The sequence below is a fragment of the Ictidomys tridecemlineatus genome, chromosome 7, assembly GCF_052094955.1.
Source record: "Ictidomys tridecemlineatus isolate mIctTri1 chromosome 7, mIctTri1.hap1, whole genome shotgun sequence".
NCBI lineage: Eukaryota > Metazoa > Chordata > Mammalia > Rodentia > Sciuridae > Ictidomys > Ictidomys tridecemlineatus.
In genome coordinates this window covers 198,117,677-198,397,304 of record NC_135483.1, presented here as the reverse complement: position 1 = coordinate 198,397,304, position 279,628 = coordinate 198,117,677, and the positions used below count along the sequence as shown (strand labels likewise).

General features: G+C 52.7%; 5 protein-coding genes, 1 long non-coding RNA gene, 1 other non-coding gene and 1 pseudogene across 30 annotated transcripts; 3 read left to right on the top strand and 5 right to left on the bottom strand.

Annotated features, from left to right (window-relative positions):
* Positions 1 to 1,778: 1,778 nt before the first annotated feature.
* On the bottom strand, positions 1,779 to 10,516 carry Bok (BCL2 family apoptosis regulator BOK). Of its 3 annotated transcripts, none has more exons than XM_078018446.1 (6): positions 10,292 to 10,516; positions 9,539 to 10,011; positions 7,424 to 7,552; positions 5,851 to 6,003; positions 3,734 to 3,897; positions 1,779 to 2,702 (listed from the first exon to the last, which is right to left on the bottom strand). In XM_078018446.1, the coding sequence occupies exons 1-6, from the start codon at positions 10,303 to 10,305 to the stop codon at positions 2,577 to 2,579; spliced, it is 1,059 nt and encodes a 352-aa protein (XP_077874572.1). In that variant the 5' UTR covers positions 10,306 to 10,516; the 3' UTR covers positions 1,779 to 2,576. The 3 variants fall into 3 exon arrangements, with proteins under 3 accessions (XP_077874572.1, XP_077874574.1, XP_077874573.1); XM_078018448.1 differs by having other exon boundaries at positions 9,539 to 9,790; XM_078018447.1 differs by lacking the exon at positions 5,851 to 6,003 and having other exon boundaries at positions 10,292 to 10,513.
* Positions 10,517 to 36,582: 26,066 nt separating this feature from the next.
* On the bottom strand, positions 36,583 to 37,241 carry LOC101957963 (EEF1A lysine methyltransferase 2 pseudogene; annotated as a pseudogene).
* Positions 37,242 to 70,271: 33,030 nt separating this feature from the next.
* LOC106145343 (uncharacterized) lies at positions 70,272 to 79,007 on the bottom strand. 3 transcript variants are annotated; one of them, XR_013424501.1, is made up of 5 exons: positions 75,259 to 75,661; positions 74,813 to 75,021; positions 73,772 to 74,010; positions 72,983 to 73,093; positions 70,272 to 70,888 (listed from the first exon to the last, which is right to left on the bottom strand). It is a non-coding gene; the product is annotated as an uncharacterized LOC106145343 (long non-coding RNA). The 3 variants fall into 3 exon arrangements; XR_013424502.1 differs by lacking the exons at positions 74,813 to 75,021; positions 75,259 to 75,661 and adding an exon at positions 78,850 to 79,007; XR_013424500.1 differs by lacking the exon at positions 74,813 to 75,021 and having other exon boundaries at positions 75,259 to 75,653.
* Positions 75,632 to 86,120, top strand: Stk25 (serine/threonine kinase 25). Its single transcript, XM_078018441.1, has 12 exons — positions 75,632 to 75,789; positions 75,911 to 75,998; positions 79,843 to 80,073; positions 80,733 to 80,789; positions 81,257 to 81,365; positions 82,581 to 82,738; positions 82,825 to 83,010; positions 83,132 to 83,277; positions 83,567 to 83,681; positions 83,895 to 83,966; positions 84,970 to 85,106; positions 85,584 to 86,120. Exons 2-12 carry the CDS (start codon positions 75,969 to 75,971, stop codon positions 85,621 to 85,623), a joined length of 1,281 nt encoding a protein of 426 aa, XP_077874567.1. The 5' UTR covers positions 75,632 to 75,789; positions 75,911 to 75,968; the 3' UTR covers positions 85,624 to 86,120.
* Positions 86,121 to 86,322: 202 nt separating this feature from the next.
* On the bottom strand, positions 86,323 to 175,389 carry Farp2 (FERM, ARH/RhoGEF and pleckstrin domain protein 2). Of its 14 annotated transcripts, none has more exons than XM_078018435.1 (28): positions 175,311 to 175,389; positions 163,536 to 163,746; positions 134,371 to 134,475; positions 133,435 to 133,477; positions 131,838 to 131,916; positions 129,709 to 129,806; positions 127,012 to 127,126; positions 122,226 to 122,373; positions 118,723 to 118,818; positions 116,869 to 117,032; positions 116,429 to 116,497; positions 115,486 to 115,543; positions 113,166 to 113,421; positions 102,642 to 102,820; positions 99,169 to 99,258; positions 98,308 to 98,441; positions 97,912 to 97,993; positions 96,129 to 96,366; positions 93,968 to 94,098; positions 93,035 to 93,103; positions 92,312 to 92,401; positions 89,771 to 89,791; positions 89,486 to 89,568; positions 88,718 to 88,836; positions 88,370 to 88,533; positions 87,530 to 87,637; positions 87,122 to 87,273; positions 86,323 to 86,954 (listed from the first exon to the last, which is right to left on the bottom strand). In XM_078018435.1, the coding sequence occupies exons 2-28, from the start codon at positions 163,716 to 163,718 to the stop codon at positions 86,837 to 86,839; spliced, it is 3,192 nt and encodes a 1,063-aa protein (XP_077874561.1). In that variant the 5' UTR covers positions 163,719 to 163,746; positions 175,311 to 175,389; the 3' UTR covers positions 86,323 to 86,836. The 14 variants fall into 14 exon arrangements, with proteins under 14 accessions (XP_077874561.1, XP_077874562.1, XP_013220344.2 ...); XM_078018436.1 differs by lacking the exon at positions 175,311 to 175,389 and adding an exon at positions 174,937 to 175,185; XM_013364890.4 differs by lacking the exon at positions 175,311 to 175,389 and adding an exon at positions 162,846 to 163,072 and having other exon boundaries at positions 163,536 to 163,676.
* On the top strand, positions 133,011 to 133,083 carry Trnav-gac (transfer RNA valine (anticodon GAC)). The gene has a single exon. It is a non-coding gene; the product is annotated as a tRNA-Val (tRNA).
* Positions 175,390 to 177,553: 2,164 nt separating the features above from the next.
* Positions 177,554 to 214,252, bottom strand: Septin2 (septin 2). Of its 2 annotated transcripts, none has more exons than XM_013364888.4 (13): positions 214,001 to 214,252; positions 207,160 to 207,189; positions 205,728 to 205,848; positions 191,420 to 191,506; positions 190,070 to 190,193; positions 189,003 to 189,137; positions 188,752 to 188,869; positions 185,983 to 186,084; positions 185,470 to 185,615; positions 183,947 to 184,030; positions 182,663 to 182,720; positions 181,418 to 181,520; positions 177,554 to 179,293 (listed from the first exon to the last, which is right to left on the bottom strand). In XM_013364888.4, the coding sequence occupies exons 2-12, from the start codon at positions 207,166 to 207,168 to the stop codon at positions 181,419 to 181,421; spliced, it is 1,086 nt and encodes a 361-aa protein (XP_013220342.1). In that variant the 5' UTR covers positions 207,169 to 207,189; positions 214,001 to 214,252; the 3' UTR covers positions 177,554 to 179,293; position 181,418. The 2 variants fall into 2 exon arrangements, with proteins under 2 accessions (XP_013220342.1, XP_005339688.1); XM_005339631.5 differs by lacking the exon at positions 214,001 to 214,252 and adding an exon at positions 213,666 to 213,788.
* Hdlbp (high density lipoprotein binding protein) lies at positions 213,888 to 265,840 on the top strand. Of its 6 annotated transcripts, none has more exons than XM_005339630.4 (28): positions 213,888 to 214,041; positions 238,414 to 238,478; positions 240,058 to 240,170; positions 241,786 to 241,943; positions 242,762 to 242,977; positions 247,546 to 247,752; positions 247,877 to 248,092; positions 248,673 to 248,879; positions 248,993 to 249,100; positions 250,216 to 250,320; positions 250,553 to 250,631; positions 252,199 to 252,338; positions 253,442 to 253,546; positions 253,728 to 253,841; positions 254,489 to 254,575; positions 254,680 to 254,811; positions 257,370 to 257,588; positions 259,154 to 259,375; positions 259,459 to 259,677; positions 260,084 to 260,222; positions 261,200 to 261,345; positions 261,898 to 262,002; positions 262,242 to 262,376; positions 263,059 to 263,202; positions 264,408 to 264,593; positions 264,877 to 264,993; positions 265,099 to 265,227; positions 265,365 to 265,840. In XM_005339630.4, the coding sequence occupies exons 3-28, from the start codon at positions 240,095 to 240,097 to the stop codon at positions 265,449 to 265,451; spliced, it is 3,798 nt and encodes a 1,265-aa protein (XP_005339687.1). In that variant the 5' UTR covers positions 213,888 to 214,041; positions 238,414 to 238,478; positions 240,058 to 240,094; the 3' UTR covers positions 265,452 to 265,840. The 6 variants fall into 6 exon arrangements, with proteins under 6 accessions (XP_005339687.1, XP_021575336.1, XP_013220340.1 ...); XM_021719661.3 differs by lacking the exon at positions 213,888 to 214,041 and adding an exon at positions 214,351 to 214,483; XM_013364886.4 differs by lacking the exon at positions 213,888 to 214,041 and adding an exon at positions 214,513 to 214,953.
* The last annotated feature ends 13,788 nt before the right edge of the window (positions 265,841 to 279,628 follow it).

The following is a 279,628-nucleotide window of genomic DNA, read 5'->3' as shown; positions in this document are numbered from 1 at the left end:
CAGAGGACGGGGGCCTCCGGGAGCACAGGAGCAGAGGACGGGGGCCTCAGGGAGCACAGGAGCAGAGGACGGGGGCCTGGGGGAGCACAGGAGCAGAAGACGGGGGCCTCCGGGAGCACAGGGGCAGAGGACGGGGGCCTGGGGGAGCACAGGGGCAGAGGACGGGGGCCTGGGGTAGCACAGGAGCAGAGGACGGGGGCCTCCGGGAGCACAGGGGCAGAGGACGGGGGCCTGGGGGAGCACAGGGGCAGAGGACGGGGGCCTCGGGGAGCACAGGAGCAGAGGACGGGGGCCTCCGGGAGCACAGGAGCAGAGGACGGGGGCCTGGGGTAGCACAGGGGCAGAGGACGGGGGCCTCCGGGAGCACAGGGGCAGAGGACGGGGGCCTCGGGGAGCACAGGAGCAGAGGACGGGGGCCTCCGGGAGCACAGGGGCAGAGGACGGGGGCCTGGGGTAGCACAGGGGCAGAGGACGGGGGCCTCCGGGAGCACAGGGGCAGAGGACGGGGGCCTCGGGGAGCACAGGAGCAGAGGACGGGGGCCTGGGGTAGCACAGGAGCAGAGGACGGGGGCCTCCGGGAGCACAGGGGCAGAGGACGGGGGCCTCGGGGAGCACAGGAGCAGAGGACGGGGGCCTGGGGGAGCACAGGAGCAGAGGACGGGGGCCTGGGGTAGCACAGGAGCAGAGGACGGGGGCCTCGGGGAGCACAGGGGCAGAGGACGGGGGCCTGGGGGAGCACAGGGGCAGAGGACGGGGGCCTCGGGGAGCACAGGAGCAGAGGACGGGGGCCTCCGGGAGCACAGGAGCAGAGGACGGGGGCCTGGGGTAGCACAGGGGCAGAGGACGGGGGCCTCCGGGAGCACAGGGGCAGAGGACGGGGGCCTCCGGGAGCACAGGAGCAGAGGACGGGGGCCTGGGGTAGCACAGGGGCAGAGGACGGGGGCCTCCGGGAGCACAGGGGCAGAGGACGGGGGCCTCGGGGAACACAGGAGCAGAGGACGGGGGCCTGGGGTAGCACAGGAGCAGAGGACGGGGGCCTGGGGTAGCACAGGAGCAGAGGACGGGGGCCTCGGGGAGCACAGGGGCAGAGGACGGGAGCCTCGGGGAGCACAGGTGCAGAGGACGGGAGCCTCGGGGAGCACAGGAGCAGAGGACGGGAGCCTCGGGGAGCACAGGGGCAGAGGACGGGAGCCTCAGGGAGCACAGGAGCAGAGGACGGGAGCCTCAGGGAGCACAGGAGCAGAGGACGGGGGCCTCGGGGAGCACAGGGGCAGAGGACGGGAGCCTCAGGGAGCACAGGGGCAGAGGACGGGAGCCTCAGGGAGCACAGGAGCAGAGGACGGGAGCCTCAGGGAGCACAGGAGCAGAGGACGGGAGCCTCAGGGAGCAGAGGACGGGAGCCTCCGGGAGCAGAGGACGGGGGCCTCCGGGAGCAGAGGACGGCACCCCCCAGGAGGTCTCAGAAGCACCCACACTTCACTGTCCCTTTGATTCAGCTGCCGGGGTCCAGTGAAGCCTCTCTTGGGAAATAGCTGCCAGCCCTGCCCTGGAAGGCCCCAGGCAGAGTTCCAGGTGTGCAACGTCCAGGGCCGTGGACGCTACTGGGACCTGACTAGTGGCACCAGTGACCCATGGCAATGTCCTGCGCATTTCTACTGCCCATCACACCCTGGACTCCCAGCGCCTTCTGCTGTGGGAACAGGCACCCACCTTTCCACCTGAGCAGACCAGAGCCACACACCGCCACTGTGCCCCAGGCAGCAAGGAGGGTGACTGTCTACAGTGAAACCACAGTTGGGACTTTATTTTCCAGGCTCTGCCCATCCCCCGTGCACGACCCTCTCTGCCAGGCAGGCAGGCTCCAGCTCCTGGCCTGGGGACAGGCTGTTAGCCAGTGGAGCTGCCAGGTGGGGACAGGAGCCAGAGAGGAAGGGCACTGAGTGCAGCCACCCAGGCCCCACTCAGCAGGGCTGGGCTGCTGGGGCTACAGGACCCCGCCTGGGCCAGCCTGGACTGCAGGGCACTCCACGGGGCTGGGCTTCCTGGGAGCCGGATGAGGGGGACACAAGGAAAGCCAGGCACACAATCGTCCTCCACCGAGGTGAAGCTCCGGGGGTCCCCCTTGCCCACAGGATCACAGGTCCACTGGTCAGGACACTGGCCTGGAACCTACACGAGTACTCCACTACGGTCAGGGCACTTCCCCCGTCTACAAATGGGTGAGGCCACCAGCGCGGGAGCCTTAGGCTGTTGACAGCTGGTCAGAGCGCTCAGTCCTCCCACTTCAGCAGGCAGAGACTCCGCAGGTGGACTGTGCAGGGCCCGCAGCCCCCAAGGACCACAGCCAGCCGGTATCTGGGATGGCCCTTCCTGAGGCAGGGGCATCAGGGAGCATGTGCTGCAGGGTCCCCCAGAAGGGCCACAGCTGCACGAAAGGCAGTCCTCTCCACTCACCCCTCCAGGGGCCTGGGTCTGCAGAGGGATGGGCTCAGAGAGGAGAGATGCTTCCCAGGTGTGGCTGGCCTCCAGGGATGGACCCAGGGGGCCAAGCCACAGCTCCTGTCCAGATGGGCAGCTCATCTCTCCGGCAGCAGCATGAAAAAGGCAGCCTTCAGGAAGCGGCCAAAACTGCAGAGCGCAGCCACCAGCCAGTGTGCACGGAGGCCAGGGTCCGTGCTGACCACGCATCTGAGGACATCAGTCTGTGAGGGAAGAGGGTACTGTCAGAGCAGAGCCTGGCCTCGCCACCCAGCACAAGCTTCAGCAGCACCGACCCACAAAGCCAGCACACTGTGAACCGCAGGCTGCCTGGGGCAGGAAGGCGGTGATGGGGCTGGACTGCAGGCACCTGAGGAGCTGGGCAGCAGGAGGGAGGAGCTCAGGGTGGGGAAGGAGACAAGCCACCGGCACCAGGACTCCCAAACACCCTCCTGCTTGCCAGCTGTCCCAAAGGAGTCTCCAACAGCCTGGCGTCCAAGGCCACTGGACAGCTTCAGACCTGCCCTGGGAGTGGGAGCAGAGGCTGAGTTTTGCAGAAGCGGAGACGCCCTGGGACTTGAGTCCTGGAGGATGGTGCGTGACTAGTCCTCACCCTCCCTGTCCTTTCTATTGCTAAGGAAAGGAAGGCTCCTCAGCTGACTCTGGCCACAGTGTTGCTCAGTGGACTCTCTGCTGGGCACAGGGTGCCTGCCAGGGTTTGCAGAGAAGACCACAGGAGGGGTCAGCAGCTTTGGTGTCTCTGCTGGGAATGCCGGAGCCAGGGGTCATTCTGGGAGTACACCCTCCCCGCAGCCCAGCCTCCAGTTGGGACCATGGTCCCAGCTGGTCCTTAACTCAACCTCAGGAGACCTTGACTCAGAGGCTCCGTGCCGAGGTCCAGCAGTACCATGGTCTGCCCAGGCCCAGGTGGCCAGTTGAGCGTGGAGAGAGTGGAGGTCTGACACCCACCCCTCTAGGCCTTGTGGCCCTCCTCTCGTGGGGGGAGACTAGGCCCTGAGGAGGTGAGGGTGCTCTGGGCAGGACCAGGATCTCCCCTCTGAGGGGGCCAGAGTCCTACCTCTCCCAAGTCATCTAGGGACAGCAGGTCTTCAGCTGGAGCGGGGCAAGATTGGACTGGAGCGGGTGGCAGGGTCCAGGCAGCAGAAGCAAGCCCAGAGCCTGCCCCAGAGCGCTTTCCACTCCCTCACCCTGCGCCAGGGACCCACCTCCCACAGCCCCGCACCCAGGGGCTCACCCATCCACCACGCCGCCTCAGCCAGGCTGCCAGGGTCTTGCGCACAAACTCCCCCAGGCAGTCCACCAGGGCGTGGACCATGGCGGGCTGGGCCTGCCGCACACAGTCCACAGCCAGTCCTGCAGCCACTGCGTACAGGGACACCACTTTGCCCCACGTGATGCCTGCAGAGAGAGAGTCACTGGTGAGTGGCTGGTCAGTGGGAGGTACCCAGAAGCCAGGTGGCTCCCACAGGCCCGCACCCCAGTGGCACTTGGCCAGCTGATAGCCTGGTGCGAGCCTGGCCACCGTCTCCCCTGGGTCAGTCCCGCCCACCCTGAGGGCAGGCAAGGTTCCCAGCCCCCTGCACACCTGCACTGGCCCAGCAGGAAACCTGTCCAGCCTCATGGACAGAGGAGGCCTCAGGGAGGCAGCTCCCCACAGGGTCCAGCAGCCTTGGGGCTGGACGAAAAAAACAGCCAGGACTCTCAGGGCACATTCATCCCTCTGCAGCTGGACAGCACCGTTGTCCATTTTATGAAGAAGCCAAGGCCCATGGAAAGAGCTTTCCCTGGACCACTAACCCACGGAGCAGCAGAACTGAGCTGTGGCCGCCTCGAGGAAGACAGACCAATGACCCTGGGGGAAAGTACTCTCAAGCCACGTGTTGGATGCCTTCCTGAATATATAAAGTAAGTTCATAAATCAGGCAGAAAAGGAGAGCTGCCAAGACAAGGACAGGGCTGAGCAGAGAGTGTGAGGCCCTGCGTTCCACCCCAGCACAGAGAAGAGCAAAGTGAACACAGTGAGGGTCTCAAAACAACAAGTGGAAAAAGCCAGACGCGCAGCATGCACACTGGGCGAGACCACCGTGTGCGACCACCGTGCGCCACGTCCAGAACAGACGGGCAGCGACCACGAGGACCCGTGGCTTGGGTACAGGGGATGGTGGTGGGTCACTATGCTGAAGTACCAAATTACAACTTCAACCGGGGACGCTGCCACTCATCCCCCTTCAAAAGGAAGAAAGAGCCCTGAGCACTGAGCACAGACCATGGACCACCCTGTGTGAAACCCGTGCATCCTATCAGACAAACCCAAGTCTCAAGCCTGGCCGAGACGGCCCCATTGGCCAGCTGCCACCAGGACAGTGCACATGGTCAGCCCCGGTCCTCCATGGCTGAGCTCCCACCCCAGCCTGCTTGAGGTCAGCAGGGCAACAGGGCCTCCTGACCATGCCCAGGCAGGTCTCCAGACCCCCTGCCCCCTGCCTGCAGCAGGCACTAGTAGAGGGAAAAGGCAGAGTGTTCTGTGGGGCCTGATGTGCAGAGAACAGCATGCTTCATGGGTAGCCACAATCCCACAGCTGGAGCCCACAGGGGCCAGCAGGAGGGGTGTCCAGGGCTGGTCTGGTCGCTCTGCTGGCCTGGGTTTCCTGTTCTCTTTCATTAAGACATCATTCCATTGCCATAATCGTTCAGACATGGAGAATTGCATTCTATACATTCCCACAGTTCACAACTATCTAATTCCAGGCCATTCCCACGTGCCCTGACCCATGGCTACCCCTAACCTACTTCCACCTCTGTGCTCAGCAGGATGCCAGCAGGGTGCTCGGGGTCCTGGTGCAGGGCACTTGTCCCTCCTGTCCATGACTGAATGGTGTATCTGTTTGTCAGCAGAGGGACCTGAGGCTGTTCCCACCTCTGTGGGCGTTTCCAGCTCTTGGGCATCTGCCTAGAGTGGCCAGGTTACACAGAAACTCCACATAATGCTTTGAGGACCTGTCAGGCTGTTTCCAACGTGCCCACACCACCTCTCCAGGTTACCTGCAGCCGCAGGCCAAGCCGTCCTGGTAGAACGAGGAAGCCTAATGGCTGCTGGTCTGGGTAGAGGCTCGTGTGCCTGCTGGTCTTTGTGTGTGCATGTCTGGATGGAGTGGAGCCCAGGACCTGGAGCACTGGGCTCTCTCTGCCCAAGGCACACCCCCGCCCTGTGCTGGCCTCTTGGACATGGTGCTTTCCTTCACATGCATGCACAGATACACACAGCACTAGGGACTGGGCCCCATCCCCAGTCTTCTTCACTCTGTTCTGAGCAGGGCCTCAGTGAGCTGCCCAGGCTGGCTTGGAACTCACAGTCTGCCTGCTTCTGCCTCCCAGTGGCCGAGATGGGTTCGAGGTGTGCCCACCACACCCAGTTCCTCTGCTGATCTTTCAGGTGGGATGCCTTGGTGGTAATGATTTCTAAGGGTTCCCTTGTTTTCCGGTCTTCTGTAAGATAGCTCACCACTGAAATGAGCACGGGGCAGGGGCTGTGCTCAGCAGCAGAGCGCTTGCCTGGCATGGGCGAGACCCTGGATTTGATCCTCAGCACCACATAAAAATAAACAAGTAAAATAAAGGTATCGTGTCCCACTACAACTAAAAATTAAATATTAAAAAAAGAAAAAGAAAGGAGCAGCGTGAACGCAAAGCCCCGGGAGAGCAGGGGAATGCCCCAGTGGTCGCTGCTGCCCCAGAACTGGGCTCTCCTGCCACCTGGGGCTGGAGACCAGGAGAAGCTCCACAGAGCCACCCCAGGGGGCCACAGCAGAGGAGGCCAGGGTGGCAGCGTCCGGCAGGGATGAGCCTGACGGGCTGCATTCGCAGCAGGAAAGCAGCCAGTGTGCCAGGCAGAGTGGGCACGCCACAGGCAGAGGGCTGAGGGCAGAGCCCCTGGGACCAGGAGGCTGGGGTTAGTGTGACAGGCAGCCACAAGCTGGTCTGAGGAGTGTCCTCAGAGCCCTCTGGCCACTGGAGAGGCAGACAAAGCCCTAATTCTCCCAGGCTCAGAGAGATGAAGAAAGAGCTGCAGGTCACACAGTCCACATGGGGCTAAGGACACTGTCACCAGGGGCCTGAAGCCATGGGTTGAGGGGGCAGCTGGCCTAGGCTCCCCCGGGACCCTAAGAGGCAGCAGACCCCGGGGGAGGAAGTTAGTGCTACGGGACCCTCCCCTGCCAGCTTTCCTGCCTTCCTCCCTCCACCCCAGCCTCGCCCAGGACCTCCCAGACCAGCCTGTACTCTGCTGCTTTCTGGTTCAGGCTGAGGGCCAGGATGGGCTCCGCCTCCCCAGGCCCCTGCTGGGCTCACACCCACTACCATCAGGGCCCCAGCTCCATGGCAGACACCAGCAGGCCCGAGCCACACTTGAAAAACCAGGCCGTGGCTTGTAAACCAGTCTGCTAAAGGCCGAGACAGACCCGGGAGGCCACCCACAGGGCACCCAGGACGCCTGTGCCCCAGGCTTCCTCCTGGGGCTCAGCCCACCCCAACACTTCCTACTGGAGGCCAGGATACTCCTTCTTGGACACTCCCCTCGGGCCCAGCACCTCACTATGAAAAGTCCAAGTCCGGCGGTGGGCACCCAGCCCCTCCAGCCCACAGCCGGCTCTGCAGCCCCAGGACAGGTGGCCCAGCAGTCCTGCAGAGCAGGCCATGCCCACCAGTGCTGGACCACAGTTGCCTGAGAGGCCCATGCCAGCTGCCCAAGGGCCAGCAGCTCTCAGAACCACTAAAGACCACAAAAGCCAGCACCATCTGAGCTGGTCTGTTCCCAGATTCAGACAACCCCAGCAGCAAGACGGTACTGTGAGCACCACAAGGCTGCCTCCTGGGGTCCCACAGCCACGGGACCCACCCTGAGGTCCCCTGGGGTGGACATGCCTACCTGCAGAGAAGATGTGGCCTGCCACAGCCAGGAATGCATCTGTCACCACGGGCTCCGACTGCACGGAGAGGTGCAGCTGGCCGGCCACATTGCGGTACACACTGGGCCGGATCTGCTCCAGCTCATCCCCTGCATAGGCACACAAGAGGTCAGCACTCTGACTTTGCCTGACTCTCCAACCCCAGGGAAACAGGCCATGGAGGAGCTGTGGGTGCCTCTGACCGGCCAGGCCCTGAGGCCAAGCTGCTGGGCCAGTGGGGTGGGAATCCTGCCCAGCGTGGGTGGTGTCTGCATGGTGACTCACTGGCAGGCAAGCAGCCGGGCTGCTCAGGCAGGTGGCCAGGGCCCAAACTGGGGAGGGGCTGGGCAGGGAGACCCCAACAGGTGGGCGCCTCACATGGGGTCCTAGCTCAGGCCCCAGAACCACCTGGTGGTGGCTCTGGTGAAGGACCTGGAGAGACCAAGCCATGGCTGGGGGGTTACCAGCACCACCCACTCTGCAACTTGGGCTCCCAGTACCAAGCGGGTGTGTCCTGTGGCACCGAGTCAGCTCAGCCCTGTTGGGGAAATGCCTCCCACAGGCCCTGCCTGCCTCGTTGGCGGCAGGCCCTGGGAGGTGAGGTGGAAGCACTGGGAAGATCAAGGTGCTGGGAACCCCACACAGCCCTGGGTCGGGTGTCCCAGCCAAAGCCAACAGGGTGCTGCTGACTATCCAGTCAGCCAATGAGAGCCTCCGGGACACCCCTGGGGCCAGCTGTGCTCCATCCAGTTAATTGAGATCTGGAACCAGAGCAGAACCCAGAGGCCAGCCAGAGGGTGGGGACATGGCATGGAAATTCCCAAGGCTGGCCTGGCTGTTCCCAAACACAGACCTTGGGGGCCTCTGGGGACGAGCCCTAGGGATCGATGTGGGACAAAGCCAGGCTGGGGACAGGCTGGGGGTTAGCAGACAGTGCCAGGCTGTGGAAGCATTCACCCTGAATAGCTGAGATAGCAGACAGTAACAAGAACACCTTGGAGTTCAAACTGCCTCCCTCCAGGGTCCCCTTTGGCTGGGGACATGGCAGAGCTGGGCAGTGGAAAGGGCCTGTGCTTGCTGAGAGGCCCAGGCCCAAGGCCTGTGGGGGGAAAGCAGGAATGAGGGAACAGAGGGAGACAGCAGGTCAGGGCCAGGCAGGATGTCTTCCCAGCCGTCCCAGAGGGCTGGCAGGCTCTGGGGAGGACAAGGAATGTCCTGGAGTGGCCCTCAGCCCAGCTGGAAGAGGCAGCAGAAGTGGGTGTCACAGGACACCACAGCCAGATTGTCCCCAAGCCCCTGCACGCTGCTGCCTCTGCACACCTGAGATGTGGCCCTCTTTCCCTTCCCAGATGGGATCCACCCTCCTGGAAGCTCAGTGCTGGTCCCCACATCATCTGACCCTCTACCCTGCACACTTCTGGGCAGGCCAGAGCTACACTGTCCTGCTCCTTGACCCAGACACACCAGTGTTAGCCCAGGGAGCTGGGTATCCCCCTGTCCCCAATGACCGGGCTCTCCTCACACCCACTCAGGCTCCTCCCCTGGCCCAGCGTCTGGCTGGGGCACGGTGGACAGCCCAGGGCAAGAGTCTGCCTGTGTCTCCCTTCTGGGTGCAGACCCTGGGCGGCCTGTGCCCCAGAAACAAGTTCCCAGCGGCCGGCCTCCTCCAACCTCCAGATCAAGGGAGAAGCTCAGCGGGTGTCCGGATTTCAGCCAGAAACAAAAAGGCCTATTTTCCAAAACAAACATCGGACACGTGGTCCCACAAAGGATTTTTGGGCCCTGCTGAGTACAAGGGTCACTCTGAAGCTCAGACACTAAAACATCATTCTTTCTGGAGCTTTCTATGGTTTATGGCGAGAATGACTGAAATCTGAGTCAAGCCAGCGAAGGGCTAGGGGTGGGGGCTGTGCCGGGGGCGGTGCCGGCGGTGCAAGCTGGTCGTCCCGAGACGGCGGGCCAGGCACAAGGGGGCACCCGGGCAAGCCCCCTCTGTCCCGGAGAAACGGAGGCCCAGGGGTGAACGAACTGGCGGGCCCGCCCCGTCGGCCGGGTCTGCAGCGACAGCCGGGACCGCCCGCAGGGCCCGCACTCACCCAGGCGCAGCAGCACGGCGCACACCTCCGCCAGGCGGCCGCCGGGGGCCGGCGCCGCACGCTCCGGCGCGCTCCAGGCGAGGCCGGCGCGCAGAAGCCGCGCGTGCACGTACTCCCGGCCTAGCGCCTTGGCCTGGGCCACCAGCTCCTTGTCGGTGGGCGAGCGGTCAAAGGCGTCCATGATCTCGGCGGCGAAGACCGAGGAGCGCCGCAGCACCTCCATGACCGGCACGCGGGCGGGGGGCGCCGCACCTGTGCGCAGACAGCGCTCAGCCGGGCTCACTGGCCGGCCGCGGGGAGGCCGGGCCCGCGCTCGGGCGCGCGGCAGGGCGCGGGACACCGCGGTCCCCACCGCGTGCGTCCGGGCCGCGTCGGCGCGGCGAGCCGGGGCGCACCGGGAGGCCGGGTTGGGCGCGGTCCTCAGGAGGGGCCGCGGCCAGCTGCCCGCACCCTTTCGTTTTTGTGCCCCGATCCTGAAAAACACGATGTTATATGCTTTGGGATTCCAAATTGAATTCCAAATCGTTTTACAGTTCCCTCCGCAGCCGGGGACCGGCCACCGCGGGGAAACAGCCAACTCCCTGGGGCCGCAGTGCTCCAGCTCCGAGACGAGCGGGCGGGCGGGGACGCGGCGCAGGCTGCCCAGCCGCTCGGAACGCGCGCCGTCCAGCCGGGACCCGCTGGCCTGCAGGCTCCGGGGCCGCCGCCTCCGCACCCCGCGTCCCCGCGGCCAGGCACCGGGGCGCCGCTCACCGCTCCCGCCGCATGTCGCGGGCGCGCAGGCTTCAGGCTGTGCTCCGCGCCTCCTCCGCCGGCCCCCGGCCTTCCTTTCGCGCCATCCAGCGCGCGCCCGGACCGACGCGCAGGGTCCCGCCGCCTCCCGCGCGCTGGGGGTTCTGGTCCCAGCCCCGCAGCGCGGAACGCGCCGCGCGACGCCCGCCTGCGAGAGGCGAGGCTGGGGCTTGGCCTTCTAAGGAGAAGGCAACCCCCGGGGGCGGAGCCCGGAGCCTTGGCCCCAGCGCCCCAGCCTCCCGGCTTAAGGAGGCCCTGCGAGTCCCGGGAGGCGCTGGCACGCGGGGCCGGGCACTTGGCTGGCTGGGTGGGTGCCCCGGGACTCGTGTCCGAGGACTGCGTCGGACACTTAGATTTTTACTGTAGCAAAGACACCTCGCACTGGGTTGGCTTTTAACGAACAGGAGTTCTTAATGAAGTCCAGTCTCTTCAATCAATGTTTTCTTTTGCGGTTCGCCGCTTTATACTAGAGTGTTCTCTGTTTCCTATTAGAAGCTTAAATGACTTGGGGTACACAGTTAGATGCACGAGGGATCACAAGTTCTTGTAAATGGCGTGGCCGGAGGTCGGAGATCGATTTCGCCCTTTTGGATTTCCAAGTAACCCAGCATCACTTATTGAAAGCATCATATGTAAGGGTCTGTTCTATCCCACTCACCTATTTCTTTATCTTTGGACCAATCTCACACAGTTTGAGCAGTAGAGTTAACCAATTTGATCTAATTCATGTATATGAAACACTTGAGTCAGCAACTGTAAAATGCATATCCTTTCCATGTGCATATAGGGCATTTACCAAAAATAGACCATATCTTGGGTCATAGACAAGTGACAGCGAATTTCAAAGAATTGAAATCCTATAGTGTGTCCTCTCTGAATTAAAGCTAAATTACAGGAAAACTACTAGAAAGTCACTAATTTTGCTTGGAAGTGAAATGCCATACTTGTAAATAATCAGGGGTGAAATAATCGAGATGGAAGTTGTAAAATATGTTCAAGTGAACAGAAGCAAAATATCACACATCCTTTAAGTGCTAAAGTGGTACTTTAGCTGTAGAGAAAAAGTTGAAAATTAGTGCTTCAAGCTCCAACTCAAAAAGCTACGAAAAGAATGACAAACTCAAAGATGACATAAGAGCTGAAAGTAAAGAAAAAGCAGAAAACAATAACAAAGACTTTTCTAAAAAAAAAATCTGAGAAATTCAACGAAGATGAAAGTTGGTTCTTTGATGAGATCAATATAATTGATAGGAAAGATTGAGTAAAAGAAAACACAATTCCACTGTCAGGAGTGAACAAAGAACATCATTATACATGCTGCAGGCACGGAAAGGGTCAGAAGAAGAGGGCGTCAACAACTTGATGTTGAACATTCTAGATGAACACAACATAAAACTGACATTAGAAGAGGCTGAGCACCTGGAGAGTCCTATATCATTAAATAAATTCAGCGCATGATTTGAAATCTTCTCAAAATGACAATTTTAGTTTTAGATTGTTTCATTGAGGAATTACTCTAAATAGTTGAAGAAATATCTTTGGTTTTACACAAACCTGTCCAAAATACAGAAAATGAGGATATATTTCCCAAAATCATTTTGTGAGGACAATCTTACAGTCCAAAACTACTGAGCACACTGTGAAACGCTAAGAGGCCTGTGGACCATCTGCTGTGGCATCTGTTGAACAGAGAAAACAAAACCTAACTCATGAATCTGGGTCTCTGATGAATCACTGATTTATGTAAAAAATCATCCTGTAGTAAGTGCTTGTTATCTGTCTTTGCACCAAAGCCACTGCGCTATAAAATGAAAGAGTAAATTTGAATGAAAAAAGTTTTTTCCCCAGTTCTGGGGATTTAAAATGTATTGAGACCTTTTTATTTTTATTTTATTTTATTTATTTTTAGATAGGGTCTCACTAAGTTGTCCAGGTGACCTCAAAATTGCTACCCCCATCTCAGATTACCAAATCAGTGGGATTACAGGTTTGAGCCCCTACCCCAGCTTAATGCACTCTTTGATGCAGAGTTGAACACAGAAGGTCTTGAATTTCTGAAGAGCACTCAGGATTGTGATTTCCTGTAGTTTATACGTAGAAGCTCAGGGAAGGAAAGAGACGGATCCTGGCCACAGCCAGACTGTGTGCCTGGGTGTGTGACCCCTGGGAAGGGCAGTTCTGACCTGAGTGTGGCCACTCACACCCACTCCCTGCCTCCTGCAGGCAACTCCAGGCCCCATTCACAGCCTCAGCTTTCTCCCATGCAAAATGGACTCATGAGCTCTGCTTCCTGTTTCCTGGGCTCTGGCATAGCCACCGAATCATGGGGCATGGCCCCTCTACTCAGGAGCTGGAGAAACCACGTTGGCACCAGCCCCAACGTGTCCCCTACAGACGACTGACTGGAGCAGGAATTTAAAATGACCCAGGTGGGGTGGAGCCAGTGTGACCACAAACCCTGTCCAGACCGTTAAAAGGCCAGCGTGTGCTGCTGTGAGCAGGGTCTCCCGGTCCTGGGAACCTAGAGGTGGCTGGTCTGATCCACCCAGTTGCACCCCAGCCGCCAACTCCCCAGGACGGTTTTGACTTCTCTTTCCTCCACTCAACCTGGTCTTGGGATTCATGCTCTCCATTCTTGTCTTGCCTCTGATAGCTCTGTCCGCCTGGGGTTGACCCAGGTTGGAACTCAGTCCCTGGTTGGTGATGAGCCTTCAGAGTGCCACTCGAGCCCAAACTGGCTAGGGCACTGGGAGGTTTGCTGATTTGTGTGACTGAGACTTCCAGCGAGGTCTGCTGGTTTCAGGCATGGCTAAATCCAGGAGTCTGTCCATCTGTGGATCTGTGTTCTGCTCTGATGAATTTCCCTTCATGTAGACTGCCCAGGAGCCACTGCAGGATGACTTCCACAGATGCCTGCCTACACACCATCATTTCAGTCTGACAGTGAAAGAACACCAGTCTTTCCAGGTAGTTTCTGGGAGGGGTGAGGATATCCTGGGGCGGGGCCGGGGCAGCTTCTGTGTCACATCCTTCTCTGACCCAGCTGTGGTTGGGGGCAGGAAGTGTCCAGCTGCCAGGCCTGGGTCACATCTGGCCCTGGACTGGGACAGGGGCTGTCAATTCCACCCGGACTCCTGTGGGAAGTGGCAGAATTTCCACAAAATCCCTGACCCCAACCCTGACCCTGAGTCATGGATCTTGTGGGAAGCAGAGGGGTCCATAGCCCAGTGCCCCTGGCCTTCAGTGACCCAGACCCAGCCTGCTTCCCCAGTCTCCCCCCTGCTGGCCCCTGTGACTTGGGTTTGCTGTACACAGGGCACTTGCCTTCCTGCTCAGGCCCGGGCACAGCTGGGGGCAGAGGGAGGGTCAGGTGACTGTGGCTCTGTGTATCCTTCCCCATGGCGGGCAGTGGGTGCCCCAGCAGCAGGGTGCTTCCTCTCTGTGGCCACCTGACCTGGCCAGCAGTAGATCCCAGCCAGCTCCAGGGCACTGTCAGCCATTTTCTTTGCCTGATGGGCTTGGGGCCAGTCTGAGCCTGGGTTCCTACTCTGGGGTGGGCAGTGGGGTCTGCTGGGGTCTTCTCCGTGCTCTGGTGATTTCCACCCCGCAGGGAGCCCCATCCCAGGGCCAAGACTACTGCTCTGGTCAACAGAGAGGGGAGCTGCAGGGGCTGGCTTCAGTCCCAGGGAACAGGGGACGCAGAGCCCTTGGACTCGGGGGAGCTGCCTCACCAGGACTGGGCTTTCCACCTCCCCGATGGCCATCACCTGAACCAGGCAGCTGAGCCAGCAGCCAGCAGGCCCCGCCCTCTGGGGAGCAGCCTGCACACGCTCTGGGCTTGGCGGACACCCAGCAGGGCCAGGCCCGCCTTGAGGCCCGTCCAGCGGGATGGGCGGGCCCACAAAGTCGCTGCAGGTCTGGTCCTTGCCGGGATGGGCATGCTCAGAGCCTGCAGGAGCAGGGAGCCTCCTCTGCAGCTGATGGCCAGGAGCCCGCTGTAACAGGCAACTGTGCCTAGCAGGGTCACAGGAGAGGCCTGAGGGAGATGAGAGGGAGACCACCCTGGAGTGGGCAGGGGCCCGCCTGGCCCCACTGCTCCGGGTGCCCCACAGCCACACTGGAGGCCCTGTGCTGACAGGGTCAGTCCTCCTCCGAGGCAGACCACCTAGGCCCCTGAGCCACCTGTCTGTGCTGCCAGCCACCCCCAAGTCAGTGTAGGCCACTTCCTGAGCCCAGCCCCGTGGGGTACTGAGCTGGCAGCGTACGCATGGGTACAAAATGGGCGCATGGGGCAGTGTGGGTGGTCTGCATGGGCACGGAAGGGCTGGGTGTTCCAGAAGGGGCTGGACCCGGGTCTCAGGAGCCTTTGAGTACAGTGGGCCACCGTGGGAATAGAAGGGCCTGGTGTCCCCTCTGGGTCACCTTCCTGGCCATGGCATGGCCTGCTGGTCTGGTGGGTAGGGTTTCACTGACCAGTTGCTGGGCATGTGCAGAGTGACCCAGGAGCTTGGGGCAGGTGCTTTCACTAAGATTCCATGTCCTCCTTGGCCTCCTGCCCCAGTGCCCACCATAGCCCCCTGTCCAAGCCACAGGGTACCCAGGACACTGGCCTCTGTTCTGACTGCTGGCTCCTGCTTCTCTCACAAAGATCGGAAAATCGAAGCCAACTGGGAGGTGGGAGTGCCACCGGCCTCGGCTGTCCCTTCTTCCCTCGGCATGGCTGTGTGTCATTTCCCCAGCGAGACCCCAGACCCCATGGGCACCTGGGAAGGAGAAGCCAGCTGCAGCCTCAAGTCAGTCCCCAAGGGAGCAGCCCTTCTGTCTGCAGGGGTCTGGCCCTCCAGTGCTTCCCCCACTGACGGTCCCTGGGCAGCCTGGGGCCGGGGAGGGTCCAGAAGACTCCTGTCCGGGGTAGACAAGGACCTCAGGCTGCTCTGAGTGGCACAGTCCTGGTCAGAACGGGAGCATCTTCCAGTCTGTCCTCTGTGGCCATTCAAACCTGGGCTCCAGGGGTGGGGCTTGCTCTCGGGGAGCTGTCTTTTCTCATGGACTGTCCTAACTCTGGAGTCTGGTCCTGTTCTGCTGTCAGTAGTGTGGACACCTCCCAGGCTGTTACCTCAGACCTTGCATCCTGGTACCAGGCCACATGCTGCTCTGGGTACCTGGACCACCCTGCGTTTGCACGGGGCCTTGCTGTGTCCACCAGCTAGCGCTAGCCTCTGCCCCTGACCTTCTCCTGCCCTCTGGTGCTGGTCGAATTCCACGTTATTTTCATATGATATTTGAAAAGGACCTATGTTAGGGTCCGGCTCTGATGCAGTTTGTTTATTGGTTTGTTAGCTGTAGGTGGACACAATAACTTTGTTTAATTTATTTGTTTTTATGTGGTGCTGAGGATGGACCCATGAAGGCTCACACCTGCTGGGCAAGCGCTCCACCACTGAGCCCCAGCCCCAGCCCCTGAAGTGGTTTTAAAAATACAGTTTTGCAAATGTTACAGAGAAAGGTTTTGGGGACTGGGGACATAGCTCAGTTGGAGGAGTGCTGGCCTTGCCTGCATAAAGCCCTGGGTTCAAACCTCAGCAACACACACACACACACACACACAAGATCAAAGAAAGGTTCTCTTCACTTTTCCTCTTCTCTAAATGGGGTGGGTGGTCTCTCCTGAACTTTCTGAAGAATCCACCCTTCTCTGCAACAGTAGTGGCCAGGGCACTTGGCCTGCTGTTAGAAATCCAGGTGCCACAGAAACCAAACACATGCTCAGACGCCGCTCAGTGAGGTCAAGGTCACTTCTGCAGAAAGGTGTCTGGGGAGCCTGGACAGTTGGGCGGCAGTCCCCTACTGTGATCCCTAACACAGCACTGCCCCCTGCTCTGACAGGAGGAGCCAGGTGTCACATCCTGCACCATTGGCTGATTTTAAAGTTGGTGGGCAAAGGGAAGGGCTATAGTTAAAATGGCTATGATTGGTAAAGGCATTTCTGTACATCAGTGACAAATCCTCTGAAGGGAAATGAGGAACGCCACCCCATTTACAATAGCCTCAAAAATAAAAGATACTTGGGAATCAACTTAATGAAAGAGGTTAAAGATCTATACAATGAAAACTACAGAACCCTAAAGAGAGAAATCAAAGAAGACCTTAGAAGATGGAAAGATTTACCTTGCTCATGGATAGGCAGAATTAATATTAACAAAGTGACCACACTACCAAAAGCACTTACAGATTTAATGCAGTTCAGATCAAAATCCCAATGGCATTCCTCATAGAAATAGAAAAAGCAATCATTAAATTCATCTGGAAAAATAAGAGACCCAGGATAGTAAAGCAGTCCTTAGCAGGAAGAGTGAAGCAGGTGGTATCACTATACCAGACCTTAAACTATACTACAGGGCAATAGTAACAAAAACAGCATGGTATTCCTCTTTTTTTTTTTTTTTTTAGAGAAAGTGAGAGAGGAGAGAGAGAGAATTTTTAATACTTATTATTTTTTAGTTCTCAGCGGACACAACATCTTTGTTGGTATGTGGTGCTGAGGATCGAACCCGGGCCGCACGCACGCCAGGCGAGCGCGCTATGGCTTGAGCCACATCCCCAGCCCAACAGCATGGTATTGGCACCAAAACAGACTGGTAGACCAAGGGTACAGAATAGAGGACACAGAGACTAACCCACAAAATTACAATTATCTTAGATTAGACAAAGGCGCCAAAAACATGCATTGGAAAAAAAGATAGCCTCTTCAACAAATGGTGCTGGGAAAACTGGAAATCCATATGCAACAAAATGAAATTAAACCCCTATCTCTCACATGCACAAAACTCAACTCAAAGTGGATCAAGGACCTAGGAATAAAACCAGAGACTCTGCGTCTAATAGAAGAAAAAGTAGGCCCTAATCTTCATCATGTTGGATTAGGCCCTGACTTTGTTATAAGACTCCCAAAGGGAAGGGTTGTGGCTCAGTGGCAGAGCGCTGGCCTATCATGCATGAGGCACTGGGTTTGATCCTCCATACCACATAAAAATAAACAAATAAAATAAAGGTATTATGTCCATCTACAACTAATTTTTTTTAAAAAAAGACTTCTATAGCACAAGAATTAAAGGCAAGAATCAATAAATGGGATGGATTCAAAGTAAAAAATCTCTTCTCAGCAAAAGACATAATCAGTGAGGTGAATAGAAAGCCTACAAATTGGGAGCAAATTTTTACCCCTCACACATCAGATAAGTACTAATCTCTAGGGTATATAAAAACTCAAAAACCTTAACACTAACAAAACAAACAACCCAATCAATAAATGGGCCAAGAACGTGAACAGACACTTCTCAGAAGAGAATATACAATCAACCAACAAATATTTGAAAAAATATTCAACATCTCTAGCAATTAGAGAAATGCAAATCAAAACTACTCTAAGATACCATCTCACTCCAGTCAGAATGGCAGCTATCATGAAGACAAGCAACAATAAGTGTTGGCGAGGATGCGGGGAAAAAGGTCCACTCATGTATTGCTGGTGGGATTGCAAAATGGTGCAGCCAATATGGAAAGCAGTATGGAGATTCCTTGGAAAACTGGGAATGGAACCACCATTTGACCCAGCTATCCCTCTCCTCATTCTATACCCAAAGGACTTAAAAACAGCATACTACAGGGACACAGCCACATCAATGTTCATAGCAGCACAATTCACAATAGCTAAACTGTGGAACCAACCTAGGTGCCCTTCAGTTGATGAATGGATAAAGAAACTGTGGTATATATACACAATGGAATATTACTCAGCAATAAAAGAGAATGAAATCATGGTATTTGCAAGTAAATGGATGGAGTTGGAAAAGATAATGCTAAGTGAAATTAGCCAATCCTAAAAAAGCAAATGCCAAATGTTTTCTCTGATGTGAGGTGACTGATTCATAGTGGGGTAGGGAGGGGGAGCATGGGAGGAATAGACAAACTCTAGATAGGGCAGAGGGGTGGGAGGGGAAGGGAGGGGGCAGGGGGTAAGCAATGATGATGGAATGCAATAAGCATCATTTACCAAAGTACATGTATGAAGACATGAATTGGTGTGAACATACTTGATATACAACTAGAGATATGAAAAATTGTGCTCTATATGTATATTATGAATTGCAGTGCATTCCACTGTCATTTATTTTTAAATACATTTATTTTTAAAAATCAATAAAAATTCTTAATTTCCCATGCCCATGCGGGACACTGACGTGCCTTCGTTTCTTGCATCCTCTGCTTTAGCCAACTTGAGCTTGCTTGATGCAATCATAGGAGTCCATAGAGGACCCAGTCCTGAGAAACAATGAATGGTAAGAGTAAACTGTTAAACTGTGTTGTTGCAGTATTCATACCAATAACTTTTCATACTTAAAACTTGTGGGAATGCATATAAAAAACAACTATTTTGATACTCAAAGAATAAACTCTAAAAAGTCTTCTGTTCCAAAAAAATTAATAAAATAGAATGGCTATGATTGGGTCTTACATCCCAATTAAAGATAAATGCTATATTCTGAGAATGGAACACTGAAATTTGTATTTCTCACATTTTTCTTTCCTACCTTTGGGTCTCATTTTCATGTTTGTCCTTGTGCCTTTGGCATTGCCATCCATCCTAGACATGTTAACTTTTGGGGGGTGGAAGTGACCCTCGGTAATGAGCTCGCCCCTGGCTAGTCGTTGAGATGGCTGTCCTGATGATCAGGAGCATGCGGTGAGGCCCTGCCCAGCTCCGTTGTGGCTGGTCTTCTTTCCAGGTCTTGATTAAAATCAGGTGGCAAGTGGCCAGGGTGGAAGCGATGAGTCGCCAACTCCAGAGGGGGAGTCTGAGCAGCAGCTCATAATAATCATACCATAAAAAATATACACAGAAAGGTCTCAAGTTGACTCAGAACAGACCGTGAGTCTTACAGAGCTTTTTGTGATAATTATCAGGCACTCCCGTGCAAAAACATGTCCTTTACAACCTCCCAGTTTGACTTAACTTTAGGAGCACTGACACAAATGCACACCTCAAGTAAAAGAGCCGTTGTCTTACCTTTTACATGTCCATGCGTGGCCGTGTTTTACTCATACTCTCCTGCCAGGTGCTTAAGACCAAGGTGGTCAGAATCGACCTCTTTCCTCTCCACTGTTGGAGTCAGCTGAGATTTGTCACTCTTGGGAACTTGTGAGAAGCGTCTTGGCTCCTTTAGCTTTTCCTCTATCAGTTGTGCCTTCTTCCAGGTTGGGTCAGTGTCTTGCTGACCACATGTGGCTTCCCTTGGAAGCATGAGAGCCGTTTCCCTCTCCAGTGGTCCTCCTCTTTGCAGCATGTGCACTGGTTGGCTTTCTGTTCTCTAGGGTCTTCACTATCCCCCTGCTAGGGAGATTGGGTGACTCATCAGAGTCACAGGCCCTAGAGAGGTGGCCTGTGGTCCCTGGATCCTGGCTGACCTTAGAGAGCAAGGGCCAAAATATCAGCTTCTTTCTCCTTGGCCCTTTTACTTCCTTAACTTTGGTCTCCAAGTCTTAGTTTCAGACATCTAGCAGGCCAGTTTCACACAGTCTTGAAGTAGGAGTTCTGGGTTTTAAATTTTAATGTCTATAATTTCATAATTATCCTTTTCATTTAATTGGTCATTATTAATACTGGGAGTCAGCTTTATATCCTAGCATACTATAGGTGATGGTGTATTGTCTCAAATTAAATCAGGTTATTTTATTAGAAACAGTGGTTCTGCAAAACATTAGCAGGCAACAGATATAGTTTTACAAGGAAAATTCAAAATGATATTAACAAGACCAAAAACATCCACTTTATATAATAGCTATGAACCATAATTTTTATAATCCTAAACCTGTGCTTAGTTATGTATCATATCTCTTGTCCATTTTGAGATAATGGAAATCTTTACAACAAAAAACTATTCTTTGAACAAAACTTTAAATGGGCATAAGTCCAGCCTACTTTGGAGTCATCCTAACATGGAGTAGCATGACAGGCAGAGTCCCCCTTAGGTGAAGTGGAGTTTTTAACAAATAACACAACATTACATCTGAAACATGAATCAAAAAACTAAGAGAGCTCCTAAATTTATTTTTGTGGAAAAAGTAGAAAAATGCTTCCATGTTTTATCATGTCAACTTTTAAACAAATCATGTTCTCCTTATTAACTGTCAAAAATACATTTTAATTCCTATCCCAGTATAAAAAAGTAGCACAAAATTCTACGTATATCTTATTGATAACAGGTTACCTTTGTCCAGTCTCAGAACATTAAAGACATAAATAAGTCCCCAGTTAAATTTGCTATTTCTGTGTAAATCTGAAGGAGATTACAGCCCACTTTAGTTTGCAGAACCCCGTGGGGAACGTGCTCTCCTAGGCTTTTAGAGGTGTACATGTTTAGGTGCCTGGCAAAGCCGGCTCAATCCGTGTTTTATGAATCTGTCCAGAAGAGAATGGATCCCCATTAATGCCGCTCTTTTAAGGGGTGCGTGTGTGTTTTCTGGGGCAGGTTAACTCCTCCTTAAACAAAGTCTTGGTCACGCGGCATGGATCATCTTTCTCAGTGTCCCTCTGCCCAAAGGGCCTCACTCACTTTTCACTCTCCCAGGAGAGCGGGCTTTGTCTCCTTTCACCGGGAGGCCTTGGGAAGGAAGTTGCTGCTCGCCAGGTGAGAATGTGCCCGTACATGTACTCCTGCACCACAGGTCCTACCCAGGAAAGGGCTGCGCAGCCCGGCTTATACAAAAACAACAACAAAACCCTGTGCTTCCCCCCCTCCCAGTCGGGCTTCATTGAGGGGCTTGGAGCCCAGAGATATTTTAGTGGGTTCCCCGCTGTCATTTGTAACCAGAGGCTCCTCTGGCCCCTTTCTTACCCTAGGCATATTGGTATCCAATGGAGGAGCCCTTTCTATCATTTTCTTTAGGTTTCCTTGAAGATCCCTTTGCATAGGTGCCAACAAAACACAGGTGGACTTTTATTTCCGTCCCTCCCAGGCATTGTATACCATAAAGGCATTGTCACCTAGTGGTGAGGGGTTAGTGTCCCCCTCTGTCCAGTGAGGGTCACATCGACCTTACAGAGATTGTTAGGGGCCACTCTCTGCAGAAATGAGCATGGCCCTGACATAGATGCCTGCATACGGAGACTTCAGTAGGCCCCGGTAGTTTACTTCTGGGGGCAACAGGCAAAACACTTTCCCGACCTTTCCAGAAGTGTCCCTGACCAAATGCGCCCATCAGCCAGATCCTAAAAGGGGAGACCCTTTTTGTCCCCAGGTTACACGCTAATAGTGCTGGAACCCTTTGCTGTGTCCTTTGTGACTAACAGCCTTCCTTCAGGCGTTCAGGGTGACGGGCCCCAGTCAAGGTTTTTCCCAAAGGTAAAGGCCATCCTGTGAGGTCAGACATTCCAGTCCACTCCCCTGTCCCAGAGCAGTGGGGAAATGCAAGTGGGAGTGGACCCGGATGGAGGCCACAGAGAAGTTCAGCCTCAAGGACTGAAAGGGCACGGTCAGTTAGAAAGTCCTGGCCAAGCAGTGGTCTTGGTGCCCTCCCAGGGCCTGGGCCTCTTAGATTTCAACCTCAGCCCCACACTCTCGTGTCTGCTCAGCATGGACTCCAATCGGTGTCTCTGTCCAGAAGCCATAGTTCCCAGACTAGCACACCAAGTGGGAAAACCCTGTGAGGTCCCCCCACATCACAGGGACTCCATCTTCTCTCATCCAAACACATCTTCCTCCTTTCATTTTTGTCCTCTGTCACCACCCATAGATTTTATTTTTGCACCCATGGACAAGAACCCTGTAGCCCATATAGACTCCATCTATCAGCAGAAGTGGTGAACTGAGCCTGCTACCAAAAGCTTGGTCCGCGTCCCCAATGCCAATCCAGTAATTAGGACAGTTTTGAGGAAAAAACAAGTTTTACTGCTTTGCTAGCAAAGAAGAAACACAGGGGACTCCTGAGCAGGAACAGGCTTTCACAGAGGGGACCCAAGGCGGCGTTTCAAGGGCTCTTTGTGGGAGTTGCAATTGACTTGTTAATTTGGGAGACACTAGTATCTGGGATCTTCTGGTGCCATCGCCAAAGTCTGGGCGGCTCCCCCTATGGAGAGGGTGAGTTCAAGGAAAGACAGTCTGCCCAAAGTGGGGAGGAAAGGCAGCCTGGTTCCCCTGAGCACAGGGAGGCAGAGAGATGGGGAGAGAGGAAGGGAAAGAAGTGTCCCATTGTGACCACTGTTACAAGCCCTGTTCTCAAACTTTATTCCTAATGGAAAAGGAGACTGAAGAGGCAGGGCAGAGGTCAGATCCTCTTTATTAGATGTGGAAGTGACCAACTAAATAATGAGGCTTGTGCAAAAGGAGTGAGAAAGCCATACATTGATAACATCGATCCTTTCCCAGTGTCAAGACGGGCCCCAGGGAGGAGAGATCTGGAATGACAGCCTCTGGGAAGAGGCCAAAGCACTGACCCTTCTCTACACAAATCCAGTCCCAGATACTGACCACTGACCCCAGGCCCTCCATCTGGTCCAGTGAAGAGAAATCTCAGATACTGACCACTGACCCCAGACATTTACCCTCCCATTTTACCCAGTGAGACAGACCACAAATTCCTGAATGAAAGGACACTCACAGACCACACCACACACAAGAATCTCATGCAAGAGATTCTTTGTCAGGAGCATGGGGCAAACCAACAAGGCTCTCGCTTCCCTCCCTCCCAGGAGAGCTGCTGAGCCCCTCCCGGACTCGGGCAACGGCAAGGCCCTACTGAGGTGGATGGCACCAGGCGTCCATCCTCTGGAGGAGCGCAGCATGTTTCTGGGAATGGGCTGGTTTGTTTCTGTATTCCTTTAGTAAGTCTAGTTGCGACTTCTCATATGACCATTAAGTAGGAAGGAAAAAACATGACTTTCCCAATTAATGCAACTACTTCTAAAGAATGGATCTGTTTGCTCTAAATGCAGTGATTCAGCTGTGGAACGTAAATTGTTAATGTTTAATGAAAAACCCCCTGTAGGAAAAACAGTCAAGGAAGTTTTTGAGAAATTAAATTAAAATCTAGAGAAGAAGAATCAATGTTAAGAAGACAGATTAGTGCTCGGTACTGGGCAACTTGTTCTTGTTCCTGTGCACAATGGTTTGTGCTCTTACTCTTGTTTGATTAAAATTAGTAGCCTCTCTTTTCAAGTTAACCCCTTGCCATAACCGTGGCGCCGATTCTAGTCAGCAAGTCAAGAAAGAATAATCAAGGCCAACAGTCTGGGACATTTCTAACTATTATTAAAAGCTAACTAAGGGGCTGGGGATGTGGCTCAAGTGGTAGCGCGCTCGCCTGGCATGCGTGCGGCCCCGGTTCGATCCTCAGCACCACATACAACAAACAAACAAACATGTTGTGTCTGCCGAAAACTAAAAAATAAATATTAAAAAAAAAAAAAAGCTAACTAAGCAGAAACAGCTCAAAGCAAAACGCAAACTGAAAGTAAAAATGCTTGCTTATGGGTGAGCCAGGATACGTTCTTCTATTCTAATTGTAGCTACGGAAAATTTTGTTTCTTTGAATGATTCCTGTTTTGTAACCACAAAGTACTGTGAGTCTGCCAAAATGAAAAGTATATATGAAACCTCACAAGTAAAGATGGGGATTCGGCACCTTCACTCTGTGTCTGCGTTGTTCCTCCACCCCGTTTCCCGACTCCTCACCACCTGGTTGGTCTCCTGAGACCCCCTGTTGGAGCTGGACTCCGACGGCCTCCAGAACGGCTTCATAGCCCACAAGAGGAATCTCCTGTGCTGCTTGGGATTCATCCTCAGCTGGGTGGGGCTGATTGGTTAGCAGGCACATGTTCTCACTCCAGAATCAAAACTTTGGAGCCTCTAGATAAAATAGCTCCTGACCTAAAATGCGAATCTGATGCCAATACTACGTAAACCCAGTCTCCTCCTTGTCCAGTGCCCCACTTTCCACCAGGAAAGCGGGTCCAGCAGAGGGTGACTCCATTCCCAAATAAAGGCTTTTGGCTGATCCATGAAGTTTGCATCTGGCCAGTCTTTTTGTGCTAACATTTTGTTCCCTGACTAGTGAGGCGAAATTGACACTCCCCCTTCCCCTGCTGTTGAGTTAAATGACCAGTGGGACCTGGAAGTGGATCTCTGGGGATGCTCAGCCACAGCTCATGAGCTACAGCTGAATCCCCAGACTGATTGCATCCCTCCTCTTCCTCCCCACCCTACAGAAACCAACCCTCCTCACCCTCTGTTTGGCTGAACAGCTGCTGGTATGCAACCTGTAACCAAGCCCAGCCCTAGGCTAGGTTTTTGCAGCCTTGCAAGGTTTGTATCAGACTCTTTAATGGTGCTGGAAGCAACATCTCTCTGACCCGCTTCTCCCCAGTCTTCCTTGTGCACCCTGCAAACCTCACCGTCCAGGGTCCTCCTTGCCGTTATGCTTCTGCATCCACCACAGCCTCCTCATCTCTCGGGAGAGGTAAGACCCCATTCATCCAGTTTCTACCAAGTAGACACCACCACCTTGTGGCTAACTGGGACCCCAGGGGTCCCTCACCGCAGAGATTAAGGTAAAGATGTTTCCCCGATCCCCAGTGGGGACAGTCCAGTCAGAGACTGGCACACCAGTGACATAAGAGTGCAGAGGAGGCTTGCCCTCAGCTGAGGTGACAAATATGTCAGTCAGTTCCCAGAGACACCCACTTGGGCTGTCTTCCCATGGTAAGACCCTTTACTGCCATACTGACGTAGAAATTAAATGCCTCATTAGGCTCAGCACTCAGATTTGGCCACAATACAAATTAGATCATCTGCACTGATGGCTCAAATTTAAAACCTTTGATCAACAAATTCTCCAAAATTTACAAATTACCTGTTACAGATTGGCAACACTGTCTGGATTTACAGAAGGGCAAGGTTGTCTGAGCCTTCTACCTCCAAGAATTCTTTTTCCTTCACTCAATTACTGCCCTTACCAGCGCTGCCAATCTTGTGGGTTCCAGCAAGGGGCTATGGGAGGATTAGAAAATAGAGACTCAAAAATGCAGATTTTGAAGAGAATCCCAGATACCGACTGCTGACCCCAGACCCTCTCCCATTTCACCCAGTAAGACAGACACCAAATTTCTGAGTGCCTAAACTGACACATTCATTAATTTGTAAAGCAGACCCCAAAGTTCTGAGTGCTTAAGCTGACATCTTCACTAACCAAGTTACCTCTGAGTATAACCTACATAAGCCCAGTCCCCTCCTGTGTCCAGTGGCCCATTTTTCACCAGGAAAGTGGGTCTATCAGAGGCATGACTTATCTATTTAGCTGGGATCAGGTGGAGCACTGCTCTGTGATGGAGAAGCAGGTCTAAAGAATCACACCAGCAATCTTTATTATGTGTGTCTCATTAATCAGATTAAATACTACACAAATGTCATTCTTTGTACCCAGAAAGTTACAGGGCTGAAACATTAATCAGCTTTTCTGCAGCTGCATTCTACAGTTGCGATGTGCAATGTTAGGAGATTGGAGAAGCTCTCCAGAAAGTCCATTGTTCAAAGTTACTGTTAGGCAGGCAGGTTCAGGAGCAGCGAGCTGGTGAAACATTGTGGTTGTCCAGCAAGAAGGTTCCTCTGTCCCCAGGAGCTGTGTGCCTGAGGTCAAGGTCGAGGCTGATGAGACTCCAGCACTGAGCCTCCTCATGGAGGGTGTTACCATAGCAACTAGGCATCCCCCACCTTTGCCCAGAAACTTTCCCAGGCACCAGGCATGCCACAGCCATGAGGCCATCAGGGACCCTTCTCAGACACTGCTCTCCCGTTCTCTGTCACCGCTCTCTGTAAATTACCAAATGCACCACCCTCTGTCTTTATACTCCTGTGATACCCTGTTTCTCCCTGTCCAGTTTATCAGCCAGGCTGCACCTGATACCCATAAAAGACTTCAGCCTCCCAGAAGCAATTTCTAGATACTGCTTTCAAGACTTTAACAATGGGGAAGACAAAACCAAACATAACCCAAGGCCTCTCCCCAGCCCTGTCCCATCTATGGGCAACAGGGACGCGGGAAGGTGGACTGTCCCCAGGGAAACCCTCTGGGGAGCTGCCACCTGAAGATGCATTGTGCACCCTGGGAAGTGGAGAAGAGAGTCAGGGGCAGTGGAGACCCACTGGCCTCCCCCAGCTCCCCACAGGCTCACACTCTGACACACCACAGCAAAAGGGAGACACCCCCTAGGGTCTTTAAGCCTCCAGGCCTGGAAGCTGCCCTAATATGCCCATCCAAGGAGCCTCAGGTTACAGGGATCTGAAGAGCCAAGCAGCAGGCAAATATCCCCTACTGAGGAGACTGTCAGGGTGTCACTATCTGGTGGATCTCCTCCCTTGACTTGAATCAATTATCAAAGTGCTGATCATCACCCTCCATTCTGAGGGAGGTCCCAGCCCAAAGTCATGCAAAAGGAGCTTTCTTCCAAGCCCCCACCTCGACTTTCCTTGGGAGCAACAATTTAACTTGTTTGTCACTGAGAGGAAGAATGCACAGCCTCATTCTCAAAAGCAATGGGAAATAAGGTTTCATGACGTTCTGCATACAAACCTGGCCTGCCTACCATCCAGCGGGAAAGCATTAAAAAGCCCTAAGCCAGGGCTTCCCTGGCCAGAACCTGTCACCTTACATTGGAATGTGAATGGGAGACAGCAGGGGACTGGGGCTGGGCTGTGGCCCAGGGAGAAAGATGATTTCAGGGCTCTCGCGCGCTCTCTCTCTCTCTCTCTCTCTCTCTCTCTCTCTCTCTCTCTCTCTCTCTCTCTCTCTCTCCATGAACTCATGCTAATTTGAGGCAAAAGGTAATCTATATGGCACTTTATTGAAATATTTAGTGGTCATGTCATATTTTTTAGGACTCTTGTTTTTAATTCTATATTTTTAAAAAATATTTTTAGTTGTCAATGGACCTTTATTTCATTTATTTATATGGACCCTGAGAATCAGACCCCGTGCCTCACACAGTTAGGCAAGTGCAGTACCACTGAGCACAACCCAGCCGTTCCGTATTGTTTGAGTTCATGATCTTGATTCTGTGTGCCTAAGTTAACGTTTCTGGTCAGACCTATTTTATCCAACTACAAAGGCTTTATTTGTTTTGTTTTGTTTTTATTCTGCTTTGTTCTGAGGCCAATTTGTGAGGGTTGGCTCTTAATCCAGTAGGTCTTAATACCTGTAAGGTCTTTGCTTGTTTGTTCTTGGCATTGATCTGTGTACATGTGTCTGTGTCTCAAAACCAACATATGGAGTGCTCCTAAACTAAGATTCAAAAATATGGATCCAAAGACCTTTGATGCATGTGAGTTAAAAGGTCCAATTTGAACTGAGTAAACAAATGAGGGTAAAGGGTGTCTTTAAAGTGAATGCTGTTTGATACACTTGTCTGATACCTTGATTCTTATAGTCAATGAATAAATCAGATTTGACATACATGGGATTAATCTTCATAAATATATTTGTTAGAGGCATCTGATTAATTTACAAATTAAAATGCTAACTGTTAAATATAACATCAAGTACTCTTCTTGAATTCCATGGGATGATATACTTGAACATTGTGTTTTCATGATTCTATGTATAAAGGGTCCAAAAATTTCAAGTTTCAATTAAAGTACTGTGAATAACATAAAGTTATTAAAATGGAATAATTTGTCTAAATTCAGAAATTTTATAAGGGTTGTTTCAGAGCGTGAACAAAAAGAAGGGTCAACAGATAGGAAAGAGGAATTAGAAGGTTCTAGGTATGAAAATACATTTAGTAGAAGGGAAAAGAAGATGTTTCTGGGTAAGAGAATCTTGTGGGATGAAATAAGAACCATGAGGATCCATTCAAGTAAAGGACAAAATCCAACAAGTGTATCTGTGACTAAGTTGGTCACACGTATGTGGAACAATCAGTTAAAGCTATTTAAGTTCTTTTCCAAAGGTCAAATGTCAATTATTGAAGTAAAACCAAGGTTTAATATATAGGTTAACCTGACAAGGATTTATTAAAACATTAATTTATTATTATTTTTTTTGAGAGAGAGAGAGAATTTTAATATTTATTTATTTATTCACTTTTTAGTTTTCGGCAGACACAACATCTTTGTTTGTATGTGGTGCTGAGGATCGAAATCGAACCCGGGCCACACGCATGCCAGGCGAGTGCACTACTGCATGAGCCACATCCCCAGCCCAAAACATTAATTTATTCTTAACACTATGTCTGTTAAAGTTTTATTCTTTAGAGCACCTTGTTTTAAAAGAATTAAGCTTACATAGCAACAATAGTTATTTTCAAGTATTACACTACATTACAGAGTCTAAATTTTTCTTTAAAAGCTAAACTTGGGTTCTTGGATCAGTAGTAGTGCACTTGTCTAGCATGTATGAGGTACTGGGTTCAATTCCCAGCACCACATATAAACAAATAAATAAAGATCCATCAATAACTAATAAAAGGGCTGGAGTTGTAGCTCAGTGGTAGAGTGTTGCCTAGCATGTGTGAGTCCCTGGGTTAAATTCTCAGTACCATATATAAATAAATAAAGATCCAAATACAGCTATTTTTTTAAATAACTAATAAAATATTTTTTTAAAAAGTTAACCTTGGTTAATATAAAAACATCAGTATAGCATTCTAAATACGTTCATATCTTTCAGGCATCTAAGTCTTTAGAGCAGGAGGGTTAAAAGGACATTTACCAAACTAATGTTTCCAAACTAAAATTGTCTGCAATGGTAATTTTAGGCTTATAAGAATAGCAAATTTGATTGGTGATTTATTTATATCATGTAATGTTCTGTAACTGAACCAAAATCCTATGTTACTTTAATGGTGAATGTTTTCTCTGATAGAAGGTGACTGACTCATAGTGAGGTAGGGAGGAATAGATGAACTCTAGATAGGGCAGAGGGGTGGGAGGGGAGGGGAGGGGAGGGGGCAGGGGGTTAGCAATGATGGAGGAATGTGATGGACATCATTATCCAAAGTACATGTATGAAGACATGAATTGGTGTGAACATACTTTATACACAGAGATATGAAAAATTGTGTTCTACATGTGTAATAAGCATTGTGATGCATTCTGCTGTCATTTATTTAAAAAATAAAAGCAATTAAACAATCTTATGTTACTTTTTACACTGGAGTAAAAATGTAAATGTATTTCTAAAAGATAACGAGACCCTAATCTGTTTAAAGGTTAATATAGTAAAACATAAAAGCATTTTGTCACTTTTCCATACAAAAGTTGAAAGTTCTTGGGGGCTGAGGTTGTGACTCAGTGGTAGGGTGCTTGCCTAGCATGTGTGAGGCACCACATAAAAATAAAAAAGATGTGTGTCCACCTAAAATTTTGAAGAATTAAAAAAGAACTAGAACACTTTACCTAAGATTTGTGAGGAGTCCACCTTACCTGAGATAAAGCTCTGCCACCCACCTTACAGCATGTCAGAATGGTTCCAAAAGAGGTCAGCCTTCAGCTCATTTAAAGTTACGTTCAAAGGATTGATTTTTATTATAAAGATTACTGTGGTCTCAAACAAGGGATATAGTGTATAACTCCGCCAAAATTCAAGATAGCTATTGCACAAACTAAACATGTTTTTACTCTTGTTGATTTCATTTTGTACTTTCCTTGTGAACTCTATAACTACTGCCTGTTAATATTTTGCAGAGGTATTACTTCCAGAACACACAGCCTGGGTTAATTTGAGATAATAAACCATCACCTACAAAGACAGACAGGATATAAGGCTAACTTCCAGTACTAATACGGACCCCTATTAAATAAAAGGGGTAAATGACTGTAGGTAATGCACATTAAGGGTAAACCTCAATTCTCCTACTTTAAGACTAGTGAGACTGGCTTGCTGGATGTTTAGGACCAAGGCTTAAAGATCAAGGCTCAAACAAAATGGCCAAAAAACCCAATATTTGGCTCCTGCCCTCTGAGTCGGCCTCAACCCAGGGAACAGGGAACTTCTCTAAGGAGCTTTGCAACCCTGGGCCACATGACCTCCCAATCAGGGAGATTAATGAGACCACTTAAGAAGGAAAGCCAATCAGTGCACCTGCTGCAAAGAGGAGTCATTGGAGAAGGGAGATGTTGAGAGCCACAGCTGAAGGGGCCCCAGCAAACTTCCAGCTGCCAGCAAACTTCCAGCTGCCAGCTGATGATTGGCTCACAGCGGCCTCAGCAAACTTCCAGCTGCCAACTGATTGGCTCCTCTGCGGTGATGCTCATTGGGCTGTTTCCCTGCCCTTTCAGACCACGGAGCTGCTTATTGGGGGACTCTTTTGGCTCCGCCCACGCGACCCAGCCAATCGGCCTCAAGAGCAGAAGGAGTGGGGGATTGAGAGGCTCTTGGGAAGCCGGTGGTGGCAGTTGGGCTCTGAGGGACTTCCTGAAGAGCTGTGTGGTGTGGTGTGTGTGGTTCTAAAAATAAAGTTCGTTTCCTTTGACAAGTGGCTCCTGGTTGTGCCCAGCCAGACTGCGGCATTTGGTGGCCCACAGGAGAACGACTGAGGGTGAGTGATAAGGTAAACTGCTCGCCCCTGAGGGCAGGGCGAGAGGAGGGGGAGCCATTTTAAGATTATTCTTTCGTTTTGTTTCACTTTTGTTTTAAGTTGCCTGTCCCTGGAGATGGGTGAGAGGGAAGAAAAACCACCCACATCTGAGGAACGGATAGGGAGAAAGGACGGATGCACACGTCAGGAGGATAGAAAGGCTGATAGAATGATTTTGTGTGGTTCCATTTTTATTGCATTCTGTCTCGGTTTTGTTTGGTGTCAGCTTGTTGGGTTGTATTAGAGCAGAAATACGGGATCAGAAATTAGTAAAAAACAAACCGAAAGAGTGTTAAGTAAATTGTTAGAGCAAGGAGGCTTCCCAGTAAAATCAAGAGCCGTCAGGGCATACGTTGATATAATACAAAAATGTAGCCCATGGCTTTTTAAGGAGGAGTTGTTAAATATATCACAGTGGGACCATCATGGTGAAGATTTAAAAAGAATAGAAAAGAACAACCCAGGGACTCTGCCAGTTGGCACATTGCCATTGTGGATGTACATATCTGGTTTGCTTAGTCCAAAGCCTTCAGTTCAGACAAAGGTAGAGGAAGGAGAAGACATAAAGATTCAAGTAAAAGAGAAGGCCTCTCGAGCTAGTGAGACAGAGGAAGAAAGTTTAGAGCAGAAAAAGCCATCAGGGGAAAAGTTACAACAGGAGACTGCTACTAACACCTTTCTGTCACCAGAGGGCGTAAGTGTCCAACCAGCAGCGCCACCTCCATATGCTGGGAGGCCCCCCGTAGTTGATAGTTGGGATCCTGAGACAGGACCTCAAATATTAACATGCCCTGTACTTGAGCAGGCAGGAGGGTAGTGAATTCACTGTGCTTTAAATTTCAAATCAGTGAAGCAGCTAAAAGAGGCTGTAACAACCTATGGTCCTCAAGCACCCTTCACTGTAAGCTTGGTCGAGTCCATTACCAACTTGGACATGACGCCAGCAGATTGGGCTAAAATGTGTAAAGCTGTGCTAAATGGAGGACAATACCTGTTATGGAAGGTTGCCAATGAGGAATTTTGCAAGGAGACGGCTAGTCGAAATGCAGCAGCTGGTTACCCTCAGAGAAATCTAGATATGTTGTTAGGAAAGGGACCTTATGAGGATCGGCAGCAACAAATTGCATATGATCCTGGTGTATGATCACAAATTGCTGTAGATGCGGTAAGGGCATGGAAGACTTTACAAGGACATGGAGGTTTACAAGGTCAATTATCTAAGGTAATACAAGGAGCTAATGAACCTTACGCTGAATTTGTAGATAGGCTTATTCAAACAGCTACCAGAGTTTTTGGGAATACAGAGCAAGCAATGCCATTAATAAAACAACTGGCTTATGAGCAAGTGAATCGTTGGTGCAGAGAAGTCATTAGACCATGGAAATGGGAAGATTTAAACACATATATTAAATTATGTAGAGACATTAATGAACAAGGGCAAGTCTTGGCAGCTGCAGTAAAACAGGCTTTAGATGCCATAGACATTAATGAACAAGGGCAAATTGTGGCAGCTGCAGTACAACAGGCTTTAGATGCCAGGCCAAGAACATGCTACAATTGTCAACAAACAGGACATTTTAAAAGGAATTGCCCCATAGGAGGAGGGTTTAACAAAACTAGGTATCAAAGGAGTAGAATACCAGGTATTTGCCCACGATGCCGTAGAGGGAGACATTGGGCTAATGAATGCCGTTCTCAAACCACCATAGAGGGTACTCCATTATCAAAAAATGAACAAGGACCAGGTGTGTATCCACGATATTGTGGAGAAAGGCATCGCGCTCCATTGCCAAAAATCGGACAGGGGGGCCCAATGCTCCGGGGCCCACAACCACAAATATATGGAGCACTGGAGGAACCCAGCAACCCCATCAGGGTAGTGCCCAGGACACATTGTCCATTAAATCCCTCATCAGACAAACCAGAGGGAGCACAGGGTTGGACATCTGCGCCTCCACCAGAGCAGTACTAACTCCAGAGATGGGAGTTCAAATCATTCCCACAGGAGTAAAAGGACCTCTTCCCCAAGGAACAGTAGGCTTATTATTGGGACGCAGTTCTTCTACTCTAAAAGGACTTATGATAAGTCCTGGGGTAATTGATCCCGATTATGAAGGTGAAATAAAAACTATAGCCAGTTCTCCAAGAGGTATATCAGTAATTTCACCAGGATATAGAATAGCACAGTTACTAATAATACCAAGCCTACATGATAAATTTTCCAGTCATGCTGTAGAAAGAGGTTCCAAGGGATTAGGCTCCACAGGTGTAGATTGGGCTATGCTGTCTTTAAATTTAGATTCTCGCCCCATGCTAAAACTAAATATTCAAGGACATGAATTTACTGGGCTACTGGACACAGGTGCAGACCTTAGCATCATCTCTCGTCAAGAATGGCCAAAACATTGGCCATTACAACAAGCCACTCAAACGCTTCGAGGCCTAGGAGTGGCGACTAATCCCCATAGAAGTGCAATGGTATTAGATTGGAAGGATCCTGAAGGATGTGAAGGAACTATACAGCCATATGTATTGGATCATCTTCCCGTAAATTTACGGGGACGAGATGTCCAGATCAATTAGGTTTGACATTAACAAATAACACCAACCAAAATGCACCCACTATTATGATTAGACAAGCTTTTAGGAAAGGAAAAAGATTAGAAAAACAAGAACAAGGTATAGCAGCACCAATACAAATAGATCAAGAAATAGATAGACATGGATTGGGTTTTCAGAAGGGGTCACTGAGACAATAAAAATTACTTGGAAATCAGAAAGACCAGTGTGGGTTCCTCAGTGGCCCCTGACTAAAGAAAAGATACAAGCAGCCCATGACCTGGTCAAACAACAATTAGTGGAGGGACATATACAACCTTCCGTATCTCCCCATAATACTCCCATTTTTGTCATCAAAAAGAAATCTGGTAAATGGAGATTATTGCAAGATTTAAGAGCCATTAATAATGAGATGGTTATTATGGGACCTGCTCAACTGGGGATTCCCCAATTGTCTGCTTTGCCAAAAACCTGGTATGTTTTAGTTATAGATATTAAAGATTGTTTTTTTTTTCAATCCAATTCATCCTGAGGATAGTCCACGTTTTGCATTTACTATCCCTGCACTGAATCATGAAGGTCCTGATCAGAGATATGAATGGAAAGTACTCTCTCAAGGGATGGCTAACAGCCCAACTATGTGTCAAATTTATGTTAACAAAGCAATCCAGCCACTTAGAAATCAAAATCCTGAGCTACAAATATTTCACTATATGGATGATGTATTATTAGCACACAAAGATAAAAACACATTGCTGGACTGTTATGCCACACTTACAAACTTATTAAAAAAATTATAATCTAGAGATAGCAATAGATAAAGTACAGTTAAATTTTCCAATTAATTATTTAGGAGTGCCTTAGCCTGACGAGGCGCTTCTGCCGTAAGCGACCTGGGTCATTCCAAGACCCCAGTAGGGCTTCCTGGGTCCTCATGCACTTGGTCTCCCTGTGTGCACACCTAGGCAAAAGTCCAGCTGACTGCTAGGCTTCACAATGGCACGAGGGAAAACCAGAACTGCTGTGGCCCACACACCGTGCTGAGAGCTGGGTGGACATGGCTCTCGCCCGGAGGACGGTGCGCCTCTTCAGGACACAGGGCATCTGGGTCCTACTCGTTCTGTTTCTCTGGAGAATGCACTTGCCCGTGCCTGCTGCCACCAGTGTCTTGCTTTGTTTTCTATTTTATTGATTCCATTTGGGTGTAGTTTAGTGTCTCCTCTTGCTTTTTGAACTGGGGATGGAACCCAGGGAGCTACCTTGGAGCTGCAGCCCAGCCTGCTCCATCTGCTGGAACTCCTCCTGCCTCCGCCTCCCGAGTGGCTGTGGCTGCAGGCGTGGGCTCTGTGCCTGGCAGGATTCAGGTGGTGGACACGCCACTCCATTCTCTTAACCAAGTCATTCTCACGACAAAACTCTAAATGGTAATAACGTCCAATTTATAACTGCTTTTCTGTTCTTTTTTTGCAGTAAAGTATATAATAGTTTATATGTGAAATATAAATGTGAAATCTACCATTTTAACCATTTTAACTCAGCAGCACAAGTAAGTTAATGATGTTGTGCCAACCAGCTCCGTTATCTACAGAGCTTTCTCATCACACCAAACCGCCGTTCTGTGCCCATCAGGAGCCCGCCAGCCGCCCGGGCCCTGGTGATTTCCAACGACTTCCTGTCTCCAAGTCTGCCTACTCTGTGTGCTCTACACAGGGATCACACGATACTTGCTCTGGGTGTCCGTCTAATTTCACATATGTACTGTCCCCAAGCCATCCCTATGGTAGCACGGTCCAGAGCTTCATTATTATTATTATTATTATTTTAAATTGTACTGGGGATTGAACCCAGGAGCCCTTACCCACTGAGCCACATCCCAGTCCTTTTTATTTTTTGTTTATAGATAGGGTCTTACTGAGTTGCCTATTACCTCACTAAGTTGCTGAGGCTGACTTTAAATTTGCAATTCTCCTGTCTCAGCCTCCCAAGCTGCTGGGATTACAGGTGTGCACCACTGTGCCCAGCTTCAAGTTAACTGACTCTTTTTTTGCAGTGTTGGGATTTAACCTAGGGCCTTGAGCATGCGAGGTAAGTGCTCTGCCACTGAGCTGTACCCCCAGTCCTTCAATGTAATTTTTAAAAAGTGTTTTAAAATACTATTATTATTATTATTACTATCATTATTATTTTATGTGGTGCTGAGGATTGATCCCAGAGCCGCACATATGCTAGGTGAGCTCTCTACCCCTAGTCACCACCCCAGCCCCCCTTCAATGTAATTTTAACTGGTGAAATACATATAACATGAACTTTACCACCCACCCCGGCCATTTTTAGGTATACAGTTTAATAACATAAGGACTTTGACACTCTTGTGCAACAGATCACCAAAACCATTCATCCTGCCACACTGAATTTCTGCCCCCCTGCACAGGGACTCCCGTTGCCCTCCTCAGCCCTGGCACCCAGTACTCTACCCTGACTCCACAGGGCCTTGCACAGTGGAACCCTTCTGTGCCTGGCATATCTCACTCAGCACAGTGCCCCCCAGATCCACCCATGTCGTAGCCTGGGTCAGAATCCCCTCCTTTTTATTCTTACATAAAGTGTTTATGTTGCACTTACAATATTTCATAAAATGCTGAAAATCATGCGATCTAGACATCAAGAAGTTAGTTCCATTTATAGATGGCAGAACCAAGGCTGAGGGCGTAAACGATGGCTCATGGTCACCAACCCAGCACCGACAGACGGCACAGAGTCTGTGGCTCACGGTGCGTGACCTAGTATGATGTCCAACTGCCACCTCCTGGTCGAGGGCTGTTTCCAGGCACTGTGATCACTTTTTTTCTTTTTTTGTAAATTTATTTACTTCTTTTAAGTTTTTAACTGTTTAGAGTTACAGGGGATTTTTTTTAAATCAAAAAGAAAAATATTTACATTTCAAATACAAAATATCTTAAATTACTGTTGGTTGCCTACAGGCTCATGATTCCTTTTTCATTTTTTTTTTTAACTATGCTGTGTAGCTTCTTTAAAAAAGCTACCTGAAATTGTCCTAGGAAAAGTCTCATTTCTGCAAGACCAGTGCTGCTACACTGTTTCCAGATCTGCTTCCAAAACTGAACTTGGGTGTCAGCAACTCTTCAAAAACTTTATATCCTTCACTGAATTCATTAGCAACTCTTCCTTGGTCCAATTACATGGAGTTATTAGGAAAAAACCTTTTACTCTTAACACCCCGGAGAGAGCTTTCACATACTGCTTCCTCTTCTCAACTGGATTGTCAGGATCAAGGCTGATGGCATCTTTAAAAGTTCCTTGATCAATACAAATATGAAATCCAGACAGCTTTGTGGAAAGATTCAAACAGTCTTCCACCTTCAAGTTAATGTTAGAAAGCTGGATTGCAGAAGGAGAATCATCAATTCCAGTAATATCAGAAAAACCAAATTTTGCAAGTTCAACCAGGAAAACACCATTTCCGGTTCCAATATCAAGCACGGAACATCCAGGGGAATCTTGTGTTTCTGCATCCACTTTATTAGTGGATTCATACTCTCTTCCCCAAACCAGACTTCCCCGTATCTCCATAATCTTGGAAAGTCTGCGGCTCTCTCTCATAGACAGCATCCCAATGCCCCTGGTCCCCAGTGCTGACGGGACCAAGCCATCCTTCGCGGAACTACCCTTTTGGGACCGCGCCGCCACAGCGCCGGCCGCTGCCATCAAGCCCTGTTATGACTTTTAACATAACATCCCTGAGCACTTGGAAACCTGGGGAGACTCAAGATGAGAGTTTCTTTCACAGCTCAAAAGAAAAACGGCCACGGTGTTGAGACACTTCAATTAAAGAAACACACGTTTCAGAATTGGCAGGTGGACATGGGTAGCACCTCGTGTGGCTTTCTTGGTGCTTGTAACTAGTAGGAAACGCTGTTTGATTTCTCACTTCATTTCAATCCCTGTAAAGAAACCAGAAGTAATTTAACTTTCTCAGTCTGGTTCTGAATGCCGATGGAGTCCACGTGGTTTCTCCCTCGTCGGTGGGTGGATATCTGGGTGCTTCTGTCTCACGGCTGCGTGACCACAGTGCACAAGTGTCTGAGATCCTGTGGTCACCGTTCCACACACGCCCAGGGCCAGAGTGGCCGGGTCCCGTGGTGATTCCGTTTCTCCTGTTCTGAGGACTGTTTTCCAGGTGCCGATGCCCAGGGACGCACAGCTCTGTGTCCTGGCAGAGGCTGCTCCTTTGGTGGCAGCCACCCTCAGGAGACCAGGTGGTGCCTGCTGGCTGCTGTACGGAAGGTGGCGCCCAGGGCCCACCATGCGGGAGGCACACACGCCCCTGAGTGTGCTCCTCCCTCTGGTGATCAGAGGTACTGAGCATCTGGGGTACTTGTTGGCCATTTGTTTATTTTCTTCAGAGAAATGTCTATCAAACTTCTTCACCCATTTCAAATTCGGGTTTTGTGTTGTGAAGTCATAGGAGTTTCTTAGATATTCTGGATCTTAAACCTTTGTCAGAGAAATGACTTGCAAACACTATCTCCTATAGCTTCTCTTTCTCCTCTCCTGAGAGTATCCTGTGCTGCACAAAGTCCTGAACTCTGTGGGTGTGTGTGACAAAGGTCTTGTGGGTGAGCAGAAATAGGATCATAACAACACTGTAACACAAGCCCCTGCACCTTCTCTGCAGGGGTGACCTTTTAAACAGTCTGACTTGGAAGGGTCTGATTTACCTGTTTGGGTGGCTGGGGCCTTTGATGTCATATTTAAGACACCAACTCAGCCAGCGGCACACACCTGTGGTCCCAGTGACTCTGGAGACGGATGCAGGAGGATGGCAACGTAGCAAGACCCTCTCTCAAAATAAAAAATAAGTTGGTGTGATGCCAGAGGCCTGGAACCCCAACATGAGGGGCTGCAGCAGGAAGATTGCAAGTAAAGGCCAGTCTCAGGAACCCACAAAGTAAAACATGAAAAGGGCTCGAAATGGGCTCACGGTTGCCCCGACCGGCAGGACACATCCACGTGGGCAGCGACCTAGATGGGGAGGAATGAAGGGACAAGAGACACGAAGGGTGACAGCAAGACAGGAGTTCTGATCAAGCTGCAAGCTTTCATTGTTCACACAGGGGTATGTGTGGGCTGGGGGTGGGGGAGCTCTCTTATCGGCAGTTGCTGGAAGTCTTCACAAGGAGAGATAGCGCAGGACGTCTCAGGGAGACGGATGGCCGCAGGGTGTCTCCCAGGCAGGTGTCTCCCAGGGGGCTGTTTCTTGTAACTGTCAGGCTATTCTAGAAGGAGAACTCCCTTCTAGTCCCTGGCTCATGGTAAAGCACCCCTGGTCTCAATCCCACAACAACAACAAAGACGAGAAGGGAAGCCAGCGCCAGGCAGGGGCGCGTTCCCCAGGAAGCGTCACCTTGCTTCCCTATGAGGTGGCTCTTGGCTCTCGGCTTATGTTCAAAGTCTCCTTCCAGTCCACAAGGACGCCCAGCGTCTTCCTCAAACCCTGTGCAGTGCTGCATTGTACTCCACACCGACTGGTGGTGGGGTCTGTGAGAGTGGCCGTGTGGCTGGAGTGTCTGTGTCCTCCCCACACACTGACCGACTGGTGGTGGAGTGTGAGAGTGGCCGTGTGGCTGGAGTGTCTCTGTCCTCCCCACACACTGACCGACTGGTGGTGGGGTGTGAGAGTGGCCGTGTGGCTGGAGTGTCTGTGTCCCCCCACACACTGACCGACTGGTGGTGGGGTGTGAGAGTGGCCGTGTGGCTGGAGTGTCTGTGTCCTCCCCACACACTGACCGACTGGTGGTGGGGTGTGAGAGTGGCCGTGTGGCTGGAGTGTCTGTGTCCTGCCCACACACTGACCGACTGGTGGTGGAGTGTGAGAGTGGCCGTGTGGCTGGAGTGTCTGTGTCCTCCCCACACACTGACCGACTGGTGGTGGAGTGTGAGAGTGGCCGTGTGGCTGGAGTGTCTCTGTCCTCCCCACACACTGACCGACTGGTGGTGGGGTGTGAGAGTGGCCGTGTGGCTGGAGTGTCTGTGTCCTCCCACACACTGACCGACTGGTGGTGGAGTGTGAGAGTGGCCGTGTGGCTGGAGTGTCTCTGTCCTCCCCACACACTGACCGACTGGTGGTGGGGTGTGAGAGTGGCCGTGTGGCTGGAGTGTCTGTGTCCTCCCCACACACTGACCGACTGGTGGTGGGGTGTGAGAGTGGCCGTGTGGCTGGAGGGTCTCTGTCCTCCCCTCACACTGACCGACTGGTGGTGGGGTGTGAGAGTGGCCGTGTGGCTGGAGTGTCTGTGTCCTCCCCACACACTGACCGACTGGTGGTGGGGTGTGAGAGTGGCCGTGTGGCTGGAGTGTCTCTGTCCTCCCCACACACTGACCGACTGGTGGTGGAGTGTGAGAGTGGCCGTGTGGCTGGAGTGTCTGTGTCCTCCCACACACTGACCGACTGGTGGTGGGGTGTGAGAGTGGCCGTGTGGCTGGAGTGTCTGTGTCCTCCCCACACACTGACCGACTGGTGGTGGGGTGTGAGAGTGGCCGTGTGGCTGGAGTGTCTGTGTCCTGCCCACACACTGACCGACTGGTGGTGGAGTGTGAGAGTGGCCGTGTGGCTGGAGTGTCTGTGTCCTCCCCACACACTGACCGACTGGTGGTGGAGTGTGAGAGTGGCCGTGTGGCTGGAGTGTCTCTGTCCTCCCCACACACTGACCGACTGGTGGTGGGGAGTGAGAGTGGCCGTGTGGCTGGAGTGTCTGTGTCCTCCCACACACTGACCGACTGGTGGTGGGGTGTGAGAGTGGCCGTGTGGCTGGAGTGTCTCTGTCCTCCCCACACACTGACCGACTGGTGGTGGAGTGTGAGAGTGGCCGTGTGGCTGGAGTGTCTCTGTCCTCCCACACACTGACCGACTGGTGGTGGGGTGTGAGAGTGACCGTGTGGCTGGAGTGTCTGTGTCCCCCCACACACTGACCGACTGGTGGTGGGGTGTGAGAGTGGCCGTGTGGCTGGAGTGTCTGTGTCCCCCCACACACTGACCGACTGGTGGTGGGGTGTGAGAGTGGCCGTGTGGCTGGAGTGTCTGTGTCCTCCCACACACTGACCGACTGGTGGTGGGGTGTGAGAGTGGCCGTGTGGCTGGAGTGTCTGTGTCCTCCTCACACACTGACCGACTGGTGGTGGGGTGTGAGAGTGGCCGTGTGGCTGGAGTGTCTGTGTCCTCCCCTCACACTGACCGACTGGTGGTGGGGTGTGAGAGTGGCCGTGTGGCTGGAGTGTCTGTGTCCTCCCCACACACTGACCGACTGGTGGTGGAGTGTGAGAGTGGCCGTGTGGCTGGAGTGTCTCTGTCCTCCCCACACACTGACCGACTGGTGGTGGGGTGTGAGAGTGGCCGTGTGGCTGGAGTGTCTCTGTCCTCCCACACACTGACCGACTGGTGGTGGGGTGTGAGAGTGGCCGTGTGGCTGGAGTGTCTGTGTCCTCCCACACACTGACCGACTGGTGGTGGGGTGTGAGAGTGACCGTGTGGCTGGAGTGTCTGTGTCCTCCCCACACACTGACCGACTGGTGATGGGGTGTGAGAGTGGCCGTGTGGCTGGAGTGTCTGTGTCCTCCCACACACTGACCGACTGGTGGTGGAGTGTGAGAGTGGCCGTGTGGCTGGAGTGTCTCTGTCCTCCCCACACACTGACCGACTGGTGGTGGGGTGTGAGAGTGGCCGTGTGGCTGGAGTGTCTGTGTCCTCCCACACACTGACCGACTGGTGGTGGGGTGTGAGAGTGGCCGTGTGGCTGGAGGGTCTCTGTCCTCCCCACACACTGACCGACTGGTGGTGGGGTGTGAGAGTGACCGTGTGGCTGGAGGGTCTCTGTCCTCCCCACACACTGACCGACTGGTGGTGGGGTGTGAGAGTGGCCGTGTGGCTGGAGTGTCTCTGTCCCCCCCACACACTGACCGACTGGTGGTGGGGTGTGAGAGTGGCCGTGTGGCTGGAGTGTCTCTGTCCTCCCCACACACTGACCGACTGGTGGTGGGGTGTGAGAGTGGCCGTGTGGCTGGAGTGTCTGTGTCCTCCCACACACTGACCGATTGGTGGTGGGGAGTGAGAGTGGCCGTGTGGCTGGAGTGTCTGTGTCCTCCCACACACTGACCGACTGGTGGTGGGGTGTGAGAGTGGCCGTGTGGCTGGAGTGTCTGTGTCCTCCCCACACACTGACCGACTGGTGGTGGGGTGTGAGAGTGGCCGTGTGGCTGGAGTGTCTGTGTCCTCCCCACACACTGACCGACTGGTGGTGGGGTGTGAGAGTGGCCGTGTGGCTGGAGTGTCTCTGTCCTCCCCACACACTGACCGACTGGTGGTGGGGTGTGAGAGTGGCCGTGTGGCTGGAGGGTCTCTGTCCTCCCACACACTGACCGACTGGTGGTGGGGTGTGAGAGTGGCCGTGTGGCTGGAGTGTCTGTCCTTCCCACACACTGACCGACTGGTGGTGGAGTGTGAGAGTGGCCGTGTGGCTGCAGTGTCTCTGTCCTCCCCACACACTGACCGACTGGTGGTGGGGTGTGAGAGTGACCGTGTGGCTGGAGTGTCTCTGTCCTGCCCACACACTGACCGACTGGTGGTGGGGTGTGAGAGTGACCGTGTGGCTGGAGTGTCTCTGTCCTGCCCACACACTGACCGACTGGTGGTGGGGTGTGAGAGTGGCCGTGTGGCTGGAGTGTCTGTGTCCTCCCCACACACTGACCGACTGGTGGTGGGGTGTGAGAGTGGCCGTGTGGCTGGAGTGTCTCTGTCCTCCCACACACTGACCGACTGGTGGTGGGGTGTGAGAGTGACCGTGTGGCTGGAGTGTCTCTGTCCTGCCCACACACTGACCGACTGGTGGTGGAGTGTGAGTGTGGCCGTGTGGCTGGAGTGTCTGTGTCCTCCCCACACACTGACCGACTGGTGGTGGGGTGTGAGAGTGACCGTGTGGCTGGAGTGTCTCTGTCCTCCCACACACTGACCGACTGGAGGTGGGGTGTGAGAGTGACCGTGTGGCTGGAGTGTCTCTGTCCTGCCCACACACTGACCGACTGGTGGTGGAGTGTGAGAGTGGCCGTGTGGCTGGAGTGTCTGTGTCCTCCCCACACACTGACCGACTGGTGGTGGGGTGTGAGAGTGGCCGTGTGGCTGGAGTGTCTGTGTCCTCCCCACACACTGACCGACTGGTGGTGGGGTGTGAGAGTGGCCGTGTGGCTGGAGTGTCTGTGTCCCCCCCACACACTGACCGACTGGTGGTGGGGTGTGAGAGTGGCCGTGTGGCTGGAGTGTCTGTGTCCTCCCCACACACTGACCGACTGGTGGTGGGGTCTGTGAGAGTGGCCGTGTGGCTGGAGTGTCTGTGTCCTCCCCACACACTGACCGACTGGTGGTGGGGTGTGAGAGTGGCCGTGTGGCTGGAGTGTCTCTGTCCTCCCCACACACTGACCGACTGGTGGTGGGGTGTGAGAGTGGCCGTGTGGCTGGAGTGTCTCTGTCCCCCCCACACACTGACCGACTGGTGGTGGGGTGTGAGAGTGGCCGTGTGGCTGGAGTGTCTCTGTCCCCCCACACACTGACCGACTGGTGGTGGGGTGTGAGAGTGGCCGTGTGGCTGGAGTGTCTCTGTCCTCCCCACACACTGACCGACTGGTGGTGGGGTGTGAGAGTGACCGTGTGGCTGGAGTGTCTGTGTCCTCCCCACACACTGACCGACTGGTGGTGGGGTGTGAGAGTGACCGTGTGGCTGGAGTGTCTGTGTCCTCCCCACACACTGACCGACTGGTGGTGGGGTCTGTGAGAGTGGCCGTGTGGCTGGAGTGTCTGTGTCCTCCCCACACACTGACCGACTGGTGGTGAGGTGTGAGAGTGGCCGTGTGGCTGGAGGGTCTCTGTCCTCCCACACACTGACCGACTGGTGGTGGGGTGTGAGAGTGGCCGTGTGGCTGGAGTGTCTGTCCTTCCCACACACTGACCGACTGGTGGTGGGGTGTGAGAGTGGCCGTGTGGCTGGAGTGTCTGTGTCCTCCTCACACACTGACCGACTGGTGGTGGGGTGTGAGAGTGGCCGTGTGGCTGGAGTGTCTGTGTCCTCCCACACACTGACCGACTGGTGGTGGGGTGTGAGAGTGGCCGTGTGGCTGGAGTGTCTGTGTCCTCCCCACACACTGACCGACTGGTGGTGGGGTGTGAGAGTGGCCGTGTGGCTGGAGGGTCTCTGTCCTCCCCACACACTGACCGACTGGTGGTGGGGTGTGAGAGTGACCGTGTGGCTGGAGTGTCTGTGTCCTCCCCACACACTGACCGACTGGTGGTGGGGTGTGAGAGTGGCCGTGTGGCTGGAGTGTCTGTGTCCTCCCCACACACTGACCGACTGGTGGTGGGGTGTGAGAGTGGCCGTGTGGCTGGAGTGTCTCTGTCCCTCCCACACACTGACCGACTGGTGGTGGGGTGTGAGAGTGGCCGTGTGGCTGGAGGGTCTCTGTCCCCCCACACACTGACCGACTGGTGATGGGGTGTGAGAGTGGCCGTGTGGCTGGAGTGTCTGTGTCTTCCCCACACACTGACCGACTGGTGGTGGGGTGTGAGAGTGGCCGTGTGGCTGGAGGGTCTCTGTCCTCCCCTCACACTGACCGACTGGTGGTGGGGTGTTAGAGTGGCCGTGTGGCTGGAGGGTCTCTGTCCTCCCCACACACTGACCGACTGGTGGTGGGGTGTGAGAGTGGCCGTGTGGCTGGAGTGTCTGTGTCCTCCCCACACAATGACCGACTGGTGGTGGGGTGTGAGAGTGGCCGTGTGGCTGGAGTGTCTGTGTCCTCCCACACACTGACCGACTGGTGGTGGGTCTGTGAGAGTGGCCGTGTGGCTGGAGGGTCTCTGTCCTCCCCACACACTGACCGACTGGTGGTGGGGTGTGAGAGTGGCCGTGTGGCTGGAGGGTCTCTGTCCTCCCCTCACACTGACCGACTGGTGGTGGAGTGTGAGAGTGACCGTGTGGCTGGAGTGTCTGTGTCCTCCCCACACACTGACCGACTGGTGGTGGGGTGTGAGAGTGGCCGTGTGGCTGGAGTGTCTCTGTCCTCCCCACACACTGACCGACTGGTGGTGGGGTGTGAGAGTGGCCGTGTGGCTGGAGGGTCTCTGTCCCCCCACACACTGACCGACTGGTGGTGGGGTGTGAGAGTGGCCGTGTGGCTGGAGTGTCTGTGTCCTCCCCTCACACTGACCGACTGGTGGTGGGGTGTGAGAGTGGCCGTGTGGCTGGAGGGTCTCTGTCCTCCCCACACACTGACCGACTGGTGGTGGGGTGTGAGAGTGGCCGTGTGGCTGGAGTGTCTGTGTCCTCCCCACACACTGACCGACTGGTGGTGGAGTGTGAGAGTGGCCGTGTGGCTGGAGTGTCTCTGTCCTCCCCACACACTGACCGACTGGTGGTGGGGTGTGAGAGTGGCCGTGTGGCTGGAGTGTCTCTGTCCTCCCCACACACTGACCGACTGGTGGTGGGGTGTGAGAGTGGCCGTGTGGCTGGAGTGTCTCTGTCCTCCCCACACACTGACCGACTGGTGGTGGGGTGTGAGAGTGGCCGTGTGGCTGGAGGGTCTCTGTCCTCCCACACACTGACCGACTGGTGGTGGGGTGTGAGAGTGACCGTGTGGCTGGAGTGTCTCTGTCCTCCCACACACTGACCGACTGGTGGTGGGGTGTGAGAGTGGCCGTGTGGCTGGAGTGTCTGTCCTTCCCACACACTGACCGACTGGTGGTGGGGTGTGAGAGTGGCCGTGTGGCTGGAGTGTCTCTGTCCTCCCCACACACTGACCGACTGGTGGTGGAGTGTGAGAGTGGCCGTGTGGCTGGAGTGTCTGTGTCCTCCCACACACTGACCGACTGGTGGTGGGGTGTGAGAGTGGCCGTGTGGCTGGAGTGTCTGTGTCCTCCCCACACACTGACCGACTGGTGGTGGGGTGTGAGAGTGGCCGTGTGGCTGGAGTGTCTGTGTCCTGCCCACACACTGACCGACTGGTGGTGGGGTGTGAGAGTGGCCGTGTGGCTGGAGTGTCTGTGTCCTCCCCACACACTGACCGACTGGTGGTGGGGTGTGAGAGTGGCCGTGTGGCTGGAGTGTCTGTGTCCTCCCCACACACTGACCGACTGGTCGTGGGGTGTGAGAGTGGCCGTGTGGCTGGAGTGTCTCTGTCCTCCCACACACTGACCGACTGGTGGTGGGGTGTGAGAGTGGCCGTGTGGCTGGAGTGTCTCTGTCCTCCCCACACACTGACCGACTGGTGGTGGGGTGTGAGAGTGGCCGTGTGGCTGGAGTGTCTGTGTCCTCCCCACACACTGACCGACTGGTGGTGGGGTGTGAGAGTGGCCGTGTGGCTGGAGTGTCTGTGTCCTGCCCACACACTGACCGACTGGTGGTGGGGTGTGAGAGTGGCCGTGTGGCTGGAGTGTCTCTGTCCTCCCCACACACTGACCGACTGGTGGTGGGGTGTGAGAGTGGCCGTGTGGCTGGAGTGTCTGTGTCCTCCCACACACTGACCGACTGGTGGTGGGGTGTGAGAGTGGCCGTGTGGCTGGAGTGTCTCTGTCCTCCCCACACACTGACCGACTGGTGGTGGGGTGTGAGAGTGGCCGTGTGGCTGGAGTGTCTCTGTCCTTCCCACACACTGACCGACTGGTGATGGGGTGTGAGAGTGGCCGTGTGGCTGGAGTGTCTGTGTCCTGCCCACACACTGACCGACTGGTGGTGGGGTGTGAGAGTGGCCGTGTGGCTGGAGTGTCTCTGTCCTCCCACACACTGACCGACTGGTGGTGGGGTGTGAGAGTGGCCGTGTGGCTGGAGTGTCTGTGTCCTCCCCACACACTGACCGACTGGTGGTGGGGTGTGAGAGTGGCCGTGTGGCTGGAGTGTCTGTGTCCTCCCCACACACTGACCGACTGGTGGTGGGGTGTGAGAGTGGCCGTGTGGCTGGAGTGTCTGTGTCCTCCCCACACACTGACCGACTGGTGGTGGGGTGTTAGAGTGGCCGTGTGGCTGGAGTGTCTCTGTCCTCCCCACACACTGACCGACTGGTGGTGTGGTGTGAGAGTGGCCGTGTGGCTGGAGTGTCTGTCCTTCCCACACACTGACCGACTGGTGGTGGGGTGTGAGAGTGGCCGTGTGGCTGGAGGGTCTGTGTCCTCCCCACACACTGACCGACTGGTGGTGGGGTGTGAGAGTGGCCGTGTGGCTGGAGTGTCTGTGTCCTCCCCTCACACTGACCGACTGGTGGTGGGGTGTGAGAGTGGTCGTGTGGCTGGAGTGTCTCTGTCCTCCCCACACACTGACCGACTGGTGGTGGGGTGTGAGAGTGGCCGTGTGGCTGGAGTGTCTCTGTCCTGCCCACACACTGACCGACTGGTGGTGGGGTGTGAGAGTGGCCGTGTGGCTGGAGTGTCTCTGTCCTCCCACACACTGACCGACTGGTGGTGGGGTGTGAGAGTGGCCGTGTGGCTGGAGTGTCTGTGTCCTCCCCACACACTGACCGACTGGTGGTGGGGTATGAGAGTGGCCGTGTGGCTGGAGTGTCTCTGTCCCCCCCACACACTGACCGACTGGTGGTGGGGTGTGAGAGTGGCCGTGTGGCTGGAGGGTCTCTGTCCTCCCACACACTGACCGACTGGTGGTGGGGTGTGAGAGTGGCCGTGTGGCTGGAGTGTCTGTGTCCTCCCCACACACTGACCGACTGGTGGTGGGGTGTGAGAGTGGCCGTGTGGCTGGAGTGTCTCTGTCCTCCCCACACACTGACCGACTGGTGGTGGGGTGTGAGAGTGGCCGTGTGGCTGGAGTGTCTCTGTCCTCCCCACACACTGACCGACTGGTGGTGGGGTGTGAGAGTGGCCGTGTGGCTGGAGGGTCTCTGTCCTCCCACACACTGACCGACTGGTGGTGGGGTGTGAGAGTGGCCGTGTGGCTGGAGTGTCTGTGTCCTCCCCACACACTGACCGACTGGTGGTGGGGTGTGAGAGTGGCCGTGTGGCTGGAGTGTCTCTGTCCTGCCCACACACTGACCGACTGGTGATGGGGTGTGAGAGTGGCCGTGTGGCTGGAGTGTCTCTGTCCTCCCCACACACTGACCGACTGGTGGTGGGGTGTGAGAGTGGCCGTGTGGCTGGAGTGTCTCTGTCCTCCCCACACACTGACCGACTGGTGGTGGGGTGTGAGAGTGGCCGTGTGGCTGGAGTGTCTCTGTCCTCCCCACACACTGACCGACTGGTGGTGGAGTGTGAGAGTGGCCGTGTGGCTGGAGTGTCTCTGTCCTCCCACACACTGACCGACTGGTGGTGGGGTGTGAGAGTGGCCGTGTGGCTGGAGTGTCTCTGTCCTCCCCACACACTGACCGACTGGTGGTGGAGTGTGAGAGTGGCCGTGTGGCTGGAGTGTCTCTGTCCCCCCACACACTGACCGACTGGTGGTGGGGTGTGAGAGTGGCCGTGTGGCTGGAGTGTCTCTGTCCCCCCACACACTGACCGACTGGTGGTGGAGTGTGAGAGTGGCCTTGTGGCTGGAGTGTCTCTGTCCTGCCCACACACTGACCGACTGGTGGTGGAGTGTGAGAGTGGCCGTGTGGCTGGAGTGTCTGTGTCCTCCCCACACACTGACCGACTGGTGGTGGGGTGTGAGAGTGGCCGTGTGGCTGGAGGGTCTGTGTCCTCCCACACACTGACCGACTGGTGGTGGAGTGTGAGAGTGGCCGTGTGGCTGGAGTGTCTCTGTCCCCCCCACACACTGACCGACTGGTGGTGGGGTGTGAGAGTGGCCGTGTGGCTGGAGTGTCTGTGTCCCCCCCCCACACTGACCGACTGGTGGTGGGGTGTGAGAGTGGCCGTGTGGCTGGAGTGTCTCTGTCCTGCCCACACACTGACCGACTGGTGGTGGGGTGTGAGAGTGGCCGTGTGGCTGGAGTGTCTGTGTCCTCCCACACACTGACCGACTGGTGGTGGGGTGTGAGAGTGGCCGTGTGGCTGGAGTGTCTGTGTCCTCCCACACACTGACCGACTGGTGGTGGGGTGTGAGAGTGGCCGTGTGGCTGGAGTTTCTCTGTCCTCCCCACACACTGACCGACTGGTGGTGGGGAGTGAGAGTGGCCGTGTGGCTGGAGTGTCTGTGTCCTCCCACACACTGACCGACTGGTGGTGGGATGTGAGAGTGGCCGTGTGGCTGGAGGGTCTCTGTCCTCCCAACACACTGACCGACTGGTGGTGGAGTGTGAGAGTGACCGTGTGGCTGGAGTGTCTCTGTCCCCCCACACACTGACCGACTGGTGGTGGATTGTGAGAGTGGCCGTGTGGCTGGAGTGTCTGTGTCCTCCCACACACTGACCGACTGGTGGTGGGGTGTGAGAGTGGCCGTGTGGCTGGAGGGTCTCTGTCCTCCCCACACACTGACCGACTGGTGGTGGAGTGTGAGAGTGGCCGTGTGGCTGGAGTGTCTGTGTCCTCCCCACACACTGACCGACTGGTGGTGGGGTGTGAGAGTGGCCGTGTGGCTGGAGTGTCTGTGTCCTCCCCTCACACTGACCGACTGGTGGTGGGGTGTGAGAGTGGCCGTGTGGCTGGAGTGTCTGTGTCCTCCCCACACACTGACCGACTGGTGGTGGGGTGTGAGAGTGGCCGTGTGGCTGGAGGGTCTCTGTCCTCCCCTCACACTGACCGACTGGTGGTGGGGTGTTAGAGTGGCCGTGTGGCTGGAGGGTCTCTGTCCTCCCCACACACTGACCGACTGGTGGTGGGGTGTGAGAGTGGCCGTGTGGCTGGAGTGTCTGTGTCCTCCCCACACAATGACCGACTGGTGGTGGGGTGTGAGAGTGGCCGTGTGGCTGGAGTGTCTGTGTCCTCCCACACACTGACCGACTGGTGGTGGGTCTGTGAGAGTGGCCGTGTGGCTGGAGGGTCTCTGTCCTCCCCACACACTGACCGACTGGTGGTGGGGTGTGAGAGTGGCCGTGTGGCTGGAGGGTCTCTGTCCTCCCCTCACACTGACCGACTGGTGGTGGAGTGTGAGAGTGACCGTGTGGCTGGAGTGTCTGTGTCCTCCCCACACACTGACCGACTGGTGGTGGGGTGTGAGAGTGGCCGTGTGGCTGGAGTGTCTCTGTCCTCCCCACACACTGACCGACTGGTGGTGGGGTGTGAGAGTGGCCGTGTGGCTGGAGGGTCTCTGTCCCCCCACACACTGACCGACTGGTGGTGGGGTGTGAGAGTGGCCGTGTGGCTGGAGTGTCTGTGTCCTCCCCTCACACTGACCGACTGGTGGTGGGGTGTGAGAGTGGCCGTGTGGCTGGAGGGTCTCTGTCCTCCCCACACACTGACCGACTGGTGGTGGGGTGTGAGAGTGGCCGTGTGGCTGGAGTGTCTGTGTCCTCCCCACACACTGACCGACTGGTGGTGGGGTGTGAGAGTGGCCGTGTGGCTGGAGTGTCTCTGTCCTCCCCACACACTGACCGACTGGTGGTGGGGTGTGAGAGTGGCCGTGTGGCTGGAGTGTCTCTGTCCTCCCCACACACTGACCGACTGGTGGTGGGGTGTGAGAGTGGCCGTGTGGCTGGAGTGTCTCTGTCCTCCCCACACACTGACCGACTGGTGGTGTGGTGTGAGAGTGGCCGTGTGGCTGGAGTGTCTGTCCTTCCCACACACTGACCGACTGGTGGTGGGGTGTGAGAGTGGCCGTGTGGCTGGAGGGTCTGTGTCCTCCCCACACACTGACCGACTGGTGGTGGGGTGTGAGAGTGGCCGTGTGGCTGGAGTGTCTGTGTCCTCCACTCACACTGACCGACTGGTGGTGGGGTGTGAGAGTGGTCGTGTGGCTGGAGTGTCTCTGTCCTCCCCACACACTGACCGACTGGTGGTGGGGTGTGAGAGTGGCCGTGTGGCTGGAGTGTCTCTGTCCTGCCCACACACTGACCGACTGGTGGTGGAGTGTGAGAGTGGCCGTGTGGCTGGAGTGTCTCTGTCCTCCCCACACACTGATCGACTGGTGGTGGAGTGTGAGAGTGGCCGTGTGGCTGGAGTGTCTCTGTCCCCCCACACACTGACCGACTGGTGGTCTAGTGTGAGAGTGGCCGTGTGGCTGGTGTGTCTGTGTCCTCCCCACACACTGACCGACTGGTGGTGGGGTGTGAGAGTGGCCGTGTGGCTGGAGTGTCTCTGTCCTCCCACACACTGACCGACTGGTGGTGGGGTGTGAGAGTGGCCGTGTGGCTGGAGTGTCTGTGTCCTCCCCACACACTGACCGACTGGTGGTGGGGTATGAGAGTGGCCGTGTGGCTGGAGTGTCTCTGTCCCCCCCACACACTGACCGACTGGTGGTGGGGTGTGAGAGTGGCCGTGTGGCTGGAGGGTCTCTGTCCTCCCACACACTGACCGACTGGTGGTGGGGTGTGAGAGTGGCCGTGTGGCTGGAGTGTCTGTGTCCTCCCCACACACTGACCGACTGGTGGTGGGGTGTGAGAGTGGCCGTGTGGTTGGAGTGTCTCTGTCCTCCCCACACACTGACCGACTGGTGGTGGGGTGTGAGAGTGGCCGTGTGGCTGGAGTGTCTCTGTCCTCCCCACACACTGACCGACTGGTGGTGGGGTGTGAGTTTGGCCGTGTGGCTGGAGGGTCTCTGTCCTCCCACACACTGACCGACTGGTGGTGGGGTGTGAGAGTGGCCGTGTGGCTGGAGTGTCTGTGTCCTCCCCACACACTGACCGACTGGTGGTGGGGTGTGAGAGTGGCCGTGTGGCTGGAGTGTCTCTGTCCTCCCACACACTGACCGACTGGTGGTGGGGTGTGAGAGTGGCCGTGTGGCTGGAGTGTCTCTGTCCCCCCACACACTGACCGACTGGTGGTGGGGTGTGAGAGTGACCGTGTGGCTGGAGTGTCTCTGTCCTCCCCACACACTGACCGACTGGTGGTGGGGTGTGAGAGTGGCCGTGTGGCTGGAGTGTCTGTGTCCTCCCACACACTGACCGACTGGTGGTGGGGTGTGAGAGTGGCCGTGTGGCTGGAGTGTCTGTGTCCTCCCCACACACTGACCGACTGGTGGTGGGGTGTGAGAGTGGCCGTGTGGCTGGAGTGTCTCTGTCCTCCCACACACTGACCGACTGGTGGTGGGGTGTGAGAGTGGCCGTGTGGCTGGAGTGTCTCTGTCCCCCCACACACTGACCGACTGGTGGTGGGGTGTGAGAGTGACCGTGTGGCTGGAGTGTCTCTGTCCTCCCCACACACTGACCGACTGGTGGTGGGGTGTGAGAGTGGCCGTGTGGCTGGAGTGTCTGTGTCCTCCCACACACTGACCGACTGGTGGTGGGGTGTGAGAGTGGCCGTGTGGCTGGAGTGTCTGTGTCCTCCCCACACACTGACCGACTGGTGGTGGGGTGTGAGAGTGGCCGTGTGGCTGGAGTGTCTCTGTCCCCCCACACACTGACCGACTGGTGGTGGAGTGTGAGAGTGGCCTTGTGGCTGGAGTGTCTCTGTCCCCCCCACACACTGACCGACTGGTGGTGGAGTGTGAGAGTGGCCGTGTGGCTGGAGTGTCTCTGTCCCCCCCACACACTGACCGACTGGTGGTGGGGTGTGAGAGTGGCCGTGTGACTGGAGTGTCTGTGTCCCCCCCCACACTGACCGACTGGTGGTGGGGTGTGAGAGTGGCCGTGTGGCTGGAGTGTCTCTGTCCTGCCCACACACTGACCGACTGGTGGTGGGGTGTGAGAGTGGCCGTGTGGCTGGAGTGTCTGTGTCCTCCCACACACTGACCGACTGGTGGTGGGGTGTGAGAGTGGCCGTGTGGCTGGAGTGTCTGTGTCCTCCCACACACTGACCGACTGGTGGTGGGGTGTGAGAGTGGCCGTGTGGCTGGAGTTTCTCTGTCCTCCCCACACACTGACCGACTGGTGGTGGGGAGTGAGAGTGGCCGTGTGGCTGGAGTGTCTGTGTCCTCCCACACACTGACCGACTGGTTTTGGGATGTGAGAGTGGCCGTGTGGCTGGAGGGTCTCTGTCCTCCCCACACACTGACCGACTGGTGGTGGAGTGTGAGAGTGACCGTGTGGCTGGAGGGTCTGTCCTTCCCACACACTGACCGACTGGTGGTGTGGTGTGAGAGTGGCCGTGTGGCTGGAGTGTCTGTCCTTCCCACACACTGACCGACTGGTGGTGGGGTGTGAGAGTGGCCGTGTGGCTGGAGTGTCTCTGTCCCCCCACACACTGACCGACTGGTGGTGGAGTGTGAGAGTGGCCGTGTGGCTGGAGTGTCTGTGTCCTCCCACACACTGACCGACTGGTGGTGGGGTGTGAGAGTGGCCGTGTGGCTGGAGTGTCTGTCCTTCCCACACACTGACCGACTGGTGGTGGAGTGTGAGAGTGGCCGTGTGGCTGGAGTGTCTCTGTCCTCCCCACACACTGACCGACTGGTGGTGGGGTGTGAGAGTGACCGTGTGGCTGGAGGGTCTCTGTCCTCCCACACACTGACCGACTGGTGGTGGAGTGTGAGAGTGGCCGTGTGGCTGGAGTGTCTCTGTCCTCCCCACACACTGACCGACTGGTGGTGGGGTGTGAGAGTGGCCGTGTGGCTGGAGTGTCTCTGTCCCCCCACACACTGACCGACTGGTGGTGGGGTGTGAGAGTGGCCGTGTGGCTGGAGTGTCTCTGTCCTCCCCACACACTGACCGACTGGTGGTGGGGTGTGAGAGTGGCCGTGTGGCTGGAGGGTCTCTGTCCTCCCACACACTGACCGACTGGTGGTGGGGTGTGAGAGTGGCCGTGTGGCTGGAGTGTCTGTGTCCTCCCCACACACTGACCGACTGGTGGTGGGGTGTGAGAGTGGCCGTGTGGCTGGAGGGTCTCTGTCCTCCCACACACTGACCGACTGGTGGTGGGGTGTGAGAGTGGCCGTGTGGCTGGAGTGTCTGTCCTTCCCACACACTGACCGACTGGTGGTGGAGTGTGAGAGTGACCGTGTGGCTGCAGTGTCTCTGTCCTCCCCACACACTGACCGACTGGTGGTGGGGTGTGAGAGTGGCCGTGTGGCTGGAGGGTCTCTGTCCCCCACACACTGACCGACTGGTGGTGGAGTGTGAGAGTGGCCGTGTGGCTGGAGTGTCTCTGTCCTCCCCACACACTGACCGACTGGTGGTGGGGTGTGAGAGTGGCCGTGTGGCTGGAGTGTCTGTGTCCTCCCCACACACTGACCGACTGGTGGTGGGGTGTGAGAGTGGCCGTGTGGCTGGAGTGTCTCTGTCCTCCCACACACTGACCGACTGGTGGTGGGGTGTGAGAGTGGCCGTGTGGCTGGAGGGTCTCTGTCCTCCCCACACACTGACCGACTGGTGGTGGGGTGTGAGAGTGGCCGTGTGGCTGGAGTGTCTGTCCTTCCCACACACTGACCGACTGGTGGTGGGGTGTGAGAGTGGCCGTGTGGCTGGAGTGTCTGTCCTCCCACACACTGACCGACTGGTGGTGGGGTGTGAGAGTGGCCGTGTGGCTGGAGTGTCTGTGTCCTGCCCACACACTGACCGACTGGTGGTGGGGTGTGAGAGTGGCCGTGTGGCTGGAGTGTCTCTGTCCTCCCCACACACTGACCGACTGGTGGTGGGGTGTGAGAGTGGCCGTGTGGCTGGAGTGTCTCTGTCCCCCCACACACTGACCGACTGGTGGTGGGGTGTGAGAGTGGCCGTGTGGCTGGAGTGTCTCTGTCCTCCCCACACACTGACCGACTGGTGGTGGGGTGTGAGAGTGGCCGTGTGGCTGGAGGGTCTCTGTCCTCCCACACACTGACCGACTGGTGGTGGGGTGTGAGAGTGGCCGTGTGGCTGGAGTGTCTGTGTCCTCCCCACACACTGACCGACTGGTGGTGGGGTGTGAGAGTGGCCGTGTGGCTGGAGGGTCTCTGTCCTCCCACACACTGACCGACTGGTGGTGGGGTGTGAGAGTGGCCGTGTGGCTGGAGTGTCTGTCCTTCCCACACACTGACCGACTGGTGGTGGAGTGTGAGAGTGACCGTGTGGCTGCAGTGTCTCTGTCCTCCCCACACACTGACCGACTGGTGGTGGGGTGTGAGAGTGGCCGTGTGGCTGGAGGGTCTCTGTCCCCCCACACACTGACCGACTGGTGGTGGAGTGTGAGAGTGGCCGTGTGGCTGGAGTGTCTCTGTCCTCCCCACACACTGACCGACTGGTGGTGGGGTGTGAGAGTGGCCGTGTGGCTGGAGTGTCTGTGTCCTCCCCACACACTGACCGACTGGTGGTGGGGTGTGAGAGTGGCCGTGTGGCTGGAGTGTCTGTGTCCTCCCACACACTGACCGACTGGTGGTGGGGTGTGAGAGTGGCCGTGTGGCTGGAGTGTCTGTGTCCTGCCCACACACTGACCGACTGGTGGTGGGGTGTGAGAGTGGCCGTGTGGCTGGAGTGTCTCTGTCCTCCCCACACACTGACCGACTGGTGGTGGGGTGTGAGAGTGGCCGTGTGGCTGGAGTGTCTGTGTCCTCCCACACACTGACCGACTGGTGGTGGGGTGTGAGAGTGGCCGTGTGGCTGGAGTGTCTGTGTCCTCCCCACACACTGACCGACTGGTGGTGGGGTGTGAGAGTGACCGTGTGGCTGGAGTGTCTGTGTCCTCCCCACACACTGACCGACTGGTGGTGGGGTGTGAGTGTGGCCATGTGGCTGGAGTGTCTGTGTCCTCCCCACACACTGACCGACTGGTGGTGGGGTGTGAGAGTGGCCGTGTGGCTGGAGTGTCTCTGTCCTCCCCACACACTGACCGACTGGTGGTGGGGTGTGAGAGTGGCCGTGTGGCTGGAGTGTCTCTGTCCTCCCACACACTGACCGACTGGTGGTGGGTTGTGAGAGTGGCCGTGTGGCTGGAGTGTCTGTGTCCTCCCCACACACTGACCGACTGGTGGTGGGGTGTGAGAGTGGCCGTGTGGCTGGAGTGTCTGTGTCCTCCCCACACACTGACCGACTGGTGGTGGAGTGTGAGAGTGGCCGTGTGGCTGGAGTGTCTGTGTCCTCCCCACACACTGACCGACTGGTGGTGGGGTGTGAGAGTGGCCGTGTGGCTGGAGGGTCTCTGTCCTCCCCACACACTGACCGACTGGTGGTGGGGTGTGAGAGTGGCCGTGTGGCTGGAGTGTCTCTGTCCCCCCACACACTGACCGACTGGTGGTGGGGTGTGAGAGTGGCCGTGTGGCTGGAGTGTCTCTGTCCTCCCCACACACTGACCGACTGGTGGTGGAGTGTGAGAGTGGCCGTGTGGCTGGAGTGTCTCTGTCCTCCCCACACACTGACCGACTGGTGGTGGGGTGTGAGAGTGGCCGTGTGGCTGGAGTGTCTCTGTCCTCCCCACACACTGACCGACTGGTGGTGGGGTGTGAGAGTGGCCGTGTGGCTGGAGTGTCTCTGTCCCCCCACACACTGACCGACTGGTGGTGGGGTGTGAGAGTGGCCGTGTGGCTGGAGTGTCTGTGTCCTCCCCACACACTGACCGACTGGTGGTGGGGTCTGTGAGAGTGGCCGTGTTGCTGGAGGGTCTCTGTCCTCCCCACACACTGACCGACTGGTGGTGGAGTGTGAGAGTGGCCGTGTGGCTGGAGTGTCTCTGTCCTCCCCACACACTGACCGACTGGTGGTGGGGTGTGAGAGTGGCCGTGTGGCTGGAGTGTCTGTGTCCTCCCCACACACTGACCGACTGGTGGTGGGGTGTGAGAGTGGCCGTGTGGCTGGAGTGTCTCTGTCCCCCCACACACTGACCGACTGGTGGTGGGGTGTGAGAGTGGCCGTGTGGCTGGAGTGTCTGTGTCCTCCCCTCACACTGACCGACTGGTGGTGGGGTGTGAGAGTGGCCGTGTGGCTGGAGTGTCTGTGTCCTCCCCTCACACTGACCGACTGGTGGTGGGGTGTGAGAGTGGCCGTGTGGCTGGAGTGTCTGTGTCCTCCCCTCACACTGACCGACTGGTGGTGGGGTGTGAGAGTGGCCGTGTGGCTGGAGTGTCTCTGTCCCCCCACACACTGACCGACTGGTGGTGGGGTGTGAGAGTGGCCGTGTGGCTGGAGTGTCTCTGTCCTCCCCACACACTGACCGACTGGTGGTGTGGTGTGAGAGTGGCCGTGTGGCTGGAGTGTCTGTCCTTCCCACACACTGACCGACTGGTGGTGGGGTGTGAGAGTGGCCGTGTGGCTGGAGGGTCTCTGTCCTCCCCACACACTCACCGACTGGTGGTGGGGTGTGAGAGTGGCCGTGTGGCTGGAGTGTCTCTGTCCTGCCCACACACTGACCGACTGGTGGTGGGGTGTGAGAGTGGCCGTGTGGCTGGAGTGTCTGTGTCCTCCCACACACTGACCGACTGGTGGTGGGGTGTGAGAGTGGCCATGTGGCTGGAGTGTCTCTGTCCTCCCCACACACTGACCGACTGGTGGTGGGGTGTGAGAGTGGCCATGTGGCTGGAGGGTCTCTGTCCTCCCCACACACTCACCGACTGGTGGTGGGGTGTGAGAGTGGCCGTGTGGCTGGAGTGTCTCTGTCCTCCCCACACACTGACCGACTGGTGGTGGGGTGTGAGAGTGGCCATGTGGCTGGAGGGTCTCTGTCCCCCCACACACTGACCGACTGGTGGTGGGGTGTGAGAGTGGCCGTGTGGCTGGAGTGTCTGTGTCCTCCCCACACACTGACCGACTGGTGGTGGGGTGTGAGAGTGGCCGTGTGGCTGGAGTGTCTGTGTCCTCCCCACACACTGACCGACTGGTGGTGGGGTGTGAGAGTGGCCGTGTGGCTGGAGTGTCTGTGTCCTGCCCACACACTGACCGACTGGTGGTGGGGTGTGAGAGTGGCCGTGTGGCTGGAGGGTCTCTGTCCTCCCACACACTGACCGACTGGTGGTGGAGTGTGAGAGTGGCCGTGTGGCTGGAGGGTCTCTGTCCCCCCACACACTGACCGACTGGTGGTGGGATGTGAGAGTGACCGTGTGGCTGGAGGGTCTCTGTCCTCCCCACACACTGACCGACTGGTGGTGGAGTGTGAGAGTGGCCATGTGGCTGGAGGGTCTCTGTCCCCCCACACACTGACCGACTGGTGGTGGGGTGTGAGAGTGGCCGTGTGGCTGGAGTGTCTGTGTCCTCCCCACACACTGACCGACTGGTGGTGGGGTGTGAGAGTGGCCGTGTGGCTGGAGTGTCTGTGTCCTCCCCACACACTGACCGACTGGTGGTGGGGTGTGAGAGTGGCCGTGTGGCTGGAGTGTCTGTGTCCTGCCCACACACTGACCGACTGGTGGTGGGGTGTGAGAGTGGCCGTGTGGCTGGAGGGTCTCTGTCCTCCCACACACTGACCGACTGGTGGTGGAGTGTGAGAGTGGCCGTGTGGCTGGAGGGTCTCTGTCCCCCCACACACTGACCGACTGGTGGTGGGATGTGAGAGTGACCGTGTGGCTGGAGGGTCTCTGTCCTCCCCACACACTGACCGACTGGTGGTGGAGTGTGAGAGTGGCCGTGTGGCTGGAGTGTCTGTGTCCCCCCACACACTGACCGACTGGTGGTGGGGTGTGAGAGTGGCCGTGTGGCTGGAGTGTCTCTGTCCTCCCCACACACTGACCGACTGGTGGTGGGGAGTGAGAGTGGCCGTGTGGCTGGAGTGTCTCTGTCCTCCCCACACACTGACCGACTGGTGGTGGGGTGTGAGAGTGACCGTGTGGCTGGAGTGTCTCTGTCCTCCCCACACACTGACCGACTGGTGGTGGGGTGTGAGAGTGGCCATGTGGCTGGAGTGTCTGTGTCCTCCCCACACACTGACCGACTGGTGGTGGGGTGTGAGAGTGGCCGTGTGGCTGGAGTGTCTCTGTCCTCCCCACACACTGACCGACTGGTGGTGGGGTGTGAGAGTGGCCGTGTGGCTGGAGTGTCTGTGTCCCCCCACACACTGACCGACTGGTGGTGGAGTGTGAGAGTGGCCGTGTGGCTGGAGTGTCTCTGTCCTCCCCACACACTGACCGACTGGTGGTGGGGTGTGAGAGTGGCCGTGTGGCTGGAGTGTCTGTGTCCCCCCACACACTGACCGACTTGTGGTGGGGTGTGAGAGTGGCCGTGTGGCTGGAGTGTCTGTGTCCCCCCACACACTGACCGACTGGTGGTGGGGTGTGAGAGTGGCCGTGTGGCTGGAGTGTCTGTGTCCTCCCCACACACTGACCGACTGGTGGTGGCGTGTGAGAGTGGCCGTGTGGCTGGAGTGTCTGTGTCCTCCCCACACACTGACCGACTGGTGGTGGGGTGTGAGAGTGGCCGTGTGGCTGGAGGGTCTCTGTCCTCCCCACACACTGACCGACTGGTGGTGGGGTGTGAGAGTGGCCGTGTGGCTGGAGTGTCTGTGTCCTCCCCACACACTGACCGACTGGTGGTGGGGTGTGAGAGTGGCCGTGTGGCTGGAGTGTCTGTGTCCTCCCCACACACTGACCGACTGGTGGTGGGGTGTGAGAGTGGCCGTGTGGCTGGAGTGTCTGTGTCCTCCCCACACACTGACCGACTGGTGGTGGGGTGTGAGAGTGGCCGTGTGGCTGGAGTGTCTGTGTCCTCCCCACACACTGACCGACTGGTGGTGGGGTGTGAGAGTGGCCGTGTGGCTGGAGGGTCTCTGTCCTCCCACACACTGACCGACTGGTGGTGGGGTGTGAGAGTGGCCGTGTGGCTGGAGTGTCTGTGTCCTCCCCACACACTGACCGACTGGTGGTGGGGTGTGAGAGTGGCCGTGTGGCTGGAGTGTCTGTGTCCTCCCCACACACTGACCGACTGGTGGTGGGGTGTGAGAGTGGCCGTGTGGCTGGAGTGTCTCTGTCCTCCCCACACACTGACCGACTGGTGGTGGGGTGTGAGAGTGGCCGTGTGGCTGGAGTGTCTGTGTCCTCCCCACACACTGACCGACTGGTGGTGGGGTGTGAGAGTGGCCGTGTGGCTGGAGTGTCTCTGTCCTGCCCACACACTGACCGACTGGTGGTGGGGTGTTAGAGTGGCCGTGTGGCTGGAGTGTCTCTGTCCTCCCCACACACTGACCGACTGGTGGTGGGGTGTGAGAGTGACCGTGTGGCTGGAGTGTCTGTGTCCTCCCCACACACTGACCGACTGGTGATGGGGTGTGAGAGTGGCCGTGTGGCTGGAGGGTCTGTGTCCTCCCCACACACTGACCGACTGGTGGTGGAGTGTGAGAGTGGCCGTGTGGCTGGAGTGTCTCTGTCCTCCCCACACACTGACCGACTGGTGGTGGGGTGTGAGAGTGGCCGTGTGGCTGGAGTGTCTCTGTCCTCCCCACACACTGACCGACTGGTGGTGGGGTGTGAGAGTGACCGTGTGGCTGGAGTGTCTGTGTCCTCCCCACACACTGACCGACTGGTGGTGGGTCTGTGAGAGTGGCCGTGTGGCTGGAGGGTCTCTGTCCTGCCCACACACTGACCGACTGGTGGTGGGGTGTGAGAGTGGCCGTGTGGCTGGAGGGTCTCTGTCCTGCCCACACACTGACCGACTGGTGGTGGAGTGTGAGAGTGGCCGTGTGGCTGGAGTGTCTCTGTCCTCCCCACACACTGACCGACTGGTGGTGGGGTGTGAGAGTGGCCGTGTGGCTGGAGTGTCTCTGTCCTCCCACACACTTGTGCCCTGTGGCTGTCCTTTTCACCCTGTCTGGAGCCCACCGTCTTTGGGTTTCTCTTTGTGGATTTTGTTGTTTGAATGACCTAGATGTCCATCCGCTGCCGACTCCGTGCTCTTTGCAGTCGGCCTGTGGTCAGGGAGTGTGAATCCTCTGCCTCTGTCCTCCTCAGAGTCGTTGGCTGCCCCTCTTCCTGGCTGTGTGAACAGCTCAGCTCTTGTCATGGTCTGTCCAGGCTGGAGAATCCAGAGACGATGGGCAGCTTTGGGCGGCCCAGCAGGGCACTCCTTGCCCACCTGCTGCCATTTCTTTCTCGGATCCTTGGTGTCTGCTCCGTGGCTCCTGCGGGCTTCACACCCCGCCGAGGCGGGACAGACCGGCCTCCCCCCCTTACCTGCAACTGTTATGCTCTTGTTGATTTTTAATAGTGTGATCATGGTATTGTGGTTCCATTTCAAATTCCTTGTCTTTTAGACATAGAAACAAATATCTGTGGATGAGATCATGTGAAGTACCACAATCGCAGGTGACTTTAAAATCGCAGGTGATTACCAGATCAGCAACGGTGTTGGATAATGGAAAAGCACCATTCGAACAGCAGTTGGCACCCTGCAGCCACCTGCCAGATGTCCAACCTCAGCCCTGCCCTGGCTCAAAGGTGGCCTTGAGGCCATCGGTTAGCAGCTGCTGCTGACATAGGGGACCCAATGTGGTGACAACACTGCTTCCCGGCATGGGTGGAGGAGGTGAGTCCAGCCTGTCTGGAGCCACCTCTGCCGCAGGAGCAGGGTCCCCTAGCCATCTCGTCATCTGCGGTGGGGCCAGAGGGCCGGGAAGGCGGCCCCACGTCGGCAGTCCAGGTGCAGGTCAACAGCCAATACTCAGCGCCTCTCTAGGAGGTTCCCCTCTGCCCGGAGCTCACGGCAGGTTGGGTGAGGGCGTGTTCCAGTGCTCACCCACAGGGACATGTTCTGTGGGTATGATGCTGACCTACTTTATCTAGAAGAGAACTTCGTGCCCACATTGTGACAGATGGAAAGACCTCCACCTTTCTGTCGTGCAGAGTAAAAGAGGGCATGGTGGCCACCCTTCCTGCCAGTCATGTGGGCATGCGTGGGATCTCAGCAGGCCGGGAGGCTGATGAGAGGGATCTAAAGTCCCAGGCCAGCCTCAGACATTTAGCAAGAAGGTTCTGTCTCAAACAAACAAGCCCACGAAGGGCCGGGGTGTGGCTCGTGCAGAGTGTCTGGGTTCAGTGCCCGTAAGAGGACTCTGGGTGGTTCTGTGTGCACAGGCTTCTACACATGGCCCATGAATGGGCAGCGTCAGGCACTCAGGGAGGAAGACAAAAGGCAGAGGGCCTGAGAAGAGTTCCTCACCTCTGACTTCCAAACGCCACAGTGTCACCTTCTCTGAAAGTCCCAAGGGAAGTCCCCACCCCCCACAGTCCAGGGCCGCACAGATGGTGCCAAGCAGCCGAGCTGGGGTCACATCTCTGTTCCAAACAGTGCTCCAGAGCCCCAGCGCCCAGCGCAGACAGAGCTGGGGAGGAGAACTCGGGCAGCAGCTCCTGTCCCGCACGGTGGTGGGCACCGGGTTCCCGCAGGGGAATGGGCTCATTGGGAATAAAAGCTAAGAGAGATAAAATGGCGAAAAGAACACAGAACAGGGAGAGTGGTTTCAAAAGCAGGGGCAGAAGAGTCAAGCTGATCAGACGGATGGAGCTTCCCCAGAACCACTAGGAGGAACCGTCCTAGCAGAGCAGAGGACAAGGTCACATCAGTGGGTGGCCTATTATTGTGGGAGAGCCACAGAATGCTCCCCGTGCCAGGCCTCTGCCTCCCTGGCTTCACGCCAGAGAAGGGCCTCACGTACTCCATGGATGGCCTCCCCCTTATTCCCCCTTTTTACTTTGAAAATGTCAATGATGAGCCCTTATTTCAAGTTATTTCAAATTCCTGGATTCTTGTTTTGGGGGTGTGACAACCTATTATCATAATACAAAAGAGACTAGAGGCAAACATTTCACTCCAATAATATACCTGCAGAGTGTTCTGCCTGTTTCCAGGATTAACGCCTTTCAATTCTTGAAGTATTTCATCAGCTAGAGAGGTAGGATCCATAAGGTAGATTCTGCTTTTTGAAGATCCTGGATGTGGCAAGGTAACTTTAAGATCCAGGCTATTATTATTGCTATGCCACATACCCATTAGATGATTTTTAATCAATTCCCCATCCCAAAGGGAAGCACGATACTTGGCCGCAGTAACACAGATGTGTTTATACTCAGCGTGGCTTTTAAGCCTTACACTTGAGGGTGCAAAGCTCATCGCCAATATTTATGACCATATCTTCTAGAGCATTCAACTTTTCATCAATATTTATCTGATTATTCAGGGCGTTGGAAATACTTTGAGCCAAATTATTAAGGAAATGTGCCTGTTGAGTGTTTAGAGATATAGCTACTGATGTTGTAACCATAGAAGTGGTGAATGACATTAAAGCATCCACTCCAAGAATTGTGAGACCAAGACCAGACTGCTTAGGTCTGGTTTACTGAGCATGCCTCTGCTGTAAACCTGAACACCAGCACGGGAATACCATGGTTCTGAACGTCAGCTTGTGGTAAGCCAAAGAGGGTTGGTAAAGGACTAACATTCCTCTCCCTCTGTTAAATCTAGTGATGCGATTCGATTGCATTTTTACAGGCTACAAGATATTTACATCCCTTTTACACAAGATATTTATCATCCCTTTTCTTAACTCTTACATTTCCAGTAATTAAAGCACAAGGAGATTGAACACAGCCCTGCAGGCCATAGCAGGAACCCTCTTTGCAATTCCTGCCTACAAAGTTAGGCATGGAGCTATCTGTATAATGTAGAACGTCCGAGACTGCAATTAAGCACCAAAGATCTTTTTGGATACCACCTTTGCTGAAGGTTAGAATATTACCAACAAAACCTCCAGTGGCCATGGCACCCTTATGTAATTGTCTTATGTGAATTCTTGGAAGCCAGTCTAAAGTACATCCGCTATTTCTATAAAGCTTTATGTTATACTGACAAGACATTTGCCTGTTCCATCCATTTAGGAAAGGTGTCTATGTTACTGCGGCCAAATATAATACTTCTCAGTGTGATTGGGAAAAGATTAAAAAATCATCTAATGGGTATTTGGCATAGCCATAATAATAACTTGGATCTTATGGAGTTACACTGCCACATGAATTGGCACCTTTGGGGTCAAATCATTGCAGAATGATTAGGACAGTAAGATATTGGTGGAAGTTCTGGAAATGACTGGCTTGTTATGAGAAAGTCCCATTTTAATAACTGTTCAGACATACAGTCTTGAGTCCTGGGGCCTCAGTACAACTGGCTGGTCGAGGTCCCCCATGTATTGTCTTTCTCTCGAATGATACCCTTCAACAGCCAGCGTGCTGATCATGAGACCCACATACAGGCAGTTGTACACTGTCACCAGTATAATTAAATCCAGTCACAAGGACGGGTGCAATATGGGTATCTGCAAAACCGCCTGGCAAGTGAGTAAATACTGAGACAGATTCTCCAGCCCACGCAGCTGGGTGTCTAAAGGTAGCTGTGGAAAACAGTCCAATCGGTTTCTCCATGGACCCACTTACTGGCAGCTGAACAGAGCCACAGGGCCACCAACACTGTGGCTGGAGGCTTCGTCCTTCCTTGGGTGGAACCACCTGATGAGCCTGTTGCATCAGACCCCTCAGTCGTTTCCATGATGGCAGTTTGGAGATTCAGTCTCTCCTGGCCCTCTTCATCCTTTTCCTCATTTCTAGCTTCCTCTTCCTGACATCTCTGGATTGATGTTCAGTCATTTGAACCTTGGTTCTAGGTCCTCCATGTCTGATGGCACATTTGGGTACCCAAATAGGAAAAAGCCACCTTCTGGGAAATACCGCATGACCTCTACCCCACACACGACTGAGTCTGGACCTCTCCTTTGTCCTGTCTGTAGATCTTTCCACCAAACTCGGCCCACGGGACTGTTGCAGTGGAAGACGTGTGTCTCCTGGCTGCGGTGTGACCTTTAGAGTCACAATTTTAAAAAATTAAAACAAACAAAGCGTGATTAAGGTGATTTTGTAGGGTCTTACTTCTCCCCTTTTGTTTTTGTAATTGTAGGTTAATAGATAGATGAGCTTGTTCTACAATGGCTGGACCTTGAGGGTGATCAGGAACACGTGTTTTATGATCAATACAAAATGGATGACAGAACTGCTGAAAAGAAGAACTAGTGTAAGCGGGAGTATTATCAGTTTAAATCTGACAATGAGCATTTGGCATAGCAACAATAATAACCTGTAAAGGACACCCAATGCTTCAAAGCAGGTAGGCCATGCGAAGGAGAAATGACATGTTGAGTATTTTTTTTAACATGGGCAGTGAAAAAAGTAAATGGAGAATAAGTATCAATGATATCTTGAACATAACAATGTTTGCCAAACTGAGGGAAGTGAGTCACATCCATTTTCCATAACTGATGTGGTCATACACCCTGGGATCAACCCCAGTCGATGAAGGCGGAATGTGGATAACACATTGTGGACAATGATGGACAATTTTATGAGCTTTTCCCTAGTAATATTGAATTTTTTTAATGTAAACCAGAAGCGTTCTGATGATGTAAATAATGTGAGGCTTGTGAACAATGATATAAAGATATTTGTTGACAAACAGCAACAAGTTTATCAATTTTATCATCACCTGATACCAAAGACCTGGAAGGTGAGACGTGCTCATTTATGGCCTATGAAACATGGATGGTGACACATTTGAACTGTCTTTTGTAAAGTATGAAACAAATAACTCTGTGATGGTGTGTTTCCAGTATTCAATGTTTCAATATTTTTCATAATTCCAACTGTCGTGACCCCTTGCCCGCAAGGAAGACACAACTCAGGAATCGTCTTTCAGCAGTTTATTCAGGCCCTTGATATTTCTTCTAATAATCCCTCGGATGCCCCTCCCAGCCTTAATATAGCATCTCAAGCCCCCATGCGAAGCTGCCACGTGGAACTTTCTCATAGGGTGCTGAAAAACCATGCGCCAACTCTCCCAAATAAGGAGTTGTTTGTCACATACCACAGTGGAGCCAGCGCCATCTTGTAATGGCGACCATAATCTGCATAAGCAGCAGAGGCGGCTCACCACACCAACTGCATATAAACTATCGGAATAAATATTGATTGAAAAAAATTTTAAAAAGGAAAAAAATATTGATTGGCTCATTAGCAAAATGAATTAAAGCACAAATGAGAGCCAGAAGTTCTGTTCATTGTGCAGAAGTATATTATATCTGTATTATCTCCATATGAGCATGGATATAAAACTGCTTATCCTGAACTTGATCCATCAGTAAATACGTTAGTGCTCCAACTATTGGTTGACCCAGGGAGAAAAATTAATGTACTTACAAGAGCAAACTGAAGGGGCTGGGGATGTGGCTCAAGCGGTAGCGCGCTCGCCTGGCATGTGTGCGGCCCGGGTTCGATCCTCAGCACCACATACCAACAAAGATGTTGTGACCACCGATAACTAAAAAATAAAATATTAAAAAATTCTCTCTCTCTATCTCTCGCTCTCTCTTTAAAAAAAGAGCAAACTGAATAAGTTTATCATGAGGGTAATGGCTTTCTATTTGACCAGGAAAATCAGCAAAAGCTATTTGCCAAGTATTGGAAGATTGCCAAAGCCAACTATGCTCTTGAATAGAAAAGATAACAATAATATTTGGTTTGAACCAACTAACTGTAAAACTTGTGTTCTTTGTTTAATAACTAGCTGATGTATGAAATCAGGAAATGGAGTAAATGACTTTTGAGGAGAATGAGATATGTGAAGCCATCCAGCAATTCCCAGTGATTGCCACATTGCTCCCACAGGGGCATGAGCAGTGGAAAATGTTGGTAGATATACAGGCTCTTGTGAATCGACTCTAGTGAGACGTGCTGTCTTAATGGCAGGTTCAACTTTTGTTGAGCCCTCCTTGCTTCTGCTGTGAGCTGATGAGAAGATGGAGGAGGATCTCCCTGTGAAACTTGAAATACAGAGCTCCAGTCTGCAGGGGTCAGGCTTAGACCTGTCGCAGCCTGAAGGAGGGTGGCACTGGCACAGAGTGACCCGGAGATCTTTATTGTGGCATTGTGGTGTGTCTGAACAGGGAAAGGAGAGAGCGAGAGAGAGAGAGAGAGAGAGAGAGAGAGAGAGAGAGAGAGAGAGCGAGCGGGGAAACAAGAGGGAGAGCGAGCAGGAGGGGCCCTGGAGGAGAGAGTTGGTACGGCTGAGACCTGACGGGCCTCTGGGTCTGCAAGCTGCCTTGTTGGTGTACAGTGATTGGATCATACAACAGTTGCTAAGGTCATCTTCTGCCTTCAGGCAGACTGGGCAGGGGCTAGATGTGGGTTTCTGTTGCACCAGATGGATGGGGGTCCGGTGTTCAGCCTTGAGTGGGGTTGAGTGTTCAGACTTGAGGCAAACAAGGCTAACTTTTTTTTTTAAAGAGAGAGAGAGACAGAGAGAGAGAATTTTTTTTCTTTTTTTTTAAATTTTTATTGTAGGTTGTTCAAAACATTACATAGTTCTTGACAAATCATATTTCACACTTTGATTCAAGTGGGTTATGAACTCCCATTTTTACCCCGTATACAGATTGCAGCATCACATCGATTACACATCCACTGTTTTTTAATATTTATTTTTTATTTTTCAGAGGACACAACATCTTTGTTGGTATGTGGTGCTGAGGATTGAACCCGGGCAGCACGCATGCCAGGCGAGCGCGCTACCGCTTGAGCCGCATCCCCAGCCCACACCTAGTAACTTTTGACAATCATTAAGAGTATGTAAACCATCAAGTCTTATTTGTAGATTTTGTGGATGCATTGTGTGTTCTTTGACTAAATTACCTAAATATTGAAAGGAAAAGCCTTTCATACCTTTTCATGTGCGATGCATAAATCCATTGCAGTAAGTGAAGTTTTTAATTGAGCAAAAATTTTCAAAAGCACACTTGAACTAGCCAGAAGAAAGTCATCCCTGGGACAGATGATATATGCATCAAGGAACTGTCCACATATTGGAGCTCTAGGCTGCGCAATGAGATCTTGACACAATGTTGGACTTTTGGTCATTCCTTGAGGTAACACTTTCTAGCAAAATCTCTTAACTGGCTTTTTGAAATTTATAACTGAGATGCTAAAAGCAAATCTCTTACAATCATCTGGATGCAACTGTATAGTGAAAAAAATATTTAAATCTATTAGTATTAATTGATAATCAAGAGGGATACTGTAGGAGGGGAAGTCCGGGATGTAAGGCTCCCATGGATTCCATAATATGATTAACTGCTCTAAAATCATATGATAATCTCCATTTACCAGATTTTTAAAAATTAAGTTATAGATGGACACAATGTCTTTATTTATTTATGTGGTGCTGAGGATCAAACCCAGGGCCTCACATATTCGAGGCAAGTGCTCTACCACTGAGCCACAGCCCCAGCCCCATGGCCAGATTTTTTTTTATAACCACAAAAATTGGAGTATTCCCCGGACTAAGATGAGTCTGAATATGACTGGCTTGAAGTTGTTCTTGGACTAAAATATTGGCTACTTGGAGTTTTTCACCTGTCAGGGGCCATTGGTCAATCCAGCAAGATCAACAGACAGCTGATTAATTTTCTCTGTTGTTTTCTGGGCCAGGGAAAAAACCAATTACCCCATTAAGAATTTTGTTTGGGTGAATTAGATAATTTAAATTGTCTTTGTTGAGAAGACTGATTTATAGGTAAATACCCTTCTTGTTGATTTCCTTTTAATCCTTTAGTGGAAATAGATATTTGATCAAGCATTTGAGATGACACCATAGATTTAGGAGTTATTAATAATACTCTTAGGGTCTGGGGTTGTGACTCAGTAGTAGAGTGCTTGCCTAGCATGTGTGAGGCACGGGGTTCAAGCCCCAGCACCACCTAAAAATGAACAAATAAAATAAAGGTATTGTGTTCATCTACAAATAAATATATATATAAAATACTCCTAGGCTATTCAAAACATCTCAACCCAGACATTCACTGGTAAAGTCACAAGGACACAAGGTTCTAAGAATCCTCTATTGCCACCCTTGCCTTCCCATTGGAGGTACTGAGCACTGAGAGGTGTCCATTCCTTCTAGACTAGCAGGTGCAGTATGCAAAGGCCAATTTTGGGGCCGAAATTTGCTGGAGATGACTGCTTTATTTGCCCCTGTATCTATTATGCCCTTAAAGTTTTTATAGTTAATTCTAAGATCCAGTAAAGGGTGCTCTTGGTCACAAGCTGTCTGTGGGCTGTGTGTGGACTATGCCACACATTGAAGCCTCCGAGGGGAGAAGTCTGGCACAGAGAACTCCCTGGGGCACTCCCCACAGGGATCGACAGCTTGGCGCAGGTGAACTTCCCCCTCAAGCTCTGCCAAAATCCCATTCAGCACCTGAGATGGGTGTGACCTGCCAAGATGTCAATCAGCCCGCTGACTTCAAGACATCACAAAGCCAGACTCCACCCTTGAAACCTTACTCCTGCCTTTGATGTACCCCTTAAATAAACCACCAGAGCCACTTTGATCTATCAGGGGCTTCACTTTTGTATCTATTCATTTTTAAAATATTTATTTTTTAGTTGTAGTTGGATACAATACCTTTATTTTAATTATTTTTATGTGGTGCTAAGGATCGAACCCAGGACCTCACACGTTAGGCAAGTGCTCTACTGCTGAGCCACAGCCCCCAACCTATATTCATTTTTGTATGTATTTCTGAGTGTTTGTGTTTTATTTGTTAATTATTTGAAATATTAAGATTTAGAGTGGCTATTTAGGGTGACTTGGATTCCTCCGGGCAGAAGAACCCTCCAATAAGACTCTGGTCATCTTCCACCTGAAACTCTTGCTTAACAAATTGAGCCCAATAGGATCTGTCCAGGGACCTGGAGTCTAAATTTGCCAGGTCTGTCTGATGAATCTTTCCCTGCAGAACAACAAGGCAAGAAAATCATCGTGCAATTTTATCTTTTAGAGAAAGCCGAGTAATGGAATTTGTTTGAACTATAATCTTAATTTCCCCACTAAAATTTACATCAAGAACACTGGTAATAACTGAGTTCCTTTTTGAGTTAGATTGCTTCTTCCCAGTATTAAACCTACTGTATCTGGCAGCAGTGGCCCATAAATCCCTGTAGGAACAAACTGTGGACTCATCTCTGGAGTCAGTAGGAATTCTGAAGCTGGATGGAGCTCCAAACTCCTGGTTCCTGAACAGATTAACCGTGAGGTTGAGCCTGCGCGTGAGTCTGGGCTAGAGGGAGGGACCCCGACCTGGAGCTTACACCCCACTGTGGGCAGGGAGGTAGCATCAGTGGAGTGTTGGCATCAGTGGAGGTAGCCTGTGACCACCTGCTGGGCATGCCATTCCCTTGCCTAGTGGTTGCCCCCCCCCATGGCTCTGGCAGAAGCCTGGCACATCTCTTTGACTGGGCAAAAGCCTGCAATCTCTGGCCCTGTTTTCCCACAGTTAAAACCCTGCCTTCCATCACGGCTCTCCTTTGATGGAGTCCATAGAACCTGTTTTAATGTGGTGGCTATGGCTAATCCCTGCAGATGTACCTGCCTGACACTGGCACAAAGGTGGATATAATCAGCAAGGCAACTGAATCACTTCTTGGCAAACTTTATTAGCATTTTCAAAAGCTAGAGGTTTGGGGCTGGGGATGTGGCTCAAGTGGTAGCGCGCTCGCCTGGCATGTGTGGGGCACTGGGTTCGATCCTCAGCACCACATAAAACAAAATAAAGATATTGTGTCCAACTACAACTAAAAAATATTAAAAAAAAAAAAAAAAAAGCTAGAGGTTTAACTAATACCTCAGAGTCCTCTGAATCTCTGATCATGCAATCTGCGGCTTGGTATAAATGTGCCACTATTACCGCTGTTGGCCGGTGACGAGTCCTTGCTTCTCTGATGTGGAAGAATAACACCAGAAAAGCACGCAGAGGCAAGGTCAGAGTAGAGATTAGAAGTTTACTAAAGGACAGCAGAAAAGACTTCTCCCGGAGGAAGAAGGGGACCCAAGAGGTGGAATCCGTGGAAATGCGGTTGTCTCCCCTTTTTATCGTTTTGGTGACAGAACGTAGGTTGGAAGGCCCGAGGGGTGGGACGCAGGTGGGCCAAACAATTAATCTGGGCAGGAAGGACTTCATTATCACTTCTTGGGATGGGCTGTCTCCAAATCTGTTGGGGGCTGTTCCCTGGGTTCCATTAACATTTCTTTGGGGTGGACTTTGGCCTAGGGCCTTTCCTGGACTTCATTAACATTCCATGAGTTGTCCTGCGTTTCCCAGGATGGCCTCCATTTTAGACTTCACTCGATATGATATTAGACCCGATTTACCTAACTACACTGACCACCTAACTTTAAATCTGCCTTCATTCCCCCCTCTAATTTCAGAACTCCTTACTGCTGTAAGGAAAGGGGGCAAAGATCCTTCTGGCTTCTTCAGGCTGAAAACAGACGGTGTGGGGCAAACAGTTTGGAGTCCCCCTTTAAAAATCGGGTCTATCGAGTGGTCCATGATAGAAGTCTGATTGAGAAGTAATAGGCTGGAGGGCCATTTGAGTCTATAAGAGAAACAAGAATTCATTAGTACTGGAACCAGATTGATGCAGCAATAAATGCCACAGCACAGGAATATGCCAATGAGTATGATAACAAAGACAGAGACTAACAATGTTTTCCACCAGGAAGTACCAAGAACCAGAAGCTAAGATTGTTTCCACGACAAAGTTGCTGAGGACATGGCTTCTATCCCAGCATGTGAGTCTTTAAGGATATTTGTCACATTGCCGTAATTGTCAGGGATGTAAACACAACACTTAACTTTTAGGGTTACAGATGTCCTTCCCTTTAAGATACAGTTTAATAATTTAATGTCATCTGGTCTTCCAAAATCCTTTTACTAGTAATGACCTCTGTGTCTAATAGAGAGACCTTTAATTCTGTTATTACGGCTGGATAACCATACTAGTAAACACCAAGCCTACCTGTGTAGGTTAGGAATAAAGGCCTTAAACTGAAAACTACTCTGGCAGTCCCTTTTGATAGTTATCAGGCATTCCTGTCTCTTTTGCAGCCTCCAGTTTACTTATTCTTGGAGGTTACATTTAACTATTATTATCATTTAAAATGCCTAGGAATGGCTGTGTTTTGGCTTCGACTGTCTTTGCTAAATGTTTAGGATGAAGCAAGTCAAACTGACTTTTGTTTCTATCTATTGTTAACAGTCAGCTGAGTTTCCCTGGGAGTCCTGGGGGAACTTTACAGCAGCTTCTCAGTTCCACTAGTGCCATTTGCGCTAGGATGGGTCCAGGCCTTGCTTGACCATGTGGCTTCCCTTGGAAGCATCAGGGATGTCTCCCTTCTTTGATGACCCTCCTCTTCACAGCAAATGCACTAGCTTTTTGTCCTCCACTGGTCTCATTAATCTCCCTGATGGGGAGGTTATGTGGCCCAGAGTTGCAAAGCTCTTTGGAGAAGTCCCCTGCTCCCTGGATTCAGACTGACTCAGAGGGCAAGAGCCAAATATTGGTTTTCTTGGCCCTTTTAATTTAATTTTAAAACTTTAATCTTAAACATCCAGCAAATTAATGTCAACAGCCTTATATTAAGAATACTGGGCTTTAATGTCTATCTCTCTATCCTGTAGGTGATAACTCATTATCTTAAATTAACCCAGGTTGTGAGTTCTTAAAGCAGTACCTTTGCCAAACATTAACAGGCAATCTTTAGACCATTTAAGAAAACTACAAAATAAAATTATCAAGAGTAAAAACGTTGAGTTCATGTAATAGCTACCTTGAATTTTGGCAGAGTTATACATTATAATCCCCTGTTTGGACACAATTTTAAATGCACTGAAATCTGGCCTACTTCTTTCATAGTCACTTTCACATGCAGTGAGATGGGACATAGAGCCTTATCTCAGGTAAGGCGTGGTTCTTCATGAATCTTAAATACTATAGCTCTGAAGCTGATCTTTGCTTTTTAGACATCATTTTACAAAGCCTACATAAATTGTTGTGAACTTGAGTAAACACAACATAATATCACATCTAAAACAAGAATTAAAGAAAGGGAAACAAGTTCGCAGCATAGATCGGTTATTGCTTCACAACAGTTGTCATTGAGTTTGCTCATGGATCTTCTGTTTCTGGCTTGTTTCTGCACCACAGGGTCCACTTCCAAGATAATTCTGAAGATGTCTTTGTACTGTCTTCTACTCTGGAACTGCGACTAGATACTAGCCTTCAACTTTTTTTTTTTTAATACTAGAGACTGAACCCAGGGGCACTTCACCACTGAGCTAATCTATAGCCCTTAATCTTGAGACAGGAAGTCAGTAAATTGCTCAGGCCCTTGCCAAGGTGCCGAGGCTGGCCTCCAACCTTCGATCCTCCTTTCTCAGCCCCCTGCCCCTGCCACTGGGGTTACAGGCATGCACCTTCATGCCTGGCTTAGTCTTGAACTTCTAAGTGTCTATGTTTCCCTGTTTATTTTTTGAGTGATTCCTATGATTTCGTCTCCTCACATTACTGTCATCCTCTCCAGTCCACAGCTGGGTCCAGCTGACAGGTTTCTCATGTGGTTGCAGGCTCAACAGAGGCTCTTGCCTCAGTCTCCCAAGCAGCTGAATGAAAAGGCACACACTCTCATACCTGGCTTAGGTCCTCTTTTCAATTTATGTTGGTCTCAGAGGTCCACATTGGAAGTCTTCCTAAATATTCAGTGATCGTGGGGCTGGCATGTGTGAGGCACTGGGTTCAATTCTCAAAACCACATATAAAGAAATTAAATTAAATCCATCAACAACTAAAAATATTAGAAAAAAAAAAGCATTCAGTGATCCTTAGCTACATGTTCAAGAACAAGGTGATAGGAAGCAGGTAAGGAGCCAGCATTCCGAGTGGGTCTTGTCAAATGCTGGGCCTTGCTGTGGGGAGGCTGGGTGGGCAGTCCACTGTGAGGCCCACCCAAGTGCCACACTTCAGGGGCTCTTTGGGGACAGTGAGTCTCTCTCTGGATGCCTCCCTGCCTCACTTGTGCTGTGTGGTCTGACTCACACTTAGGCATACACACACATTCCTGGATCCTCTCTCAACCTTTCCAGGACCTGTACCCGGCAGAGGAGACTCCAGGCCAAGGTTCCTCTGGCTTTGTCACTCACCTTTGCCTCTGGACATCTCTGGCCCTGTCTCCCTTCTAATACCCTTTCTTGCTCCCCTCTGACAAGTGAGCAGGCCCCCAGTAAGGAACAGGAACAGCAAGTGCCCAAACTATCACTCTAGTGCAGAGGGGCTTGATAGTAACCCAGACTGTGCTGCTATCCCTGGGACTTCTCCCCTCCCCGGGCTTCATTTCTTTGTCTGTCAAACAAGAGGGTGGCCCAAGTACGGTGTTCTCAGGTGGCTCACCCTGACCCATTTCTCTCCAGGGCCGAGTCTCACCTTTGCACACATGGTCACCTGGATCCTCTGTAGCACAGTACACACAGGCTATGTTCAATCCTGGCTTTACCATGTTCTCACCGTGGTCTTGAGGGTGCCACTTTATCTCCTGGAATCTCAGTTTCCGTGTCAGTTGACTGCAGCTCATTACCCGTCCTAACTAGGAGCGGGTCCCCGCCCCAGGCTGGCCCAGGGCTGGAGCTTCACCACGAGTGTTCTCTCTCCCTTCTAAGGTCAGCCTGTGCCAACAATAAAAAGAATGGTCTTTTCAGCACCTACCAGGCTGGTCACTTGTCATTCTCATGAGCCACAAAGCAAGAACTATTTCCATATTCCCAAAAAGGAAAGCGAGGACACCAGGAAAAACTAAGACTTCTTGGAAGTTAAAGATGGGATTGTTGGGCTGGGGATGTAGCTCAAACGGCAGTGTGCTTGCCTGGCATGCGCGTGGCGCTGGGTTCGATCCTCAGCACCACATACAAATAAAGATGTTGTGTCCGCCGAAAACTAAACAATAAATATTTTAAAATTCTTTCTCTCTCTCTCTCTCTCTTAAAAAAAATTTTTTTTAAAAATGGGATTGTTCAGGGGCTCAGGTTGTGGCTCAGCAGTAGAGCACTGGCCTAACAAGTGCAAGGTGCTGGGTTTGATCCTCAGCACCACATAAAAATAAATAAATAAAATAAAGTTATGGGGCTGGGATTGTGGCTCAGCGGTAGAGTGCTCGCTAGCACGGGTGGGACTCGGGTTCGATCCTCAGCACCACATAAAAAATAAAGGCATTGTGTTGTGTCCATCTACACCTAAAAAATAAATGTTTTAAAAAACGGGATTGCTCGGTCTGGGAGTGTAGCTCAGCAGGAGTGCACCTGCCTAGCATTGCAAGTCCCGGAGATCCATCCCCAGCACCATATGCACAAGATTGCTAAAAGAAAAATTCTATATGAAAGCTGAGAGATGAAATTCAAGAATAGAAGTATAGCATCAGCGAATATGAGCAACAGGGGAGGCCCCAAGGGTGGAGGGTGTATGGCCACTTGCCGCCAGCAGATGAAGTCTGCGGAGTCCCGGGGCTCCTGGGGAGGGCAGGGCCCACGGGTCACAGCATCAAAGCCGTGGCAGGCACCTGGTTACAGTCACTGAAGGCACCTCGCCGACAAGCACTCACGTCTACCGACAAACGGCCCAAGTCCCTGCCTTGTGCTGGCACCATGGTGGGCACAGATCCGCTCGCCGGGAGCCCACTTTCTCTTGGGAAGACAAGCCACGAACAGAACAACGTCAAGTGCAGGGGGGCGGGAGGTGCAGAGCTGGGGATGCACGGTGCCGTCCCGCATGCACCATCAGAGAGACCCGGGCGGAGCGCGGGGAGGAAACGGGGGCAGGAGCACAGGCCGCGGGGAGGCCGCCGCACTCGGGCCTGGGCCCCACGGGACCTCGCTGGGTGGGGGGCACCACCCGGCCGCGGGTCAGGCCCTGAGCCTTACCAGCAGCAGCCCGTCTTGGGGTCCCAGGTCGGGGCACTGAGACCAGAGGGGCCAGGCCGTGCTGGGCGGCTTCTCTCAGGCCCGGGTGCGCGATCCCGGCGCCGGCCGCGCTGGGGCTGGGGGGAGGCAGGCGGACCGAGAGGACGCGGCGGGTTCCCAGCCCGAGCGTCCGTCCCGGAGGGAACACACCGACTGGGCACGCGACGCGCGGACCGCGGGGAGTGCCCGTCCGCCCGCTCCTCCCAGGAGCCCGACCCCGTGGTCCGGCGTCCCCGCGGCGCGCCTGCGCCTCGCCCGCGCCTCGCCCCCTCCCGCCCGCCGCGCAGCCTGCTGGGACTTGTAGTCCCGCGGCTGCCGGGCCCGGACGCCGGGACTCGGAGTCCCAGAGAGCCGCGCGGCCGCCACGACGCCTCCGCTGCCGCGGTCTTCTCGCGGGCTAGGGGCCCCGGGCGTTCCGGGAGAGCGAGGCGGCGCTGGGAGCCCGCGGGCGCTGCGGAGCGGGCCGGGAGGCTGGGATGGAGCCCCCCGGAGGTGGGCGGGCCGCGCCTGCCGGGCGGGGAGGCCGGGGCGCGGGCCGGGCGGAAGCGGGCGGAGGGAGGCGGCCGGCGGGGCCTCCCGGCCGACCCCGCTGACGAGCGGCCTGCGTCCCCAGGGGCCTGAGCGAGCGGGCCGAGCGGGCCTCCGGGCCGCGGACCGACGGCCGCGCGGACATGGCTCACCTCCGCGGCTTCGCGCACCAGGTGAGGCTCGGCGGCCGCGCGTGCGGGCGGTGGTGGCGGCGGAGGGCGGCGGCCGCAGGCCTGGCGGCGCGGCCCGCGGCGGAGGGGCCGGAGGGGGCCCTGCGGGCGCGCCGGTCAGCAGGTGCGGGGCCGCTGGTGCGGAGCCCGCCGGGCACCGGTGCTGGCGGCGAGGCCGGGAGGCCGAGGCGCCTTCCCCGCCCTCTGCTGCTGCGGAGCGGCGGGACAGGAGCGTGGCGCGGCCGCGGGGCCGAGGCAGTTGCCGGCCTCCCGCTGCGTGGCCGTGGCCGCCGGCTCCCAGCGCCCCGCGGGCGGCCCGACCCTTGCGCGGTGCGCGCTCGCCTGCCGCGGACACTGCCCTGGGCCCTCCGCCGTGGGCCCTCCTCCCGGGGGCCGCGTCCTTGAGCGCTGGGCGTGCGAGGCACAGGAAGCGCGTCCGCCACCTGGGGCAGGAACTGGGTCCCCGCTCCTTGGAGGAAACCGGGAACCGCCTGGAAGCCCTAGGCCAGGTGTGGTCAGACGGCGACGGGGCTTGCTGACCGGGGCGGAATTAAGCCAACGATTTTCCTTCGGTTTTGCCATTTCGTGTCTGGTAGTTACATGTTGCAGATCCTGGGAGAAAAACCCATCTTCAGCCTATTTTTAAGAGCTGCAGGATCAGCTTCTGTGGGTCACAGAATGACACAATGGAACTGTATGCTGCCCTGTGGAGGGAGCACGGGATGCTGGTGAAGGGACCGCAGAGGCAGGGAGCACCTCTGTCTGGGGCCAGTGGCTCCGCTCGGCTGTGAGATACTTGTGACAGTGGCAAGAGACCTTGTGGGTGCTATGCTGGGATAACAGGGCACAATGCCCCCACAGCCTTCACTTGTACTGGACTTACTCCCTCCACCTGGCCAGTTCCTGCCAGGTGGTAAGCACCGAGCCCTCCCTTTTGGGTGGTGGCAGGGGTATCTCCCGCCGTGTACATGGGTTGCTCCTCATGAGTAACAAGACAAGTTGGCACACAGGCAGAGCCCCCCAGACCTGGCCACCCGAGGGCTGATATGGAGAACTGGGGTCTCTATTGCCAGAGCTAGTTGAGGCTCCGAGCAGTCCATCATATCCACCATCCTGATGAGGAATCATATACCCCTGAATTGTGAGCTGCTTAGCTTTCTTTCACCAGGAGGCCTTGGGAACAGGGCTGTTCTTATAATGAAATTATAGGGTCAGCTTATAATTATAGGGTCTTCTGCTAAGACTGACTGACCGCGGCATTGAGCACCCAGAAAGCAAGGCTTGTGGGGCTTGAGGCTGCCACCTTCCCTGCTGAGTCCAGAACTCTGCTTTGGCATCTGTACTTTCTTCTGCTCTGAGGCAGTAGAGTTGTGAGTGCCTGGCCTGGGGGTGCCCTGGGCAGACATGACTCTGGGCCCTCAGAGGGGGCAGGAGCAGAGCAGTAAGACACTCTGAGGAGAGGGAAGGCCCTGAGAGTTGGAGGGTGATGGTGCCCCGCCTTTGCCAGGTTTTCTTCTCAGGCCATCTTAGAAGGCAATGGACTGTGTCTTCAGAGTGACAGGGGGTGTGCGCCAGGCAGTCTGAAGTCTCCAGGACAGCTTCAGCTCCCTCATAGTGTCTTGGGATTATGCCAGGGTGGGTTTGTGATTGAAGCAGAAGGATTGGTAAGGCATCATCGTAGAGTGCCAGGGAATCATCGGTGGGCTCATGGTGGGGGCAGAGAAGGTGACCTTGGGCCTGGTGGAGGAGAAGCAGAGCTGCTGCTTAGACCTGGTATTTGGGACTGAGCAAGGAACAGGGTGGTCCCCACCCAGAACAGAACCACCTACCCATCAGCACCCGGTGGGCGGTTGAGTTGGTGCTGAGCGCGCAGACCTCTAGGGGTCTTTCCTTTCAGATAGAGCCTGGATCTAATTTGGTCTATGTTGCCCACCCCTAGGGTGAGAATAGCCTAACAATCAGCCATGATCTCATGGACTTTTATGGCTCCTTTTTCAAACATGTCAATAGGAGTGGAGATGTGGGGGCAAATGCTGCCTGCCCAGGCCAGCACAGCTAGTGGGACCCCAGGGAGCACTCAGCTTTCTCTGCCTAAGATACCTCAGTTGGGACTTTAGGACTGCATGGTGTGCACTGGCTTTAGGACTGGGCAGTGAGGAAGATCACTAGCTGGACTGGTTGCCTCTTAACTACTCAAGCCAGAGAAGTGTGGGCAGCACAGCCAGCCTGCTTGGAAGGATCAGGAGGCTGCCATGCTGAGCTTCTGGTCTTGTCCCAGGGTTCCTCTCCCTCCCTTCTTTCCATTCCCACTGGGCACACTTTACAAAGTTCCTGTCATCTGTGGAGCCTGGTGCTTAGAAAGGGGTTACAAAGTGGCAGCTTCTGTGCTTTCCAGGTGGTTCTCTGTGCTGTGCCCGCCCTCCCTCCTTGGTCACACACCCTGGGAAGGCAGCTAGTCGACAATTTTCGATTGAAACATAGTCTTAGACGGGACTCAGTCTGCCTGGCACCAAGGCAGCTGTGGTGCACAGGTGTCTGCTCTTGGAGGATGGGGCTTCAGAAGCATGGTGAGCACACCCCTCCAGGACAGGCCCTTTTGTTAGGACTGAGAGGCTAGCACTGGAATGGTCAGTGGCTGTGGTAGGACAAGGTGTGATTTTGCCTTTTGGTACCTAGCCACTTGTAATAAGGTGCCATTGGTAGGGAGGCACTTCTAGTGCAAGTGAGACCTGGGCCAGGCTAGAATACGTCAGACAAGACTCAGGGCACCCACCCTCAGCCCTGGTTCAGCCTCGCCCAGGCCCCCAGCCTCCCGGGCCCTGGGGTGCACTGGTACTCTAGGGGAGCTCCTCACCTGAGCCTGTGGAGACAGCAATGTCAGTGGGTTGTGGTACACAATGTCCTCGAGGCCTAGGACGTCTCATGGAAAGAGGCCAGGGTGTGCCCAGTGGCACCCTGGAGGACCTCTGCTCTGTCTATCCTCTGCACAGAAGACCAGGAGCCATCTTTGCCTGGTGTGCTCAGGCAGCCCTGGCTCAAAGTCCAGAGTGTGGTTTGGGCCTTCTTTTGGACACAGTCTCTGCTGGCCTGGTGCTGACCCTTGGAGTGTGCTGGGCTGTGCACAGAGCACCTTCTGCACTGTTGGCTCAGCAACTCTTAGGCTCTGTCCCCATCTGAGGACTATGAAGGGAAGCCGTTTGTGTTGGTTGGATGTCTAGAATCAAGCACCCAAGAAAGCATTGGCATCAGCTCAGTGCTTCAGGAGGGGGATGCCCTTTTAAGGGATAAGGCTTTCAGGAGTGCCAAGGATGTGTTTAGCCCATGCTAGATCTTTAATTTTTTTTGGGGGGGGGGGTTTACCAGAAATTGAGCTCAGGAGCACTTGGCTACTAAGCCACACCCCCAGCCCTATTTTGTCTTTTATTTAAAGACAGTGTCTCACTGAGTTGCTGAGCGCCTTGCTTTTGAGCTGGGATTACAGGTGTGTGCCACCACACCTGACCTGTGCTGGATTTTTTATTTTTATGGGAGTTTATATTTTCTAGGGAAGTTTCAGGTTTGTAGTAAAACCAGTGAGAGTTTTGGACCAGGCCCCACCTTGTTACTGACACTGGTCTTTGGTGTGCTACATTGTTGCGACTTACAGACCCCACCTTGTCTAAGACCCATCCTTTCTCCTTGGAGAACAGAGTTAAATTAAGCTTAGATTTTCTGAACAAGGGATAAAAGAAGAAACCAGAGAAGAATAGAGGTGAGCTCCCCTGGGTTCCTTGCTGGGGGTGATGCCCCCACCCAGCAGGGTGGTCTCTGACCTGCTGTCCACCCTCTGTCCTGTGGGCCTCTGCAGCACTCTCGTGTGGACCCTGAGGAGCTCTTCACCAAGCTTGACCGCATTGGCAAGGGCTCATTTGGGGAGGTGTACAAAGGCATCGACAACCATACCAAGGAGGTAGTGGCCATCAAGATCATCGACCTGGAGGAGGCCGAGGATGAAATCGAGGACATCCAGCAGGAGATCACAGTGCTCAGCCAGTGTGACAGTCCCTACATCACCCGCTACTTTGGCTCCTACCTGAAGGTGCCTGTGGGGATAGGGAGGGGCCTACATGCTCTGTGCCTCATTGTCTCCTGAGGTCCAGAAGGATGTGCCTGGTGTCTTGTGGGCCGGTGGGGTGGGGGGGAGAGTGGAGCAGGTGCTGCTGAGTGCCAGGGTCCCCTCCAGAAGTGCAGGGAGGCCTGAGAGTTGAGCAGACCAGGCCCTCCAGAAAATGTCATCTTGGGGCTTGCAAGAGAGGAGTAGAGTCCACAGGGTCAGCTGCTCTGCAGTGACCATAGTGACCCAGGTGCATGCTGTGGGCCCTGCTAAGAGCCCTCTGTGGGACCCCTGCAGGCAAAACTCAGAGCCCAGCCTGGCTGTGCCTCTGCTGGGCCTGCTGAGGGCCAAGCCTGATAATGTGGCTACCTGGTGCCTGAGCTGTTGGTGAAGAGGGCTGACACTGCTCTGAGCACTCGTCTGTCTGACATGTGCCTGAACCAGGGGTGTCATCAGAGCGGGGGTCTGGCAGGGCCACTAGAACCCTTCTGGTTTGGCATTCCTGCCAGGGACTGGTCTGGTACAGCCCTTTGTGACCCGAGCCCTAGCTGACTCCTGGTTAGGGGTGGTACTGGCCTATGGACCCCGCACTTAGGCACGTCCCTCCACTTACTGCCAGGCACTTACAGGTTCTCTCTGCCTAGGGCACCAAGCTGTGGATCATCATGGAGTACCTGGGCGGGGGCTCTGCACTGGATCTGGTGAGTGCAGCTACACAAGGCAATGTCCTGGGACCCACTGACCTGCAGACCTTGAGTCAGGGGCTTTTGGGGGCCTCCTCTTTGGTGTCTTAATCCATTAGATGTTAGGAATGTGAACCAAAAATGAACCACTACTCACAGTCTTGCTTAGTTTGTGCTAAAGGGGTTCTGGGTCTCAGCTGACCTGTGGAGTGATCAGGGTTAGTGTCCTCAGGCAAACAGGCTGCAGGGTGAGGAGGGACCAGGCTCTCCTATTTCCAGAAAAGGCAAATGTAGTTTTACCTTCTTTAAAAGGGAAGATTCTGCTCCTCCTTTCCCTCATTTGCCCTGACCAGCATCTGATACTTGTTTCAAACGTACTTAGAGAACACAGACTCCCAGCCTTCTGCAGGGCTACCCCTGTTCCTCTAGCGGGGGTGGGTTGGGTGCGGGTGGGGCTGAGGCCCGGCCTTGCTGTCTTCTTCCAGCTGAAGCCAGGCCCACTGGAGGAGACCTACATCGCCACCATCCTGAGGGAGATTCTGAAGGGCCTGGATTATCTGCACTCAGAGCGCAAAATCCATCGAGACATTAAAGGTCCTGCAGGGTGGGCGTGGTTCCCTTCTGCCCTGGGCTATCCTGACCTTGGAGAAGTTGGGTGTGTGGGGCATGTGGCCACCCAGAGGCTGAGCAGTCCAATCTTGCTCAGCTTTCAGAGGATGCTAGTGTTGGGGATGGAACCCATGGCCTTGTCCATGCTGGACAGGCACTCCACCACTGAGCTGCCTCCACCACAACAGAGCCCTTTTAGTCACACATCCTCACGTGTGAAAGGGACCAGCTGTGCGCCAAGTGTAGGGCAGGCTGGTGTAAACTCAGTGTTTGTCTTTGTCTGTGGTCTGGGGTATGTTTGTGTGACCCTTCTTGCTAAGCCCAGTTGAGCTGGTTCTGTAGGGAGGTGCATGCTGAGGGTACTGAGACTTTCTTTATATGGTGGATATGCTAGCAGAGTGAGGGGCCTCCTGCTTGTCCCATGTCAGCTGTTCTTTGGGTTGGGGTCACTCACAGGAGCCCACGGGGGAGTTGCTTTGTTTTTGGAATTCATCATAGTAAAACCAGATTTTTGAGACTAGATTCTCTGCTTCTGTTGGTGGGTGGGCTGCAGGCCTCTGCAGCCAAGGACTCCTGCTTAAGTCTCAGCAGCTAATTGCAGCAGGGGATGCCTGCTGGCAAAACCAGATTCTTCTCCACTACTGTGGAGTGGCGCCTGTAGTTTTTAATGGTGGGCCATACCCTCCAGCAGCGGACCCCTGCAGCTCACCGCCAAGCCAATTTCTTTTGGGGTTCTTGTCTTGCAGATTAGAGGAATTAAATCCACAGATGAGGGAGAGTACGTGTAAAAGAGTAGAGTTTATTCAAGTGAGAAGAAAAAGAGGCAGAACTCCCACAGGGCAAGCGGACGTGTGAGGGTTGCCACTTAAACCTACTGTCTAGGGGATTTTATAGCTTCTGAGTGGGGGCATTGATCCAACCTTGCTCAGCAGGTATGGGGATGTCCCCATCTCCTGGGAAAAAGGAGTTGGCCAGAATATTTGGAACATTTCTACAGGTTGACCTCAGGGAGTGTGACCACCTTTATGTTGAAAAAAAGGCCTGACATGAGCCTCTCATTGAACAAGAGCCAGACTCCTGGCTTGTGGGCTCCTGCTGGCAGTGCTCCAGGGCTCCAGGTGGCCTGTTAGGTGGCTGTGCACAGGGCTTCCTGGGCCTTTGTGGAGCCCAGGGTGATGCCCACTACCCTGTGTTGAGCAGCTGCCAACGTGCTGCTGTCGGAGCAAGGTGACGTGAAGCTGGCGGACTTCGGGGTGGCAGGGCAGCTCACAGACACACAGATCAAGAGGAACACGTTCGTGGGCACCCCCTTCTGGATGGCACCTGAGGTCATCAGACAGTCGGCCTACGACTTCAAGGTGGCGCAGTGGGAAGGGAGGTGGGCGGGCACTGCAGCCCCACAGGTGCCTCATGCTGCCACTGTCCCATGTGCTGCCCTGTCTAGGCTGACATCTGGTCCCTGGGCATCACGGCCATCGAGCTGGCCAAGGGGGAGCCGCCCAACTCCGACCTCCACCCCATGCGCGTCCTGTTCCTGATCCCGAAGAACAGCCCGCCCACACTGGAGGGCCACCACAGCAAGCCCTTCAAGGAGTTCGTGGAGGCCTGTCTCAATAAGGACCCCCGTTTTGTAAGGCCTGACCCCCGCCCGGCCCTCGCAGCTCTGGGCACTTGTGGAGGGAGGAGGTGGGGGCTCGAGGTGGTCCTCTGAGAGGAGGTGAACGGCGCCTACTGACTGCCCTCCCCCCCAGCGGCCCACAGCCAAGGAGCTGCTGAAGCACAAGTTCATCACTCGCTACACCAAGAAGACCTCCTTCCTCACTGAGCTCATCGACCGATACAAGCGCTGGAAGTCGGAGGGGCATGGCGAAGAGTCGAGCTCCGAGGACTCTGACATGTGGGGCCCCACTCCCCAGAGCTGCCCGCTGCCTTCATGCCCCATAGCCTTGGGTGCTTTGGAGGGAAGGGGGTTTCCACTCGAGAAGCAGGGCCTGGGCGGCTTGCTGGGTTGGGGTCTGGTGTTGGGCTAAAGGAAGGGGCCTGTTGGGTCACCTGCATGGTGTGGCTTGGTTAGAGCTACCCACGTCGACTTACTTCTGGGCTGCCTCAGAAAACGTGAGAGGCACTTGAGACCCTGGAGGTCCCTCCCCGCACCTGGGTCATTCCTGACTCGTCCCTCTTTCTAGTGATGGCGAGGCTGAGGACGGGGAGCAGGGCCCCATCTGGACGTTCCCTCCAACCATCAGGCCGAGCCCACATGGCAAGCTGCACAAGGGGACTGCCCTGCATGGCTCCCAGAAGGTCTGTCCTGGCCTGGCCCTGGGGGCTGTGGCCCACCCCTCCACCCCACCCCATCCAGCTGTGTCACAGCCACATGTGGTAGGGGTACAGGGTGGGCTGGGAGTGGGGCTCCAGGGAGGTCAGCCTCCACAGGGCCCAAATGAGCTGCTTGAGGAGGCCACAGTGGGTTGGACTGGAGCGTTGCCTGACCCCACCCCATGTCTCTGCCCTCAGCCTGCAGAGCCTGTCAAGAGACAGCCAAGGTCCCAGAGCCTGTCCACGCTGGTCCGGCCTGTATTTGGAGAGGTGAGGGTAGGGCTGGGCTGGGTCCCCCAGGGCCACGGTTTTGTTCCCAGACACCTGTCCTGAGCACCTTGGAGTGGGGCCCTGACCGCCTAGAGCTGGGGTTTCCTCCTGTTGGTCTCCAGGTTTCCGGCAGCTGATGGTGGTTAGGCTTATGGGTCGGGATTCATAGTGGAAAGACCACAGACCACTGACAGTGCCCTGGAAAGACCCTTTGTGTCCCCAGACCTGCTGAGGCCCTCTGGCATCCCAGGTGGCTTTGAACAGGATGCACATCCTATGACTTTGTGTCACACAGCAGACAGGGAAGGATTGGGGTAGTTCAAGGTCAGGGCCACCCGAGAGCCATGTGACTTCTGGTGTGTCTTTACACGTGTCACCTGCTGATGGCAGGTGAGAGCCATCTCCAGAAATAGAATGTAGCCAGGACCCCCACCCCCAGATCTGGACCTGGGACTTAGGTGGGCTCAGACCTGCCTTCCCAAGAGCACCAGTTACCACCCCTGGGGTGACAGCAACAGGTAGAGTCCAGGTAGGGAGGATGGGACACTGGTGAGAATACAGGGACAGCCAGGGCAGTGACTTGAGTCACATAGGTGCAGTCTCTTGCGTGTGTCCTGGGGAACTGGTCCAGCCCACAGTCCCACGGCAAGGTGACCTCGGTAAGGAGGCCCCTCGGGATTGGAGGTCCCATGATAACTGCTGCTGTGGCCCCGGGGTCACACTGCCTGGGTCTGGCCCTGCTGTTCCCGTGGTGGCTGGGCGGCGTGTTTTTCCATCTGACTGGACCCATATGACTGTGTTTGTGACCACAGCAGGGAGGAAGCCACATATTCCCTCCCAAGAACCAAGGCCCAAGACTCCCTGGAGCACAGCGGGAGGGTGGGCCTTGTGGAAGGGCAACTGGAGTCCCTCGGCAGGGAAGGCCACACTGCCACCCCTAGCTTGCTGGGGACTCAGTGAGGGTTCCAGGTGAGGCCCCCATTCAGGCCAGGTGTCTCTGCAGCTCAAAGAGAAGCACAAGCAGAGTGGCGGGAGCGTGGGTGCCCTGGAGGAGCTGGAGAACGCCTTCAGTCTGGCTGAGGAGTCCTGCCCTGGCATCTCCGACAAGCTGGTGGTGCACCTGGTGGAGCGAGTGCAGAGGTGAGCTGCCCGGGAGGGTGGCCTTTGCCCTTTCTAGTTTGTGCTCATGGGTCTGGAGAGGCCAGGCGGGTGTCTGGCACCCAGAGTTCAACCCTTAGCCCCGTGGTCTGATGTCTGGGACAAAGTCCCTGGCCCAGGGGCATGGCGTCATGCAGCTGACCTCTGACCTCCCCCGTGGCTTCCTGTGGGGCCTGCTGCTGAGGCCTATCTGTGGTGTGCCTTGGGACAGGCCGGGCCCTCCCAGCAGCTGCTGGGCTGGGTTCCAGGTTCTCACGGTTGCGCTGCAGGCACCTGTTCCCTGCCCCTCCCTCCTGGAGATGCCCACCCCCGCACTCTTGGGGGCTGGGTCTGTGCCAGTCCATGCGGCTCCCAAGACCTGAGGCACTGCTGCAGCCTGCACCGAGAGCCCCAGGGCCTGGCCCCGGAGCATGTCTGTCTAAGTGGCCAGGCAGTAGTGTGATGGCCCTTCCTCCGCAGGTTCTCACACAGCAGGAACCACCTGACGTCCACCCGCTGAGCGCCGGGTCACTCTCCATGGAGAGCCGGTGCTGCGTCTCTGTTCTGAGCTGCAGAAGGTCTGTGCTGAGCTGGAAGCCCCCTCGTGCTGTGCTGTGACTGTCAGGGCATGCCAGCCTGCAGGCCTCACCACCTGGTCGTCCTCCCCCTGCTCCCTACCCTGTCCCCCGCTCTCCTGGCCTGGCTGAAGCTACACCCAGCAGCAGGGAGCCCGTGGAGACCAGGCAGCCAGTGGGTTTCCCTGAGCTGGCCCAGCCCTCCACATTCAGCCCTAGGTGGCCAGACCAAGGAGCAGAGCGGCCGACAGCTATGCCTCCTCCCCGCTCAGGTGGGCGGGAAGTGTCAGGACACCCAGCCTGGGACACACCGTCCTTGGAGTCATGGTGACCATGTGGCCCTAGACCTGCCTGTGGTGCCAGGCAGGTGCTGTCTCCTCATGAGTATTTGTGTCATCAGATGTGTTGTTTTTTAAGAAAACCAAGTTTCTTGTTCCCTTCAGTGCTGTGAGGGTACGTGTTGAAGGCCCTGCCGTCTCTGTTGTTAATATTAAGACCTGGCCTGCAGTCGTGCCGCGGGCTGGCCAGGCCAGGCTCCTCCGCCTGTCTCCCCAGGCCCACCTCGGTGCTGGCCTCCCTTCTCCCTCCCTGGAGTCAAGAGTTCCGCACGGCCCACTGGGGAACAGAGAAAGGCAGAGGGCATAGGCGGGTGAGAAGATGCTGTTTATCTTCAGTCACAAAAGTTAACAGGTGGCATGTGACTCCTCCCTGGCCAGGGGCTCAGCTCTGCTGTTCCAGAGGCCCATGGAGTAGAGACTGGTCAGCTCCGCTAGACTAACCTTGCAGGGACCCCTGGGCCAGCCTGGGGCCTCTGCAGGGCCTGCATCCAAGGCCTGACTGATTGGATGGAGCTGGGGCCATGGGGCTGCAGGCAGGTGTGGGGCTATCTGCCTGGTTGTTCAAGGCCTGCCCTCAGATGGGGCCCTGCCCCACACTCCAAGCAGGGTTCTATGTCCCTTTTGAGAACCTGTGAGATGGAGACATGTGTTTCCCAGCCACCCACTGGCCTGCACTGCATTGTGAGGGGAAAAGCCAGGGCGTCCCTGAGGCCTCCAGTGCTGTTGGTGCCGCCTCCTGCCTGGCCGGAAGCTCTGGGGCCCCAGCTGGGTCTGCTGTCCACAGCCTTCCACAGCAGGTCCTGGTCCAGGCCAGATGGGTTCACTCTTCCTCCTCCCTGACTGCCCCTTCAGACCCTGAGGCAGCATGTGGACAGTCCTGCAGGAATCTTGGAGGCCGCCCAGGTGAGGTGCCGGCCCTCTGGATCACCTCCATCCACCTGCAGAGGGTCCTGCTGTCAGACCTGTGGGCTGATGCTCACACACCCTTCCCACAGGCCCCCAACATGGAGTGAGTGAGTGAGTGGACAGCAGGGCCAGCTAGGAATCCTGCCAGCCCTCCTCAGCAGGGCACAAGGAGACGGTGATGCTCCCACTGTGAAATCACCTCTCAAACGTATACTTGCTCTCAGCCCGGAAGAAGTAGATGTGGGACTTGAACTGCAGCTTGAAAACATAGTCTTTGTGGATGCCATCAGCCTCCGTGGCGACACTCACACTATAGCCCAGCAGAGGGAGGCTGGCCAGGGGGTGGTCGTCCTGGGAGACACACAGGGCTTGTACACACAAGCCGCAGGCCAGGGAACTAGCCATCCCTGCTCCCTCCCCCAGAGAACCCAGGGGTGCTTTGCCATTGGGCTCTGATCTCTACTTGGAGACCAGTCCAGGCACATTGCTGAGGCAGGCATGGCACTTGCAATCCCCCGGCCTCAGCTTCCTGCATTGTGGGGAGCCCAGGCAGGACAGGTGAACACCCCAGCACCACCTGGGCCCTGGCTCTGTTGAGCACACATACCTGATGAGTCTTGTAAAAGAACAAACAGAAGTTGGTGAAGACCACCCAGAGCTTCTGCCAGCCGTCACCGTTTTTGAACTTTCTCAGCAGATACCCTGAGAGTTGGTTCTGACAGCAAAAAGGGCAGAGGGGCACGTCAGCCAGAAGCCCCTCCCACCTGCCCCCCCCCCCACGTCCAGGCTCCTACAGGGACACTAGCAGGCCACACAGCCTGGGGACAGTGACCCCAGCATTCAGACTGTCCACAGATTTACCCAGCAGCAAGGAGAGGACAGGGCAGGGTTGGGGTGTGCTGTGTCTGGAAGGTGCTTCTCAGTGCTGGAGGAGGCACCCACCCCCAGGTCGGGACCAGGCCCTGCCCCAGGTGGCTCTGGGGCCTGTGTTCCACAGACAACTTCTGGAAGTCAGCAGGGAGCTTACCAGTTCAGGGGGAGGAGGAAGGTCCTGCTAGGACCCTGGTCTGAAATACTGACAATAAAGGGCCAGGCCTCAGAACCTGCCATGTTCTGGCACAACCCAAGTGACCTGGGGGAGTCCCTGGGCCCCAGCCCAACAGAAAGGAGGAGATGGACAGCGATCAGGCCTGGGGAAGGGTGGGCCAGAGTCCAGAGGGGGCTTTCCTCCATGAGTGCACCAAGGCTGCTGCCTTGAGGCTCTTCTGGGGTCACCCCCAGGACACAAGTAGAGGGGTTCAACTGGAGGAGAGGTTTCCCAGCTGACCTGCCAAGGAGGAAGCAGGAAGCAGCTGGCTGTGGCCAGACCTGGTCACCTGGGACCTTCCTGAGGGCCCGCCCTTCGTGGCCCAACCCTGCACTCGGGGAAGTCTTACGACGGCCATACCTCGACAGCGGCACTGTGGTCAGCCCTGGACACACTCGTGTTGCGATACCAGCACACGTGCATCATGGTGTTGGCCCGGTGCTGGACCTGCCCCTCCAGGGAGCCTCGGGTCCCCCGGGCATCTTCTTCAGACTCCTGCTCCGGTGACGTCTCATCAGAGGACCCTGAGGGGAGCCAGCAGTGTTGGGTGCCTCCCTCCCCAGGGCAGCTTCGGGAATGGGCTGTGGGAGCTGGGTGGGTGGGTCTGCCTGGTGGAAGGGAGCAGGCAGGAGGCCAGCAGGTTGATGGTGACCAAGGAAAGCCATTTCCAAAAAGCTCCCAGGGGCAGGGTCCTCGGCCATGACTCACTGGGGGCTTGCGTGCACAAGATGCCCCCTGGCAGCTCCGGGAACGGGGTGCTGCTGCTCCTGGCTGCTTGAATGGCAGCATTCAGGTCCAGCATCCACTTCTCCCTTTCCTGTTGCGTGCTGCAGGGCGGGAGTGGGCTCTGCTCATTCCTTCTGGCTCAGGAGGCCAGGGCAGGTGAGAGCACCTGTCCCAGGCCTGTGGGCCCAGAGCACTGTCAGAATTAGGGAGGAGGAGGAGGGAGGGAGGGCAAGCCCTAGATTATGCGAACTGGGCTGGTTTGTTCCAGGAACAATGTTCTGACACTGATTCAGCTGTCACTTCCTATGGGGGATGTGCCCAGGGCAGATGCCTGGGTGCTGAGCAGGAGGGTCTGCTCCTGAGAGCCCCAAGACCAGGGAAAGGTGCCAGACTGCCTGGCACAGGCACGCTGCCAGGTCTTCCACCCCCAGCCATTGGCACTTCCCCTGGGCTGGCGGTCCCAGAACACTCGTGCCATGGGAGACCAGCCACCATGGAGACCTGCTGGCTGGCCTGCCCCCCTCAGAAGCCCACTCTTGCTGAGTATTGCAACACCCAGGGTGCAGGGAGTCAGGGGCAGCACTGTGGCTAGCCTGCAGAAGGTTCCTGGAGGCCCCGGGCACCCTGGGAGAGGACGCTTCTCTGGCTGTAGAACTTGGAAGCAGAGCTGGTCTCCATGAGAGAGGAGACAGGTCACCCTCCCCTTAGCAGGGAAACTCGATGCACAGAGGGGACACAGGAGGCCCTTACCTGGCTGCCACCACAACTGTCTTCTGTGCTGCATAAATGGTGAAGCAGTAAGGAGCAGCCCATTGGCTCTCGCTCTCCTCCACCTGTGGGTGAGAGGAGGTTGGGGTGGCACCACCAGGATGGGCCGGTGAAGCCCATACCTGAGGATGGCACCAGCCAGGGAGCCCCTGCTGTCCAAGTCTGCGTGACTACAAGGGACGTGACAGGTGGCAGCTGGTGTCCCCACCCTATGTAGCTGTCACCCAGGAGGACAAACTCTGGACCAGAGGGCACTCAAGTACTTACCGGTGGGTCCAGCACTATCAGCTGAAAATCAAGCAAAGGAGAAGTGTTGAGCTTTTTCACTGTCAGGAAGGAGCTGCGGCTCACAGACCTCACAAGGTCAGATGCCAAGAGAAGCCTGCTGCAGCTTCTGGGCAAGTGACCCCAGGACATGATTCCAAAATGGACATCACCAGGAGAAGCCTGAGAGCAGACACAGCCACCCTCCCGGGAAGGCAAGGTCACCCAGGGATGCTGACGGTCTACACCAGGGGCTGGGGACAGCGTCCATCCCGTCAGAAGGAGAGTAAGAGCAGTCTTCCAGGCTGAGGAGCACACCCATGCCACACCAGCACTGTTGTCACTCCTGCTGAGATCTCTGGACAGGCAAATCACCTACGTGACTGACAGTGACTTTCTCAAGCCAGGGGCCATCATGGAACAGGGGCACACGGTGGCTGGCAGGATGGTGACCACTGACAGCCCGGGCCACAGCCTGGATGGGGATGTGGCGGGGGAACAGCTAAGGGATGGCGTGGCAGGGATGGGGTAGGAGAGATGCTAGGGGACAGCATTGATGGGGACAAGGTGGGTGGGGGGACAGGGCAGAGAACAGGACAGCTTGCCAGAAGGAGCCAGGGCACGAGAGCAAGTTCCCATGTGACACAGGAGAGGGAGGGTGGAGGGCCAGTCTGTTGCCTGTCAAGGCCACCAGCAGGACGTAATCAGGTGGGTAAGGCAAAACCAGACTGCAGACTCGGCCAAGAGCACATGCAGCCTGAAGCCTGGCCAGGCAGCGACCACAGGCTGCCCAAGGAGCCAAGAGCTCACAGAGAGCAAAGCTGTGCTGAGGGGCAGAGGGCCAGGGGGGTGCCTATGGCTGCTCAACCTGCCAGAGGGCAGCAGCAAAGGGGTGGACGTCCGTGCCTGTTGCTTTTCTCCTCTGGTGCTGGGTGGTTGACTGGGAGGAGCACTCTTGCACTGGGCCAGCTCCTCCCTCACTCCTTCTCCTGCTTTGAGACAGGACCTTGCTAAGTCACAGAGGCTAGCCTGGGACTGCCATGCTCCTGCTCAGCCTCATGGGTGGCTGGGATGCCAGGCGAGGCCATCGTGCCTAGTGATACTGCCCTTTCTAAGGCTGTGAGCGGATGCATGTTCAGACCGTGTTAGTGGACCCGGCCACCAGGGTCCCTGTCCTACAGTGACAGGCAGAGACGCACCAAGACCTTGCCAAGTGCCCCCCCACTGTGGGACCTTGAGGATGCCCTAAGGTGTGGGAGAGCCCCACAATGCTGTTCACCATTCTGGAGAGCCAGCTCCCCCTGGTGCCCGGGATGGGGGGCCAGCTAAGTGCGCTTGGTATGCTCCCAGTCAGCACCGACCCCACTGTGTGCGAGAGGACAGCGTGTGGGGAGAGACTTGTGCTGCCATTGGACAGTGACTCGGGCCATAAGCCTCCTGCAGGAGGGGCCACCTTGTGGAGATTAGCGTGGACACGTGTGGCCCCTGGAGGGCCAAGTGTTGAGAGATTTTATCTTACATTGTCAGTTATCTTTTCTATGATAAAAGTGTTTTATTTGTTTGAGTCCTAGGGCTTGAACCCAGGGGCACTTTTATCACTGAGCCACACCCCAGCCCTTTTTATTCCATGAGACAAAGTCTCACTAAGTTGCTGAGGCTGACCTAGAAGTAGTGATCCTCCTGCCTCAGCCTCCCACGTGACTGGGTCAAAGTATGGTTTAAAGTCACCTCTAAACCCATGGACCCAGTCCTTGAGCGGCCCCTGGTGGGCAGCAGGCCTCACACACCTGCAGCAGGGCTGCCTTGGGGCAGAGCCATGAGCCTGGGTGGCTCAGCAGGTCTGCAGGTGAGAGGTCACTGCAGGCAGTGTCCTGGGCTGGGTACGTGCTCCTGGCAGAGCACGGACATTGGCTGCCAGTCCTCCCCACTCCCAAGACAGAGGCGGGCGCACACGGAACCCACAAGGCAAGGGAGCCTCCAGAGCCTGTGACTGCCTGTGCCAAACAAGGCTCTCGAGAATCAGCCACCAAGAGCACCAACCCACAGGACCAGGCAGATGCTGAGCATGTTGAAATGAGGCCTCTTCCTCTTGGCAGATAGTACAGCAGCATCAGTGGCCAGTGGCTGTCCCAGCCCAGGAGTGTGCTAGGGGTGGGCGAAGCACACTGGTGACATGGACAGAAGCACCAATAGCCTGGTGTCCAGCCAGGGTGTGGACACACAGCTTGTGACTGTTGGAAGGGTGTTAAGGGCAGCTGGGCGGCTCCCAGTTCTGGAGGAAGGCTGTGCACGCTGTGTGTGTGTGTGCATAGGCAGTGGCCACCAAGGCCCGCTCTGTGCAGGGAGCCAGGACAGGCTGCCCTGCCAAGGGCTGAAAGACCCACCTGGAGGGCCGAACCCTGGGTCATTGAGGAAGCCCAGGTGCCACGAAGGTTTGAACCAAGAAGAGCAGCCCAGCAGGCTCAGCCCCTGGGTTTGCTGCCCCATGAGACGGGCAGGGTGTGGGCACATCCCTGTGCCCTGGGCCAGCCTGGGGTCACTCACCAGCATGCCATGGAGTGGAAGGAGACCCCGGATCCGGAAGTGGCTGGTCCCTGCTGCACTCTTGCTTGTGTACAGCAACACATCTGAGAACTGAGGACAGGAAGCCTTAGACAAGTGAATGATGAAAAAGAGACAAAGTTTTGACGTCTTCGTGGTCAGACTCTAGTGGACCTTAGGTGGCCACCACGTGATCATCAGTCAGGGCAGCCTGTCCTGGCCCCAGCGTAGAGGCTGAGTGCAGGAGGCATTTTGGAGGGAAAACACTTTTTTTCATTCATTTGACCCAGCAGCACAGGAGCAGGCTGCCTGAGGGCCAGTGCTGACAGGCAGCTCCCGCCTCCTGGTGATGTGGGCATCCCCAGCTGGATCCAGAAGCAGGACAACAAGGAGACCTGCTGGGAACAAGGACAGCTGGCGGGCCCTCAGGCCTCACGAAGACAGTGCTTGTGGGTCAGCACTGAGTCCTCCTGCTCGCCACCAGACTGTAGGACACCCTACAGTCACAGGGGCCTGGACTGTCCCACCTTTTGGCTTCTGATTGCCCGGAACGAGAACAGAAAGGGACTGGCCTGGAGGCCTCCTCCCCCTTGAGACATCCCCAAACCCCTGCACGGCCAGGTGCACAGGCTGCTGACAGTGCAGCCTCCCTGCAGAGCAGCACCCATTCCTCTCCAGGTGTGACTCAGGCCGGGGATGTGGCTCCAGTGGGCACGGGGCACCTACCAGGAAGAACATCCTCTGCTGCAGGCCCTTCTTGGTGAGCTTGTGCAGGCAGCCCTCCCGGATGAACTCCTGAAAGACAGCCACGGCACGCGCTGAGCCCCCTGGGCGAGGCCCTCTGGCAGGGCCACCCCACCTTTCAGCAGCCCGACAAAGCAGAGCCAGAGGTCGGGCTGCTGCATTCACTGCTGGGCACGCGAACGCCACACAGCCCTGTCAGGTGGCCAGCAGCTGCACTGGGAGGTGTGCGTCGAGCCTCGAGGACACGTCCACACATAGACCCCCCCACACACATGTGGGTGTCCACAGCAATGTCCTGCAGAGGAGGCCTGCACATAGGGCCTCAACAAGGAATGAGGCTCAGACACGCTGCAGAGGGCAGGAACCTACAGGAAGGACCACTAAGTGGCTCCATCACACCGTGCGCCTAGAACAGGTGCCCCAAGACATCATGGCAGTGCTGCCAGGGATGGGGGTGGGACCGGGAGTGCAGGGACCCTGACTGACCTGCCACAATCGTCTTGCATGGTCACCACATGATGCCCGGTGCCCCTGGCTGGCTCCCATGCAGCTGCTCAGCTTGCTGTCAGACTGGGCATGTAGCCCGCTACCGGGTGCCAGGAGCACAGCTGACCATGGTGCCCTCTGACTGACTCTTAGGGCCATGCTGTTAGGAAGTTGCAGCAGGCGCACTGTGTGGCCCAGACCTGCCCACCTCCCCTTTGGCCCCCTCGTGGTGCCTGTGGTCAACCCTTCCACATGGCAGCTCCTAGAGCGGGGTGACCCACTGCCCGGGGCTGAGCACACTTGCTGGGTGCCGAGTGTGTGCTGAATTAGTGAACACACTGAAGACCGCAGACCTGCCCAGCTGGAGGGAGGCCGCTGGGCTCCCTGGACAAACGCTCAGGTGGAACACAGCAGGCAGCTCCCACTCACCCTCCCGGGGGCGACGAGGCTGTCCACGCCCACCAGCTCCCGCTGCAGCTCCATCAGCTTCTGCAGGTTCTCCAGGCGGGTGAGGCTGTGCTGGAGCGTGGTGGTCACCTCTGTAATGGTCTTCAAGGCGTCTGCAAGGAGAGGGTCCTAAGCGCAGGCCCCAGAGTGGTGTGGACGAAGGCCCCCACTACTCCCTTGTGCGGAGTCAGCATATAAAAGGCAGTTTGAATCCGGGGCACGTCTCCTCAGCCCCCTTCAGGGACTATTGCCCATGGCCACAGGCACCTGCCCAGCAGGCACAGACTCCTGCAGACACCCCAGAAACCTCAGCATGTTCCCCCGACAGGGCTGGCCACCACCGCTGCTCAGTGGGGAAGAACAGGCTTCAGGAGTGTTCCTCAGGGAGAGGTGCCGAGGGACTCTGCAGCACGTCAGATGGACGCCGGCTAGACACCACCACAAGAGCAGCCACCCAGTCAGTGCCGGCCAGAGCTGCCGCTGACCTAGTCCTGCTCTCTGGCTACTGCTACCAGGATCATGGTGATACCCATCCCTTACAGGGACTCCTCCCCTTTGCAGGAACCTCTTCCTGCCTGGCCACAGCCCTCAGGGTCCCACCACCCGTGGCAGGACAAGGTCCACAGCCTCACCCAGCTCCTCCGCACAGCTGCCCACACTTCCCGAGGAGAGAGCCAGCTAAAAGGGAGGCACTGGGGAGGCCGTCTCCTGTCAGGACAGGGACAAGCAGCAGGGGTGCCAGCATGGTCCTCAAGTGTAGGGCCCATAGCTGGCATCTGCACTGCCCACGCTCCCAGCTCCTCCCAGTCAGCTTGGACCGGCTGCAGCTCCCCCCTGGCCTCTTTACAAGGCGGGCTACATGCCCAGTCTGACAGCAAGCTGAGCAGCTGCATGGGAGGCAGCCAGGGGCACCGGGCATCATGTGGTGACCATGCAAGACGATTATGGCAGGTCAGACAGGGTCTCTGCACTCCCAGTCCCACACCCATCCCTGGCAGCACTGCCATGATGTCTTGGGGCACCTGTTCTAGGCGCACGGTGTGATGGGGCCACTTAGTGGACAGAGGCCATGGTGTGATGGGGCCACTCATGTGCTCATACACAGAAGCTCAGAGGCCAGGCCTATGAACCTGCCTTGGACAGGACCTAGAGGCCACCCTGCTCTCAGATGCTGTATCTAGAGGACACAAGGCTGAGGGCTAGGACTGCTGCTTGGGCTCTGTGCTGCCCTTGGGCTGGCACTGGAAGCTGCCGGAAGCCGGGCACACACTTGAGACTCGGTCACTGTGCCTCTCCAGCAGCCGAGGGCCAGCACACTGTATCCCTGACAGATCAACACACTGCACACTCTGAAACCACAAGCCGCTTCTCCCGCCCCAAAGGTGCCCCTCTTCCAAATACAAGTTCTCAGGCAGGCCCCGCAAGGCTGCTGGTCCACAGGCACACCTGGGCCTGCTCTCCAGACACAGCTGATGGGCGCGACCAGAGCCTGGCCTGGGCCTCCCCACGGGGCACGCCTCCTGCAGAGGACCACCCTGCCAGCACGTGGGGTCACGGCAGGGAGACACCCAGAGGGGCTGCTGGCATCTCACACATCTGATATCTCTTTTCAGCAGGCCAAGAGGGGGGGACTGTCCACTCCTGCAGCCTGTTCCCCTGGCTCATCAGGAGGCACCTACTGACGTCATGTGGCCAGAAGGAAGTGCCCGGCGTTTTCCATCTGCATTGTCGTGACAATGGCGATTTCCTACACTGGATCTAGGCTGGATCAGAAGTCGTGCGTGTTGGTGAAAGGAGTCCATGTGTGTCACCTGGCTGTCACCTGGCCCAAAGCTACAAGTTTCAGAGCCAAGGCTTCCAGGACAGGAATACCCACAGGAGACAGGCCACTCTGCGGGGTGTGTGGCTGTGCACCTTTGGAGGCTCTGGGGCCCTGGGTTAGGCTGTCCCCTTGTGGCCCCACACCCCGTGGCTCTGTGCTGTTGACACTTGGGCTGGGAAGGGCCTGTGGTTGGTGGAGCAGGAGGAGGGCCACCTGCCTGTAGAGGCCTGCCCCCATCCCCTTCCAGCTGCAGAGAGACCACTGACCACTCTGTGGCTCTCCTGGGTGGACCAGCAGAGGGGCCTCTCCTGCCCCACTCACCGCGGCAGTCGGCATGATCCCGGTGGCCTGGTGGGTGGTGCTGGCACAGGCGGCTCAGCAGCAGACGGTAGCGCACCAGCCGCTGGAGGGGCTTCAGCAGGAATGCGCTGAGAGGCAGGTAGCAGACCTTCTGGAGCTCGAACTCTTGGTAGAGCAGCTCCAGCTTCCTGCAGCGCTTGGTGGCCTTGTCCAGTTCTGTCAGGACTTCGTCATGCCTTTGGAAGTAGCTGGTGAGCTCCTGTGGAGACACAGAAGGGCAGTGTGCAGGGGAGAGCCCCAGGGCCTTTGCAGGCCTTCACACTCCACCCTGACCTGCTGCTCCACAGTGTGCCCGCTGCTGCTCCATGCCCGTGCCCACTGCCCACATGCTTCCTGTGGCCAGTGGAGGATGGCAGGGCTGCACTGACCTGGCAGGGCACAGCAGGTGAGTGCTGGCAGGGATCAGGAAACCCCACTCAAGCTCCACCAGGCCCTAGTGCCCCACCCAGGAGGTCCCAGCGTGGGGCTGAGGAGCCGCTCGGTGCTGCAGAGGGTGTTGCGTTTCTTCTCCAGGCTGAGGGTGAACGGGGTGCTCTCCCGCTGAGCTGCTCCCCAGCCCTCCACAGATGCACTGTGCCCTGCCTCGGCCTCCCAGCAGCTGGTCCCAGACAGGCGTCACTGTGTCCCCTCCACGCCTTACCTTTTTCCTTTCTCCCAGCACTAGGACTGAACCCAGGCCCTCTCCCACTGAGCTGCACCCCAGACTTTTTTCCTCCTGAGACAGAGTCTCACCAAGTTGCCCAGGCTTGTGATCCTCCTGCCTCAGCCTCCATGTTGCTGGGATCACAGGCGTATGCCACCGCTGGGCCCAGCCACACCTGGCGTCTTAATGACACGCCAGCGCACATAGGTGGTGACTGCTACACAGACCAACAGGTCAGGCTAGACCAGTCCTTCTTCTAGAGGGCTTCAGTGGACGTAAAGACAACCTGAGTGGTCTCATGAACTTGACTACCAGATGTGTGCCTAGTTCAAGTAATGCCAGTGCTGAGGGACACAACTTCCTGTTACCCTGGCACAGAGGCCCACCAGGGTGTCCGGCAGGAGGGCCAGGGGCAGGCTGCAGGGCTTCAGGTAGCCAGTGCTGGCTCTCCAGGTGCGGGTGTGGCCAGAGCCCCAGCTGCAGAGAGCCCAGGGGAGCCCGACTGTGGTGCTGCCTCCTCAGCCACCAGTGACTGTGGGCAGCTGGAGGGACAGGGCCGGAGAGCCCCTCCCCTGATGGAGCTCACGCGCTCTCAGGAGGACACCTGATGCAGGAGCCTGGCAGCCTTCAGCCTGGCAGGGCTTCAGCGTCCCAGCCCTGGGTGCTGGGGGCACCCTGGACTGCCCAGGGTCTGCCATGGCTGTTCTCCAGGAACAGTGTGGGAGCTGCTCTGAAGAGGGGTGTCCTGAGACGAGGCCTGTCCTTGGGAGGGCCAGAGCTGCTCGTGTCCCAGAACGAGGGGCCGGTGTCCAGGAACTCGCCTGGATGTCCTGTGGTGGGCAGTAGCCCCAGGACCGCGGAGCTTGAGGGAACCCTTCTGAGGATGTTGTCCTGAGGGTCCCTGAAGGGGACCCTGCTGTGGAAGAAGCCACTTGGGGACCCTGTCCCAGAAGAAGGCTCTCTTGAGGTGCGCTCGACACTGAGTGCCCCACTTTGAGGAAGCACCCCAGGGGACCGTGCCTGAGAGGACAGGGGATGGGGAGAGGCTCGGGCTCCCCGCAGTGCCGGAGACAGCCTGAGTCTCCATGGAGGCCGGCCTACCTTTAGCTGGCGCATGGCTGGTAGCAGGACGTCTCCGATGCGCTGGTGGTCACCTGGCGTGTTGGTGCCGGGGGGAACCTCCCTGGAGGGCAGAGGCCTGTGAGGAGGCTGCATGGCCAGGGGCTGAGAGGCCCAGGGCCTGGGCCTGCCGACACTGAGGCACCTGCCTGGAGTTCTCTGCACGGTGTGGCAGGAGAGCAGGGCTGCACACTGCCCGCCCCCAGGGTCCATGCACACTTCAGGGGGGCAGTGGTAGTGACCAGAGCATGGGCCACGGGGTGCAGAATTCAGGGTGTAGGCATTGACCCTGCAGGGCCCACGGCCAAGGTCCAGGGTGTGCAAGGGTCTAGGACCCGGGAGTTGGGAGATGGGGGGCCGGGCAGAAGGCACTGTTACCAGAGTGCCAGCCTGTGCTCCACCTCGTGCAGGAAGCCTCTGTGGAACTTGTAGACGGGGTCGATGCTGGAGAAGAGCAGGGTCATCAGGGCCGCGGACATGGCACCCTCCTTGGCCACGGCGCTGCGGAACCACTGTGGGAGGAGGCGGGGCTGCTGGGGACCGAGAGGCCAGGCCTGAGGCCCATCACCATGGGCGCCCAACACGGGGTTCCACCACTGCGCTCAGCTCCAGCCCTCCTCTCCACTGACCATTCAGCTTTCAGAGTATCAAAGCAATTCTGGGCCAAAGTTTCAAAAGGAGGCCTTCCCCAAACTCTGGCCCAGGGCTTGTCTGTGACTCTTCCAACCTGTCCTTAGTCCTGCAGACTGAGCCCAGAGCTCATACGTGCGTGGCCAGTGCTCCAGCACCACGCACGCTCCCAGACTGTCCCAGCTTTTGAAGTGGGTGTGGTGGTGCAGGTTTGTAATCCCAGAGACTCAGGAGGCTGAGACAGGAGGAGTGCAAGTTCACGGCCAGCTTCAGCAACTTAGGGAGGCCCTGTCTCAAAAGATAAAAGGGTCTGGGACATAGCTCAGAGGTTAAGTGCCCCTCAGTTCAATCCCTAATACCAAAAAGAAAAAAAAAATTGAGACAGGGTCACGTTAAGTTGCCAAGACTAGGCTTGAAATTGTGATCCTCCCTCCTCAGCCTCCAGAGTCACTGGGATTCAGGAGTGGCCACCACACCCAGGGACATGTGTCTTAAAGCACATGTGCACATCACATGGTTGTCAACAGGTGTTTTTCAGGATGGAGCCTCTGTGTATGTTTAGATTTAAGAGGTTAAGAAAGTCACAGTGACAAGGACAGAGGCGCATACCACAGTGAGCACTTCTAGATCCTTCAGATACGTCCGTTCTGTAGCAAGAATCTCCTTGGCTATGAAATAGGCCTCGTCTTCTGGCATGAGCTGAAAGAAGCAGAGGCGACCATGAGCCTGTGTCTGAGGGATGGCCAGCCTTTGACTTCAGGGCCGGGGTGGTGACACCTGCTTTCTTCTCGCAGTCCCGTCATGGGTCTTGGCTTGGATTCTTGCAGGGAATCCCTGCCAAGCACCACAGGCACAATTCGGCCCGGGGGTATCTCCTCTCACGTGGTTTCTCATTTGTGTTATTGTCCTGGAGAAAAGAATTGCTGTTCAAGCCTCAGTAAGTGATGGGATTCCTGTGGACATGCCGTAGCCGTGGTGCAGCTGGTGGGCACAGCTATGGGTGTGTCGAACAGTGTGTATGAGGGTGAGAGAGACACAGTCACTGAAATAGCCAAGCAATACCCTCTACAGCCTGAACGTGGCCCAGGGGCTCCAGGGCTCCCCCCGGCCATCTCCTCCTGCGTGCTGGCTCTGCCCCGAGCCTGCTCAGCACACCTGGCCTTGGGCTGCCGGGTCCCCCCAAGCTGACAGCCTCTGCTGGCCCTGCACAGTGCCTGTTTTCACAGCTCCTCTTAACCACAGGGTTCCTTGGGTGGACCACTCCTCGCCCCCTCCAGGCAGGCACCTGGGATGTACCTCGAGTCCCTGCCCACCAGGAGCTGGCCACCCCAAGAGGAGACAGGAGAGGAGCAGCACTCAGAAATGATGAGGGTGCCTCACGCCCCTGCGGAAGGTGCATGGAGACCAGCAGGCCCAGCAGGTAGATCCTGAGCTGCAGCGAAGGGGCAGCTCCAGGGCAGCCCTCGGAGCAGGCCCGAGGGGAACGTGAAGGGGCCATTCGAGGGCCTCCTGGGGAGGCAGGCCATCTGCCTTCTGGGTGGGCTGGGAATGCACTCGGGCCCCAAGATGTGAGCCGAGCAGCACAGAGGGCGGAGCTGTGGGGGCCTCTGCACCAGCCCAGGGAGGGGACCAACCTAGGTGGGATGCACAGCAGGCCTTGGCCTAAGCCAAGAGAGACCAGACCATAGAGGGAGGTCCACGTGGCTTCAGAGCAGCAAGAGGGTGCAACACAGAAGCCAGGTCCTGCAGAGGAGGCCGGAGCCATGTCTTCTCCTCTGTGCACCTGTCTAGTCCAAGGTCGGCTGTGACAGCCTTCAGAGCCCGGGGATGGAAGGCACCCCAGGGAGGGGAGACCACAGCCCGCAGAGCTGGGCCCTCCCTGCCATCCTCTCCTCTCAGCGCTTCCCAGGTGCCTGGTAGCCAGGTGTGGCCCTGGTCCTGCCATTTCCCTCTGGAGGCCCCAGCCATTCCTGGGGTGCTGGCCCTCCTCTCCAACCCCCCAACCTTCACACTTTGTTTTTTGTGCTATTAAAATTGACTCATTCAAATTAAAATTCAGTAAAATCTCTTTAAAAAGTCCTGTCACCACTTGGATTGCTACATACCCTGGGGTCAGCTCTGTCCCCAAGAAGTCCCACCTTCCCAACAGGGATGCCAAGGTTGGACGCCCCACACTGAAGGTCCTGTGTCGGGACCCCTCTCAGAGGTGACGATGAGGGACTCCTCCTCATTGTCACCTCTGAGAGGGGTCCATAAGCAATAGCCTGACTCCCAGCCCAGCCCAGCTCCTGGCCCTGGGACAGAGATGCCCACACAGTCCAAGGAGAGTCACTGGTGGGCTTCTCTCCCCAGTGCCACCCCACTGCAGGGATGCCCAGGGGAAGGTGGCCTGTGGCCCATCCACCATGGAAGCCCAATCAGGGGCAGAGAGCACTGGAGCCACAGGGGTCTGCCCCCGAGCCACAGGCCAGCCAGCTCCCAGCCAGGGGCACGCGGGTGTGCGAGGGCCTCTCAGGAAGCAGGGTTCCCACAGAGCCTTGCCACCTGCCTCCACAGGAGTACTGCACAGCCTCCAGCCCCAAGGGCCAGTCCTCACCAGTCTCCACCAGGAAGGCGGGGGCCAGCACTGGGCAGCCAGGGCCTCCTGACACAGCTCAGCAGGCAGGTGCACACAGAGGCTTGAGCAGGCTGGACTCTGGGAACATGTCTAACCTGTATTCCCTGAAGCTGCTGGCCCTGTGGGAGAGTCCCCATGGAGTCTGGGCCAGCCTCCCCTGGGCCACACACCTTGCTGGGCCCCCGGTTCTCAGGACTAGCACAGAGGGCCTTCAGGAGCTGCAGGCACACCTGGGAGCTGCATCGACCTCATGGCCCCGCAGGCCAGCAAGCCACTGCCCTGGGGACAGTGTGAGGGAAGGGCACCCACACTGGAGATGGGCCTTGCTGTGCAGACCCAGACACGTGGAAGGGCACCCTGCTGTCCCCTGTGGAGAAGTGGCCGCGGCAGGCCCAAGCCAAGGGCTCTCCCTCTGAGGTGGTCCTGAGCCCCATCTCCTGTCCTGTGGTGACTCCAGGCTTCTCCTCTCTCAGGGCCAGGCCTGTGGGCCCAACACATCATCACCCCACAAATCTGAAGAGTCTCATTTTGTGACACAGTAAGTGACAAACTAAAGCTGTTTCAAACACAGATTTTCTCCAAGCCATTTTTGTTTTTGAACCAAAGAAACATTGAAATAAACATGTTGTTGAGTTTCCAAAGTAAATAAATAAGCTGTCCACAAGAAATCCCCTCACTGCCCACACCAGCTGTCCATGGACATCCAGCAGCCTCTCAGACAGCATGGGCACCTGCCGTGGTCTGACTGCCGGGGAGCTCAGGCCCCGGCCTGGAAGGTGCAGGCACTGTCCCTGCATCCCCAGCCTTTTTAAAGCCCAGAGGCCTTGGGCCGGCAAGATGGCAGGTATGAGCCACTACACCTGGGGGACCCGTTGTCCCCCAAAGCCAGCACCGTCCGGAGCTCACTGCTTTAAGCTCATTTGTCCCTAGATCTTTCTGGTGTGCTCACCTGCAAAACTGCAGCCCTAGGTGGGCCCAGCTGACAGCCTCCCACAACACTGCCCCAGCGGCATGGGGAGGCCAGGAGAGCGGAGGCCGCCCTGGCCACTGACAGTCCTCCTCAGCCCACGATTCAGAACTCCTCTGCTTGCTCATTGTCTACTGCAGACCCGGTGTGCATCCTTGGCCTCAGTCTGTCCACTGCACTGCCCACATTCCCTCCCCCACTTGCCCACCAGGCCTCACCTCCAAGAACAGCCTGACCCCAGTCAGCCCCCACCTTGCCGAGGTCTTCTCCCAGTGACTCCACCATCAAGGTGGCAGGAGGAGCGGGCAGGGGCAGGGGAGAGGCTGGAGGGTGAGGAGGGCAGGCAAAGTTCCCAGGCCCCGCCTGGCAGCCGAGACTCTACAGCCAGAACTGTGGTTGAATGAGAAAGGGTGGAGAGTCCCGGGCAGATCCTGCTGGGAGCCGGGGCAGCTCCCAGCCCCGTCCAGCAGAGCCCCGTCCAGCAGCTCCCCAGCCTACCTTGTGCAGAGGTTCCTCCTGGTCCTGTGTCTGGGCTCCAGCAGCCTCACTGAGGGCAGGGCTCAGGAGGGGGCCCAAGCCCTGCTCGGCTGGGCCCAGAGTGACCTGCAGTATGGGGTGCAGGCTCAGGGGGCTCCTCTGGCTGGAGGAAGAAGGCTGAGCACCGTCCACAGAAAGGCCTGGAACGAATGGGGCAGGTGAAGTGAGATGAGAAGGCTGGGCCCTTCTCTCCAGAAGTGAGACAGAGCTGGGCAGAGGGCTGGTGGCCAGAGAGAGGCTGGACCCAGGGCCCTGAGCAGGTTCCAGGGCCTCTCTCTGCTCTGGAGACGCACTGTGATGGGTCTCCCCAGGAGGTCAGCACCCAGGCCAGAGTCAGAACCTCCCCCAGGCCAGTCTGGGCCAAGTGCGTCCCCATGCCCACCATCTCGGCCCAGCTTCTGGGGTCTGCATCGTGAAGACTGAGGCTCATCCCGCAGCAGGCAAGGAGTGCTTCCCCACCCGCTGCAAGCTGTGCTTCTGAACGGAGAGGCTCAACCTGAGCCCAGTTCTAGACCACTGAGGGCTCCTTCATCAGTCACTGCAAAGTAGGATTTCCTTTTTGTTTTAATTCTCAAAAGTGTGTTCCTACGATATCCTATGGGAATATCAGTGATTAGGTGCCAAATTTTAAAGATTTTTATTTTTTATTTTTTATTTTTGGTATCAGGGATTGAACTCAGGGGCACTTGGCCACTGAGCCGTGTCCTCAGCCCTATTTTTTATTTTATTTAGAAACAGGGTCTCACTGAGTTGCTCAGCGCATCGCCGATGCTGAGGCTGGCTTCAAACTCGTGATCCTCCTGCCTCAGCCTCCCGAGCCGCTGGGATTACAGTTGTGCACCACTGCGCCCCAATGAAGACCTATTTAAAGCAGGTTTCATAGGAGAAATCTAAATGATGTTTAGAAGTCACCAAAGGTAGGGCTAGCTTGTGGCTCAGTGGTGGAGCACCACATTAAAAAAAATAAATAAGGGTATTGTGTCCACCTACAACTAAACATCTATATATTTTTTAAAGTTACCAAAGGTAGACCTGTGTCACCTCCGAGGGGGTGCACTGCCACGGCACCTCACTATGAGGGTGGGTCAGCTTGCAGGATGCTGGAGAGGGGCCCCTGCACCCCACCCACACTGGCCGCCAAGCCAGCCCTCCACTGTGGCTGGAGCCCAGGGCAGTCACCGAGTGCCAGTTTCTAAAGCCAGTCCATGTTTTGTTAACGCTGCACATGTAACTGAGCAGGGCAGCTGCCTGGAGGAGAGCAGCCGCATGCACAGGTGCACTGGCTGCCACACGGCAGCCCCCCAGTGTGCCGCAGTGCAAGAGGAAGGCCTCACTTCCCATTGACAAACGCAGACAGCTGGAAGACCTTGCCCGCTGCGAGGAGTCCTTGGAACGTCTCTCTGCGACTTCCACAAGACACATTTACACACAAGGAAACGCTGACAAGGCCTAGTCATTATCACCATATGAAGTTACCAAGGACCAACTTATCAGAATGTGCTTTTATTATGCATTTAGTTAAATATGCTCATCGGTATCAGTGACCTCAGGTACCTCCTGCTGCTCCAGAGATGCTCTCTGTCACTCCTGGAGTCAGATGGAAGTGGTGCTCATGCCACCCTGCAGCACGGTCACCTCTGTGCTGCGGAGACGCCTTTCCTCTTTCCTAAGCCGCACCCTCTAGGATCTGTGCCCCCAATCCTTGCCCCTGATTGGACAGAATGGCATTATGAGGTCATCTTAAGTAATTAGAATTCAGAGAAAACTCTAGATGCTACTAATGACTTATTGTTTTGGTGCTGGGGCTTGAACCCAGGGCACTTAACCACTGAGTCACATCCCCAGCCCAGTTATTTTTTATTTTGAGACAGGGTCTAGCTAAGTTTCTTAGGCCCCGGCTAAGTTGCTGAGGCTGGCTTTGAACTCACGATCCTCCTGCTCAGCCTTGCTGAGGGATTACAGGTGGGCCCCACTGCACCTGGAAAGCCACAGTATTTTGTACTCATCACTTATGAAAATAAGTCAAAGCTTACAGGTGTGGTGGTGCACACCTGTAGTCCCAGCAACTGAGGCGGCTGAGCCAGGAGGATCCCAAGATCCAGGCCGGCTTCAGCAACTTAGGGAGACCCCATCTCTAAGAAGTAAAGAGACTGGGGACATGGCTCACGTGGTTAAGTGCCTGTGGGTTCAACCCCCACTTTACTCTGCACTGGGTTTCCCTGAAGGAAGAACAACCAAGGGAGCTGCAGACTCGACTGTCTGAGTGGACTGGGCGGGTGTGGCCTGGGCTGCTGGCTGGGTTGGCAAATGGGCTGCAGCCAGCATAGGGAAAGCAGAAAGCAGCCTTTAATGAAGACGTGCTAGTGGAAGGACACCCCCCTGCAGAGTAGACTCTTCATGCGGAACACACCACCTCGGGTTCTGTGGAGGCCGAGTCATCATAGGATATTACTGTGGTAAAAACTTTCTATTTCACAAAACTTGTCAACTCGAAATTTAGGGAATGGATGAAATGTATCACAAATGCCATTTAACATTTTAAAAAATTGTTTGGCAAACCTTATAAATCATACCTACTTCTGATCACAGCAACACACACCCCAGGTGAAGAGTGCACCTATGGGGAGACACTTGTCACCAAGAGGTGGTGGGTGTGTGCCTTCCCAAACACAGGCCATGCAGTGTGACACAGGCTCTGGGCACCATGTGCCCAGCACAGCGCCGTCGTCACGCGAGCTCTCTCAGCTGGAGGTGGCACTGCATGGCACCCAGGAGGAAGCAAGCCAGGGACGGTGGCTTAGCAGCTGCTCTCCACCAGTGACCAGTGACTGGCGACGGCCGAGGCAGACGCAGGCTCTGCCCCTGGGGCCTGTGGGGAGGCCCCTGTGGGGAGGCCCCTGTGGGCAGGCCCCTGTGGGCCCACCTGTCTGTGAGCCTGCTCCTCACAAACGCACCCCGACGCGTGGCTAGCTGGAAGATGTCGTAAGAACTTTCAAAAGGCCGAGTCTCCTTTTGGGTACCACCGGGTTTGTCAGCCTCTACTGACATGGGAGGGCCGACGCCAGCAGCTCCCCATCCGAGCTCTGAGAGGCAGGAGGACTGCCGAGAGCGAGTGCTCGTCACCCACAGTTGAGAGGTCACGTGCACAGCAGTGGGGGCCTGCTGAGCTCTGCCCCTGCTGGGCGCTCCCTGAGGGCCATGCTGCGGGTGGCAAGGCGGGACAGTCTTCAGAGGACACTTGCGACTGTCAGCAAGGAGCACTCTGGCTGTGTCTTCTGATGCTCTCTCAGCGTCCACCAGAGAGTCCTGAAGCACTCCTCCGTGAGGACATTGTCAGCTAACTGGAGACGCCAGGGGGAAGGGGTCCAAAGCCCCGAGGGCGGCACCCGGGATCTGCTCTCGACCCACAACGGTACACTTTCCTTTAAAATTCTCTACCAAGCAATCCTTGAAAGTATGTGCCGCTAGTGGAGGAAGAATCAGCTCCAATTTGGCAATATTCAAGGTCAAGTTGAAGGTTAATCAGAGTGGGTGGTGCCAGCCACAGACAGGTCGTCTTGAACAGAGCCGGCTGACCCCAGGGGAGGAAGGCCTGGTGCGCAGGTCCTGAGAGTCAGCACAGGGGCACTTTGGCTTTCCTTTTGGGCTGTACTCAGAATCTGGGTCAACTGTGAAGGTGAGATCCATCCGGCTTCCGATCACCTCTGCCAGCCCCCGTCCACAGGTGGTGGGAGGAGCTGCAGCTGGTGCCTCTTCCCAGAGCTGTCTGCAGCCAGCGGAGGTGGGCTCCAGAGGGGCCAGCTGCTCATGGCAGATGCTCCTCCCCATTCTGTTCTACATAAACAAGGCTCTTTCCTCATGAAGACAGCAACACATTCTTCAAGAACCTTCAGTTGCTGCTTTCAGGGTGTTCTACACCCACGCCACTCTTCATAGTGCCCCTGGCCACCCCACGGCCTTCCCCCTGCTCCCTCAGTTGCCCTGCAGCTTGCCAGAATCGCCATCACGATTGGGGCCACCTTCAAAGGCCAGGTGCACCCAAGCCCTGCCCTCCCCGTCTCCCGTCCCACCCCCATCTCACTGCATCGACCGCAAGGGCGCAGCCCGGGAGAGAGAACTCGGCTAACCAAGGGGCGACCGAATCCTCCCCCACGTCCTCAGGTTGAGGCTGAGAGGCTGGGGTGTGGCCGAGGCCATACAGTGTGCATTGCACTAGCAGAGAAGTGCCTGTCAGCTCTTGCTGGCACTGTGCCAAGCAGCCCGAGGGTCGTCCGGGACACTTCCCAAAGGGGCAGCACAACCGTGCAACCCACCTGGGCAGGATGGGTGCCCCAGACCCGCCCAGAGAGCCTCCTAGAGAAGCAAGGCCTGGCTCAGCTCCAGCCACAGGGTGCAGGCCCTGGCCAGGAGGCAGGGAGGAGTCCTGGGGCCACCTCACCTTTTCTATAGTGGAGCCAAAATACTCACTCACATTTTATACTGTTCTTTCAAATACAGGGATCTGGTACAAAAGGAAGGAAACAAAGAACGAGAATGGAGCAGGCACAGTCGGCCGCTGGGCAGCCGTCCAGACCCACGCAGCTAGGGCTGTGGGCTCCTGTGCCCGGGCAGGGGCTCCAGGGCTTTGGTATTTTTGTCCTAATAAAACTGCCTGGGGAGGGGAGGCTGGGTGGAGCTCCGTGGCAGCGCCCCGCACCTGGCCCTGGTTCCACCCCCACTCTGCAAACAAAACGGAATGAAGTGAAGTGAAAAGCCACACCGAGGGCCTCCTCCTCAAACTCTGAGAAGTGCCCTGTGACCAGAAAGGGACGAGGAGTGTGGGTGGTGCTCACCAGGAAGATGGGCCACGGCTGCGAGGCAGGGCCCGCACGTCACCATTTGCTGTCGTGCTGCGAGGGAGGCCGAGTTGGGATGGCTCTGAAGCACTTTCTTGAATCAAGATCTATCCAGGGATGTCCTTCTAGGGGACTCACTTTTCAGGGTCACTCTCCTGACCGGGAGCGGCAGGCACTGGGCAAGTTAGCAGGGAGCAGACCCACGTGGCAGGGGCCTGAGCTCCTGACCTGTCCCGTCCTCTGCAGGCTGTGGGGTCCGCAGTTTGCCCCGACCATGAGCTCCGCCCCGTGCGAGCTGGCCCCTGGCCCTCTTCCCACGAGATGCAGAATACAGACCTGAGGCTCCAGGTGGGCTGTGTGCCTCCCGTCCCAGTCATGGGTGCTCAGTGCCCATGCTGCCATTGGGTGCCATGTGCCTCGAGCCCCCAGGGGCAGCCACCACTGCTCAGATGTGTGGCGCCAGCAGCTAGAGCCACGGTGTGAGCACCAAAGGGAAAGGCCAGAAGCCTGTCCCCAGGGGTCTGCTGCCCCGGCTGCGGAGGAGAGCAGGGTGTCCCTGTGCACCCAGGGCACGAGCAGGAGGTGAGGGAGGACAGCTCCCTGGGGGCAGCAGAGCTTGCCGAGAACCCAGGGCTGCCCTTGGGGGCAGGTTCCCGCTAGCCACCTGGGCCTCATGGGGGTCAGCACAACTCTGTGCAGCACGTGTGCCTCTGTGGCGCTCACGGACCTGGAGTGGGGGGTGGGGGCTCAGCAGACCACAGCTTCCTGTGCGCACCCCTTCACAGGGGCCAAGCCCAGGGCGGGCCAGAGCAGAAGGCACTCAAGAGAGCAGCCAGGGTGCCACTCGGGGCTCTGCAGCCCAGGATGGAAGGAGACATCGTCAGTGGTGGGAACTCGCAGCTGTTTTAACCCTAACTTAACACGGAAGATCTTTAACTCATACAGATCAAAATTCTGATTAGCAGAGAGGAAGCTAAAAAGCCCATTTTAAAATCCATAGTAAATATTTCCTTGTTTTATTGAAGAACAATTTTAAGTTCTTAATTAGTACATATCTATAAATTTATAAATGGCAATGTCAACGGAAAAGAAGTTTTATAAGTACCACAAACCAGACATCAGAAGTTCTCTTTAAAGAGTGAACGATCCGATCCGAATGCACAAAGGGATTCTGGCTCCTTCCTCTGTCTCCAAGGGGAACGTGAAGGCTCGGGAGCCAGAGGAGGGGCCTGTGGGACCCTGCAGGGAGGGGGTGGCGTCTTCCATGCCCGCAGCCCAGCCCAGTGCCTCAGTGAGGGCAGAGCAGAGGAGATCATGGCCCCAAAGCAAGGGCCAGCTCCGAGCCCACGTCCTCAGGGACACTGTCCTGTGGTGGGTCTCACTTCTCACGTCCCACGAGCGGGGCAGACACTGCATGTCAGCATCAAAGGCACATGGAGAGGCATCTGAGGGCCCTGTCAGCACACAGGGGGCCTCAGGGCCGCCCTTGGGGCTGCAGAGCGGTGAGTAGCCACGTTGGACAGTAGAGTACAGGTACAGTGGCAGTGCAGGAGTGGCCCCGGCCCAGGAGGGAGTGGGGCCCAGCAGCAGGCTAGAGGCTCTGCAAAGGGTTCCCCTGGGTGCCACCAGTACCTGTGACGCTCTGGACAGCACGGTGTTGACTGGAGCAGGGGACCCTGGTCCTAACCCTGAGAGAGCTCCTCTGTGACCTAAGAGGGCACACACCAGTACCTGTGACGCGAGGCCACACAGCACATACCACGGCAGGTTTCCAGCGCAGCTGGTCGAGTCGACAGGTCACTGCTGTTGGACTGGAAAGTAAGTTGGCTCACACGGAGCATCTGGACTTCGGAGATGCAGATACGAAGACTCGGTGCCTGACAACATGGACTTTCCACCGGAAGCAAAGTGTACCCTGGGGGGAGGACTCGCAGGCAGGGAGGCACTGCCTGCTGACAGGGACCCGAGGGTCATGCCTTTCTGCATAGATGCTCCGGCTGTGACGGTGCCTGCCCCAGGCCTCCTGGGAAATGCCCGGACAGCCCTTGGCAGGTGCCTCTGTGGCTGCAGGTGGGACCTGACAGCTATCACACTTTGAGTCTCTGCATGTGCCCAGAGAAGCCCATGGGCCGGGAACTGCCAAGAGGAAGGTACTTCCACCTGTGCGCAATGAGCCGGCTCCAGGCGCAACTCCAGGCCACAGGCCCACCCGAGTGTTCAAGGGAGCACAGCCGTGCTGTCCAGAGCAGAGTGTGCCACGGGGTCCTGTCCTGGGCTCTGTGGAGGGCGTGGCGGGAGCTCGGAAGGCCACCCAGCAAGGCACACAGGGCTGCCCTCTGCAGGAAAAGCCAACGCACATGGTTCAGGACTCTTCTGAGAGCCACACCCACCAGTGCTGTGCACACGGGGCCTGGGCACAGGGGAACGGTCCTGGTCGGCACAGTGCCCTGTCCAGCCACCAGGGGGCTGGTCCAGGCTGCAGACCACATAAGAACCACTGGCTTTTCCCACAAGGCACCGGGAACCTAACAGCCAGATGCAGCGAGCAGGTCCTGCTTGGATACTGATTAGAACCAATTAAAGGCTAACAGGCATTTTAGGTGTAGATGCTGTGTGTGGTCACGTGGGCAACTGTCCTCTTTCAGAGTCGCACGCAGGAATCCTAAGGAAGGTCCGCAGCACACCAGGGACTGTCTCCTCCTCTTCCTACTTCTTCTTTTTTTCCTGCCCTGGGGATTCAGACGGGTGCATGCCAGGCAGGCGCTCCACCACTGAGCTACACTGCCAGACAAGGGTCTTCTCTAAAGCGCGACAGGGACGACACCGAGGAGGGAGGGAAGCACGGCTGAGAGTCAGCAGTGCTACGAGCCACCTCCTGCTTTTGTATATTTTGAAAACTTCCTAATTAAGAAACTATCTCCAGAAAATCGGCTCCTTAACAGAAGACAAACCCAACAGTGAGCCTACTTCCCAGGAGGCCTGGAGCGCAGCTGAAAGCTCTCTGGAGAGGGCTGGCCTTGTGGTGCCCCTGCTTCCCGCACAGGGCAGCCCCGGGCCTGGTGGCAGGACTGGCCCACACCCACCACATCTGACCTGCTGCAGCCTCCAGGGCAGGCTCCAGAGAGAATGAAAAGACAACCTGTGTCCCGTGAGCACCAAGGCCCACATCTGTCAGGCAACTGACCAAGAGGAGAGGCGGCCGGCAGCCTCCCATGAGCACGGAGGTGGAGGAGGAACTCTGAATGCCGTACGTGTGAATTCTTCCCTAGTGCACACACTCAGGGCCCATTTTTGGAGCCACACACTGGGGAAAAAGCAGTTGTCCTGAACACTCTTATTCTAAGTAGTGCTTGGCTGCAGACCTGTAGTTGTCCACATGGGAAGCCACACCCAGCCTCAGAGTGTCACCCAGACAGCTGACCCCAAGGGGGCAGAGTAAGCCGGAGCCCCTCACTGCAAGCTCCAGCCAAGTGGACGGGTAAAGCTGACGGCCGGGCCATGTCCCAGGAAGCTGCTCCTGGCTAGGGCCTGTCCAGCACGGCCTAGGACAGCAAGACGGACTCAGTCAAGACACCCGACAGCCTGCAGATGCCAGAAATGTGTCTCTGCAAAAACAGTCGACCACCCAGGCAGAGGACTAGGGGCTCCCACCCGTGGAACACGATCGTCCCAAGTTTCCAGGGAACATTTGCAGAAAAATCAGAAACTTAGGTAGGATCAGAAAGGATACCCACTGCTAACAACCCCAAGATGCAGCCCCCCAGCTGTGGACTGGACCTCCTCCACGCTGCCCACGTAGGGCTGGCGAGGGGTGCACGGCAGGGGGTTCTCCGGAGCCCACTGAGGGACGCACCAGCCCTGGCCTTCACAGTGGTGTGCTGGGGTGTCCTCCAGCAGCCCGCAGGGCCGCTGAGCCCATTGCCTGGGACACTGTGGCTGCTGTTGTGGGGACACCGCCCCTGAGGAAGAGTGAGGCCAAGCCCCACGTGTTGGGGGCGTCCCTGCATCTCTTCTTCTTATCTGAGTTTGGTGCTGGGGATGGAAGCCAGGGCCTCAAGTGTGCTAGACAAGCGTCCCCCGAGCAGGCCCACCTGAGCCTGTCCCTCCTGTCCAGAGCGTGCCTCCCAGCACACCTGCACTATGACCCTCAGGTCTCACGGCTTCTGCTTGCTGCAGCCATGTCCTCTGTCCCCCCGGCAAAGAAGACCAACACAAGAGGACATTCTAAACCAGTGTCCCTGAAGGCCTCTATTCAACCACAGCACTGTCTGGTCTCAAGTCTTGGCACTGGGACAGTCTCCAGGACACCCCTGGCATGTGGGAGGCTGTGGTCTCCACCCGCCTTTTCCAAGGTCGGGGTCCGGCAGCATTCACAGGGGTACCACAGTCCACCAAGGGCCATCATGAATCAGAACTGCATGACCTTCAAGGGTGTAGCACCAGCTTTGACTTGAGCCAAGAGCACTCAAAACCCAAGACCCCAAATCCACGGAGGCTAAACTGGTGCCTAGCTTTCACCCTCAGTACTGGGGGGAGGGGAAGCTGTGCGTCTCCGACATGTCAGAGCACAACAAATCAGGAATCAGGGGGAAACCCAAAGGGGACATCTAACACCCAGTCCACCTCTCCTGTGTCTGAACCCAGGCTCCTGAGCCCCACCCACACGGGCACACGGGGGGCGGGACCGGGCCTCCCTGTGCAGGGGTCTACAGAGGCCCAGGTGGGTTTCTATCTATCTGCTCTCCTGCAGTCAGGCTCTTTAAATTGTTCTGCACCTCGAAAGGGACTCTCTCCCCACGGGTCTGTGCAAAAGGGTTGCTGAAAAAGAGGCTCATGTCCAGGGGGGCCTCTGCCTCAGAGTCCCAGGAGCTCGAGTCTGTGCTGCTGGAGTCCTCGGCCGCGGTGGGCGGGTAGCTGAGCTGCTCTAACTGGTCGATGATGTCAGAGAACTGGAAGGCCGAGCTGGACTCGGAGCGGACTGAGCAGGCTGGGAAGTTAACCATGGAGCTGGCCTCGGACTGGCTGGCCGAGCTGGCCGTGTGCAAGGACAGCACACCAGGCAGTGGCGTGTCGCTGAGGGAGCTGGTCTCCACGGGGTGCCCCCGGCTCTGTGGGAGGCAGGCACGCACCTGCACTCCAAGCAGCTCTGCAGCATCGGAAGTGCCACTGAGATCACTCCCTTCTCCAAACTCCAAACTGTCTTCCACGCTCGCATCTATTGCCTCGGCAGAGAGGCTGTGTGGGCTGGACCCAGCAGACTGTAGGTGCTGGAAGGACACAGGTGCAGGGGGCTGGGCAGGGACCTCGGGCTCCTGAGGGACTACAGAGCTAGGTGGGAAGGAAAAGGCCTCAGAGCCTCCAGCAAAGAAAGAGATGTCTGTGGGGTCGTCGTCTATGAACTCCTCAGACACCTGCAGCTGCGCGTTTGTCAATGTGAACACAGGGCCTGCCCCACGGCACTGCTGGCCACACGGGTCCTCCCCCAAGGACAGGGGTGAGCCTGTGGGAAAGGCGTCCCCAGCAATACCATTACCACTGGCGGCTCTGAGCCCGGCCCTGGCCCCCCCTGCACCTGGGTCCACGGCACTGAGACTCCACCCCACAGGGCAGACAGAGCCATGGCCCCCCACCGCACGACAGAGCCCCACACCTGGAGCCAGCTGGGGCTCGGGGGGCCCGGGCGGGGGGGCTGAGGGCAGGCCGGGGCCTCCAGCTGCTGCTCTGCGGCTCCACTCAGAGGCTGCACGTTTGGCGTCGGGAGCTGGGGGGTCTATAAGGGGGCTGCTGCTGTCCTCAAAGCTGGGCAGGCCAGGAGGGGACCCCGGGGAGGAGAGGAATGGACCCCAGGAGACATTTGCTGGAGACAGGGAGGCAGAAGTCTTCAAGCCCTCGGCCAATGAGATGCTCTGCAGATCAAAATCGAGAAAACAAAAAGGAGCACATGAAATTACAAGTCACAATTAGAAGTGGCAAAGCCAACTGGGCCCTGCTTGGGATAGCCACGCACTTCTCACGGTTCTATGGGAAGGGTGACCGGTCACACCTGCCGCTTAGCACAGAGCATGGGTGATGCAGACTCACCTGCTCATGGTCCCTCATAATCCCCCTTTGTGACATGTGACATCTATGTCACGCAGCGAGTACCCCTCTGTGGCGTGGGGACCCTCATCACCTGAGGCTGCCAGCACAAGGGTCTGGTGCTCACAGCTCATGGTGCCACTCGGCCAGCAGTGCCACTGGCACAGTGTGACACCAGGTGGCCAGTCCAAGTCCACAGTCCAGGAGGGGGACTGCCCCTCAGTCCACACACACACCACAAGGCTGAGGGCCCCTGCCAGGAAGGCATCCTGCCCCCACCAGGGCAGAGGGACCTGGGCATCCCGAAGCCATGGCTCCCGCACAAGTGGGGAGTGGCCCACGAGCAGGGTGAGGATGGCCACAGGGATGGAGGGATGGCCATGCTGCCCCTGGCACGCTGCTTCCTCTTCTCATGTCACTCAGCTCGCACCCTGAGCTGCAATTGTGCTTGGAGAAAACCCTCACTCCAGTGCAGGCACAGCCCAGCGTGGGAGGCTGGAGGGAGAGTGGTCAGTCAGGAGGGGGACCATGCAGCGTGTGCCAGGCTGGGAGGGTGCAGCCACACCGGGGGCACTCGGGACGGGCAGCACAGGAGGGTGTTTCCCTGGAGGCCTGGCACCTCCCTGAATGTGGGCAGCACTGTCCAACAGGCAGGAAGAGTGAGCCCAGGGGGTTTGAGCCACTGCTGCTGCTCTGCCCTGGGTCCTGGGCTCCAGCTGCCCTCTCACCAGTCCTTTTCCAGGGAGCCTCTAGGCCTTTAGGCCTGGACTCCACATCACTGGCCCCTGTGGCTCTCCAGCCTGCAGTGGCCAGCGTGCTCCTGTGAGCTGCCTTGATCAATCTGCTTTTGTGGCCACACATGCACATGTCCCCTAGAGGACACGACGAGCACACAGTGTGCCTGTGCTGTGACACGGAGCAGGGCATACCCATGAGGTCAGTCTGTCTCCCAGGGTCTATCATACCACCTTTTATTTTATTTTTTTTAGTTTGGATTGAACTCAGGGGGAGCTTGACCACTGAGCCACATCCCAGAGCCTGTCTCTAAATAAAAGGCCTGGGATGTGGCTTGGTGGTTAAGTGCTTAGACCTTGATGGACTTGCAATCCTCCTGCCTCAGCCTCCTGAGCTGCTGGGATGACAGGCGTGGGCCGCACCTGGCTCATCCTTCCCTCCTCTTAATCATTCAACCACATTCAATATTCTCTTGGTTCTTAAGAGAACTCAAAGCTTCAATGTCATTTTAGACTGTTCACACTTGAAATTAAATTCAAACTTTATAAAGTAACAATTAAAACCATTCCTTTTTAAATCCAACTGATGTAACAGGAGTTTCCAGAGGGAGACACCTGGAAGAGCAGAGGCATGGATATGGAGCAGCGTTTGAGCAGAGCCTCAAGACACAGGTGCACGCGTGGCTGCCGACAACCCCGCTCAGAGTCAGCCACAGGCCAGCGGGCGACAGGGCAGGAAGCACAGCCTGGGCAGCTGGGGCAGGCACACTCAGGACCCCCTGGAAGGAGCAGGGCTCCACGTGCAGCCCCTCATGCATGCAGAAATCAACACCCAGACACACCATCACACTGTCCTCAAGCAGGGGATGGAGCAGCAGCTGCTGCTCCTTGGGACGCTCCAGCCACGTCCTTCTGGGAGGTGTCTGTGCATGCCTGCACGACAACTAAACCTGGGCTGGGAAGCCACCGAGGGCTGTGCAGCGTCCCAGTGGGAAGGACACTGAGTGGCAGAGCTCCAGGCGGGGCCACCCCTGGCTGAAGAATCCCAGGGCTGGAGCTGCAGGGCCAACCACTGTGACAAGCTGAGCTTCTGGCTACGCAGGTGGTTTTCCAGAGGGTAGAGGCAGGGCCCCAAGGTTTTGGCCAGGGAGGACTAACCTGTTTTGGCAGGTCTGCAGTCAGAGCACGGAGGGATGCCTGGGTCTTGCTGTGCCACCTGCAAACAGAACGGGCAGTGAGTAGCCTCCCCTCCCAGGCCTGCTCCCACAGCAGGGCAGCTCCCACAGAGCAGCAGCTCAGTGGAGAGACATGCCAGGCGTGAGGAGGGCATCAATACCTGGTCCAATCCCCCACACAGAAAGAAAGAAGGCAAGAACAGCTCAGTGGGCATGAAGCTCAGACTGGCACTTAACAAGAAGTGGGCAGGATACAAGGAAGGAGAATCAAAGCAAAACAGCACCCCCAGGAGGGGGGGTCAAGAGGCCTCTCCCACGGGTTTTCAGATCACGAGTCACTGCGCTGTGTGAACCACTCCACGTCAGCTCAGCTCTGCACACGAGGAACCACACGTAGCACTCTCTATATCCACATATGCACGTACACGGGTACAACAGCTGTAGGGACCACAAAGCTGCCTTTTTACAGAAACTGAAACAGTCTGTAGCTGGGTGCAATGCGCATGCCTGTCCACCCAGCCTGTCATCCCAGCAGCTCAGGAGTCTGAGGCAGGAGGATCCCAAGTTCAAAGCCAGTCTCAGCAACTTAGTGAGGGCCTAAGGAACTCAGTGAGACTCTGTCTCTAAATAAAATATAAAAAAGGGCTGGGGATGTGACTGAGTGCTTAAGCACCCCTGGGTTCAACCCCCAGTTGGAGAAAAAAAAAATTGGTGAATTTGAAATGACTTTTATTCAGATAAATATTAAAACTATTAATTTAAAAATATTTTTTTTAGTTGCAGATGTACACAATACCTTTATTTAATTTATTTTTTTTGTGGTGCTGAGGACTGAGCCCAGTGCCTACCACGGAGCCCCAGCCTCAGCCCCTGACATGTTATCTTTAAAAGCACAGACTTCACCTCCTGGAGATCCCAGGGCTCACCTTTCATACGGCGTTCTCCTCACCCCACCGTCTCGGACGTACTCTGCCAGCTGCTTCTGAGTTCTCCCACTGTGAACAAAGGCTCGGGTTCTCAAGAAAGAGCCAGCAGTGACCACAGGCCTCTGTCCTTGCTCGAGGACAGGCGTGTGCACATCTTAGAGTCATACTTTACAGTAAGCGTGTAGGTCTTCCAGGCAATGTTTCTGTCATGCCTGTTTTCTTTTCATCTGTGGGGCTGGGGACGTACCCAGGCCTTGCACGCGCTAGGCAAGTGCTCTGCCCCTGAGCGGCGCCCCATCCCACTATGCTGGTGAGCTGCGTCCAGTCACCGTCTCTCATGAGAACCTCCTGCGTGTGGCTGCTCGCTGCCTGTTCTGTCTGCCCGGCCCACCTCCCCCTCTACCTGGGGCCGGCCACCCTGCAGCCCAGGGCAGCCCTACCTGTATCGGAAGGAGGAGCCCCGGCTGAAGAAGACAGCTTTTGCCTTTGGCTTGGGCTGGTCAAGAAGTCTAAAAAAGGTGTGGTACTCCACACAGATCTTCCAGAAGTTCTTACACTCATCTCTGCTCCCCAACAAGAATTCTAACGTGTCCTGGTAGGGTCCCTGGGAACAAAACACAGCAGTTCAAGCAGCAAACCTGACGATAAGGTACTGGACAAGAGAAGGTAAATTCAGGAAGCAAATCACACATCAGGAAGTTTCAAAATTAAAAACTACGAAGGTTTTTTTCCTAAAAATTGAATATAAAGGCTTCTAGTTTTGTTGGCTTTGTCCAGTGGAGAAAGCCGTAGTGCGAATCTTCCCTGTGGACACTGTGGAAGAAAGCCCTGCACCTCACCTGCCCCCATCCCGAGGCACAACACACATCCAAACCCCAACCTCGGGGACGCCCCACGCCAGGGTCCCATAGGGACACCACTGCTTTCTCCTTCACAACTGTTCTTTAGGATATATTCCCAGAAACCAAATTCCAGGCCTGAACACAATTACTGTCCATAAGCACCATAATAACTCCTCTATTTAGTCTTAAAAATCAAGGTGCTGAGGGATGTAGACGTAACTTTGCCAAGTACAGATACCAACATGGCTCTGGGCCTTGAAACATCAGGCTATTCCAATTACAGTTGCTTTGATAACCTGAGCAAGTAATTATCTTCTTTCTCTACCTTCTCAGAATAACTGCAAGAAACAGGTGTGTACTCACAAGAAAAAATAGCCTTTTATTTGCGTTCTGTTTTCCAGTGCTGGGGATAGAACCCAGGGCCTCATGCATGCAGGGCAAGTGCCCCACCCCGCACTGCCCCCCCGGCCCTTCTCCCATTTATTTTGAGACAGGGCCTTGCTAAGTTGTGCAGGCTGGCCTTGAGCTTGGGGTCCTCCTAGCTTCCTGAGTAGCTGGGATGACAGGCGTGCACCACCCAGCTAGAGAGCTACGCAAGCACCCGACAGTCCATCGGCCTCAGGCTCCGTCACAGCGGATGTCCACTCAGCCCAAGGCCCTGCTGGCCGCGGCTCTCTTCTTCTGACTGGTCCAGAGTGTGCCTCAGCTGGCCTGGTGGGCAACCGGCCTCAGCCCAGAGGGTGCAGCTGGTCTGCTTCTGTCCCCAGTTTCCTCAGTACCCCGGGAACGTGACAATCTGGACAACTCTGAGCAGTGCTCTTTCCTCACCTATCAGACTGCACAGATATCTGCTCTTTCCATTTTAAATTCAGATGGAATCGTTCCTTTACTGACTGAACTCTAAGGAAAGGAGTACTTATCTCCTGAAAATCAAGGGTTCTTCAGTCAGAGCTAGTCAGAGGTCAGCTGCTGATTTAAAGGCATGTGACAAGACCAGGGCTGCCCTTTGATTCCTCTGGACAGAAGTTCTTACTCTGAGGCCAGGCACGGTGGCACATGCCTGTCATCCCAGTGACTCGGGAGGCTGAGGGAGGAGGACTGCAAGTCAAGGCCAGCCTTAGCAATTTAGCGAGACCCTAGGTTCTCTGCTTCCCTGGAGCCTTTGGCTCACTCTGGACAACGTGGACTTCGGCTTTGCCACCTGCAGAATGAGGCGGTGGTGCCCTGGACATGTGCATTCTCAGGCCTCCTTGGGCGGTGAGTCTGAAGCCCCAGGTGGAACCGGGGGGTGTGTGGCCTGTGGGACAGATGGCCTCATGTCTCTAGGCCCCACCTGTCCTTCAATGCTGTGTGCAAGGCACTGCAAGGATCTACGAGGTATTTTTTAAAAAATCTTTCAATATTCTAATAGGATAATGTTTTTATAATTTAAAAAGTGCTCAAAATACTTACATGGACCTCCGGGTGGAGTTTGATAAGAAACCGTTTCCTCTTAAAGCTCAGTTTACGGACCTTGGACCAGTTGAAGGTGTTGATTTTGGTGGTTCCCTGAAACAGACAGACAGGTGCAGTGGCTGTCACCCAGCAGACTCTCCTCCTCAGGCAGCAGAGAGGGCTCAGGGCGACCAGGACGACCCTGCAGCACAGTGGCCGTCCGACACCCTCCATGGCCTGGGGAACAAGTGCGCACACACTGACTCTTCTGTGTCAGGAAGACAACCTGACTTCCTGGATGAGGCTTCATGACAATTTCACCAATCAGTGCTAATGTGACAGGGGACAGGGTGCTCGGGCTTCTTGGCTGAGCTGAGGAAAGCCTGAGGGCCAGGCCTGAAACAGAACAGGAGCAAAGGGGACGCCTGGCGTCCTCATCCCCAGACATGTGAGCAGGTGTACACGAGTGCAGCTTCGAGCCGGCTCCGGAGGGCGAGGCAGCAACAGCCAGAGAGCGGAGTGAGCCTGCAGGGTGGTGTGTGAGGACAGTGGCACATGTCCTCGTGACACCAGAGCCAGCCCAAGGCCACCAGGAGCATACGTGGGGTAGACATTTACTGAGTCTCAAAGAATTTGTCCAGAAAGTATTTATCTAGCCAGAGCTCTCTGTGCCACTGTCAAGCTTTTCAATGAACCTGAAAGGTCCCAAAGCAAGATCTAACAAAAACCAACAAGGACACTTTGCCAACACTCTAGTTTCTACACTGACACCAGTTAGCCTGCCTGCAACTATGGGGGAAGGCGGTGGGATGAGGAGTGGACCCTTCAGAGACAGCAACACCTTCACCTTCAGCTGCAAAGAGCATGACAGACAGCTGAAGGTCAGAGGACAGGGCACGCTCTGCAAGACTGCACCATGGGGAGGGCCCAGGACAGGCCCAGAGGGCGCCCCGCAGGCCGGGGGCTGGGGACTGGGGGAGCACTGCAGCAGGGTGGGGCTCTCCTCTACTTTTTAAAAAATACACCTTTTTTTAGTTATAGATAAATGCAATACCTTCATTTATTTTTTTCATGTGGTGCTGAGGATGGAAGGCAGTGCCTCCCATGTGGGAGGGGAGGGGAGGCGAGGGCTCCACCACTGAGCCCTGCCCAGCCCTCTCCTGTTCTTCCCTCCACTGCTGGGATGGAGCCGGGGCCTGGCACACGCCGCACACGCCGGGTGAGCATTCCCCACTGAGCCGCACTCCCAACCCTTCCTGTTATGACACAGGCCTCAAACTGGCCACCTTGCCTCACCTCCCAGGTAGGATCACAGGTGTGTGGCCCTGGGGCCACCTCTGAGCAGGGCGGGCTGGAGGCTCTGCCGCTGGAGGCCTCCCTGGGTGCCTGCCTGCCTGCCTGCCATCACCTCAGAGTTTCTGTTTCCCTCTCTCCTGACTTTCCTCTGCCTGGCGGTGACAACTCCCACCCTATCACTCTCCTCTGCCAGCATGGTCCCTAGTCCTTCATCTGGAAGCACCTGCTTGTCACCTTGCTCTTCCAAAAGCATCTTGCTCGTTCTTACATAAGGACACACTGACAAGGTCTGAGGTGAGACTCGAGCACTCCGCCCCCGCCCTCCTACCATCCTGCAGCCCGCCGCAGCGCCCACTGCTCGGCTGCCCAGGGGCTGGGTGTGGAGGGTGCCATGCCCGCTTTCCCATGGCCTCGCACCCAGAATATGAGCGTGCACCATTCATTTAACCGGCCTCTGGGGTTAATTCCCAGTATTTCAGGATGACAAACAAGGCCAGAATGAAAATTATAAAATGGATCTCACACTTGTGCCCAAGGAAGACTGCTTCTCTCAGCTCCACACAGCAGGGAGCAGGGTTCCGTCTGCCAAGCTCTGACAGGGGAAGGCTATCCTTGGTGGAGTTCTGCCCGTCTGTCTTGCCGTCCCGGTGCCAGCTCCACTGTTCTGAGTGAGCCAGTACCTCTCTACCAGAGGGGCTCTCCCCAGCTGCCCGCTGCTGGGCCGAGTGCAACAGCTCTCGGGGAGCAGGCTTGAGGCCTTCCTGGCAGGGCCTGGTTCAGTGATGCAACTCAAGGGCTTCCAGAGTGGCTGGACATCCGTGTGGTCGTGAAGGGTCTCCCTCGACTGCTTATCAGGGAGAAGAGACAAACCAGCAATGCCATAGAGGAAGGACCAGAAACACCCCTGCTGAGCACAGACAGCCCAGGCACCTGCGGTGCCCCATGCTGAAGGGCAGGACGGGGTTCCATGGGTCCAGCTGGTAAGGTACCCCCGAGTCTAGCGGGGAACAGAGGGAGTACATCGTTTCAAAGAAGAAAAACATGCTCTCCCATGCTGCTGAGGCCAGACGTCACGCCTGGTCCCAGCTAGACCCTGTCCTGGAGGGAGCAGAGCATGGACACTACTGCGCTTGTTGACCAACTGGAAAACAATGGTGTCCTGGAGAACAGAGGTGCACCAAGGGTGTCAGTGACGGCTGCACATGGCACCGGGGAGAGGGCGGCACGTGCTGAAGGGGCGAGGGTGCATGCCACTGACTCTCACACGCCTCAGGAAACACTGCGTCCAGGCGTGGTGGCCACCTGTCACAATCTGGGAAGTCGAGGCAGGAGGACTGCAGAGATCAGCCTGGGCAACTTAGTGAGGCCTGTTTCAAGATATAGAAGGTTGCAAGTGCAGCTCAGTGGTGGGCAAGGAACACGACAGGACGAGGCCATGGAGCCACGATGTGGGAGGGCAGGGGTGCAGGCAGGGAGCCCGGCAACCAGCAAGAAGGCCTGGGGCTGTGGTTCAAGCGGTAGCGCGCTCGCCCGGGTTCGATCCTCAGCACTACATACAAACAAAGATGTTGTGTCCGCCGAGAACTAAAAAATAAATATTAAAAAAAAAACCTCTCTTAAAAAAAAAAAAGAAAGAAAGAAAGAAAGAAGGCCCAGTGCAAGCGCTCTAGGGCAGCCGGATGGAGCCCACAGGGCTCTGTGCACCTGTCTGCAGGCCGGAGGCCTCAGGGCCGTCTCAGCAGGGCCTCTTTGCCAGTGGCTGTCAGTGCAGGCCCAGCACCAGCGGCTCAGCTCCTTCCAGGCTCCTGAACTCTCTGGTCTACACTCCAGGGGGCTGAAACCCGGGGGGCCTGCTGTGTCCCCACTGTGGGCCTCCCTGAGTACTTTCAGAGAGGTGCTTCCCCTGGGCCTCCTGTGAGCAGACCCTGGTCCTCTCGGAGCGCAGCACCGGCTCCTCTGCTTCCCACCTGGGCTGCAGGTGCTCTGCACACAGATGAGCGGTTCCCAGCCACGGCATCCCCGCAGAGCTGCCCACAAAGAGCCAGAGCTGTGGTTGGGTGGGACTCTCAGGGGTGAGCTTCGGTTCAGCATTAGGACAAACAGGAGCAGGGAAGGGAGTGGGTGACCCTGGGAGGAGGCCCCTCAGGCACACACAGAGATCCACCTACAACACAGCAAACACCCCCAGTCGCTCGGCCCCCGCCCCTCCTGTGCCCGCCACCCACCTGGAACACCAGGACACCCATGTGCGACACGGCCAGGTTAATCTTGGTCCCCTCCCTGTCGGAAGCTGTGTGGAATCTGATACCATACATCTCCAGCTTGCGAGCAATCTCCAGCACCTGGAAATCCGACTCAGCAGGCGTCTGGCCCCTGTGAGGAAGGACACTGGATGGCATCACTGAGACCCTGGGTTTCTGTAACAGCCACACATATGAAAGAAGCCGTCCAGTAAACAGAGACACGAAGGCCAACCAGTAACCAGCAGGAGGTCCTGCAGCTGCGGCCTCTGTACCCACCCCACGGTGATGCGCAGGCAGAGCGCCGAGCTCCCCACCAAGCTCTCCCTAGTAGCAGAGTGCTCCTCAGGTTCACTGAGTGCTGCCGGAGGGACAAGGTCACATGCAGCCATCAAAATGAAGTCAGAGAAGAGTTCACTGATGACACCACTGACTCATCAAGGCCAATTTCATGTTTTAAGAAGGTATTTTCATAATGTACACTTCTAACCGCTACAATACACTTCCATAAAGACCAAGTAACAGAGTTGAATAAAAATATCATTCTCGGGCTGTGGCTGTGGCTCCGTGGTAGAGTACCTGCCTTGCATGTGTGTGGCACTGAGTTCAATCCTTAGCGCTACGTGAAAAAAAGTAAATATATCGTGTCCATCTACAACTACAAAAAAAGTATTTAAAAAATCATTCTCTAAACAATTGGCTTTATTCATATAGTCTTCCAAAATGTCATCTTTGCCCAATCCAAGGTGCAGGTGATGTCACCAAGAAACACTGAACATGGTCCTCGGGGAATCGAGTGGCCTCCAGGAGAGCCACGTTCACATGCACCTTGGCTGGGGCCAAGGAAGACACAACTATGGGCAAGCCACGAGAGCCCATGCCCACATGTGGGAGCGCCCGGGACCCCACAGCCCGCACCCACATGTGGGAGCTTACCTAACAACTCTTCCTTTTTGAATCTTCAAGGAACAAAGTGACTATGTGGGTTCTCTGTCCTTGTGACTTCTGTTCCAGGACTATGCTGTGGACACTGACCACTGCCTTACCTGTTCATGAACCCCAGTCACCACGAAGAGAACCCAGCACAAAGTGTACTGCATTTTAACAGGTTCCAACTGGAAATACTAATTATTTGCAAAGCCACCAGGTCACCCCTCTTCCTTTTGTTGTGGAACTAGGGACTGAACCCAGGGGCATTCTACCACTGAGCTACACTCCCGGCTCTTTTGAGACAGGACCTCACTAAGTTGCCCACACTGGTCTTGAACTCGCAACCCCCCTGCCTCAGCCCTCAGAGCTGTTGGGATCAGAGGCGTGTGTTACCATTCCATGCACAGGTGGACAACCACTCCACCTGTGGTTGAGGGGCCAAGGGTTTCATAACTATGTTTCACTACTCAGTTCTGTACTTCTCACAGGAACCGGATCCACAGCCAACTGCAAAACCCCCTCCCGCAGTTTCTAAGATCAAAAAGAAATGTGGCAACATCAAGGAAAACACATCTGGATATCTTGTCCAGGCTTATAAAGGATTTCCAGTGGGTTGAGGAAGAGCCATTAGAATCCTGAGACAAAGTAAGAAACTTACTTTGATTAAAATAAAGGTATACTATTTTTTTAAAAAATATATATTCTTTAGTTGTAGTTGGACGCACTACCTTTGTTTTTATATGGTGCTGAGGATCGAACCCAGGGCCTCGTGCTTGCTAGGCGAGCATGCTACCACTGAGCCACAATGCCAGCCCAAAGGTACATTATTAATTTTTTTTTTTAGTTATAGATGGACATAATGCCTTTGTTTCATTTATTTCATGTGGTGCTGAGGATCAAATCAGTGCCTCACACATGCTAGGCAAGTGCTTCAACACTTGCCTACAAAGCCCCCCAAAGGTACACTACTGTCTTTAAAACTTAAGCTGGGCTGGGGCTGTGGATCAGTGGTAGAGTGCTTGCCTAGCATGTGTGAGGTGCTGGGCTCAATCCCAAGCAACACATAAAAATAAATAAAGGTATTGGAAGAAAAAACGTGAGCAAACAATGTTATGATTTGAGGTGTCCCCTGAAAGCTCATGTGTGACACAATGCAGGAATACTTGGCGTTTACGTGACTGTGAGAGGTGTGACCTGAGCAGTGGGTTAATCCACTAATCTGCATTAACTGGGTGGTACCTGTGCAGCAGAGAAAGGAGTCACTAGGGGACCTGCCTTTGGGTTTCTCTTTTCCTCCTGGTTGTCAGTCTTGAGTTGTTTCCTCCTCCACACCTTCCAATAATGAAGTTCTGCCTCACCTCGAGCCAGAGCTATGGCGTTGGCTGACCATCGCCCGAGCACCTGAAACCATGAGCTAAGTACACTTTTCCTCTCTAAGTTGCTGCTGGGTTTTGGTCACAGTGATGTAAAGCAGACTCCAACAGAAACTGGGACCAGGAGTGGCACACACTGGAAACTGGATCAGAGCCATTCCTTTTATGTTTTAGCTAAGAACTTGTTCACATTTTGTCCATGCCCTGAGATTTTCTGTGAGACTGAATTTAAAGTTGATGAAGTAATTAATCTGCAGAGGAAGTTTCAAGGCAGCACGGGTAGGAGGCATGGATACTGCTGGCAGCTTTTAGCCAGGTTTACTGTGATAGGCAGAGCAGAGCAGGAAGATCTGAAAAACTTACAGTCAAGCTAGAAAACTGGGGCTGAGAAGGTGTGGTCAAGAGATCACAGCACTGAAGATTCGCTACGACCTTTACCAAGAAACAACAGGAAAGGTGACGTAGGGCATCTCAGGAACTGGCAAGAGAATGCCCACTTCAGGCCCGAGGTTGTAAAAGTGATTCCTCTGACAAGAGACCCTGGGGCACCCTGCTTGCATGAGGGGCCTGGAAATCACTGCATTGTGCTCAGCCACCCAGGCACTCAGGTCACCGCAGCCTGTCTCAGAAGGCGTGGCTGCTGCTAGGTGGCAGAGCCTGGCATCAGTCATGTGGTGCTGGTTCTGCAGAACTGCAGGCCACTGGAGTTAGTCATGGAGGCCAGGGAGAGTGCAGCAGGGTGGGAGTCCCCGAAGGCCGCCTCAGGCAACGCATGAAGATGTGGGAAGGAGGCTGAAGCTCAGTGGAGTCCCCCAAGGTAAGAGATGCTGGCACCATGGGGTGTCTGCTGAGGACAGCATCAGGAATTGTGCTGCGTGCTGAACATGCTCCCCAGCATCCTGAACCCATCTGTCCACTGGGATGGGCTAAACAGTGCCCAATCCACTCTTCCTCAAGGTGTGCAGACCCTGCTCTGTGTTTTTCGGCAGGGAGGAGTAAGTCCCGTACGGGTGACGGCCTCCCCTTGGAGAGGGCCTCAGGGTCTGGAACTCACAGTAGCGACACCTCCCCTGCCATCAGCTGGGGGAAAGCCACGGGGCACCCGGGGCAACAGAGCCGTCAGAGAAGGCAAGTGGACGCTGGGCTACCAGCACTGAAGACACCCAGGCAGCCTGCACAGTGCACCTAGGGCAGGGCTCTGCGAGTTCTCACCCGTGACAAAGGGACAAGGACAGGATGGACCACGTGGGTGTCCATGGACACGTGAAGCACTGGCACAGGGCCTGCTTGCCACGGCACTCTCTCTGATGGCAATGGCTGTGCCTTCTCCATCAGCTGGCTTGCTAACTATGTCGAAGCTGGAACCGTCCCCCTCACCCTTTCTCCCAGGCTATGCTGAGCCTGATGGCCGCCTGCACTGCTGCATGCCCAGCCTTCAGAGGGCCTCCCCACTGCCAAGCAGGTCTGCCTGCGGCCCGAGCTCAGGGACACTGGGGCTGTGCTTGCTGTGCACTCAAATTCTCACCCAAAGGAGTGCTTCTCTGATCTGGAACCGGCCGTAATGCCAGGCATACCACAGGTACTCCCGCCCACTGACTGGTCACAGGCATGTGACCCACCACACCTCACAGGGTCCACAGTCCAAGGGAGCTGCTCACACTGACCCAGCAGTGCCTGGCACTCAGAGCCTGCACAGGGGGTGTGAAGGCCACCGCCAGGTCGCAGGGCAGTGTCACCAAGGCTGCAGTGCAACATTCGCCTGAGGGCAGGAGGAGTCTTCCAGAGGGCAGGAGGGTCCTTAGGCCAAGTCCCACAACACCAGGAGTCAGAGCTCTCAGCCCCCAGGGCCCTACATCCTGCCTCAAGAGGAAGCTGCTGGAGTAGGTCAAAGAGTGGTTTTCAGCATGACTGCCACCAGCAATGTGCGCAAATGCTCCTTCTGTCCCACGCCACAAGTGACAAGTTGCTTCAGGATGAGGATCCCGCCTGGCCCTGGGGGCTGCTCCTGGGGGGGGGGGAGGGCCCACCTGGCCCTGGGGGGCTGATCCTGGGGGAGGGCCCTGCCTGGCCCTGGGTGCAGCACCCCTGGCCAGGTCCCTCCAGGAAGCAGAAGTCCCAATCAACAGAGCCTCTACTTGCCAGCCTCCTGTACAAGCCCTGGGGCCCTCACCCTGAATCAGCAGGGTCTGTGTCTGAACCCAGTCCAGGAAGCAGAAGTCCCAATCAACAGAGCCTCTACTTGCCAGCCTCCTGTACAAGCCCTGGGGCCCTCACCCTGAATCAGCAGGGTCTGTGTCTGAACCCAGTCTAGCTGTGACCTGTGTCAGCAGAGCCACCCTGGGGCCACTATGTGTCCTGAGGCTGGGAAGCAACAGGTGTCATTCCTTTAGAATCCCACAGAAGCCTGAACAAGGACCCCTTCTGGTTACGTGCCAGCAACTGTGACTGCAGCATGACAAGGCACTTACATGTGCCTCCGATGGAAGTCCAGGACCTTCTCGAGACAGCACTCCTGGCCAGGCAAGTACTCGTGGGCCTTGAGGTGTTCTCGATCCAGGGCCTCATCGTAATCTCCTATTTCCGCTGAGACGAGACGATGGGAGTCAGTTGTTCAGATTATGAAATAAAGTAACAGACAAGCATTTGTATGTGCACATGCACAAACCAACAGTAAGAAAACCCACCCTAAGTCTGTAGTAAAATAATATATTCCTGTTTTTCCCCCCTGGTATTGGGGATTGAACCCAGAGATGCTTTACCACTGAGGTACATCCTCAGTTCTTTTTTTTTTTTTTAATTTTATTTTAGTTGTTGATATGGACCTTTATTTTATTCATTTATTCACATGCAGTGCTGAGGATCGAACCAGTGCCTCACACATCCTAGGCAAGCGCTCTGCCACTGAGCCCCAGCCCCAGCCTCATCCCCAGGTCTTTTTTGTTTTGAGACAAGGTCTTGCTAAGTTGCTGAGGCAGCCCTCCAACTTGCCATTCTCCCATCTGAGTCATTGGGACCACAGGCGTGTGCCATTTTGCCTGGCAAAATGATATATTCCTAAAAAAACAAAATCTGTACCTTAGTTTTCCAAATATTTTATGTTGTCCAACTAAGAGGGCAGGTGGAAGGAATTTTTCCTGACTCTTAAAGAGCAAAGACTGGTGAAGGGTTTCAAAGAGGCTAATCATGAGCCCCGAGTCTGTGTGCTCACTATTTTTTACACCACACTTCATAAGTAAACTGTCTCATGGCCAGTGTGACCAGGTTAATGTATGTTATTTGTTTCAAGATGATGTATTTTAAATCACTTTTTCCTGAAGGGCTTCTCAAATTTCCTAAGAAATAATATCTGTGATTTCATGTTACTTTAAGGCCATAAATGTTTTTTTTTTAAGTATTTATTTTTTAGTTTTCGTGGATACTACATCTTTATTTTATTTTTATATGGTGCTGAGGATCGAACCCAGTGCCCCACGCATGCCACGTGAATGCGCTACCACTTGAGCCACATCCCCAGGCCCCATAATGTTTTTGGATGCAGTATTACATTCAATCATTTCAAGCAATACATGCTTCTGAAATGTTCTAAAACAATCCTGAATTCACAGGAAGGTTGCGAGCACAGCACCAACTGCCCACCTGGAGCCAATGGAGAGTGAACCACCCACACGGTGCCCATCCACGATGCCAGTGAGGACATTCTGACTCACAGCACAGTGTGGCCAGAGTGTCAGCTAGCTGCCTCTCCTAAGCGCAGGCCCGGCTCACAGAGCACAGCTTGCCCGTCTCTACAGCAGCAGCCCTGGTTCAGAGCACCCTGCTACAAGGCAGCACCCCTGGGAAAACTGCAGTGGGCCACTGTTGGTGCTGGCAGCCCAGCCAGACCACACAGAGCCCTCCACAAGTGCTTCTAGCCAGCAGCCAGGAGGAACCACCCAAGTGCTGCCTGTCAAACAGGGTCTCCGGCCCCACTGAAAAACTCAGACTCAGTTTGAGATTCCCTTTGAGAGTGTGTAGTGGAGTCCACAGTACAGGATGGCCAGCCCCAGGAAGGAAAGGGCGGGGACTGCAGATAGCCCCGCACTTACTGACCCCACAGTTCTTGTAGCCGTACATGCCAACCATCCTGCACTCACAGCTCAGAGACGTGCGTGTGTGAGGCGGCGGTGCTCCAGTGGGCGGCAGCGTGGGCACGCCCTCTCCAGCTGACAGGTGGCTCTGGGGCCTTGTGGCACATGTCTGCTTCTCAGGACCTCCTCCCACTGCTAAGGGACCCACCACCCTTCACACATCTTGCCTATCTCTTGCTGGTAGGGGACACTGTGGAAAGGCCTGCTTTCTCCTCCACCATTAATGCTTCACTCCTCCCAGAGAGTGTGGCTGGCTCCCAGGAGGCCCCTCTCTGGGTGTGCTGAGAATCTGGTTGATGGTCTAGATCTAGACTGAAGGCACACTGATTCTGCAACTTGTATTTGGGGTAAAAATGGGAGTTCATAACCCACTTGAATCAAAGGTATGAAAGATGATATGTCATGAGCTTTGTAATGTTTTGAACAAGCAATAAAAAAAAAAAAATGCACAAAGCCATAGGTGAGAGGAGACTCAAGAAGGACTGTGGCTACACAGTTCGGCCTCCAGCCTCGAGGTGGAGACACCTGTTAGGATGTCTTCACAGAAGGTGACCCTTGGCCACCAAGAATGAGATTCATGGGCTGGGGCTGTAGCTCAGTGGTAGAGCACTTGCCTGGGCACATGTGAGGCGCTGGTTTGATCCTTAGCACCACATAAAAATAAATGAATAAATAAAGATATTGTGCCCATTTACCACTAAAAAAAAAAAAAAAGACTGTGACTCAGAAGGCTGGGGCAGGTGTCTGAGGCCAGCCTTGGCAATTTAGCTAGACTCTGTCTGAAAATTAAAAAATAAAAAAGGCCTGAAGATATATCTCAGTGGTATAGCGCTTGCCTAGCCCAGGGGAGGCCAATGGTGAACACAAATTCCTCAGCACTGCAAACAAATAAGAAAACAAAGAATGAAATCAAGGTGAAGGCATCATTCTTTGAGGTGATCATGCATGTGCAGCAGCAGCTGACTGTGGCTCAACCTGAGTGCGGTGCCTAAGACCAGGCCGGTATAGCTGCGGGGGTGGGGAGTCAGGGACACTGACCCTGCAGGAGGTGGGCTGTGAGCAGGGCCGCTGTGGTGGCAGTGCAGGCCAAGCGCTCTTCCTGGAGGTCTCTCTTGAGTTGCAAGGCAAACAAGTACCTAGAAGGGAATTCAAGACCAGAGAGGTCAGCTCCAAATGTCCTCTGACAGCAGGAAAGCAAAGAGGCCCCAGAAGCAGCAGTAACCAGCAGGGAGCAAAATGCAGGGCCCCCAGGAAACAGCCAGGTCACAAAAGGCCTTATGGCAACAGGTGGCCCCACCCAAAGGTCATATGACAGATGGGTTCAGTAGACTGAACACAGCTCAGAGGACACACAGAAAGTGCTGAGCACCCAGGCAAAGCCATGCCCCAAAGGAACCATGCCCTCCAGGCACACCACAGACCCACAACCACACTGTGTGCAGCAATGCCTCCAGCTAGGACGTCCACAGACTGGTGGTATAAAACTGTACTCACAGTCTTGGGTGAAATACCAGAAATACACAATTAAGACACAGCTTAAAACTATGACTGGGAAAATCTTTAATAGACTGATAATATTTGTCTCAGCCAGCATCTGAGAAACAAGCACTATGAAATACAACTGATGATAATGTGAACAGAGAAAGCAGTTTGAAAAGATTTCCATGTTCACTTGCTGGGTAATGACTGAGCATGTGTTAAGTTCCAGGTCCTGGTCTCAGAGCTGGAATGCAATGGTGAACACTAATTCCCTCCCCTCCCTGGAATTCACAATGCAAACAGTGCAAGCCATTAAAATTTACTACATTCTCTTGCAATTTACGATTTGCTGCCTTTTGAACTCAGTAGTTCCGCTCCTACAAAATTTTTCTAGAGTAATATTCTTGGAGTTCAAAAATGACAGCTCTTTGCAGCATTTCGTCAGAGAAAAACTGGAATATGAGAATGACTGAGTGAATCCAGGTGCAGCCTGGGGCTCAGGCGGAAGGTCGGCCGCGGCTGCTCGTCTGCCACGTCTGCTGTGCCAGACGGCACTCGTCAGGAAGACTCCTGCCAAGCACTGGTACTTACCTGGAGAGTGGGGTCTGTGAGCAGGACAGAGAACTTCAGCTTTTTATTCTACATGCTGTGACGTGGAAAAGTTTTCCTTTTGTCAAAACCATGTACTTTTTAATAAATAAAAAAAGGGCTGACTGCTTAAAAATGAGGCCAAGGGAAGCAAAGGTCAAACTGACTCCGCGTCTGACTGCTAAGGTCGAGGCCAGGGTTCTCACTTAGAGGGCACTTCCTGTTACCAACAAGGGTTAGGAGACCTATTTCAGAGCGAGTCCCTCCAGAGACTCAACAGGCTGCCAGCTACACTCTGTTCACTCGCAGAGGCACTCTGTAGCCCTGCAGTGGGGTCCCCTCAACCTCAAAACAGAGGCGGAGGGCAAGAGCTCTCTCCCTCTCCTCGCTGTGACTGTCCCCGATTCCCAGATGTCAACATGACCTCAAGAAACCTTTCAGAGTTTCTGAGATGCTGTGGGTCCAGCCGGGACTCAGGGCAGAGAGGCGCTCTGCTGCTGCTATGACAAGGACCCCGTCCTCTGTGACCTGCAGCTGACCTGGGGCTTCAAGCTGGCTTTTAGGTCCTGTTTTAGTTCTTGCTCTCTCCACTCTCTCTTTTTTTAACATACAGGAGGAAAAAAAGAAAAGCACAAGAAAGGAGTTGCCATCTCCTTACTGACCAGATGACTACTATTCACACTGTCTTTCAATCATTTCTGCAAAAAAGCCACCTTGAATTAAAGGGAGTAGCACAAAAGAAACGGCCTGACGCCTCTGCTCCATGCATCTGCAAGGCCTCCCAGACTGAGCTGCTCCCTAGCCCACGGGGGCTCTGGTTCATGCCAGGCCTGCTCCTGGGCGGAGGGGGGGGGTTGCCGGCACCACGCTGCCCTGACCCAGCCCTCCAGCCTTCGTTCTCAAGTCCCCCCTGCGACCTTCCTTCTAAGCCTGCTGTACATCCAGGTCTGTGCATGAGTCACTGTCACAGCGCTGCTTTAACTACTCTTCACTTTCTGTTTTTATGTGTACACTAACTCATCCATTCTTGATCATTCATGGTAGAGAGATAAATACAGGACCCCGGGGGCCGCAGCTCCAGTGCAGAGTGAGCTCTTCACCTTGTATATTCTTCTTGCAACTGACCAGGATCAGGTGGGAAGAATTTCACAGCTAGGCGAAGCACTGCATTCTTTGGTCCTATAAAAAGAAACTTTTAGATTTCACAAAAGCTGATTTTTATATTAATTCTCTTTCCCTATATTACTGTGTAATTGGGTGAGTGCTTTAAAATGGGCTGGGCTGTTAAGCGTTTTCTCCTCTGGTAGGATGGTATTAAAACATTTCCTGTGCACAAATATGAATCCTAAGCACCAATCACACATACTGAAGAGAAATTTAAAATCTTTTATTTCCCTAAGCAGAGATTATTTTATAAATCTTTTGAAACTGCCCATTAAATTGTGGAATATATTCCTGGGTAGGGGTGTTGCTCAGTGGTAGAGCACTTGCCTAGCATGCATAAGGCCCATGTTCAATCCCCAACATCATTAAATTTTTTTTTTAAATCCCTGTTTACATTTTAGGATAAAAATGATGAAGTTCAAGTGTTAATACCATTTTAATGCAGTAGTAAAAAAATTTTTTTGAAATCCTTATATATATTAATGAAAGAAAATGTTACTACCACTTACTACACTGAACTAGAACTGATTTTTGTAAGGAAAAGGCATAAGATATATATAGCTGAACTGAATGTCTTTGTGCCACAGAAATTTAATAGTAAAACAGCTATGCGATTTCCACCACAAGAGCAGCTGCTCTTTCACCCGGCGGCCGTCACCGACCACTGTCGCCAAGTCAAGTCTCGGGCACTGTCTGTGACTGCACACACCAGATTTCTCCTCCACATGTGCCTACTGGTGTGCTGTAGCTAGCTGCACATGTGGTTGGATGTATGGTTGGATGTTTGCACATGCCCACAATATAATAAGGAGGAGCCATTTGCTAAGACACTAGGGAACCTAAACAGCCTTAGCTCATCTGTGCAGGACAAAGTTACTTTCACACATCCTCTTGTGTTCAACTTTGTACTAGAAAAAAAATAGTTATGGTGATTCAGAAAATTAGAAACTTTATCGTATATGATATATATAAGAACTGAGGACTATTACTGTATGCCTTCATATTTAAATTTAATAAGGAAACTAACAAAAACAATTATGCTCACAATTACAATTACGTTTATCATTATGGAACAGTATTAACATTTTATCAAAATGCTACCTATGGGCTGGGGATGTGGCTCAGTGGTAGAGCTCTTGCCTGACCTGCAAGAAGCCCTGGGTTCAATCCCCAGCACACCAAAATAAGTAAGCAAGCAAGCAAGCAAGCAAGCAAGCTACCTAAGAGAGGCACCATACTGCATTTTCACAGCCTGTATACAAAGTGCATGCTTACTGTTTTACATATTAGCTAAAATTTAAGATACCAAACAATATATCCTATAACTTCCAATGTGAGGTGGTCACCCAGGACCACCTGAGACAGATGTGTCATCCCACCCACCTCTCCTCTACAGCTGGAATCAAGAGCAAACAGCTTCTAAGCTCATCTGCCGTGGAGTGACACAAGTGTGTGGACACACCTGGAGCCTCAGCATTCTACAACAGGGCATCTAGTGACCACAGTCTTATGAGAGTTACACAAAGGACTTACTTCGTACTTGCCTAATGATGGGTTTCATAGGTTCAAGCCAAATCTAAAGAGAATTTAACAAAAGAGAAAAACTCGATTAATGATTTTCCTATTTAATAAGTGTATTTTGTATCTTGCTATAAAATACAAAAATGCTTATGATTAAGAGAAATTTTTATAACAGAGATATTTTGACTCTACTCCCTTTTTATAGAAACCAAATCTCGACAAACCATGGGAAGCTCAGCAATGCCTGCTTCAAGAGCAGGGGGTGGGGGGGACACTAAACTGCTGTCACACTAGTCATCTCTCCTGAGCCCAGCACTCAGTCACTGCTCAGGACAGGCACCAGTGATCACCTCCGGGATGTGTGGTCAACACCATATGGCATTCACAGACCACAACCCCCGAGAGGGCCACTGCATGAGACAGGCCCTCTGTGGCACCAGAGCAGAGACCCTCGGGCCAACACAGCTGTGCAGGGACAGCTGAGGGCCAGACCCAGAGCTAGAAGCCGACAACATGCTTCCTGAATGGAGAGGTTGATGTGGGTCTCTTTATGACGGTCGCATCTAAGAACACTGGAGGATCACACTGTTTAAGGTTTTGTCTCTTAAGTAAAACAAGGCAGAACCAGTTCAATTTGCTCAAAATTCACTTTCAAAATGTTTACTAGGCAGATGCATCCAAGGCTGCTGTGTAACTTGGCACACAGTGCTGTAAGCAGAGTGGGTTTAGGGAGGTGTGAATTCAGGTTCGTTAAAGCCGGACATGCTCTTTATGGCTAAAGATAAAGCACTTTAATAGCACAGATCTGATAAAAATAATGTTCCAATAATCCAATAGCTTGCCTTCATCCTTACAGAAGGTTCCAAAGGCTCTACGGCACTGAGTACGTCATAAACATCCTGTCACTCAGTCACAGCCTGTTTCCAAAAGCAAATCAAAAGCACGTACCCAGTGGGACTGGACGTTCTGAAACTCCAACCCGAAGTAGTCGCACTCGATCAGGTTCAAGCGCTTCCACACCTGCATCAGCAAGAGCTGGCCAGTACACTTGGGCTGCGGAGAGGCGAGAAGAGCTTGAGGGCCAGGCGACAGGGACGGTCTGGAAAGCTGGCACAAAGCTACAGCTCTCACACGAGGCGCAGGTGGCCCTGCTGCACTTCACCTGCGTATGAGCAAGATTCACACACACCACAGAGCACACGAGTCTGCTGAGGCATCTGTGTTTATCCACTGATAGCAAAATAAATGTACAGCTCAAAAGTCCTTCCATTTTACATCCTTACTGTGTTTTTAGTTGTATTTCTCTGGCATATAATGATTTCTAGTTTCAGTAAACATTTCACCAAATAATTTTGACATCTGCTCAAAAGTAGAGTTCCACAGTCTCTGTTCACACAGGCTCCCAGTGAATAATTTACTATTTGACAGTATTTTACATTATGGAGAAGAAGTGAACTGTTCAAAAACAAGGTGGGGCATGTCAGCTCTCCAGAAGAAAAATAAAGTGATGTCCTACTTTATACTATTCACAAAAACAAACTGCAACGATTAAAGACTAAAATAAAACAGAGTAGACTGTTTCTATGCTCCTGGGGATCATAAATCATAAACAGGTGAAGTCTTCCTAAGCATAGCCCAACAGGAAGACCAGCAGTCTGCCTGCCCAGAGCTCCTGAAAAGGAAGATGTCTAACAAAGCTACGATCTACACTCACACTAAAAAGTCAAGACGGGCCTGTTTCACTCCTGGCACTCTTGGTGAAGAAACACAACAGGTGTTAGGCATTTAAAAAGGTACTAAGCCCCTCTGACAACAGGATCAACTACAACAGGGAGACCTCGTGTGCCTGTGAGAAAACAGCCCCACACAGAGCTGGGGGTGTAAGTTAACATGACCTGGGGAGGGGGAAAGTGAAGATACTTTTCAGAATTTCAAGTGTTCATTTACCTTTGCCCCAGCAACTCCACTTCCAGAATGTTCCCTACAGATATTCTCATAAACTGCACAGAGCTAATTCCATAGGACAAATTCAGCAAAGGGCTGGTGGAGTAAGTGCTAGCCCAACCATACTGGAAAAGGGTGCAAGCCCAGAAGAACACGGAGCTCTCTGGGGCTCATGGAGCACAGTCCACCACACAGGCTGGCCGAGAAGAGAATCCCAGTCTGCATTCCCATGGGGTGCAGGTGACAGGACGGTTTTCACACACACACACACACACACACACACACACACACAGAGTAGAAATAACTGTAATGGCTACACACTAAATCTTTAAAGTAACCACCATTAAAGCCCTGAACAGAGGTGGGAGGCCAGGGGCCTCTTGTTTCTTCAAGTCTGTCATCTCTGAATGAGGAGGAACACATCATTTTTACAAAATAATATGCCAGATGGATGTGGCGGTGCCTGCCTGTGACCCCAGCTACTCTGGAGGCTGAGGCAGGAGTATCCTGAGTTCTAAGGCCAGGCTGGGCAACTCAGGGAGACCCTGTCTTGAGACAAAACCAAAAAACAAACAAACAAATAAAGAACCCAGAGTCCCATGCCAGTGAGGAAAGGCAGATCTCTGTTGCTCCCTGAAGTTCCACCCCAGATCCTGTTACCCGGTGCTCACGTTCCTAAGAGGAGACTTCCTGGGAGGATGAAAACCTGCAATTCCTCGTTACAAAGAATTGTAACAGCGAAAACCTCCTCAAAATGGACAGTGGAGATGAGCCAGTGACCTTACAAATACGTTAAATCTGATTTCATTCTGGTACTGGGGATTGAACCAGGGTGCTCTCCCACTAGCTGCACCCTTAGTCCTTTCTGTTTTGAGACAGGGTTTCACAGATTGAGAGACTGGCCAAGAACTGGCTGTCCTCCTACTTCAGGCTCCCAAGGACCCGAGAGTCTTCTGGGTTGATGCCACTCTGATGCGGTGGGCGTCTCAGAGGGGTACATCAGTGAGTGCTCCTAGCTCAGGAGATGCAGCTGCACCAGCCCTTTCAGACTGAGCACCAAACCTCCAGGGTTGGCTGGCCAAGAAGAAATCATGGCGGAAACCAACTCCTCCCAGGAGAGATTGGACAACTCAACATTTTTTAGGGCTGGGGATATGGCTCAGTTGGCAGAGTGCTTGCCTTGCATGCACAGGCTCTGGGTTCTATCCCCAACTCCACAAAAAAACAAACAAATCCGTACAGAAATTAAAGATAAGAAAAACACCGACAGCTCATGCTTCAGACAAAGGGCTGATTTCTTCAAAAAACATGGAAATGCAAGAATCCTGAGTAAAGATGTCACCTTAACTGCAATGTACGAAGCGTCCTGACGGCTGACCTGGGGAGGTCCTGGGAGCTGGAGCAGCCAGTGGGCGCCGAGCCCCGCCACTCTTGCTCACAGGCTGCTCACCGACAGCCTTCAGGTACACACAGGGAGTGGTGGAAACAGAGGCGTGGAGGCTCCAAGAGCACAGTCGGAGACCCACAGATCCAGGTCACGCTGAGGTACTTTTTTTGGTCTATCATTGGCAGAACCTGAAGAGTCGGAAACAGGTGTGCTCACATGGGGCTGGTGAAAGAAACTGCATCTTCCAGGGAGCCAAAGTCAAACACACCCTCATCTCACAAATCATGCTCTAACAAGTACCTCACAGGTGCAGAACAATGCATACAAAGAAACACGTGTTATGCCGGGGGCGGTGGTGCACACCTGAAATCCTAGCAGCTTGGGAGGCTGAGGCAGGGGAATCATGAGTTCTAAGCCAGCCTCAGCAAAAGTGAGGTGCTAAAATGTTCTGTAGGGAACATTCTGGAAGTGGTGAGACCCTGTCTCTGAATAAAATACAAATTAGAGCTGGGGACGTGGCTCAGTGGCTGAGTACCCCTGAGTTCAATTCCCAGTACCCCCTCGGAAAAAAAAAAAAGAAATGTGTGTTACAATAAGGGTTCTGGTAGCAAAGGATCAACGTACTCTAACTCTACCAGTCTATGACTGCCTAAAAGTTACTGAAATCAGACAATGCTATTCCAGACAGAATTTTAAAAAGTCAGTCTGCCGTGTGCTAAAAGGGGAAGGATTCTTGAACATACCAAAAGAAGAAAGGAAGGGGCAGAATAGCACAGATGCCACCGTGTGTGACAGTGGCACATTGGTGAGCATGTGTGACGTGAGGGAGGGAATAAGTTGTACACAGATGTGTGTGTGGTGGAGTGTGTGTGTGCAAAGCTGGGGCATGGGCACGCATGTGTATGTGCACAGGCACTCTCTGCAGGAACCACCACAAGCCGGCAGCAGCCCGGGTTCCAGAACCCAGCTGTGTGCACACCTGCCTACACTTCTCCCCCGTCCTGTGGCACGGACCAGGCCTGTTAGGTCTGGGTAAAGGCAGGCTGCATGCCGGAGGAGGGCTGTGGACACACCAGGCTCTGCACAGGGTGGATGAGGCAGGTGAGGGTGGGGGTCAAGAGGGGCCGCAGCCTGCAGAGGGATGTCAGGCCACCAGAGGGAGGGCATCGACACTGGGAAGGGACCCTGGCCTGGGGGCCAGAGGTCCGGCTTTGCCCATCAGCAGGCTTTGGGGAATGAAGGCCTCCAGGAAACAGCTGGCACACAAGCCTTTCACAGGAAAGGGCTGATGCCAGATCGGGGGCAGGGAGGGGACAAGCTGAGCGCAGGCAGAGAAGCCCTCAGAGTGAGAGGCCATGTCCAAAGGAGGGAAGCGCTCCTCACTGGCCAAGTCTGGGGCCGCCTGAGCATCACAGCAAGCAATGGCAGTGCCGTGGTTCAGAGGTGCAGAGCCTGGGTCAGGAGGGCCTTACCTAAGCAGTGCACTGCTCCCTGACAGGGAGTAGCCGGGTGGTAACCGCAGGCAGGTAGGGTCTGGCTGGGGAGGTGGTCCTGGAGGCGTGCCTTCGGGTGTATATTTTGTCCTTGGTCAGTGGGGCTCTCTCTCTCTCTCTGCTTCCTGGCTGCCAAGTGCTGAGCTGCCTTCCTCCCCCACACCCTCCACCATGACGTGCTGCCTCACTCGGACCCAGAGCATGGAGTCAGCATCTGTGGACTGAGACCTCTGAAATTCCGAGCCCAAGTAACTTTTCCTCCTCAAGTGTTCTTGCCGGCCTTTCGTCACAGCAGGGGGCCAGCTGACTAAAGAGGCAGAATGAGTGGAACCCACTGGGCAGAACAGGGTCCAGAAGCCCACCTGATGTGAGAACTGGTTCCACACTGCGAGCAGAGAGAGGGTGCAGGGCCCCAAGGGGGCCCCCCACTGGGGAGCGGCCTGTCCAACTCATCCCACCAGGTGGCCAAAGTGGTCAGCACCAGAGATGGGTCAGACTCAAACCCAGCGCCATGTAACTAGATGAATGAGAACCCAGCACCCTTCGGTGCCACCCCTGCCCAGGGTGCACAAGCTGGTCCACGTGCAAGGAAACTGCGAAGCCAGAAGGTCTCACCCAACTGCTGTGCCCCTTGTAGTCATCAGCTCCCCTTTACTATAACAACATACCAGAGGCCGTGCACCTACAAGGACAGGAGACTCATTTGGGCTCACAGATTTGTAGGTTCTGGTCTAGGGGGTGGGTGTTGCGTTGCTCAGAGGCACTGGCCAGGCAACGCGCGGGGCAGCAGTGTTTAGTGGAGCAAGCAGCTCAGCTCACGACCAGAAGCAAGAAGAGCAGGAGGAAGGGGTCGGTGCTCAGCCTCCCCCTTCAAGGGCACCCCCAGGCCCAGACCCTCTCCAAGCCCCACCTCACATAAGTCCCACTAGCTTCCCACACGGGGCTTTTGGGAGGCACCCAGCAATGAGGGTGGGGACATCAGGGCTGAAGGAGGCCAGGAGAGGCATGGGCCCCTGTCCTGCGTCATATCGATGAAGAGTCTTCGAAGAGCCTTATGTTGGCACAAAGTGCCCTTGAGAGTGTCAGGCACGGGGCTGGCAACTCACTCTAGAGTGGCAGGGAAGAAAGAGTCTTTGGCTCTTGTTGCTTTTTTCCTTCGAGTTTTAAACTGCTTTAAAATTCAGAATACAAACACTTAAAAATACAGAATCTTGGCCTCCAAAATAAATAGAACCTGTATACAAAATATTCAAATAAGCGAATTTAGAAAAGTTGAAGGATCGATCGTGAAGAGCAGTTCTATTCTATAAACCACTATGCTGAACACCACATTTCACTGCTGAGACAGTCCCCCCTCCGTGACACTGGGATCTCCCTCTGTACCAACTGTCATTTCTCCCCAAGTGACCTATCAACCCAGTGCTGTTCCAAGGAAAACCCAGCAGCTGTGTCTATGGAAACTGACAAGCAGATTATAAACTACACAAATCCCAAAGGCCTCAAACGTTGGAGAAGAACAGATTTGGCGGACTTCCACTCTCAGATACCAGGATTCAGTGCCCAGCTGCAGGAAAGATGCAGTGGTTCTGACGTGAGCACAGGGGCCAACAGGCCCACCGCTCCCGCAGAGGACAGGGAGTTGGCCCAAGAGGATGTGCTGAGCACGCTGGGAACAGTAGGGTCCACTACACAAGAACACACACCCTGCCTTACACTACACATACGTCACCCAACAACCACAGAGGAGTCCCACAACAAGGGCTAGAGAGGCAGACACTTCTCCAGCAGGACACGAGGAACACGGCCACAGAAGAAAGCGCGGAGCTGGACTCCCTGGCGTGACAGACTCACGTGCGGGAAGACACTGTGCAGGTGACAAAGAGCAAGCCACACACCTGAAGACATTCGTGGTGCAAAGTTCCAACAGAGGCCAGGCAAGGGAGCGCCCACCTGTGACCCCACACCTTGGGAGGCTGAGGCACGTCCTCCTGTGCTGACCTCCTGTCCTCTGCGGGGGTGTGGGGGCCTGTGTCTGGCCCCTGTGCTCACGTCAGAACCACTGCATCATTGCTGCAGCTGGGCACTGAATCGTGGAAGTCCGCCAAATCTGTCTTTGCTGATGTTCGAGGCCTTTGGGTTTGTGCAGTCTTTTAATCCGCTGTCAAGTTTCCAAGTTCGAGGCCTGATTAACTTAGCAAGGCCATAAGCAATAAGTGAGACCCTGTCTTAAAATGAAAAATAAAAAGGGCTGGGATGTGGCTCAGTGGCAAATTGCCCCTGGGTTCAAACTCTAGTACCCCCCCCCCCCAAAAAATCCAACAAACGTCATATAACCAATATAAAGATCTTATAAATTACAGGAAAAGACAGCCAGCCCATGTAAAGGCAACTGGGCAAAAAGACCTGAGCGGATACTTCACACAAGAGGTACTCAATGGCACTAAAAAGGAGAGTGAGGAGACGACACCAGGGAGATGCGTGTGGAACCCTGAGGGGACCCTGGGCGCCTCCAGGGTGCCTAACAGAACAGGTCTCACCAATGTGGGCCAGATGTGGGGCCACCCAAGGCTCACACTCTGTCCATGTTGAACATCCAGAGTGTGACGAGATCCATACACACATATGCCCCCCCCCCGCTCCGTCCTGGGTGGACACCCGTGCTGTGGCCTAGATGTGAGGGTCTCCAACAGCTCCCCAGGTGAAGCGACTGGCTGTAAGAGTCGGGCCCAGTCCATGGACGACTCACTTGACAGAGATTAACCGGGTGGCAACGGGAAGAGGTGGTCCCTGGGGCATGCTTTTGGGTGTGTGCTTTGTCCCTGGTGAGCAGGCTTCCTGATGGACCACATCCTCATTTGGGGCACAGAGGGATGGAGGGGAGAGAATGACTACAGTCTGCAGCCTCTGAAACAGTGGGCCCAATGACCTTTTCTTCCTCCAAGTCGTTCTTGCCAGGCCTTTGGTCACAGCAGTGGAAAAGTCGACCACAACACCATGGAGAGACGTGTCCAAGAATGTCCGCTCCCAGCAGTGCAGAGTGGAACACACGGCAACGCTCACTCAGAGCAGAAAGGAAACTGCCGCTTGTCGTTCCAGCGGAGACTCCCCAGCAATGAAGACACTACTGCCACTGACAGGTTCGTTTAGTGACGTGGAAAGCAGTATGGAGACTCCCCAGAACACCTGGAGTGAGACCACCGTCTGACTCAGCTATTCCACTCCTTGGGTTTGTTCCCAAAGGACTTAAAATCAGCAGACTATAGTGAAGCAGCCACATCAATGTTCAAACAGCTTAATTCATGATACCTAAGCTGTGGAACAAACCCGAGTGTCCTTCAACAGATGAATGGATAAAGAAACTGTGGTACATATTTTTTTTTTTTTTTAGAATTTTTAACATTTATTTATTTTTTTCTTAGTTCTCGGCGGACACAACATCTTTGTTGGTATGTGGTGCTGCTGAGGATCGAACCCGGGCCGCACGCATGCCAGGCGAGCGCGCTACCGCTTGAGCCACATCCCCAGCCCCCAAACTGTGGTACATATACACACTGGAATATTATTCAGCCTTTAAGAAGAATCAAATACGGCATTTACCAGTAAATGGATGAAACTGGAGACTATCATGCTAAGCAAATAAGCCAGTCCCCCAAAACCAAAGGCCCAGGGTTCTCTCTGATATGCGGATGGTAATTCACAATAAGGGGTGGGGGGCTAGGGAAGAATAGAGTCACTTTGGATTAGGAGTGAAGGGAGGGGAGGGACACTGGGTAGGAAGGATAGTAGAATGGAGTGGACATTACTACCCTCTGTGCACGTGGAACTACGCGACCAGTGTGATTCTACATCTACCACCAGAAGAATAAGAAGTCACCCTCCATATATGTATGATGCAAAGTGCATTCTACTGTCAGGTAGAACTAATCAGAACAAATAAAAAAAGATTAAACGAGAGATTAAAGCTGTGGCCACTTTTGTGGGCTGCTCCTTCATCCAGGTGGGGTCCAGGGTTGTAGACACCCCCAGCAGCACTCGCATGGTGTGTGCAAGTGCTTGTGCATTCTGTCTCAGTAGGAATATGACTGAAGCTGGGCGTTCTGGTGCACACCTCATGTCCTACCTACTCAGGAAGTGGAGGCAGGAGGATTTCCTGGGCAATACAGTGAGGCTCTGTCTCAGAATGAGAATGAACATAAATGTGATTACAAGGCGTGGGGTGGGGAAGAGCCTTTGGAGTTCATGAGAATTGATCCTCCACCTCCCACACTACGGCCTGTTAGAGTCTCTGTGCTACCAGCTTTGCCCCTGCTGACAGGTCCAGAACTCGCAGCTCCTCGAGGTGCGGGCTCCACTGTGGGACAGTGTGCTGGCGAAGGGTGCGGGCTGACCGTCTCTCCAACCCTCTCTACTGCATCAGAGTCGTCTAGGCAGGGTGCAGTCTGCTGAGGCCCTTCTGGGAGTGGACAGAAGGCAGTGTCACCGAGCGCCCTAGAGAGGCAAGCCAGTACAACACCTACACCAAAGAGGCCTCCCGCATACACAGGCCGCCTGGCACAGATTCAGCTGTCCAGGGAGGAAGGCCTGGTGTCCTAGGAAAGCAGTAGTCCTCAGGGGGCCACACCAATCTAGGCACATTTTAAACAAAACATTTTCTTTTTTTTTTTTTTAATTTTTAGTTGTGTTAGGGAGATGCTGACCAAACCTAGAGAAGAGCACACTACAAGAACAGGCTTCCTAGTGACCACTTGGATTTCACAGGTGGACAGTGACTGCAGCAGAGAACATGCCTTTGGTCTTTGAGTGTGCTCTCGTCTCCAAACCAGATGTGCAGCTGTCTGGCCAGAGGGCTGGCCACCCTCTGCTCACAGTGAAGAGGAGGGGTGTTCTTGAGTGGCCAGGCCACCCTGCGGACATGAGAACAGGCTCTGGAGCTGCAAGCCCAGCTCAGTGGGTAGGATGAGCCCGGGTTGTTTCATGTGAGGATACATTCCGTTCTCACAGGGGGTCATGAGATCAGGCAGGGAAACTGCTCCTGCCCATGAGCTCACCCAAGGACAACATGGGCACCACCAGAAAGCACCACCTGACCCCCCCAGAGCGGGCTCATGCCCTCCTGGGGACAGTTCCCTTAGCACTGGTCCTTGAGCATGCCAACTTCCTTCTTTTTTTTTCTTTTTTCTTTTTTTTAAGAGAGAGTGAGAGGAGAGAGAGAGAGAGAGAGAGAGAGAGAGAGAGAGAGAGAGAGAGAGAGAGAGAATTTTTAATATTTATTTTTTAGCTCTCGGCGGACACAACATCTTTGTTGGTATGTGGTGCTGAGGATCGAACCCGGGCCGCACGCATGCCAGGCAAGCGCGCTACCACTTGAGCCACATCCCCAGCCCCAACTTCCTTCTTAAAGAGGGTGTACAAGAGGACAGGCAGAATGGAGAGCCCCTGGGTCTGGATGGCACCCGGAGACCCCTCCTGCCTGCCAACACATCTGCACACAGAGGCTGGGGTGGGAGTCAATGGTGTGCAGCTGGCTAACGTGTGCAGGCCTTGGTTCTGTCCTCAGCACCTTAGAAACAGAGGACACGAAGCACAAAGCCCACCACCTTTCTCATTAGTGTGTATGTGGCAATGGGGACTGAGCCTAGAGGCTCTCGACCACTACCTACCTCCCTGAGCCTTTTTATTTTTTGAGATAGGGTCTCATTAAGTTGCCAAGACTGGCCTCAAACTAATGATCCTCCTGCCTCAGCCTCCCAAGTAGCTGGGATTACAGGTCCATAATGTATTTTAGAGGTGCCAAACTCTCAAAATATTTTTCAACATTACTTGCCTAAATAATTTTTTAAACATATTTTTATTAGATTTTGATGGACCTTTATTTTATTTACTTATAAATGTGGTGCCCCATGCATGCTAGGCAAGTGCTCCATCACTGAGCCACAAGCCCAGCCCTCCTATTTTCTTCAGAGCAGAACCTCTGCTCAGGGCCGTCAGGGTCACAGTGCCGACTACTGGGAGGGGTCTTCCATGCTTCTCTGAGCACCAGCCCACTTGGCAGCTGTCCTTCTCCGAGGTGCGTTTTTGGCATCTGTGTCAAGGACCAGATGACGGAACCTGTGGTCTGTCTCCGTGACTTCTCTCCTGTCCCACTGGCCTATGTGCCTCTTTCACGGCAGCGCGTGCAGTTTTGTTGCTGTGGTGTCACTTGAAGTCAGGTACCGTGGGGTCGCCAGCGTTGCTTTTTCAGGTTAGAACTGTTTGGGCTACGCTGGGTCTCTTATTCTTCCAAGTGAATTTTAGGACTGTTTTCTTCTAGTTCTATGAAGAATGTCATTGGTATTTTGAGGCACTCCCTTTAACTTTTACAGGTGCCTTAGGGCCTGGACCATATGTCATTAAATGTCACGATCGACTCTCTTCTCAGTGTCACTTACATCTGTCACAAGTCCATTTTTACCTCCTCACATCTTCCTACAAGTTTACCTTCTGCTCCTAAACATACAGAAATTCAGCCTCAGTGGGACGCTAACACCCGTCCCATTCTCCCACAGAGAAAAGGTCAGAGGAAACAAGAAGGCCCGTGGACGGAAGCAGACAGGCTCCGGGCCAGCTGGGCACTGCCACCACTGACAGAAGCTGGAAAGGAAGAAAAGACCAGCAGTCCCCACCCGCTGCCCACTGGACTGCCCAGCCTCCCGGGTCAGAACCAGGTTCAAGTATGGGCTGGGGAAGAAGCAAAGAGCATGGCATACAGAACTCAGGTTGACAAAAACAACTTTTTGTTAAATGTTTCCAGCTTTTTAGTTGGTCATGGCACTGAAGGGCTTCTGCAAGTTCAGACATAAAGCATCCTGTTAAAAACTGACACCCACAATAGCGCCATTACAGACTGCGTGCAGATGGAAATGGCCACAGAGCCTGGCCGACAAAGTGCTCCTTTATCCTTTGTCTTAAGAGTGCTGTGGGAAAATTCTTCTGAAAACAGCCTGATTCTGTCCTTTGGCTTGTTTATTTCATGTGCCAAGTGGCAGCTCCCTCATCTCCCCGCACAGACTTTGCATCTGTACTGTTAGCTTCCCTACACAAGATTTCCCTTGTCTAGAAATCAGACCGACCCAACTGGCTTTTGAATACACTATATAAGGAAAATAATGTCAATACAGTGGGACGATAACACCCGTCCCATACTCCCACAGCAGAAAAGATCAGAGGAAACAAGAAGGCCCGAAGACGGAAGCAGACAGGCTCCGGGCCAGCTGGGCACTGCCACCACTGACAGAACCTGGAAAGGAAGAAAAGACCAGCAGTCCCCACCCGCTGCCCACTGGACTGCCCAGCCTTCCAGGTCAGAACCAGGAAACCATAGCCACATTCATTCTGGATTCTTGGAAAGGTCACCAACGTTGGTGGCAGGCATCTCTCTCTCATTCTGGTACACTTTCGACACAGGTTCTCGCTGGTCCTAAGATACCAAGCTCTGCTCCAGTCTGCACCAAGGGCCAAGGACTGGTGCTGGCTGCAGAAGCAGGAAGGTATGAAGGGCTACATCTGCTTCTGGGAAGGGACACCCAGAGAGGAAGAGGGATCTGCTCTTAGACTAAGAGACCAACTGGCACAAGTCATCTCCACGATGACGAGACAAGGCAAACCCGAGACTGCCTGTCCAGGGATCCACCGGTACCCTTCTTCTTTCAACAACAGTTTCTCTTAAAACCACCCACAGAAACAACGCCACTTAAAACTCCTAAATTGGAATCTATTCATTTATTTATGCCTTTCCATCCCAAATCCAAGTTTCCTGGCCGTGCTTGGTGATATAGAGCAGGGCCATGCAGACACTCCTCTTCAGCCAGCTGGCCTGCTGGCACCAGGGAGGACATGCCACAAGAGGAGGCTTCTCCTGGTTTCTGGGGCTCCTGGCACTCTGGGCAGCTGTGCGAGGAGAGGTGCTGGTCCCTCACACCTGTTCCCACAATATCTCAGTGGACTCCTCTGAGCCTCGCCTTGGGGCAGCTTCGCATCTCTCCCACACCTGCATTCTTTAGCATCTCCCTTCAACCCTTAGTAGCTAATCTGGTTACCCGTCACGGGTTATTAAGTGTCCCAGTTCAAATTACTGGTCGTTACAGGACTTTGAAAGCTTCAATGAGCACATTCTGGAACACCCCATAGACTATACAGCCTTCACACTTTTAGCTTGGAAAGAGAGGCTCCAATGTAAGAAAGAAGCACCCAAGGTGCAGAGCGTCCTGTCCTGTGCTGTCACAGTGCAGCCGCAGCTCAGGGAGCTGACGCCTGGCATAACTGAGGAGGCTTGGTGCAGAGGAGCAGCAGCCAACGGGAGGCTTCAGGCACCTGCGTGGCCAGCTCCCTGCCTGCACTCCAGCCTCCTCGGCAGGAGAGAACCTTGCCTGCCAGAGGCACTCCCACTGCAGAGAGTAGGCCTGCGAGCCTGTGAGGGGCTTCCTAGAGGGGGGGTCAGGGTGCAGGGGGCTGAGACACCGTGGAGACCACGGTGAGCTGTTCTCCTGTTAGCAAGAGACTGCTGAAAATCTCCCCACTCAAGCAAGGGCACATCAAAAAGGACACTCCCACGTGATAGAGGCCCAGTGTCACCACAGCCGTCTTCCCTACGTACACAGGCACGTGTATGTCATGTGCCAGCAGTTGGAAAGCCACCTGTCAGGAGCTGATATGCTTGCTTGATATGTGGCTTTTCTTTTTAATTGGTAGACCTTTGTTTATTTATACGTGGTGCTGAGAATTGAACCCAGGGCCTCACACATGCCAGGCAATTGCACTACCTCTGAGCCCAGCCCCAGTCCAATATGTGACTTTTCTTTGTTCTCATCTTTCACTTGGCATCAAGGAAAAGCAAGCAAAAGGGCAGCTTAGCTTGGAAGTGAAACCTCTAAGGTAGCTGGCCTCTTGGGGAACTCCTGTCTTTCTTCCTTACCTGCCCCGACTTGTGTGCACTTGTGAAAGCTCTTACACAGAAAGGGAACCTGTCCACCAGCACGTCCTGGCACTGGGTGCAGTCACTCTCAGAAGGGAAGCCTGCGGCACAATCACCCCATGGTCTTTAAGGGAGACCAACACTGGAACACTGTTGTGAACACAGAACTATCCAGGGACTAAGTGGGCAGACTGTAAGCCAAACCCTAACTGCAGACTCCTCCCTGAAGAGCAGAGAAGGCAGCCGAAAACACACCCGGAAAGTCACCGGCACGAGGACCAACCTGAGCTGGTACCAGCAGTGTGGAAAGATAAGTGGACACATTCTTTCACATATAGAAGCAATGGAAGAGACTCCCAATGTGTCTACAAGGAATTCCAGGAAAGGGGGCGACACAGGACACTGGGGACGTGACAACCGAGAACACGGGGAGGTGCCTATTTTAGAAGAAGTATAAGCTGCTGTATCCCCAGTCGCCTGCTGGAATCACTCAGAATCAAAAAGGAGAACAAGAAACAGAAAGCAAGCTCCATTTTCAACAGAACAAGGAAACTCCTCTAAATCCTGAATCCAAAACTGGGGGAGGCCACCTGTATAGAGAGAGCAAGGCAGGTAGGGACAGGGACCCAAGCAAGACTCCAGGAGCAAGGTCTCAAGGCCCCTGAGGAACATGCATGAAGGGAAAAGGCCCTTCCCCCCTGGCTGGGGGAGAGCAGGATAGAGGGGATCTGCGAGGGCAACAGGGGCCCGGCTTGGCTGGGGAGGCAGTAGCCACCTGAGGAGGGGGGACAGAACAACACCCACAGGCGGTTAAAACCCTCCAATCTCGCTGCGGGGGGGGGGGGGGCTCCCTGGAACAGCCAACTCACCAGCGGCCCGCCTGCTCAGAGACAGCACACACCTTGCTCCCTTGGAGGCTGAGGCAGGAGGGCTGCAAGCTTGAGGCCAGCCTGGGAAACCTAGGGAGACCCTGCCTCAAGACAAAAAACAGAAGGACTGGGGATATGGCTCAGTGGTAGAGTGCCCCTGGGATAAGTCCCTAGGAGGCAAAAGCAGAACAAGCACCGTGGACACCCAACACCAACCAAGACAGTAGGAAGAAATAGGGAACACTAACGTCAGATGACCACTCGGCAGAAACACCGCCGACTGGGGCCGGAGACGGGACCAAGCTTCCCCTTGAGATCAGAAACAACGCACCACCTCACTCTACTGGCGGCCACAGCGAGGGTCTTTTAGGCACTCTTCACTGAGCTGCATGCAGACAGGACTCTGCTAAGTTACCCAGGCAGTGCTCAAACTAGTTGTCCTCCCACCTCAGTCTCCCAAGTCGCAGGGATCCCTGGTGGGTACCGCCTGACACACGTTTTTTATTCCGACGAAGACCAATTTAGATTTTGGTGTTACATCTGTGATACTACGATCTAACCATGATCTAACCTGAGGTCATGAGAATCACCCGGTTCCCTCAACTGACCCTGGGCCACCACCTGAGCAGCCTCTGTGCATGGTGCACAGCAGGGTCTACACTGGCTCTGGGGGTAAGCCTGTCCTCCTCTCGGCACCCGACTGTCCCCCACTCTTCCTAAGAATGCTGGCTGGCACCAGCATGCATGCCATCTGTGCACCCTCAGTCACTCCCACTGCCGGGCCTGCATGGCCTCCTGAGGCCCGCCCCGTGCTCCCTGGACTGCACGGTTCTGCAGCAGGTTCTGATAGGAGAAGCATGGGTCTCCCAACTTCCTTCTTTTAAGGCCATTTGAATACTAGATTTTGGCTATCTCATCCACCTCCTTATAAATTAAGGATGATCTGTTAGGTCAACTTATCAACTTCTGAAAAAAAAGCCAGTTGTGGTTTTGGTGGTGATCACGTTGAACGTGTAAATCAGTTTGGGAGTATGACCTTCTAAAGTCTATCAGGTTCTCTGATCCACGAACCCTGTCTTTCCACTTATGTACACTGTGTTAATCAGCTGTATGTCACTGTGATCAAAATGCCCAAAAAGATCAGCTGAGAGTTAGAGAAGTGTACTCTGGGGTCATGGTTTCAGAGGGTCAGTTCATGGCTGGCTGATTTCTTCCTCTGAGCCCAAGGTGAAGCTCATCATGGTGGAAGGGTATGGCAGAAAAAGCTACCCAGGGGCTGGGCTGTGGCTCAATGGCACAGCACTTGCCTGGCAGGCACACGTGAGGCACTGGGTTCCAACCTCACCACATGAAAACAGATAATAAAGGTATCATGTCCGTCTACAACTAAAAGAAAGAGCTGTTCGGTTCACGGTGACTGGGAAGCAGAGGGAGGGAGGAACTAGGGGGCTGGGGTTGTGGCTCAGTGGTAGAGTGCTTGTCTCGAAAGTGTAAGGCAGTGGGTGTGATTCTCAGCACGCATATAAATAAATATCCATCAACAACTAAATTAAAAAAAAAAAAAAGAGAGAGAGAGATATGATCCCCAAAGCCTCACCCCAGGGACCTCGTTTCCTCAAGCCAAGCCCCATCTGCCTACAGATACTACCCACTTGGTCCATTCAGATTAGGTTCAGACAGAAGGTTCAGAGCAGCTGGCAACAGAAAAATCCCCTGGGCGTACTGGGTATACCGCCAGCAGATGAAGCAAGGGACCTGGCTCTGACAGAATGTATGTTTGAATTTAGGCCCAAAAGGCACAAAGTAAGGTTAAAAAAAGAGAGAGAGAGAGAGACATTTCACAAGAGGAAAGCAGTGCTCTATCTGCATCAAGAAGAAACAGTTATAAAGATCTCTGGACCAATTAGTATAGTGTTGACATTCTTAAAATAAAAACTACGGGAGGTGAAAAGAAAAACAGATAAAAACACATCCATAAGAGGAAGCTTAGTACTCGTGTAACTAAAGGAATAAAGTAGTTCATGTGTGAACATACACGGGGTACAGACAAGGATACAAAACACCTCCAAGGTCAAGAGCATGATGTGAGCAAAAAGGGAGTGTTACTTCTCCTTCCCTTTTTTTTAATGTTTGCAGTGCTGAGGATTAAACCCAGGGCCTCACGCATGCTAAGAAAGTGCTCTGCCACTGAGTTACACCCCAGCCCTTTTTAAAGAATTTTTAAAATTTTGAAACAAGGTGTCACTAAGTTGCTGAGGCGACCTTGAACTTCTGACCCTTCGGCCTCAGCCTCCTCAGTAGTGGGGATTATAGGTGTGTACCAGTGCTTGACAACCATAATCACACTTAAAGCAGGTTGCTAGTATTTTACAGGTTTTTAAACAGCATACTAAAGTGACATGGCTACATCAATATTCGTAGCAGCTCAATTCACAATAGCTAAACTGTGGAACCAACCTAGATGCCCTTCAATAGATGAATGGATAAAGAAAATGTGGTGTATGTATGCGTGTGTGTGTATATACACACACACACACATACATACAATGGAATATTACTCATCAATAAAAGAGAATAAAATCATGGTATCTGCAGGTAAATGGATGGAGTTGGAGAATTTTATGCCAAGCAAAGCAAGCAAATCCCAAAAAAACAGGGGTTGAATGTTCTCCCTGGTGGATGCTGATCCATGAAGGGGGGAGGAGGCAGAGGAAGAATGGAGGAACTTTGGATTGGGCAAAGGGGAGGGTGGGGGAGAGCTGGAGGTATGGGGATAGGAAACATGGTGGAATGAGGACATCATTATCCTAGATACATGTATGATTGTACAAATGGGACTCTATATCGTGTACCACCACAGAAATGAAAAGTTGTGCTCCATTTGTGTACAATGAAACAAAATGCCTTCTTCTGTCATGCATAACTAATTAGAACAATTTTTAAAAAGCTGTAAGACTGATGTTATTATTATCATTTATTTTCGATACTAGGGATTGAACCCAGGGGTGTTTTACCACTGGGCTAGACCCCAGCCCTTTTGATTTTTTACTTTGAGACCAGGTCTCTGAGTTGCTTAGGGCCTCACTAAGTTGCTGAGGCTGGCCTTGAACTTGTATTGTCTTGCCTCAGCCTCCTAAGTCACTGAAACTGGCAAGACTAACATTATTTAAGCCGGAACAAATAACTGTAAAGCTGAGCACCCTGGATTTTATATGAGTTTGCTCTAAAAGAGCTTGCTGAGTGTTTTTGACATGTTCCAATATTTTTTCTAAAAGAATAGTAATGTCCATTGCCTTAAAGTCACTTCTTAGTTGACCTAATTGAAAACTGCTGCAAAACAAAAGATGTAGCATTTATCCTGCGACTGTGTTAGCTTTTTTTTGTTGCTGTGACCAAAATACCTGACACAAACAGAGGAGGAGAGGTCATTTTGGCTCCTGGTTTCAGAGGTCTGGGCTCCCGCTGGCCGGCTCCGCTGCCTTGGTCCTGAGGGCCTTGGTGTGGAGGTGAGGCAGACATGGGGGTGACCAGTGGAGGAGGGCTTCTCAACTGGTGGCAGCTGGGGAGCAGAGAGAGGACGGGCAGGGAGGAACACCCTCCCAGGCACACCCTGGACCTCCTTCTCAAGCTGAGCACCACCTGCTGCGTTTCCCACCATCTTTCTAATCCATTCAGACTATGAGTCCATCAGACGGATTAAGACACTGGTAAGGTCAAAGTCCTCCAGAACAATCCTTTCCTAAGCGTCCCCTCTCTGAACACATGAGGCTTTGGGGCCACATTACAGACTCTGACCACACAGCTACAAACATCTGCCCCCACATGTTTCAATATCAACACATGCAGAAATTATTCTGATGTATTTTTAATAAGGACCAAACAAATACAAGTGTAATTATGAGGACACTAAGTTATGAATATCTAAAATTAGAAGATAAAGAAAAAATGGGCTTTTCATAATCAGGAACACTGTTTATTCTAGAAGACACCTGAGAGTCTCCCAAGGCTGAGGACACAGGTGTGGTCACTGTAGTTCCAGGCGGGTATTTAAGACTGTGGCCTGAAGAGGAAGGAATGTCTTCTGGATTTTCAGTGAATCTGGACTTGAAGCAGGTCTAGGTTTTCCTCTCCGCCCCAGTGGAAAGAGGCTATTCAACAGCACACACAGGGCACTGCCCACGTGTGCACGACAGCCAGCCCTCCTTCATGACCACTAGAGGTGCCCACAGGCCTTTTTCATGTTTCTCCTTATTGATGAGTCAAAGTTTCTAAAAGCAAAAGTCCATGATCACTGTACCCACGAGCTGAGGTCCGATGACAGTCTAGAGGAGCCACCTGCTCATCCAAGCAGCAGAATGCTCCTGACAAGGTGTTTCACTCAGAGGTCGCAGTGACAGCTTCACAGAAGGGAATGGGGTGCTCCTCACGTGTGCGCCACAGCAGGCTCCACGGGAGCTTCACCCAGAGCCCAAGAGCCCTCCTGTCGGCCCCAGGACCACGCAGCCCCCACAGGCTCCCCACCACAGGCCACGACACTCAGAGCCGGCCTTCTCTGGCTCCGTACAAACCTGCACCAGCAAACCCTGAAGGCCCCACCTTCAAGACAGCTCCCAGACACGGCTGAATCACCACTGCCCTGCACCCACCCTCCAGACACTACATCCTGGGTCACCTGAACGTTGCCCAAGGCTCCCCTCTTACCCTGGCCTGGCTCTGACACAAGCTAGCCTCCTCCATAAAGCCCCTGCCCTCCTGGACCCCACTACACAGGTCTCTTGCGAGATCCTGGTCACCCATGGAAGCACCTGCAGGTTCTGTTCCAACTCCTTCAACATTCTTCTACAGGACAGGGCTCCAACGGCCCCTCCCAGGTCCAGCTGCTGGGGCTTCCCTCCTCAGTGCATCCCCTCTGCTTTCTTGATCCCCAAGCACCCAGCTCTGGGTACCACTCCCCACTACAGAAACAGCACAAGAGACAGGAAGAACACCTGGGCCAGCAGACACCTCCACACACCCCTGGCCCACGGCCGGCTGAGGAGCACAGCTCCCTGGCTCCAGTCACCTTCAGATGTCCGACCTCAGTGTGCTTTCTGCACCTGCTACCTTCATCCTTTTACTCCAAATATAACATATTTACTATCATCCCAACTCTTCACTTTGTAATCTTAAATTCAAATACAAGGTAAAATCCCAAACACTGAAATACCCATAAACCCACAGTAAAGCGGAGGAGCCTGAAGAGACTATGCCCAAGATCCCAACTTCTACACTGAAGTGCAGGCCTTGCTAAGACCACGAGGTGGTGCTCAGCTCAGTGGGGAGCGCCTGCCTGGCACGTGTGCCCTGCTGCACCTCAGCACAACACAGAATGAATAAATAAAACAGAGGTATTCTGTCTATCTACAACTAAAACATTTTTTTAAATATTTATTTTTTAGTTTTAGGTGAACTCAGTATCTTTATTTTACATTTATGTGGTGCTGAGGATCGAACCCAGTGCCTCACGCATGCTAGGCAAGCACTCTACTACTGAGCCACAATCCCAGCTCCAAAACATTTTTTTAATTAAAACATAAAAAAACAAAAAACAAAACTATTAAGGTACTCATGGGGCGAGGGCATGGCCCCTGCATGACGGGGTGGGGCGTGTCGTTCCCCTGTGCCAAAGGCTCAAAGCCACCCAGCCCACGACGTAGAACCTGTGTCAGACACTCTGAAAGGACATGATCAAGAGTGTACATAAAAACTTATTATAGAGAAACTGAAAACAGAAAATTATGTAACTATTAAAAACCTTTAAAAGAACAATCACATAGAAAAATGTTCAGAAGATGATTTTAATGTTTCTAAAGCTACAAAACCAGGTCCAGTTTAAATCCTCTTTTGTGTGACGGTGTCAGAGTTGGAGGCCCTTGGAAACTTGGGGACGGCTGCTCACTTCATCGCCGCCGTGCAGGGCCCCGGGGAGTTTCTCTTTGCACAGTCAGTGCACATTACTTGCGGTCCTCCTGCCTCAGCCTCCCAAGCTGGGGAAACCTGACCAAAGTGGTTCCACAGGAGCCAGGTGCAGTGGCACATACCTGTCATCCCAGCAGCTTGGGAGGCTGAGGCAGGAGGACCGCAAGTTCAAAGCCAGCCTCAATAAAAGTGAGATGCTAAGCAACTCAGCGAGACCCTGCCTCTAAATAAAATACAAATGGGCTGGGGATGTGGCTCAGTGGTGGAGTGCCCCCTGAACTCAATCCCCAGTACCCCCAGCAAAAAATGCGAGGGTATGAGAGAGTACAGGGATTCCATTAGGGCTCATGGCCTGGGCGGGACAGCTGATACCAGTGCCTCCCTGGGAACTCCCAGACCCCTCTGGGGCTGCCCGCAAATGAATCGCACCCAGCGCTGGCATGCTCGAGGGACGGCCACCCGACAGACAGGGCTCCTGGGCACACCCTCGGCAAAGGTGCCACAGGAGCCACATCCACTGAGTGCCTGGTTACAGGCTGTCACGGGATGGCACCCCCGATCATTCTATTCGGAGCCCACCTCTTCATCAGCCATAGATGCTTTATGATCTGACACAGGCTGCCTGTGCACTGGGGTTTGGTGGGGGGCTGGCACTGAGAGCTCCAATGCCACCACCTAGAAGCTAAGACTCAACGTGGCCACGTTGCTGTCAGGCACCGTCTGCCACATTCCTAGCCATCTGGGTTAAAAAAAGGATCAATTCTCCACGACCAAATAACAGGTTCTGAAGTCGAGCACAGTCACATAATAGCAGTGTAGCCTAGACACCCACAAGAGCTCTGGGGTAAAACCTGCATTACCCCCACATTTCAGATACCGAATTACTAGCTTTTCTTCCTGAGGTCAGACCAAAATAAGTTCTAAGGCAGCCTATTTTCCATACTTAGGACGCCCGTGCTGGAGCGACAATGCTTCCTGGCTGCAACCCTTCCAGGCCACGAGGAGAGCATGGAGGTTTCCTGCCTGGAACCTGTCCTCCTGCTTGACATGTGCTTACATTAATGTCTGAAAGAAAGAAAGGAAGAAACAAAGAAAAAAGAAAAGGAAAGTCCCCACCTGCTAGTCCTCCAGGCAGGATCTCACCCACCCACTCAAACTGTCCCTTTTTGGGGTGTGCGAGATCAGACCCATAGTCTCACTGAACACTACCCTGGACTACCACTGCATCCCCAACTGTTCTCTTCGTTACTAAACACCACTTGTGCCATACTAACGTTCCTGACTCCTAAAAGACTGCTATGGACTGTTTAGATAGGAGGTGTCCTCCAAAAGCTCATGTGTGAGACCAGGCACTGCTGCACTGCCGGCTGAGCTGGGTGGGGACTGCAGGCAGTGGGGTGTGGCTAGAGGAAGTGGGTCCCGGAGGTTTGGCTCTGGGGTGTACATTTTATCCCTGGAGAGTGGAGCTCTCTCTTCCTGCTTCCTGACTGCCCTGTTCTGAGCTGCTTTCCTCCCCGACACCCCCCACCACGATGTGCTGCCTCCCCTCCAGCCCAGAGTTACGGAGTCAAAGTTTTTGGATTGAGACTTCTGAAATTGTGAGCCTCAAATACACTTTTCCTCCTCTAAAACTGTCCTTGTCAGGTGTTCTGTCCCAGCAGTGAGAAGCTGCCTACCTCAGCGACGTATGGATTAGTGACAGTATACCTGCCTGCACATCTGCCCTGAAGTCTGAAGAAGCCTTCTCCACCTGGGGACTTGGGCACCCACTGAACCTCTCCTTCCATCAGTGACAGGGTGAAGACCCTCACACCTGATGTGGCTGGAGCTGAACACGCTTCCACTGCACAGCTTCACACACAGGACAAGGCACAGGGCAGCCTGACACAGAACCCCAGAACTGCAGCGCAGAAACAAGACTTGAGCTGAGGCCAGACTGCAATGTTCAAAATGGCAGAACCATTTGATCCACTGAAACAAATCAAGATTTTACTACATTTACTACCAGCCACCGACTCACCTCTGGGTTGCCAGTATCCCATCAACAAATGTCAAAAGTCCACGAGTATGGCAATATGTAAATCAATGGAAGTGTAACTGATGTGATTCTGCAATCTGTATAGGGGGTAAAAATGGGAGTTCATAACCCACTGGAATCAAAGTGTGAAATATGATACATTAAGAACTATGTAATGTTTTGAATAACCAATAATAAAAAAAAGAAAAAAGAAGAAAAAAGAATTAAAAAACTGTTACAAAAATAAACCTAAACAAAAACATATTGCTCTAAAAGAGATACGACTTGAAATTTGGTAACATAAGGAAAAAGCAACTAACTAAACAACTCAATAGGTGGGATGTGTGTAATCAGTAAAATAGAAAGGAAACCAACCAAAAACTGGAACAGGGAATATATAATAAGGAAGGATGGGGCTGTGAATTGAAATAGTAAATTTTTGACTGCTATTGAAGCCAACTAATGCTTTTCTTTAAATTTAAAGCACATGTGATGTAAACCATAATTCTCTTTCATTTCTCCTTTAACATTTAAATTACTTAAGTTGTAACTGAATCAGAATAAAACATTATTATGCAATAAAAAAATTTTCCCTCTCTTTAAAATAAGAGTGGAAAAAAAGAACTTACCATTTTAAATCATAAGTATTAAGGCTTCTATGTACCATAGATGGTTCTACACTTGAATGGCAAGAGTCATTTATTTCTGATTTTTGTGTCTTGTGTTTCACAGGAACAGCAATTCTATTGTAGGTCTACTGACACCAATTCTTTTGGGTGTCGATGAATTTTGTATGGCATCCTACTGGTTATGATTGCAATTTGGGTTATGATCTTTCAGAAGGCTACAGGGATATTTGTGCAATTAATAAAACTTGTATCACTGATATTCTAGCTTCAAGTGGTCCCAGAACGAACATACAGGCATTGCTTGGGAGCTTGTTAGAAATGGAGAATTTCTAGATTTCATCCTAGTTCTATTGAATCATAAGCTGCAATGAAACAATATTCCAGGTAATTCCTTTCACATTAAATTTTGAGAAGTACTGTCCTAATCTTAATCAACCTTAATCAAGCATGCCAACAGCAATGTAGAATCATTTAGTAAATCTTCCAGCAACCACCACCATGCCAGTAACATTTTATACAAAATGTTTGTCCTGTGTGTTCACCAGTGTTAATAAATAACTATTCATATTCTCAAAAAACAAAACAAAACAAATATCAAAAGTCACTTAAGACACAACTGGAGCCTGTATCTGCCCCGGGGCTGCAGCCTAAAACCATCATGGACCGACCTCTCCCTTCCTTTAAGCCCTGCAGTAAACGCACTTCCACATACACACAAGCATTTCAGACTGGTCAGCCCATGTCAGAGCCTGGACTCCAAGTCTGTCTCCATACATGACTCACAGAGATGAGAGTCATCGTAGCTAAGTGAGAGCCGGTAGCTATTCCTTACAAATGAAATAAGCAGTGATTCAAAATACAGCATCAATAAGTAAAAGTTCTTCAAGTCTGCATGACAATTCTCAATGAAAGAAGTTCAGAAGCCAAACTGGGTTAGACTGAGTAAATGAAGGGAAGGGAGCAGGGGGGACAGGAAGACAGCAGGATGCGTGGGACACACCTTTCCCATCCTGGCATATGACTGTATGACCAGGGTAACTCCACATCATGTACCACCACAGAATGGGATCCTAATTAGAGAAGTCACACCCCATGTTTGTACAGTATGTCAAAATACACTCTACTGTCATGTACATCCCAAAAGACCAGACCAAAAAAAAATCACAGGGAAAAAAAAAGAAAATCCCTGCTCTTGGGGAGACCACCTCCACAGGGTCCCTGTGAACACACCAAGCAGCTTCTCCTGAGTCTTCCTGATGGTGGAGTGGGCAACGCAGCAGGGTGAACCCCACTCTTACTCAGCCTACCCCAGTGACCCCCTCCAGGACAGCTTGTGTGTGCCAGACAAGTGCTCTGCCACCACGTCCCATTCCAACCTCAGGCCACCAAAATGATGCAGTTCTCATACTTTGGCTCCAAACCCTCCTTTTTTTATCCATTAAAAATAGCTTTTAAAACACCATCGAAAACCACAATAAGTTATATTTCATTCCCAGCAGGATAGTTGTAACTGAATCAGAATAAAACATTATTATGCAATAAAAAAAATAAGAAAGTCAGAAAATGTCAAGTATGGGCCAGAGAGTGGAGAATCTGAGCCAGTTGCAGTGATGCACACCTGTCATCCCAGCAGCCTGGGAGATTGAGGCAGGAGGATCACAAGTTGGAGGCCAACTTCAGCAAGTTAGTGAGGCCCTGTCTCCAAATAAATAGATAAATAAATTAATTAAAAGGCTGGGGATGTGGCTCATGAAGTGTCACTGCTCTGGAAAGCAGTGGGGTCCTCAGGGTCAGACTCAGGGTCACGACACGACCAGCAACTCCAACCCTAAGTACCCCCTAAAGAAATGAAGACTCACATCCACATCAAGCCTCCTGCATGGACCCTCACCACAACGTCTATCAGCTGAGGAAGGGACGGACAAAACGCTGGGTATCCACACAGAACACTCTTCTGCCATGAAAAAGAATGGGCGCCGACACAAGCACCCATGCCGCGACCTGGTGGATGTCTCAAGCGTCCGTCCCAAAAGAACATGACCATGACCCCACTCGGGCAGTCACTCAGAAGAGGGAGGGCCAGAGACCAGCGTAGATCATGGCTCACCTGGAACTCAGGGAATGACGTGGATTAACAGGTGTGGGTTTATTTTTGAGGAGATAAAAATGGTCTAAAATTGTGAAAGTGGCACATTTCTGTTTAACACCACTGATTTGGACAGTCTATGAGTAAATTGTAGAGTATACAAATTGATCTCTATAAACTGTTATAAAAATCCCACTCACACTCAACTTTACCTTCTAACACAAGAGAACAGAACTTAGCTTCAAGCCATCTGGACTTGGCCGTCCACTGTCTGGCACTCCCCTGCACCTGGCCAGCCCCTCAGCACCCTGGCGGGCTGCATCTGCTGGAACTGTGCGCACCCTGCTGCTGTGTGTCTTGGGGGACGCACCTCCCCAGCCCTCACCGTGGGGAGCTGGAGCGAGGAGCAGACTGTGACTTGAGAGCATGCCTTACTGAAGCCCTGCGAGGACAGCGAGGCTCCCACACCTGAGGAGACACCAGAGAAGCTATGCGCTCTGCAGAGGGGGCAGGAGCCCCAGCACAGAGGGCTGTAGGTCACTCTGTATTTTCACCACAGCAAAAGAGAAGCATTAAAAACCACTAGATGTTGATAATTCCCAGAGGAAAGAAGGGCCTTTAACTAAACTTTTAGTAACAACCAGCAGGTTCTGTACAATCCCACATGAGCCTGGATCTTCTGACTGGTGTGTGAATCTAATTTTGTCCAAGTGTGAAGTTAGCACATCTCCCCAGAATACCATGGTTGCTTAAGACTCAAGAGACAGAACATCAGGTAGACAGACCATGAAAGACATGCACACAACAACTGAACTATGGAGGCAATCTAGGTGCCCTTCAACAGATGAATGGATAAAGAAAATGCGGTATGTCTACACAATGGAATATTACTCAGCCATAAACAGAAATGAAATCATGGCATTTGCCAGTAAATGGATGGTACTGGAGACTATCATGCTAAGTGAAATAAGCCAACTCCAAAAAACTAAAGGCCAAATATGTTCTCTCTGATATGCAGATGTTAAACCACAATAAGGAAGGGTGGAGAAGAGAGAATAGAAGTTCACTGGATAGGACAAAGGGAGGGGATGGGGATGGGAAAGACAGTAGAACGAATGGGACATCACTTTCCTACGCTCATGTATGAACACCCGACCAGGGAAACTCCACATCACGTACAGCCACAAAAATGGGAATGGACACTCCACGTATGTATGACATGTCAGATACACTCTGCTGACATGTGTAACTAAAAAGAGGTACACAAGGCCAGAAAGTCTAGAAACAGGGCAAAGTTGGGCCCTGCGGTGAGAGCACACTGCTGCGTGGAGACACTGACGACACTCTGGCAAGGAGCAGGGAGCAGGCCTGACTGCAGCCCCTCCCTGGGCACACACAGACTAAGCGCAGCACTACTCCCCACACTGAGGACACGCGTGGACCCACTCTCCCAGGCTGCCCTCTAGGACAGACAACATGCCATAGGACACGACGTCCTGCTGGAGACTGACCTGCCCAGCCAGGGGTCTCACTGCCCTGCAAGCCTGACAAGTGTGCAGCAGCCTGCAGGTCCAGCAGAAGGACCACCTGGTCACAGCCTGTCTCCTGGTCCAAACATAAGGAGAGGGCAGTGAGGAGCACAAGTGAAACTGAGGACGAGCGATGGTGGGCAGGGACGGAGGCCCGGGTCAGCACCCCGCGTTGACCCAGAGATCTGCTTCCTGGACAGGCACTTGGACCCTGAGGACAGCCCACCCAGTGTCCCAGCCCTGCCTCTGCAGTAGCTCTCCTGGCAACAGCGGGTGCTTAGGAGAGGGCCGATTCCTGCCATCTGGTCAGGTGACTCCGTGTCCCCACCTCTCAACCCTGTGCAGCCCTCTAACTTGCTGAAGCCAATTCAACACGATCAAAGAGACACTGAAGACTTTGACACTGAGCCCCCTCGGCACCTGCGGCTCCCACTCCTGTCCTGAGAGCATCTCCAGGCGTATGGGGCGCACCCAGGCCTCATGGCCAGCCAGACCAGCAATGGCCACCCCACCCGACGGACAGGCTACAGTGGGAGTCACTGTCACTTCACTTGGGTGGTTTGTCACTGGGGAGGACAAGGCACCTGGAAGCAGAACACGACTGACTGATAATAAGACGCACTGAGCTCTGGCTCCCGGTGCAGCGCTCCTCAGCTGGTAACAGTGCAGAAGTGCTGTCCAACTCAGGGCTCGGGGACAGCTGCTTTTCCAAGGGAACTCTCTAGTTTCTGGTGACCAGTCAAGTATGTCAAATACCAAAGATGACAGTTATATTTAATTAATAGAAACAATTATTTCAATTTATAACTCAAAAATAAATGCATGCTTTTTCCTTTTAGATCCTAGTTTTAGTTGATACAGACTATTAAGCAGGACAGAAAAGATGTTTTCAAAGCAAATCCTAAATAGTGTAATTATTTTTCTTTCAGTTTCTAAAAAAAATTTTAACACACATGTTAACAAGCCTAGACCTTAGTAAATAAATACCTTTGCCAGAGGGATGGCTCAACGGTGGAAATTCTTTCAAACATTTTGATTGGAAAAGATTTGGGAGTCTGGTGTCGTGGCCATGCCTGCAATCCCAATGACTCAGGAGGCTAAGGCAGGAGGATTGCAAATTTGAGGCCAGCCGCAGCAACTCAATGAAGCCTTACGCAACTTAGTGAGACCCTGTCTCAAAATAAAAAATAAAAAGGGCTGGGGATGTGGCTCAGTGGTAAAATGTCCCTGAATTTAATTCCCAGTACCAAACTAAATAAATACATAAGATTAAGATTTGGGAGCCCAAGACCTATTTCAAAGGAGAATGATCCCAGAGCTGCCAGAAGTGCACCAGTGCTAGCCCTCCAGAGTTCAAAGGTCATCATTCAGCAGACTTTTGTGATGGGACAGTCACCACTGCCCTAATAAAATGAGATTGGTTTTCTTCTCAGATACAACCTTATACACCAGGCAAGGTGGCACACACCTGTAATCCCACAGACTCAGGAGGCTGAGGCAGGAGGATTTCAAGTTCGAAGCCAGCCTCAGTAATTTCGTGAGGCTCTAAGCACTTAGTTAACTCTGTCTCAAAATAAAAAATAAAAAGGGCTGGGGATAGAGTTGGTGGTAAAATGCCCCTGGGTTCAATCCCAGTACTCCCCCTACCCCGAAAGCAAACAATCAAAAACAGCAACAAAATTTAAACGAAAAGCACTTGAGTCTCAGCACTAGCCACCTATCATCCAATACTCCTCAAGGGGAAGGGCTCCAGGGAACACTGGCCCAGATGCCAGCAGGGGACAGGCTGCGGCTCCCTCCAGCCTCCCAGCCCCCTCAGCTCTCTGCAGTAGAGCACTGCTCACAGCCCACCGTAACTCAGCCCGCCTATGACTTTCTGTGCAGCATCCTGACTCAATAGACGCCTCTAGCACAGACACACCTCCTGAGAGAAGTCAAGATTGTTCTCTTGCTTGTATTTCTGTGGCATTAAAAACAGGAAAAGCTTTTAAAGATGTTACTTTAATTCAATATATAAATACTAGAAAAGAGAGAATGGATTTCTGTATTACAAATGAAAATACATTAGCAATTTTAAAAAAGAACATTTGTCCTAATATCACTTAGAAAAGCAGAGAAATGTTTTCTAACATACCATATGGGTCCAAAAGAAAACAGTAAGCAGGGCGCAGTGGCACATGCCTATAATCCCATTGATCTGGGAGGCTGAGGCAGGAGGATTGCAAATTTGAGGCCAGCTTGGGCAACTTAGCAAGACCCTGTCTCAAAATAAAAAAGGGCTGGGATATAACTCAGTGGTACAGTACAACTAGATTCAATCCCCAGTATCACACGCCCCACAAAAGGAAAAGAAAATAGTGTTACTGAAGTGTGTTTGTGTTTGTGTGTGTGTGTGTGTGTGTGTGTGTGTATAAAAATATTTACATATATATATAAGTGTTACTTAAGTACATATGTATATATATAATTTTTTTACTATGTCCAGTTATTTTTGCCAACATTATCGATACAATCTATAATTAGGAAATTTTTTCAGAATAAAAAAAAATTTTATTGCTGACCTGGAAAAAGAAGCTAACACCATGATAACACCTCCTGTATGCTGGGCTCTCACTTCCCACCAGCCTCCCGAGAGGAGAAGCTGAATCTGCATCCAGATGTGGATGTGACCCACCCAGGCAGCCAGGTGGGACGGGTCCACATGGGAGCAGCCTGGCTGCAACTGTGCCTTCAACAGTCTCTTTAGTCAGCCTCTCAGAAGAGGAGAGGAGAGTGGAAAGACCGAATCCTAGTGGAAGAAAAAAAGAATACCACTTTCACACTTCAGGAGAACTCAGTTTCAGTGTGTCCAAGGACTTCACTGAGTGTTCACCAAAGCCACTCTTGGCCAGCTTGATAAATGTGCAAGACCTAGGTGGGGATGTAGCTCAGAGACCCAGTGCCTGCCTCGCATGTGCAAGGCCCTAGGATCACTCCCCAGTACTGGGCAGGAGGGGGCGTCAGGCCCAGTGGAGATATCATTCCAGTGTCTCAGCAGGCTGAGGTAGGAGGACCCAACTTTGAGAAAGCTGGGCAACTTAGCAAGACCCTATCTCAAAAAATAAAATAAAAAGGGCTGGGGATTCTAGCTCAGTGATAGAGTGCCTCTGGGTTCAATCCCCAATATGGCAAGACAAACAGATACACCAACAGAAGAGCAGAGCAGAGCTGACCAGCACTGGCCCAAGAAGGCCTCCCACATGCACCCTTACCTCGGTGTCAAACGTCTCCACAGTGTTGTCCAGCAGCTTCACTCTGATGTGCAGGTGCTTCTCCTGCATTCTGGGTGACAACGTCTGCCCTGGTTCGAGGGTGCTCACTCCCATGGGGGTCTGGGTGCTCAAGCGCATCCCTGCAGACTGCAGGACTCTGTACGTTCCTTCTATCTCCCCCATTCCTCCTCCGTTAAAAATGAAGAAGATGCTAAATAAAACAAACACAGCAGAGAATTACTACTTTAGGTATTATTAAAACAATGTAAAAAACAACCATCAGGCACATGGGAACCCGAGTCTTCTTTTTTTTAAATTTATTTTCTGGCTGGACACAATATCATCTTTATTTTATTTATTTATTTTATGTGGTTCTGAGGTTCGAACCCAGGGCTTCACACATGCTAGGTGAGCGCTCTTCCGCTGAACCACAACCCCAGCCCCTGAGTATTCTTTCTGCAACTTCTGCAAGTCTTGAATTATATCAAAACAGAGTTAAAAAGATTATCTTTGAGCAGGACACGAAGGCACACACCCATTCCAGTTACTCAGGAGGCTGAGGCAGGAGGACTGCTAATTCAAGGCCAGTCTGGGCAAGTAAGCAAGACCCTGTCTCAAAATAAAAAACAGAAATGTGTTGGGGATGTGGCTCAGTGAGGGAGCTTCTCTGGGTTCAGTCTCCAACACCCCTTGCCCAAAATGTGTATATATAAATATATAGGGCTGGGGTTATGGCTCAGTGGTAGAGCACTTGCTTAGCATGTGTAAGGCACTGGGTTTGATTCTCAGCACCACATACAAATAAATAAGATAAAGGTCCATCAACAGCTAAAAAAAATATTCAATAAATAAATAAACATTCACACACACACATACACACACACACACACACATACACACTTGGGCTGGAGTTGTGGCTCAGAGGTAGAGTGCTCTCCTAGCAAGTGTGAGGCCCTGGGTTTGATACTCATCACCACATAAAGTAAAATAAAGACATTGTGTCTACCTATAACTAAAAAATAAATATTTTCAAAAAATTTTATACATATATATATACACACACACATATCATATCTATCTATATGTATTTTACTCACACACATGAAAGTGCAGTATAAATAGTAACAAACGTAACTCTCAATAATATTTCTCAGGTACTCTGGAATCCAGGTATGTATATTAACTCACTGAACACCTGAGACCCAATTAACAAGTGACATCTTCCCGAACCATCTTCAAAACATCTTCTATTAATTTTAGTAACCTTTTATAAATTCTATCTCAGATGTATCTCAGTAGTAGAGCACTGGCCTAGCATGCACAAGGTCTCAGGTTTCACCTCCTCCTCTGCAAAAAACACACACTTCATGAACTTCCTACCCCCACTCCCTTGCATGCCAACTAAATTGCTGCAGGTCTCCTGGCCTTCTCCTCTTTGTCAAGACAAACCTAATCAAGGACTTTTTACACTTGCATCAAGTTTGAAAAGCCTGTGGCTCGATGGCAACCAACTCCTACTGTGCACTTAACCCTGTCCCACAAAGCCCCCTTCCGACCCACCTGTGGGAGACAGGCACATGTGCACTGCATTCATCAAGCAAGAGCACACCACTGGGGAAGTGGAAAGACAGCAGGAGGAGACCCTCAGGCAGGACATCTCTGCCAGGTGTGTCTCTCTGATTCCTCCAGAAACTGCTCAAAGGCTCTGGTTCCTACGGATATATCCTCATTTAATAACAATAAAAAACCCTGTAGAATGTCCTTTCTTAAGAGTTGGAAAATTCAGCTCAAAAACTGGCGGAGGGATTGGGGGATGTAACAAGGGGTGCCCACAGAGGGGAGGCTCAGGAGAGCATGTGAAGTGTCGCTGGCCTTTCTGCTCACTTTTTCTGTGCTCCTAACATTGCTCTTTTGTCTTTTATATGTAGACATTTTTAATATCTTTATTATTTATCTTTATGTGGTGCTGAGGATTGAACCCAGTGACTCACATGTGCGAGGCAAGTGCTCTACCACTGAGCCCCAGGCCCAGCCCCTGCTGTTTTCTTTTTTTTTTGTAGTTACAGATGGATAGCATGTCCTTGTTTCTAACCCAGTGCCTCATGTGCGCGAGGCAAACACTGTGCCACTAAGCTACAGTTCCAGCCCCTAAAACTGCTCTTAAAAAAAAAAAAAAAAAAAGGAAAAGCCCATCAGGGAACACAGAAATGACAGAGACACCCAGGCTCTGGCTCTTCCGCAGCACGTGGGAAATCAGCACGTGGCTCCCTGCAGAAAGCACAGCCCCCATCCACAGTAAAGGGTGGTGCGCAACAAAAACCCACCTCCCCTGAAGACTGAAGGTGCTCCACCAGGAGGACCAGGAGTCAAACTTCTAGACTGGCCAAAGAAAGCAGAACACCTGACGTTTCCTCCAAATTTGTCCAACATGCCTAGGACCCTCTGGTGTCAGGAAGGAGTGTTCACAGTTGGAAACGACCTGATGGACCCTCTAGCTCATCCCTTGGCCCTGAGCAGCATTTCTGCTTCACTGAAATGTAGAAGGAGGTGGAGCCTTCTTTCTTCTTTTTCTAGGCATGACTAACATTTTTTAGAATAAGCAACTAAGTGAGAAAGTTGGGAAACAAGTCAGTCTTGTATTCCATGGCAAGGTCAAAGAGCTGGTTGGAAAAACAGGTGGCCAGGCTGACTGGCAGGCGGGGCACCCACACCATCCGGGAGTAGATGGCATCCCACACCACCTCCCTGTACCTAGCTCACTGTCAGATGGACCACAGAACCTGATGGGGACATGGCCCTCAGCACAGAAAGGGCGTCGTTAACTCAAGGTGTTGGTGCTGCTGGGGCAGCTCACCAGCACTGCAACAGGCCCACAGGAAGGGCACCCGTGGACAGCAAGGGCGGAGGCCACCACCTGGCGGTGGGAACCTGGGAGCCAGAGCACCCCAGTGGTGAACTCAGCCACTTCTCCATGCCCAGCCCCAGCCTTTCACCTGGAAAAAGGCAGGGGAGGGAAGGTCCCATCAGATCCTTTTCAACTCTAAGGGTCCAAGATTCTGTTCTAGCAGCTCAATGAGAAAATGAACTAAAAGTTGATGTGTCCTTGATTCCAACTAATAAAATAAACCAGATAAAATCATGTGACCACAGCCTTTCAACGCAGCATATGCAACAGTGCTGCAGAACAGGAAGACTCCTTCCAGCCACCTCCCCAGCGCAGCAGAAACACCAGCCAGGAGGGTTCCAGAGACATGGTCACGTTGGCCAACATCACCATTCTACTTTCACTCCCTAGTTTCTTTAATTGCCCCAACACTAAACTGATGTGTTTATGTCCTTTAGCACATTTTAGAGCTACCTACTGAGAAATTCTAACTGTGAGAAACAAAATTCTAAATACTGAAGAATAAGTTTTAAAAGCTGAAATGAGTCCCGATAACCGGGGGGATCTCAACACCAACATGTGGACGTCAGCATCTTCATCCGCAGAAGCAGTAAGATCTCTACGTTGTCTGCTGCTCTGTGAACAGCAAGGAACTAAGCCAGGTGCAAGGCATGTTAGTGTCACCCAGGAAGACATATGTATTCATATGCATAAAACTATGGAAGAATAGGCCAAAAACTAACAAAACTGGCCACCTCCCTACGGAGAAGGAAAGGAGCAGAGATGGTGAATTGAGGAACTGTCTTCTTTAATAAACTGTGTTTAGTAGTTCTGACATAGGAAATTCATAAAAGTTCTCAGTATTTTAGAAAAGCCCTAAAAACCTAACAAAATGAAACCAAGATCCTCAATGTACATTAAGACAGTAGCTAAATTACCAAGAAATTCACCTCTTGTGGCCTTAAAGTTCAGCGCCCTCAGTTCCCATGGACAGTGAGACACCCTAAGGAATGAGTGTTCTTCCAGGTAACCCAGAGTGTGGTGGTTCTATAAGACAAGTGGCCTGCTTCCTCAGCAAGTGGAAAAACAGAAGCACAAACAGACACTATCAGAGACACATCTGCAATGACTATGTGAGTACTAGTCACTATTTAAATGCTGAGACCACTCGGATGCTAGATGACATTCAGAAGTTAGCGTCACCTTCCACCTGTTTCACTGGTCACATGGCCATGTAAGGGGGAAAAGTCCCTGTTCCTTAGAGATAGAGACAAATTCAGGATAAATGAACTGTTCTACTCAATGAGTTGGGGATCCATGGATGAGGTATGTGGGGTGGAAGGCTGCCATATGGTGACGATTGAGAATGGACACATGGACTATGGTACACTCCTGTACTTCTGTGACTCTTTAGAAGCAAAAAACAAAACAAAACAAAACCAACAAAAACAAAACAAAAACCCCCCAAACAATTCCAGCAACAATTTGATGCACACACACAAAAAATGATAAGCTCCAAACTAATAAATGCTGGCCCAGTCCCACACTTTCCATGGGAGCTGCTGCCCAGGGGATACAGCTATTCGCTGGTGGCTACACCCCCAATCTGTGAAGGCGAGACTGGCACCCACAGCTCCAGATCCAATAGGCTACTGTGGAGGTTTTTCAAGATGAAAAAACTCCCAACAAAAACTTCAATTTAAAGAACTGTTGCTGGGCGTGGTGGTGCAGGCCTGTAATCCCAGTGGCTCAGGAGGCTGGCGCAGGAAGATCAAGAGTTCAAAGTCAGCTTCTGCAAAAGCAAAGCACTAAGCAACTCAGTGAGACCCTGTCTTTAAATAAAATACAAAATAGGGCTGGGGATGTGGCTCAGTGGTCAAATGCAATCCCCAATTACCCACCCCCCAATTGTCCTTCTTATTTCCATTTTATTTCAGTTACTGTATTTTCACTAAAATTCCTATTTGTTTTTGTTCTTTATGTCTCCTCTTTTTATTTATTTAATCCTGCCTATACTTCTATACTTCCTATGTTTCAAGAGTAGCTTTACTTCCTGGAATATTCTAATAGCTGCTTAGAGGGTTTTTTTAGCTGGGTGTGGTGGCACACACCTATAATCCCTGCTACTCAAGAGGCTAAGACAAGAGGGTCGCAAGTTTGAGGTCAGCCTGAGAAACTTAAGGGGATCCTGTCTCAAAATAAAAAGTAAAAAGGGCTGGGGGTGTAGCTTAGTGGTATAGTACTCCCGGATTCAATCCCCAGTACCAGAAAAATTAAATAAAAACAAAGAATATATAGATTCTTTGCAGCCTTAACAAGTTATACCACAATTCAGCATCTTAAAACAAGCACTTTCTATCATCTCATGATTTCTGTGGGTCAGAAGTCTGGGTGCAGAGGGCTCAGCAGAGCTTTTGGCTCAGGGTCCAAGGAGGCCGAGTCAAGGGTCAGCTGGCCAGGGGTCCTACCTGGGTGCTCTGAGGGAGAATGCCCCGTCAGGCTTGCTGGGTTCTGTGTGGGTGCAGGAATGGCCTGGATTGGTTCAGGTCACAAGTGCCAACCAGTCTTCTGTGGAATGTGGTTTCAGTGTCACCCAATCTTCACAGCCTCAGCAGTATTCTCAGCAATGTCCCATTTGCCCAAGTGGCCAGCTGGCTGCAGGGCAGTGACCTATCTCTTGGTTTTCTGTTTCTAAGCTGTTTTCAGGGTGAGCCCACCCCCCACCTCTGCACTGAATCTCTAAGTTCCCAGAACTTGTTCAGGGACCACCTAACCCAACCCCGTCTCTCTCTCCGGTCTCCCTGGGTACTTCCCAGTCCTCCTGACACACTCTTTTTGTGACTGCACCTTGCCTGGGAAACAACCACAGGTGGGAAGAAAGGAAAGAAGCAACTGCCACAGTACCTGCAGGAGGCCGGGAGGAGGAGGGCCACCAACCTGGCTTTCTCCCACCTGCTCTGCTGCAAGTCTTCCCTGCGGCCTTCCCAGCCCTTACAGTCGAGTCCCAGCCAGGGCATGTGGAGGAGGACGGAGCTCACTGGGGTCAGCCTTCTGCAGCGCTGCTCCCCACAAGTCCAGGAGTCAGGGCTCCTCACTGGGAGGGCAGGGCAGAGTGTGCCTCCCACCCACATGCATTTTAAGACGTGTTCATGGTGTTGGTCACTGGAAGAAGGGGATTTTGCTCCCTTCTTCCCAATTTTCTCTTCCAATTGCCTTCAGTGATGGTTGGGAGCTGCCACAGGGGAACCGAGCACCCCTTCACCACTGTGTGTGTGTGTGTGTGTGAACTGTGGGCGCTGAGCGCACAGGGTGGACGGAACCAACATCGCCGGGTCTCCTCTGGTCTTTTCGCGGGCTCTGCCATCAGTCCCCATACAGCTCAGGAGACGGGTGTGGCCTTCCCAGATGTCAGCTGATCTGCTGACAGCAGACATCAAGAAGCCAGATTCAACCCCCTGAAACCTGACCCCTCGCCTCATTTGAATGGCTTCTCCCCAATAAAAGGGTTCAGCACATGCTGTCACACACTCTCTCTCTTTCCACAGACCCCTAAGGTCAGAGGAGCTGTCCCAGGACCCAAAGGTATCTCTGTCTTTTGTGTGGTTACTTTGTGCAGCCCAGTTCATCAGGAGTGACCCTGAGTGTTTGAGTCGTGAGAAAAGTGACAAGTGATAAGTCTGTTACTTGAAGCCAGATGGCTTCTTGCAGATGCTGGTAGCACGTGGCTTCAAGTCTAAACTGAAGGGTGCTACCTACATCATGCTCCTGCCTACCTTCCAGGGGAAGCAAGAGTAACCGCCATGTCTTCAACACTCAGACAGTAGGACTCGTTCCCCTTCAACATACCTCTTATTAACTACTACTGAAGAAACTAGAATTGTAATGATAGAGGGAGTAGATTTAGTAAAGCCTCATACTTTAAACTATTTCTAAAATCACGCCTTTTCTGAAACATATTCTCACTGGATGCTCTAAGATGCAATACGTGCCACCATTCCAAACCACACTGGGCCACCTGGCTTCAAGCACAGGCATCTGAGTACAAGGCCAGTCTGGTTTGGGTCCCAGGCTTCACATACAGGCTCCCCCGAGGTCTTGGGGAGGCCCTGAGTCAAGCTCCACCGGAGTCACCCTGACTGCCATCAGTCACTCGCAGCTGCCTTTGTCCCTCTTCCCTGTATGCCAGGTAGTCTGCAGGGGAGCTAAGGGCACACTGAGGGGGAGCACATTGATGCTGTACGCAGTTACCTCTGTGCACATCCAAGGGATTACCAGTGTATGAACTTTTGGTTGACAAGGTAACAGAGGAGGAAATGTTCAGTTTGGTTCAGTTTCAGAGGTTTAGCAGAGGGTGGGCCAACTCGATGGCTCTGGGCCCAAGGGGAGGCAGAAAAACATGGTAGAAGGCTGCTGCTCTGCTCAAGGCAGTCAGGGAGCATAGAAAAAGGGGGAGGAGCTGTAGGAAAGGTGAGCCCTTTAGGGCAGCTTCTAGTGACCCATCTCCTTTGGCCAAGCCCTGCCTGTCCACAGTTACCCCTCAGTCCATTCAAATTAGGATGGACTGATCAGATTAGAGCTCTTACTCGTTAATCATTTACCCCTGAATATTCCCCCACACACACAGGCACTTTTGGGGAACACCTCCCATCCAAATCTTAACCACCAAGGATACTGCTATCAATCACCCCGTACACCACCAGGGCTTCATTCATTACATGGTGCAAGGCCGGGGTCCTGAGGTGACATGAAATGAGCAACTGGCAGGAGAAGTGCATGGGCAGTGGAAAAGAAGCCTGGGTGGACTGAATGCAGGAGCCAGATGCTCCTCTGTGGACATCACCCTCCTCCATGTGAACTGTAGCATACACGTCAGTTCTCCGTGGGCAAAACAGCGGTCTTGCATGTGCATTTTTTTTCTTCAATGAAATTGTGGAAAATAAAATGAATCAACTATGTTTCTGGAACTCAAGACTTTAGAAGTTACTACAAAAAACAAATGTTCTATATATATGAAATAATGCCTTATGCATCCTAACAATAATAAAAACTCATCACCTCTGTTGGAGGAGTCAATGAAGTCTGTTTTCTTACTGTCATACAAAAAGGCAACTAGTAACCCGGAGCCCAAAAAAAAGTACCATAGAAATACATCAGTTAACTATCAGACACTTTTCTCAATTATATCGGTATTACTGGTGAGCTTTTTCAAAACTGTACTAATGTATTTTTTCTCATGCTAAACAATGCGTATTTTCTAGACTAATTTTTATTTGCAAATTTATATTTCTTTTTTAAAAAGACCACCCCCCCCCTACTCTGCCAACTTATGTGTTTCATACAGGGCCCAGAAACCTGATAGAATCTGAAATGCTTTTAAACATTTACTGAGCACCTCTTCTCAATCAAGAAGGACTAAGTTCTTAGGTGTTGAGGGCCACAGCCGAGTTGAGTCGGAGTCGGGGATGGCACCTGGCATTTTGCCAGAGGGAGTGGTTGAGAGGTGACACCAGCGAGCCATTGAGATGATGATGGTTAAGTTAAGCTGTGTATTCAGTTGTACATAGACCCCTGCTGTCCGCTACTTTGGAGTTCTCCCGTGAAGTTCCTCTGGAAGGGCCAGGTGGGTGGCCTGCGTGGGAGTTCGGGCAATAAAGTAGTTCCTGTTTGAACCTACAAGTGCCTGGTGGAGGCTCGGTTATTTTGTGCCCCGCCAGACTGCAGCACTTAGGGATATAGGAGCTCCTAACAGAGTTCCCTCCAGTACAGTGGGCCAAGGTAAGGCAGTTGCTGAACCCGGAAGAAGCACTGGAGAAAGTAAAGCAAGGGGGCAGAGAACAATCCGGCAGGTGGAAAGACTGGAGGAGGCCTCACCAAAAAGACCACAGGAAAGGCCTCAAGAATGTCCTGGCACTCTGGATGGCAGCTACCACATCCTGAGGGACCACCCCTGCTGGGAGCCCATGCCAAACCCTTTACTTACAATCTTTCTTACTACTGCTCACAAGGACTGCACAGTTGGCTCTATTCCCACAGCTACAGCTCAAGGAACTCAGGCTCAGAAAAGTGAATGATTTGGTGCATACTCAGCTCCACCAGGAGCCTCAACCCCACTCATGGAGTGCACTGGGCACCCAGGGAGAGGTGTTTAACCAGAGGCAAGTGAGTGAGCCACCAGGGCCACATGCCCACTGCAGTCCCAGACAGCCAAAAGAAAGGGGAAGGGGCCACTGCTAGCCTGGCCTGCACTCGGAACAATGGAGTTCTCCCAGGCGCTGCAGCGGGTCTGGGCCTCACAGGGATTGGGAAACCAGGTAGACAAAGGGCTCAGTGTGTGCACAGGCAGGTGAAAGGCTGAGTGTGGTGGGGCCCCAAGACAACTGAGAGGAATGGGCTGCAACCTGAGCTGGGCGGTGAGGACTCCAGTGGATCAAGGGTGGAATCTAAGGCAGGAAGCAGGGTTCGCACCTGGGACGTGGCTTCTATTCTGAGAGGCAATCGGGAGGACGTGCTGGCCAACAGAGAGAGGAGGTGAAGCAAGACTCATCATTGTACCCTACCACATTACTGTGCCCTTCTGCTTTTGAATTTTAAAATAGCAATAAACTAAAACACCAGTTTAGGGGAAAACAATCCTCTGACTAAAAAGCTTCTTACATCCCTAACTTCCTCCTCATCTTATCTATGTCCTCACATATTTTTTAGAACATAATAGTTACTGTATACCCCATTTTACTTTTTAGGTTAAGGCTTAATTTTAAGCACATTTCTATGGATCAAAATGGTTTAAATTTTGCTTGGAGGAAGGACAGGAATGGGTTTGTCAAATTATGTTCATTGGTCGAAAAACACTGGTTTGTTTATCAGATTGTTTTCAAAACTGGGATTCCCAAAGCAAAATCTTGATCACATACTGCTAGTTGCTCTCCACATATACCAGACTAGAATCACCAACATAAACATTCCCCAGAAAACTACCAAGCACTAGACTTTACCATATTAAGTTCTGTGGGACTCAGCTTTTAAACCCCCTTTGTCAAGGATGAAACCAGACCCCTGAATTGACAAAGATACTAATAAATGACTTAACACATCCTGATCTTTTTTTTTTTTGGTACTGGGGATTGAACTCAGGGTCACTCGACCACTAAGCCACATCCCCAGCCCCATTTTGTATTTTATTTTGAGACAGGGTCTCACTGAGTTGCTTAGCACCTCACTTTTGCCAAGGCTGGCTTTGAACTTTTGATTTTCCTGCCTCAGCCTCCTGAGCCACTGGGATCACAGGCTTGCGCCACGATGCCCAGCAACACCCCCTGATCTAAACAATGGAGTTCTGCCTGCCAGGGAGCACTAGGTTGTGTGTACAATGCTTGTGGTGAGTGAGTAAAAGGGGAAGCAGGTGAACTGATAGGTGAGTTGGTGAAGGGAAAAAATGCACAGAGTGAAAATGTAAGCCATATAAGAGAACTGTGTACTGTCTGGTGTGACTACAGGCAGGCCTCTTTGGAAAGAAAAAAGGAAACAGAATTCCTTGGGACCAAGTGGATTTAAACAGGCTCTTATGGAATGATCCATGCATTAATCTTTGCTTTGGCAACTGCATTCCTATCTTCCCTCTAAGCAAGGTAACTCAATTCTATTCTTTTTCAATGTTTTTTTTTCTCCCCCTTCTCTTTTGGTAAATAACCAGGGTTAGCCAATTCTACTGCCTACTCAGATGATTTTTTTCACAACTACTGACATTTATTAAGCATCTACTATGTGCCAGGAACAATGCTTATAGATTTTTAAAATTGACTCTTACTCTTCACAAAGACCCTGTGTGGCAGGTAAATTCTGCACTAATTTTATGGATAAGGCAGGAATCAATGAATATATCTTATGTCAACTTCCTCTTTGGGAAAAGAACTGATAGAAAGGAACCTACTGACCTATTAAGAACATCCCTGCTATGTACATGAGCAGAAAGTTCTGCAGTTCAGCCAAACGCACTGTCAGCATCCAGTTCAGGAGTGGCAGCCAAGTGGTGACCAGCCGGGGCAAAGGAAGGGCACAGGAGAACCAGGGATGGGTGTCGCCTGGCTTTGCAAACAACCCAAGGTGCCACCCTAATCCTGCCAGTCCACTTCTCTGAGCCTCCCTTTCTTGTACTTTTAAAAAGGATCGTGAACCTGGGCGTGTCCCCTGGGAATACTTCAGGCACAGTTCTACACATGTCTCACAACCGCCTCACCAGGCCCAAACACCCTGTCCCCCATCTCTGGCACTGAGAAGGGTGTCCCCTGTGACCCCGCTGTCTACCCGGCCACTGGAAAGTCACTAACGTTCCACAGCGCTCCCAGCTCTCCTCTGGAGACCCCGCCCTGGAGCGCAGATCTCTCCAGTGTTTCCTTCAGGGGCCCCTCGACCCCGCTCCACCGACACACGCAAGGCCCACGGAGCTCGGCCGGTGGCCGACGTGGCGCGGGGCGGGATTCGGGTGCCCTTCCACTTCTCCCCAGGAGGCGCCCGGCTTACGAGTCTGGAGTCCACGCAGGACACCTTTCCAGGCGGGGAGAGGCCGCGCGCTGCGGGGTTCCACCGGGGCTCCTGGCGGTGCTCCTGGGGGCCGCAGGTCCGCGGCGCGCGCCCCTGGGGACAGCACGGCCAAGCCACGACGCCGCCCCGGGGACAGAGCGGTCTTGCCCACAGGGACCCCTGACGAGCCGCCGCGCCGGCGAAGGCCTCAGAGACGGGCGTGGGCTTTCCCCGGCGGCCGCGGGCCTGCCGAGGGCCTCGAGCCTCGGCCTCCGCCGCCCGTCCGCTCGGCCAGGCCCGCGGGCCGGCCCGCAGCCCAGGCCGCCGCCCCTCCTCCGTCCTCCCTCCGTCCCTCCCGCGCGCCGCGTCCTCACCGGGCCTGCCAGGCCTCGCCGCCGCCCGCCGCGGAGGTCGCCCGCGCCAGCGCCGCCCGCTCCCGCCCGCTCCGCCGCCGCCGCCCCCGCGCCCCACGCCCGGCGCCCGGCTCCGTCCCGCCCCCGCTGCGGACGCGCAGCCGATTGGCCCGCGGGGCGCCGGGCGGGGCTCCGCGGAACTCACGTCGGCGCGGCACCCGGCTCTGATGGGTAGGGCGACGGGGAAGGGGCGGGACGAAGGGGACACCGCGGTCGGCCGCAAATCCCGGCAGAGCGTGGGCTCGCGGGGCGGGACCTCACCCCGAGTGGACTCGGGCCCGGGCGGGGCCTCGGCTCGCAGGGCGGAGCCTCGGCTTGGGGAGTGGACTCGGGCCTGGGCGGGGCCTCGGCTCGAAGGGCGGAGCCTCGGCTTGGGGAGTGGACTCGGGCCCGGGCGGGGCCTCGGCTCGCAGGGCGGAGCCTCGGCTCGCAGGGCGGAGCCTCGGCTCGCAGGGCGGAGCCTCGGCTCGCAGGGCGGAGCCTCGGCTCGCAGGGCGGAGCCTCGGCTCGCAGGGCGGAGCCTCGGCTTGGGGAGTGGACTCGGGCCTGGGCGGGGCCTCGGCTCGAAGGGCGGAGCCTAGGCTTGGGGAGTGGACTCGGGCCCGGGCGGAGCCTCGGCTCGCAGGGCGGAGCCTCGGCTTGGGGAGTGGACTCGGGCCCGGGCGGGGCCTCAACTCGCAGGGCGGAGCCTCGGCTTGGGGAGTGGACTCGGGCCTGGGCGGAGCCTCGGCTCAATAGACGAAGTTGGCGCTGGGCTGTGGGTCTCCACCGGCTAGACCCTCCTAGCTTCCCCACCCTCTTCCCCAGCTCTGGCCGCCAGCCTCCTTCCTAACCCAGTCCCAGTGCACCCCTCTGGGGCCACTGGACCGTGGCCCAGGGATAGTTGGAGCCACTGAAGGGCAGCACAGAAGACAGGCCGCGCGGCGACGGAGGCCTGAGATACTGCCACGGGGAACTGCAGTCGCCCTCTGGCCTTGGGATCCCCACCAGGGAGTAGAAATGGAGACCAGACCCTCAATCTTCTATGCCTGCGACTCACAGCAGCGCTCTTCTTCCTGGGGATTAATTGAATTAACATGGCAGCCTTCAAGATCTTGCCCAAACTTGCAGCCGTCCTCACACTTAAACAATCAAGGGACTTAATCCAGGGGCGACCTGCAAGCTTCAAGTGAGTGCTCCGGCTTTGTGAGGGAAACCCAACCATTTCCCCCAGGACAAGATGGGAGGAACGAACCCTGAACCCTGGCTTCTAGGGAGGCAGCCTCGGGGTCCGAAGACCTGAAGGATGCATGGAAATTGCTGAGCGGTCGGATTACCCCAGTGTCCCCCATGGCCAGAACCACTGCTCCAACCTAGTGACATAGCTGGCTCTGGCTGTGCTGGCAAAAGGGAAGGTGAGGAAGGGGTGAAGGAGCCAAGCAGGCAAGGAACTGGAATGGCCAGAGCTTCACTATTCAGGAGACTCAGTGTGCCACTCAGGAGGAACTGGCAGGAGGACAGGGGCCGAGTAAGCCCTCAGATAATGGGGGTCAGTGAGCTGCCTATGGGGCTTGAGGCCTGGGCTTGGAGGCACTCAGCCACCCAGACCAGGATCAAGTCCAGGTTTCCAAAGTTTCCTTCAATAAAGTTGTAGAGAATTCACAGTATATCTCTTAAAAACGTACAAGAGCCAGGTGCAGTGGTGCAAGCCTGTAATCCCAGCAGCTCTGGAGGCTGAGGCAGGAAGACTGTAAGTTCAGCCTCAGCAACAGCAAGGTGCTTAACTCAGTAAGACCCTGTCTCTAAATACAAAATAGGGCTAGGGATGTGGCTCAGTAGTCGAGTGCCTTGAATTCAATAAAAAAAATTTTAAAAATTGCCATAGAAATTTCTTCTTGGATACTTTTCCAATAGTCATCTATCTCTACAGTTAGTAATAGTTATTGCTATATCTTTTAATTGATACAAGGAGACCACTTATCCATCTTATCAGTGCTGATTCTTACCAGGTGATCTACTGTCTGCACAGATGATCTGATCACCTTAAATAGTTCCTGTGCAGTCCACCTTCTTTTGGGCTGGGATCTCTAATGTGAAGTTAGCCAGTGCAGACGCTGTTGATAGAAATCAGCTTCATGATTTATACACAGATGCTTTGGGGGCTTTGCATAGTCCCCCCAAGACCTCACGCCTTCCCTTGTAAAGCAGTGATGAGTACTACTCTCAATATTTAAACAATAGTGCTTTATTTTAAAAAAGGTTAGTTTAAATGCATACAAAATTGCTGTGTAAATTGATCTCAAAAATATTTCTATAGGTAAGATCTCAGCAAGAGCAATTATCTAGTAGAGAAAGTGTATGTTTAGATTTGGACAACAAAATAAAATGGGATTCAAAAGAGTGACACCCTGTAGATCTCCTGGCCCACACCCCACCATCAGGTGGCACCTAGCACTAAGCAGCACTTTGACCCAAACACACAGGGCTTACACTGCTTGAAAATGCTTTTAGTAACTTTTCCCATAACTGTCAAGATAACCCAGATCATCAACTGCCTTCCAGAGGTCTGGAACTGCTCGTGATAATGTGAGGGGCAAAGCAGGCGGGAAAACGGAGTGACCTCTTGCAAAACACCTTCATAACCAGCGTTTTGACCATCACATCTTAATTTTTTTCCCGGCCAAAACAAAACAAGCCCTCCCCCCAAATCACTTTCTCTCATCAAACACTTTCTTCAGTTCAACTCCTCCTGTTGCAGCAAAATGAAAAGACTGAGCTGGCTTGCTCCCTCCGTAACCGTCATCTCTTGTCCCATCCCTCTGGGGTCAACTCTCCTGGCGCTGGGAGAAGTGGAGAGAAAGTGTCTGCTGAAGAGTCCCTCTGGCAGCAGGAGGAATGGGAAGGGCAGGAAAGCTAAGGCCCCACGCACAGCAGGGCACCCAGTGTAACCATGGTGGACACCTGTCTAGCAGCCTGCAGGACAGACTTAAAATGCCTTTCATTCTAACCACAAGATGAAGGAAAGATGATGGCTGAAAATAGGTGAGACAGTCATAATGACCCCAATTAACCATTGCTGAGGTGGGTTAATTTCACACTTGCAGTTACAGAAATACATGAAAGTGCAGTATAAAATTTCTAAAAATTGGATTCTTTAAAAATTTTTTCTACTTTAGGTCAGAAAAAATAGTTTTCTGACTCTCACTGTGCCAAGAAGCTTGCAGCAGCACAAAGCTGGGGTTCGCTGCTGCGCTCTCCACAATGCAGCCCAGCAGCGTCTCCAGCGCCTACAGGACAAGTGTCCACAGGGGAGTTCCCTGCACAGGTGTTAAAAATGACCTAGCATTAGAATCCAAAGTGCTCTTCAAACCCACGCCTAAAGCCTGTTTTTAAAAGTTGTTCAAGTGTAAACCTATCTTTTTAGGTGACTTCTGTTTTCTACTTGGTTAATAGATAAATGTGCAGATTAACAGTATTGAACTATAGCAGCAAAACTGGTTTTAGGTGTTTGTTGTGCACAAATATAAAATGAAGGAAGAGTCTCCATGTGGAGCGACTGCACAGCTTTCTGTCACAGGCACACGTCTACCACCAAGGAACACTCCTGGTAAATCGGAATGTTCTAGATGTCAAGAGTGCTCATCAATGACTAATCAGGCCAACTAAATCAAGGGAATTCAATATTAATTACACACTCTGATACTTGGAAATCAATTCTAATATTAGTGGTTAGTTAAGGAAGAAAACAAAAGTGAGCGTTTACCTCATGAAGTATAAAGTATAACATAGCAGTGAAATACAAATGTTAAAAGTACTTCATACAAAACACACCAATAGTTTAAAAAAATTAAATTCTCAGGCACAGGTATTGTAAATGTGGATGGGCACCCTTCTAAGGATCTTATGGAAAGTTGCGATGTGGCATTCATCAGGAATGTGTTCTTCTTTGTATCCAAGAGTGTTTTCTGGAAAAGTAAAACAGATTTAAGAAGGAATGAAGCAATGCTTGCTGCTTTGGTCACAGACAATACTATTTCTTTGCACAACAAAGGCCACAGATTGAGCAAAAGGATGGGCTTACAAGACCCTCTGAGAGTTATCTAAATCAAGATGTCAATACGCGCTGAGCGTGGGGGAAGCACTCCTATAATTCTAGCAGCTCAGGAGGCTGAGGAAGGAGGACCACGAGTTCAAAACCAGCCTGGGTAACTTACAAAGGCCCTAAGCAACTTAGCAAGACCTCGTCTCAAAATAAAATGTAAAAAGGGCTGGTGGTGTGGCTCAGTGATTTAAGTGCCCCTGGGTTCAATCCCATACCAAAAAAAAAAAAAAGGCATTTCTGAGACGCTTGGAACGTGGAAGCACTGCAAAACTGAAAACTACCCAGAAATGAAAATGTCCACGACCTCATAAAGTTTCTACAAGGGAAGCAGCCAGACCAGAGACCACAAGAAAGCACTGTCATTTCCTCCTGCTCAAGGGAGTCACTCCTGGAGTCCTGGCTTCTCTCCATGAGTCCTCGCTCTGGTCAGGTGCAACCCTGGTCACACAGAGCCAGCTTTTGGAGGCAAGAGCCCCATTCTAGTGAGGTGCCCGTAGGCTAGGCACGTCAGACCCTTGCAGCAGTACTGACTTGGGATTCACAGAGGTTCCCCAGGTGATGAGAGGGCAGCCGCACCCAGCCAGGTTCGTGTGGACAGACACTGCCTTTACAGGAACTTGTCAAGCCAGTCATACTGTCTTTTAATACACATGCTGCTCAACAAACCTTCCCCAGGAAGCTGCAGAAGGCAGGGGCACTGCTTTAGTGACCAGTGACCCAGTAAGTCCTCCTGACCCTTCCGTAGCCACCCATCCTTCTGCTGTGGAGGTCTGGGGAATCCTTGCTTTCTGTCTTACCTACACACGTTTCAGCTAATGTTCTGGTTTGAATGTGAGGGGTCTCCCAGAAGCTCACGAGAGACAGTGCAAGAGGGTTCAGAGGAGAAATGACTGGGTTGATTGGTGAATCAGTCTCCTCCCTGATAGGGATCAACTGAGTGGTCATGGAGGTGGGGTGTGGCTGGAGGAGATGGATCCCTGGGGGCATGGCTTTAGAGTATATATTTGTATCTGGTAAGTGGAGACCTCTCTTTCTGCTTCCTGAGCACTGTGAGCTGCTTCCCTTGGCCACGCTCTACTGCCATGATGTCCTGCCCTACCTTGAGCCCAGAGAAATGGAGCTGGCCTTCTATGGACTAAGATTTCTGAACCGTGAGCCCATTTAACTTTTCCTTCTCTACAGTTTTTGTTGTTGGGTCCTTTTAGTCACAGCAGTGAGAAGCTGAATGAACAGCTAAACTCCATGATTTGCCTCATGCCTCCAGGATGAGGTCCTGAGACTGCAGCTTTCTTCCGAAGACCTCTCCCACCTCAAACTCATTCATGCCCTGCCTGTGCCATCTGTTTGTCTCCATGTGATTTTCTTTTTGGGACCCTTGAGCCTTTACCTGATGTTGCCTATCATTCCTTTCCTCTGTGAGCTGATGGGAGTGAACCTCTGCCTTTCTAGTCCTGAGGCCCCTGGTGTCTGCAGGATCCTATTTACTAGTTACTGATAGTTGAACAGAGCTGCCTTGAAAACCTAGAGGCAGCCATCCTCGGCAAGGGGACCTTGGTCTATCTGCGTGGCTCCCACACCATGGCCCAGCCATCCTTAGCACGGGCACCTCAATCTATCTGCATGGCATCTTTACTTTGGATCTACACGAGCTGTCTTAACAACACTTAACACTTTTTATATCCTTAAAGACAGATTATCAACATTAACAAATTTCTAATTGTATGACTAATGAAAGTATTTACAAATTTTCTTCTGAGTCACATTTGTAAGCTCAGAAAATATTAAACATCTTTACTAGATGGCAGGCGGCAGTGCACTTTAGAAGCACTCCTTTCTCATTTAGGGCTAATGATGTTATCCATGTAAGACTTAAGGAGGAGCCTGTCATATTCAAGGTGAAACAACAGTGAGATCCCTCAGAAACAGGTGCCTGCTTTCCAGGCTGACGGACACCAGGGACTCTGAAAGGTTACAATGCACACGTCACCTCACACGTGGTGCCCGAGCGCCCCGCTGTCCCCGTCACCGCCTTGCATCTGCATCTGCATCTGCGCCTGCATCCTCGCAATCATCTCTTGCATACGGCGGAGCTAGGGAGACAGTGCAAGCCAGACCCGTGATTGTTCAGTCTTTCAACACTAGACGTGTTAAGACAGGAGGAATTCTTACAAACCAACAAAAGGACTGACAGTGTAACAGAAAACCATGTAAATAATAAAAGAACACAATTCAAGGAAGATGCAGATATTATCAACAGAGCAGTAACTTAAGAAAAATAAGGCAATGAGATATTTTTTAACCTAAAAGGTGGGTCAATGGGGTATGGGAAAGAGTATGTTCCTCTGAAGGGCAAGGAGGTCAGAGCTATGAAGAGTGGACTTGTCCGTCTTGATCCTTACTGATTTTCATCACTAAAACATTTACTCAAATTTTCTTCAGGTAACTTTGTGGTGATGGCTGCAACATTTAACTATTTGATCCACACTGGGTTGATTTACCCAAAGATGCGAGTCTTCTGTTTTCCAAAGGCCAGTCTGTTGTGGCCAAACCACTACTGAACACCTGCACTCCACTCTCCAGCAGGCCTGGGGCACCTTTGCCAAAGGACATGCTGACATCCCTCATTTACTTCTAGATGCCATGTGGGTGGCCAAGGCTCATCTGGGCCTCTGGACCAGTAAGGCAAGCCTCTTGTCATTAGTCCAGTTTTTAGAGAGCTTCCCGAACCTCCCATGCGTATTCTTCAAAGCAAACATGAGGATGACTGAATCGGCCCTCACTCGAGGGAGATCAATGAACACAGAGAGCCAGGCCACAGGCTCTGACAGGGCTGAAGTCAGAGGTCAACTTAGAGCACTGTAACCCTGCACTGTCTTCCCACCTACAAACCTGCACGCCTATCATAATCTTTAAAAATCTTCTCAGTAAAGTTTTTCAATTTCTTTCCCCAGAAATCCTACTTATTTTTTCTCAATTTTTTGATAACTAATGCCAGTGGCAGTTTTGTTTTATTTTCTAGTTACTATTAATGTATGGAAAGAATTATTTTTAAACATTTCGTAAAAATCAGTCACATTATTATATTGTTTCCATGCTTTTTAGGTAAATTACTAGATGCGATTAAATACATAAAATGGGTATATTATACATTAAATTATAACAAGCTAATTACAGATGATGTTTGGATATAAACCAAACAGCTGCAGTTGTAAGAAGAGCATTTTCTACTTACTTCAGCTTCCTTTTCCAGCAAGATCTGATCTTTATTCATGTCCTCGTTCTCCACTTTCCTAAGAGTGGAAAGAAATGACAATGGTATCATTACAAGAAGCACAGTGGGTTGCTTTTATTATAGATAACCAAGGAAAAAATTCACTTTAGAATTCTGAGAAACACCTACTTGAATTTATATATTTTTATCATTTTTAAAAATTAAAGACATAAAAAAAGGGAACAGGAAGAAGAAAAGCATAAACGCCAGGAGGCGAGAGGCTCAGGACTCCCTGCCCCAAGCTGGAGTGATGACACGTCTCCTCTCAAGAACACTGCTGCAGAGGTGCAAGGTCAGTCAGTGTGTTGAAGGCGCAGGACATGAGCAGGTCAGAACTGGCCCACGGGATGGAGGCCACTCCCTCAGTACACAGAGGCCCAGAGCCCAGTAGGAGACACCTCTCCACCGCTCCTCCTGCCTCTAGAACTTTGATTAATAATTGGCTCCCACGTCAACACGATAAATGAGATCTTAATGTATACCTCATGCATGCTCACAATTCATCGTTAAAAAGAACATATTTTAGATGAACTAGATACACGAAATATTTAACAACTGCTATATTTCCACTTATTTGTTCATTAAACTCTGTTCTAAGCAGAAAACAGAGCTGCTTTAGAAGTACCACCAATATAAGCTCTGGCCTTCAGAGAGAGAGAGAGAGAGGGAGGGAGGGAGGAAGCGTGTGTGCACTGCTGGGGATTCAATGCAGGGCTCTGGGCATGTTAGGCAAGTGCCCTATCACTGAGCTACATCCCCAGCTCTTTTTAATTTTCATTTTGAGACAAGGTGTTGCTACATTGCCCAGACTGGCCTTGAATTCAGGGTATTCCTCAGTCTCCCAAGTAGCTGGGATTAGGGGTGTGTGCCCAGCCATTTTTTCCTCTCCCTTCAAGGCTAGAAAAGCATGATTTGATTAAACTAGCAGCAACTCCACTGAATAATTTTTTTTTTTTTTGGTACCAGGGATTGAACTCAGGGGGCACTTGACCACTGAGCCACATCCCCAGCCCTGTTTTATTTAGAGGGAGTGTCTTGCTGAGTTGCTTAGCACTGCACTTTTGCTGAGACTGGCTCTGAACTTATGATCCTCCTGTCTCAGCCTCCCCAGCTGCGGGGATGACAGGTGTGCACCACCGCACCTGGCTTTCCCTTGAACAGTGTTTAAGTAGGAAGCTCATGTTGCTTAGTGAAAGCTGAGACACACGGGGGGGAACAGCACTTCAGGGGAGACAGTGGGATCACCTGCCGCCTCTCTTGAGCCTCTCGGAACGGAAGTTTTCATAGTGAAGGTCCTGGGTCACCTCCTGGAGGTCCTGCATGTGAGTGCTGGAAGAGAAAAGGCATACACAAAAGTAGCTCATGCCAGCCTCAGGGGGACCACACCCCGCTCACAGCGCCCTGTGGACCATGTGGTAAGGGTGCACAAGGAAACTGCTCACCCAGCACAACAGCACCCTTAGACCAGTCGTAAAGGTGCATAGGTTGCTGGAATTTCCCAAGGAAACATGGCTGTAGAAATATCTAGTGAGGTGTGGCTCTCCTCTGCTACCACAGTCAACAGTGCACCAACACCCAAGAGGCCTGGTGTGCCCCGTACTGTCCTCTGCCATAGGGAATGCTAGTCCCTGCAGGAGTTCATGGTCACTGGAGAGACCAGATGCAGAGAGGTAGAGAGTTTTAGGTGGCTGATGTCCAAAGTAGAATGCACATTCTAAAAGATCTTTAGGAGGAACAGGCAATTGCTCTTTTATCAGAGTAAGATCCCCTATTTTTCGTATGGTGAATGGTACTTTGGCCCAGTTTTTCTAAGCGCTCAGAGCAGACATTCCCACTCAGTCCTGTTTACGCAGTATGGGGGTCACTCTGAGAACACACATCAGTGCTGAGGTGGGGATTGTCTCGCTCTGTGCTCAGGGTCCATGCCCCACAACGGGGGTCCACAGAACCCAGGGCTGGACGAGTGTTCTCTGACGGCTCACAGTGCATCGAATCATTCTAAAGACAGCTGGAGGGTCACAGCTCACTGGCTTCCACTTGCTAAAAACTGCTATGCTGAGACACAGGAGCACCCACAGCAACTTTCAACTCACCCAAACCCCTCTGAAGCCTTCGAATAGACACAGATCTTAAAAAAAACAGAAGGCGGCACCAAGAAGGGGTGACCTGGAAATGCTGAGCGCTGCTGTCCTGCACATGCTTCCACACAGGAGCTCAAATATCACACTGCACCCACAAGCAGGTACAAGTACACGTTAACAAAAAGAACTGCATCTCCGGCAAGATGCTTTCATTCAGGAATAACGGTAATGGACATAGGCGTAAAGCCTATTTCTCTAGTCAAGTGTACTGTACTTGTCAAATGAGAAGAAAGCGCAATACTCAGGGGGCCACCTAGTATAACTCAGGAGCACTGGGTGCCAGCTGGGTCTGGGGTGCTGCCCAACACCCACCAGGAGCCTGACCATCTCCCTGCCAGAGCTGAGGACACGCAACCATAGTTTAGGTCCAGTCTCCCAATAGCATTAGAGATCCGGAGATGGTGAAGAGCACAATGGATAGGTACTTAGATACATGTCACTGGAGAGGCGAGGACAGTGTGTCTGAGCCCCCAGAGGTCTCAGGACCAAGCCGCAGCAGCCCCCAAAACCACCGCCCTCCAGAGGATACGCAGTGTGGATTGCGGCTGCAGCTAGCGGGGGCTGTGTGCACCCACCAGGGAAGCACTGCCCCCTGGCCCACCTTGCCAGGGGACACCCAGGCCTTACATGAGCATCGTCCGCAGCTTCAGAAAGTCGTTGTGCTCGGGGTTCTCCACCTCCACCACACCCCACGGGTAGAGGCGCCCTCGGACCTTCTTGCCTTTGGCTTCGATCAGCTGGTTGGACCCCACCACAGAGAACGGGATGCTGGCCTGGAAAGTGACACGGCGGACAGGCTGTAGCAGGGAGCCCAGCGTTCGCTGAGAACACAGGAACACCAGCAGAGACCTGTCCGTCCACTGTCTACGACACGTTCACCTGGGAGCTAAGGGCACACATGCTTCATCTGACATTTCCCACGTGAGACAATCAGGAAACAAACCTGCAATGACACTTCCACGCCTGCAGTGGAAGCCATGTCTAACATATTGAAAGCAAATGCGTACTGTAATTGGCCCAACCCAGACACCTTCTGAAGGCAAGCCTGCCAGATCTGGCCCTCTGCCCACTCTCTCCTCTCACTGCAGGGACCACAGGACACAGGAGCTGCTATCAATGTGCCCTGCAGCCACCACTTGCCTTGAGGAGTCTTGTCTGCTCTTTAAAATCTTCATCTTCATCTGACTCTGCATCAGGTAAGTGATAGATTTTGATGTTATGTTCTTCAATTTCATCCAGAATCTGAATGGAAGACAAAACCAGGTCAAGTCTAATTCATCACATTAGAAATATATCAACATTATCCAAATGTCAATAAGAACCAGAATGGTTAAAGTTATTCTGAAACCATTTTATCAACATTTAAAATGGTCCTTCACACCTATCAACCAGGCCTACAGGAGAGGAGAGACGGGGCTGGAACTGAACCAGCAGTCCCCCCTCAGTCTCAGTGAAGAACCAGCACCCTGTGGCCACTGTGTGCTGGGCACGGCACCAGATGCCACAGGCCTGCACCACCATGGCCAAGTACACAGGAAGCAGCCTGCCTCCTCGTGGCTGGACTGGCTCTTTAATTTCAGAAGGATACAAATCCTTCTGTGGCTTGGGTCTTGTTATCACAGATCTTGCTCTCAACACACCATCTTTCCCAACTTAACTCCAGAGAAGACTCACCTCTGTACACCCTATACTTGACATCTTCCCCTTTCCACAAATCCCTATTCCTAAGTGGGACGAACTGAGCAGTCGGCATGGACTTGCTCTCCTCTTTGGTCCAGCCCTAAAGATCCCACTTGTGACTCCACGCTGGTCTCCTAAGGCCAAGGCTCACACTGGACAGATGAGATGTGAGAAAGACTGAACAAGAAGACCATTTAAATTGGAGGAGAGGCACCAGGAAGCGATGTGGGGGTGTCTACAGGCAGAGAAGCAGGGAGGGCGGAGCTTAGCAGTGTAAAGTGGACTCCTGGCTGCACAGGAAGAGGCGAGATCCCTGGAAGGACGCAGAAGCCAGAGATGATGTGATCCTAGGAGAACCAAGGACACATCCTGGAGGGATGGCGGTCAGCGAGCAGGGAGGTAAGGCAGGCCGAGAGCACAGCAAGCAGGCAGCCAAAGCCAGGGAGGGAGGCTGCCAAAGCCACGGGGCAGGGCTGGAGAAGGGCTGCAAGAGAGTCCACCACAGCTGGGGGAGGACCAGAGGACGGGCAGAGGTGCAGGAACTCATCTCATCTCAGGCCCTCAAGGTTTCAGGCACAGAACTAGGGATGAGAGCCAAAGCAATCTAACCCTGACACCCCTCTCCTCCAGCTAAAGGAAAGTTAACACAACAATATAGAAAAGGTGTCAATTCCTTCACTAAAAATGCTCACTGTTAAGCAAAAAACATCTAAGTTTTCAGGCGCTCTCCCAAAAGCCCAAACATTTCCTAAGAGACTGGTAGGTACTTCAGATGATACGGAAAAGGGCAACAGCACTGACCACATACAGCTTACAATCTTACTGTGGCAAAAACATAAAGTCAAACTAGGAGAGATTATTTGAACACGCCAATATCTACAAATCCTGAGACTACCTGAAGTCCATGAGAGGGCACCAAGAAGACACCAGTGGACACTGCACACAGGACAGGACCTGCAGCACTCAAGGAGATGAAATCAAACAAGCTCCCTAGTCTGAGGTGGGCAGAGCAGACTCACCCTGGTCACCCACCCATCACCGCTGGGGTGAGCACACAGGGTGCTTTGGGAAAGTAAACTGTTGCTTATTTGGGGGGAAATTTGCCATCTTATGAAAATTTAAGTTTTCACATTCATTTCCCAAGAATTCATCTGATTTATACAACAGAACAACAAACATAACTGAGTTCCTACTATGTGTCAAGTGCTATTCTGAATTCTTGGAATACATTAAAGAACAAAGCAAAGAATCTTTATCTCAGGGATCAGGGTTGGGGATAAGGAGAAGCCACGGTACAAAATGCACAGGGCCTTGCGTAGTGTGTGGGTGCTGTAGAAGTGCGCAGGCGGCATCTGAGAGCAACGCAGGCACCTGGGAGAACATTCTGGGCAGAAGGTGTTCTCTGGGTCTGAGGAATGGGAAGTGGCAAAGGAACAGGAAATTTGGTCAGAGATAAAAGGGGGCCAGAGCAAAACAAAAAATAAGCCAAATATCCATCAACAGGGAACTGGCAAAACCAACCACAGCATGTTCCTAAGTGCAGTTCTATACATCCAGTAAGAACCGTGGGAAAGCCATAGATAGTGAAGTTTAAAACATCCACTGGCTGAACAGTGTTCTGGAGGGACCACTGTTGACTACTAGCTGTTTCTGTGGAGAAATAAAAGGACTCTCAGGTCAAAGGTTAGCACTTGTAAGGTGTTTGGATTTTCTTAAGGACCACAGTCAGAAAAAGATAAATAATTTTTAAAAACATATATAGTCAACAAAGAGGCTTCAAGAGATACAGAGGAGAGGGCACTAAACAGGGCACCAGAGAAACACGGGGGCAGCGTCACAGAAGCTGGGTGCTGGGTGCTGGGCCCTGGAAGGCAGAAGCTGACGGGGCACTGTCCCTTCCACGGAGGATCCATCCTGCTCGGACACACCCTGGTGTGGAAGCATTGGAGAGAATGCAAGAGCTCCACCTTCAGCCCAACACTGGGGGGTCTCCTTGCACCTAGCTACCTGCCACTCACCAAGGGCATTTTTACCTAAGAAAATCTAATAAACTGAAATGTGATACTTTGCTGAAGGCAAAATAAAACAAAACAAAAACAGCAAGCTTTAGGTGTGCTTTGAGTCCTGTCCCCAAGACTCAGGGCAGATGCTAGAGACTCCTCCTGCTCCCACTCCCAGGCCCCCGGCACCCACTGTCCCAAGCAGCAGCCAGGTCCAGGTGGCACTCACCCTCTTCTTCAACCGCTCCCGCTCCTTCAGAGTGAGAGTGTCGGCCTTTGCAATGACAGGCACGATGTTCACCTTGTTGTGTATTGCTTTCATGAAGGCCACGTCTAAGGGCTTCAGCCTGCAGGAAAGAACAGGGAGATCACAACATTTTTTCTCTCAAAATCATCTCAATTCTTGTACTGCAACACACAGTCTGAGGGTGACTGCACACTTGTGCAGTGAGCCGAGTTTCCATGGTGAACGTTATTTACCCATGTCCAAAAGGTGAGATGAAGTAGAAGCAGCAGTGCACCCTGTTATCAATGATGTGCCGCCTATTCAGTCCACTCTCGTCATGCAGGTAGCGCTCAAACTGCTCGTCAATGTAGGAGATGATCGTCTTGAAACTGAAATGCAGACAGAAGCCAGCAGCCCCTAACTTCAAAGGGAAACAAGTCTTTCTCCCCCTTCCACCAAAGATACCAACCCAAAAATTCACTTTTAAATCAAGAGCACAAGACTTGACTCCTAGATTTGCCAACGGAGGTTTCAGGAAACTACCAAGTGTAAACTCCCTTCAGTACCAGGAGTCAACAGCTCGAGAGGAACATGTTCAGTGGGGTCTGAGGTGGCCCGTGATGCCAGAGTCTGCTGACCCTCGCACAGTGTGATGAAGAGGGGCTGAGAAGCTGAGCAAGCAGGAGCAGGAGGCATGGGGTCCCAGGCAGGATGATGTCACCAGCTCAACAGGACAGCACACCCACAGGACACTGAGACGGGAGACCCCTAATACAGGAGTCAGGCTTAGAGGAGCGAGAGTCGAGGGCGTCTGCACAACCAAGGTGGATTCTCCACACAGCACAGCCCAGGGCACACCATGCTCCTCCTCCTGTGCCTCACCTCCCTGTTGGTGAAGACAAAGCCCACCAGCACCCACCCACAGGCACAACTTTGGCAACCTGCAAACAGTGTCCCGCTTTAAATATGGAAAGGTACATGGTGACCTCTTATCCACTGCCCACATTCAACTCAAGGCCCTGCCCTGGTGACGGCTGGAGTATTGCTCTTGCACCTCAGATCCCACTAGGTTGCACAGAGAGAAACCTCACTCCCTAGAAACATCCTCAGAAGGTTGAAAGTTTAAAAGTCAGCATTAAATAGTTTTAAGTCTGCACTGAATGTTTTAAACTGCCTTACTGCTTTATGAGATAGAGCTACCGGAGCCACTAACTTAACCACCACTCCCTAACGGCATCTGTGAATGCGGGCACAGAAGGAAGACGAGCTGGCAGTGCATGGTGCAGGACCCCTGGGCTATGAGCCCTGTGTGGCTGCATACCAGTCCCTGCAGTTGATGGCGTCCCCATAGCCAGGAGTGTCCACCACTGTAAGGCGCAGCTTGACTCCACGCTCTTCAATCTCAACAGTGGAAGCCTCAATTTGGACAGTTCTTTCAATTTTCTCTAAAACAGAAAGAAATTTAATAAAGAAAATACCTTAAAAGCTAAGCCATTATGCAAAGAGGAGAAATTACCTGTTACCAATGTTATTTTAAGTAATTTGGAAGATCACTCAGTCTCTTTGGAGGCAGGGGCTCAGAGGTAATGCAGAGACTGTCAAACAGTCCCAGAGTCAGCAAGGGAAATGGAATTAAGATTGTCTTCCCTCCTTGGGAAGGTTAAAAACACCAACACGGGCCAGGTGCAGAGGCACACATGTATAACCCTGCTATTCTTGAAGCTGAGGCAGGCTGCAAATTCGAAGCCAGCCTCAGCAACTTAGTGACACCCTATTCCAGAGCAAGACTTAAATAAAAACCACTGGGGATGCAGCTTAGTGGCAGAATGCCCCCAGGTTCAATGTCCAGCGGTGGGGTGTGTAGGAGGGGAGGGGAAGCAAGAGGATGGCATGTTCAAGGACAGCCTGGGAAACTTAGCAAGAATCTGTCTTTAAAAAAAAGTGGGGGTGGGGGGATGACTCAGGGACTAACTCAGTGGCAGAGAGCTTATTTTATTTAGCATGTGCAAGGCCCTGGGCTCAATCCTTGCACCACACTACATAGACAAATAGAGACAATATTAAAAATGGTTAATTTGGGATAAGTAAGAGTCGGTGAGAGGGCTGCATCCTTCTTGTGGCTGCCCAGGACTCAGGCTCTGACTGTGGGCTCCTCTGTTCACTGAACAAGCAGTGATGGATGCTGCAGCCATCACTGAACATTCAGATGCAAACAAGTCAGACACCCGCTGCTACAGGGACTATCCACATATGCAGCATTTTAAAAAAATATTTATTTTTTAGGTGCAGATGAACACAACACAATGCCTTTATTTTTATATGGTGCTGAGGATGGAACCTGGACCCGCCCGTGCTAGGCCAGCCCTCTACCGCTGAGCCACAACCCCCACCCCATCATACGAAGCATTTTAATGACATAAAACTTTCACTTGGTCCTCTTATCCAACATGGGCAGGAACCGTCTTTTACATTTACAGGAGGGACACATGGGTGTGTGTCAAGCACCTACACAGCCAAGGTAGCAAGGCCTCAGATGCAGGAAGCTATCCCTAGGTGGAGTTCTCCTTGTGTTCCAAGAAAACATTAGAACAGAACATCAAAACAGAGTTAAAGGTGAAGTGTTCAGCACATTCACAGAACTACAGTCAGCACAGAGGAACTTTTTTTTTACCTGCGGCTCCAGGTATGATTCTTTCTGGGTAGAGATCAGTCAGGAACAGGCTGTTGATGAGAGTCGACTTTCCTAGACCCGATTCACCTTTAAATGGAAAGCAGAGCCTGGTCAGGACCTCCTCCACAGGCCTGCCCAGTGTGCCACAGGCTTCTGGAGGGTGAGCACGGGGCAGTCCCAGACTGGTGCCTCAGGACCACCACCCTGTTCTCCACACCGTGACCAGGAACCAGGCACCACCACCCCTCAGGCCCACAGAGGGGGAAACCCGGGGAAACCCAGGCTCAGGGACAGGAACTTGCCCAGCTCAGGGAGCTATCCAGTTTGGATTGAGGTCTATGGGATTTGAGAACTGATTAGAAACCCAATTTCACCTCTTCACAAATTTATGGACTATACTTTGGAGTCGTTATTTCTTTTGTGATAAACAGAATGCAAAGCAGGTTTCTGACAGGGAGGTCTGCTGACCCTCACAGAGCACTTGAGAAGACTCTGACACACCTGAACAACAGTGCACCTGCACTCCTGCTGCAGGGCTGGCCACCTGGCCGGTTCCCTGGCACACACTCCCATGTGACCTCCTCCGGTCTGACACACACCCCCTTGCTGCCTCCCACCTGGCTTCCTGAGCCGCTTTGCTTGAGAGACAGTACCAGTTCAGACAGTACACGCCCTCTAGAACGCCCAGGTTAAGGAGCCCTCTTCAGCTACTCAGAATGTTTGACATTCAACTCCAAAAAAATACAAAATACCAAAAATTAAATTCTGTACTGGAAGGAAGTTCAAATCCAATCGTTCATCATTGGTTGTCACCCAAGGCATCATTCTGCAAGATGCGTGCTTCTGAGCTTGGCATGACACGTACCAGTGCTGGACCTTCCCAGGCCCTTGTTGACCTGGCCTCTGCTCAGTCCCACACAGCATGGGAAAGGTACAGGTCTATTTTAAAAATCATTACTGGGAAAATCAAGGGAAAAGGTGAACTAGAAATGTGTACATACACAGGATCTGGACTGTGTTGTACATTGCACTTTCCAAAGGAGACAAGGACAGAGCTAGAGTCATGTGCTCAATATACCCAAATAAAACCCTACACCACCAACTAAATGGCCAACAGTTACTCTTAGCAAACCGTTTGTTGATCCTTCTACGTCACGTTCCATGTGAAGAGATGTTATCAATATTTACTGAGAGGCACAGTTCCAGGCATGGGGACAGGACAGGGAATGGGACAGAGCAGTCCCTGCTCACAGAGCCTTGCAGTTCAGTGGGGCAGACGATGAACAAACAGAACCACCACCAACAGGCGCCCAGCAGAGGAAGGCACAGCTGAGAAGGGATGGTGCCATGGAAACGAGGTCTGAGCAGGAGCCCAAGCTGCTGCTCTGGGAAATGCTGCTGTGGAGACCTTCACTTGAGGGAGTGTGTGCATTCCCCTGGGCACAGTGGCAGACATCTGCTCCTGGGCCAAGAGCATCATGCTGCTGCTGGGCCAGCGGGAGTGACCTCACTCCACCCTGGCCACGAGCTGTCACAACAGGGGAAACAAGACACATCAGGAAAGATTTAGATCAAGGTAGGCCCATCGCCATCCAAAAACAATCACAAGACAGTGGGGTCCAGCAGTGTCATGTTCACGTACAGAAAAAAGCAAAGGCTGGCCGGTGGAGGCGCTCCCCGTCTACAGAACGCTCCTGTCTGCACTAACCAGGACACAGCAGCCCTGGGCCAGGCGGCACCATGAAGAAGACACAGAGAGGAAGGAGTCCAGCCTTTCAGTCCCACCAGGCAAAACATCACAAAAGTTTTAGATTTAAATCTTTCAATCTTAAGGAATCTCTCTTCATGTTAGTTTCTCGATTTTTGACCAAAATGATTACCACGTGGCTTTCTCGAACAATACGCCATGCCTTTCCCAGGAGGCTGTTCCTGCCACACCACAGCCCCTACATGAGCTGGGTGCAGGGGCAACGGGGTGCAGGCCCACAGCTGCGTGAGCTTCTTCAGAAGCAACTCCCCGCGTGCAACCTGCAGCCACACCAGCCTCCGGCTGCTCCAGGTCCGTCTCCATGTCCTCACGCTGCCTCCAGTGCTCCCTCCAAAATCCTCTTGTGAATTTGGTCATATTAACTATTGATTTTGGTCACATTAACTATTGATTTGGTCACATTAACCTATTGATTTTTTCATCAGGCAAAATTTGGCAATACACTTTATCTTTTTAATCTCCCTTTTCTGTTTTTAAAATTTATTTCTTACATACGTGACAATAGAGGAGTGCATTACACTCATAATTATCCATTCACAGCACAATTTTCCGTAACTCTGTATATAAAGTATGTTCACACCAAATTATGCCATTCTACATGAGCTCTCTTATTTTTTTTTGCATTACAATTCTTAATACACCTTTATACCACAATTTTTCATATCTGTTTGTACACAAGGTGTGTTGACACCAAATTCACATCTTCGTACATGTATTTTGTATAATGATGACCGTCTCCTTCCACTATCCTTGCTGTTCTCCTTCTCCCCCCCACCCCTATTCCCTATCTAGCGGTAATTTTCCTCCCATGCTCTCCTCTCCCTACCCTACTTTGAGTCACCCCCCCTTATATCAGAGAAAACATTCAGCATTTGTTTTTTAGAATTGGCTAACTTCACATTAATCTTCTCTAATGTCATCCACTTCCCTGCAAATGCCATGATCTTATTCTTTTTTAGTGCTGAGTAATATTCCATTGAGTATAAATGCCACATTTTCTTTTAATCCATTCATCCACTGAAGGATATCTAGTAGACTCCACAGTTTAGCTATTGTGAATCATGCTACTATAAACATTGATGTGGCTGTAACCCTGTAGTATTCTGTTTTTAGGTCCTTTGGGTATAGTCCGAGAAAAGGAGTAGCTGGGTCAAATGGTGGTTCCATTCCCAGCTTTCCAAGGAATCTCCATATGCTTTCCAAATTGGCTGCACTCATTTACAGTCTCACCAGCAATGTATGAGTTTACCTCTCCCCGCCCCCCCCATACTCACCAACACTGTTGTTTGTCTTCATAATGGCTGCCATTCTTACTGGGGTGAGATGGTATCTTAGAATAGTTTTGATTTGCATTTCTCTGACTGCTAGAGATGGTGAGCATTTTTTTGCATATTTATTGATTGATTGTATATCCTCTTCTGAGAAGGGTCTGTTCAGGTCCTTGGCCCATTTATTGATCTGATTATTTGTTTTTTTTGGTGCTTATCTTGTAGAGCTCTTCATATACCCTAGAGATTAGAGCTCTATCTGATGTGTGAGGGGTAAAAATTTGTTCCCAGGATGTAGGCTCCCTGTTCACCTCACAGATTATTTCTTTTGCTAAGAAAAGACTTTTAGTTTGAATTCATCCCATTTTTGATTCTTGGTTTTAATTCTTATGCTATAGGCGTCTTATTAAGGAAATTGGGGCCTGCCCCAATTGATGATGATTAGGGCCTACTTTTTCTTCTATTAGACGCAGAGTCTCTGGTTTAATTCCTAGATCCTTGATCCATTTTGAGTTAACTTTTGTGCATGGTGATTCAATTTCACTTTGTTGCATATGGATTTCCAGTTTTCCCAGCACCATTTGTTGAAGATGGTATCCTTTCTCCAGTGCATGCTTTTAGCACCTTTGTCTAACGTAAGATAGTTGTGATTTTGTGGGTTAGTCTCTGTGTCCTTTATTCTGTACCATTGGGAATGCCTTCAGTTTTTCTCTGTTTTAGAATGATGTTGGCCTGAGCCTTAGTGTAGATAGCCTTTACAATGTTGAGGTAAGTTCCTGTTATCCCTAGTTTTAGTGTTTTGAACATGAAGGGTGCTGTATTTTGTCAAATGCTTTTTCTGCATCTATCGAGATGATCATATGGTTCTTATCTTTAAGTCTATTGATGTGACCAATTACATTTATTGATTTCCATATTTGAACCAACCCTGCATCCCTGGGATGGATCCCACTTGATCATGGTGCACAATATTTTTGATATGTTTTTGAATTTGATTTGCCAGAATTTTATTGAGGATATTTACATCTATGTTCATTAGAGATATTGGTCTGAAGTTTTATTTCTTTGAGGTGTCTTTGTCTGGTTTTGGAATCAGGGTGATATTGGCCTTGTAGAATTAATTTGGAAGTACTCCCTCTTTTTCTATTTCCTGAAATAGATTTAAGAGTATTGTTATTAGTTCTTCTTTAAAGGTCTTGTAAAACTAGGCTGTATATTCGTCTGGTCCTGGGCTTTTCTTGGTTGGTAGTCTTTTGATGGCTTCTTCTATTTCCTCACTTGATATTGGTCTGTTTAGGTTGTTTATATCTTCCTGACTCAATCTGGGTAGCTCATATGCCTTAAGGAATTTATTGATGCCTTTACTATCTTCTGTTTTATTAGAGTATAAGGTTTCAAAATAATTTCTAATTATCTTCTGTATTTCTGTAGTATCTGTTGTGATATTGTCTTTTTCATCCCATATGCTAATAATTTGGGTTCTCTCTTCTTCTCTTTGTTAACATGGTTAAGGGTCTGTCAATCTTATTTATTGTTTCAAAGAACCAACTTTTAGTTGTGTCAATTTTTTCAATTGTTTGTTTCAATTTCATTGATTTCAGCTCTGATTTTAATTATCGCTTGCCTTCTACTGCTTTTGATGCTGGTTTGTTCTTCTTTTTCTAGGGCTTTGAGATTAGTATGAGGTCATTTACTTGATGGCTTTTTCTTCTTTTAAGGAATGAACTCCATGCAATGAATTTTCCCCTTAGTACTGCCTTCACAGTGTTCCAGAGATTTCAATATGTTGTGTCTACATTCTCATTTACCTCTAAGAATTTTTAAAATTTCCTCCTTGATGTCTTCTGTAACCCATTGTTCATTCAGTAGCATATTGTTCATTCTCCATGTGATGTAGGAATTTTTCTTCCTTATTAGATCGTTGATTTCCAATTTCATTCCATTATGATCGGATAAAATCCCTGTGGCATAATATATGGTCTATTTTTTAGAAGGATCCATATGCTGCTGAGAAGAAAGTATATCCACTTGATGTTGGTTGATATATTCTATATATGTCAATTAAGTCCAAGTTATTAATTGTGTTATTGAGTTCTATAGTTTCTTTATTCAACTTTTGCTTGGAAGATCTGTCCAGTGGTGAGAGAAGGGTGTTGAAGTCACCCATGATTATTGTGTTGTGGTCTATTTGATTCTTGAACTTGAGAAGGGTTTTGTTTGATGAACATAGCTGCACCATTGTTTGGGCATATATATTAATAATTGTTATGTCTTGTTGGTGTATGTTCCCTTGAGCAGTATGCAGTGTCCTTCTTTATCCCTTTTGATTAACTTTGGCTTGAAGTCTACTTTATTTGATATGAGGATGGAAACCCCTGCTTGCTTCCGAGGTCCATGTGAGTGGTATGATTTTTCCCAACCTTTCACCTTCAGTCTGTGGATGTCTTTTCCTATCAAATGCGTCTCTTGTAGGCAGCATACTGTTGGATCTTTTGTTTTTTTTAATATAGTCTTCTAGCCTACGACTTCTGAATGGTGAGTTTAAGCCATTAACATTTAGGGTTACTATTGTTAATCTCACTTTCTTAAAAATTAAGCAACCATCCCTCGTAACTGCAGGTAGGACAACTTAATGCCAGTCTTCCCCATCTGACGGGAATCTCAGCCTCAGGGGCACCAAGTTCTCTCAGGGGCAGTCTGCCACCTGGCTCCTCTCCTACGTCTTTACACAAGGACACAACTTCCTCCTTGTTTCAGAACTCCTTACAGACTGCTTCCCACATGTGCATCCTTGCGCCTGCAGATGCTACACCAGTCCATGAACCTCACTTCTTTAGACCTCTGCCACAATTTTAAAAACTATGTCTCTGCTTAACATCCTTGTTTCCAGTCAGCTGAGCTGGTGTTTTCCCACTGTACCATTTTTCCTGGGCCACTAACAGGATGATTTAAAAGTTGAAGATCCTTGTGGTTAGCTTTGTAGCTCTATTCTTCAAACTACCCATCTCTTCCTCAACCCCTAAGAGCCTGCTTGCTTTTAAACCAACCTTACTGAGGTAAAATTCACATTAATACACCACTTAAACTGTAGTTGGATTAGTAATGACGAGGTACATGCTTGGATAACCAAACTCCACTCAAGATATGGAACACTTCCTCAACCCTCTAGAGACTCCCCATCTGTCTCAGCCACCTTGATTTCCAGGGCCCCTACAGGCAGACATCAACCCACTCTGTCACTACAAGGGGCTCTGGTCATTCCAGAGCTTCACATAAAGAGAAGCCTGCAGCACAGCCTCTTTGTGTCTTACCACAGCGGAAACGCATGCCTGGACTGTGCCTAGACGTCTGCTTCTTTGTACTGCAGGGCAATGTTCTAATTATGAACACACCCACTTGTCTGCTGCAAGAGACACCTAGGCCCGTTCCCGTCTGGGGCTGTGAGAGAGTCGTGTCAGTGTTCACATACAAGTCTGTGATGTGGGATGCAAAGTGAGATGATTGCTTTTTTGTTTTGTGGTCCTGGGGGCTGAACTCCGGGCACTCAACCACTGAGCCCCATCCCCAGTATTTTATTTAGAGACAGGGTCCCACTCAGTTGCTTAGCCCCTTGCCTTTGCTGAGGCTGGCTTTGAACTTGTCATCCTCCTGCTTCAAACCTCCCAAACCACTGGGATTACAGGTGTGTGCCACTATGCCCAGTGGATTACTGGGTTTTAACTGGTTTCCAAATTTTAACTGGTAGCCTTTTGTATTCTTGCTATTAGCAGGGTTCCAGTTGCTCAATACCCGTGCCAACGCCTGGACTGCCAGCTTTGACCTCTCCAGCCTTCTGTGGGCAGGGGTGGGAGGCCACCTGCCCACGAGCTGAGCATCTTCACTCAGCCTGGAGTACAGGGTGCTGATCTGGCATCACACGCCTTACACTATGCAAAACAAGTGGCAAAGAAGTTTGCCCTGGCTCTGGACTTGTGCATTACTCAATGGGACTGGACAACCCCCCTTGAAACCTTATTCTCTGTCTTATTGAGTAAAGAACATTCTATCTAAACTCCTTTTGTGTCCCCATATAAAAAGAGATTCTGGGTGCACGCTCTATTCCAGCTGACCCTCAAGGTTGCCAAACCATCCTAACCTCAATATGAAAATTCCTTCTGTCCTGTGCTTCTCCACCATTTTCTTAGCTTAACGTTGAAGCCTGCTCTTTTGAACCCAGTTCATCTCGTAGCGCAGGTCGAGAGTGAGAGGTGGGGGTCGTGCCTCACTGTGGTGTCCATGTGCAAATCTAGGCAAGGGCTTCCTGGCCAGCTGGTCCTCCTTAGTGAACTGTCTGCTCACATCTTTTGCCTGCCTTCTTCATCTGTTGTGCTGAGGTGTAAAAGATTTCACACATTCTCCACACGAATCCCTTCTCAGATGTGGTACTATGGACAATCTCTCAATTTACGGCCTGACTTTTTCTCACTGGTGTTGTGAATAAATTAACAAAGCACAACTGATTTTTTCTTCTTTTGTGATTGCTGTTCTTTACATCCTAAGAAATCTACTTACCCCAAAGTCATAAAATTATGATTGTCCATTTTCTTCTAGAATTGTTAGTTTTGCATTTAAGCCTATGATCCCTTCCAAATTAATTTTATGATTGCTCATCCAGCTGTTATCTATTTCACTTTCCAGTCATCACGGCATCTTTGGCCTTCCACATGTATCTCCTGCCAGGTTCGGCCATCTCCACGTTCACCTGCCCAGGCAGTCCTGATCATGGCCGCAAGTCTTGAAACCCACAGGGCATGTCCAACTCTGTTCTATCTCTAAACTGTTTAGCTTACTCCAGGTCCCCTGCATTTGCATTTTGACTTTGGAATCAGCTTGTTCATTTCTATTCTTAGATAGTTTAGTGGGACTTTCATTGGGGTCAAACTGTCTCCATGCACAACTTAGAAAGAAAAGGTCATCTTCATAGTGTTGATGCACAAGACGAGCAGATCTCACATATTCAGACTGTCTTTAGAATCCCTCAACAGTATTCCCAGTACACATATCCTGCTACATCTACCACTAAACAGCACAAAATTTTTATGTTATTGTAAATGATACTGTTTTTAAAAAGTTAGCTAGTATTATCATGGTACTGACTTTTTAAATTCATTTTTAAATTGTTTGCTGGTAATACACAGAAATAAAGTCTATTTTTATATGTTAAACTAGTATCTGAAACATTACAAAAATTTACTTAACAGTTCTAGTGGTCTGGTGGATCTCTTAGGCTTTTTTACATATACAAATCACATTATATACAACTCAAAAAAGAGGTTTTACTTCTGGTTTTTCATGCATAAGAGTAAACATTCCCATTTTAGTACATACCCTTAACCCTAGGTTGAACTGCCTTCCCTTTTATTTCTAGTGTATTAATTTTATCCTTTAACACTGTGAATCTTACAAATGCACTTTCAGATGACACGATTCTTTCTTTGTACACCATAGACAACACTGACTTTCTGACGATAAGCCAGGTATTGCTGTGGTGAGCTCCATTCATGTACTCAGTTCTCCAATAACTTACTTGTTTGGAAATAATCTGTTCCGATGGGATTGCTGTATTAAGGAACAACGGGAGCATAATACAGATTTCACATCTGCTTCTGCACAATTTCATTAGTGAGAAGCCAGGGGAACCCAGAAAACAACACCCCAGGGCCCAGCGACCTCCATCCATGGAATGCCGTCAGCCACTCCAGGACCCTGGAGCCACAGCTCTCCATGGGGTCCAGACCCTGCCTTTCTACAACACCCATCATCCACAGCTGCACTCTCCTTCCACAGGCAAACGATGGCACTTATTCAAGACACAGTGGCTCACTTGGCAGAGTAGGCTACGATTTAAACACCCCTTCCAGTATGTTCAAAAGTACTTGTCACTGTGATACCACAGGGTGAGGACTTTTAAGAGGTCACAGGGGCTCTGCCTCAAGAATGGATTGATCCCTCAGTCCTGTTATACAGTGGTCTATCTTGCCAGGTGGTGCCCTCTCCTACGTGACACCACAGCAAGGTACTCCCTAAATGTGGCCCTCTGACTTTGGACTTCCTAGCCCTCTTATGATCACCCAGTTGGCAGTATTGCTGTAAGAGCAGAAAATGGTCTAAAATACCATTAAAGGTATAAAACTGGCACCACTTGACTGGGCTCCAATCTTCCGTGTGTCGCTGATGAAGGCTGTGTGTGCTGTGCCCGTTTTGCGGTTAGCCCAGGGGTTTGGATACAAGCTTGCATTCGTGCTGGGTGGCCTGGAAGTTCAAGGATGCCTCTTTCTACACTGCTGAGCTTGCCACGACCCTAAGATGTCTCTGTCAGTGTTAACAAGTGCCAATCCACTTTTTTTGTTAACTGTAATGGGATAATGGGATAACATGAGATGGGATGTATTTCCTTCTTACCTGTTTCTGAAGTTTTATGAGACTTACACAATTTCTACCTCAAATGTTCAGCAGTAAAGCCATCGAGTCTAGAGTTTCTTCTGGGGAATGTTTTAAGATAAGTTCTACTTTTTTGGTATATAACTACTTGAGGGCCGGGGCTGTAGCTCAGTGGTAGAGCGCTTGCCTCGCATGTGGGAGGCACTGGGTTCAATCCTCAGCACCACATTAAAAAAAAAAAAAAATTAAAAAAAAAATAGAGCTTCAAAAAATTATTTTATTCCTTGTTTTCAGTTTTGTCTTTCAAGGAGTTTTCCTGTTGCACCCGACTATTTATTGGCGAGGTTGCTCATGTCCTTCCCATGACCTGTTCCACGACCGCAGGGTCTGCAGACTCTGTCTTCACTTCCGTCTTCATAATTTGGTCTCTCTCTGCTCAATCAAGTCAGAGGTGATCCTGGCATAAATTTTTACCAATCTGGCTCTAGGTCACCTTAATTCTCAATACTGTCTCTCTTCTCTTCCATGCTTCCTGCTCTTTATTATCTCATTCCTCTTACTTACTGAATTTAGTTTGTTCTTCATTTAAGTTTGTGGTAAGATTTTGGTGGTTCATTTTAACCTCCTTTTCTGGTTATGCATTTGAAGTCACACATTTTCCCTTAGGCACAGCTGAGGTTTCATGCCACAAATGCTGATGTGTTATTTCATTTTTCTTCAGCTTAATAATTTTCTGATGTCACTGGTCATCACCGAACATACTTTTGTTAGTCCTTCACAAGTCTGCAGACTTTTTTGAGGTCCACACAGAACACCCCTGGTGAATAAGCCATGTCCCTGCAAAGGGCACCTCAGAGTGTCACCTGGACCATGCTGCTGACACACCATTTAGAAATTATGTAAGCTTACCGGTTCTGTCTGACTTAACATGTTACTAAGAATGTTAAAACTTGTAGATTCATGCCTTTTTCCTATCAGATTCTTCAGCATGTACAGTAGAGCTTTGTTATCAGGTACATTCACATTTACATGTTCTTTTGGAAACGACTGATTCCTTTATCATTAGGGAACTCTTAAGGTTGCCCTATTCTACTCTCTCTTGATCACCTACTTACCTGCTTCCTAAGTAAACCTCCTCTATGCCTTTAACTGGCGCAAACTCGAGTTTTCTCCCATCACGCAGACCAAGAACCCTGCTGGTTCTAAGTCCAGTGCCCCCTTCTCTCTGAGAACTCCTCAAACCCTTCTTCAGAGACTGGTCTTCTCTGGTGACATCTCTTGGTGGTCCATGAGGGGAATTTTGGAGGCATCAACTTTGTGCAAGAAGGTTCAGGGTAACAAACAAGCACGTGGACACCTACGAGCCATTTCCAAGCTGTACCTGTTGGGTGTAAGACGCACAGGCTCTAACGGTTCACAGGAAGAGTGCACACCTGGCAGTGCTGCAGGGACGCCCCATGCCCACCTGCGCAACAGGTGAGAACCTGCCCTGCCTCTCACCACTGCTTCGAAGACGCTCTCAACCTGCACACACAGATACCAAGGAAGACTGTGGGTGTGACCCCTGAGGAGGGAAAGTCCCAGTGCCCTCAATCCAGGGGGGGGGGTGAGAACATGCTTGGGGTCCTCCCTCCCAGCTGACTTCACTGCCCTTCCTACAAGGAATTTTCTTCGTAGGGACTTTCTTCAGTACTTTTACTTTAAAATTTCATTTACTTAAAAAACAAAGATCCGCCTTTCCTTGTGGCTGCACAGCATTTGCTGAGCAGCCAGGTCGTTCTTGCTGACTGTGAGTCACGTTCTCGGCCTGTGGCGTCCTCTGCTGTGCCTCCTCGTCTTCATCCTGCTCTGCGAGGCATCACTAACTTCTGACAACTTTACTGGGCCATGTGGTGGTGGCTTTCTTTCTACTTATTTCACTGGTGCTTGCTGAGCTTTTTTGGATCCAGGACAACATGCATTTATAATTTCCATCAACTACGGACAATGCCCAGGTGCTGTGTTTTCAGGGTTTCCTCCCCCACCTTCCCTGTGACTTCGGTCACCGGTGAGTCAACTTGCTTGTCATGGGCCACAAAGGCCGGGAAGCTGTGCTCCATGTGCTCTGGGCTTTTCTGCCTTTAGCTCTGCTCTTCTGTGCTCAGTTAGACCTTTTAGTACTTGTTTCCCTCCACAGTGCATCATGTGCTCTCAGGCCAGGCTGAAATTCTCTCATACCAGATTTTTCTTTCTTTTTCACATGCTAGGGATAGAACCCAGGTGCCCGTGCATGTGAGACAAGTGCTCTAACACCGAGCTACATTCAACCCAGATGTTGTCATTTTAATCTCTTGAAATTTCATCTGGTGCTTTTTACTACCTTCCATTTATCTCAGTATATTCTTGTTTTTCTTAAAGTATAGGGGCACTCTTAAGAGTTCTCAGAGCTAGTGGCACACATCAGGAGGAATGATCATGAACTTATCACAACAAAAAAGGTTTCTGATTGTCATTTCTACATCTGGTCATCTGTGGATCTGACCCTATTGCCTCATTTTCCTCCTGTGAACTACCTTTTTTGCTTCTCTGACAGCCAACAGTTCTTTATTGGGCATTAACTACCATGAACGGCACACTGCACGTATGGTGTGATGCCTCTCTGTGAAGGCCTTTGTCCTGGCAAGTGCTCGTCCTTGTGAACCCTGACACTCTCAGGCTGTTGGTAAGCTGTGTCCTGGAGAGCCGACCTCAGCCTTCATGTCCAGCCAACCCTGTTCCTAAGCAGGAACTCCCTGGAGCCTATCCTCGGTGCCCTGGGTGTGCGGTAAGACCTCTCCACTTTGGACAAGTGGAACGCCCGTTTCCAGCCCACTGCAAGCTTTCTGGTCCTGTGCAGCTTCCCGCCCAGCCCACAGTCTCTGGGTAGTTACATTTCACCCTGAGGGGACCCCACTGCAGCTCTCTGGAGCCCTTTTTCTTTTGGGGAGTTCTGTCTTGCTACATCAGGTGTGAGTCACCCCAGCTCCCCTGAACTGTGCTCTGTCTCTTTACATGTTGAGACTGTTGTGTTCTAGATTCTCACCCCACCCCACAGCAAGGCCAGGGTCAAGGGCAGATGGCTGCAGTGCCTGCACAGTCCCCATAATCTGCTTTCCTTCTTGCAGGATCGACCAGTGTGGGCCCAGCCTCTTGTGCTGTCTTCTAGTTATTCAGGGTAGGAGGACTAATCTGCTCATCTCAGTTAGAACTCAGTTCTAACGGAGCCACCAGTTCTTACGAAGTTTCATGACACAGCTGTGGCTGCTCATGTGCTGTTGGTGGCTGCTTTCCCACTTCAAGGGCAGAGAGAAACAGCTATGCCACACTGTATGGCCACAGAGCCCGAGATGTCTACTATCTGGCCTTCAGAGAAAGAGACTCCTAGCTCTTCAGTTACTACCACAGCCAGAGGCAGCTCAGCCTATTTTTGAGAGTGACACACTACACTACATTTCTCTTCTCTACGAGAAACTTAAGTTTACATGATTATTACAATCATGAAACTGAGCTCCTAAAACATGTTGAGACACTCACTTTTCTTCTCCAAGAATTCCACAATTTCTTTCACTTCAGATGCATGAACTAATTAAGGAATACTCACTTGTCTGTTCATGAGCAAAGCTTTTTCCAATGCCTATCTTAGTATTTTTGATAATTTTGCAGTCACCAAGAATAAAATAAAACATGATATGGTTAACAGAATTAATACATTCAGCATGTCCAAGGACATGCTGTAGTACAACACATAGCATTGTCCATAAAATATAATAGGTAAATAATATAATGATATCTGACTAACAACAACAAAAAAAAGAATGTCAAGTAACCACTTAATTTCAATGAACTTTAAGAAATAAGGGTTCTAATTGTGCAGTAGAACTGTTACTTGCTTAAAATACATCCACCAGTATAATTTTAGGAGTTAGTAATTTTTTAACAAGAATTAAAAACAGTTCTGATGGACGAGTACAGCAGCTATCTGCTAACATGTAATCATGACTTCACATCTAGGAGGCTTTTAGACCCTAAACATTTTAGGTTTTTCTGGATGAGAATTTCAGAATGGTTTAGGGGTCTCTCAAGGCTCTTCCATGAGGAAACAGTCAAGTCAGCAAGATGCAGTCCTGCAGCTAAGTCTGCCTGGGGCTGGAGTCTGTTTCCAAGGGGGTCCCCCACGGCTACCCAGACCTTAAGTTCCCCGCCTTGCAGCCTCCTCTATGAGCTGTGTGAGTGTCCTCAAAGCCCACAGTGGCTTCCCCTGGAGCCAGTGGACCCAAAGACGGCAAGCTGGGAGCACGAGGCCTTTTACGACCTAGTGTAAGAAGTCACACCCCTTCATTTCTGCAGTGACCTCTGCCTATATAGGTAGTTGGGGGGTTGTGGGGAGACGGCTCATGAAGACAAGGAGTTAAAGGTCACTTGAAGCCATTTTGGAAGTCAGCTGCCACAATGAGCAAAAACCAGACACGGTGCCACAGTAACCCAGCTACTGGGGAGGCTGAGGCAGGAGGATGGCAAGTTTGAGGCCAGTCAAAACTTAGGGAGGTCCTGTCTCAAAATCATAAAAAACTTAAAAAGAACTAGGGATGCAGCTCAGAGGTTGAGTCCTCTGGGTTCAATCCCCAGTACGGCAACACTCCCTGCTAAACCCCCAACACTCATATGTAAAGAGATGAAAGAAAAATGATAACTCTACTCAAGCCAAATTTTTCAAGTGATTTGAGCCTGCCAACAAAGGAATCCTCTTCTATTCTAGGCAATGCTGTTGCTATACCCCACGGCTGGGAAGAGGGACAGCTAATTAATAACACTGAGGTATAAATTAGTTTCTTACCAACCACCATCAATGTGAACTCAAAACCTTTTTTCACTGATTTCCGGTGAACTTGATTGGGAAGATTTGCAAATCCAACATAGCCAGGAGTTTCTGGATTTATAAACTGAGTTGGTTGTTGCTAAAACAAGATTTAAATAAAAAAAGAAGAAGAGCTAATAAATAACTTGATTGTTTTTCAGATATAACCACTTAGACCTACAACAAATAAATAGGTGACAGTTCTAAAAAGCCATTTCTCAGAAACTGGTATTATTCACTTATGATCACTAAAAGAAAAACCAATAATCCCTTAGCTATATGCTAACCTGAAATGAACATTTTGTAAATCAATATTCCGCTTATGAATTCAGCAACACATAAAAGGTACAAGTTTATTAATTCCTCTTAGTTGCAATTTCTAAGTTGAGATAAATGGAGTTACAAGAAAAAACCAACCAAGCTTACAAAGAGTACTAAACTGAGTGGTTTCATTCAGCAGATGTGGCTACAGAACAATCTCCAACTAGACCCTGCGAGGGACACACTTATGAAAGGGAGATAGCTCCTCTGCCTTCTTCCATCACCACAGGCCAGGCAGGGGACCACAAGTGGGATGCTGAGCATACAGCTTCAAAGACCAAGAAAGAAAAGCGCAAAGAGCATGTGAGCCTGCGCAGAAGCACAGTGCTCCTAAGGGACAGGGCACCAACACAGAGCGGACAGAGAGGCAAACAGCAAGCCAGGGCCAGGCAGTAGCACCCTGAAGATGGGAAGTTTCTAGAAAGACACAGCTGATTTGTTAATTGGAAAGACAGGAAGCAGTCTCTTAGGATTACATTTTATAAACTGCATTCACGTGTCCATACAAGTGGAAATAAATATACACAGATTTTAGTAGTGTTATTTTGCTGGGTAGAAAAATGGCTGATTCTTTTTTTTTTTTTGCTTATCTGTGTCCCACACAGATAATACTTTTATAAAAAGCAAAAACTGATTATGATTTTTTAAAAACCTGAGAGCAATGGACAACAAGAGGCTCAAAGCCAGAAGGCAGGCAGAACTGATACTGTGACTTTAACCACAAGTTCCGTCTTTCTCAGCAGGTGTCTTAGAATTCACTTACCTTAGGCTTTGAGCCAGCTCATCAGGGCTGACCTAAGCCAAATCATCAAGTCTAAGAGCTCCGTCAAGCTCAGCATGATAAACTACCAGAATTTAAAATCACTATTTGATTAGTCCACTGGGAATGACCTAAGGAGGCTAAATGGATTGTTATTGCTGTGTTCAGAAAAAAGAAACCTGAGAAAAGAGACAGCTCAAAACTCTTAGAATGACAAATTAGACTTCTTTATCTCAATGAATCAAACATGTAAGTCCTGACTGTAAAAAGGTTGAAAAAATAGATCAGTTTCTCCTTACCCTGTATGTATAGGATAAAGCAGGATCTTACCTTAGACATCTTTCCTGGTGTCTCCTCTATCTGTTAAAAACAAAACAAAACCCACCTCAGTGTCTGCACACGTATACCACACAAAACCCACCTCAGGGACTGCACGTATATACCATAGATGCTTCTCACGGGCCTCAGATACATCCCCAGAATCATGAAAATCACCTTTTATCACAGAGGTAAATTAGACTTAAATGTCGGACACAGATGAAAGCAACCATATGCAGCATGTACATGTGATCCATTCCACATTTTCAATATTAAGCTTTCTTTTCAACACTGACTGACTACATGCTAGACACTCTAACTCTTTGCCACCCACGGTGCAGAGGTGCCAAGCTGCCGAGTGAGCAGGATTGAGGCACCCGAGTGCTGGGGAGTCCACAACACTTTTAAAGAAGTCTAGAATCTGTAGAAAAATCTTAGAACCCTTGAAGCATTGGGAAACACCAGCGCTGTTAGCTGACCTTCAGAAACAAGGTCAGGAGACAGGCCTGCAGTCCATTGCGATTTCCTCTGAGGCCCAGAAACAGTACAAAGTGCCTTTCACTTTGCTGTTTTCCCTCTTTTCCCTAAATCATGAATATTGCACTCTCCAAGTGTCTCTTCTAAATGGAAACATTCCCAGCATCTTGGAAGAAATGAGGTCCCCAAATACATGCAGTGTATTAGGTCTGGTTATTCAAAGTAATAGAGCAGTAAGATTCAAGAGCCCTTGAGTTTATGGCAACGTCTCCTAGAACGCCTAGGTTACAGTCTTGGTTCTTCCTTTTAGAGGCCCACTATATGCCTTGGTCTTGGAAAACCTAGGGAAGCTCCTTAACAGTAGAAGTTCCCACAGGAGAAAAAGAGACAGATGGAAGAAAAAAATAAATTTTCCTAACAACAAAGATCAGGCTCTATACATTAACCAACCATGTGAAACTGTGTAAGAGAGGTAAATTAAGGTCTCTTGAGTGGAAGGGATAGTCTAGAAAAATTCTAGTAGACGAGAATTGCAAAGAGTAACTACCTCAGCAAAACCTAAGGTTGGAAAAGGAGTAGAGGAAGAGGTGAGGATCAGATAGAAGCACACACATTGACAGAAATGACCACCTCAACTTCCAACAACAAAAACTAGTGTCTGATTAGGAAAGAAGAGGAAAGCCATTGAAGAGAAATAGAGGAGATCCGCCATATTAAGAGAAAATAGGTAACAGACAACAACTTGATCACCAAGCAAAGATAAGGAAAAAGAACAAGAGCAAACAGAACCAACAGCAACCCTCCATCAAGAGAAAAAGGATGAAATTAAAAATATCTGCCATCAGTATAAATGTAAAAAGAACCTCATTTCTCCTTAAAAAAAAAAGGACCTGTGAGTGACGTAACTCAGTTTTAGAATGCTTGCCTAGCACGTGTGAGGTCCTGGGTTGACCCCCAGCACCAAGAACTTTTTACAAATCAAGAGGGCTGGGGACGTGGCTCAGTGGTGAAGCCCTTGCAGCAGGATGGGAGGTAGATTGGTTAGAACAGAAATGTGCTTAAAACTAAGGACCAGAGAAAGGCTGAAAGACACCACACCAGGGCAAACCCGAGGAGCAACAGGATTAGCATGAGTCAGGCAGGGTTCAAGGTAAAAGAACTAAACAGCAAAGACAAGAACACAAAGTTAAGTTAATAAAACTATAATTTGAATGAGGAAACATCCATGGGCCTTTCTCAGGACTGGATAGATGCAGGGAACACGGGATGAGAGAGGCAGAGTGGACTGCGCAATCCCACAGACACACCTGACTTAGCAGAGGACGCTGGACTCAACCAAGAAAGCATCTGAAAGAATAAAGTAAAACTTAAAAAATTGGGGTTTACACATATTAGAGAACAGTGAAAATTGAAGAAAAGAGAGGACGCATAGGAATGGTAGGACAAAAGGTGGCACGCAGGGAAAGGCGGCAGAAGAAGTGGTGTGCTCCTGGCCCTGGAAGGGACTGGACAACCTCCCAGAGCCAGCGTCACCCAGAGACAAGACTAGGTGGAGTAAGAGCTGATTCTACAGCTCAACACAGAGCAAGTACCACGGCCAAGCCCTGTGCAGGAAGGGAAGCTCTCCACTGTACTTTATGAAGGCTGCATGGTTTAATAACAGATCCAGAAGGAAAGGGAGGGTGAGGGAAGGAGAGAGGAAACAAAAGAAGCACCTTCAGGAAGGAAGAGGCTGACACACACCGAGTGAATCTCACTCATGAATCAGAAGTTAATCTCACTCATGAATATCAATGCAAAAATTCTAAAGGAAATATTTGCTAGCAACTGGATTCCAGAAACATATCAAAAGGTCCCATCACTGGGGCTGGGTGGTGGCTCAGTGGCAGAGTGCTGACGTAGCATGCATGAGGTACTGGTTTTGATTCTTAGCACCGTATATAAACAAGTGAAAAAGATAAATATATATAAAAAACAAAAATATATATGCATTTTTTAAAAAGGCTCTATCACTATAAGCCATCACAACAACAAATTAAAGAAAAATTAATGGATAAATAAATGTTGATGAGGTATACAATAAAATTCAGCAACCAATCCTAATATAAAAAATAAAGAAACTACTTAAATATAACTCAGGATTATTTCCCAAAACCAATGTCAAATGCTATTCCCTAATGCTAACCTACATGAATCACAATTAGTAACTGAGTGTCAATGTCCATCACTATCACAAAGCTGGGCCTTTTAGGAAACACAGGCAGCATGGAGATCCCCTCCTCAAACCCTGATTTTTTGCGATCAAGCCAGAAAGATTTCAGACATGATTCAGAGTTAACAGGAAGGAGTTTATTGAAGGGGTAGGAAAAGGGAAAGGACACACTCTTGAGGGACAATGTGCTTCTCTGGCACTCCAGTTCTCCTGGGGTCCCAGAGAAGTTTCCAGAGTCCTGCCCAGGTCCACCTCTTGACTTCTGACTTTTAAGTCCCCACTGCCATGGCAACTGTAAGTCCCCTTGGCCCATGCCGAGCAGCTCTGATTGGATTCTTCATATACTCTTACAGATTTTACAGTTAGGAGGAACTGATCCTTATCTCCAGAGTTTCTCCTGCAGACAGGCAGTTTGCTGAGGAATGTGACCTGTCCTGTCCACTGAGGCCAGGCAGGGCTGTGGGCAAACTGCTTCTTGGAAAAGAAAGCTTGTGGTGTTCAGCACGGTGGGCCCATTTTCTGGAATATTCTTTTAACCTTGAGTTCCCACCATCCTCAATTGTCTGTCCCTTAACATTTTCTACACATATTTTTAAATACTTATAAAAACTTCAAGGCATAATTCAACCCCCCCACGTGCCACCCATTATCCAGATTCAAAAATTATCAATTCAAGGCCAATCCCAGTTCATCCACCCTCACACTTAGTCTTCTAGTCCAGGACTACTGTACAGTCAAACCTAGACCCAGCATTTCACTTATACTTTGGTATGCATATCTAAAAATAAAGGCTCCTAAAATGACATATCTGAGGAAATAAAAGCTTTTTAATGTAATAAAAAAAAAAACAGTATTCATATTTTTCAATTGTCTGGACTTTTTTTTTTTCATTTTGACAAGAATCTAAATAAGATCTGGATATTGCAATTTTACCATGATTATTTAATACTACTTCAGTGAGTTTTGTGAAAGCAGTGAAATAAGGTGAAAACACAAAACAAAAACTGTTGCTGACAGGACTGAATACACAGAAAACACAAACACTGGGGTTAAAAAAAAATAATTCTAAGCCAGGCATGGTGACACACGCCCACAGTCTCACCTGCTTAGGAGACTGAGGCAAGAGGACCACTTGATCCTGGGTTGGAGGCCAGCTTGGGTAACATAGCAAGAGTATGCCCCTGCCCACTTCCAAAAGAATTTTAGAATAAGATAATTCAATAGGGTGTCTAAATTCAAGATGGATATTAACTAAGTCAAGTTTCTCCCAATACTAGCAATAAATAAGGAATGTAAAGAGGGAAAATGTCATTGACATCAGAAAAATCAAACACATAGACATAGGAACAAGTTTAGGAACAAGAGAAAATAGGTCCTATGTGAACCAAATTATTTTCCTTTTCCCCAGATTATCATAATTAAGTCTAATTCTAAAAGGAATCTCTAATGGGCTTTGTTCTTAAGGGAGCATGTAGCCGACCTTCCCATTCCTGTGGAAGTACAGATCTCTGTAGACAGAAGAGTGGCACCTGCTTTACCAGCTATCATACCTACCCAACCTAAACCAAGACCCTGTGACAGGAAGACCAGAGCCTCTCTTGGACCCTCGGGCCCTGGTTTTGGCCACTGACCACCTTCATTTGCACACCGTTCAGACACTGGCCTCATGTTGCCCTTGACCTCTACTCTGCTGTGCTCTTCCAGGGAAAACGGTGACTTCCACTTCTGTCTGGTTCCTCCATATCAAGACCTTCTCCCGAGACACAAGTATGAGAAAATGGAGGAAAAATGGAGAACACACTATTTTGTGTCAATTATGAATTCCAGGCTACAAATTCTTAGAAGACATTCAACTCTGCTGTAATGTTATGAAGCTTCTCTTGCCACCTCCTATTTGTTTCACATTAATTTTTTTTTGAATCATAGTTTGGATCCATAGAGGTTTTCTAACAATTTAATTTATTAACTTAGTAAAACAAAAGCTGAAAAGGAACTGAACCTTTGGAGCACCTGGTTTTCAGTGAGAAGGCTCTGATCTAGTAACAGACTGCTGAGCACTGTAATTGATTAAAACCTCAGGTACAGACCAATGGGATCCCCCAACTCTCAAAAATGTGGTCAAGTGAAAAAGTTCTGTTCTTTCACACTGTGCTCATTCCAGATGCTGAAAGCTGTTTACAAGTTCTTTATCCTTGCCTCACACAGAGCAATACCCTCATCCAAATTTGCATATAATAAACCAACTTACCCAACAAGGGATCAAGAACAAAGAAAACTACCCTGGCATTATAAATTCTTATTTTGCAAGTGGTATTTATATTAATGAAATACTCACAAATGAGAATTATCATTCATTTATATATGTTATTCCTATACTTGTGTACATCACCCCAAGTTCACAAAGTGATCCCCTGGCTTTCAACACAGGACTTCAAAGGTTCATCATTCCCTATCCAAAGGACTTAAAATGTTTCTACATTTGGATTCTTTCCATCTGAGGAAGGCATATGTTTTCTAGTACCCTTCAATCAAGGGAACTTTCTGTAGAAACTGGCCCAACCACCAGCACAAAGTGGAGTAAGTACAGGCAATATCAACAGACTCCCTCGGCTCTTCAGCCAGATTAGTTTTGATGCACCCTTTTCTTTAGGAAAAAACAACTTTTTCCATTTACAGAAGACTCTATATTTTTGGAATTCAGAAAAACCTGAATCTCATGAATTTAGGTCCTACCCTCTTTCCCTAGGTCACCCTGCTAAATGAAAACGAAAAACTGATCTCATATGAAAACTGTGGCATTGATGAGAGAGATCAGAGTGGAATACTGAAAAAGTATCAGCTAGACATAATCAGTATACACTGTCAGTGCCATATAGGACCCCAAAAATAACCACTAAAAATAATGAACCTCAAACTAGAAGCACCAGAAAATTGCTTTCTTAGCCCCCCCCCACGTCATCGTAGTTTTCCTTATAATGACAAAACTTCCTTATCTTACTTGATAACCTACTACGTGCTGGTCACCGTGCTAGGCAACGTGAGGGTGACCACTACCTCACAGCATCGGGCGCACACCTACGCAGCCTGCAAATCCAGCACAAGCCGCGGGCAGGAACACCAGGCGAGCGGGAGGCACGGAAGGTGGCCAAGGTCGTGCACTCCAAGTCCAGCGCGGCTGCGTCGTGGGTCTGCGCGTCTGCAGAGCCCACGGGGTCGGGCGGTGCCGAGGCGAAATGGAGCCGGAAAGCTACGGGAACCAGGCGTGGTCCGGACTTCGGTGCCCTGGCCCGCCCGGCTCAGCGGCCTCCCCACCGGGCCCCCATCCCCGCAGTCTCCTTCGGTGCAGGAGGCCCTTTGTCCAGCGTCGCCGGTGCCGTCGGAAAGCCACCGCGGACAGGCCCTGCTGCCTCTCGGCCCACTTATCGGCCACGTCCATCATATCGGCGCGACGGGCTCCGCGACCCTGAGCTTCGCAAAGGTCGCGGGGTGGCCGGCAAGTCCTCCACATCTCCAGGACGAAATGGCACCGTTAGGGGGACAAGATGGCCACAGGACCGAAGCGCCCGGTGGAGCCGGCTCCGCCGCCTCCCTCTCTACGCTCGCCTGCTCGCGGGCCCGCCGGGAGGCCCACCCTCGGGGCCGCGCGGGGGACCGCGGCGTCGCAGGCTCGCCGCCCTCGGGCAGGGACCCTCCCGCCGCGCCCCTCCCCCGCCCGGCATCCGCAGCAGACCGGCGCTCGAGCAGGGGGAGCGGAGCGCCCCGCATCCCCTCGAGAGGGTCGGCCCGTAGCTCCAGGCCGTGCGGCCACGGGACAGTCGGGCAGACTCACCTTCCGATCCGCCAAACCGCAGAAGAGGTGCAGACCCAAAGCGCCGCCGACCCGACCCGCCCCGCCCCGCCCGCCCGCGCGCACGCGGATTGCGTCATCGAGCCGCCCCGCCCTTGCCAACACCTTCCTGGCCAGAGCCTCCCGGCCTTCCTCCCCTCCCCCGCGCGGCCCCATAGCGCAGGCGCACAAGCGTCCGCGGCGTCCGCCTCTGCGCAGGCGCCTTGCCCCTCCCACGGCGGTTGGCCATATAGAGGCTGGGGGCGGGGGGAGGTCAAGCGTAGCCTCTTCTCCTTTACCAAGATGGCGGCTTGTCCCTGTTTCGCCACAGTTCCTACCTTATGAGCTTGGTTTCCTCACGCTAATAAGAGTGGTACAGGTAACGAGAATCTTCACCTTACGGGAAACTGGACTGGGAGAAAGGGCGCTTCTTTAGAAGGAGCCAGGTGGCCGCTGAGGGTAAGGGCGGCCGGGGACGGGCAGGTGGCGGCGTGAGTGCAGAGGGCTGACGGGGAGGGGGCCTTCGCCTCTATCCTCCCCTCCAGGAAGATGGCGGCAGCACCGAGCTGGCAGCGCCGAGAGGGGCTGGGCTGGGGCTGGCGAGCCGCCGGCGGGCTCCTCTAGCCGCCGCCGCGGCCGTCTCGATGGCACGTCGCCGCGCCGGGATTGGCTGCGCATGGGTCATGTGGGGCGCGGCCCGCGCACACCATAGAGTCGCGCCCGTCCCGGGGGACGTGGCCTTCCTGCGCCAGCCGGGGCCCGCGCCCCGCGGGGAGGGCGGAGCCGGCGCGGCCCTCGCTTCTCCTAGTCAGAGGAGCTAGGTGAGACCTGCGGTGTGCTCAGCGCGCTGGCTCGCAGCGGCCGGCCCAGGGTCCAGCGGGGATGTGCTTTCCTCTGCCGCGTGTGGCCTACGGCCCGGGCAGCCGTCGGAGTCTCCCGCCTCGGCTGACGCCAAGGCCGCTGTGCAGGAAGCCTCCCTGCGCGCCCCTGACCACGAGGAAACCCTTCCTGCTTCACTAGCGGGTGCCAGGCGTTGAGACCCGGAGCTGTTCTGACACAAGGCCCGTTGCGAGGGTATTTTTGTGGGTGGCCCCCTTGGAAGGGGGCCAGGTGCTTAGGCTCGCTGACTTAGAAGGGTCAGCTTTGACGTGGTGTGTGCATTCCGAGTGAACCCAAAGAGAAACGGACGCGTTTTGCGTATCAAACAGTGCACACGGGCGAAGAAACGTTTGGAGTGACCTGTAGAGGCCGTGATCTTCACTTGCAGGATGACTCGTCCTTCAGTTTTGGGGTTTGTTATTTGTACATCTGCAGTTTCAAAACTACCCCAAGATCTCAGGCAATGACTTCACACATTTAGTGTGTGTCTTCAGCCGCTTTCTTAGCAGGCAGCTTTCTTAAAACATCTTTAAGATGAAGTCACAAGATAGTTGAGCTGTTGATAGTTTAATGTTCCTTGTGGAAACAAACCTGAAATACTGAAACATTGGATGAAACCTAGCGCCTTTGTGTATATTTAAATTATTTCCAACACTCAGAGTGCCCCAGGATAAATTCATTAAGTGTGTGATACAGTAGAATGCTCAGAAGTAATGTTTTAAAGTAGCTCAGAAAGTTTTGGTTAAGAATAACCTTCATCTCCAGGGGCTTTCCTGTAATCCCAACTGCTCTGGAGGCTGAGGCTGGAGGACCATCAAGTTCAAGACCAGCCTGGGTAACTTAGTCAAACTTTGTCTCAAAAATAAATAAATAAAATAAAGCTGCCATCATGTGAATTCCTATTTCTCTGGATCCAAAACGTCAACAGTTAACCTGTGAGAATTTAGGACTCGGGGAAAATGGAGACGACTTTCTCAAGCCTCAGTGACAACTTTAGAGGGTCCATTAACTAATTCACAATAATGGTGAAACTTTCCTGATACTGTTAGTTCTGCTATGAGCCAAGGCTGTGTAGAGGCTTGTCTCATTGTACCTAGAATTACTAATGCTACCTGGGGAGAGTGCAGAGTCCCTGTCACAGTGGCAACTCCATCAGGCAGGTTGATTCTTAGTGGCCTGATGAGAGACTTTCTTGGGTCATTAAGTCTCTGACTTTGTTGTTGTAGTCTTGTGGCTGTCTGCCTAAGTCTCAGGGCTCACTTCTTTAGTCACTTTTACTGAAAAAGTGATTACATGATACTTTGGGCTAAAGCAATGTTTTATTTTTTCCTCCCTCCTAATTTCTAGAATCAGACATTTTACAGGTAGAATTTCTGGTAGGCTGTTGTTTGGGCAGAAATGCCCGAGTTCCTCGAATACCACTAAAGAAGAGCCAAATGCTTTCTGAAACATGTCTGGGCATCTGTCATTGTATTATTAGTCATCCTTGTTGGTGCTTGCTATGAGGTTGGTAACAATATGTTGACCGAGTGTATGCTCCCTTACTATGTTTAACTGACATTCATACGAATTTTAAAATTCTGACATGACTTTTTTATGCTCATATATGAGTACAGGACCAGTGTAACTCCACACCATGAACAACCACAAAATGAAGTTACACCCCATATACGTATGACATGTCAAAATACCCGGTTCTGTCACGTATGACTAAAAGGAACAAATAAAAAAATAAAATAAAAATCATTTCAAATCAAGATTATATCTTCATATGATTTAGTGTCAAATACACAATAGGGGCTGATAAGGAAAAAGTTCTAGTGTCCTTCCCCAGTCTCATTCCTCCCTTCAGAGGACCCTCTTCGCCTCCTCATGGACTCCCAAGTCTGAAGAGCAAGTTTGCTTAACTCACTTGCAGCTCCCACCTGTTTGACAGGAGAGAGTGAATGTGGAGTTTCGGGCTTTCTTTCACCCCTTCTTTCCCTGTGCAGACAGATCATGGCTCCCCAGAGTGGGTGTGTCCTCAATTTGGTGAGTTCAGTGTGTGTGTGTTGTGGGGGTGGTGTTTAGTGTTTATATTGTGACTACATAGTGCCATTCATAGCTAGGCCAAGAGGTGTAATAGGGTTATTTTTATTTTCCTGGATAACGTTTTGTTTTCCCTGGAGTTATGAATTTTGTTTGGTTTTTGTTTGCTCCTTGCTTAGTTTTCTACATGTCGCTAAAGTCTCTTTCCAAGGAATTTAGTGCTTTTATCTGGTGAAAGGCAGTGTTCTATTCATTTCCTTGTGCATTGGTTCTTCCAGTGCTTCTGAGCACTGCAGCCTTGGCTGCCTGGACTGTGCCTCACGCCACCGCAGCTCCCTGCGTGTTGGGACCTGGGTCTTCTGGAGCCCAAGTTCTGCCGTCTTCACTGTCGCCTTGCTGGAGCACATGCTGGCAACCCTGAGGGCAGCTGCAGGGAGGTGAAGTGCCTAGGGCTCACGTGTCTTCAGGTGCTGTGTTCTGCCTTGTGCCTGAGCACAAACCTAACATGGTTTTGTCCTCTGCACCACAGTGGCTAAAGTCTTAGGCCATCCTGAGTGTCGAACCTTCCTGCGTAACTGTTTTGGCAAAGGTCAAAGGCTCTCTCTCTGGAATTAAGAACACCAAAAACAAGATTCCTTTGGGGTCTGTTTTCAGAGTCTGCTGACTCTGAGCCTCTTTATTTGGAAATTTGTGTTCCTGATCCTGAGTTTCTTAATTCAGCACTTTGACTTCTTCCCCTTTGCTTTTTCTTTCTTTCTGAAATTCTGTCAGATTCCTGATTGGCACTCTTAATTTTCATTGGTTTTCTATGCCCAAATTATAAATTGGTGGATTATAGTTGGTTATGTATACAGGGCACAAAATGATGCTTATGAATACAATCTGGAATAACAGAATTGAGCTAATAAGCATATCCATTGCTCCACAAACTTGATTCCTGACAGTGAAAGCTTTGACATTTACTGTCTGTGATTTTAAAATGTTAGATACATTATCATTTACTGTGTTCACCACATGCACCCTCTATTGAGGCTGTGTGCCCTTAGTTTCCCCTTTCTTTCTGGAATGTATTCTCAGATTTATAGTCCCTTTGCTGAATTGTTCTCATTTTATTTCTAAGAGCTTTCCCTTGGTCCTTCCATTTCTGGTTCATAAACTATCTCTGTTTCACAAATGTAATGTGTCCTATGTCTCTGTGGATTCTGAGTTTTTCTTCAAGCTTTCCCTGAAGTCACTGTTTGCTTCAGGCTGCTCTTTGTTTGTTCATTCATTTCAGGGCTCTTCTGGGTTCTCTGGTCATGTGTTTGTGCCTGGTGCATGCCAGTGGCCCCTGAGTGTGTAGTCATGGCTTGTGTGTCGTGGCACCCTCTGCAGAAACCTCTGCTGGACTGTCTCCTCGTAGCCCTCATCAGCTTCTTTGGGTCTCCACAGGCTCCCTGGAGGGATGCTCTGCCTGTTTCTTGTGTTAGGGGGCCACATGAGGGGGTGGGGTGGGGGTCTGAGCACCAACCAAGAAAGATATTGCTGTCTATTTCCAGAGTGGATCCCTCTCCACTGTGACTGTTGACCCCAGGTCAAAGATTCTGTTTCCCTTTCCAGAGGAAGCAGTAGCGGTCTTTGACCAGAATAGGAGAGGGACAGCTGCTCAGTATTGCAGTTTGGTGTGAATCTAGAGGCTTTTTGCTTTTTAAGTTCTCGATGCTGTTTTCAGCGTGCCTTTTCCCTACTTCATTAGTGGTGTTGGCCTTCCATATTGCTGGTGTAGGTTTCAGCCCTTTCAGGTCTGTTGCCAGCTCCAGTCTCTCTGGTCTTTTAAGGCTCTTATCAGATTTTTTTTGTCTTTCTGTTTCTATCTTTAAAAAGAGAATCCTTGACTATAATTTCAGAGGCACTTTGGGTGGAGTGTAGGTGAACTGGGGATCTGACAGCTGCTGCCTCCTCTAAGAGTAGAGCAGGTGTGCCCTGCTGTGCTGTCATGGAGGTCCCATTTTAGTGTAGGGAGAAAGGCAGTCAAGGGGCCAGCAGACGTGGCCTTGCAGGCACAGATAAGGAAGGAGGAGAAGGAGGTAGAACAGCAGAGACACGAGCTGGGTGTTGGCCATTCAGGAGGCCTGCAGTGAGCAAACAAGCATGGTCAGTCATCTGGGGAGCGAAGCCAGGGCAGCCATGCATCCAGCACATTGACGGAATGTGGGGCTCCAGGCGTTGGAAGACTGCAGAGCAGAGCCAGGGGCATCAGGAGTGCTGGAGGTCGAGGACGCAGGCAGGCAGATCTCAAGGCCCTTGGTGGATGTTTCTGCAGCAGGCTGACCAGTAATGGTGCTGGAGGGTCATGTGGGAGGCAACCCTGGGCCAGGCCTTTTGAAAACATTCTCACTCTTCCCTTCAGCCATAAGGTACCATGACCCTCCCTTGCCAGAGAGACCTGAGCCAGACTGCATCAGTGGGTAGCAAAACATGACTTTTTTGTGTGTGTGTGTGGTGCTGGGATTGAACCCAGGGCCTCGTGCATGCAAGGCAAGCACTCTACCAACTGAGCTATGTCCCCAGCCCAAAACATGACTCTCTATATAACCAAAATTCCTTTTTGGAGAACTGCTCCCTTAAAACAGGATGGTTTGATGCTGTCAATGCACCAGAACTTTGGCAGACTTAGGGATCTCAGATGGTTAGCCTACTTTGTCTACCACCTGCGTAGCTGAGGTCATGTTTCTCGTCTGGCTGACCTTCCACAATGCCATTTTGAGCTTACAACTTGGGTTTCCTTTAAGACATTGGGCTTCTGTTCATTCCCACTGCTGTGTTGGCTGACTGGATTTCTCTTTGTCTTCAGTATGTGTCCTGGAACATGCTTGTAGGAAAGGGGGTCGAGTTGCGAGCAGTTCAGGCTGCATGTCAAGAAATGCAGATGGCCAGTAAACTGAACAAGATTTCAGTCTCACCAGTGGTCAGGGAATTGCCCTTCTGGAGTTCCGCCCACATCAGACTGATGGACAGTAGACAGGACCATCTGGTGGTTGTTCAGAGAACAAGAGCAGGGCTCCTCAGAGGCAGTGACTAAAGATGGTGGAGCCCATGAAGGGCAGATTTACTCTCGCAGTATGGATCCGGGTATTGCTGGAAATTGTATGTCCAGTAATTTATCCTGTAGAAATCATATGTTCAGGGCTGGGGACATGGCTCAGTGGGTAGAGTGCTTACCTCACATGCACAAGGCCCTGGGTTCAATCCCCAGCACCACAAAAAAAAGAAATCATATGTTCAGGAATTTATCCTTGGAGGTTCAGGCCCAAGTGAAAACAAATTTTCTTCTAGGCTTTTTTTTTTTTTTTTTTTTTTTTTTTTTTTTTAAGAGACTCAGTTTGACACAGTGGAAAGAAGGTTGACTTTGAATGAGGTAGACACTAACTAGCTGTTAGGCCGGATAATCTCTAACCTCTTTTTTTTTTATTAAGAGCGAGAGAGAAATTTTAATATTTATTTTTTAGTTTTTGGCGGACACAACATCTTTGTTGGTGTGGGGTGCTGAGGATCGAACCTGGGCCTCACGCATGCCAGGCGAGCACGCTACTGCTTGAGCCACATCCCCAGCCCTCTTCTAGGCTTTTTTTAAGTTATTATTTTAAAACATTGAGAAAAGGAAACAAAAACTCAGAGGTCCCATTAGTAGGGGATTTTTTAAATTATGCTTACTCCATTCAACATGCAGTTTTTATGAGGAAAAATTTTATGTAAACTTTGTAAAGATGGCCATGCTCTATTTTTAAATGGATGTAGGTGTGGCAGGTGGTGAATAGTGCAAATAAGATCCTGTTTTTATTGAAGCCATGTATTAATATATGTCCAGAAAATATTGAAAAAAGATTTAAAATTATTTTGGAGATATTTCTTAGAGGACAGCTTCCTTGGGTCTGCAGGGAGGTGAAGATTGCCAATTTCGTTTTATGGAGTTCTATTTTATCATTTTTATGCTAAAAATCTCATTTCTTGATAAGCATCTCTACAGCAAACACCCTGTGGTGTTAACGTATTAATTCTATCAGTATTAAGCCAGCATTAATGCAGCCCTGTCACATCCAGGCCTCCCTCAGTGCCCGAGGCCTCATGCAGGGTAAGGACAGATAGAGCTGCCCAAACTTCCAATCACTTGTTCCTGCACGTGTTTTAGGAGGATAACCAGGGTAGTGTAGATGGCTGAAAAGGTAATATTCTGAACACTCGTCCTTCAACTGACTTTTGGGTGAATTATGTTAGGCTCCAGAATGCAGATGCTCTTTTTAAACTCTGGGGAACCGCTGAGTGTGGAGATAATCCAGTCTGGAGGCTGGTGTCAGCATACTGCTCTTAGGCCATCATTGAATGAATATCCTTAGTGAACGAGGATCTCATATGCTTGGTCTGTGTGCCTTCTGTGACCCTGCTAAGTATTGAGGGCCTGCTGTCCCTGGCTACTCCTGTGGCTGAGAGCCATGTTGCTCAATGGCATATAGTGCCATTTCCACAGCAGGTTGAGTGATGCCTCTTTCCACTTTTCTGCTTTCTTTACTGGTCATTTTCATTAGCATAATTCCTTTGACCTTGTGGCATCCTCTCAGTGGCCGTGGGTTAGGCTGGGGACTGCAGTTATGCCAGGGAACATTGGTTCTTGTTCTTGGTCTGCCAGGTGAGAGATGACCTACCATAGTGTTTGGTGCTGGAGGAGCCCTGACCTCTGCAGGACTTGCTATCTTCCTGGACAGTGCAAACAGGCTCTTCCTGCATAGCTAGCTTGCTGGCTGGACCAGCCTGCATGTCATCTTCTCTGCTGCAGATGCTGTTCTCAGTGCCTCCCAGGAGTGCTCTGGGTACATAAGTGGTTGTGCAGGCGTTGGCCTGCCCAACACTTGGCCCTGGTGCCTGGGGTTGGTCACTGGGATGGGAGGGCTCTGGGGGTCAGGCAGATGAGGGTGTGTTGGCTGAGCTCCCCTGTCTGGTGTTCTGGGTGGGAAAGCTGTCCTTTGTGGCTCAGTGACAGCAGCCTGGCAGAGCAGCCCAGGAGCTCAGGTCTACAGGGAGCCAGCCAGCAGTAGGTTGCCATGCAGAGGTCTGGGGATGCAGTGCAGAGGGCATTGGTCCTGCTGCAGAGAGGCGAGGGAGAAACAGTGGCACAGTAACTGTTAGAGAAGCAGTCACTAGAAGAGGCTGGATTTGGCTATCCTTGGTGGTCACCTGCTAAAGTGGCTCTGCTCCTCGGGGTTCCCCTTCCAATGGAGTGTGTGGTTTCTGATGCCTTGAAATATAGAGCAAGAAACTTATTGCCCCATCTAACTTTTTTTAATATCTTTATTTTATTTATTTATTTTTATGTGGTGCTGAGGATCAAACCCAGCACCTTGCATGTGCTAAGCAAGTGCTCTACAACTGAGCTGCGACCCCAGCCCCCTGACTTTTTATTAATCCAAAAAAAAAATTTTTAAATACTGTTTACCTTAAACAGTGCAAAATATATGTGGAAAAAAAAATACTGTTCACCTGTCAGGTAACTTATGGCATGATGGTGTCTTGGCTGGATGCACTGTGCTCCTGTGCTCTTGGTGCAAGAAGCAGCTTCTCAGTGGCCGGGCATGCTCCACATCCTGGCAGGTGTGGTTGTGTCCCCTGTCCCCTGTATGTTGCTCTTGATTTCACATTTAAGTGATAAGCTTTCTAATAATATCTGTACTTAGCTCAGAGATGTTTCAAGTGGAATTATGGGTTGTAGTTGGTTTTGACTTTTAAAAATTAAAAAAAATTAATTACTTAGATGGTCTTGAAGCAGTGATATAAATCAGTGTGTTTGAAAGGCCAATTTGAAGAATAGTTTTTTTGTTTTGAAACAAGGTTTCTATTTTGATTTGTTTGCTTGTGCTGGGAACTGACTTGCCAGCCCTAGAGACCAAAGTTCCCTGTTGTGTTGCCTACACAGTGAGCTCAGCAGGTCTGTTGGGCTCTGCCAGGGCTCCCAGGCTACCAAGAGACAGACCGGGGACTCAGTTGGGTCTTCCTAGTTCACACAGGTGGCAGAGATGGTCATGGTTGTGTCCCTTTAAGATTGGTAAGTGCAGGGAGGAAGAGATGGTGTTACTGGGGAGAGTCAGCAGTTAGACTGTAGCTGGGCCTCCCTGGACTCTGTGAAGGATGCTTTTACCTTTGAAAAACATGTGCGGGGTGTTCATGGATGCTGATTAACTGCCAGGATGCTGCCACCTGGAGAGAGTGCATGTGTGCAGGACTGTATGTGAGAATTGTCCTCCCCCATCTTGATTTCTTTGGGGTTCAGCTGTGCTTAGTTTCAGGGCCAGATCTGTATGCAGGAAAGACAGGTGAAGGGCTGATGTGCTGGCGGCTCTCTTCTCCTCCATCAGATCTTACTCTGCTTTAGATTCTATTGTCCGCTGGGCTCACGGCTCTGCTGAAGGCTGCTGTCGCCTCTACAGAACTCCTTGGTGTGCATGAGGAACCTCCAGCGTGCACTGGTGCTTGCCTGGTTACCTGCTGTCTTGAGGTGGCAGGGGTGTGTGCAAGGACAACCACCATGGGTTGTCCAGTCTGCAGGCTCCCTGAAGGGTGGGTCTTGCTGTCTTTGAGGGCAGTCTGCATGAGTCCATAATACTGGGATGCCCCCCTGCCCCCCCGGGTGGCACATCTGGGATTCAGCATCTTAAAACTTCTTGTGGAACATCACGTCTTCCCTGCTCCTGGGAGAGGGTGGAGGGCCCTTCACGTGGACCCTGACATTATCTCAGGTGTGCTGCTCTGCACATCTGGCTGTGCTCTCGGTGACTTCCTTGGCACATTCTGATGGTTTAAATATCTACTTTCATGAACTTGGCAAAGTGATTGGGTGACAGACTAGCTCCTTGGGGTATCTGCACATTACACCACTTAAAACATGGGTGGAATGCACATTGGTCTTAGTGCCTTGAACCATGATTGGGTTTCCACTTTGAACGTGAATGGCCATTGTTCTTTGCCATCCCTGTGACAATGCATAGTGTCCTGCCCCTAGCTACCACCTATGTTGAAGTGCTTAGTTCCAAGTTAAGGTATTTAGTTTTTCTGATGATAAGTAGCATGCGTCCTCCATTAATTCTTTTGATTATTTGAACTCACTGGGCTTGGCAGAGTGGGTGCATCATTCTCCCCGTGCAGCACCAAGGTGCTGTCCTTGCCCGCGTGCAGCCAGCATGAACATGCTTACTGCCTGCTCACTTCAGAGTCCCCCTCTCCAGAAGGACCCATGTAGAGTTGTCTGTTAACATGTCGTTGTCACATCTCCTTGGTCCCTTGCATACTGGAATGGCTCCCAGGACTTCCCCTTTGGTAGGATTGGCCTGCTGTGGGCCCTTTGAGCATATGTAGGGTTTGTGTCTGTTGGATGCCGGTTCTTCTCTGCACCTGTAAGGTGGCCCAGCGTTGCTCACTTCAAGAAGGTGATCCCTGCCAGGCCTCTGCTCTGTGAAGTCTTTGTTCAATATGTGGTGGGAAGCCCAGCTTTCAGTTCCTTCACTTGCATCATACCAATTGACTCCAGCTTCCCGTTTCATTCAGTGGGTAATTGTCTCTTACTGTCATCCTTTTGTTTTGATATTTCTCAAGCTAGCCCATGTCCTTCTAATGTCCCCATTACTCTCTTCTTGCACTCTGGTACCGCAGCCTTTCTGGGCCCTTTTGTCCTTTTCCTATTCCACACCTGTTGTCTGCCTCTTCTTCAAGGAAGCCTGCTTCCTTTGGTATTTCATCCTCAGAGAAGCAGGGTTGTTGGAGCCCTCTCAGCCAGCCGAGTTACAGTGTGTGCATATTCCTCTGTGTGTGCACATATATCCACATATACATGTGTGAGTGTATTTTTGACACACTATTTCTTTTTATATTTCTGTGCCCTGAAAAACACAAGTTCATTCCAGTAACCTTGGTTTCAACCTGTGCTCTTTGTGTTTCTCCCTTAGTGATCAACTCCCTTTTCAACAGTGACCAACCTTTTGCAGGCTGCCCACAGCAGCAAACTATGCCCTTCCAGGCTGCTGCAGGGACTGTCGCGTTGCTGTTAGTGACAGTGCCTAGTGTCCTGCACATAGCTATCCCTCCTTACTGGTGCCCACTGGTGCTCGTCCTGGTTCTGTGTCTGTCACAGTGCACCTAGGAGCTGCCTTGTACTGTGACACCTGTCCTTCTGTGTTCTTCTATAGGTTCTTCTGGCAAGTGGCTGTTTTTAAGATTGCTAAGCTGTTTGTGTATTTTGTGTTACATGTTTTTCGGTCAACTTCTGACTGTGCACACCCTCACCAATTGAGTGGTCTCTCCCCTTAACAGTTGCAAACACGGCATGATGGGGCCAGACCAGTGGGTATGCCCAAATCCCAGCAACTTAGCCAGACAGAGTTTCAAGATAAGCAATGCTAGGGACTTAGTGCAGTGGTAAAGTGCCTCTGGGTTCAATCCCCAGTACCACAAAAAATCAACGGAAACTGCATACTCACTGAATTCATTTGCCTTTCGAGGCTGGACATTGTTCATGTGTTTGGGGCAGTTTGTATTTACAGCAGTCCAGTTAATTATCTGCCACTTATTTGTCTGTGTCCTAGCCTATTGAGGTGTTTTTGAAATCAAGCAAGAAAACGCCACTTATACCCTTCTGTATTAGCTGTTCTTTGCTGTATAAAGTTCTTAAGCTCCAACATGGTCATGTGAATCAGCATCTTCTCAAGTTGATTTTGCAGTTTGTGTCATGATGACACTTTGCACCCACCAAGTCACAGGTTTTCCTTTTCAATCTCCCAGGTCTTCAAAGTTTGGTTGTTGGCATCCAGATCTCTAATCTACTCAGATTTATTTTGGAGTATAGCGTGAGGTAGGGATCTTTTTTTTTTTCTCTTGGAAAAGGTAGCAAGTTGGCCCAGTTCTACTCATAGACATCCTTGTTTTGTTTAATTCTAATTAGTTATATGTGGACATCCTTGTTGATTCAAAATGGTACTTGTATCAATCAATAACTCATAGGTATACATGGGTCTGTTTCATTCATTGATTTGCCTTTCTTAGCCAATAACACTAAGTGTACTGGTTAACATTATTTTATAGTATACTTTCACTAAGTTTAGGTGAATCCCACCTTTTCTTGTTCTTTATTTTTCCTCTCCCACCACCCCCTCCCCAAATTTTCCATACTGGTTTTGTTTTTAGTGAATTTGAGAATCTTTTTACAGTAAAAATAATAATAATAATAATAAATCCTGGGCTGGGGACATAGCTCAGTTGGTAGAGTGCTTCCCTCACATGCACAAGGCCCTGGGTTCAATCCCCAGCACTACATACACATACACACAAAAAGAATCCTGCTGAGATGTTGTTGGTTTTGAATAACTGCTATAATAGATTGCCACAAACTTGGTAGCTTACAACAACAGAAGTTTGCTTCCTCACACTTCTGAGGCTAGGAACCTGAGATCTGGCAGGCCATGCTTCCTCAGGAGACTTCCAGGAGAGGCTGCTGTCTCCCTCCACCTTCCCATGTCACTTGTCTCTGGCTCCATCTGCAGGACTTTCTCCTTCCGGTGTCCTCATGCCCTTTGTCTCTCGGAAGTACCCCAATAACCCAAGGTTGTCTCGCCTTAATATCTTCCACTTACTCATCTTCAGATAAGGTGATGGGAGTTCCAGGCCTGAGGACCTGACATCTTAGGTGGCCTCAGGAAGCCTCTCAGAGTGAGATATAGAAGGGCTTGAAGGAGAGCAGGCATCTTCTACAAGCCTTCTGTGAGTGTGTCCCTGCATTTGTGCGTGTGTGTGGCGCTTTGGCCGATGTTCAGAACTTCCAGAGCTGTTAGGACTTCATAATGTTAGAGGGTCTCATAGTACATGGTCATCTACAATCAATAGGATTTGCCTTGCTTAATTGTGTCTCCTTAGATTCCATGTTTGGCACTCAGTTACAGATGGATGTGTATTTACACTCCTTTTAGTTGTAAGAATGCATTCCTGGTATTAGGCCATTGCTGCATCCCTAGAGCAGAACATTGCATTATGGTATGTTGTGATGGACTGGGCTAGTTATGTTTGTAAAGTGATTTGTAGTTGGTGATCTTCTCGAAGCATTTCACTCGTTGTTTGGGAGGCAAACCATTGCCCTTCCTCTCCTCTGGGGAGCCCTCCTTTCCACCAGGTACAAGCCGTGTTTTTGAATAGAAACGGCTCAGCTGCATGAGTGGATGCTGGTTGGCTGTGGCTCATAGACATGCCACATCCCCTTGGCCCCTTGACTACAGTTATTGGTCCCCTAATGGGCTTAGAACCCAATTACTGCTACTGAGATACAAAAATAATTTGTGAGGCCCTCATGGGGCAACTAAGCTCTTTATTTCTTTAGGAGCTCCAGAAGATATAATTACTACCCTTTGTAACACTGTTTCAGAACCGGGAAAAGATGATACTGTATCGTTGTGATCGGTTGTGTTCTTTACTTGGTCAAACTAGAGAGTTAAATGCTCTTTGATTGCTTTTTTCAGAGAAACTGATTTGGGTTTGAATTGACCACTCTGTTGTTCTGCGAGTTTTCATCTTGAGTTTTCATCTTCCGTTTACCAGTTCTTTTGTTAATCCACTCTCTTCCACATTCTCTTTCCACTTTGCCTTGTGTGCTCAGTTTTTTCATCTTCTTTCTTCCTCACAGTAAGACTTAGGAGTCTGACTCACCCTCTGAGTAGAGCTCTAGCAGCATCCAGTGGACATGGGCAGGGAGTGCTCTTTGCTCTTTTTCTTTTTAAGGCCTTTTCAAAACTTTGAAACAACAAGAAAACAGAAAAAAAAAACAATAGACCTATCACCCAGCCTTAGCAATTTCAGTATTTTACAATTTTGTCTCTCCCAATGCCCCACCCTTCACCCCATACTTTGTGTTTTTGGTTTGAGTTAAGAGCAAATATTAGACTTTATATGACCTCTGAGTACCTCATTGTGTATCTTTAGTAGAATGAACTTTAAAAAACCCTAACCACAGACTAGGGATGTAGTTCAGTGGTAGAGAAATTGCCTGGGTTTGATCCCCAGCACCACAAGGGGAAAAAAATCATGACCACAATACCATTGTCATATCAAAACAATGGATTGTATTTTGTAATACCATCTAATATCTATTCTATCTTCAGGTTTCTTCAAATGTCACACAAAATAAGTATATTTACACTTTGAAACAAAATGCAAAGGTCTTCATGTTGCTTTGGTTTAAGCCTTTTAAGTCTCTCTGAGGCCCTCTCTGAAAAGCTGAAACAAATTCCTTACCTTTTTTTCTGATTTTGTTTTTAATGTCATTTAAGAAAGCAGTGGGGCCTCTGTGCTGTGGGAGGCACTTCTGGATTGGGCTGACTTGTCCAGAGCTCTTCAGGGTGCTTCCTGGGAACTAGTAGCCAGGTCTGATTGTCCTTATTCTAATGGAGGGCATCAAGAGCTGCACAGTAGTGCTGTCTCCTGCTGTGATTGGCCATGGGGTGAAAGGTCTGTTCTTAGGACTGGTCAGAGATGCCGGGTCAGCAGGGATTCCATCCTTCATGGAGTTGCACACCAGTCAATGTCCTAATAGGTCCAATAGGCGTTTGTGTGTTATTTTGTTCATTGTTTTGTTAGTGTATTTTCTATTGCAGCCATTCACATTAGGGTCAGGGCGTCACTAGGACTGGCTCCTTCTGAGGGCTGCAGGGACCTCAGCATCCTGTCCTTTCTCCAGTTTATAAAGGCCATTCTTTCTCCATTAAAGCACATGGTGTAAAGGATAAAGGACACTTAGGATTACATTTAGACCCCATGCATAATTTCAAGATAACACCCCCATCTTTAGATTCCTGATTTGTCTGTAATACTTATAAATTCTAGGAATTAGGACTTGGATATCTTTGGGCTCTACTGTTTAGCTCACAGTTGGCAATTGCAAGGAGAAGATTTTTCTAATTTTATTTCTATATTTATTGATTGGCATTCTTACAGAAGGGCAGTTTCCTTTGTCAACTTTGGTTTCTCCTGGAGAAGAAGAAGAAACGAGTGTTCTGTGACTCTTTTCTGCAGTTGAGACTGGCTAGGGATCAGATAGTTGTGCCTCAGACCACTACAGCTGTGTTTGGGGGCTGTGCTAGCTAGTCCCTGTTTTCTGGTCTGTGGCTGCTTCCCTGCTCTTTTGTCACAGCAGGACAGCCCTTCCTGACCACATCTGCTCACACCTAGAGTCCACTGTGCCTCAGGGGCCTTGGTCCCCTCAGTGGGGATGGTGATGGCCAGTAGCACTCACTGCCAGTGGGCTGCTTTTCACGTAAACATCTTAGGAAGCCCTTTTTTTTTTTTTTAAGAGAATTTTTAAATTTTTATTTATTTTTTTTTAGTTTTCAGCGGACACAACATTTTTGTTTTTGTATGTGGTGCTGAGGATTGAACCCCGGCCACACGCATGCCAGGCGAGCGTGCTACCGCTTGAGCCACATCCCCAGCCCTATTTTTTTAAAGGAGAAAAAAAAAGTACATCATAAGTGTAGATATTTGTAATTCAAATAAGAATTTATAGGGTTTTTGTGTCAGTGTGTATCTTACACTGAGAATCTTTTTTGGTTTTTTTTTTTTTTGGTGCTGGGGATTGAACTCAGGGCCTTGTGTATGCAAGGCAAGCACTCTACCAACTGAGCTATATCCCCAGCCTGAGAATCTTTGTTCTTAATGATATAAGCTTGATTTCCACATCACCTTAGAGTACAGTAAACATGCAGAAAGCTATGCAAGTCTTTGGAGTGTGTACCACAATGAATTTTCACTGGCCGAATTCACTTGTATAACCATCATCAAGATGAAGGTGTGGAGCATGTTTTGCTTTATTGATTTAGAGTCTGTTTTTCTGTGGTTTATGTAGTTGTAGCAGTAGAGCTGTGCAGCATGGTATATGCAAATGAGTATGCTTTCCATCCCTGCTTTCCTTCTGTTCCTTTGGATTTAGACTCTTCCTCCAGCAGTGAGATTGCATCCCTGAGCATGGCCCATGGAAAGGTGGTCCTGGAAGGGACAGGCACCCAGCACCCTGAGTGTTGTGTGCTCTGTGCCCTGGAGAGATACATGCATCTCTGCTTTGCTGTCTCAAGGAGGTGGTGTAATGTGTGCCTGCTCTTTGACCTTGTGCCCTGAGGAGGTTGCACAGAGCTGTAAGGCAGCGTCCTCTTGTGCTGAGTGTCGCCTAACTGGTGGACAAGCTATGGTTTACTCATTCCAGCTCCTTCTAGAATTGTCTTGTTTCCATACTTATCAGCTATTCCTGTCTGTACTCTTGCCCTCCTAATATTCTTCTTCAGGGCCAGGGATGTAACTAGGTGGTAGAGCGCTTGCCTAGCATGCGGGAGGCCCTGGGCTCTACCCCTAGTAGCACACACACACATCCCCACACCAGTTGTAATAATAAATAAAATTCATTTTTCAGTTGCTGACTAGATCACCTTTCTGCTCGCGCTGAAGTTTCCTGCACCCAGCTCCCCCAACCTGGCGCCTAGTGTCTGCCCATGGTTGCTGCAAAGGGCTCCTTCCTCCCTGGTTGCTGGTCCTCACTGTGCTGCGGCTTGCTTCCCTCCTTGATCCTGTGAAGCCACAGGGAAGTCTTTCTCTTCTTTCTTTTTATGTGGCTCTGGTTTTCCCCTAGGAGGGATTGTAGTCTGCTCTTGGTCCACCCAGACTTCTCACTGGACAGATAAAACATCCAAGTCCTGCTCCTAGCAGTATATCCATGTTTCTCCTAAGTGGCTGCATCCTGGTCTGAGGCAATACCTCAGCAGCATCAGGCAGAGAGGGGACTCTGTTCTACTGTGGACTAGCTGCTGCACTGTGTTTGTGCAGTTCAGTGTTGAATCAGCTCTTCCTGGAGATGTGCATCTCAGGAAGGGGTTTAGACTCTTCCTTTAGCAGTGAGATTGCGTCCCTGAGCATGGCCCATGGAAAAGTGATCCTAGAAGGGACAGGCACCAGCACCCTGAGTGTTGTGTGCTCCGTACCCTGGAGAGTACACTAGACATTTGGTTTCTGATATTTGTTTCCGTCTTTGTAGAAGAGTGGTATGTTCCTATTTGGATAGGACAGATCCCAAGATTAATCTTTCAGATTCTTAAGTATTTCCACCCATGGCTTTAGCCAGCTTTGTACCCCTAGCAGAATTCTGTATAAACATGAGCTAAGTGTAGCTCATGGAACTTTGTGGGGGAAAGTGGGAATCAAAGAATCTTCAAGTATAAATTGTTGCACTTGATCAAACTTTTTATTTTGTTTCTTGTAGTTGAATGGGATTTATAGTAAAGAAGATTAGAAGTATTTCTGTAATTGTAGAACTAGGGGAAAGCCCTCCCCTATAGCCATTCTGTGCCAGTCCTGGCCTTGCTGTCCTCCTCTTCCCAAAATACCGTCACAGTTGAGGCAGGGACCTGGTGTGAGCATGATGCGAGTGGTGCCTATGTCCAGGAGCTGCTGGAAGCCCCCTTCCCTGGATCAAGGTGGTGGTCCATCTGACCAGCTAGGCATAGGAGCCCCTGAGGAGCCGTGTGAGAGGAACAGTCTCCGTGAAGCATCCCTCTTGGGTGGGCCGTGGTTCTGCCCCCTGGTTCTCCAGGCACCTGGAGGTGAAATATGTCTGGACAGGGCATTGCTGCCTCTTCAGATGTTCATAGACAGTTCTGGTGATGGCTGTCCCCACCCTTCATGTTCCCAGCCTTTCTGCAGTCACCAGTCCCTTGCAAGGACACTCACAGCAGTGAGATTCTACTTGAGTTCTTGTTGAGCACATGGTCTATTAAAGCAAAGAAAATAGGTCTAGAGACTGCCTTACTGCATCTCTTCTGGGAAAAAGTCTCTGTTGAGAGACAGGGGCACTCAGCTGCCTTGGCTCCTTACAGACCGCGTGCCAGCCACATGTGCCTGCTGAAGCACACTTTCTTGGATGGGAAGCATGTGGGTGGGCAGTCCAGGTGCTGCTCCTCATGCTCCTAGTCTCCCAGTCAGAAGCACAGAGCCACATCTGGCCTGCTGGGCAGCACCAGGTACAGGTCCGAGAGGCCTGAGACCTCCAGCCTCCCACTTGAAATGGGGCTGCTGGTTGTGTCTACTTGTTTTCTTACAAAAACCAAGCTTGTAAGTCTTCTAGGATTTTTGATGTTTGTTTTCTTTAATTGAAGTTGTTCAAGAATTTAAGAAACTTAACAAGCAGTTAGAATGTAAGAGACTTTGAGATTTTAAAGATTTCCCCAGTGGTTGTCAAAATTACATCCCTGGAGGACCCAGAGCATGGCACGCCAGGAGGCAGTCTCTTGGTGGGGCAGGCATCAGTGGGCTTGTTCCCCGGAGCCCAGAGCTGGTCCTTCAGTGGGTCATCTTTGGAGGTCAGTTTTGACACTCTTTCTGTGCCTCTTGTGCATCCTGTCCTCCACTGACAGACGTCACAGATGTGTCTTTTAATTGTGCAGAAATGCTACATTACACATACCATACATGTTAGAAATCCTCAATGGGAGTTTTTGGGTCAGAATAGTTATATTTTGAATTTCTACATGTAATGACTATGTTTTCAGATGCTTCTCTGCCCTGACTTCCTACCACTCTCTATGGGAGACCCCGCTGTGCCAAGCCCCCCTGTCTCTTGGTGCTGACTGCTGGAGTACACTTTGGTGTGTTTTTTGGAATAGGTGAATGTTTTTGTTTTATGTGGTCCTGAGGAGGGAGTGCTGAATGAGTGCTCTCCCACTGAACCACACCCCAGCCCTTTTCACGTTTTGAGACAGGGTCTCGCTAAGTTGCTGAGTCTGGCCTCTTCCCTGGGATTACATTCATATGCCATTGTGTCTGGTTTAACTCAGGTTCTTGAGTCTAGTTTCATTTGTCTTGATTTGAAAAAAAAATTTTGCGTGTGTGTGTGTGTGTGTGTGTGTGTGTGTGTGTGTGTGTGTGTGAGAGAGGGGGGGGGGGATGCTGGCTGGGGGTTGAGTCGAGCACCCTTCCACCGAGCTGCACCACCAGCCCCCATCTTACTTGTGGAATTCTGAACTACCAGCTTCGCTGGGTTGATGGTGGAGTCCATTTCAGCCTGGTATGAGGGATTATTCCTTCTCGAGTTTAATTTCTCAGTTTGGGCCAAGTGTTCCTGGACAAAAGGGATGGTGAGGATTTGAGCCCAAACCTTTGTAGAGTTCCTGTCCCCTGTCTCTAGCTTCTGAGATACTCTGAGCTCCCAGCCCAGGCTAGGTATGTCTGTGCTCAGTGGGATTTTCTGTTCTCTGCCCCCCACTTCTTTTGAAGGTACAGCCCTTTTTGAGGATCATGATTTGGCAGGAGCGGGGGACAGGTAGGAGGCTGTGTCTTCTAATATTTTACCATGAGCAGGTCAGAAGCTTATTCCCTGTCCCTTTAGTGTTGAGAACACAAACCACAGACCAGTGTTCGCCTTTTGAGATAGCCAGAAAGTCTAACATCATCTGGTCTGAATATCACTGATGTGCAAGTCCTAAAGTCCACTCTCTACACTACTGGCTTCAGTGCTCTACACCCAGCTGGGAAGAAGAGCTGGTTATAACTGCCAGCGCAGAAGCAGCCTGGGGTGTGTGTCACAGGTTCAGTACTTGGTGTTACAGTACCTTTTGTCAGATACCTGTTTTGTGACCATCTCTTCAGTAAGCCAAGCAGGTGCCAGCTTCTCCGAGCGTGGACTTCCTAGGACCACTGGAGATGCCTAACAGTGAGCCTGCCGACTGCTGAGGCTTGTCCCCTTGGCCCACCTCGTCTCCTCTTGGTGCTGGACCCTCAAAAACAAAAGGGCAGCGGACACCACGTTTGTTGTCACTGCTGCTGGCTGAGTCAGGGAAGGATGCTCTGCAGCCTCAGGAACAGCGCAGATGCAGATACGGGTGTTCAAGTCTGCCTTGGTGCCAGGGGGTCGCCTGGGCCCCATGTTACCTGGCAGCATAGTACTGCTTTCCAGGCTGCCTGGCCTCACTCTGCCTCAGACAGAGGGTGATCTCCCTTCCCAGAGTTACACCATGAAGTGCTATGGCATTCATGCCAGTTATCCTGAGTTACCCTGACTTCTAGCGCATTGACTCTCCTTTTTCCTGTCCAGGGCATCTCACACTTGGCCCCAGCACAGTGAGAGCTCTGCCTTTGGCTTTCCCAGCATTCCTTACTTTTCCTGTTAGTGAGGAGTCTCTTAGTGCTCCCTAACCCTTGGCAAGCCCTGTGAGCTTTGGAGTGGACCATACAGCACATAGGAGGCCACTGTGGCCCTCCCAGGAATGTCAGGGTATCCTGCCTTCTGCTGCTGGAAAGCCCCCACCCTTTTCCCTCCTCCTGAGCAGCAGTGCTCTCACACTGTTGGCCCCTCCCTGGGTACCTCCTGAACCTCAGCAGGTTTGCGCTCACAGCCACCTCAGCACACTGAGGGGCACACTGGCGTCTGCGTAAGCGTCTTCAGCTGTCTGTCATTTAGTAGACACGGGGTGCAGGACTTGTGAGCTCTTTGCCCACTTGAGAAGAAGCCCCGCGAGGGCAGGGGTTCTGCTGCCCCCGCCCCCCACCCCGTGTGTGTGCTGAGTGGCCACGCCGCAGGCACGCCGGGCTCTGCTGGTCCGTGGAGGTAGGGCCCTGAATCTGCGCTACGAAGGAAGAGCTTCACGTTTTTGGAGGGGATTGAGTTGGCGGCTGAGGAAAGGAATGGGCTGTTTCCTAGAAGTGAGGGTGTGGAGGAGCTGGACCGGAGGGCCGAGTGTGGCCCAGTCTCCGGGACTCTGACCCCTCTCCGCTCCTGTCCTCACTGCGCCGGCCGGCCGGGAGGAGGGCCGTGCGTGCGGGGAGGTCCCGAGCCTGGGGCTCTGGACGCAGCCCCCGCACCCCGCTCCCTGGCCCTGCGTGCGCTCGCCCTGCTGGGCCTGGCCGCGTCGCCGCCCGGGCGGCCGGGCCAGAACTCCGGGGCGCGGGGACCCCGCGGCGGGCGGGGCGCGGGCGGCCGGTCTGACGTGTCTCGGCGGGATTGGAGCCGCCGCCCTATATAGCAGCGGCAGCCCGGCGCCGCGCCTCGAGCGTCCCGGCTTCTCGGTAGCGGGCGCGGACCGACGCGCGGACGGCGGGACCACGAGTGAGGCCGGGGGCGGGGGGCGCGGGCCGGGACCCTGGGACCCCGGGACCCGGGACCCTGACCCGGTCTGCGCGTGCCTGCCCGGGCGGGGCTGCTACGTGTCCTTGCGCATGGCGGACGCGCCGGCAGAAACTTTCCCAAGTGCGCTTTGGCGGCTGGGCCTGGTGCTGGGGGCGCGGGGCAGGGAGGCGGGGGGCCGGCTGCCGTGGGCCGCCCGGCCGGGCCGCACCTCCACCTGCCGCGCCGGGCAACGTGGTGGCGGGCAGGCAGCTTGCTCCTCGGTTCCTCGGCTCGGGCTCCTCGGCCCAGCGCGACCTGGACGCGCCCCAGGGTCCGCGGGTGAAAAATGCATTACGGAAAAATACCGAATTTGGATGAAAGGCCAGGAGGCCGAGTGGGATACTGTCCCTTTAAGCCTGTCCCCGCCCGCGGGCGCTCGTGGCCTGTGGGAGGGACGTGCTGAGGTGGCATCTGCGAAAGTTCCTCCGCTGGCCGGGTCTGACTTCCAGAGCTGGGTAGAACGGCGCCGGCCTGCCTGTGCACCCTGCGCCCCACTGCTTGCAGACCTGGATTTCGTGATCTTTCAGTGGAGCAGGACTTTATATTTATTCTGGAGTTTGTAGTCTTGGGTACTTTGAAAAATACGTTCCTTGGGAGACTTCAGAGGACGTGAAAGTAAGCAGCTTTATCTCTGCTGGAGGGGGTTGGTGCTTTCCCCCACCCCACCAGACACCGTGGCTGGTCTCAGCAGTCTCTGACACAGAAGGCCCTGAGGCATGGCTCAGGAGCTCCCTGCAGACGCCTGTCCCTTACACAGATAGTTGGCTCTCAGATACTTCCTTGTTGAGAAGTAAACACAATTCTACGGTTAGATCCTTCCTTGCTGTCTGCTTGTTAGCCAGGTTTTCAGCCAGACCTCCCGGGATCTCCCACTGTCTCCCGTGCCTTCTCACTTCCATCTCCCTTGTGGCCCCCACTGGATGCTCTTCCACCCCCTTTCTTGGGATAAAAGAGGAAGCTCTTGGCTTCTGCCTTTCTTCCAATGGTTCTGATTCTGTTAGCTGCATGCTTGGATTTTGAGATGTGGCTTTTTAAAATGTTTTTAGTTGTAGATGGACAAAATATCTTTAATTTTTATATATTTATTTATTTGTATGTGGTGACTTTTTTTGCTATGACATTCACATCCTTGAAAACAAAACTTTAAAGTGCAGGTTAAGAATAGTTTGAGGTTTGCATTGGGTAGAATTGATTTCTGAAGGACCCCAGCTTCCTGTGGAAGAAGTAGTTCAGAGCAGTGCTGGTGCTGAGGGCCTGGGGCCCTGTGAGGATCCTGAGGGAGGTGGAGTGAGGAGAGAGAGGAGGCCAGTTCTCTGTCTAACCCAAAGGGAGAAGAAGTCACAGCTTTCCCCATATCTTGACGCTGGACTTCAACAGCCACCTACTGGATGGAACCAGAGCCCTGGTTATTAAACACATCCCTGGTTGTGATCTATTTACCTCTAGCTCTGACAAATGGTTATTTGAAATATGAAGGCTAGGGCCCCACGGTGTCTTGTCAGACCAGTCTGGAGGTTTCTGGAGGTTCTTCTGCTGTCCTTGGCAGCCGACGGCCTTTGCACACTGGGAAGTTCTGGGACCTTGCTCAGATTCTCCCTGGAAATGGCTCAGCTGCGTGCAGGCTCCTTTCTCACCCACTTGGACATGGTAGTGCACAGAAGGGCTAGATGGGATGGACTTCCAGAAGGTGTGGAAGAGACTAACAGTGGACACAGCTGGGACCCACCAGGCACAGCTCTGTGCTGCAGTCGGTGAGAGCTAATGTGACATTGCTCAAGCTAGTGTGGCTGTCACAGGCACTGAAAACGTGCCCAGTCCTGGAAAGCAGGGTGATGGTCAGTGCAGCACCGACGTAAGCATGTGGGTGTAATTTGAGGTCACAAGGACCAATCTGGCTTGGTAAGGTGTGGGCGTCTGGGCTTAAGAAGTGGAATTGGATGCAGTTGTATACTCGTAATGCCAGCCACTTGGGGGCTGAGGCAGGAGGGGGCTGCAGGCTCCAGGACAGTCACAGTGACTTAGCAAGACCCTGTCTTAAAATGTTTAAAAGGGTCAGGGATGCAGCTCAGTGGTAGAGAGCTTTCCCAAGCATAAAGGAGGCCCCCTGGGTTTAATCCCCACCACTGAAGAAGGGAGCAAAGAGACATCAGAGCCTGAACCAGGATGACCTCATGTGGGGGTCCAGACCGTAAAGATGCAGGTCGACAGCAAAGCTTGCAGGAAGATTGCGGGAAGGGTGGGAGCAGGGGCCAGAGGCATATGTCCAGAGCACCCCATCTTCTTAGAAGGGCTCTGCATGGACTGGCCAGACCCTGGGAACCTCAGGGAACAGGTGTGACTCATGAACATTCTACTGTTCATAATTTAACAGGTTTTCTCCTTCACTTTAGACTTAAAGATTTATAAATTAGAATTTGTTGATGCTGCTTTTTTTTTTTTTTTTTTAGAGAGAGTGAGAGACACAGAGAGAGAGAGAATTTTTTAACATTTATTTTTTAGTTTTTCGGCGGGCACATCGTTTTTTTTTTGTTTTTTTGTTTTTGTATGTGGTGCTGAGGATCGAACCCGGGCTGCACGCATGCCAGGCGAGCACGCTACCGCTTGAGCCACATCCCTAGCCGCGATGCTACTCTTATATAAAATATCCCCAATCAGTTTGTCCCCCCTCCTTCAGTTAGGGCACACCTGTGTGGCTAATGTGAGGGCTCCCTGAGGGACTATGGCCTCTGGCCTATGTTTCAAACCCTGGGCCTAGGTCGCCATCGAGTCCCCCTCCTCTACTGGAGCCTGGGACCCTGATTCTTACTTCTCTCGCGAGTGTGTAGTTGTTCTCTGGTCAGACAGAATGATCCTGTTCCTGCTGTTGTTTCTCCTCTTGGACTCGGGCTCATACCTACTGAAAAGCCCACTTTGTGAGTTCTGGAGCCCACGGGGCTGTATGCAGTCAGGTGGCCTACCTGATGGGGTCGCTCACCCACAAGCCCCCCCGCAAGGTGTGGAAGCTGTGACTCTCACTTGACAGGGTCCTTCTTGGTCCTCCCCCAGTGGCCTTTGAAGGTTCCTTCCAGTCCTGCGATTTTATGACCTGGTTTCTAAATCCTCAGTGGATTAGAAGGGACTGAAGGACTTTTACAGGATAACAGCAAGAACAAAGGGACTGTAGAGTTACTGAGAATTCTTAAAAAGACAGGAGCTCTGGGTTACCCTGGAAGCTCAGGAGCCCTTAGGTCCCTTTTCTGTCCTATGCCATAGCCCAGCATCACACCCTCCCTGACCCAGAGGCTCTGAGGGTAGAGGAAGGGTGACTAACCCTCAGGAGAGCCTGTCGATTTTGTGAGAATATTCCTGCCAACTGGTTAGATTTAAGTTTTGACACTCGGTGGCCACTCCCTCAGGTCCCTAGAAGAGGTGCAATGGGTCAGGTTTCATGTGGTGTTTGGGTCAAAACTAATGGCCTAAGAGCAAAGCTTGCAGCTTGCCTGAGTATTGGTCTCAACAGCCACATCGTAAAAAAGATTCTGGCCTTTCTCACTAGAAGATGCTCGGATCTTGGCTTCAAGATGCGAATAAGTAACTTTTCTCTGTTTTTTTTCTCTGTTCTCTCCGTTTTTTTTTCTCTGTTCTCTCCATCGTATCCCATCCCAGTAAAAGCTGGCAGGCTGACAGAGGCGGCCTCGGGACGGACTTTCTGGCTACCGACCGTTTTGCTGGTAAGTTTGACTCTACCACCCAAAGTGTCAGGTGCTGGGCAGGTGTCTCCACAGCCCTGTGTGCCTTCTGTCCTCGGCGGCGCCTCTCCTGAACGGCCATCTCTGTGACTTACCTCTCAGCATCACAGTCTAAGGCACATGCTCTTCAGAGGTGCTGTCTGCCTTCCATCTGTTTTCAATCTCATTTTCTTGCATGTGAATTATATATTTGTTAAGAATTATCCAAATTTGGGCTGGGGATGTGGCTCAAGTGGTAGCGTGCTCGCCTGTCATGTGTGCAGCCCGGGTTCAATCCTCAGCACCACATACAAACAAAGATGTTGTGTTCGCCGAAAACTAAAAAATAATAATAATAAATATTTTTAAAAATTCTCTCTCTCTCCAAAAAAAAAAAAAAAAAAAGAATTATCCAAATTTGGATCTTATTTTGCTTTAGGAAGCAGAACTTAATTTTCCAAACTTGGGCAGAAATCTTTGTTGTAAAATTTATGCAAAACCTTGTTCCTTCATGATAAGTTAACTTGGCACTCCTGTTTTCTGCAAAGGTGACGCTTGTGAGACCCTGGGTCCAAGCGTGTGGCAAAAACGGCCTTGTTCGTGTAGCAGGGTACTCCCTGGTGTTGGACCAGGAGAGGGAAGCAGGCACTCTCACCTTAGAGCTGCTGTCCTACTGAGGACTGTGCTTTGAGCCAGGCTCTCCCCTCCTTTGTGTCTCTCTGATACCTGGGAGACAGTGGAGGAGAAAAGTCAGTCACAGATGTCAGGGACATTCAGCACCATATATGCACCTGCTGGGTGACCACCACAGAGCATGGAGGCGGCTATTTCCTGCCATGCCTGGGACTCTGGAGTGGCTCTTCTGGGCCCTGAATGAGCACCTGGGTATCCTATGGCCCTTTGTAGCAACTATCCAGAGCAGCACCCTGCAATGTCAGGAGGCACATAGTGAACACACTGACAGATGAGCGGAGAGGTCCAGGTAGCCTTGAGGGAAAAGATTCAGGTGCCATCTGTGCCAGGGAATGGGCCAGCCAGGGACAGGTGCTACTAGTCCCAGGGCTCTGAACAAGGGATGGTGCAGACTCTGAGTGGCCGCTCTAGTGGGGAGGTGGGTACAGTCTCTCCAACCCTGAGCAGCTCTTGGCCAGAGCTTTGTTCCTTGATAGAAGGCTCCCTTGGGAGGACAGTTGACCAGCTGTCCTAAAACCTGCCTTACTCCTATCTTTTCCTGTTCTCCTTTGGTGAGAGTTTGGGAATCAGTTCACATCAGAGATTACAAAGAAAATAAAAGTTGTAGTTTTAATGCAAATGAAAATAAAACCCTAGTTAAAACTTTGGTTAACTGGACTGGGGATGTGGCTCAAGCAGTAGCGCACTTGCCTGGCATGTGTGCAGCCTAGGTTCGATCCTCAGCACCACATACAAAGACGTTGTGTCCACAGAAAAATAAAAAATAAATATAAAATTCTCTCTCTTTCTCTCTCTCTAAAAACAAAAAAAACCTTTGGTTAACTGTCTCAGAGGCAGTTGAGTGTCAGCTTTGACTTTCCCTCTGTTTGACTCCCCTTTCTTACTGTAGTGGCTTACCCGGATCACGTGTGGGTGTGAGATCAACCATGAGCTCCGTTGCAGTTTTGACACAAGAGAGTTTTGCCGAACACCGAAGTGGACTGGTTCCGCAGCAAATCAAAGGTGATAGCTCCTTTGGGTTTCCTCTTGCTAACTTCCTGGCAAAGCTTGCCACATCCCATGTCTTTCTGGAAGGGTCTTTGCCCTACCCATTCCATGCACTCTTGTTTTGCATTGCTGGGTGTGCAGGTGTAACTGGCCAGGCACAGGAGAGGCCAAGCATGGACAGCCTTTGGCAGATTCATTGAATTGAGCTCTGGTAACCACCGGGATCTTTTTTCAGAGTTGCTGTCCCAGTTGTGCGCGCTGCATCCTGGCAGTGAAGCACAGAGCTCTGTGCTGCACACTGTGCTGGAGACGGGATGCCACACCTCTCAGAGCCCCCAGGGCACTCTGGGCTGGGGAGGGGAGGTCATCCAAACAGCTGTGTCTTGCTTCGTACCCACGGCAAGTGAAAAGGAATGGGCGAAACTGATTTTAATGTATTTTAACACAATATGTTATAAAATATCCATTCCAACATTTCTTTAATGTAGAAGAAAAAGAAAAACCTGACATTTCATGTTTTTTCTTTTCCTTCAAAATTTGGTGTGTATTTATAACTATAGGACATTTTCATTTGAATACTAAATTATATTAAAACCCTTTAACTGAATTAAATTTCTGAAAATTTTCTATTAAAGAGCAGATCATTTTACTCCAAGTCGTTAAAGACATTTTTAAAGTTTTTCAGTAATTGAATTGTTACTTATTGCATTTAAAATTATTTAAAATTTAAAATCCCTGCCTCGGTCCTGCTGACCATACTTGGAATGTCCGTTTCTAGTGACCATCAGGGGATGGGGCCCTGGGTACTGCTGCTCCCCTGGTTCTGAATGCTTGGGGCCTAAGATCTTTCTACTTAGTGCATCACACTGCGACTGCAGGTGGCACCAACAGAATCTAGCCCCAGGCAGCACTGCCTGGCCCTGGGTACAGATCTTGCTTCTGTGTGTGTGTGTGTGTTTGCACACCTGTACACTGGGTACTTTCCTGGGGCCTTGCTCTGGGAGCTCAGGAGAGCCCAGGATAGCCATGCCCTTGCTTCCACAGAGATCATGCTTAATGGGACAGAAACATGAACAGAGACCACAAGAGCCACAGTGATAGGGACACTACCTTCTGCAGGTCCTGCTGTTCCTGCTTTGGGTTGGGGGAGATCAGAGGAAGTTATTCCCATTGGAGTCGATTTCAGCACTGTGTACCATGGTGTAAAGGCAGCTGGAGCCCACCTCGAAGGTGGCTGCTGCAGACCATGCTGGGCAGCACTGTTCTGTTTGCTCTGTGCCGGTCACAGTCAACAGTCATGATGTCAGAATCTGCAAACATCTGTGGCAAGTTCTGCCTTCAGGGGCTCACTGGCCCCAGTGTGGGAGTAGGGCTCATGGTCACCATGCTGACCATTCATAGGGGACCACGTCGAGGTGGGAAGACTTAGTGTCAGGGATCGGGAGTCTCTGGCCCAGTCTGGCTCACATACTGAGAGGGGCTGATGACTGCTGGGCCTTTCCTCTCCTGGGAATGAGGAGGTGGCGGATATTACTCAAGCAGTTGGCATCTCGGTGAAGGTGTCCACTGGAGCCCTCCCAGTGTGTTCACTAAAGTCATCTCTTCCTCTAATCTGTGATGGCTGGTCCAGTGGCTACTTTAAATTCAGAAGAGGAGAGCGACCCTCCCACCTATAAGGATGCCTTCCCCCCACTTCCTGAGAAGGCAGCGTGCTTGGACAGTGCCCAGGAACCCGCCGGAGCCTGGAGCACCAAGATCCGGCCCATCAAGGCCTCCGTCATCACTCAGGTGGGTCTGCCTGCTCCCTGCCATTGGTCATGCAGGGGACAGCAGTCTCAGGGAAGGCAGGCACCCTCTTCACCTCGCCGTACCCCATGCATTTCCCCCACTATTGTCTAGTTCTCATTCCCACCTGCGGGAGCTGCCCTACCTATCCACACCAGCAGTGCCTTCAGGTGCTGGTCTTGCTTCTCCTGAGCTGCACATACCCTCCCCTCTGTGCCCTGACTGTGAGCTGTTGGTGGGCCTCAGCTTACACAGGAATCCATGTCTGCCCGTGGTGGGGAATGACCGCCCTGCCTTGACAGGCATTCTCCCTCTGTGCTCACAAGCACCTGGCCACCCTTCTTTCCATCACTGCCAAAAACAAGTTGTCCTGCTAATGATCTCGTTGAGTGCTACTTGCTGTGATCCCAGTCCCCATAAAGCCATTGAGTCATTAAGGAGAATCTGTCCTAATTTAAAACTTGTCAACTTTTACCACAGGGATCCAGACAGTGCCCTTGACGTGCACCCTTCACCCGTGTTCTCCCCACCTCCTGCTGCCCCCTGCTCTCTCCTCTGCCCAGCCATCCCCAGGTCCTGCTGTCCATTCCACCCATGTGGCTGCTTCCCTAATTGTCAGCCCCACAGGCTTCCTGTTGCTTGTCTTCAGTCCTTAGTGTAGTGGTGTAGCTGTCTTCTGCCCCAGAGCACAGCCCCTGAGAGCCACTGGCTGCCCTGGGGCAGTGCTGCTCATGAATGATCAGGGGTCCCCACTGCCTCGTGGTTGTACTTCTCTTCTCTGACATCTTAACCTCCCTCAACTTTTGATTTTTCCTGAGCAGGTGTTCCACGTGCCCCTGGAGGAAAGGAAGTACAAGGACATGAACCAGTTTGGAGAAGGTGAACAAGCCAAGATCTGCCTTGAGATCATGCAGAGGACTGGCGCTCACCTGGAGCTGTCTCTGGCCAAAGATCAAGGCCTCTCCATCATGGTCTCAGGGAAGCTGGATGCTGTCATGAAAGCCCGGAAGGACATTGTCGCTCGATTGCAGACTCAGGTGAGTGTCCCCAGCTCCTGGTGCACCTAGTCCCTCTCCAGATTCTTCTATCAGTGGAGCAACTCAGTCGTTTGGAATTAGAACAGCAACATTTAAAACTCTTGATATTGCAGTAGAACTGGAACACCTACCATTCAGGCTTTGAGTGGATGTACTGAAAATGTGAAGGCTTATCCCAGAGTTTGAGATACTGTGGGAAAAAAAACCTAGGCTTGCTAGATGGTGTAGAGCTGCCATCTCCGACTTTGCCTGAGAATCAGCTAGCATGTCTGTGTTGGTACACTCTACCCGGCCCCAGATTGGGAGTTCCGATTTCAGATACTGTCTTTCTTGTTTGTTGTACTGGGGCTCAAACCCAGAGCCTCTTGAGTCTGGATCTTGCCAAGTTGCCAGGATGGCCTGGAACTGGCGATCCGCCCGGATGCCAGCAGATTGTGCTTGTTTTAAACCCATTCCTCTTCTTGGCTGTCCAGCACTCGTACTGGAATTTATTTGGGAACCAGTGGACTAAGTAAATCTGTGGTACACTTTCCCCAAGACCAAGGTGGAGAGCCTCTCTGAGGCAGGGTCTTTACATGACAGCTTCCATGCTGGATGGTTGGTTCAGAACTGGGCTCCTCCTGCCTCCGCTGTGGGAGCTGGCTCAGGGATGCCATAGTTTGTAGGGGTGTGTGGCCCTGTGCTGCCACAGGCTCAGCCACACGGGTCCCAGAGATAGTTTCAGACTCCCAGTGGCCTCGTGGAGTTACACAGGTCAAGGTCACAGAGATGGAAATACTCTAGTAGTTGAGCATTGTGCAGAGAAATGCAGAGAGACTCTGAAGTGTCCATTGCCGTCTGCTTGTCACAGGCATTTGCGCATCTGCTTTGTGGCGGAACACCCCATGGGGAACCATCGTGTGTATGGGCCGTGCAGAAGCACTTTTCTTGGTCCACATCCTTGCTGTTTGCTTGCTTGCTTGATTTACCCATGCTGGGGCTGGAACCCAGGGCCTCATGAATGCTAAAAAGTACTCTACCACTGAGCCACACTCCAGCCCCTTGGTCATTTCAAAGTGAACCTCATACACATTATTTTACCTGCAAATAGTCTACTGTGTGTGTATATAATTTCTTTTGAGGGGCTGGGGATGGAACCCAGGCCCTCTTGCTTGCCAGGCAGATGCTGAGCCACAGTCACTGTGCCACGAGCTGCCTTAGCAAGGTTGACGGAGGTCCTGGCACACTCACGCCCGACCCAGTCTGTGCATTGCCTCTCGCTCTCTCCTCTCCTCCAGCCTTCGTTTTCACGTCAGTCTCAGTCACAGTCTACACCAGCACTGGAGAGCTCAGTGTCACGAGTCTTAGCCTCAGTGGTACACCTCACCCCTCCTCAGTGCCACTGATGTGTGGAAAGGGCTTTGTGCTGCTGCCCCTCACATTTGGCTGGGGCTGGTGTGAGGCCTGAGGTGGTCTGTCCGCCCTGCGTGGTCCCTGAGTCTCCCCATTGGTCTCTGGCTGCCTAGTTGTCTCGTTTTTCCTGGTACTGGGGATTGAGCCCAGGGTGCTCCACCACGGAGCCACATGCCCAGCTCTTGCTGCGCTTTAGCATAAGACAGGCTCTCACTTGGTTGCCACCCTCCTGCCTCAGCCTTTGGAGTCCCTGTGATCCCAGGTGTGCCCACCACTGTGCCACAGCTGCCACGTGAGTGGTGCTGCCACCATGGGTGGTCCCTGCCTTGCTTTCTTTTCTGCATCTGCCTGTCCACTGGGTGGCCCTCTGGAGAGGATGGACTATGCTCTGCCACGCTGGGCAGGAAGTGCCTGGTAGGCACTGGGTGCCTCTCCCCTGCTCGCCTCTCCAGTGGTGATCAGGCAGGAGGGGCCAGCTGGAAGTGCCTCACCTAGCAGGCCGCCTTCCCTCAGCACTGTGGGCTCTCCGCTTTCAGCAGAAGGACATCTTGGGCTGATCTTAGAGTCTCCTTCCCAGACCTGGAGTCAGCTGTTTGTCCTTGAGCCTGTTGGGTGGGACATGCAGGTGGAGAAGCCAGTCCAGATGCAGCAGGAGCAGACCTAAGAATGGGGACTCATGAGAGAGGAAGGTCAGGAGTTCGTACTATCTCTAGTGAAGGGGAAATGGTATGGTTTTTAAATTGCAGTAATTCTTTTTTCTGGGTTTTCCTATGTAGTTAGGTGCATTTGTTTCTGTTTATTTTCACTTTTAAATATCATTTCAAGCTGGGTGCAGTGGTGCACACACCTGTAATCCCAGCCATACTGGAGGCTGAAGCAGGAGAATTATAAATTCAAGGTCAGCCTCAGCAACTTAGTGAGACCCCCATCTGAAATAAAATCTTCACAGAGGGCTGGGGTGTGGCTCGGGGCAGAGCCTCTTCAGCAGGGGCAAGGCTCTGGCTTCAGTCCCCAGAACCACAAAACACAAAAGTAAGCAGCGCTTCAGCACGTATCTGACTGCAGTGCGGGGCCTGCCAGTCAGGGCTCTGGGGCTCTAACCCCGTCCCCGCCCTCTCCAAGGTGGCTGTGCTTGCCTCCTCTGTGGCTTGCTCCTCTTTGCATTTCAGTGAGAGGTGCCTGCACGCTGCTGGCTTTAGTGGTTTCTCCAGGCTCTGCAGGTTTGAATTCTGTTCCTGGGCCACTTCCTGCTTGGTCCCAGTGCATGCATCCTGGGATGGGGTCCTACAGGAGGATGGCCAGCCAGCCAGCTCCTCCCCTCAGAGGGAGTGTGCACGTGCCCATCAGCAAGCAGAGAAGGCCTGGGCCCCAGGACCTGGGGTGGGCCAGTCTGAGTAGTCAAGCTTGCTTTTCATTTGCAATTTTTTTTTTCTGTCAAATGTCTGTTCTTTAGCCTCTTTTGGAGGGAGAGGGTACTAGGGATTGAACCCAGGAGTGCTTGATCACAGAGCCATGTCTTTTTTATTTTATTTTAATTTTGAGGGGCTGGGATTGAAGCTCCGTGGTAGAGCGCTTACCTAGCATGTGTGAGGCACTGGGTTTGGCATCACATGTAAATAAATGAATAAAATAAAGGTCCATCAACATCTAAAAAAATTTTTTTTTAATTTTTTTTATTTTTGAGTCAGGGTCTTTCTAAGTTGCTCCTGCCTTGGCCTCCTGGGTGGGTAGAGTTACATGCGTATGCCAGAGAAATGTTTGTCCTTTAGCCTTTTTTTTATGAAGTTGTTCACTGCATTCAATCTTCAGGATCTACTATATTTACCTGAGCAGAGCAAGGTGATGCATGCCTATGAAGCCAGCTACTCAGAAGGCTGAGTCAGGAGGATTGCATGTTCAATGCCAACCTCAGCAGTGCAGTGAGGCCCTGACTCAAAACAAAATAAAAAGGGCTGGGTTATTGCTCAGTGGTAAAGTTCTTGCCTAGTGTGTGCAAGGCCCCACGCCTAGTCCCCACTCCCACAAAAAAATCTTAAGTCATTGATGAAAATTACAAATAATTTTTTTCAGACTGTCATTCAGTTGATCCTAGTAAGTTTTGCTAAGTGAATATTTTATTTTATGTAGTCACATCTATTATGTGTATTATTTTGCGTCATTGTTAGGAAAGTTTATTTTGTTTACAAGTCATAAGAAAGATTTCCGTGTATTCTTCAGGCCTGCGTAAGGATGTTCTTTCATTTTACTTCTGGGTCTTTCTGGGATGCATCTCAGATGGGGTGAAGGGTTGGTTGGGTCACCTCTTCCCATGGGCTGTCCCTCCATCAGCACCAGTCTTAGAGGACTGTCCTCCCCAAGGCCTGGAGGACTACTCCTGCCATGTCCTGAGCGCACAGAGTCCAGCTCTGCCTCTGGGTTTCCAGTCCTGGCCCTTGGTCTGTGTCTGTGCCGAGGTTCTCCTGGCCGTGGCATGTCTACACCACTGTCACCACCCTACCCTGAGCTGCCCCTCCCAGGGCTTTCTTGTGTGTCCTGCTCTGGCTTTTGTGTTACCCTGTGAGCGTTCTAGTCTACTCTGCCTTCAACTGCAGTCGTTCTTAAAAGTCAGTCTTACACAAGGGTTGACGTCTTTATGATGGGAACATTCTTTTAGATCTCTTAAGGGGTGATTTCCTGTTTATGTGTAAATCAGTACCAACCTTTTTTATTTGATTTGTGGTGCCAGGGATCAAACCCAAGACCTTGGACATGCTTTGCAAGTGCTTCACCACTGAGCTACCTGCCCAGCCCTGTTTCCCAACTTATAACACACACGTTCTACCTGTTTGCATCTGGGTGTTCTTTTTCTCTTGGTTGTGCTGCATATGGAGCCCCAGGCCTTGTGCATGCCAGACAGCTCTCTACCCGTGTATTGCAGCCTTTAAACCTTCATTGTTTATCTAAGTTAGGCTGCTGATTCCAGAGTCCAGAAGTTGATAAGGCAGTGCTAGGGCAGCTTCCCGGTCCGTGGCCATGGGCCTATTCCTGCCCTGCCTTTGTTGTGGGCTCCTGCCTACTGGCCTGGCCTCATGCCATTCTCCCATCTGGGGAGGGTTTGGTGGGCATTCCACCCAGAGAGTACCTTGTTCACAGAACTGCAAGCATTCTTGTTTTCTTCGGTTTGCTACCTGCTATAGGCCTCAGCAACTGTTGCCATTCCTAAAGAGCACCATCGTTTTGTGATCGGCAAAAATGGAGAGAAATTGCAAGACTTGGAGCTAAAAACCGCAACCAAAATCCAGATCCCACGCCCAGATGACCCCAGCAACCAGATCAAGATCACTGGCACCAAAGAGGGCATTGAGAAGGCTCGCCATGAGGTGCTGCTCATCTCTGCTGAGCAGGTGAGGCCTCCCTGCACCCTGCCTACCTGCCCAAGGCCACCCTCACTGCTTGTGGGCAGCCACTCCTGTGTGAACCAGTGGCACTGTTCTCAGGTGTCCTCACCAGTACACCTGTGCTTTCCAGGACAAGCGTGCCGTGGAGAGGCTGGAGGTGGAGAAGGCCTTCCACCCCTTCATTGCTGGGCCCTACAATAGACTCGTGGGTGAGATCATGCAGGAAACAGGGACGCGCATCAACATCCCCCCTCCCAGTGTCAGCCGGACAGAAATCGTGTTCACTGGAGAGAAGGAGCAGCTGGCACAGGCTGTGGCTCGCATCAAGAAGATTTACGAGGAGAAGGTGTGCAGACATGGAGCCCATGGGCAGGACGGACGGTGGGGTCCAAGGGTGGAGGTTTAGCCAAGGCTTCATCTGACCCATATTCTGTTCTCTTTGGACACAAAGCTCAGTACTCCTTTGGCCTGGTTAGGGCTTGTTGCCCCCCACACACACACACTGCTGGCCTGCTGCAGGGTGGTTGTCCTTGCAGTCCTGTCCATGTGCGCCCTGTCCATACTGATAGGTCACCTCCTACAGTGGCACATAAGACTCAGATATGTTCGTGTCTTTGATGAAACTATAACTCAGATTGACCAACTTTGAGGTCTGAGACTCGCTCCCTGGTTTTGGGAAAGGACTTGGAGTTCTTAAGTCTTCCAGGTCCTAGTGTTACCGCCCAGGGGTGACCTGGCTCAGGGATGTCCTGTTTTTGGAAAGTGAGTTTCTGGGGAAGGCCCTCATGGTCCCCACTTGATAGACATTGGCACTGGTAGTCAGGGCCCTCGGTCGGACACATTACCTCTGCTGCTGGCCATGGAGGTCTGTCCACCTCCTGCTTCTGCACCTTTCCCTCTGACTACTGCTGTGGCCTCCCACTTAGAAAAAGAAGACCACGACCATTGCAGTGGAGGTGAAGAAGTCTCAGCACAAGTATGTCATCGGGCCCAAAGGCAACTCCCTGCAGGAGATCCTGGAGAGAACTGGGGTTTCTGTGGAGATCCCCCCCTCAGACAGCGCCTCTGAGACGGTGATCTTGCGAGGGGAGCCCGAGAAGCTGGGCCAGGCGCTGACTGAGGTCTACGCCAAGGTAGTGCCCAGCTGGGGAGCACACACCCACAAGCCCCAAAGGCACAGTCTGGTTCTTTTGTAGCCTGACCTCAAGCTCCACAAACCTGCGAGTCTGCTCCCCTGTCTCCCCAGGCCAACAGCTTCACGGTCTCCTCAGTGTCCGCCCCCTCCTGGCTTCACCGGTTCATCATCGGCAAGAAAGGGCAGAACCTGGCCAAGATAACACAGCAGATGCCCAAGGTGAGGGGGCCTTATCCCCTGTCAGGTTTGTCTGACACACCTTGTTGCCGTTTGTCCTGTGGGTGCCTTTGAAGGCGGGCACATTCTCCAGCTCATTCGTCCTACTGGACACAGCCAGCTTTTGAGGCTAGCTGTGGGATTGCAGAATAAATCTGCTGTTTGTAACCAGGGACAGAGTGTTGCTAGGTTTGACAAGTGTCTTCAGAAGCATGCCAGTTAATAATCGTGCTGTATTACCTCATTAATAGTTGGAAGCGTAACACTTCAGACAGACTCTTACGTATTAATTTCATGGGCCTTTTTACCCTCTACATTGCTGTCCTTTGCCAGAGGGGAGACAGGCTGGGGGTGCTTCTCAGTGGCAGAGCACTTGCCTGCCATGCTGGTGCAAGGCCCCAGGTTTTTTAAGTTTATTTTTTTTAATATCTTTATTTTACTTATTTACTTTTATGTGGTGCTGAGGATCGAACCCAGGGCCTCACACATGTTAGGCAAGCACTCTACCACTGAACCACAACCCCAACCCAAATAAATAAATTTAACCTGCAACCAAAGGGGAGACCAGAGCCCCCGGGAAGCTGGAAGGAAGCAGCACAGGGCTGCTGTGGCCCCTCACGCCTGCTCTGTTGAGTTGGCGTCCTGCATGCTGGGTCCTGGTTTCACCTTTCCCGGCTGTGGACTCTGGGTTCATCTGGTGCTGGTGGATGCACTGTCAGGAGGGAGCAAGCTGCCCCACCACCTGGGCAGCTGTTGTTGCTGCAAAACTCCGCCCCGTACAACTGAGGTGGAGCTGGCCCTCCAGAAGTTCCCACGGGGTGGAGTGCCAGTGGTGTTCCTGTGCTTAAGTTGGTGGTTCTGGGCCAGCACCGCATATAGGAAAGGAGAGAGGAAAGCTTACCAGACCATGGTGTTTGTGCCAGGATAGTCCCCCACCCCATCCCTCTGCTCTCTGTAGTGGGGGTGGATATGACTGTCCGTCACCTGTATTTTTGTGAAGCAGCTTGGGGTCATCTGCTGCCCCCACAAGAGTGCCCTCTGGCCCTCTGGGAACAGCGGTGGCATGGGGCTGAAGTCACTACAGCTGCACGGTCCCTCTCCTCACTTGGGTTTGGTAGGTGCACATTGAGTTCACTGAAGGTGAGGACAGGATCACCCTGGAAGGCCCCACAGAGGACGTGAGTGTGGCCCAGGAGCAGATCGAAAGCATGGTCAAGGACCTGGTGAGCACCCCCGGAGCAGCCTGTGCTAGGGAGCCGGGGCCCTGTGGGTGGGCTGGCCGAAGCACATCTCCTGGGGATCGCCTCTCTAGTGAGGAACAGTCCTGAAACAGTAAGAAGCTTGAGTCCCCAGGGAAGAAACCTGCATTTTGAAGAAAGGACTTTCCAATAACCAGCAAATCCCATGGACCAAAAGTGTTCCTCTCTGCTGACCTGCCCTGTGCTCCTCCCACAGGTTAACCGGATGGACTATGTGGAGATCAGCATCGACCACAGGTTCCACAGGCACCTCATCGGGAAGAGCGGGGCCAACAGTGAGTGGGCTGGGGGTGGCACACTCCCTTGACAGCGGGCTTGCTGCACTTGGCCTTTCTGGCGAGTGCTGTTGTCCTAGTCAGCTCATTTCCCAGACTTCCTACCCATGTCCACCACCTTGGGGAGGCCACAGGTGAGCCCTCAGTCACTGTCCACCCGTTGTCAACACTGGAGAAACATCTGGGTCACACAATAGGGACAGCACAAGAGTGCAGTGACTTGGGCACGTGTTGAAGGAGCACTTGGCTACCATCCAAGATGACCTCTGCAAGCCTTGTCCTGTGCCTGGGTCACTGCACCTGTCTCGGAGTGGCTCTGGGCCCCAGGCTTCACCTTGAGTGTGGAATGTGGGGTGCACACACACCCTTCCTAGTTGGCAGAGGGTCCTTCCTGGGCCTGCTTGTGACTGATATCATACAGCCTTTCTCCATGGCGAACAGCTGGAAGCCTGCCTGCCACACTGGGGCTTGGAACTCGGCATCCTCTCTGTGTTCTGGGCCGTGTCTGTGATGGGGACGGCAGTCTCAGGTGCAGAGGGTCCTCGGGTGGTGTTCACCGCTCCACACCGCTTGTCCTGCGCACACCACAACCTCGGTTCTGAGGTTTGCTCTTGGCGTTGGTTAAGAACTCCAGGGAGGTTCAGCAGTACAGTTCTGACGACGTTTCTGGTCTGTGCCACCTGGGAATGGCAGAAGCTCTGAGCACAGCATGGTCAAAGAATTGCATCCATTCTGTCTTGTGATCCAATTCCAGACCCTTACTTTTTATTTTTCCATAATCTAAAACCTGCTGCCCGCTTCTCTGTCCTGCTGCTCTTGACCCACACCCTCCCCCTCCCCCAAAAGAGCCAGTTCTTCATTCCTGTCCCTCTCACAATTGCACAGCATCGGACATCCATCCAGAGCCTCTGGTCTCCCAGGAGCTCTGCTTCTCTTCACTGCACAGTGGGCAGGGCTGGCCTTGATGCTTGGTGGTTTGGCTCCCCCAGGGTTGGGGACCTGCATCTCCAATGAACACCATGTTCTGTCCAGAGTTGGTGGCAGCAGGAGAGTGGCCTTCCAGTTGTTTTGTGAGGACAGCAAAGCACTCAGTGGGGTCTAAGCTGATGCGCAGTCTGAATGGGGTGGGGTCCCACCACTGTGGTCAGTCAGCAAGCGTTTCTGTCTTGAGCTAACGCATATAATTTTTTATTTGAACCATCAGTTGCAAATTTGCACTTTATTACCTCCTGGGATCTTGTAAATATTCTAAAACCCCAGCCTTACCCCAGACCAGCAAACCTCCAACTCCATGGTCCTGGCACATGTGAAGCCTCAGGGCAGTGCCAGCCTGTGGATGATGCTGGGAGCTGGCCCGCACTGGAAACTTTGCAGTCCAGCAAAGATCATGACCAGCTCCCAGTGCAGATGGTAGATGCTCTCGTGTTGGAGGCTGGTGGTCATTTGGGGTTAGTGGGAATAACTGCTGAGGTTATTGAGGCTTGGCCCTGTCCCTCCTCGCTGTCTGGTGTCTGTAGACCTCGGAGCTTCTGTATCCAAGCTGCCCCATCTTCTTTTGTATCCCAAGTCAACAGAATCAAAGACCAGTACAAGGTGTCTGTGCGCATCCCTCCTGACAGCGAGAAGAGCAACCTAATCCGCATAGAGGGGGACCCTCAGGGCGTGCAGCAGGCCAAGCGGGAGCTGTTGGAGCTGGCCTCTCGCATGGTGAGTCCCCAGGAAAGCACAGGCCTGTGTCTGGCTGCCTGCCGGGGTGGGGGGGGGGGGCTTGCTAGGGTGTGTGGTCTTGGGTGGGAGTTGCCCCATCCTATGTTGGGCGTGCTTTCATGCTGCCAAAATTACCAGCATGTCTCCCTCAGCCCCAGCTGTGCTGGAGAAGCAAAGGCGCACCCCAGGACCCCAGGTGGCTCCCACTCAGGGTGTCTGCCCAGAGGGTTTCCGCCCATAGGCAGAAGTGCTGGACTCTCCCACAGAGCACTCTGGCCTCTATGAGCTCAGTGCACACAGCAGCAGTCCTCAACTCGGCTGCACATGGAAGTCCTGGGGCCTCCGAGAGGCCAGAAAGCCAAACACTGCAGTCATTTACCCCATTTGGGTAAATGAACTCGCCCGAGACCCACGTGCAGAGCCTCACTTTGGAAGGCTTCTGTTTGATTGGCAGTGATTCTAGTGTCCTCAGGTGTCATCCAGGTGTGGCCCACCCCCTGCCGCCCTACACTAGTTCCGAGCTCTGTCTCCAGCCCAGTGTCCCTGCTTCTCCTCACCGTAGACCTTCCCCAGGGCACCTTGCTCCAGCGTCTCCTTCCTACTCTGGACCACTGAGTTCTGTCATCGGGTGCCAGTCTGGTCCTGCCCCTGCCTGGACTTCATCTCCACTGGTGCCCTGCTGGCTCCCTCGGGTGTTTCCAGGAGGCTGGAGACCTGGGGTTGGTTCCTTGGTCTGGGTAGGATGTGTCAGGCATCCTTCTCGGTCTCCCCCTGAGCTGCCCTGTGTTGGGAAGGGAGTGCCCCCAGGCATGCGGTGCCAACTCCCCTCTGCCTTGTAGAAGCAGGTGCCGGTGCCCCACTGCAGGGCCTTGCCCCTACCTCGGTAATTGTACCATCAAGAAAGTGACACTGCCAGGTGACTCAGAGTGTGACATGATTGGAGAGATGAGGCGTCCTGCAGCGGGCAGTCTCAAGGGTGCCCGGGGCACCCCTCGCCCGCTGTTGGGCAACAGATGGGCTATGCAGCAGAGCCCAGGGTCCTGTGTCCACACTCAGGCAGCTCTCGTGTCACCAGGGACTTCATCCGTGCTAATTGTTTTTAGGAAAACGAGCGTACCAAGGATCTAATCATTGAGCAGAGATTCCATCGCACAATCATTGGGCAGAAAGGTGAACGGATCCGTGAAATTCGTGACAAATTCCCAGAGGTAAAAGTTCCCCAGAGGCATTCCTCCCCTCCTTGTGGTGCTGGGGATTACCTGGGGGCTCACTTGCTTGGGCAAGCGCTCAGCCCCTGAGCTGCACCCCAGATCTCCGGGAGTGCTCTCCTGCACCTAAGGAATGCTCAGGACCTCTGTACCTGCTCAGTCTCCTGGTTGGTTGTTCCAGGTTATCATCAACTTCCCAGACCCAGCACAGAAAAGCGACATTGTCCAACTCAGAGGGCCCAAGAACGAGGTGGAAAAATGCACCAAGTACATGCAGAAGATGGTGGCCGACCTGGTAGGCCTTCTAGAGGCCTCCCCGTGAGGCAGGGCTGGACATGGCCTCAGACTCCCAACTCTGCCCCTAAGTGCTCTGTGTGGGGAAGGGTCTGCTCTCTTAGGGACCTGGACAGTGAGATGGCATCTCCTAAATGCCTTCATGCTCAGACCACCAGTAACTTTGAGAACATCTTATGTGGAGTTGAAGTGGGAGAGGGCTCGGGGAGTATGGAGGAGGGACTGTTGGGAAAGCCATGGCCTGGCACTATCCACGGCTCCGGCCCTGGGAGGTGATCGTGAGGGGGTCTGAAGGGTACTGTGCACTGCTGCCTGGCTGCTGGTCCCCAGGAGCACTGGGGGCTGTGTGCTGCCCTGTTGTGGGGTCCAAGCACCTTCCTTACCCAGCTCCTATCCTGGCATGTAACATACTCCCCCAGCCAGTATGATGGTTAGGGCCCCTGGACAGACCTGGTGGGTGCTAGTTGACCATCAGCAGGCTGCTGTAGACAGGGACTTCAGACCAGTTGGCTGTGACATGCCAGGTGGTTAGTGGCCAGACACTTGGTCTTCTGTGAGGACAGATTCTGGCGCTCAGCTAGGCTGGGAGGAGAGCAGGCTCCGGGCGCATGTCTGCCGGCGGCGTCACTGCCATGTCCTATGTTGCAGGTGGAGAACAGCTATTCGATTTCTGTTCCAATCTTCAAACAGTTTCACAAGAACATCATTGGGAAAGGTGGTGCAAACATCAAGAAGGTGACTGCTGTGGGAAGGCGGAGACGGGCCTCCCCTCCAGGCAAAGTGTGTAGTGCCCCTGTCTGGGAGGCCTGCAGTCTCTCAGCTTCGCCTCCCTCTCCTAGATCCGCGAGGAAAGCAACACCAAGATCGACCTTCCCGCGGAGAACAGCAATTCCGAGACCATCATCATCACAGGCAAGAGAGCCAACTGTGAGGCTGCCCGGAGCCGGATCCTGTCCATCCAGAAAGACCTGGTAACGGGCTCCCGGTGGGCCACACGCAGGGTGGTCAGCAGTTCTGCCTCTTGTCTGTTGGGTGCTCATCACTTAGCCCCATAGCAGTGACCTTGAACCCAAGCCCTGGTCCTCTTGAGCCCGTGAAAAGTGTCATCTGAACAGGCATACCGTCTTTTCTTCAGCTTCTTTAAAAAAAGCAGTGTACGATCACTCACAGCGTCGAGTTTGTCGGTTCTGACGTGCACTCCCGGGAAACTAGCACCACTTCAAGCCAGGGAAGGTAGCTGCCACCCAGGCGTGGCCAGGGCCGGCCTGCAGCTGCGGTGGTCAAGTGTGCAGGCTCTGGGGTCTGCAGGGTGGCTCACGGTCCCCCTGCGTGGCAGAGCCTCTGCGGTCTGCAGGGTGGCTCGGCGTCCCCCCGTGGTGGAGTGTCCCCTCTTGCCGTGGTGGTGGTGTCCACCGTAGCAGCCCCTCCCCTCCTTGTTCTGGTCTTGATGGGTTCTTTCATGCGTGTTGGCCAGGTCACTAGCACACAGCTTCCTGGTCCTCTGCTCTGCCTTTTCCTGCTTTCTGCCTCCGCCCCCTCGTTGAGAACCTGACAGCAGGGCCCACTCGTCCCTCCTGACTGTCTGCACGTCTGCTGTCCACAATTTGCTTCGTCAGGGGAATCTCTGAGCTGTGGTTTGTCTGGTCAGTCTGATCCAGGGCCACGTCTTGCACATGGCGTCCTCCACGTGCTTGACCAGAACATTAGACTGCGTTTCTAGATGCAGTAGAGCCCAGGTGTAGTGGAGTCCATCATGCCTAGTGTGTTTGGGGTCAGTGTTGTGTGGCTGTGGCCCTGCCCACTCCCTTAGCCTTCTCAGCCCCTCGGGGCCTTGGCCCCCGACCTGTCACTGCGAGGTGTCTCCTGTGTGGCCGGCTCTGAAGCTCTCTGCCCCTGCTCTCCACGGCACCCTGCCTTCTTGTCTCTCCTTCAGCCTTCTGTGCACAGGTTCCCAGTTCCCGTCCATCTGCGAACGGAACGGGTCCACCATGAGAAAACCAACGCAGGGGACCCCATAGAGACACCACAGGCAGAGGCAGCTGTGGGTCTGGCCCAGGGCAGCACTGGCCATGTGCTAGCCTTCTGGGGCTGCGGCCCCACCTACTGCTCCCCCGGCTGTGTGCCTGCAGCTTCCTCGTCCTGTGTCCCTATGCCTCACTAGTTCCTTTTCTTTTAGGATTCTCTTTTCCCCGCTGCATTGGCACATTCAGGGTGGCTCTGGAGATCCAACCCGGGGTCCTCAGTGTGTGCCCTCTGTGACACAGTGGGCCTCTGCCCCTGCCTGTATGGTCACGAGACACCCCCCCACCCCCCACCCCCCCATGCATCATTGACCTTTTGGTTTGACGGATTGTTCTTAAGAGACGTAGGTAATGTGTGTTTCCCCAGTGCACGCTGTTCCTAGAGCTCCCGGTCGCTTGTGCCTTCTGTTCCCTCTGGTGTGAACACTGACCCTGGTGTCCCCAGAGTGTGTCCGGTGCCTAGTCTTTCCCGCAAGGTGCCATGTTGGGAGTGGGCTTCTGGGCCTGGTTCCTGTCAGGCTGCCAGCTGGCTCACGTCTGCTCCCTGTGTGGCGCATTCAGTCTGCCCGGGCGGCAAGCCTGTCCTCCAGGATCCCAGCTGGTGAGTGTCCCTCTGGACATCAGTGGGTCTGACTCCAGGAGCTGAGTCCGAGTCTTAACGTCTTCTGTGTCCTCAGTGCCCAGCTCAGGCAGTCTTTTTTCAGGCTGCAAACCACAGACAGTGCAGGACACCTGCCTGGTGTCTGTGGCCTGCTGGTCCCGTCATCTCTGTTTCTGGGTTGTTTTCTGTTCTCTTTGTCATGGGTTCTTTTTGCCTGTTCCTTTGAAAGCTGGTGTGTTTTGCTGGGTATTTTGTATTCCTCTAAGTATTTTGAGCTGTAAGTGTTCGGACAGTCTGCACCTTTGGGGACTCGTTCTTCAGTCTTGTTGGACCAGATCAGAGGCGAGCTTGGTCCATCCCCATCCTGCTTCCTAGAGCTGCACCTGGCCCAGGAAGCCAAGGGCAGGGGTGGCTCGGTCCTGAGCTATGGGCCGTTGCCTGTTTCTCCCAGAACCTTTCCCTGCTCTGGTGTCCTCGGGGTCAGTGTGTGGGTGGCCACCGGGCCTCGGGTTCTCTCTGCTGCCCTCACTGGGCCATAGCAAGTGGGGACGGTCATGCAGCTCCCATGTCTGCTTCCTGGTGGAGATGGTAGGCAGGCAGGGGTCGCTCCAACTCTGTTGCTCCATGCTTGCTCCTCACCCCTCGGCACGTGGGATGCAGGTCATGTCACATGGCGCTGAGTGTGTCCTGCTGCTGCACTGCCAGTGCTCGGGTGTGGGCCTGTCCTTGTGCAGCCTCTCCCGGGCCGGCCCCCTCCTCCTTCCACACTGCAGTGTGGGCCTGCTGTCCCCCAGGCCAGCCGCTTCCTCCCTCCACAGTGCAGTGAGGCCTGCTGTCCCTGCTGTCCCCCAGGCCGGCCCCCTCCTCCCTCCACACTGTGGTGAGGCCTGCTGTCTGCCCGTTGCAGGCCAACATCGCCGAGGTGGAGGTCTCCATCCCTGCCAAGCTGCACAACTCGCTCATCGGCACCAAGGGCCGCCTGATCCGCTCCATCATGGAGGAGTGCGGGGGCGTGCACATCCACTTCCCTGTGGAGGGCTCCGGGAGCGACACGGTCGTCATCAGGGGTCCCTCCTCTGACGTGGAGAAGGCCAGGAAGCAGCTCCTGCACCTGGCGGAGGAGAAGGTGAGCCCACGCGCGTCCCCTCCCTGGGGAGCCCAGCACCATTTCTCCATGGCCTGTCGGGAAGCAGCTCCACAGCCAGCCCTGGCTGAGGGCTGAGCCTGACGCTGTGGCCACGCTGTAATCCCGGCACCCAGCAGGACAGCAGGCTCCAGGCCAGCCTGAGCAACTTGGTGGTTCCTTGTCCCAAAGTGAAAAGTGCTGGGGGTGTGGCTCAGTGGTGAGTGCTCGGGTTCATCCCGAGTGCCACAGAGTTTAGAGGGGGGACAGGGGGCTCCACAGGAGCCACCGGGTTCAAGTCCCACGACTGCAAAAAGATAAAATAAGAACGTGTGTGTGTGCGTGCATTTCGTGAAGAGTCTTAAAGGGGCTGCATCAGTGGCTCCGCTGCGTTGGACGGGGTGGTGTCCTGTTTGTCTGCTTGTGGAAGTCCACGCTTGCTTTCGAGGCCGTCCTGCCTTGCTGCTGGGCTGGGTCTGCCTCTGGGTGGCCTGGCTCTTGGGCATGGCCTTTGTCGGAAGGGTGGCAGCTGCTCCCCTGCTACGTTCTTCCTGCTGTGGCCCAGCCTCTGGTCCAGAGGGCCCCTGGGTCCTGATCACAGGGCCGTGCATCCCACCGCTCCTCCAGGAGTCTGCTGAAGACACTGGTGTCTGACAAGGGCACAGGAACTGCTTTTGCTGGGCCCTGGTTTTTTGGTTTGTTTTAACCTTTACCAGAATTTTAAGAAGGAATAAGAAATTCTTCTAACAGTTTTCCCCCATGGTGTCTTGTTGTTGTTTTGGGGAGAGGGGCTCTGGGGGTTGAATTCAAGGGCTTTTGATCACTGAGCCACATCCCCAGCCCTGTTTTGTGTTTTCTGTAGAGACAGGGTCTGATCTGAGTTGCTTAGTGCCTTGCTTTTGCTTGAGGCTGGCTTTGAACTTGAGATCCTCCTGCCTCAGCCTTCCTAGCTGCGGGAATTCATGTTTTGTTTTTAATTGGTACGCCGTAGTTGTGCATTCTCATAGGATCATTGCCAAGAGTTCGCACACGCACACACTGTAACAATAACTTGGCCACTTCTACTGCCCAGCATTCCCCTCCCTCCCAGCCTGGTTTCTTAGTGTCAGTGGGGCCTTGTTCTGCTGTGTAAGGTCTCTGGCTCTTCACTCACTGTGCTCTTGGTGATAGTGGCTGAGTGGAGCTGGCTGCTGTGCATAGGCCTCACAGCAGCCCTGAGTGCAGGAAGGTGGCCCTGGATCTGGGGCGACAGGGAAGCAGGGTTCTGTGGTGGGACTGTCCTGACGTGCACATCTGCTGGGCCCATGCGCCGAACCCCAGGGCCTACGTGGGGCCAGCACTTCCCACTGCACAGTCCACACCCAGCAGGTCCGGATCAGTCCTTGCTGGTAAGTGGGAAGACCAGAGTCCCAGTCTGCACCTGGGTGCCATCTTCCGATGGCTCTGCAGAAGACCACGAGTGCCATCCATCTGAGTGTGTGTGCCCGTTGAGGGGAGATGCTCCTGCTCTCCAGCACCATGGCCAGTGTGGCAGTGGGGGCTCACACACTGGGGGTTGGTTTTTGCAGCAAACAAAGAGCTTCACCGTGGACATCCGAGCCAAGCCAGAGTACCACAAGTTCCTCATTGGCAAGGGGGGCGGCAAAATCCGCAAGGTGCGTGACAGCACGGGTGCCCGCATCATCTTCCCAGCCGCTGAGGACAAGGACCAAGACCTGATCACTATCATAGGAAAGGAGGACGCTGTCCGGGAGGCACAGAGGGAGCTGGAGGCGCTGATCCAGAACCTGGTAGGGCCTGGGCCTGGGCCTGGGCGTGGGGCTTGGTGCCACTGGGTGGGGCTTCACCTCCCCTTCCTCCTCTCTGCACCAAGGATAACGTGGTCGAGGATTCCATGCTGGTGGACCCCAAGCACCACCGCCACTTCGTCATCCGAAGAGGCCAGGTCCTGCGGGAGATCGCAGAGGAGTATGGTGGGGTGATGGTCAGCTTCCCGCGCTCTGGCACACAGAGCGACAAGGTCACCCTCAAAGGTGCCAAGGAGTGTGTGGAGGCAGCCAAGAAGCGCATTCAGGAGATCATTGAGGACTTGGTGAGGCCCCAGAGGCTGTGGGCTGGCGCTCCGCCCGTCCCCCACTTCCCTGCCTGCCACCCAGCACGCCTGCTATGTAGTTGTCAAGGGCCACGTGAGGGAGCCCTCTGAGGGGGATAGGGCACCAGGGCGAGTCCCTGGAGCAGCCACCTGAAGCACAGGCTTTTTTAAAGCCACCTCTTGAGCTGTCCCTGTGCACCCTGGAGGCCGTACCCCCAGGGACCAGGTCTGTGGGGCATCAGTTGTGGTGTACTCAAGCTGCAGGACCCATTTAGAGGGAGGATGGGCCCTGCTGCCCTGCCATGGGGTCACCTCGGAAGAGCGGGCGTAGGTGGCAGGGCACGCTGGGCGGAGCTCAGGGACCGACCCCAGCTCTTCTGTCCTCGTGTGTTTGTGTCCACCTCAGGAAGCCCAGGTGACGGTGGAGTGCGCCATCCCCCAGAGGTTCCATCGATCTGTCATGGGCCCCAAAGGCTCCAGGATCCAGCAGATCACTCGGGATCACAATGTCCAGATCAAGTTCCCAGACAGAGAGGAGAACCCAGGTGGGTCCTGCAGTGCTGGCGTGCACTTCCCTGGCGCCTCTGCCCTGCCCCTTGCTCAGTGCTGGTGGTGCTTGGACCCCAGCCGTGGAGCCCTGATCTGGAAGGTGGCCCAGGTCAGCCAGCGCTCATGGGAGACAGGGCTTATGGGCAGCCGTGGGCAGCTGGGGTTTGCAGGGTCAGCCCTGGGACGTTGTCTGGGTTCAAATGTGTGTGGGCAGCCTCTTCCCTTGCTGCACAGCACAGTAGGCTGTGTCCCCATCTGTCACCTGGTTGTACTTGGGGACCTGACAGTGGGAGGAGTGCCACAGGATGTGCATCCTCTTGTGGACTCGTCCTCGCGGGCCCCGTTTGGCCTCAGGACCTTGCAGCCAGCTGCGTTCACTCAGTGTCACTAGCGTGACACCCACAGGGCCTGTCACATGCAGCCATTGCAATCCCCCTACCTCGCTTGGGCTGCTTTGTGGAGGAAGTCAGCTGAATCCTGTTGCCTGTGTGTCCACAGTCACACCTGGATAGCCAGCTGCACAGACCCGTCCAGGTCACAGCCTGCGACCTTGCCCACCCCTGCATCCACCGAATTTCCACAGCAGGTGTCCCTTAGGTGGCTGTGGCGCTCACGGGTGTGAGGGGACAGGTGGTGTCTGGGCTGTGGCTGGCACACCTGGTCCCACCTGGTCTGTGTTCTGTGGACGGGCCCCGTGCTCCTGGCCTCCCGCAGCCTGTTCAGAGGCAGCTTACTGGACCGGCTGTGTGGCCTGTGCTCAGCTGCACACGCAGGGCTGCTCATACTCTCACACACTGCGAGCCTCGTCCACTCCTATGGTGTCTCACAGCCCCTTTGAGACCTGCCGTCTGCCCTCCCTGCCCAGACCTCGGCTTGGAAGATGAATGGACCTTCCCTCCCTTTCTCACGCTCACATAGCAGGTGCTTGACAAATAGCAGTGACAAGCAGAGGTGACACCTCTCCTCTCCCCAGTCCCCAGCACAGAGCCAGCTGTCCAGGAGAACGGTGAGGAGGCCGGGGAGGGCAGAGAGGCTGAGCCTGGCTCTCCACGGAGGTGTGACATCATCGTCATCTCTGGCCGAAAAGAGAGGTGTGAGGCAGCCAAGGAGGCACTGGAGGTGCGTGGCCTCCCCAGGGGCTGGGCAGCTGCCCTGGTGACCAGGGCAGTTGGTTTCTTCACTGTGGCCCTGAGGTGTAAGCACAGGGCCCCGGCATCACGGAAGGAGCAGCCACCTCAGGCTCGTTATGACCGTGAGTGGTTGTGGCGTTGAACGTTTACTGAGTGCCACCCACGCTGGTCCTGGTGTGAACACTGTGACACCACGGTGTATCTGCCTCAGAAGGACAGAGACTCCAGCTGTGGCACTCACCTGCAGAGGTGATGGGCGCAGGGCAGTAGCTCTCAGACCCAAGTGGGACCAGGCAGGCGACCCGCCGTCAGGAAGGTCCCACAGGGACCCCGGATGTGTAGGAGCCGGGCTTGGAGGCTGCATGCCCCTCCCTGGGGGCCTTGGGCCTGCTCTTGAGGAGGGCACTGCCAAGGCTGAGCCCCGTCCTGTTCCTGCTTTCCATGGGTCAAGGTCTGGTTAGCTTATCAGGGCACAGGGCAGGAGGGACAGGGCCCTGAGCTCAGGCCCTCTGCTCTCGGCCCAACCTTGCCCTTCCCACAGGCTCTAGTTCCTGTCACCATCGAGGTGGAGGTGCCCTTTGACCTTCACCGTTACATCATCGGGCAGAAGGGAAGTGGGATCCGCAAGATGATGGACGAGTTTGAGGTAGAGTTCCTTCCAGGCTGTCATGGAGGTGGGCTGCACACCACAGCTCCCTGGGGACATGCAGGGGATGTGCCCACGGCTCCAAAGCGCCGCCATCCCTTGGGGACCCTTGGCATCACCTTCTTCTGCTCTAACCTCCTTCCTGCCCTCCCTCTGGACCCCCAGCCTGGGCTTGTAAGCTGGGGCCAGGTGACACCTGCTGCCTGGCCCCAGACACCATCCCTGCTCCAACTGCACAGGTGAACATTCACGTCCCAGCTCCTGAGCGGCAGTCTGACGTCATTGCCATCACCGGTCTCGCTGCTAATCTGGACCGAGCCAAGGCCGGGCTGCTGGAGCGCGTGAAGGAGCTGCAGGCTGAGCAGGAGGACCGTGTGAGTGGGGCCGGGCAGATGCACCCCCAAGGGACCTGGACCAGAGAGCCCTGTGGGAGGAGCCAAGGGCCAGGCAGTCTTCCCCTTTACCACGACATTAATTTGTGATTCCAGAAGAAACCTTGTGGTGCCTCAGGCCCTGTAAGAAATGTGGCCAGCAAGCCCAGGACTCCCTGCTGTGCAGTAGGGCAAGACTCCTCCTCGCCCCAGGCACAGTGCCACATGCAGGGTCTGAGCACCACCTGCATGGGAGAGGGTGGTCGGGGGCTTGATGCAGATGCCACTGTGGGAACAGGGCCCACCATAGGGACGGTTGCCGCTGTGAGCGGCATGGAGCAGATCTGTCGCCTGCTCATCCGGGGAGTGTGCTCAGGCCAGCCCAAGCTCCCGGCCCTCTGTCCTAGACTTGGCAGCTGCCTCTTCCTCGGTTTCTCCTTAAGTCCAGTGGGTCTCTTCACATCGGCCCTCAGAGCCCGGCAGGCCGGCCTGGGAGAGTGCTGAGCAAGGGGGCCAACCCCAGGCACCTCGGCTTTCTCAGAGCGGCCAGCGTCTCTGTGCTCGCTCTCAGCTGTGGGTGGGGGTCAGGCCTGGAGCACTGGTCAGAGGCCACTGTAGCAAGGTGCGTGTGGCTGAACAGCCTCTGCCTCACTCTGCCTCACTCTGCCTCACTCTTTCTCTGTAGGCTCTACGGAGTTTCAAGCTGAGCGTCACTGTAGACCCCAAATACCATCCCAAAATCATCGGAAGAAAGGGGGCAGTGATCACCCAGATCCGGCTAGAGCACGACGTGAACATCCAGTTTCCGGACAAGGACGATGGCAGCCAGGTGAGTGCGAGCATGGTGCTAGGACTCGGTGGGCTTCCCTGACCTTGGCGTTGACCTGGAAGCAGTAGCCAGACACGCTCCAGCCAGGCGCCCAGCTGGGGTCAGGGGTGAGTTCACAGAGCAGGTCTGAGAATCTGATCTGGCTTGAGGTGTGACCACATCTCTGCCCCTCGTCACGGGTGTCCCTGGGGACCTTGGGCGTTTCCCTGTGCCCACTTGTTCAGTCTTGGCAGGCAGGAGCCCTAGCAGGTCCTTCTTAGGCCATCATGCTTGTCCACCAGCTCCTACAGCCCTGGGAGCAGGTGGACCTGAGACACCAGGGTACAGCTCCTCTGTAGCCTATGGCCTCCTTACTGCTCGCTCAAGACGAATCAGAAGGCAGATCCCACTCCCACCTCTGGCACTGGACTTTCCTGCCTCACCCTCAGGTCCATTTCCAGCTTGGTCCTGCCCAGATGTTGGCCATCCTGCCCTCAGGCTGGGCCTCTCTGGGTGGCCCCGGCTGCCCTGCGAGATCTCTGCTTGCTGGCCTGGGCTGGTTCTTCTAGCACACCTTGGGGCCCAGCAGGGCCCCCTGGCCTGCCCTACTTCTTATTCCACTGGCCCTTGCATTCCTGGCTCCTGGTTCTGACTGCCCTGGCGCCCATGGGTTGGCTGCCACCATCTTCCCCTAACTACCAGTTTTCAGGTTAGACGTGGAGCTCAGCCGCTCTGGCCAACACCCACAAACTGCAGGTGGAGCAGGCACAGCTGTCCACTGCTGGGCGTGGCCAAGCTGGGCTGCGCCCGTCAAGGGCAGATCCTGCCTCCCTTGCCCCTTCCCGCTGGTTCTGTCTGCCGTGGTGTCCCCTCCAAAGTCTGTGGTTCTCCCTGGTCTGTCCCTCACTGGGACCAGTTCTTCCCTGTCCTGAGGACCAGTACTGCAGCTCCTCCTCTGCTTCCTGTCTGCCCACTCTTCTGGAGTCCACACTCCTGCTGTCCCGTCTTTATCGGCAGTGTCCTTTCTGGTCCTGTGTTGGTTGTCTGGTGGACACAGTGCTGAGTGGACGTGGGGAGCCTGCCGTCTCACCGCAGCACCAGCCCTCAGCCTCCTTCCTTCTAGAGCTGATGCTTATTTTTCAGGGCACTGTAGACACCTCGGCCCTCCAGCCGCTGCCTCGGGAGCCCAGCAGGACGCCCCCTTCTCTGACCGCCTTCTCTTTCAGCCCCAGGACCAAATCACCATCACAGGGTACGAGAAGAACACAGAAGCCGCCCGCAACGCCATCCTGAAGATCGTGGGTGAGCTTGAGCAGATGGTCTCTGAAGACGTCCCGCTGGACCACCGTGTCCACGCCCGCATCATTGGCGCCCGAGGCAAAGCCATCCGAAAAATCATGGATGAATTCAAGGTGAGTCCCCAGAGTGGCCAGAAGCCCGGGAATGAGAAAGTGCACATCCTCCTTGGATGCCCGTGGTCACCGACTCCTGCGCCCCACAGGGCAGGGCACCTGCAGGCTGGCGAGCCACGTGGTGTGTTTCTCCAACATGGTGTCTCGGGGACCCTGGCCCCTGAGCCCTCCATATAGGGGAGGGAAGACCACCGAGAGCAGGGGTCTGCACCTTCACCAGTTCAGAGGACACTCCTGGAAACGGGCCTCCCTCGGCCCCTGAGCTAACATGTGCTCCTTCCAGGTGGACATCCGCTTCCCACAGACTGGAGCCCCAGACCCCAACTGTGTCACTGTGACAGGGCTCCCGGAGAACGTGGAGGAGGCCATCGATCACATCCTCAACCTGGAGGAGGAATACGTGAGTCGGGACCCGGGGAGGCAGCCAGGGCAGCTCTGCGGCAGTGCTCCTCCCATGCTGCTGACCTGGGCTGATGCCTGATAAGACGCCCCTCCCTGTCCACAGCTGGCCGACGTGGTGGACAGTGAGGCTCTGCAGGGCTACCTGAAGCCCCCCGTGCACGAGGAGTCCAAGGCCCCCTCCAAAGGCTTTGTGGTGCGGGACGCGCCCTGGACTGCCAGCAGCAGTGAGAAGGTCAGTGGCCTCTCTCCCTCTGCTCCCTGGCCCTGGGGCGGGGGACAGGGGGAGATGGGCCGCAGGCCAGCTGCAGGCCCTGGAGGCCATGTGGGTGCCCTTGGACCCCAGGCTGAGGCTGCTTCTCCTCTCCACAGGCCCCTGATATGAGCAGCTCTGAGGAGTTTCCCAGCTTTGGGGCTCAGGTGGCCCCCAAGACCCTCCCTTGGGGCCCCAAACGATAATGATCAAAAAGCAGCACCCTCTCCAGCTGCTGAGCCAGCCGCCACACAGTTGGTCTCGGTCTGACCCAGCGGCTGGGCCCCATTGCTGACGCTCCCCCCTCCCGAGGTCTCGCAGTGAAGCCTGACGGCCGGCCCTGTCACCACCTCCCCAGGCCTGGTCGTCACCCAGCGGGCTCAGGGGCTGCCCCTGGGTGGTGCCCCAGGACAGGTGCCACCATGTTGAACACTAAGCAGAGGTCATTGCACATTTGTGGTAAGACTCCAGCTTCCTGGTCACCCAGCATGCGGTCAGCACTGACCTTCACCAGAGCTCCACAGCAGCGGCTCGGAGTCGACTTCCTGTGTCATGACCTCAGGAAATAAATTTCCTTGACTTTATAAAAGCCAAACGTTTGCCCTCTTCCTTTCCCACCTCCCCTGCCCACTGCCTGTCCCCCGGACCCTCCTTTTGGTGGACTGCAGCTGGCCTCTGGCTGAACGGTCTGCTCAGCACAGGGAGCAGGTGGGAGGAGTGCCTGGCTTACACAGCGGGAGTGGGCCCTACGCCGCACCCGTGAGCCTGCTTCAGGTGCGACAGTACCAAGGCTCCTGGCGCCTCCTGGGCTCTGGGGTCTGTGGGTGAGCCTAGAGGTGAAGCCGTGTGAGTGTGTGCCCCTGGGTCCTGTGGCTGCCGCCATGGCCTAGTGGGCTGTGGCTCGCATCCAGTGGAGATGGGAGCTTGACACTCCACTCCCCACTCCCCGGGCCCCTCGCCTCAGCAGCCTTCTTTCTACCTCAGCTGGTGTGTAGGGGTCTTGAGCAGGAGCCCGGCTGCGGAGCTGGGGACAGGAGCTGCGTGCCAAGGCTGGCGCCCTCCAGGGGGCGCTGTTCCTGCGGTGGAACTGCCCCCAGGGCCCAGGTTCCCAGTCCTGGGGCAGGTTTCGCTGTCGCTGGGCCAAGGAGTAAAGCAGGAGGACCGCGGGACTGGGTGCTGAGAGCCGCTGGCCAAGGAGGGCCTGGGCGTGACAGGGGCCCTCCGCTGGCCAGGCTGAAGGGCCCTCAGAAGGGAAGGTGGTCCCGGGCAGCAGCGTCCAGCCCAGCCACCCTGTGCCCCTCCAGGCCTTCTCTGGAGGTGCTGGGCCTGCTCACTGCAGTCACTCAGGCTTGGCCGTCTGAACCCCAAGCTCTGGGACTGCCCAGAGCTGCTTCTCCCAGGTCTGCCTGTGGCGCCAGGAGCTCAAGCCGCCTCGCTTGCCGTTGTCAGGCAGGCCAAACCCAGACGGGGAAGGCCTCTGCTTCTCCAGAGGCCAGCGGCCCTTGGTGGGTGGGGATGACCCTGGGGCAGGAGGCAGGGACTCTGCCTTCCCAGGGGCGGGGAGGCCTTGCAGGGAGGGCTGTGGCCCTCCGTCTGCATGTGCTGGGGCGCTTTCCTGTGGAGCCCTGGGCTTCCTGGCCCCCACACCACCTCTGGCCTGCCCCGTGCTCTTGCTTCTTTCCTGCAACGCCCTCCTGCAGGGCCCAGCCCTCCCCTCCCAGGAGACGGCCCTGTCCTCACAGGGCGTGCCCAGCATCTCCATGTTGCTGAGTCCCGTCGACGCAGGTCCTTGCTGCTCAGGGTCCCGCACCCCTCTCCCTTGGTTGTCATAAAGACTGAGATGACTGTACCCATGCCACGGGAGGCCCTTCCTGCGGCTGAATGTCTTCCTGTTCCGTCTCTGTAGCTGCGTTCATCCCTCGGCCTTAACTTTTGCCATTTGGAAATGATATGCAAACACCTGTAAAGGCTCGTGAATATGGATGACACTGGAATTTTATAGATTCTAAAATAAAAGCCGGAATCAGATGCATTGCGTGTTCTCGTAACTGTGGTGGGTGGCAACATGCTGGGTGGTCCCAGTCTTCTGTGGCCCTCCCAGCGAATCCCAGCACTGAGCACTGTCCCCACCTCTCCAGAGCCACAGTGGGGGAGCCGGCGCTGCCCGCACCCCACCCAGCTGCTTCCGCTAGCTCAGGGTGCTGCCTGCCTTCTCTGCACCGGCACTCCCAGCACCCAGGCACGGGGCCCAGCGCGAGGGTGGCCAGGAGGAGGCCACTCCAGCCCCCACATGGTGGGTGAGTCTGTGAGCAGCCAGTGGGACCCCTGCTGCCAAGAGGACAGGCCCCCACCTGTGACAAGGACCTAGGGACCCAGTGGGCCCACGCTGGGTGTGACCAGTGAGGCAGCCCAGTGAATGGCCACTGAGACACCCACACCCCAGGAGGCTGCCGTAAGTGAGGGGTGGTGGGTGGGAGAGCCAGGGTTCCAGGCTCCCGTAGGCCCCGGCCCACCCCGTGCTGGTCCCGACAGTGCGTCCACACGAGAGCCCCGTCGCCGGGGACGGCAAGCTCCTGGCGTCACTTCTAAGTCTGCCTTAAGATTTGAGCTGAAGATGGCCATGACAAAAAGAAGCACCCAGCCGGCCGGCCGCAGGCCACACCTGTGGTCCCAGGAACTCAGGAGGCCGCGGCAGGCGGGTGTTGAGTTAAAGGCCAGCCTCAGTGACCTAGTGAGACCCTGTCTCAAATAAAAAGGGTGGGGGTGTGGCCTAGTGATGGAGTGCCCCGAGATCCCACCCTCAGCGCTGAAGCAGAAAGGCAGGTCAGCAGGAGGGAGCCTGGTGCTGGCTGGGTCCTCCACGCCCCCTGGCACCCGCGCCCCCAGCACCTGGCGGAGGTGAGGAGGCGAGTCCACAACTGGCAGCTCACTGCTCAGCACAGGGCCCTGGTCTGAGGCCAAGGGTCGCCTTGGCTGAATGACAGGTGGCTGAGGACCTTGTGTGTGAAGAAGCATTTCCCAGGGGGACGCATGGCCAGGTCCCCGGACACCCCAGTCCCACTCAGTGCCCTCCCGGAGTCAGCCAAGATGGGCACGTGTCCACGGGTGTTTATTCAGCACCATCTGCCATGGCAGAGGAAGAGACCTCGATGGCAAGTGGACAGAGTTAGGAAATGCGGGCATCACAGCAGCTGGCCGAGTTGGCAGAGGGCCAGCAGCGTGAGGTCAGAACTGCCCAGGGAAGCCACCCCATGGATGAGCGGGAAAGGTCTGCAGAGACCGCTGAGCACCACAGGACGCACTTCGTCCAGTGTCCTGGCTCATGGGGCTTGTGAGGGGCAGCAGAGGGGCACCACGAAGGCCACCCCTGCAGCTGCAGGCCGCTGGCCTCAGGGACGGACCCTGAGGGGTGTCCAGCGGGGTCTGTGACCTAGGGGACAGGAAGCGAGTTGTCTCCCTGGCGTGGTTAGAGCCCAGGACAGGCGAGGTGTCCTGCTCACCACACCCAGGCCCATCAGGGAGAGGCGGCCAGGGTCCCCCCTCGGGCCAAGGGGCAGGCTGTGGATGGACAGGCTGGGTGGAAGCGCTCGCCCCACACTCTGCCAGTGCCTGCTCGGCCAAGCAGTGCTCATTTCACCTTGAGCTCCCCCGGCTCTGGGATGTTCGAGATGTGGCCAACGCAGGACACCACGTGCTGGGAGGAGAAGGTCCAACCCCAGCCCTTGGCAGAGCAAATGCCCAGAGCAGCCTGCAGGGCGCAGGAGGCCTGGCCTCCAGCACCTGCTCCCCTGGCATGGTCCACAACCATGGAGCCCACCCAGGGGTGCATGGCCCGCGAGTTCCCAGGGGACAGAGGCCAGCAGGAGGGTGGAGGTGCAGGGAGCTCTGGAGGACCAAGAGGATGGAGTGGAGTCTCCTGACCACACTGTCCACGCACAGGCCTGGACTAGGCAGAGCGTGGCAGGGACAGGGGCTGGTGGGGTGACAGTGCTGTTGGCAGGCCCCTTGACTACCTCCAACACGTGACAAAGGCCAGGAGGATGGCCAGAAGGTTCCAGTAGGTCCACGAATAGTGTCCATCATGGTGTGCCTGCAGGAGACAGGGGCCTCTCTGTGTGCAGGACCAGGCAGCAGGTGCCTCTGCAGTGGACTTCTCACCCCCCTGCCCCTGCCCATCTCGCTGGCTCTTCAGGGTGCCTGAAGTGGGGGGGTCCCAAAAGCAGAGCCACCGCGCGTCCTGCCCCACGCTGTACTACACATGGCGTGCCAGTCACCTGGCCACCCACCAAGTCTGTGCCTCTGTCTGGCATCAGCCTGCTCGCACCAGGGGATGCGAGGCCCCGGCCTCAACAGGACTTCAGTCCACTTGCTCAGGTGGAGCACACACCCCCAGCTGCCCAGGAAAAGCTGCCTCAGCCCCCAGGCTGCAGAGGACCCGGCTCCTCACGGACATCCTCCTGGACGGGCAGCCGTCCCTGTGGTGACATGGGCACTCCACATAGAGCATCACCAAGAAAAAGGGAAAAAACATTTTTATTTTTTTGCAGGTACCAGGGCCCCAAGCATGCCAGGCAGGTGCTCCACCACGGAGTTACATCCCTCTTTTTATTTTTATTTTTTTTCATTTTGAGACAGGGTCTTGATAAATTGTTTAGGGTCTCACTAAGTTGCTGAGGCTGGCCTCAAACTTATAATCCTCCTGCTTCAACCTCCTGAGCACTAAGATTACAGAAATCTTCAAAATTAAAATGTATCCTTGAAAACAAACCCCTAATGAGTGGAGTTTTAAATGGCAAAATGTCATGCACAGCAACAGGAACAGGAACTGGAAATACATGGGAGGCACAGGAGAGGTGAGGAAGCCTCGGTCGGATCCACAGCACCTTCTGAATCTCTTTGGGAAAAACACCTCCTTAACAGACACCTGTTACTGAAACAAACTGTGGAAGACGGAGAGGGAATCTACGATGTATCTAAGAAAACTCGGGTGACAAAAGAATGATATTCCCCAAGACCTGAGGAAAAGCAGCTTTGAACTAGAAACTTGAAAGGCAAGAAGGCAAAACTATGTCCACGTCCGTAAGAACTAAGAATCTTCCCACCACATACCCTCCCCAAAACACGTCTTCTTGGTGGCACTGGAGAGAAGCCAGGGCCTGGGGCGTGCCAGGTTCCTGGCCTCGGCCTCCAGAGGAGCTGGGGTCACAGGGGTACGCCACAGCACCTGGCTCCTGAAGACGTGACGTAGCAAGGCGCCGAACCAGAGGGAAGGTACGGGGAACAAGTGCAGCCACTGACCAGTCAGCACCCACGGCCTGGCCGACAGATGGCTGAGAACGTTCACTGTGTGCTTGTGGTTGAAAGATGATAAGAAGGTGTGATGAGTGCACACATCCCAGGAAGAGGAAACAACTGAATCCACCCCATCTCCTGAAAACAAGTCGTTAAGAGTGTGTGTTAAAATGTGCACACTGGGGATACGGCTCAGTTGGTGGAGCATTTGCCTTGCATGCACAAGGCCCTGGGTTCCATCCCCAGCACCACAAAAAATAAATAAATAAAATGTGCACCCTGGGCCAGGTGCAGTGGTGCACACCTGTCATCCCAGCAGCTCAGGAGGCTGAGGCAGGAGGATCAAAAGTTCAAAGCCAGCCTCAGCAACAGCAAGACACTAAGCAACTGAGTGAGACTCTGTCTCTAAATAAAATACAAAATAGGGCTGGGGATGTGGCTCAGTGGCTGAGTGCCCCTGAAGGCGATCCCCAGTACCCCCCAAAAATGTGGGCATGGGCTGTGGCTCAGTGGTACAGCGCTTGCCTTGCACATGTGAGGCACTGGGTTTGATCCTCAGCACCACATTTAAAAAAACAAACAATGGTATTGTGGCCATCTACAACTAAAAATATATATATTATAAAAAAAATGTGGGTGCCATGGTGTGATCCCAAGGAGGAGCCTGAGGCAGGAGGATCATGAGTTCAAAGCCAGCCTCAGCAATTTAGCCAGGCCCAAAGTAACTTAGTCAGACTCTGTCTCAGAAAGGGGTGGGGAGACTGGGGATGTGCCCCTGGGTTCAGTCCCCCATACCAAAGTCAACCCACCGTCCGTCAGTCTCGGGGTGCAGCTCAGTGGAGGAGCACCCAGGTTCAAGCAAACCTGACAGCCACCATCCTGGAGAGCTTTAACCTGCCTCCGGGGCCCACTGGGTGGAGGTTGGGGAGGACGGAATCGTCCTGCACCCCCTCCCACCTCCACCCCAAGGCTGGCAGCGAAGCCCCCTGGGCTCCAGGAGGAGGAAGGCCGCCAGCCGCAGAGGCTGTATCTGAAAATGGGTAGCAGCCGCGAAGACTTGCACACGGAGCGGTGCGAGTCTCGGTGCGAGTCCGAGTCCTGCTGCTGGCCTCTGCTGCCAGCCGTGGTGTCCCTCTGCCAGGGGTCGCTGTCCCTGGCCTCAGCAGCATGGCAGAGGCGGGCAGGTCTGCCAGGCCTGGAGCTCATCGGGCTCCCTTGGGGACGTGGCCGGCTACATGGTACCAGGTGGGCAGGGGAGGGAGGCCAGCTGACAGCTGGCCGAGCGCAGGTGTGGGAAACTGGAGCGCCATGGGCAGGCAGGGGTGTTCCCGGGGCCTCCTGTGGGAGGATTCCAGGGGCCGTGTCGCCAGGGTCGCAGCGCAGGGCCCTTGCCACCCGCCGTGACCGCAGCTGGGCTTCCCTGATGTCTTGGCGGTGGCCTGCCGCTGGCGCCGGTGGAGATCCGCCTGGATGCGCGCGAGTTCGTGCGGCCACATGCCCAGGCCACATGCCCAGGACGTCGGCGTCGGTTCCCCATCCTGGCGGTCATCACGCACCTAGGGGTGATCAGCAACGTGAGCCCAGGTCGTGAGCGGGGTCGGCCAGGGGTGAGGAGCAGGGCGTGGCGCTACTTCCAGGGGACAAGCGCACGTGACCTCAGCGGCCTAATGGACTTCGCGCGCGTGCCCACCTCCACCACAGCGCAGCTGGACCACAGGAGCAGGGTGCAGGTGAGGCCCAGGGCGGGAGAGGCAGGGACAGAGTGGACAGGGGACGGGAGGGGACTTTGGGGTGGCAGGTGGGGAGCGGGAGGCCGGCAAGGACAGAGTGGACAGGGGACTGGAAGGGACGGCTGGGCAGGGGGCGAAGCGGGAGGCAGGCATGAATGGAGTGAACAGGGGACAGCAGGGGTCAGCTGGGCAGGGGGCGGACTGGACGGGAACAGGAGGGGCGCAGGGCTGTGGAGATGGGGCAGTGGGCAGAAGGGGATGGCTGGTCGTCTCCTCCTGGTAAAGGTAGGTGCTGGTTTCCGGCCACGCCCTGTGGCCCCTGGGCTTTGCCCTGCCCTGTGATTGCGGCCTTCTTCCCTTTGCAACTCTCTCCTAAGTCTCGGTCTCTGAGTCCTCGGCTCCTTACGGCTTCCTTGTAGCAGCGCCACTCTGTGCGGCTAGCTGGAGCTCCCTGGCCCCGGGCCCTCCCCTGGACCCTGGGCAGCTCGGTGTGGGGCTTACCTGGCCTGTGCTGAGCGCCCGCCACACTCGCACACAAGGCCAGCCTGTGGGGCTCTTTCCGGGGTGTTCCTTCCCCCTGGAGGCTTCCGCGGGACCTGGCTGGTCCAGTGTGTTTCCCATTCACTTCCCGTGAGCTGGACGAACCCCCGGTTCTGTTTCTGAGTGAGGGTCTGCATGTGCTCACTGGATCAGGCCTCTGGATTCTGTCTCCACCCAGTGGGCCCCGGGGGCAGGTTAAAGCTCTCCAGGATGGTGGCTGTCAGGTTTGCTCGAACCTGGGTGCTCCTCCACTGAGCTGCACCCTAGACTGACGGACACACTGATGGGTTTTGGTATGGGGGACTGAACCCAGGGGCACATCCCCGGTCCCCCCCACCACAGCCAGCTCCTGGCCTCTCTGCAAGCCCAGGAGAATCCGTGTCCTCCAGGGGCTGGGACACAGCTGTGCACTGTGACAGGGTCCCGGGGAAGCAGGCACTGTGGGGTGTACGTGTGGACTTTGTGACACCTGAGAGCAGCCCTGCTCCGTCACACACAGGGCTCTGTGTGTTGGTGTCACCTACGTGAGGCACCTGTGTGTGATGGCTTCTGGGCTGTGGCTGGTCCCTGACTCCAGGTAAGGCCAGAGAGATCACAGAGCTCCCCCGGGTTCTGCTCCACAGGATGGCGGAGCCGGAGCACAGGCCGGGCAGGAACTGGCTCAGGTGCAGCTGGACCCGAACCCAGGAGGCGACCACTTCACCGTGACTCTCTGGCCCCTGCCCACCCCACCCTTTCCCTGTGCCTGGGCCTGCCTTCAGGTGCTGGGGTGCAGCCAGAAGGGCACTCAGGGCCGAGGGCGCATGCCCGGCTGTCTTCACCCCACGCAGCTCCCGCCTGAGGGCGCAGGCAGCTCAGGAGCAGCGCAGGGCGGCCCACCTCCCGCCGGCGGCGCTTTGCCCCTTTTCCCACTGCCCTCTCCAGGCCCACCACTTCTTTAAGAAATGGGTTTCTTAGTACATGAAATATCAGTTTTGAAAAGACTTTTTGAATTTTCAGCTCTACCCGAAGTAAAGCAAGTTCTGTCATCTGTTTCTGGTAAGAGAAGCTCACACTGTTGTGATGAACAAAGGTGGCGCCAACAGAACCGGCCTGGGCCTGCCTGTCCCCTGTCCCCAGTAAGCTTCCTGCCGCGTCACCGAGCTCCAGTAACCACGAGAGCGTGGATAGCCCACCCCTGGCCTCTGTCCGCTGGCACGGGGCCTGGCACCTGGCCTAGACAGACACCCCTCGTGTGGCCCCGGGCAAGACCCCACAGCCGAGGGGAGGAGACACTTACGGGGGCCAGTCTGAGAAGACCACGAAGCAGCCCACCACCACAGCTGGTAGGAGCCGGCCTGTGTAGAACCCTGGGAAGGGGACATCAGGGTGGCTTCAAGGCCCCAGGCTAGTCTGTGTCCCAGTGTGACTCGAGGGCCAGAGCCTTCCGGGAGGAACCCGAGGCCAGGGGTTGCCCCTCCTTCCTGAGCCCGTCTTCAGCTTGGGACCCTGCCCCTTGCCATGCTGACCTCCAAGCGGAGGCCCTGGGGTGGCCGCTCACTGGGCCCTCCCCCTCCCAGGTGACCCTCGCCCTCCCTGCTCACGTCCACTCACACACTGGCTAGTCTGGTGAAACCCCTTGGCGAGAGGCACAGTGCCCACCCACCAGTGTTCCAGCCCTGGGGAAAGTGGGTTCATTCCCAACACCTCGCTTACCCCACCCACCCCTCAGGGCCACTGACAGTCCAGATCCTGGCCTGGTGTCCTGGCACTAGATGACCCTGCGTTGGCCAGGAGGTCTGTGGGAAACCAGATGGTCCCAGCCTTCCTTGCCCTCCTGCCTGGCCTTGCTGTCCCAGGGGACAGTGGGGGACAAGAGCAGAGCCCAGTGAGGGCAAACTGCAGAGGAGTCAGGTGGGCACCCACCACAAAGGTGCTGGCCTGCCTGGAGAACAGGGGAGGACAATTCTGCCTGGACGGCAGGCAGGGGCGATGGGCACCCCAGGATCTGTGGGCCACATCTGGTGGGCTGGGGACCACGGAGGCTGGAGTCAGGAGGGGTACACCTGGCTGAAGGGGTCCCAGTCCCCTGCCTGGGGCTTTGAGAGGCCAGGCCTTGAGCAACCACAGTGCCTAGTGGCTGGTCAGGGCTGGCCAGAGTGGGAGTGTGGACGCGGCAGGAGGGCGCGTAGGGCAGAGCTTGGCAGATGGTTATGAAGCAAGGATCCAGCGGAGGGGCTGGGTGTCCCCAAGGCAGCGGGCAGCACTCACCAGGCAAAGTGAAACCTTCTCCCCAAAGCCCCTGTGCAGGTGGTCCGGGGCTGGTCCTCGTTCCCGTGCCAGCGTGCTCAGCGTGCCCAGCGTGGCACTGGTGAGGCCAAGGGTCTGCAGGCTCTCTGGGGTACTGTGAAGGGACCCTGGGGTCAAGAGGCCTCTGAGCTGGGCAATCCATGATGGCAGAGCTTTGCCTGCCCTCTGAGGGGGGATCCTTCCAGGTGTGAGACCTCAGTGCTGACCAGACCTGTGAGTCCCCGCTCTGTGCTGGGAGAGGGGCAGACAGGCCCAGGAGTTCAGGCGGCTGCTCCGGGAAGAGCATGGAGGAAGGCGTGGCTCAGGAAGGGTGCCTGTGGGAGCATCCTGACGCGTGCCTGGGCGACTCCCAGTCTGGGTCTGAGGCTCTCTGGCTAACTGTGTCGGAGCTTTCCCGGCCCTCTCCTGATGAGAGAACCCGTCCGTGTGGGGGTGTGACTGACCACTGACCCCGGGGCCCCATCACTGACCTTGACCTTGGAGTGCGGCCCCCCTCAACTTTCATTGTTGGAATTCTCCCCTAATTTCTTGTTCCCCGATAAAAGGCTACTCCCTGGCGTGCTCGCTCTCTCTCTCCTGCTAGCCCTGAGTAATCCCTGCTGCCCTACCGGGCGGTTAGAGGTGGGAACCAGAGAGGGGGGCCGTCCCGGACCTGGTCATAGAAAAAGGTAACTGAGTCTGTGTTTTATTTCCATCTCGCTAGCTAACTTTTATGCCAAGAACCTCATTAATGAAACCAATGCGCTGGCCGCATGGTGGAGGTGCTCTGAGCAGGGCACATCCGGGCTGAGCCCTTGCATTCCTGGACAGCTGAGAGTCCAGCCAGGAGGACAGTGGCTGTACACGTGTTGGCAGGGGCTGAGCTGCAGTGCACTGGCTGCCGCTCTGGGCAGCGGCTCCTCCTCTCCCAGCCACATCTCCCAACACCAGGCAGCTTGCACCCATGACCACTCCGCTGAGGCCTGAGTAGCTGTCCCTGGGGTAGCCAAGGAGGCTGAGCACGAGCTCCTGACCCACAGGCATGCCTCCTGTCAAGGACGTGTTGTGATGTTAGGGGCCGGCACGCCACCACAGCCCCACACCCAGCTTCTCGGAGGGCACAGGTGGCCTGTCTTCCCCAGCAAGAGGAGCTGCTGGACGAGACAGAGCTGCCCCAGGGCTGCCCACTCATGGTGTTCAGGGCGGGACTCACTGCCCCACTTCCCCCAGAGGGAGACGCCCCCTACGCCCAGATCCAGGCCGGGGCTTGGCCGCACATGGTGCAGGGGAAGGCAACCCTGGACCTTGTCCAGCAGCCTTTCAGCTCGTGGATGTAGGGGGCCTGGGCCAGGATCGAAAACAGCTGCAGGGTGGGTGAGGGATGGCGCTGGTCCTGTGACTGCAGGGCAGGGACATCCCAACTGGCCCATCTCAGAGCCGAGGCCACAGGTGGCTTCAGGCAGCTCTGGAAAGTCCCCAGGCTTGCCCTTCTGGCTCCCTGAGACAGACCACCGAAGGCAAGCATTCTCCTAGTTAGAAACGCAGACCTCGCCGGCCACATGGTCCTGCAAGGCCATTCTGGATGTGACCCAGGCCCGCGGCACACAGCCTGCTCTGGACCCTCATCCCGGGATGCCAGTTCCATCAGGACACTGCCCAGTTCTGTGCCAGCCAAGGTTATCCTGCGAGGCCCTGGCCAGCCAGGCCCCCACCTGGGCGTGGTGTCCTGCCTCTCTGCCCCACATGCTGCTGTGGGCCCTGGGTATCTCTGGGGCACCAGGCAGGGCCATCGACCACCTTTCACTTGACCTGATGTGCAGTCTGGGCATGTCCCCGCCTGTCCTCGTCCCAGCCTCATTCTCTCCTGTGGAGTGAGGTCAGGGGTGAAAGAAAAGTGACGACAACACTCAGAGCAACCAAGACAACAGAGGAGAAGAGAGAGAGAGAGAGCGAGAGAGAGAGAGCGAGAGAGAAGAGACAGAGGGGCCCGGCAGGAGGGACTTTTTATAGCCCAAATCTAATGGGGTCTCTGGGTCTGCAAGCTGCCTTGTTGGCACAGGGGGTTGAGTGCTCAGCCTTGGGGAGGGGGGCTTGGGCGTTTGGGCTTGAAGCAAACAGGTGATAAAGAGCCAGGCAGAGGGTTGAGTGGCCAGGCACCCTGCAGACAGCTTACTCAGCCTGTCCTGCACCCAACATTCCTCCCCTTTTGTTGTTCTAAGTGACATGGAGGACGGCGTAAAGACCTCTGGCTACTTCCTGCTTAATGGTGGGCGGTGTTGGGCCTAGAAGGGGAAGTGGAGGCCTGTTCGGGGGACAGGTCTGAGAACACCTGGGCAGCCAGAAATAGCACTCAGTGGCTACAGACAACTACTAGGGGTGAAGTCCATAAAGGTTCCTTGAAGCCACAAGTCGTCGACGGCACTGAACCAGTCCTGGGTGGAGGAGATTCTTGGTGTCAGCCACTGGTCCTGTAGCAGGGACTCCAGGAAGTATCGGAGGTGGCTTGGTTGAGTCCAGTAATGTTAAGGGGGACAGCCTGATTGCAGCCAGTGGAAGGGCAGTCGCCTTGACCCATAGGCTGAGAGTGGGTGGTGTCCTCCTGCTGCCAAGTCACTTGGATGTTGAGGCGCCACCTGTGGTTGGGATAGAACTGGAGAGAGATAATGATTAGTAAAAGAAGAAGAGGGTTGGCGAGAAACTGTGAGTTTGGTGGGTGTGGTGGAAGTCCAGGACTGGACATCTGGAACAAGTGCCTTTTCAAGGTGGGAGACGTGGTACCAGGGGGAGTGGCCCAAAAGCTTGGTCACCATTGGGGTAGCAAGTATGACCGCGTGGCGTGCCGTCCAGCGAGGTTCCAACAATGGAGGATGCAGTTCCTGAAGTCAGACTGAGTCACCCAGTTGAAGAGTTCCTGGTTGTGCTGGGGATGAGGCGTGACTGGCGCAGGACGGCACCGGTCTGCGTGTTCCCTGACTGGGTGGAGGCGGGAAGTCTCCACCTGGAAGATGCCCTCAGTGGGGATGGAGGCACGGTGTCAGCGTCTCCCTGGATGTAGGGAAGGCTTCTATCCGACCTGAAAAAGCATCCACCAGAGAAAGTCGCAGTGAAGCTCTGTGCCCAGGCGTGTGGGCAGTCGGTCTGCCAGTCCTCCTCTGGCCGGTGGCTCTGTGCCCAGGCGTGGGGGCAGTCGGTGTGCCAGTCCTCGTCTGGCCGGTGGCTCCTCGTCTGAGGTGGGAGTTTGGGTTTGATGCTTCCTTGTGGGGATGCTGTAGAGCAGGCAGACCAAGCAGAGTGGACCTGCCGGGGAGCAGTTCTCATTCCTAGGAAGTGAAAGAGGGTTGTGAAATCTGGAAAAGGGGCTAGAGAGGGTTTTGGTGGGGGCAGAGTCTCTGGAGCCGGAGGAGTTGGGCGTGAGTCGTTGGTGTCTGTCTTGGGCATGAGGGCTGGTAGTTGATTGACTGACTGGTGAATTTGTGTCTCTGATCTTGCAGGAACTTCCGCAGGCAATTTAACAGACATGGTCCTATGAGGAGAAGCATAAAGAGGACCAACGGGTCCTGTGGGGGGGAGCCAAGGCCATACTTGATGAACATTCCCCGTGGAGCCTGTTGGCCTACTTGCTGTCTCCTCTTTCCTAGCCGTTCTTGACCTTCATTACTGCCAGGAACGACTGTTTTGGCTTCACTGTTGGTGGGTGTTTAAGATCAAGCTGGTGAAAACTGACTTTGTTCTATCTATTGTTAAGAGTCAGCCGAGTCCCCACAGGGGTCGCTCTTGGGGGAACCTGAGAGCAGCTTCTCAGTTCCACTAGTGCCATCTGCGCTAGGATGGGTCCAGGTCTTGCCTGACCGTGGCTTCCCTCGGAAGCACCAGGGATGTTTCCCTTCTCTGATGAGTCTCCTCTTCACAGCAAATGCACTGATTGGCTTTCTGTCCTCCACTGGTCTCATTAATCTCCCTGATCGGGAGGTTCTGTGGCCCAGAGTTGCAAAGCTCTTTGGAGAAGTCCCCTGTTCCCTGGATTCAGACTGACTCAGAGGGCAAGAGCCAAATATTGGTTTTCCTGGCCATTTTAATTTAACTTTAAGTATTGACCTTAAACATCCAGCAAAGTCAGATTCACCTTAAATTAAGAGTATTGGGCTTTAGCTGAAGTCTGGCCCACTTTGGAGTCATTCTGACATGTAGTAAGATGGGAGGCAGAGCCCTATCTCAGGTAAGGCAGGGCTCTTTATGAATCTTAGGTAAAGTGTTCTAGTATTGAAGCTGATCTTTGTTTTTAAATATCATTTTATAAAGTTTACATATATAGTTGTTCGAGATCACATGAATACTAGCTAACACAATATATTACATTTAAATTGTACCCAGTGTATAGAACTTTATATTAATCTTATTGATAAAGGTCCAGTTATAGAAAATTAAATGATATAAATCTCCAATATGTTATTTTTATAGGCCTAAAATTACCATGCAACCTTTTGGAGAATATCAGCTTGATATAATGTTTTTTTTTCAAAGCTTCTTGTCTTAATGATTTATATACCTGGAAA

Coding starts and splice junctions, on each gene's coding strand:
- Bok (XM_078018446.1), bottom strand. Junction 7,553..9,538: donor CGCCGTGCTGCTGCGCCTGG/GTGAGTGCGGGC, acceptor GTGCCTATGCAG/GGGATGAGCTGGAGCAGATC. Junction 3,898..5,850: donor GAGGCAGAAGCAGGCAGACT/GTGAGTTCCAAG, acceptor CTCTCTCTGCAG/GCATCACGTGGGGCAAAGTG.
- Stk25 (XM_078018441.1), top strand. CDS start 75,969: ATGGCTCACCTCCGCGGCTTCGCGCACCAG. Junction 81,366..82,580: donor AATCCATCGAGACATTAAAG/GTCCTGCAGGGT, acceptor TGTGTTGAGCAG/CTGCCAACGTGCTGCTGTCG. Junction 83,967..84,969: donor TCCGGCCTGTATTTGGAGAG/GTGAGGGTAGGG, acceptor GTGTCTCTGCAG/CTCAAAGAGAAGCACAAGCA.
- Farp2 (XM_078018435.1), bottom strand. CDS start 163,718: ATGGGGGAGATAGAAGGAACGTACAGAGTCCTGCAGTCTGCAGGGATG. Junction 113,422..115,485: donor CTGCAGACCTGCCAAAACAG/GTTAGTCCTCCC, acceptor TTTGATCTGCAG/AGCATCTCATTGGCCGAGGG. Junction 87,638..88,369: donor ACCACAGTGCCGCTGTCGAG/GTATGGCCGTCG, acceptor TTTTGCTGTCAG/AACCAACTCTCAGGGTATCT.
- Septin2 (XM_013364888.4), bottom strand. Junction 188,870..189,002: donor ATCTCACCTTTTGGACATGG/GTAAATAACGTT, acceptor TCTTTCCTGCAG/GCTGAAGCCCTTAGACGTGG. Junction 186,085..188,751: donor GGGAGCGGTTGAAGAAGAGG/GTGAGTGCCACC, acceptor TCTTCCATTCAG/ATTCTGGATGAAATTGAAGA.
- Hdlbp (XM_005339630.4), top strand. CDS start 240,095: ATGAGCTCCGTTGCAGTTTTGACACAAGAGAGTTTTGCCGAACACCGA. Junction 241,944..242,761: donor AGGCCTCCGTCATCACTCAG/GTGGGTCTGCCT, acceptor TTTCCTGAGCAG/GTGTTCCACGTGCCCCTGGA. Junction 253,547..253,727: donor TTCGTGACAAATTCCCAGAG/GTAAAAGTTCCC, acceptor TGGTTGTTCCAG/GTTATCATCAACTTCCCAGA.